Raw genomic sequence first — 288358 nt, forward strand, 5'->3', positions numbered from 1 at the left:
CCTGGTTTGGATCTGGCTTCAGTGATGGACTCACTCAGTCTTCAGAATCATAACCTGTTGGAACCAGAAAGGTTCCAAGGAAGGGTGCTGGGGAACCCAGGGCATGTGGTGGGAAAGTCAGGATGCAGTTTTGAATATTCATCAGCGTTGACCCCAGTGAGAAGCTAAGATACAAGGGAAGATCGCCAGTCATCACAGAGTGAGCTGGAAACCCACTTTTTAAATCCGCAAAGGAGAAATCGAAAGGCAGGGTCACAAAAAATGAGCCTTGCTTCTGGAGGCCAACTGCTGAGGATGAGATGGTAAAGTGAAGGTCATCTCTAGAGAAGGGGAAATGACCTTGAGCTGGAAACATATTTCCAAACGTATCTACCACAGAAGGGACTTAGGGGCCCTTTGTTCACGCCGCTGGAGTGCCTGTGTTAACAGTGAAAAAACCCAGAAATCCCAATCGAATTGAGTTGTTCAGGGAACCTCACCTGTTGGAGGTCTGTGGTTAAACCAGTCCCCCCGATTCTGCCACATTTGTGGCAAGGTATTGTGCTGCTCATTTCCTGCTGAATTACCCAAAAACAAGAAGCCAGAGATGGTGATATCACAAAGAAATTTGCTGAATGCGAACTGACTGAGAAAATAATGTGCCTCGTCCCCAACTGTCAAACTTGTTTCTGCCTCCTGGGGAAGGGCTGCCCGTTTTTAGGACAGCAGACCTGTTTCTCTTCTCTACCCTCAGGATTTTTCTTCTTGAAAGAGCAGAAAGTCACAAAGAATTAAGGGAGTGGGGGGAAGAAGATATGAAACATCCTGGAAGATATAATGGTAGAAGCCATGAGATTCAGGTTATTTCCTTCTGAGGGAGACAAAAATAGAAATGGAAAATTTGATAAACCCCAAGTCATCTGCTGTTTTACAAGAAAAGCCTAAGAGAATTTTAAGCCTGGAGGGCTGCCTCAGAGGACCCTCCTCAGATGTTTACAGCCTTATCTGAATTGTTAGCTTTGGAAAAGGAGACAAGTAATATTTATAAATTCATGAATTTAGAAACCTCATGGTCCCATTATTAGAACCAAGGAAGGTAGGAATTTTTCTAGAGTTTAAAAGCAGAATGTAGTTCATCTCTGGCAGTGAAATCATGGCAGAGCTCTAGGCTGACTTAGAATATAGAGACTTCCCATCATGCTCCCGAACCTCCCAGCATGTGTAGGCAGTGGAGACTGAGTCCCCAGTACATGGAACTCCTTGCCAATGGAGGAAGGCACCACCGGTAAAGCAGAGAGATGGCTGAATCCAAGATCTGTCTTTGTTCTCTAAAAGAAGAACAAGTGTGCATTTGTGGCTCTCAGTCCCTGCGGGTCTTTTATGGGGGCTGAACTGCCCAAGTCGTCCAAGCCTGACAAATAAGCAAGGGGTTACCTGAAACAAAGTCTGGATTCTGACTTGCACCAATCCAAAGAAGCCAGAGGCTACTGGGATCTCCTTGGCAGACAGAAGAGACATTGTCCCTGGGTCGCCTTTGATTATCTGTCTCCTCAGAGTAAGCAACTGAGACAAGCAAAACTGAGTAGCCGTAGGAGTCAAAATCAGGAAAATGTTTTCTGATTTACCTTTGAGGCTCAAGAAAATTCTAAGCACTGACTAGCCTGCAGATATAGGCTTTAATTATAGTTACCTGGGCTTCCAAGGTTTTAAATAGATGCCCAGAGACTCCCTCCACCCCCCACCTCCCCTTTGATTGTTCAAGGGACTGCACAGCAAGGACCTCAAAAGTGTTTGAGAGAATCCCAATGCCATTAGATGTGGGTCTCTAAAGCTTGAGAATGTTGGTTTTATAAGCCCAGTCGAAAAATGTCATCAGGGGTTTTCTAGACCAGAAGGAAAGCCTCACCATTACAGCGGGCTCCTCTTTTTACAGAAATTTTCATCTAAGGAGCTGCCAGAGGTTAGTTTCCCCACTGCATGGTGGCACATTTCTTGTAAATCAGACTTGAAAAAGAAAGGCCCCTCTGCCTGTGGTGGGTCCACTCCTGGGGCCAGCCTCCCACACACTTGTATCCAAGGACTGCTGGATGGCCTTGTGGAGCTCCCTGATCATTCCCACGGAGCACCAGCACCCAGACGTGGTCTCCCCCAGGGTTCAGGGCTTGGCCTTGCCCCTGAAAAATCCATTCCTATACTGAGAAGTGACACGACCATAGCACTTCCTCTTTTCAAACTGCATGATCCCTGCGTTTCCCAGAGCCCTTGCAGACTCCCTGGAAAAACGGCAACACGAAGCTGCCGAGCCAGCCACTGCCTGGCCTGTGGCAGGAGCGAGAGCGCCTGGGGACGAGGGGCACATGCGGGGCCAGGCCCGAGTCCCAGGGCGAGCTGACTGCCCACACTCAGGTACCAGCATCACTCAGGGGATGTCCTGATGTCCTCAACATCAGGATGCCTTTTTTTTTTTTTTTTTCACTTAAGTGACTTCAAGGAGTTGGAAGAGGGCAGCAGGTGGGTAATAGATGCAGCCTGCTATAAAAAGAGTGTGTGGTGATGATGAAAATCTATATTCCTTCATGTGTGGACCTCTCGAGGCTGGTCTTGACCCAGGTCTGGAGGCAGTGCCTGCTTTGGGATGAGCATAAGCCTTAGAGCCATGCAGACTGAGGTTCACTAACTCCAACACTTCTTACTAGGTAGCCTCGGGGGAACCATTTACCCTTTCCAGCCTTGGAGAGCTGATTTTCTTTCTTTTCTTTTCTTTCTTCTTCTTCTTCTTTTTTTTTTTTTTAAAGATTTTATTTATTTATTTATTTATTTGACAGAGATCACAAGTAGGCAGAGAGACAGGCAGAGAGAGATGGGAAGAAGGCTCCCTGCTGAGCAGAGAGCCTGATGCGAGGCTCGATCCCAGGACCCTGAGATCATGACCTGAGCCAAAGGCAGAGGCTTAACCCGCTGAGCCACCAGGTGCCCCCAGAGCTGATTTTCCTATCTCTGAAGCAGGGACAGTGATTTTCCCCTTTTAGGGAGGATTACTGTAACCAGACTGGAGGAAAGGTAGAAAAATCAGCTAGCATAATCCTTGGCACCCAGTGAGTCTGTAAATGATAGTGATAGCTGCTATTGCCATTTTTAAGATAAGTCATGGCAATAAAGGTAATTTTAAAAACTGAATGACTGAATGAGTGGAGAGGTGTATTAAGACTCCTTCCCTGGGGGCTTGGCTGGCTCAGTTGGCAGAGCATGTGATTGTTGATCTCGGGGCCTGAGTTCAAGCTCCACGTTGGGTGTGGAGCTCACCTAATTTAAAAAAAAAAAAAAGGGGGGGCGCCTGGGTGGCTCAGTGGGTTAAGCCTCTGCCTTCAGCTCGGGTCATGATCCCAGGGTCCTGGGATCGAGCCCCGCATCGGGCTCTCTGCTCGGCGGAGAGCCTGCTTCCCCCTCTCTCTCTGCCTTCCTCTCTGCCTACTTGTGATCTCTGTCAAATAAATAAAATAAAGTCTTTAAAAAAAAAAAAAAGACTCCTTCCCTAATGCCGGGGGAGTCAAAGGAATAGGCATATGGATACACAAAATGGGGGCAGTTGGCCTTGGCTGGTCAGTCCTAACCCTATTTCCTCCCTGTTCCTTTACTGTGGAGGCAAAGAAATCTCTCTGGCAGCAAAAGATTTCCATAAGACACAATTCTGGCCAATGAGATGTGAGCAGAGATGCTCCTTCCCCATAAAGACAGGGCTAGCACTACTCTTTCTTTCCTTCCTCCTGCCTTGAATATGAACATGATGCTTGGAGCAGAGGCAGCCATATTGTAGGCATGAAGCAACAATCCACAAGGTAATGATGTCCGAAGAGACTAAGAAAAAGATTTTCGGAACTCATTGACATTATTCAGCTGCAGCATTAGCCCTGGGTTACCTACTTACAGACTTCTTAGTTTTGGAAGAAAAATACCCTTCAATTTGTTTAAGTGACTCAGATCAGTTTTTCTGTTGTTTACTGCTGAAAACATTCTTATCTGATAAAGAGCTTTGTGATAAGCTTCTAAAATACCTTGCCGATGTAGCAAAAAAATCCACAATCACTTTGACTTCCTAATCAAACTTTCAGAAGCATAAGCTTTGTAGGCATTAAAAAATCCTAAGTATTAGGGGGCGCCTGGGTGGCTCAGTGGGTTAAAGCCTCTGCCTTCGGCTCAGGTCATGATCTCAGGGTCCTGGGATCCAGCCCCGCATCGGGCTCTCTGCTCGGCGGGAAGCCTGCTTCCTCCTCTCTCTCTGCCTGCCTCTCTGACTACTTGTGATCTCTCTCTCTCTGTGTCAAATAAATAAATAAAATATTTAAAAAAAAAATCCTAAGTATTTTAATGCAAATGAACATACATCTATGAATGTCTGACACACGCACATACTTACATAGTAGCCTATGAAAGCCGAGAGGTTTGCTTGAGATGTAATTCTCAACTTCTAGAGCGCACATGTACAGCATAATCACGGTGGATCTCTCTTTTTTAAAGATTTTATTTATTTGAGAGGGAGATAGCGTGAGCTAGAGGGAGAGGGAGCAGGAGAGAGAATCTGAAACAGACTCTTCACAGAGCCTGGTGCGGGCCTCCATCTCAGAGCCGCAAGGTCATGACCTGAGCTGAAACCAAGGCTCAGCCGCTTAACTGATTGAGCCACCCCGGCGCCCCTCAGCAGATCTCTTTAAACTGCCCATGCCTGGGCTCCAACCCTAGAGACAGGCCGTCCAGGTGAGGTCAGAGCATCACAAAGTTTTAAAGCAGCACGGATGCCTGTGAGGGAGAAGGCCTAGTGAGAGCTCCGCTAGAACCTTCCATAGTAGAGAGCTAAGTTAGCAAATCCTATCTCCTAGATATTAACACCTCCTAGAGTCAGACTGGGAAGATAAAATGGCCCTTACAGCAGCACGGCAGAGCTCTACTATTTAATACAAGAGAATCACTACATATAATTGTTTTAAAAAGTTGTCAGGCTCCATAAAACCCAGGATTTATATGCAACCCTCTACTGTAAGTTACCCAGGCTTCCTCTTTAATTTTATATAACACTTGGTCTGAATAAGCCAGCATTCAACGCACAGAGGGACCAGAAATACCAGAATCACTGCATTAGGACCTTGTTCTAATAACCTGGATGACCATGTTAGAAACTCAGTAAGATAGTAGGGGTTCACCAGCTAAGTCTCACATATGCACATATGGACAGGCAAGAGTTCCCTGGTGAGAAGACAGCCGCCAGCTAACTCATCTTTGGAAATGTTGCTCTAATGTGATATAAAGTGCCCCCATGGTAAGATCAGAATCACATTTCTGACCCAACATGTTTACTCTGAATTTAGTCGTTTTTCAAATTATATGTAGTTTCTTTGTCAGTATTACATACTCACTTAAATTTCCTGTATAGATTTTTAAATGAGATATTTACATGCATAAATAAATATGCATAAGGTCTTGAGTCTTTTTGTTTTTGTGTTTAGTCAGCAACAAAATGTTTGTTTTATGAGTCAAATCTGTTAGCCTATCAATTAAGCTTCTATTCTAGTCTACTGGATGGCAGTCATTGCTAAATAACCTAAGGTTCATATATAGAGGACCTTGTGAATTCCTTAATCAACCATCTCTGAGAAATAATTGCTGGAGTTCACATGATAATGTCTGTCAACACAATAGTACAGCAGTCCATCCTCACCTTGTAATTTTAGTTTTCACTACTAGTAGTAATGGTACAGCTTTAATGAGCCCTAACTATATGCCACAGTGCTGTATTCTTTATGGGAATTATTTTAGTAAATTCTCAAATTCTCAACTCAGTGAGGGAGGATGATATTATCATGACCATTTCACAGATGAGCAAACTGAGTTTGGGTAGTTAAACTACTTGTCCGAAGTCCCAAAGCCTATGGCTGGTAGAGGCAGGCTTTGAATCTAGGTAATTTTTTATTTTTATTTTTTTAAACCTAAGTACACTTTTAAATTAAAAAAAAAAAACCTGTTATGAACCTGAGTCATTTTTTATACCAATGCCCACCCTCTCCTTAACCATCGCTCCGTTTAGCACTATCTATCATCCACACTTATCAACCATATTTTCCTTTGGGGCATGTTGGAAGGATTTTTTTTTAACAATTCTATTATAAATCACCATCGACAAACCTTGCAGCCATATTCTGCTGCAGCATCAAGTTTAAGAATCTTTTCAAAAGAGCTAAGTCCATGAGTCTGTGTTGTACTGTGTTCTGTGGTTGTTCTCGCTTTTAAGTCACTCCCACCAATGCCAGTGTGACGGAAGGACCCGGAGCTTCAGAGTCAGGCGCTTTGCTTCTGTGACCCAGGCCAGTCCTGTGGTCTCTCTCTTTTTTTTTTTTTAAAGATTTTATTTTATTTTTTGACAGACAGAAATCACAAGTGGGCAGAGAGGCAGACGGGGGGGGGTGGGGGAAGCAGGCTCCCCACTGAGCAGAGAGCCCGATGCGGGCCTCGATCCCAGGACCCCGAGACCACGACCCGAGCCGAAGGCAGAGGCCTTAACCCACTGAGCCACCCAGGCGTCCTCCTGTGGTCTCTTTGAGCTACACTGTGCACCACCTGCCTTCCCGTCAACCAAGGTTATGCTAATGGTGACACGAGTAAACGCAGGTAAGAAGCGCTGTCGGAACGCTGGGGACACATCCATATTTTGTATCTTCCCTTCAACACATCTCTCCTGACTACCTGTGCTCTGATACATGGTCACAAAGTCTCCAGCGCCCTTCAGCACTGCCTGGGCACTGCCAGCTCTCCATGCGTTTGCTGTCCTGTTCTTCTAAGTCACTGTTGAGCACCCTCTTTCTTCACACTGTTTGCACCCATGTTAGCTGCTGACCTTGCCTCACACTTCCTCAAGAAAACTGAAGTGATCAGAAGGTCTCCTCTCACGTCACCACCAAAACCACCACCCTAGGTTCTCAACAGCTCAGGAGTCCCACTCTCCTGAACCCAACTGTCCCCCAGCTCCCATCTTTTCCCTCACCCGTCTCACTCAGGGACTTTGTGCCTCCAATTTTTCCTTCTCTTCAGCATCATCCATTTCACGCTCTCTACCAGAGTGTGATCTTGTACTTCCCATATTAAAAATACGGGCAGAAAAATATTCTCTCTTGGCCCCACATTCCCACACAGCCATGACTCCATTTCTCTGCTCTTCTTAACAGGAAAACTTCCTGACGTGGTTTCTTATGGTCACTGCCTCCACTTCCTCCCGCCGTAAATCCCCCCTCAGCCCACTTCGGCTGGGTTCCAGCTCCCTTCGTGCCACAGATGCCAACGTACGTTCTCTGCCCTCCTCATACTCAGCCTCTCAGCAGAGGTCCACAAAGCTCACCACCGCCTCCCGTTAGAGCACTGTCATCTGACTCCTAACACGCATTCAGGTCTGGCTCCCCACTTGCCAGTTACCTCTTGTCCAGCTCTTTCACTAAACTTGCTTCATTTTTCTGACCTGTGAGTGTCAGAGTGGCCCAAGGTGCATGCAGTGACCCTTCTCTTCCAGGTCTGCTCCTCCACACACCTGCCTCTCTCTGCCCCAAATCTTAGGACTGTTTAACACTGCCACATAGACATTAAGCAAGCCTCTCAATGTAGGGCCAATCCCAATTCTTGATTTTCCCTTCCCAAGTTTCTCCACCAGTCTCCTCTCTCTCAGTAAATGGTACCCTAGTGACATCATCACTTGCTGCCATTAAAAGGCACCACTTGCTCATGACAAAAAATCTGGAAATTACCCTTGATAACTTTCTTTCTTTGCATCATCCCCACACCCAAACCATCAGCAGACCTTCTTAAGCTTACCTCTATAAAATATAGCCTGAATCTACCCATTTCTCCCCGTCCCTCTGGTGACACACTTTGGAAGAAGTCATCCTGACCTCTCCTATGGAATAGGAGCCACGTGATCGAGCCCCCTGCCTGCCTCTCAGATCTCACACCCTATCATTTTTTCTCACGTACCCTGCTCGAACCCAGCAGGGTGTATTTCTGTTCCTGAAACACACCAAACTCATGGTCAGCTTAGAGCCTGGAAGCTGGTTCTCCACACTGAATGCTCTTCCCTTCAACTTTGCACACTTGACTCTTCCTTGACATTCAGACATCGGTTTCAAGGTCACCTCCTCAAGGAAGCCTTCCCTGACTACCCCAGTCTCTTTCTCTCTCATCCTCTCCAGTAGTAATTCTACGCAGACCACTTACACTGCATGTTTTTCATGTCTATCTTAGGCCCCTCTGAACTGCCAGCCCTGTCTTACTCACTGCTGTATCCTTCATGCTTCGAATACTGCCTCCTCAACAAATAGGTGCTGAACCAAGTGGAGTGTTTGTTGTGTATTTTGACAATTCTGTATATTCCTTCCATATCGAAGTAAGCCTCTTGGCCATAGAGAGTAACTTCCTCTCACCAGCCATGAGTACCCTTTCCTATATAACTCCAGAGTTTTGGGATCATTCTGGTTATATTCAGAACAATCAATATTTTGTTTCAGTTCCTTTTTTCTTGCGTGCCAAAGCTCATTAAGCCCCTTCCCCATTAGGACCCTTGGGGACCAAGGCAATTACTGAGAGGACAATGGGCATTACGCGCTCCTACACTTCCCAGAAATGATGCCTGCATCTCATCAATGGGAGAGCCTCCTGACGCAGGGATTATTTTTATCCTGATTGTTTTGACACGACTGATGAAATATCTTCGTATGCCAATCCCTAAGAGCCATACTGCAGCAACAGTTGTCATAAGTTGGGGGCTGGAGGAGACGTTTGATCCTGCTGTCTTCTGCCAACTCTGGGTGGGGTCTCAGATTTGCCATTTGAGTTCTCTGTGGCAGCTGCCTTCCTTTGAATCGAGAGTGGCTCTTTCAACTTCGTGAATGAAGTGCGGGCTGCGGAATCAGAAACCTGGGCCTCCGTCCTGCTGGTAACCAGTCTTCACAATTTCCTGTGTCAGTCACATCCGTGAGCTGCGATGAAACTCTGAGGACAATGTGTTGTAAAAGAGATGCGATCTGATCCACAAAATGCTTACCTGTCGTCGTCTTTCATCCACTCCAGGAGGCCTGGCCATAGGACTGCCCTTCAAAATCGTCCCCGAATGCTCGGGAATATTCTCTCTCCCTGTTAAGCCACATAAAGGGAGCTCACTCCACCAGGCAGGAAGGGAGAGATCATGCCGACAGGAAAACCCAGTCTCTCCTAGTGTGCGCGATCCGGGAGAGGTCGTGCCGCGCGCTGCAGCTTCCTGGGAACAGATGTGCGCGGTGAGGGGGCATTGCTCGGAGGCCCCGCTGGGCCGATGGACTCATTACACCCCCTAATGAAAAGCAGCGATTCGCTGTGGCCTGAGGGAAGGCAGGTTAGAGTCATAAAGATGATGCAGGCGCTTGGACATGTGTGCGTGCAGGGATACGCAGATAGGAAAATGACAGGACAGGATGGTCCTGGTGACAAGACGCACGTGCCTCTCTCAGAACTGCGAGGAGAGCTCCGCCTGCATCAGGTTCCCGTCCGCGCTCATTGCCGTGCGGGAGCCGGCGTGACCAGGGGCCTCCAGGCAGCATGACCCGCAGTAACCACTGCCAATCAAACAAACCCAAACTGAAACAGTAGAAGGAAACAGGCTGCAGTGGATCCAGAAGGGTACTGTGGGGTAGTATCTTGTTTCCTGTTAATGACCGGCTAGTGACCTGGGCATTTTAATGAAATGAAGGTAATAATATAAATGAAGGTAATAATAGCACCCACCTCCTATGGCTGATGTGAGGAGTTAATGCGAACATATACAGAAACCCTTAACTCCATGCCTGGCATAGGGTAAGCCCTCAATAAATGTTCAGTACTACTGCTATTTTCATTTAATCGTGAGGTACCTAAATAACCTCAATTCCATCGCTGCTGATTTAATAAAATTGAAATCGTTTCTCTTTTTAAAAAAATTTTTAGACTTATTTATTTATTTGAGAGAAAGAGAGAATGCATAGGGGCCGAGGGGGCAGAGGGAGAGAGAGTATTAAGCAGGCTCTGTGCTGAGCGTGGAGCCCAACATGGGGCTCGATCTCACGGCCCTGAGACCATGACCTGAACCGAGACCAAGAGTTGGACACTTAACCAACTGAGTCCTCCAGGCCCCCAGATTGAAATCTTTTCTGGAGCTTACATAGCCTTATGTGAACTGGCCCCTGCTTATCTCGGATTTCACCCCGTATCACTGTTTCTTGACTACCTTACACCAGAAGTCCTTTTGTCCCTGGAACACACCAATCTCACTCTCACCTTAACATCTTTCTATAGGTTAGAAAATAAGCCTATATATGCCATGTTATTTGCTCAGAAAGGAGTGTGATGGTCAATATAGCAAAGCCTGAACTCCAAGTATAGGGTCCAAGAGTATAGGGTCATACTGATGAAAGGAAGTAAACTTGATTAATGTAGCACAACTCGGATCTCAGTGCCTGCAAGTGGGAGATCAGTTCTATAACATTGACAGACCAAGCACGATGCTTATGATCTCTTGGACATAAAGAGAACTATATCTGGATAACCTATTGTTTAGCCCTGTTTTGCCAATGAGAAACTTGAGTTTTAGAGAGGGCAACACGACCAGAAACTATTGTAACTAGTGGAGCTGGGTCTTAAACCCACACTTGACTGCAAGAATTCTTCTCTTCATAATCCTCTACTGGCATAGAGATTTTCAGTATGGGTTCTCTCATTATTTTGGAGGGATATCAGCTCCTATTCCACCCAAGGAAAGAGCTTTTTAGCCAGGAGGAACTGTTCAGAAAGCCAACAGTGAATCATGACACTTATCTTGCAACATTGGTGTAATATAACTTGCCTCCCCAGAAAAATGGCTTAGACAGCCAACCTGGCTTATGTCCCCCCAACAGGTCCCTTGGTTCTCCTGGCACTGGACCTGCTTCCTGAAATCCCAACTCCTCTGACCCTCAGCAGCCTTAGGGCCTAGGATCCAACTTTCCATCCAGACTCCCTTCTTCTGCCTTTTCTCTCCTCACCTCTTGGCACACAAAATTTCTTCCCTCACCAAAGATCTCCTAGTAGCCACTATGTTCCTTTCGACTTACAGCAGAATTCTTGGCATTCCCCCATGGGCTTGTTAGAAATGCAGCATCTCGAGATTTCTACCTTGTGAGTCTGAATATGAATTTTAAAAAGATCTTCAGATGATCCATAGCCCATTAAGGTTTGAGAAACACTGATCTTGCCCATTTCTGGCCAAAGCCCCCACCAATTCCAAAGGTAACAAATTAACCCCAGTGAATCTGTCACTCTGATTTCCCAGCCCCTGAGCAAACCGAACATCTGCCTCCAAAAGCCCAAATCAGCATTGTTAGCAGTTTCACCTGGCTCCTCTGCGGCTTCCTCCATCAGCCCAATGTTTCAACCCAGAGGCAATTAATTGGATTTTCTGAACAGGAGCAAAAGAGAGATGAGAGACCATTCCTTATAATTTTTGCAGGTGTTATTCACATGTGCATTGATGTGAGCCTCAGTGGTTATTGTTGAGTGATATGTCATAGGCAGATATGAATTCAGGACACTGTCCTATGAAAGGAAATTGTGAGTCCCATTTAGGAAATAGATAGGGCAAGCAGGGAGGCACATCTTAGGCATTTCCTGCCAAGCTTTGATGTGTTCTCACTAATGATGCATAATTCTGTCCAGCCCTTGAAATTCAATGGCTGGTACAATAATCTATTTTCAAACAAAGTGAAAATGTATTTGTATTTACTGTATTTGTTCCATAAAGACATTTCCAGGAAGGTTAAAGGTACATTGTTCCAGATGGCAATTGGAATCCCTAAGTTTCTTACTCCAGGATGTGTACCTGGTCTAAAGGAGTAGCAGTCGTTGATCAGAACAACAACAGTCACAATGACCAAAGTTGTAACTGATCTACAAAAACTACTGCCAGATATTAAGAGTCAGGTATTATTTGCATTTTTGCCTTCCAGAAAACCGAGGCCTGCAATGATAAGGCGATCGTGATTGAACGTCGGTAACAGTTTAAGCAGTCAAGCCACTCTCCACCCCCCCCCCCCCAATACACACACATGCAGTAATATTAACTTTGGGTTCACTGCTAGGTGGGCTAAAAATAAAATAACTTCAGTCAAACGCAACCACATCAGAGATTTCACACCGAAAAAGTCACTTTCAGAAAAGGAATGTACTGAAAGGTCAGATGGAAATTTCCCCTTTCCCACCCCCAAGAGCTCAAAGAGTGAATAAATATATCCCTCTGCTGCTGGGGCCAGGCACCTCGAGAAGGTGGCTGTGGGCAAGAGTGATCACTCCTCTGATCTACAGAAACTGTTTTAAGAAGAAACATGAAAATAAGTGCAAGGATTCGGGGAGGTGGGAGTTAGGTGATTTTCCACTATCTGAGGTCGAGTGCAGGGGGCATAATTTGTTTCCCATGTAAATATCAGGTCAATTTTTTAAAACAGAATAAAGGGGGGGGGTGCGCATTGCTTGAACTGACTCTCTAGACCTGCCGAATTTTTCTGTTCCCTTTGTTTGCATTACCTGTCCAAGTTAACCTCTCGTCACTCAACAAAAGTGAGGAGAAAAATTAGACAGCATCTCTAACATAGCCACTAATAATCAGGAAGTCCACATTTTTCTAACGTTCATTCACTTTTCCTCAGTAACTTTGACTTCGTTAATAAAGCTTAGGCAATAAAATTGTACTTTGAGGTAAATATTAAACTAGATCAACCCACCAGTGGGCAGCCATTCCTTTCCAGGAAATGAAGTGAGTAATTAGAAAAATGTAGAAACATTTTCCATAGTCCTTGCTTCCAGCCCTTTCTTTCTTTCTTATTTAATTTCCTCACACAAAGTACTTTTTATGATGCTAGTTCTTAATGAGGAGCCTTATCTCTTGCTCTAAAATAATTGACCAGGTGAAGGGTGTTCTCTGTTTTAATTCAGCTTCTTGGAACATTGCTTTTGTCTTTTTCCCTTTTTCTATTCTCTCTTTCAAAAAAGTCGACTGAACATCTCAAATTCATTATGTTCATATAGAGTAATAAGAATATGTGTTCAAATTGTTTCATTCTGCCATCTTGAATGTTTCCAAATGGCCATTTATCTATAATTTATTATTAAAAGCTTTAAATAGAAGATTAATCCAAATGAGTTCTACAGGAAGAAAACATCAGCTTACTCAGAGGAGTCTGTTCCACTTTTTATTCCAACTGAACATTCACTGCCTTCCCCCCTTCTCTGTCTTGCTTTTTCCATGTCCACAGGATGGATATTAACTGTCTGAGGCAACACTTAGGTATTTTATTTCTGTAGCTTTACACTAACCAAGCAATGCAATGTATAGCATTTACAAGGAGACTTCCATGTTCTCATCAATTGTTGCTCTTCTACTCTGAGTAGCAACACCAGACATTATATTTCCCATGAGCCTTTGATGAACACAACACCAGTGCTCCAAACAGAAACTGAAAAAGCAGCAAAGGCATGAAGCTTGCTTTTTCTAGCACTGACATCATGCTGCTCTAACAGTAAGGAACAGATAGAAATTGCACAGAGAAGTTGGCTATCAACACATGGCTGGTTCTTGGAGACTGATCTGAGTTTTCCACTTGAGGGCTTTTAAGCACTCAGAACGGAATGCAGTATCTCAAAGCCTTTCATGCGATGGACTGTATATTTTTAAAGAAGACTGGTCTGGAAGAGCTTTACCTTTGGCAGGCTGTGAGCGTCCATCTCTGTGCTCTGCAAGAACCTTGCCCAAGGTATGTCAAGAAAGAAATGTGAAATAGCCAGCAGACATCAAGACTCACCGTTGTTGTTTCATAATAATAATAATAATAAAATGTTAGAAACTTCAATGTCACACAATTTGGAGGCTAGAAATGTCTTGACCATAGAAACTAACACATTTACAAAATAATCTGGCCATTCAAAACAAGCTTTTGGTAAATTCAGATTTGAGCTTGCTTTTACTATAATTCAACTCAAAATTATTTTTCATTTGACTCCACTTTTCAAAGAAGAGGATGGGATTTAAAAATTTAAATTCAAGATCTGCATTAACACAAAGTCATGTATTTTACTAAACTACATATAAACAAGATTATATACAAAGCTCAAGTGTTGTATCCAGGTTATTATCTGTTTTTGCTTGTCTATAGGACCTTAGTGCCTGTTACCAAAGCACAGACAAAGAATAGGTACTTTCCCTATGTGCCTGGAGGATAGTGTCCTTGGACTTAAGGGCAGGGAGACCAAGGCCAGGGAAAATGAGACATGAGAAAAAGGGGCACCAGGAAAGACAGATGTCCAATCTTGAAGCATAGGGCCATACTCAATGTACAGACTTTATTTTAGGAGAGGGCCTTAAAATAATAATGAAAGCTGTATTATTACAAGTCAATAGTCGCTATCCCTCCATCCATACTAAATCAGATCAGTCATCTTCGTGAACTCCTCACCCTTGATTGCTGGTTTTCTCTATCACATGCTCTCCCATCCCCCTCCAAGTCTTTCCACTTCTTCCATTGCTTTGCCCTTTTTTCCTATTCTAAGGCCAATAGCTACTACTACACTAAACCTGAACTATTGCACCATTGCTCTAGTCTGTCTGCTTGCCTCTACCCTTTTTTCTTGCCCGACGCATCCTATCTTGCCCGACGCATCCTACATTCGATCACTGAGCTATTTCCTAAAACTCCATTTTTTCATCATGTTTGTGCCATGGGTAACAACCAGCAATGTCTTTCTATTGTCCAAGCTTTTCAGCCTGTGTTCAGAGCTGCCCTCCATCTGGCTCCACCCTCATTCCTACATCAAAATTCCCTACCACTGCCTCTGGGGGAACAGTCTCCCCAGATAGTCCATAAAGATGTTTTTCTATTGTAAGCCTGTCATGTTGAGATTCTGGGGGGTCACCTCTGGCGGGCAGGAGGAGAAGACACCAGACTCCCAGGAAACGGGGTGAGCTGGCACCTGGCACTGGAGAAAAGCAGCCATTCCTTGGATTTAAGATCCATCTGATGATGTCTTTGCTCTCCAGAGACCAAGAGTAGGAGATCCTTACCTCCCAGACTGAAAACGGGAATTCATGGGGATGTTCTGTTTGGGTGGAACTTGCTGTTGGCTAGGGCACAAAACAGGCTACAGCACATGGCTCCACTGCCCACAGGCTCCAGGGAAGTCACTTTTGGTATTAGCTCAGCTGCCAACCCAGAATCATCCCCTGAGCATTACCCCCTTAAACCGTACATTGAATAAACATTAGGTAAACTTCTTTGGAGCCAACTCAGGGGCCGTGACCTCTGGGAAGGCTTCTCTGACCTTACGTCCTCCCCATATGACCTCACTAAGCTCCCTCAGCATCCCCCGTTATCTAAATCATAGCTCTACGGCTCACGCGAGACAGTCATCTGATCACGTGCCTGTTTCCTCCATGAGAGCGCTCTGTGAGAGCTCATCACACAATGCCTGGTATGGGGAACAGCTCAATGAATGAAACCAAGCCATTCTGAAAGGAAAATTCAGGGGAAGAGTAGGTGGATTGGAAGCTTTTCTTGTGGGAAGGAGCTTGTCTTACACATCTTCCCTCTGCAGAACCCAGCCCTGGACGGCACACAAAAGCCTCACTTGCCGAGTGAGTCAGTGACTGATAAGCCAGTGCTGTCTTCCATATTCTAGTGTTCTTTTCATTTCTTTCTTGGATTAAATGTGAAAGGCCAACACTGTTACTACTATCACTCTGGGAGCTTTCTTTTCAAAACGAACGGTGAAAATTACACCAATCAAATTTTCACACAGGCAGCTTTAGCGCAACTTGCTCATTGTGCAGTGGGATATTTGTACATTCTGTCATACTGCATAGGACCTTGGAGCGTCTGCAAGGTTGGCTGTGGCTTGATTTCCAGATGGGGCGACAGCAGCATTGCTCAGCTCCCCTAATTGGATGCATTGCCGGTGAGAGTGGGGGGCTTGTATTTGCCTTTTTGTGGCCGCAGCCTCTCTCTGCTGCACACGTACTCTCATTCAGAGCACGGCTCTGACGGCCACATGGGGAAATCTGGCCTGCAGGTCTGACTTCAAACACAGAAGAAAGAAGACCTCCTAATCCTGGTTTCCACTACGGCCTTAACTACCTCCTATTGTGCTCCATACGGCAGGACATATGTTTCCCACCGCACAAATTTGAAACAGCTGAAAATAATATTTTCCTGGTTGTGCAGCCATTAGGGATGAGGCAGCATTTTCTGAGCAAAAGCTTGAGTCAGTGGTGACCCCAAGAGGTGGCAGCCGCAGGAGGACAATGGCCGCCACTCACCGTGGTTCGTTTCAAGTCCAAGAACAACATACAAGTCCAGGCGGCGGGAAGGAGTATCGTCAGCTGCCACCACCAGTCCTCCCCACCGGCCCATGGACACATTTTCCTGCCCCAACTATGAGCTTCAAGATAAAAGAGAATAAGCCACCCACACTATGCAAAACAAACAGACAGTATTGCAATATACATGTTTTACTGCACTGATTTTTGTGACGTTATCTTTGTATTTCACAGAGGATGTTTTCGGCCCTGGAGAGTCTCATGTGTGTTGTGGAGGAAAAGGCAGTTAATCCCATATTATTAAATCCCACTTTGATCTCATAAATTACCCTGGATGGGGCTTTTCGAAACAAGACAACAGGCCCAAAATGGAGTTGCTTGTGCTCGGCTCCATGTCACCAAACTGAGATTGCATTCAGCATCCTCTGGGCCCGAACCAGAATCTCCAACCCGCCAATCAGGAACTGCCTGATCAGCCCCAGTGAGGTAGGTCATCGCCTGACCTGACCCCTGCCGTCTCCTCAGAGAAAGTAACCTCTAATACCCAAACTGGTTTTGGCCAGTATAATGTCCTCGTTCCTTCCCCCTTCTGCCTTTGAAAGTCTTTCATTTTGTACAGCTCCTGAGAGCTCCTTTCTAACCACTAGATTGGATACTGCCCCGGTTCAAATGGATGTTTGCTCGAATAAACGCTTAAAAAATTTTAATATGCCTCAGTTTATGTTTTAACAAGCTGCCCCAGGCCTGGCTAGAGCCAGGGCAACAGACAGCTCCGATGAGAAAGGGTGGCTGTTTTGTGATGACACGGTCATGTAATTCCGTGAGAGGGAGGAGCTGGTTGGTTGCGGAATTGGTTGGCGTGAGACAGAAGGCCTCGGGTGGAAGATATTTGAAGGCTTAGGGTTGTGAAGGGGTAACATGCACAGAGAACCCTGGGAAAGCCCAAGATAGCCCAATTACGAGCGGATGTGGAGCCGGCAGCTGAACAAAGCATCCTATAACAGGCTTGGGATGAAGGGAGCCTTCTCGTGGAATTCCGAATCCGGGGACCTCGCCAGAGTCAGCCTACAGCCACCCTTGAAAGGCGGTGGCAAGTCAGCCAAGAGAGCTGCCCAGGATACAAATGGGAAGACAGAAAGCAAAGGAAAGAGAGAAGGGAGGAAGGAAAGAAGAAAGGGAAGAAGGAAGGAAAGGGAGAAGAGTAAGGGAGGCAGGGAGGTGATACAGAGAAGGCCTGAAAAGAAGGTCACATTCCAAATCACTTCAGGTACAGAGCAGAGCCCTGTGTCCTCCCCCATCTAAAGTACCACCTGACACTTTGAATCCCTTTTTCTACTTCAGTTTTCTTAAAATACCACATATTTATCTTACTTCCCTTGCTTTCTTTTTCCCTAACTAGAACGTTCGCTCCATGAAGGTGGGGAATCTTACTTATTTTGGTCACGGGGCTACATTAGCTAAAGCGTTGGAAAAATTGCTCTCATTCCAGACTGATTCTCCTGCCCTTGAAGTGATGATGAAGGCACAATCAGTGAGGTGCAGGAGAGGTGAGCAGGAGACTTCTGGGAGCCTGGACTTGTGAGGAGACTCCTTTCCCTGAAGGAGGTAGTGACACGTAGTTCCCATAGCAGCCTTGGCCAACCTCAGACGAAACACTGTTCTAAGTGCTGTCATTCAGTCCACCAGCAACCCCATGAGGCAAGCACCATTTTTTTTTTTTAAGTAGGCTCCACGGGGCTTGAACTCCTGACCCTGAGATCAAGACCTGAGCTGAAATCAGGAGTCGATAGTTAACCGATTGAGCCACCCAGGCACCCCAAGGCAAGCACCATTTTTAACTTTGTATTTTATAGCAAATAACCGGGAAGCAGAGAGCTAAAAAACTAGGTTGAGCCATATGAAATTGTTATTTTAGTACATTTTAGTAATTTTAGTAAAAATTATCAAATATCGGCATTATCATATGGTCTCACCCAAATGTATGCCCAAGAGAATACATTTCTTAAGCACCAGAATACAGATGCAAAGGCATGTCTGTCTGACTCCAGAGCCCAGGTTCAAGGGCAGAGCCTTTTCGGTGGAAGGACCCCACAGGGAAGCCAGGTCATTAGATCTCATTAGAATACTCATACAATGAGGCCTAAAAGAGTGAAGAGAGGATTGGAAGTCGCCTGTGAGAGCTAGAGCCATATGGTCTTCCCAAAATACCTCCATTTTAAAATGAAATCTCCTTATTCAGCCTTAAAAAGGAATGAAATTCTGACACATGCTACAATAGCGATGAACCTTGAAGACACGACGCTAAGGAAAACAAGCTAGACATAAAAGGACAAACAGTGGATGATTTCACTTACGGGAGGTACCCAGACTCATCAACTGCATACAGCCAGAAAGTAGAAAAGGGACTGCCAGGGGCTGGGGGGCGACGAGGGAAGTTCGTGTCTAATGTGGACAGAGTTTCAGTTCCGGGAAGATAAAAATTTTCTGAAGAGGGCTGGTGCTGAGGTTGCCCACTAATGTGAATGCAGTCAATGCCACTGAACTGTTCACTTAAAAAACGGTTAAAATGGGGCTGCCCAGCTGGCTCCCACGGCAGAGCGCGCGACTCTTGATCTTGGAGGTGTGGATTTGGGCCCCAATGACTTAAAAATAAAATCTTTTCATTGCTTATTTTTTTTATTTTTTATAAACATATAATGTATTATTAGCCCCAGGGGTACAGGTCTGTGACTCATCAGTCTTACACACCTCACAGCACTCACCATAGCACATACCTTCCCCAATGTCCACAACCCCACCACCCTCTCCCAACCCCCCTCCCCCCAGCAACCCTCAGTTTGTTTCCTGAAATTAAGACTCTCTTACGGTTTGTCTCCCTCTGGATCCCATCTTGTTTCAAAAAATAAAAATCTTTTTAGGAAACGGTCAAAATGTACACTTTCTGTTGTGTATGTTTCATCACAGTGGAAAAGAGGAAGGCAGAGGCTCTGGCTTCCGTCTGGACCAGCTCTGTGATGCGCATGTTGGATGTTTCTGTGCTGAAAGACCTAAGTTGTTTTTGCAAGTCTCTGCTTTAAGGATGGAGAACGTACATGTGTGTACAAATTGATCTGTGTGCACTCTATGCAAACACTACTACTACTAGGAAAGACAGCTAACATTTACCGAGTACCCATCTCGTGCCACACTCTGATTAGACGCCGCACAGGTAGGAAGGCACCCAAAATTCACAGGGGCCCCAGAAGGTAGGGATTTGATGATCTCCGTTTTGTTTCAAATGTTCTCTCTTAAGCCACCTTTTTTCCAGCTCTGTGGGGATTTCCTGGAGAGCTCCAAGAACAAAAGACTGTAGTGAACACCGATTAGAAGCAGAAGCTTGGAACAAGGCCTGATTCGGGTCCCCAGTAAGTGTTTAACCGTCAAGTGAATAATGACATGACTCAAGAAGAGTTCCTCATGTTTTCTGGTTATATTCCTTAAAGTTTGTGTCACCAGAGCTTTAAATATGGGGAAGTGAAAGGAAAAAGCATATCACGATGAAAATTCTGCCAAAAATGCATTCTGATATTTTTACAAAGTAGAAATGGGACTAACTATATTCTACAAAAGCCGGCTATATTTAGAAAGGGCCCTTTTGTTTGTTTGTTTCACCCAAGTGCCGTATCCTAAAAAAGGTCTCAGTCTTTCGGACAAGGAAATTTCATGCGATGGTTCTGTGTCATCTGGCTGTTGCTTCTGTGGGTGACGTTCTCACCCCCTGGCTACCCTCGGCCCAAGCTCCTTAGAAGCGGGACTCACTATAGTTTGACCACAGGGTATTTTTAGTTCCTTCTGACACGACGGGAACTGGGTATAGGATAGTCAGCTAACAGTTCTCTCTAATTGTCACACCTACTGCACAGAAACGGAGGCGGGGGCGGTGGTGGGGGGGGATGATTGAAGCTCCAGTCACAATCCTCCTGGAAAAGGTGGGATGTCTGTCAGCTCTTCAAGAGTGAAGCAGCAAGTATCTTGCACTTTCAAAGCCCGTTGTTTTGCAAGAAGTCTTAGGTGAAAACAATGAGACAAAAGCACGCTTTGTGAAAGACAATGACATCCATTCAAATGCCTCTCATTATACTCTCCTATTTTGCAGAGCCTTGTATCCAGAATTATCCCATTCTATTAACTAGTCTGGTTTCGTCTCAAAAAAAAAAAAAAAAAAAAAAAAAGAAAAGAAAAGAAAAGAAAAAGAAAAAGGCTTCCCTCCCCCCCTTAAATATGGAGTTGGGGGCGGTGAAAAAATTAAAGCGAAGAAGCATCTCTTTCAGTTCATTCAGGCGCAGAGTCACTAGTTGGAGAGACTGTTTCTAGTCAGAGTCCCCTTCAGCTCTTCATGGGAGGAGCTCGAATCTTCCCAGAAACACACATTCCCAAGTGCCTGCTGGGGTTTACAATTACTTCTCTACAAATGAAGTAGCCTTGCAATAGGAGACAAAGGGAAATGTCCTCTTTCTTTTCTTTCCTTCCCCTCCCCTCCCTTTTTTTTTTTTTTTTTTTGGCTTTTGGTTTTTTTATACCTGCTGCATATGATTACATGATTTGTTGCAAAAATCCCAGAAACTGGGGAGGAAAACAGCTCCTTAGGTCTCTGGTCCACTCCCTTTCTGTCTCTTTCAATACATTCCTCGGGATTAATTCCATCAGATCTTGCATATGGTGAAGGAAGTCATGCCCACTACTTCCCAAGCTGCTGAGCCCACAATTTATGAGATTTATGAGATTTTGAGATTATGGTCAGGACATTTAGACTTTTGGTCTGTGGTTCAAGCTTATTGCAATTCAAGTTCACAGGGCTCAGGGTGTGAGAGAAATGGATGGCAGGAAGGTGATCTCAGGGCTAAGATGACATAAGAGGAGAGAATGTGGAGGAGCTGGGCAATCTCTGAGCAGGGGCCCTGGGTCAGGGAGAGGGGAGTGATGTTCCAAGGCTCCCTGGGTCAGGAATGGGGAGATCAGGGCCTTCACTGCACCTTTGGGATGATCTGCCAGTGGGCGTCCCAATCTGACCGACCAGTTCTGCATGCAAGGCCCTTTAAAAGTGCAATGGTAGAGAAACCTGGCTGGTTTAGTTAGTAGACCATGCAACCCTTGATCTCAGGGTTGTGAGTTCGAGCCCACGCTGGATGTAGAGATTACTTGTTAAAAAAAAAAAAAATGCATCGGCAGGACCAAATATAACCAATCAACCATAAGAAAACAGGATAATCTACTGTGCTTCATGAGAAAAGGTCCAGGCTGATGAGTGTACCCTGGTCCTATTATCCATCATGGGTAATAATTTCCTCTTCTTCTTCTTTTTTTATTTTTTTTTAAGAATTTATTTATATATTTAACAGAGAGAGAGAGAGAAGAGAGCACAAGCAGGGGGAGCAGCAGGCAGAGGGAGAAGCTGACCCCCCCACCCGGCTCTGAGCAGGGAGCCTGATGCCGGGCGCCATCCCAGGACCCTGGGATCACAACCAAGTAGAAGGCAGACATTTAAGGACTGAGCCACCCAGGCACCCCAGTAATTTCCTCTTATAATTTCATCTTTTCATTTAATCAGTTAAGGACTTCTATTATCTATGCAATCACTGTGCCCCTGGTCTCACCAACCTGCAAAAAACAAACAAGGTCCGATTTACACTTAGGCCTAAATAATAAGGGTTGGGCTCTCCCTTTGCTCCTAGCAGTAACTCCAGTCTTTTCCCGAGTAGCTATCTCTCTTTCAGCACTTCTCCAGAGCTCCGAACACGTACCTATGAGCTCATCTTCATTATCAGCCTCTTGCGTGGCTGCAGTAATGCTGGCAAAGCCCTCCGTGCAGCTTCCCTAATCACTGTCCCACTCTGGCAGTCAGCCAGCATTCCACGGACATAAAGCCAAAAGCCCACGCTTGCAGGAGCCCCAAGCTGAAGACCCTAACCGTCCAACTGTAAGGCTTGACCAAGCCATCTGTGAGCTGCCCCTCGTGCCTGGCTGTCTCCACCAACACAAACACAGAGCCATCCGCCTTCACCTACCCCAAGGTAGATCCTTGGACAATTTGCCCAGGCTACTTTGGTTGTTGGTGACAAGAGGGCAGATGCTCCTTCCTGTTATTCTTGCCAAAGATGACCCACAGCAACCTTGGCTGGCCCCAGCTATCACAGCGCCTTGACGAATATCACAGCTCTTTAATAGCCACGCTTGCAGCCATTTTCTTCAAAGGTGTCTCACAATGACATGTGGCTGCCTCAGCAGATAGTACCTTTCCCCAGATCAGCACTTCCCAGCGAAGACTCAGACGCTGACACTGAGTCCAGCTCACCTCTTCCCTATAGTGAGTTTCTTCCCAGAGGCCCTATTGTCCTCTTCCTCAAACTCTGACCTGGGACACCTGAGACTATTGGTCACAGTTTTATCTTTTCATTTCTCCTTTGTGGAGCTAAGGAATAGGCCCCTCCGTCTCTGTGTAAATTTATGGGAGGACAAGGCTACATAAAACCTCAAATATAAATGACTATGTTGAGGGAAAGATTATGCTTTTAGCATCTGAACCCAGATGCTGAGTTAGGTCATATCATCCTGGAATGAAAACAGACTGAATCAGATTCTCTTTGTGTCTGCTTGAACTATCAAATGTCTACATCATTCATTCATCCGTTTATTTTTCCAACATTTATCAGACACCTTCTCTGTGTCCTCACACTGCACTAGACTTGGAAACCCAAACATGAATAAAACAAAGTACAGGGAAAAGACAGATGAGAAAAGACAGATAAATAAGTTACTGACAATATAATGTTGTGATATTGGATGTAAAAGGGTTAGTCCATTCATTTTTCTTTTTAAGATTTGTTTATTTGTTTTGAAAGAGGGAGAAAGAGCACAAGTAGGAGGGGCAGAGGGAGAAAGAGCCTTAAGCAAACTCTGCACTGAGTGCAGAGCCCTACGTGGGGCTCAATCTCAGGACCCTGAGATCAAAACCTGATCTGAAACCAAGAGTTGGACGCTCAACCAACTGTGCCATCCAGGCACCCCAGGCTTCTCCATTCTGTGAAGAGCAGAAAAGCATAGTTCCTCCTGTCTGGCAGAGTCAGAGACTCAAAGTCCATTCCTCGGAGCAGAAGACATTTAGGCTGGGTGTTGAAGGATGAAGAGGAGTACATTAGGAAGGGAAGTGTAAGGAATTCTACAGGGAGTTGACAATGCACATTGGCTCAGAGGAATGGGATTTCATCGCCTACTTGAGGAACTACTGGAATTAGGTGTGGTTGGGGCATGTGGGCAAAAAAAAAAAAAGACTGGAATATCAGAAAATGAAGCTGATCACCTAGGAGCAGCTTACAAAGGGCTTAGTATCCCCTTTTAAAAGCCTGTGATTCCTGTCTGTCTAATAAATAAATAAAACATTTAAAAATAAAAAAAATAAAAGCCTGTAATTCTGTTCAATTCAGAAAACGTTCATTAAGCACATACTAGATATCTGGCATTCTTTTGAGCACTGGGAGTGGAAAGATGATCCCTATCCTTCAGGAGGTTAAATCACGTGGGGAGATAATCTTACAGAGACCCTATGATGCTAGGACAGGGACAAACCTAGGTGCTCTGGGCACACAGATTGGAGGGAGAAGGGATGGGGCATGTCTGGGATAGGTTCCTGGAAGCATTACTGCTGAATTAATCTCCTTTTTTTTTTTCTTTTCAAGTAATCTCTATGCCCAACGTGGGGCTCTGTCTCATGACCCAGAGACCAAGAGTTGCACGGTCCACCAATGGAGCCAGCCAGGCACACTCACTGCTGAATTAATCCTGCAGGATGAGTGGGTATAACCTAGCAAAGAAAAGGGAGGAAAAGCTTTCCAGGCAGATGAAATAAACACAGCAAACAAAGGTAAAGGGACACCCCATAGCATCATTTATTGTTTTTATATATTTTTGAGGAAGAGATGATAGGCAGCAGCTCCGTGCAGCTGAAATAGGAGGTGAGAGGCCAGAACAGGCAGGAAGTGAGGATGGGGAGGCGAGGAAGCACTAGGACACCAAGGGTCTGCTATGCCAGGCTAAGACCTTGCCCTTTGTCTCATAGGAAATAGGGAGTTATGGAAAAGTCTAGTGCAGGCGAATGATAGGATCAACTTTGCATTTTAGGTCACTCTGGTGCCAGTGCAGATCAGGACAAACCTGGAAGCAAGGGGACAAGGCTATTGAAATATCCAGGCAAGAGATGCTGGGGCCCCAAAGGAACAAGACAAAGGGGCAGGTGAATTGATTATTTACCTAGAAATCTTCTATTGAGATAACTTCAGACTCTATTATGCGAAATGTGACACTTTAGGTTCCTATCTATTGTTAGAGCCTATGCCCTAGACAGAAAGAAAATTACTGCTTTAAGAATCAGTCTAGAGTCATGGTCTTAGCAGCATTATTCACAATAACCCAAGATGGGAATGACCTATGTGTCCATCAAAAGACGAACGGATAAACCAAAAGTGGTTTATACCCACAATGGAATATTAGACAATCTTAAAAACCTGGGAAATTCTGACACATGCTACAACAGGGATGAACCTAGAAGACATTATGCTAAGCCAGTAAACCAGACATAAAAGGACAGTGTATGATTCCGCTTATTTGAGGTACTTAGAGTAGTCAACTTCATAAACACAGAAAGGAAAATGGTGGTTGCCAGGGACTGGGGGAGAGGGGAGAATGGGTACAGAGTTTCAAGTGCAGAGATGAAAATTTTCTGGAGATGGATGGTGGTGAAGGTTGCATAACAATGTGAAATTTCTTTTTTTTTTTAAGATTTATTTTATTTTATTTATTTGAGAGAGCGAGAGCCTGAGAGGGGAGAGGTTAGAGGGAGAAGCAGACTCCCTGCTGAGCAGGGAGCCCGATGCAGGACTAGATCCTGGGACACAATCCTGGGATCCCAGGATCATGACCTGAGCTGAAGGCAGTTGTTTAACCAACTGAAACATCCAGGATCCCAGCAATATGAAATTTCTTAAAATGGTTAAAATAGTAAATTCTATGTTTTGTATATTTTACCACAATGTTTAAAAAGAACACTGATAGAACATAAGGCTGTGCAATATTTATGATAGGCATTGGTGTTTTCCAAATAAAGAATGAAGAGGCAGATTCGTAGGAACTAGATTCGTAGACATGAAGAAACGTAAGCAGTAGAATGATCTAACTGAGTAGTCCAATCCAGTGCAAAATCTTTTTGAAACCAAGACTGATCTTCGTAGTATACCTTGAATTGTAAGATTTACTGACTGTAAATGTAAACCTTGCACCAATTCCTAAAAAAAAAAAAAAAAAAAAAAAAAAAGTCCAGACCAACCCACCTCCTGTTTCGGTAAATAGAGTGTTATTCGGACCCACTCCTCACCCACTGGTATTATGTTTTGCCTGTGGCTTCTTCTGCTCCACCTCAGTAGAACTGAGTACTTCCCACAGAGACCGTCTGACCTACAAAGCCAAAAATATTTACTATCCGGCCCTCTTTAGAAAAAGTTCGCTGAGACCTGTTCTGAATTTTTGACTAGGGAGTGTCTATTAGATAACAGCATGTATCAATGTTAAATTTGTGGTTATTGGTGAGAATGTTCTCGTTTTTAGCACAGGAGCACTGAAGATGTATGGGGGAATGTGCAAATTGTGTGTGATAGACAGACAGACAGGCTGACAGACCGAATGTGGCAAAACGGTTAACACTTAGTGAGTCTTACTGAAGGGTAGAAAGGTGTTCATTGTATTACTCTTGCAACTCTTCCAAAGTCTGACATTTGTCAAAATAAAAATGGAAAAGGAAAAAAAAAAGAAGAAGAAGAACAAATGTACCCTGAGCGCTCAGTTCCTTCCAGTTCTCTGCTGTTTCTTGGACACTGGTGATTTTCTGACTTTTCGTGACTGCAGATTAGAATAAAGGGTCCAAATCAGGGATAGCGCATGCCTTCCCCGACCTGCAGACGGGGTGTGCCAAGCAGTTACAACCCATTAGTTCCTGATTCCTTTTGGTGTTAATTTTTTCCCCTTTGGATGATTGTATTTTGGACTCTCCACATGCCGTGCAAGCAATGCCAGCAAATCCTCTTGTGGATGGAGCTGTAAAAATAGCAAATATGCAGCCAATTTCTCTACTCGTATGTCTATAGTCACACAGAAATGGAATAATTCTCCCCATGTTCTACTTGCCACTTTGAGTCTCTACTTACCCAACGTTGGACCTGATTTCTCTGTTGTTTTTTGCTTTAAGATCTAAGAGTTGACCCCATAGCTCACAAGTTAATGAGGAAAAATCAACATCTACCCAGAAAGAGATACTTGAAAATAATTATCGAGAGTTAGATAGATAGAGTTGCATACCTAGCATTTCATGCTCTGATTCAACAATTCCATACCTTGAAATATGTCTTAAAGAAAACTTCAACACACCTTACGAACTGAATGCACAGGATATGTTTCTTTGCAGTTGGTGGAGTGGAAGGTAATCTGAAAAGCAATGGGGGAGTGAATATATAAAATGAGATAAATGCCCGCCACAGAGCACTGTGCATCCTTAAGCAGCACACAGGAGATATGTGCATAGCAAAAAACAGTGCTTGGTGAAAAAAAAAAAAAGTGAGAAACAGAATGATAGAGAGTAAGATAATGGCATTTATGGAAATCAGAAGTACATTCATACAAGACACTAGTACACATTTTATAAGAACACTTAAAGCTAAGTAATACACATTAAATACTTAAGAATGGTTGGTAGTGGAAAGGGGACTGGGATGGATGGGAATATGTGATTAAATTAAACACCTCTATATTCTTCAAAAGAAAGAAGGAACTTGCAGCACCAGCGATGATGTTCAAGGGAAAAAAAAATAAAAGAAGGACCAAGTAGCATTAATACATACATATGTACTGAGTGCATGAAGCCAAGAAGTAATGGGAGGGAGTAGTTTATCAGGAAATTCTTGGAAAAGGTGATTTTTAGGTACAGTGCCTAATACCACCAATATAATCCTCACCCCTGTACGATTTCTATTAATCCTGCAAAAGAGTCAGCACCATCACATAAGCTAATAATACTTAATAATAACACTAAGTATATTTTGAACATTCAAAATATAGTGCCAAAATACAATCCTAAGTAATTTAGATGAATTATTTAAGTTGACCTCCACAAAACTCTCATGAGATAAAGATGATTATCATCCTTTTTCCCAGATGAAGAAACCGAGACTTAGATCAATTAATTTTCCCAGGTTATAGAGCGAGAGTGTGGCAAAACGAGATTAATAACTCTTCTTGTTTGACTCTGTAGGCTGAAAATGCCGTGACTCACGACAAACACACACCAAAAAATGCGCGCTTAATGCCAAACCAAGGAAGGCAGTACTTCTTGTAGAGTTTCCTTCCAAATTTGGAGCCATGCAAGTGGGAGCCAAAAAACATTCCTGTTCATTGGCATGCTTGTTACAACAGGTATCCCCAGCCCTGGATGTGTTTCGGTTTACTCATTCATTCAACAAATTTTAATTTGATTGAGAATCTGTGGTGTGCTGGACACTGTCCTAAGTGCTGAGGATATAGCAATGAGGAGCTCAGGCTCCTACTTTCTTCCTACTCTCCTGAAGGAACGACACTGAAAACTGGTAGGAAAACGAACAAGAAAAGTTTCTGAAAACTGCCAGTAAAGTCCTATGAGGAGAATAAGACAGGGATGTGTACCAGAACATGTCTTGGGGGCTGTTTAAATTGCCGGGTCAGGGACAAACTCACTGAGGAGGTGATGTTCAAGCTGAGATTTGAATGACAAAAGTCAACCATGAGACACTGAGGAAAACGGTGTATGAGGAGAGCTATGAGACGATGCCAAGTCTTAGGGCAGGAAGCAGTTTGGCGTATTGGGGGAACAGAGAGAAGGTGGTGTGGTGAAGGGTGGAAAGGAGAAGGCAGACGGGATATCCAGGACTGGAGAGATAGGTCCCGATGGAATTTGTAGGTTAGAGTGAGGAGCTGTGTTTTCATTCCAATTGTGATGAGAAGTTATTGAAGAGTTTTGGCAAGGGGTATTATGATGTGACTTTAATTCTCTCTCTCTCTTTTTTAAAGATTGTATTTATTTAGTTGAGAGAGAGAGAAAGAGGAGAGCACAAACAGGGGAAGCAGCAGAGGAAGAGGGAGAAGCATCTCCCTGCTGAGCAGGGAGCCCCACGCAGGGCTTGGTCCCAGGACCCCAGGACCATGACCCAAATCAAAGGCAGACACTTAACCAACTGAGCCACCCAGGCACCCCTAACTTTAATTTTCATAAGACCACTTGGTTCTGGGTGGAGAAGAGACTATCGGAGCAAGGATGGGAACAGAATAGCAGTTGGAGGCCTTGTTAAGAAGCCCAAGCAGGCTTCCGTTCTGGTGATGAAAGAGGCGTTAGTATTGTGCTTATCTTCCTACCACAAACAGCTCTGAACTCCAAACAAATACATACACCAACTCTGTTTAAGCACGGGACAGCATCCAATGCAGACACACCCACAAAGTTACATCTGATATTCATTCACCGTGTTTTTCTCCCTAAACACAGTATCAAACTGGCCCACAGATATAAAGCTCAGGTAGCAAATGGTGGTGGTCTCTTGGGAAAAGAAAATAAAAATGGACATTTGAGGCTGCTAAAATGGCCAGAATTTTAGAGATAGAATACTGGAAAGGACAAGGCTTTTCACACAGAAAAACAGCCTTCCAAATTTGGGTAACAAGTTCTCATGTTCTCGGTTACCTCTTGTGATGGCAAATTTTACGTGTCAACCTGACTGAGCCACAGTACCCAGATATGTGGTCAAACACCAGCGTAGATAGAGTTTCGAAGATTTGGGGGTGGGGATGAGAAACAGTGGTATTCAGACTTGGAGTAAAGCAGATTACTCTCCATAATGTGGGTGGGCCTCCATCAGTCAGATGAAGGGCTTAAGAGAAAACAGCCCAAGTTCCTTATAGAAAAGAGGATTCTGCCTTCAGACTACCTTCAGACTCAAATTTCAGCATCAACCCCTCCTTGAGTCTCCAGCCTGCTGGCCTGCTCTGTAGAGTTTTGACTTGCCAGTCCCCAGCTGCATGAGCCAATTCTTTAAAATCTCTCTCTCTCTCTCTCTCTCTCTTTGCCTCTGTCTCTCTCTCTCTCTCAGACACATACACAAACACACACACACACACATTCTATTGGTTCAGTTTTCTTGGAGAACCGTATTATTCCTCTCAAGCTGTCCGTGAATAGAGTAGCAGGTAGGTAGTAAGTCTAGAGAGCAACTGGTTCAGTTGGAGTGGAGAGCTAGAGGGAAGTATTAACGATTTTCAAGTGAAAAATGGAAATAAAAGATTTTTTGAATGGTTGAATCATATGGAAGCCACAGGAAGTTTTTGGGAAACTAACCCATAAAGTTCAAAGAAAATGAAGCAAATGGAAAACTGAGGAACTATTAACTCTAAATAAAAGGCTGTAACTTTCTGAACAATGGTTGCATAGTCATAAAATGGAAACACGATGGATTTAACTAACATTTGTAATTCAAACGTAGAGGGAAAGGGGCCTGTATGAAAGCTAAAAGTGTCATCTACATAGTAAATCAAAAGATAATTAAAAGTATCAAGAGATAACAACATATATGTATTGGTTAAGGGAAATACATCAGTAAATATCAAAAGAAACTCGGTAGAGTGAGATGAGTTTGTACAGGGTATGGGGTAGTATTTTGTTATAACCTCTTAGTCTTACTTGATGTTTTAAACTACACGCATGTATTACTTCATTAAAACAAAATAAAACACACAACAAAGCTAGTATTAACCAAACCATGAAGGATGTTGAGAAGTATAGGATACAACAAATGAGTCATAGCCTTGAAGGCATCAGAGAAACTCCCTCTTCCGCCTTCTTTTATGTTCTAAAATTTCAGAGGATTTATTGTTCATTCAATAGGCAATAAAAAGCTTTGGGGCCAATAGTCCTAATTGTTTTTAAAGATTTATTTACTTAGGGGAGAGAGAGAGAGATGGTGGGTTGAAGAGGCAAAAGGAGAGAGAGAAAGAGAATCTCATGTATACTCCCCACTGAGTACAGAGCCTGACAATGTGAAGTTTAATCCCATGACCCTGAGATCATGACCTGAGTGTAAATCAAGAGTCGGACACTTAAGCGACTGAGCCACCCAGGCACCCCCCTCCCCCCGATAGTCCTTTTAAGAGTCCATTTTAAGAGAAGTTTGGAAAATGTATAAAGTCAAAAAGCATGTTTTCTTGCTATTTGGATATTTACCAAAAAAAGAAAGTAGTGTGTTCACAAGAACCCACACTTAAAGAATTCTTAATTAGTTCAAATCACTAACTACCAACAGAATTAAAGGCAATGATGACAGATGAAGATTAGCAAACGTAGGTAGGAAGAAATGATACCCACGTAAAATACAGAAATGACTATCTTAAGAATGACTCGTGAACATCTTGGATAACTTTATAAATGAAAAACAAGTTGACTAAAATAAAAATTCCACTTTTTAAACCCTTTTAAAAGAAGCATGTACAAAGAACACAAGATGATGGAGGAAATTGCCCATGGCTTATGTGACGATTATGGGAAGCCAAATAGGTCTGGAATGCATCAGATTCTGACACACATGCATTGCTCGCCCTGAACTACTGTCTTAGCCAACACCAGGGGAATAGCTATAAATTTTCCCAATTTTATTGCTAGTATGTACTACTATTATCCTAATACTTCTGTCCCCAACCTCCCGGCCATTATTCTCTCCAGTAATATCTAATTACAACACTTGATTTAAGGAGATGCTTGTAAATTTGGGGAAAGATGACAAGATTCTAACAGTTTGGTAAATAATTCCTAAGAGAAAAACTAAGAGAGTTTGATCTATTAAGTCAGAAGTAAAATAACAAAGATTTTTTTTCAGTTTGTATCCGGACCAACAAAAGAACGTAAGATACATGACAGTGGACATAAAACTAGAAGTCACTAATTTTCAGTGAATTAATTTTTGCTGCTTTGTCCATGTACTAATTTCCCAGGCTGGGTTCCCAATGACTTCCTAATATATTAGTCCTAATAAAATCAAACAAATTCTGAAAGGAACCAGCTTTCTCTCTCCTCAGATTATCCCTAGGTCTCTAAAGACAGTTGACAGAGCAAAATAATAAGGTTATTTTAAAGATTTAATCTGTACCAACCAGCTCAAATATTATTAGTTTTCAAGTATTATATTTCCCTGAACAAATAATCTGTATTTTCTTGCCAATGACCTGGTACTAAACTCCATCTTCAAATTTAGCTATGTAGGCATAACTTTGAACTAAAAATGCAATGACCATATTTTCCCCATCTTCCCTTTTATAAAATTCTTTAAATTTCTTCAGTAGTGCTTAAAAAATCCAGACTCTACCTCTAAGTAGTGAAAGAATAGAGTATTGTAGTTTCCTAGAAATTTAAATTTAATGTTTTATTTATTACAGACACCATTCATTAAACTATGAGTGAATTTTAGAACTTACATTAGACACAAGTATTTATCAAAGAAATTGGAGGAGGGTAAGAAATAGGAAGAAGAAACAAATAGGCAAAAGTATATTGAATTAGGATTGTAGCAGTAGCAACAAAAATGGAAAGCACTGAGTATATGCCTTGGAAAGAAATGAGTAATAATGGGTAGGATAGGAGAAGACGGCAATGGAAGAGGCCTAAAAACTCTTAAGTTTTTAGTTCAAGTAACTGGAGACATGAGACGACGTTTATTGGGATGTGTGGACTAGGGTCAGGTATGAGGATGGGACCATTCTTTTTTTTTTAAGATTTTATTTTTTTGACAGAGAGACAGCACACATGCACAAGCGTGAGGTGGGGTTGGGATCCACGGGACAGGCAGAGGGAGAAGCAGACTCCTCACTGAGCAGGGTGCCCTATGTGGGGCTTGATCTGAGGATCCTGAGATCATGACCTGAGCCAAAGGCAGATGTTCAACCAGCTGAGCCACCCAAGCACTCCAGGATAGGACCATTCTAATTTTACAGGCATTTTAATTTTGAGCTGCCTGTTAGAATTCCTAATGAAGATGTCAGGTAGGATGTTAGATTCGTGACTTTGAGGTTTCTGGGCAAGGTTAGGGTACAGGTGCAGATTGGAAATTATGGGCATATAGATAGCATTTAAAGTCAGAGGGCCCAGTGAAAATACCTAGGGACAGAGAGTAAATATATTTAGCCTGAAGACGGAACACTCAGACGTGACACAGCTTAGGGGTTTTACAAAGAAGAGGCAGCAAACGAAACTAAGAAGGTGTGAATAGAGAGGAGGAACACCAAGACTATAAGGATGTCACAGAAACCGAGAAAAGAAACTAACATAAGCTGCTAAAATATGGCATAAATGAGAACAGAAAATGATCTCCTGTTTGGCTATGTGAAGGCCAGGAGGTTGTGGGTGACCTTGACAAGAACCTTGACATGAGTCCATGGATTAGTGGGAAGAGAAGTAGGGACTGAATGGACAGCGAGGAAGTGAAAATTGTGTCTGAAGTCTAACCTTTCAAGCAGTTTTGCTGGGAGAGGAAGCCCAGAAGTCGTATGGCAGTGAGAGGAGAATGCGAGCTCAAGAAGTCTGCTCTGTTGATGCTGTCATTTTTACTTTTCACGGTGGAAACTTTCTTGCAAAACCAGAGGATAATATTATGCTCCTTCACGAACTCACCACTCAGCACTGAAAGTATCATTTTTTTTTTTTTGCTTGTTTTTTATGACTTATTTCTTCTATTGTCCCATTTAAATTTTTTTTAAGTTTAAGATGTAATTTACATTTAGTAAAATTCACTCTCTTAGATATATAGTTCTGAGTTTGTATAAATCATACATCCAAAGAACCACTACCAAAATCAAGATATAGAATGGTTTTACCATCCCCACATTGTCCCCCATCTACCTCTTCCACCCATAGCCCCTGGCAACCCGATTTTTTCCTGTCACTATTGTTTGCCTTTCCAGTGTGTCATATAAATGGAACCACACAGTATGCAGCTCTTGCCTGGTTTCTTTCACCAAACACAACCCATGTAAGGTGTTATCTATGTTATTGCACATATTAGTAGACTGTTCTGCTCTATTGTTGAATAGTATTCCACTGTATGGATGTACCACAGTCTGCTTACCCATTCAACAGCTGAAGGACATGTGCTTTATTGCTAGGTTTTGGCAATGATGAATAAGTCTCTATAAATATTCATGTGTGGGTTTTGGTGTAAAAATAAATTTTCATTTCTTTGGTCCATATATAAGAGTAGGACTTCTCGGTTTATGTTAAGTACATTTTAAAATTTATAAGAATTTGCCAAACTATGTTCCAAAGTGGTTTACAAGTCTGTGATCCCACCAGTCCTGAATGAGAATTCTGGTGCTCAGCAGTCTCTCCAGCTGTTGGTGATGTCACAAAAAAAATAAAAATTTTGCTCATTTTAATACATATGCTTGTAGTGGTATCACATTGTGGTTTAATTTGCATTTCTCTAATATGTAATGATGTTGAGCATCTTTTTGAGAGCTCTTTTTTTTGTCTTGGTGAGGTATCTGGTTAAATCTTTTACCTATCACTTGTTTGGTTGATTGCTTTCTTATTATCAAGCTACAAAACTTTTATTTAAAAGATTTTATTTTAAAAAAATAAAAGATTTTATTTATTTATTTGAGAGAGAGAGAGAGAGTGCGTGCTCAAGTCGGGGGTGGGGAGAGGACGATGCAGACTCCCCGCTGAGCAGGGAGCCCAATGCAGGACTCCATGCCAGGACCTAGAGATCATGACCCAGGCTGAAGGCAAATGCTCAGCTGACAGAGCCAGCCAGGTGCCCCCTGAGATTTTTTTTTAAAACTATATTCTGGATACAAGTCCTTTGAAAGATATGTGTTTTGCAAATAATTTCTCCGGTATGTGGTTTATCTTTTCATTCTCTGTTAACAGCATCTTTCATAGAGAAGAAGTTTTCAATTTTAGCAAAATCCACTTATCAATATTTTCTTTCACAAATCATGCTTTTGGTGTCATATCAAAAAATAGTTGCCAAACCTAAGGTCACAAAGATTTTTTTCTATGTATTCTAGGCCTGCACATTTTAGGTATTAAATTTACATCTATCACCCATTTTTAGTTAATTTTTGCATAAAGGGTGTGTTACGGGGCATGGTGTTTTTGTTTTTTGCTTTTGCATATTTTGTTCAATTGTTCCAGCAGCATTTGTTGAAAAGTCTATCCTTTCTCCCTGAAATTTCCTTTGCATCTTTGTAAAAAAAAAAACAACAACAATTGACCATATACATGTGTCTCTATTTCTGGTCTCCCTGTACTGTTCCATTACCTATCTATCTACCCTTCCAACAGTTTGACACTCTCTTAATGACTGCAGCTTTATACCAAGTTTGGAAATAAGGGAGTATGGATACTCTGTTCTTTTTTTAAATTTTTTTTTAGCAACTCTCTAGTTCCCTGGTCTTTCCATATGGATTTTCGAATCAGCTTGTCAATTAAAGAAAGAAAAAGCCTACAGATTTTTATGGGAATCTTTAGCAGCCCTATGACCTACACTTGAGAACTGTTCCTGAATCGTAAGGATGGTGACCCAATGAGCCAGAGCCTTTCTGGGATGCTTTGGAGATCGTGGCATGTCCTGTAGGCTGCCAGGTCACTAGAAGACATGAGGGACTTGAGGTTTTTGGTAGCTGAGTTCATAGATGGAAGGCAATGCTCCCAGTAGAAAATTATACTATGGTTGCTTTCATCCTACTGTCCAGCATGGCCCTGGATCATGATTTGGAAAAGGGAACTATTTAAATCAGTCCTGGATGGGAAGACAATGCTAACTGAGAGGGAACAAGGTGGACAAATTGCCCAAAAGGAAGAAGAAAAGATGAAGACATGGGAAAAACAAACAATTTAGGAAAGAGGTAAATAGAAATACACAAGGGAACTTACATAGGGGGAATAATTTGAGAAATCAGATGAAACCACTGAAACCAACTGAGTTTGACAAAAAGACAGTGGAGTAAAGAGAGTAGGAAAAGAAAAAGATATAGAGAAAATGTGCTGTGTGGTTTTTTTTTATTGCTCTGCTTTATATGAAGACTCTCTGCCAAAATATTAAACACACACAATCACGAGTTATATGCTGTATATAGAAATAAATAAGAAAAATGCAGCCTTCAAATAAATGGTCACTATATTTTACTTAGAGTCAATAATGTGCCATGATAGAGACAACTGGAATATTGTATTTAAACACTTTTTGAGTGCCAGAAACAACAAATATTCTTTGACATATATGGAAGAGATACTAGTGTCTTATTCATGTAAGTATCTGACTCTAACTTTCTGTTTTGTTTCAATTCTGGGACATTAGTACTGTCCTTAATGTACTCTTGCATGTCGGTAGGGAAATACAAGCTGTTTGAGAATTAATTATAAGAAATTAGAGGGAGTGGGTTATACGGAGTGATGTCTATTTTTAGCATCTCAATCCTAAAACTACACATCTGATATTTAAAAATGAATATCAAATACAATTCTCTTGGATGCTTGCCTCAGCTGCTGTCTCACATGTGATCATTTTGGCCACAGCTCTGCTCCCAGCATGTCTTTACATGACAGTTTTTTCCTTCTTGTTTCTAAGCATCACCTACTTCCCCAGTCTCTCTCGACCCCCTAGGCATATTGTGGTCTGGCCCTTCCCGTACGGCCCTATAATTATGTTGTGTTCGGGAAGCAGGATGGAAAGGATGGCAATTGTAGACATGTCTGCCAGCAGATGAGTGAAAATGTGCCTTCACTTGCCTTATGCACTGGGAATATCACTGATGGAAAATAAATAAATATAGATCTTTACGCACACACACGACTTTTGTCATGCTCTAAGGACAGCCAAACCCATGTGATCTGTGACATAGGTGTCAGCTTCCCTAGTTTCTTGTGCCTGAAGGCAGATCTAAGTGCAGTATTCAAACATAACCAGAAGTCATCGCTCTGAAATCAAAGTGAAATGCACCTATTTTCCTCTTGTCTCCCTTTATCAAGATTATCTGGAAATTTCCAACTGTTTCTATTTATATATCCTTGTCCTGTATTTTATCATTTTGAAGTTTCCCTAATCACCAGGAAACAGCTCCACACACTGCTGTAGCTTGAACAGTCCCTCTAGCAAGATGATGTTGCCACATTAATGATTCTATGACCTTTAGGAGTAAGGAATATATAAACATCAACGGTTTCCCTGAGAAACAGTGTTCCCTTACACCATAAAGAAAAATCTAACACTCACATACTGAATGGGAAGTGATAGAAACTGCATTCTAAGCTTGGAGAATTTGTGGTTATAATGTCTGATGTTATCCATTGAATTTATCCATAAAGCCCTCTAAGACTGCAATGGACTAACCAGCATGTTTCTGAGAAAAAATCGGTGTAATTTCCAGTAAATACAGTAGATTTAGCTGACAAGTTCAGGCCACCTCCATGTGAAGAACCCCTACGAGTGCTGGATGAACTCTAGCAAAAATGATTTATTTAATGCATAGTCAAGTTCAAACTGAAGAAAGACAATTTCCAGGACCTAAGCAGGAAGAACTCACCCAGAACTACAGTGGCAAGAGCTGATGTGTAGAGGACGGTGTAGCCAGCAGACCCAACCAAGCATGGGCTTAAAGCTCAAGGCTAATGTTTTAGTATCTTTACAGGAATATAAGAGTCAATCCTCAGACCACCAAGAGCCAAGGTGGGGGAACAGAGCAGCACTTTTCTACAAGTCACGTGAGCAGTAGGCCCCTGGTCAGCCCCCGCCCCCTACAAATCTGAAAATGATCACCCATGAATAGCCAGAAATCTGAGCCATTGGCTGCAGTATCTGAATTTGCAATAACAGCATGGTATAGGAATTGGCAAAAACTGGTCCAGGACAGACTAGAATCCGGATGTGAAGATGGTCCAGCTCAGGTGAGGCTTCCACAGAAAAGAACCAGAGAGTGGCTTGTCCACAGTAAAATATTACACCCCTGGAAGGAAACAAAATGCCATAAGGAAGAGCCAGGCCATGCAGAACCAGGAACCTAAGGTAACAAAACAATGTGGAAATGCCTATATAATAAATATGATTAAATATTTAAATAAGTCTGTGGGTGATATAGAAAGCAAGCAGCATTTACCTGTGATGAACTACGAGGGGACAGATATGGCTGGAAGGGGAAGCCACCAGCTGGGACAATGTCCAGACATCTGAGGATTATGCAGGATGCAATGTTAAGGACTGTGGCAAAGTACAATTGATCCATTGGGGAGAGAAAAGGCAGGCTCAGATTTATTAATCAACAACCTAGGGCAAAATGTGACAGTTAGGGGTCTCCCTAACAGAGCCTCTTATCCCCTGCAGCCAGAGGGCAAATGCATCTGAAAAAAGGGCATAGGTTTTGAGAACTGCAGAACTTCAGAGAAGGCTGAACTCTCAGCCTAACCAAGTCTCCTCTACCACCATCGGGGCTCTGATGGGGAGGGAAAGGGATCCTGAGAGTCGGGATGAGATATCTGGATAGGTCCTGGAAACCTTGAATCTCTAAGTTCTTCTGAACCCTCTGAAACCATAGAAACATAGATGCTCTGGCCTCAGGAGCATCAGGCTTGCACATGGCCTAGAAGATCATTCGTTGCTCAGAGGTGTCTGTGGAAGAGAAAGACAGCGTGTGAAGCCTTTGGCAAGTGCTAACAGGAGACACTCTGGGGCAAGGCCACATAGTCCACGGCTGAGAGTCTTTCTACAGCAGAGGATCCTAGACCATTTGAAACGTAGCTCCTGCCATACTACTGGACTGTATGGAAACCGGTGTCTGACTATACAGCTGGAAGCTGAGTATTATCAGACGTAATAAGCCCTAAAATTGTAACAGGGAAGTGATATATATGGGATCAGGTTCAAGAGTGTCCAGAGGTCACAAGTACGCTACATAGGCAGGTGGCCCAGGCCCCAATGACACTTTCCTCTGTCATAATTCTACCTCATGATGTCCTTTGGGGAAGGGGTCCCCTATGAGCAGTTTATGGAGAAGGGACACCCTGAACTTGGCCCATGGTGGACTGGTTTGGGTTGTTGGTACAAGCTGAAAATAGAACAGTTCTGCACTACAGCTCAACCCAGGGTGTCTTGGAGGGACAGTGATGAGGGGAAATCCCTCTGATGAACAGATTCAGATAATGCACTTCATCATCCACTTTTTATGGGAGGAGAAGTGACCTAAGATGAAAGGTTTATGGACTAATTGGCAGTGGCAGATGGCTAAGCTGACTAGTCAGGGTCCTGAAAGGAGTATGATGGAAATAACTGCCTAAGGAGGACTGAGGGAGAGACATGTAGAGAGGCACAAAGAATGAAATCATCTATTTCTGTTCAAGAAAGAACACCCCAAAACAAGAGACAACCAGTAAGTTGGAGGAAATATTTGCAAATCATTATCTGAAAATCCTTGGAAGATCCTGCCTTGCATACCAAGGCTGTCAGACATTTGCCATCTTATAATTCTTCCTTCTTCTGGAAGGACATAAAACACTGGTACCAGCATTTCTAGAAGCACTCGCCATTTCATCCAAGGAGATAATTAATATAAAACGTAAGTAGAGGGCGCCTGAGTGGCTCAGTGGGTTAAGCCGCTGCCTTCGGCTCAGGTCATGATCTCAGGGTCCTGGGATCGAGTCCCCACATCGGGCTCTCTGCTCAGCGGGGAGCCTGCTTCCCTCTCTCTCTCTCTCTGCCTGCTTCTCTGCTGCTTGTGATCTCTCTCTGTCAACTAAATAAATAAAAAAATCTTTAAAAAAAAAAAAAAAAACGTAAGTAGAGGAAGACCAGGGACATGTCATTTTCACATCTCACTCTTTATTATTATTTATTCTTAAAGAAATACGGTGTATACTTGCTTCTTTATAATGCTTCTGTGAAGAAAAGCCCATTTTTCAGTGCCCCTGATAATGATAAAACAGTTACAATTGGATTTCATCTCTGCCAAACATTCTAACTTATAAAGAGTGTAACTGGACACCTTCCTTAACTATGAAACAGTTGCAAGTTTACGTCTACAGAACAACAACCTTTCTTTTAGTCCATCTCTCTCTTTCTTCTTTTTTTCTTTTTTGAGAGAAAGAGGGTACGTGGGAGCAGGGGTGGGGAGAGCAGAAGAAGAGGGAAAGGAAGAATCTCAAGCAGACTCTCCACTGACTGGGGAGCCCGATGTAGGGCTCAATCTCAGGATCCTGAGACTGTGACCTCAGCTGAAATCAAGAGTCAGATGCTTAACCAGCTCCTGAGACTGTGACCTCAGCTGAAATCAAGAGTCAGACGCTTAACCAGCTGAGCCACTCAGGCGCCCCTTAGTCCATCTCTTTTAAGACTGGGTGGGGAGGGAGTGGCTCTTAACCATACAGAGTTTTGAAATACAAAAGAAACTATAGCAGCAGAAGCTGAGAAAAGAGGGTTGCTAATAGCTATTACAACCTCATCTTATCTTGGTTGGAAAACAAAACAAAACAAAACAAAAAAAGATTTGTTTGAAAGCCTTTGGGTTAACTTTTGTCCCTTGTGTTAATTTATATCTCACTGTTCTACCAAAGAAACAATTTGTGTCTAACACAGAGAAGGCACCATCCCTGCTCTTGTCAAGTAATCCTAAAATATCCATATGACCAACAAAATATCACTGCCCAGACTACTTGAAGATCTCTTACAAATAAAAAGAATAAAGAAAATTCAAAAGAGAAAAATTTTTAAAAATCACAGAAGAAGAAAACCTGAAGGGCCAAAACACAAAAAGAGACGTTTTCACCTTCAATAATAATCAGAGAAATGCAAATTAAGACAGAGGCAAAATGTTAATTATATATTACTCGGTATTGGCAAGGTTGTAAGGCAATGAGAACTCTCACACAGTTTTCTGATAGGTGTGTAATCATTTTAGAGAGCCATTTGGTAATGGCCAGAAAGTTGAAGCCTTATATACCAAACATAGAATAGAAATACTATCACTCAAGTGCACAAGAAGATATACACACTAATATTTTTAGTCACATTGTTGTCATAGAAGAAAAAAGTGGAAGCAACCTAAATGTCCATCATTTGGGGAATAGAAACATAATTATGATACATTCCTAGATGGAAGACTATAATGTGCTTTTAAAATGAATAAACTTGTTCTAAGAGCATCAAAATAGGTAAATCTTAGGAACACAATGTTGCGTGAAAACAGCAAAATACTATTTATGTAAACATTTTAAATACCCCAAACAGCACTATATGGTGTGTTGTTTGTGAATCCATGCATATGCCATAGATAGGAAAGCATGGACAAGGAACAATTTTAAGAGAATTGTGCCTCTGGGGAGGAAGACATTTAAAAAATATATATGAAGCAAATATAGCAAAATACTGACAGTTGAGTGGTAGATACTTTTATGATTGTTTAAAATGTTTTGTCATTTAAAAGTAAAAATTCGATCAATTAGAAGCATCAAACATCTAATTTAAAAAACATTGCTCTCTCTCTCTCTCTCTCTCTCTAACACACACACACACACACACACACACACACACACACACACTCAGGCGAAGGCACCCACACTTCCGGATTTACCAACCTACATCAGCAGGCTAAAGGCTTTCTCAGAGACTCCCCTCAGCATTAAGGATGCTAATTGCTACTCTAGCAGTTACTGGAAGATCAAAGAACCGCCCACAGAGCAGAGCTGCGTTTCATCTTCCACAGACCAAACACTAATACTGCCCATCCCCCACCATCCATCGCCTCCTCTCAAGCTGCCACATTGGACCAATTCCCTTTCCTTTTCCCCACATGCTCTCCCCCACCCCTAAAATAGCTCTGTGCCAAAAATAAACACTCAGAAAAATGCTTGTGGAATGAATGGAGAAAGGTAACTTCACTATCATTATGTTTCCCTTCTAATTACCACGGTTTGTCTAAGGATGCACTTTTTGTTTCGGTGGTAGCGATTCAGAAACCCATCAAGGGCACCCTCCCCAGTCTGTCTCCCAGGAGCTGGGGAAGGAATATTATGGCCTTGTCATCCTTCTGGCACCCAAGGCCCTTTACACAAACCACATGTCACCATCCCATTACCCTGCCTGCACATTATATCCTTGTGTGCTTGTGAGGTCAATGGGTTTTCACTCGGACTCCACATATTTCTGGAAAGCAGGGCTATGAGAAAGGTCTCCCTTTTGAAATACAAGCAGGATTTGTATCCCTTCCCTGGGGCAAGGCATCCATCCCCCTTCTGAGGCTGGCAAAGTAACAGAAGGGGCCTTCTGTGATGCATTGCCAAGTGAGGTTGGCAGGACCAGAGAGATTCGATCACCCTCACGGTGATAATATGTCTGACCTTAAGTGGATGAACAAGGGCATGCTCACACTCTAGGGGGCTCCAGCAAAGTTGTCCCAAGTTCCATAAAGAGGTTAAATCAGAGACTAAGTAGCAGGCCAAGGAGCCCCTCAGGGTTGAGTGAAGAGGTGGGAGTCTCAGAGGAGAGGCTCTCTGGAGGGCCTTGTCAAGATGACTGTGAATACAGGATCTCTGGCGCATCAGGGGCCCCCTACTAAAGATGGACACCCCACGGACTGCAATGGGCAGCTTGAGTCCAGTAAGACACTGGGTGGCACCAGATGGGTCCCACTCTCATACACGGGTCGCTTCCTTCCTTCCCCCTGGAAAAGGGCCTCCTTCTGCTGCCAACCCAGGAGTCAGGCACAGCTCTTCTAGGCCCGGACACTAATGGAAAGTAGTGGGCTGGCCCCAGGTTCAAACCTGATCCCTGTCCCGGGCTCCTGGAGTTAGCTGAGCCCTGTTCCTCAGAGCAGCCCTGGCTGCACGCGGGAGTCCTGGGACACCTGTCCTCAGTCTTCCTCATTCTGTTCCTGCCCAACACAGATGTCAATGTCTTCCTTCCTTCCCTCCTCCCTTCCTTCTTTCCTCTTCCTCTTCTTCTCTTCTCTTTTTTCTTTCATAGGAAAGACCAAGGCTCAAAGGTGAAAGAGAGGAAAGAGGCTGCGGCTGAGTTCACACGTGAGACCGCTCCTTAAAGGGAAAGGCAGGATTAGAGGGAGGCACTTTTCCAAGAGGGAGGTGAGTCAGTCTGGTTACAGTGACAGCTGTCCCTCATTTGCATATTCGGACTGGTAACCTGAGGGAATGTTGGTGATAGCTGAATGACTTGCAGATTGAACAAAGAAAGTCCCTTTTCCTTAGCTAGCAACCACTTTTGGCCCCTACCCCTCAGACCAAATATGAACTGTCCAACTCTCTGGTAAACACAGCACAAATGGCATCACCACCGTGCTTGTGCTCCGCACTGCGTTTAGTTGGGGCACCCGTTCTTCCTCCACTTTCCTGGCCTTAGGTTTTTTGTTTTTGTTTTTGTTTGTTTTTTGTTTTTTTAAAAATATTTTATTTATTTATTTGACACACAGAAAAATCACAAGTAGGCAGAAAGGCAGAGAGAGAGAGAGAGAGAGAGGGAAGCAGGCTCTCTGCTTAGCAGAGAGCCCGATGCGGGACTTGATCCCAGGACCCTGAGATCATGACTTGAGCCGAAGGCAGGGGCTTAACCCACTGAGCCACCCAGGTGCCCTGTTTTTTGTTTTTTTAACTAAGGATTTGTTCATTTATTTTTAGAGAGAGAGAGACAGAGTGAGAGAGAGAGCACGAGCAGGAGAGGCAGAGAGAGTGGGAAAGAGAATCCCAAGCAGACTACATGCCGAGTGCAAAGGGAGGCCCAATTCCAGAAACCTGAGATCATGACCTAAGCCAAAACCAAGAGTTAGATGCTCAACTTACTGTGCCACTGCGGCCTTGGTTTTTTAATATACTACTCATCCTTCAGGGCTCAACATGCTGCCTCCAACATGAAGCCTTCCTTGATTGCCTGAGTTCTGAGTGATTTTTCTCTCCTGAGTTCACATGGCCATTTCTATTTGTGTTACGATTCCTGACACATTACACGGTGTGTCTTGGGTCACAATATCTTCCACGTGGCTAATCCATGGGCATTTTTAGTTGTCATCTTACTTGATCTTTTAATAGTATTTAATACTCTTGAATATACTCTCCTTCTTGGACTGTTCAGCCCTTTGGCATCCATATACACCTCTGGGGGTTGCCTACCTGGTTTCTTCTCTGCCTTCTTCAGGTAACGGCGCTGTGATTTTTATTTTGAGGAACTTTCCATCCATGAGGTGTGTGTAGGACTGATGGCAACCCCCAGCTCAGAGATAAGCATATAACCTTAAGCCACGCCAAAAATAATGATACCCAATATTCCTGCTGGAACTTATAGAAGAGAGATGTTTTCTTTACCTTACGTAGGATGTAAAGCTGAAGCTTCTGCTAGTGACCTGGCCATGCCACCACATGGAGTAACACACTTGGCAAAAAAAGCTTACTAAGCAGAAGGCAGAAATGAGAGATGGAGAAAGAGGCAGGTTCTCAAGGATCTGTTTGAGCACGTGAATCGGGACATGTCTGACTTGTACTAAGTTTAGATTGTTAAGAGCCAACAAATTCCTCTATATCATCTTCATCTTGTTCTTCTTGTTTTCTTGTTCTTGTTCTCCTTCTTCTCTTTTTCCTCCTCCTTTTTTTGTTTATTTGTTTAAATCAACTGAAGATGAATTCCAGTAACATGCATTTGAAAGAGTTCAAATTCAGCCTCTAGGGTACAATACTCTCCTGGCTCTCCTCCCTCCTGGTTGTCTTTTCTCAATCTCCTTTCCTGACTAAATCCTCCTCTACTCAGACTTTAAATGTCATAATCCATCTAAGACTGGTCCTCGCCCCCCTTTACTCTCTCTGCCTCCTGCAGCAATCTCAGCCACACCCATGGCTTTAATTGCCCTGTCATATTTATAGCTTTAACCCAGGTCTGGCTTAGAACTCCAAATATATATTCAGCTGCCTACTCAGTGTATCTACCCGAACGCCTCCAAGCTATGGCAGGCTGGTCACATCTATCCTGAATTATGACCATTTCTCCCCAAATAGCTCTCCTCTTCTGTTCTTATCACAGCAAACAGCCCAAGACAAAAACCTAGGGTCATCTAAGCCATTCTCCACACTTTACCCAGCTGAACTTTTTAACACAAATCAGATCATGAGTCTTCTACCAAAATGCTTCCAAGAACTTCCCATGGGATACGTTCAAAATCAGAACATGGATCCCAAGGCCCTGCCCAGTGTGATTCCTGCCCACTTCATCTCTCAGCCCTCTCCTCCTTCTTCCTGAGCTCCCTCACCCGTCTCTTATCACTTCCTTGAAAGGAGCACACTCACCCCCTCAGAGCACTGGCCTTACCACCCCCCTTCACCCAGTTTCCTCCAAATCCTCCTCAGACCGCAGACAGAAGGTCCAGGAAACCTTGCCTTACTCCTCCAGACTATACTCTCAGCACCCAGTAACAGCCCTCCCGCATACTCAACAGCATCGGTGTGATTCTTTGATTAACATCTATGTCTCCCATGAAACTAAGCTTCAGGGGGGGAAAGACCATGTTCATTTTTCTGATTCCTATTTCCTTAGCACTTAGGCCTGCTGTATAAGGGGCGGTGGGCATCTGTGATTATTTATAGGATAAAGTGATCGATATTTGATGTCTCCTGCTAAGCGGATAAGCTCTTGTAGACATGAGGGATCAGGTGGACATGAAAGGAAGCAACATCCAGGCAAGGGACTGCTAGTGATGAGAAAAGAGAGTGGAAAGGGGAACTTCCAAGGGAAATAGCATCCCAGTGGGTAGACAGAAGCCTGGAGAGCAGCAGGGTGAGACCATGCCTAACTTAAAACCACACTGATAAGGGGAAGTAGGAGGAGACATAATCATGGGGCAGTGGGTTCATAGATAGCTATTTGCTTGGCTGGGCTGTTCAGTTGAGAATGGAGTGGAAAGTCCCAGGTGATATTTTCTAACACAGATGAATTTCGAGGATAAGCATTTATAATCTAATCAAAGAATGTCTAACATGTGTGATATGTATCACATATTAAGTTAAGATGTGGTGTGCGTTCGTTGTGGATAATTCTGTTATATAACCTTAAGATGTGTAGTGTTCAGACTGTAGTTGCGTGTTAAAACTTTAGAAGGAAATGTGACATGGTGCTGTTAGAAAATTAATGAGGCAGGAGCAGAGAAGCCTCACTCTCTGTGTCAGGAGACTCTGAGGTGTTACCAAAGAGTATATGCCCCCTGGTAGCGATGTCAAGAACAAAATAAAAGGTTCATTTAAAAAAGTCTAATAAATATTTTTTGGACACTTAATTTATGCCACTTCTGCTACTTCCTGTCTATGATCTCATTTAACCTCTTTGTGTCTCAGTAAAATTGAGATAATAGGTTTGTTAGGAAGATTAAATAGATAATTAAATCATTGGCGTTCTTAAAAACAGTGCCTGATGCCATGTAAATAATCAAGAAGTTAGCCGTTATTCATTTGTCATGTTTTATTGTAACTACATCCTGGGCCTTTTCTAGGAAATGAGGCTCCAGTTGTGAAGAAGACCGACAAGATAGGACTCTCGTGAACCTTCTGTTCCTGTTAAGGTGGAGACAAATTAGTAAGCAAACTAGCAAACAAGATCATTTCGAAGAACGATAGATGCAAAGAAGGATGATGGAGCGAAGTGTTCCTGAGAGTTCTGCAGGGTCCCCTTTCAAAAGGGCAGTCAGGAAAGGCCTGAATGGTGGGAGACATACAAAGAATCCTAAAAGGGCATTTCAGGCCAGATGCGTATCAAGTACAAAGGCCCTGAGGTAGAACTCAGCGTTAACTGAAGTGTTAGCAGTAGGAAAGTGCAGTGTGGCTGGAGCCTGGGGAGAGAGGAAGAAGGTGGTATGAGATGAGATGGAAAACACCATCAGCACCAGGCTGGACTGGCCAAAGAGCAAAGGGTCAGAATCTTGATGGGACATTCCTGCTAGTGGGAGACTACAATTCAGCAGACTGTGACCCCAAGGAAAGGGTCCAGGAATCAGCGTCCTGAGCACAGAGGAAAGACGAGCTGGTGCCAAGGCTGAACCTTACCTCTGGACGGGACCTCAGTGTAAGAGTGACCTCAAAAGGCCAGGCTTCTCTGCTGGCCATCAAGCTCTCTCCCTCCTCACTGTGGCAAACACAGCCTGTAGCCTAGCTGCTGCCCATTCTCTTTCTTTCTTGTTGGCAGCAGCTTGATTTTGTTCATGGCAGCCATAGGCCATCTACAAGTGAAACAGGGTTAGTCTATCCAATCGAAAGGAGCCTGCAAATTGAAGCCTGTGATGAAAGAGGCTCCCAGGACCCCAGCCCTGGAGAAGCTTCTCACACCGAGAGGTGTGAGAACCAAAACCATCTACCCCATACCCAGCCTGGACACAGAGAACTGAAACTAGCCCTTACTGTCTACACTCACATGACTTTGCTCTCCTCCTGTCTTCGTTACTATGACTATACTTTTCCAGGGCTGTCTCACCTGAATTTCTAAAGATTCACAAACTCTTCAGTGGAAAGCATCAGCAGTTTTCAGGCTAAGATTCTGTCCTCCCTCCTCTCAGAACCCTTACCTTGCTGTTTCCACCAACCTTACCTTTCACCAACGGTAAAACTCTCCATAAATTCTGATGTCACCTTCCCTGCTCTGAGACACTTCCCAAGCTCTCGTGACATATGTTCTCCCTGACCATGGTGACATTCTGCTTTACCTTATCAAGAAGTTTTGTTGGTAATGTTTAGGGAGCTAGCCTTTGGCAGGTCTGTCTGTCAACACAAACTTCGCCCAATCTTATCTTTAAGTTAACACGCACAAGTTATAGATCAAGTTCAAAAACTAAAGATTTTGGAGAAGATCAAAGACACCTGGTTTAGAGAAGTACGGATAAATATACATCAGCTTTTAGATGTTCCTCTGAAATGTGTTTGAATGCCTTTTACCAGAAAATTCAATTATAAATCTAGTGCAATTTCCAGTCCTCAGAGACCAGATCCCACAAGTATTTTCCTAAATCATCAATATTTTCCTAAATATTTTCCTAAAATATTTTTATTTTCCTAAAATCATCAATCATATAGGCTCTTTTCTTTCCTAAATCAGGAAAAATAACAACCACCAACAAAGAAAAGATACCACAAAATTAATTGATCTTTATTATTTCCTGTTCTATCTTCTATTGCTATTAGGATCATTAGGCATGATAACATCCTAATATGTTTTTAAAGATTTATTTATTTATTTGAGAGAGAGAGAAAGCATGGAGGAGAGGGGAGGGAGAGAAACTCAAGCAGACAGTCCACTGAGCAGAGAGCCCATCATGGGGCTCAATCCCACGACCGTGAGATCATGGCACGAGCTGAAATCAAGAGTTGGACATTTAAGTGACTGGGCCACCCAGGTGCTGCAACATCCTAAGATTTTTTGATCATTTCTATATTTGGACCTCTGGGCAATGAATGATGCTGATTATTATTATTATCATTTCATTCATAACTATTCATTAAATGGGCTGATTTTATATACCAGGGTTTCACAGCCAATGGATTTGGCTGGTTTTACATTTCTTTGCAAAATGAATCAAAATGTTATGTGGAAACAAAAAATTCAAGAGAGAAGTCTTGACAACTGTTTTGCGATGTACAACAAACACATCTTTGAGTGTTACCCCATGAAGCAGACTCGTAAGTGGGAGCTTGGGGTACAGGAGAAAGAACGGGAGCCCAGAGGCTGAGGTACAGTCCTGGGTCTCTCGCCACCCAGCCGCCAGGACCCAGGCAAGGGGAAAAGCACTTCCTGTAATCGTATCAACACCTCAGTAAACCAGGTACTGCTTAATGTGCACTTTATTGACGAAAAAGACATAGGCACAGAGAAGCTAAATAATACAGTGAAGATCACAAGGCCTAGTAAACGCTAGAAGCAGAATTCAAGCTAAGCCCATGTGTCACAGTCTCTACCGAGTAATACCTGTTAGTGACAGTGGCCGGGCAGTGGCAGAGAAGCACGAGAGAACGTCAAATGAGCAAGGTCTAGGTGGCCTCTGGGGAGCTGGAGGGGAGGCCGGGAGGCTCATGTTACACATCGCATCAAACTCCAGGCCAAATATGAGATAAGATCCTCCCTTGTCTCCAGCTGTGAGACTTGGGCCAGACCCATCAGCTGCCCCCCCCCAACCCCCCTGCAGCACACTCATATCGGACATTCAGTGTCAGGAAGGTCTTGTTAATAATGCAGGCTCGTAACACAAGCAGGATGTCAGCTTTGAAGAGACACCTGCCACCACGCAGCTCCCCTGGCTGAATGCAGACTGAGGAGAGATGACAGAAGATATCCAGGGTGTAGGTGAGCTGAAGGCAGCCAGCTGCCAAGACAGGAGGCCGTGGATTCCATCAGGATGTAGTAAAGAATGAAGTCCACGGCGAATACAAAGCTGAGGACATGAGGATGTGGCAGAAGCCAAGGGACTGTGGAGAAATGTCAGTCAGAAATGGGCCACCCACTGCAATGAACCCAGAAAGGCAGAACAGTGAAGAGCAGGAAGCAATTACCAGGGAAGGGTCATGAGGAAAACAGTGTGAAAACAGACGAGCAGGGATCACAAGAGGTGGTTCTCTTGAGGGGAAGAAAAAATTACCTGCAGAGAAAGGGCGTTAGGTCAGGAAAGAATCCCCAAGTGGGGTCTGCTGATGTATGACACTGTTCGGACATGACACAGTCACATGATTACTGAGGAACATTCCTGGGCCCATACTGGAAAGAGGATTGGGTGCCTTTGCTCCCAAGAACAACAGCCTGAAGACCATAATGATTTTACTCACCACTGTGTCTCTAGGACCCAGCACGTGCCTGGGATGTGCTATGTATTCAATTAATATTTATTGAATAAAACATCCCTTGAATAAAAAGAGAAAGGAAGGAAAGAAGGAAGAAAGAGGAAGCCTGACAACCGAGGTTGTAACAACCCAGGGTGTGCATAGCAGAGGACTAAGGAGGTTTTGGGGAGCCTGCACCCCATGCACAATTCTCCCGGGTCATCCGGTGATACACTAGGAGAGAGCTGGAAACAGTGACGACCCAGTCTGGAGCTGAGCCTTGAAGGTATGGCCCAATCAATCCTCAACCCCTTCTCGTGGGCGAAGTGCTAAGGACTGGGTACCCTCCACCGAGGACGTGCCTGATGGTGTAGTCTAGAGGAATGGAGGTCCTTCCCGCTCAAGTCTGATGCTCAGGGGATCTCTGTTCCATACTTTTATGTCCAGGACTTTCACCTGTTCTGCAGTCTCAACTCTCCTGACACAGAGACAGCCCTAATGAGGACAGGGTCGAGGCAGTCCTGTGTCCTCCCAGAACCCTAGCCACAGGGAGGATAGTCTTCGCCACAGTGGACTCCCATTAAAGGTCCAGTGGGGATAGCAAAGTGGCTGGTTTGAGGATTCATTTTCTTTTTTAAAAAGATAATATAAAATTGTTCTCCTGCCTCGCTTTGGGAATGATGCAACCTGATTCGTAAGTTAGAAGTCCACATGTCAAAACTGCCATTTGTATTACTTGCTACCATGGGTTTAAGGGTTGGGGAGCAGGGGACACAGGAGAGAGGAGGCAGAAAGCAAAGGGAGGTGTTGAGTAGAGAAGCACAGCTGGGCAGAGGAAGAAGGTTCTGGGGAGCAGACTGTGGAAAGCATCAGGGGGGAATATAAGAGATAAGTTGCTGTTATCATACCTTTCTCAAGGGCATCCCAGGTCTTTGAAAATCTGCTTTGCTATTTGCCAACTGTTCTGTCTCTTCTAAAGTGCACCAGGGGGTTTGGGACTGCCTAGGTGGCTGACACTTGAATGGAGAGGAGGACAAACATGGCCCCTGAGCTGAGGACACCACCCCTGGGAGAAGCCCATCATGCAAGGAAGCCACAGAGAACTTAAGGCTTCAAAGAAGAGGCCAGGAGAGGCAGACCTTTGGAAATCAGACATCACACAGGGAGCCGGCCATGTGCACTGCCTCTTCTCATCCCAGGTGAAAGAGAGGGACTATGCAGTAAAACATAGAACTAATATTTGATAAAAATATCAAATTAAGCTTCATCTAATTTTTGGTCTAGACCTAAAAAGAGTGAACCGGTGACTTCTGCTGGCTTATTGTTGTTGTTGTTGTTGAAGAGCTATGATTCACTCCCTGCCCAGGTTTTGGAAACTTCTGGAACCTGCATAACCAATATGGGCCCCTGAAATGAGTGGAGAAAGTAGAAATCTCAAAATATCTCAAAATATCTTAAAAAAAAAAAAAAAAGATACCACCTCCTTCGCTTCTCTCCACTGCCCCCACAAAAGCCAGCCGTCCACCTCCCCTGCTCCTGCTGCACTGAAGCGAACCAGGCCACCTTGTGCCTGACTTCCACCTGGCTCTAAGCGCAGCGACAGCCATCGGAAAGAATCAGGCTCCATCAAGTCCATGCTGCCCTGGAGAACTGGCACTATTTCCACTGGGGGCCTCCCTGGTGCTCTGTCTCTCTCTGAGCCGAGGGGTGGGGGGACAATAACACAGGACGTAGGCCAGCTTTTGAAACACGCCAGCACAGGGAAGAGGTTGGACTCTCCAGAGAAGACAGCCCCAAGGGTGGGTGATCCCGGAAGGGAGCCAGCAGCGCAGGGCAGCCTGCAGGGGTGAGGTGGCCGCTGGGTGGCTGGGGAATGCAGCAGGGCAGGCCATGGAGATCTGGATAAAGTGACGCAAGGGCTGTCCAGGAGCCCACCGGCCCATGCACTCACCTAGGGCCAGACCGAGGCATGCTGTCGTCGCCTAAGCCAGCAGGCACTGGGGACACTTAATGACCGGGGATGCCGAATCAGATCACACTTTCTCTGTCAGCTCCTGATCCCACCAGTTGTCACTTTACCCCCTCCTTTTTCATAACTTGATTGAATGGCTCTGAAGATGTTCGGAACTGGGTTTTCATCAGCAGGTCTCCAAGACGGATACCGAGATGAGGAATTTCATTCGTTCATTTACTGAACATATATTTATGGAGTGCCCGCTGTATACCTGGCACTGTCCTTGGTGGTCGGGAGATTCTTATATTTGTTTTTCCAGTTGTAGTGGCTGGGGTTTGGACAGTACTTGGCATACTTTTCCATGCTCGAGGGGGTGGGGGGCAGGAGGAGGAGGGAATGTAATATTTGGACTTCACAGTGGGGCAAACAGGAGGTGATCCCTGCCCAGAGGAGGCTGCCTGGCTCCTGGTGGCTCCTGGGAGCTGAGGGATTGGTGTGCCAGTCTGCAGGAGGGATACTCTGCCTTAGAGCTGGGCTTGTGTGTGTGTGTGTGTGTGTGTGTGTGTGCGCGCGCGTCTGTGTGTTTTAATGAGGTGCAAGGTGCTGCCTCTAATCTGGGTTTGGCAATCTTCTCAAATACCCACAAGGGAAATCACCCCTCCCTGGTCCATTTCTCTTTCTCATGCTCTCTTTCTGTCTCTCTCTCTCTCTCGCTCTCTCTCTCTTTTTTTTTTTTTAGTTTTGAGGGCTTATCAAAAGACAATTTGTATAGAGAAATGCTGGTCATTGGGTTAGCCCCATCATGAAGGTAATTATTTAGGATAATTTTCTCTGTAATTGGGAATCCCAAGTTTGTAGATGTCCTTTAAAGTATAGGTATTCAGACTCAATATGTTTTTCATAATAATTAATACAGGATATTTAGATAATTGGCCAGAATGGATATTCCCAAACTCTTGGTCCTTCTGGCCAGGAAATTCTCCCTCTTCTCTGACTGGTAAGATCAGGAAAACAGCCCTTTCAGAGAGTTTGCACATCATAAATTCCCAGAGCTATAAAGTTTTTCCAATTGGACCCTACAGTTTCCTGAGATATGCCTCAAGGGCTACTAGGAATAGGCACCTCTGACTCCGCTCCTGCTTCCCTCAACCAGAGAAGACCCATGATAATATTCTTTATATATATTAGTTTTCCTTTCTTGAGAGATTTCATTTGAAGAGAAGTTTCCTATAAACACACACACACACACACACACACACACAGAGAGAGACACCAAACCAGTATTTCCCAGAGAAGGAGACCAAGGCCCAAGAAGGCCACAAGCCTTACCAGAATCATACAGCTTCACAGAGCTAAATAGCACTGGAGTGCAGGTGGACTCCTCATTGCACATCCAAAGCTAGTTCTCTGTTTCACTAAAGATGCCAAGACCTTTAATTTTGCTTAGCAAAATTTTTAGGGGGCATGTAATACACTGATCTTTGACTTACCTTTTATTTAGCTTCTTTTGAATTTCTATTGGATCTCTACTGCATTTGCTTTATTTAATAGAGAGATTCTTGAGGGAGAAAGCCCTAGTTAAATATTTTCATCTGGCTGAAGATAAAGACACTCCAGTTATGCCAAAGCTTAGGTGATGAAGCCCATTCATCCCATCCCTGTCATCTCAGTTGTTGGGTGGGGGGATATAGAAGGTGGCAACACAGGAGAGGTGACTGAAGCTTGCTCTGACACAACCCCCACCCCCCTCCACAAGATATTAGAAGAAGATAACCTTTGTGGGTTGGAAGAAGAGGCAGATGCTTGGCCTAAACCAACACACATAATGACAATGTCTCATCGAAACAAATTATTTCCTTTTCGGCATGACTTTAGCAGTCAGCATTTCCATTATTGCCCAGCTTTATCTTCCTGTCAGCATAAAAAAATACCATCATGAGGTAAAATGTTCATGATATCCACAGAAATGCATACCGTCAGGAGGCTTTAGGGCCACAGACTTGTCCTCACATTCCCCCCATTTCCTCCCGCTCAGTGCTTACATTCTGGTGCCTGGCAACGCTATGCATGATGTGGTAGAACACACAGGGGTAGGCAAGAGGTGATAGCCCAGGGGAATCCCCGGCAAAAGGGCAGATCTGCCAAGGACCGTTATCAGATGAGGTGGAGGGGGTGTGAGGTGACTCAGACACTGTGAAAAGCATTGTTCGTTTATAGCCATACTTCCCTTTATCAGAAAGCATACCCTTGAAATGCTGTGTCTAAACAAAGTTCTGCAAATGAAGTACTGTCTTTCTTTCTAAATATTTTTATTTATTTATTTGAGAGAGAGAGTGCACATGAGCCGGGAGAGTGGCAGAGGGAGAGAGAATCTCAGACTGTGCACTGAGGGCGGAGCCCGACTGGGCTCAATCTCACAACCCTGAGATCATGACCTGAGCCAAAATCAATAGTCCGACTCTTTAACCGGCTAGGCCACCCATCACACCCCCTGCAAATCAAATCCTGCCTTAAACAGGTTAGAGAAGCCTGCTATTCAAATGATTCCTATAAGTTATGCTTTACCCATCAAAAACTTCATCCATTCATTTGTCCATTCATTTATTCATTCATTCATTCAACAAATACATATTTCTTCAGGACTTTGAGCAGGGCACTGGGTCATGCTTTGGGAACATGGTGTGGGGGTGGGGCTAGGATATTTACTTGTGTTTATGGGCTTCAGATCATTACAGAAATACAGGGGCGCTAACTGGTCTTCTGCAAAAATGCATCTTCAAAGATCATTGCTTGGAGCAGGCTAGTGACTAAATAGAATTAGGTTCGTGGGACAGCTGCCTCCCCCACCTTATTCACACACCTGCCATCCATGTCGGCTTGTTCTTACAGGGCAGGATCTCCTACCCCTTCCCCCCTTAGTTTTGCTTTGATCCAAATCTTTTTTTGCAGCCTATTTGAAGTACAATATGATTCGTTCAGCTTGGATCTCAAGCACATCTGGGAAAACTGTCTTTTGAAGGGAGAGCAGGAGCTAAGAGCACCAAGACTGTGAACAAAGATCACTAGAGACATCTCCTTAACGCCAGGTCTCTGCGTGTTTACGGTCAGGTACCTAAGAGTGAAGAAGGAGCAGCCAGCAGAAGGCTGGAAGGTCAAGCCCGAGGGCTGATCTAGCTACTGCTGCTGAGGAGTATCTGATCTGAGCCTCAGAAATCAACCCTGAGGGCCTAACATGATACCATCCCTTTGGTGACCAACCAGACACTTGGTGGCAAGTTGATTGTGTCAGAAAACTGCCCTCCGGGGGTGGGGGTGAGGCAGTATTTTGTCATTACTGAGATTGACCTGTGTGCCCAGTATGGGCATGCCTTCCCTGTCCACAATGCCCTGGCCAGGCGCATGGTCTGAGAGCTCCCAGAGTGGCTGACTGGTTGACATGAGATCACATATCACATCATCTCAGACCAAGGGACCCACCTGACAGCAAGGAGGTGCCAGGATGGCCTATGACCTCAGGATCCATTACACTTTCCTACATGGCATATTCTGGAGGCTGCCAGCTTGGTAGTGAAAGAAAGGTCTCCAAAGGGCCCAGCAGAGGGGCCAGGTTTAGGATAAAGTCATCATTTTAAATGCATAGTATACTTTGGATATTCTGAATAAAAGGCTTACGTGGCCACTAGTATCACTTATCTAAGTGACCTGATTAGGACTTCATGCTTCCTCTTCCTTAAAGGCACAATAACCAGAGGCAATCAGAGCTTGACAAAAGTGTAACCAGAGGCTCAGATTCTCAGAGGGGTGTTCAGGGTTACCCCACTGAGCAAGCAGCCTAGACCAGCAAAACTGCCTTAGTTGTGGCCTTAGGGCGGCGTCTGGGACTGCAGCTTATCCCACCTGCCCTCCTGTTGTGAATCTTTTTTTCTTTCCTTTTAAAAACAAATTTAGAGGAAAACCGGGTGAGTGTGAGGTGAGCCACCACCTTGAAGAATCAGTGGCCGGCTAGAGTGAATTCAATATGGAACACGAGTGGGTTGAGAAATGTAGGGGGTGGACTGTAACAGGTGTCCATAACCACACACAGACCCTCGGCACCCACTGCTCCAGTGCATATCCCTGGCCTCTTACTGTGAGGACCCCCTGCTGAGAGCTTGGACTGGACTTAGGAGTGTGCTTGGCCTGTGCAGAGGGCACAGAGGTGCTAGGGCAAGGATGCTCCTGAAACAGGCCTCCATAATGTATAGCAAGTGGTTGACTGGGAAGGGGGCTTGGAGAACACAGAGAAACACAGAAAAGACATCTCTGAGCCCCGAAGAATGCACAGGAGTCAGCTAGACAAAAGGCTGGAAGAAGGGTATTGATAGGCACATAAGCATGATGGAAGCCATGCTACATACAAGGAAATGACAGGGATATGGAATGGGAGAGGCAAGAGAAAGGGACAGGGCTCACAACATGAAGGGTCCTGGGATCCAAGTTTTGGAATCCCAAATATTTCATAAGAACAACAGAAATCCACGCAAGCATTTTTCGCAGATGACATGATCCAACTTACATGTTGGGAGAGCACTCTGGCTATCGTATAGAAAACTGTTTTGAAGGAACAAGACAAGGATGTCCACTTGGCATTTGGATGTATATGTCTGGTGTTCAGGGGTGTGATACGACCCATGATACAGTAATTCAAGCCTGCTGAAGAAGGCTGTTCCAAGGGGAATGTAAGCAATGGGAAGAGGAGACGGCCCAGGCCTGAGCTCTTGAACCTATAAAGAAGACGAAGGAAAGCAGATGGAAAACTTCAATAGGATGGTACCTAGGGAACCCTAGGGAAGACAGTAGCAAATACTGGTCAGAAGATATGCAAAAGAGGCCTGATCCATGACTCCTGGCAGAGTAAAATCACACAACCTTTTAGGAAAATAACTGGTCATATACATCAAGAGCCATAACCCAACTCCTAGGAATTTGCTCAGAGAAAATAATTCAAGTGGAGAAAAAAACAACAACAAACTATCTATACAACTATGATGATATCTTTTATAATGGCAAAAAAAAAATAGTAAGAATACTTTAATGCCTCTGATAGAAAATTGACTCAGTAAATCATAAGACATAAGCTTAATGGAGTATTTGTGACCATTAAATATTATAATTATGACTTCCATGAAGTAATATTAAAACATATAAAATAACATTAAACGAAAAAGCAAAATGCAGAATTCTGTACAACAAGTAAGTAAGCATATGGATAAAGATTGGAAGAACATGGAACGTGTAAATACTTCAAATGTTAGAGAAGGAGTGTGAATTTTTTTTTATTATTATTCCCAGTATTACCATTACACTGTTTCTAGACAATGGATTGCAATCTGGAGAAAAAGCATACCACATAGCAACTATAATAAGTAGAAAAACCGACTACACCACCAAACAACTTGCTGTCTAAGGATGAGAGAACCAATGATAAATTTTGCCACCAATAGGGTTTTGTGGAAGTATTTATTACTTTCTGCACTGAAGAGGGTCAGATACCTTAATATATACTCAGTGCTCATGTAAAGAGAATAAATGTCCAAATAGCCCTTAGCATGAAAACTGTTTATTCTTAGAAGCTCTGAAAATAAATGGAAATTCAGTTAAATGCATCATAACAGTCGCAATAAATTCTACACACTGTCTCACTTACAGGGACGGGAGCAAGGGAATTAACATTTCTTGAGTGCCAACACGTGCCAGGAATGCTGCTAGTTACTCACACCGACCCAGGGAGTGTGGGGACACCTGCACCATCAGTTACATTCTCCAGTCAGCAAGCATCGAGTTCCACAGTCTGTTCCCGCTTTGTTCTCCCCTCTCAGCTTAATTCCCACTGGGGAATTAAGCAAATTTCGTTGACCATCTGCACACCCCACGCAAGGCCGCCTAACCTAGTGGAGACATGTCCTTGTTTCCCCAACTTAACCAAAATTTCCAAGTTGGTGTTTCATTGCCAGCCCTTCCCTTTGTATTTAAACTCCTCCTTTTTCTCATCTTTGAGCTTCCACTAGGGTTCTGAAATTCACTACGGCATGAGCCTACAGCTGAATCTCTGTTGTGTAATGTTCTTCTATTCTCGTATTTACTCTTCTTTTCATCTCACCCACATAGAGCGTTTGAGCTCCGCGCCCACGATGTTGTAGAATGCCGGGCACTCCCTTCTAGGTGGCTCTAAGGAGGATTTCATTTCATCCCCTGACAGTCACATCCCGGGCTTATTCACTTTTCTAATACCTTTATTAGAATGTTTATACGAGGATGTGCTTTTAATTGTTTTCCTCACCCTGAAGATACAGAGAGTAAGTTTCTCTAATGGGCTTTGCAACTTCCATCCTTTATTTTTATTGCTAATGGAGTCTCCAGTAATATAAGATGACAGATGAGCACAGTCAGAGAAAAGCTGAAAAATCAATACCTGTCCAGACTCCATATTAGTTAAAAGCAGGTGAGGAGCTGGGGCTGGCCAACAATAGCCTTTCCCCTGGTTCCCAAGTATCTGGAAAGAGGAATAAGTGCCTGAGATACAAAGGAGACTTTTTACAAACACAAGGTGTTGGAACAAGAGAAACTCAAATAGTTTGGATAGTTCTTATAAATCTTCAAGAACTCTGTCCAGTAGAGGGCGGTGGTATGTGCTCCCACTGCCCCGGGCACGCCACGTTCCTGATGCCTCTCCAGGCTTCTCTCCCCACCTTCCAATAGACCGTGCTGCCCTCATTCTGGCCAAATCAAAAGCACACCCTTGCTGAGACATGGCTGTTGTTAGCAGAGCCCCAGGAGCTGCAGGTTCACCTTTGATCAGCTAGGTTCTACATAGCAGACTACACATTGTACATGTATCATCTCATTTAGTCTTGTCAATAGCCCTATAATATGGGTACTGGTATTATCATCATCATCTCCATTTACAGACCAGGAAAGGGAGGTTAGCCTGTCCAAGGGTACCCCACCGGTGGTTAGAGCTGACGCTGGAACTGGTTCAACTCTACAGTCCAAGAGCTTAGCCACCAGGCTATACCAGGGGCAGGCCTTACTATCTGTACCATTCTCATATATTGCTTGTTGTCTTACTCTAGGAAATTTCTTGACAGCAGGGGCCATCAGTCACCCATCCTTCTGTCATCTGCAGCTAGCAGAGGGCTTTGCGTATGATAGGTGCTCAATAAATAAGTCTGACTGACTTATTGTTCAGAATGTTTTCGTGTGTCTTTTTCTGGCATTGTGATGTGTGGAGTAGGTTGAGCCTCTCCAGTTTATCTTCGTTTACAATCTAAGACAAGTAAGCAGCAGTGACACAGATGACCCTGTTGAGAACAGACAAATGAGCAATGATCCTGAACTGAGACCTACCTGGATGCAGTATTTAGCTTATAAATAAAAAGCAAGGCCAAAAATCCAAGATGATTCCCTATGCCTGCTTCTTGAACCTTCCCACTTTGCTACTCACAGGTTTCTTGAAACCTTCCACTCAAGTTCAAATTAGTGACAACTCTGGGTCCTTGTCTCCAGAATTTTCTGCTAGCTGCCACCTTCAGGGCAGGGTGAGTTTGAGTGGGCTTCTATGCCCAGTCTTCCCTTTCAAGATTTCAGCCAACTGCTCCTCTCCTAGTATCTCTTAGGGTTTAACGCCACTCACCCCACAACGCTCGTCTCATTGCCATTCCTTTCAAAGGCAATGAGACTAAATTGCTGCCTATCTATGGTTTCTTATACTCGGAAGACCATCGAGATGTGTACATTTTAATGTGTCTACATGTCATCCCTTTTATCATTTTTATTACTAGCCTGGGCTCTATGTCAATTAACTAATACAATGCTATTGCCTTAAAAAGTATCTTATGGCTAACTAAGGTAATCATGAATAGAATTAGGACATATTTTTATACTTTAAAGAATTAAAGAACACTATATTATAATGACACCTAGAGACAGTAAAAAGTTTAGGAGTAAAGAATTAAATGATGTTTTTCAAACTGGCTCACAGATCATTTCTCAGAGATTCTAGAGCTCTGTAGGAGGAACGTTAATGTGTTTTATTTCATGAAAAATTAATACAAGTATATTCTGGATTATATTTACCTATAAGAGGTTGTAGAGCATAGTGCTTAAGAGCCTGGTTTTGAAACAGACTGCCTGGGTTTACATCCTGGCTTCGTCCATTACTAGCTGTGTGATTTTGAAAATTCTTAGCTCTTTGGTTTCCTCATCTGTATACTGGGGCAACTTCATAAGATAGTAGTGAGGGGTACATGAATTCAAACATAGAAAGCAGTTGGAACAGTATTTCATACATAGTAAGCACTTTATAAATGTTAGTCATTATTTCAATTATTGCCAAGAAATGCCATATGATTTCAAGGACTGTGTTTGCCCGTGTGTTTATATCACACAGTCACTAAGTAATACTATTTGAACTTCAAAGCTGAGAGAAAGAAGGAGCCTGGAGCATAAATGTGTTCAATCAAGTGAATTTTTTCAAATGCTATATGCTATATAATAATGGATTTTTAGGAGTTTGAATGGAGAAGAGTGGGAGAATTGAGTCACTCCCCAAAGCTCAGTAGAGAAATACTGAATTCAAAAGAATGTGCATCATGATGGACAACACCATATTCCTATGGCAAGAAGCATTTTACTGTCACTAAAACCTCATCTGTCAATATTACATTAACATTATGAATTTGAATTTTCTTTTTTTAGTTTTATTTCTACTTAATGTATAAATTACTTTTTAAATAAAGATTTTATTTACTTATTTGAGAGAGGGAGGGAGCGCAGAGAAGGAGAGGGAGAAGCAGACTCCCCAATGAGCAAAGAGTCCAATGTGGGGCTTGATCCCAGGAACCTGAGAACATGACCTGAGCTGAAAACAGATGCTTAACTGACTGAGCCACCCAGGTGCCCCTGTAAATCACTTTTAAGAACTATATGAGAGCTTTAAGCAAGACTTTATATCTCCTTTTTGCTTTCCATATTCAAGTAACATTATTTTAGATTAACCCTGATACTCCAGAGGATTCTTTTCTTTGAAAGGATCCTAAATTCCTCAAGTTTAGAAGCACTGTACTAATTGCCACAGCCTTTCCTTTTGGTCTGGTTGGGAGATCATCAATGAACCAAGCTCCTTTAGGTCCCAGCTTTGCTCTGCCCCAACACGGCCTCCTACTCATGTGTAATTTGAAGCATACATATCCTTGCTAATATCCTGAGGCTGCTTCCTTACTATTTAGTTATTTAACTTCAAAGTCATTTAAATATTTGAAAACATTCCCATTACTTAGAATATCTTGTCTTACACACTATATAAAACTTATACAAACGAAATAGTAAACAGCCGCACGATAGAGTATGGTCCTGAAGAAATAAAAAAAAATAGTCTACACACCCAGCAGCCTCCGCTTTTCAGGAGGAGAATTCAGCTAGGAAGACCCCAGAACAAACCTGACCTCCAGCTCCAAGCAATGTGAGTGTTCAGCCAGAGTTGAGCCGAGGTAAGAAGTCCAAGGTCATGGCCACTCTGGGTCTTTTCTTCATGCCTCACAACTTTTCTCCACTTACAAGGCCGCCGACAGTATAAAGCAATGGGGCCACCTCTGTCTTTTGGTGTCTTTGTGCTTTTACTAATGCCCCTACCATGCATGCATACCAAGTGTTCTGGTGCTGCCGAGGAAGAATTGTATTTACAGAGGCCTTGAAGTTTTAATTAACCGCTCTAAATTGTTGAATAAAGGCCTGTGTCCCTAGGGATCAAATCCCAGTTGAATAAGAGGAAAGAAGCTAAGTGCATCAACTGAGACAAATTCCTGGGAGTAATGTCTAATTAGTGGCTCTTTCTTTGCCCAAGCAGCAAAGAACTATTGATGTCACCATAAAATTTCAGTTTTCATGAAATCGTCAGGAAGGTAGCTGTGTGATCAGTCATTTTCAACATGAAGACGACAAGCCCGGAGTGACATTTAAATTAGTTCACAACTGAGAGGGAAAGGGGGTCAGACAGTCAGGCCAGTTTCCCTGGAAGCTCCAGCTATACGAGGGGATAACCTTCCAGGTGCTACATTATAGGGCTGGCCCAGGTGGTCCCAGAGGAGGGTAAGGGAGGGATACCCAAGGGGCTCCAAGCACAGCTTTTTATGAGACAGTGGAAAAATATTACACTACTTTACAATAACTGTAACTAGACTAATGAGTGCTGGCAAGACATCAGCCTGAATTTACCACTCCTTGTGCCCCAAACGGTAAGAGAGTGACTTGGTAAAGCCAAGAGGCTCATGGTAGACCTTGGCTTCTAGGTTAGGAGTTAAGACCCTTGCTCATCCTCCATCTGGGCATGGGGATAGGGAACTTGCAACACTAGGCAGTTTTGACTAGCTGATTAAAGGTAAAGAAGATGACCTTGACACAGGAGTGTGTGTCAGAATCGATCCTTCTCTGAGGACAAGATCTTAGATTTCTGCTAAGGTGCCATACTCCTGGATAGATGGTGGATGTTAAACTACATTTTCAATGTAGAGATCAGCTTTCCATGAAGTTTTCCCCTTATATGTGAATCAAATCCCAAAGCATTTGCTGTGTGGATTTTTTTTAAGCACTCTCTCTAGCTAATATCAAGCCAGTCACAAAAATGAATGCTCATTGATCAGTGGAGGAGGAAAACCAGTGTTTTTCTGGGATAGTTTAAATTTGCTGCGGGCCTAGAAGCATAAGGCTCATTCCCCTCTCTTGCCAACAGCAGCCATTTTAGGTCTGGGTGTAAAGGGAGGAGTAAGTGTGCGCGTGCAGAGGAGACGCCAAGGTAAGCTTCCGTGTGAAAGAGAAGTCGGTGCTTTTATGAATGGGAGGTTGGGTGTTCCAGAGATAATTGCTTTTTGATCTGAGTGATTGAAGGAAATGATTTTCCTAAACCAACCTCGCAAATAATTAAGTCAGTCAGGGCACACTTCCTTTCATGTGCCACGGTTCACCCATCAATCCCACCTGCTCCTATTCTTCCCACGTGGACTCGGTGTCCTGCACAAAACAGCCCAGGCCGGCTTCCATACGGATAGCAAATCACAGCAAAGGAGAACAAACAAGCTCTCACCGACAATGAAGTCGCAGACTAAAATGATCATTACTCCAAATCCCTTGTCAACTATATAGTTTTCAGTCTAGGCAAAGTTATTATGCTTTTTAACGAAGTTCTTCAAGTCGTGTTATTTAAAGCAGTCATCCAAGCTTGTCATTTAATGGAAACTGTGTGTAGGAAATTGCCAAGATGGAGATTTCTGATCAAGCAGCCCTTTTACCCAGAGGAAGGGAAGCGAAGCAAATTCTCCCTGTCTCCATCTTGTGAGTTCTCTGGGGAGGGTTTGTTAAGAATACCACCCTGCCCTCCCTATACCCGCTCCCTGGGGGGGAAGGAGGAGAACACAGCTCGGAACTGATGCCTAAACCCAGATCTAAGAATAGCCTGGACCTGATCTTTCTGGTGAGGGCGAGTGTTGATGTTTATGATCCCAGAGACAGGTTAAATTGTCTTCTGGAGAATGGGTGGTCTTGTGTTGTAAAACAGGATGAAATCACAGCTGTCTCAAGCCCTTATCTGGGTGTGGCTTTGCCTAACCTTGTGTGCGTGCTAATTAGCAGGTCCTCAGCCCTGCTTCGTGAAGGTGGGGGGGGGGGGGTCCACTCAGTGGTTCTGGGAGATCGGAAGGAGAAGCAGGGGCCGCCCCTCCCTTCTGTGACAGCTAAGGTGCCCAGCTGCAAGGGCTCCCTTGAGCACTAAGCTCCAGCAGAGATGCTGCCGTGTTTTGACGTCCTTTGCTAATGACCCCACATGGCATGCCACTAGAAAAAAATCCCTGTAGGTTTTTCCCCCATGGCAATTTTTAAAGGAGAGAAAGGGAAATAAATGTTGAGTGAACGTCTCTTCTATACTAGGCAGAGGCATATAACCTTCCCCAAAGCCATTCTATTATCTTCCATATGAGGAAACTGAGACTCAGAGAGAGAGAGAGAGAAAATTCATTAGGAAACAGATAAGGATAGAGCGGAGGAAGGGAACCCGTACCAACGCCCCTCCCAAAGCAAAAACAAAAACTCAACTCTTGAGGTCTAGGCAAATGATACTAGATCCAAGTACTGTTTTCCACATAGCACCTACCAAACCTGAAGGCTGGCAAACAGAAGGTGGTCAGCATCCCAAGCCCTCCGCGCTCCTGTTCTTTCTTCTGCGGATTTGAGTCCTAAAGGGAACTTACCGACTGTCATAGCCCTTGTGGTTTGACTGTCACCAGTCTTGCTCCTTCCTGACAGCTCGCCCGGAGACCTCTGTTTTGTCTCTTTTCCCTCCTTAATCGCAGACCCCTTACCCCCATGAAACTCAACCCCCAGCTGATGACTTGCTGCAAACAACTTTAAGTACTCTCCGCCGGCTGTCTATAAAGCCAGGACGATACCCCCAAACCCTCACACCTAGAGTGTGTGCACGTTAACGCATTAATGGTTTGCCAAACATTAATCCCTCCATAAAGGCTGATAGAAATCCCTGTCTTCCCTCTCTGTTCTTTTTCTTTTTCTTTTTTTCTTTTTAAACTCAAGCAAAAATCTTCTTGCCTACTAGAAAGCTCGTATTTTCTTTACAGTAACTATAAAATTTAGCAACTTGGATGCACTGGGGGAAAAAGTAAACTGCATATGTCCCTGCTTCTCTTTTTATCTAACCAACAGTGTAATGTTATTGGGACACAGACGTCTGCTCTGTATAAGTGACTGTCATATAGAGCTTGGCATCCCTCATCTATCACACTGCCCTCTGTGCATTTACAGGGTTTTGAATAATGAAATTTGGGGGCCTGCATACGTTTGTGTTGTCCAAGTTCATTTCACAGCACATGAATTAAAGCGGATTTTTAATATGTCATCCAGGTTAACGTCAGGGAGCAAGTATGAGGGGCTAATGAAGGTGTTTCAGGAGATGGGGGACTGGCAAAGTGATCCCATGCTCCCCTGGGGCTCTCCTTGAACAATCCACCCCAGTTTTAAAAACACATACTTTTCTATCCAAACCTCATTTGAGTCAAGGCTGTCAGTCATTCCCAACCCAACAGTGGCTTTATAAAATGCATAAAAGGTAATTAGAGAAAGACCTCCCCCACCCAAACACAAATTTTCACTGTAATCTTACCCTAGGACTTGAACCCAGGCTCCTACTTCAAGTGTTTCCTATTCGACTTAAAACTAGCCAACACAATAGAACTTAACGGCTTAGAGGGAGAGAAGAAAGCAGGCCGTGGAGGTGGGAAAGAGGAAGTTCAGACCAACAAAACCCTGATCTTGAAGATTATTATAAATCCGTGAGCACTGTTGAAACAATTAGATCACTTGATTGGCCTTAACATTCCAAATCCCATAAATTAGCCTGGTGGGTACCTCATGCTGTTAAGCAAGGCCTTATATTGTTCCAATACCAACATCTGGTGAAAGGAGAACAGACCAATTTTAATGTTAGCTGTAAGAAATTATACCTGTTCCAGTCCTGGTGACAACCTCTATAATAGATATGTAGAAGGGTGGCTTTTTGTCACTAATGCTATTTTTAAAAAATTACCTTTGCTTTAGGCATAACAGAAATAAAATTTTCAAAAGTTTCAAAAGTTGTTTTCATCCTCAAAATTTGGAAGTGGATATTTTCAAATGGTAAATTTCATTCAAAATAGGTTTTTTTCAAACACAGTCTTTTACACATTGCAAATGCTATTACTTCTGAGATGCAAATATTCACACAGCATGAAGTACCATGCTATCCACCACTGTAACAGATAAAGCATGTGGCCCCTGATTCTTTCTAATTCTCCTGAATTATGGGGCACCTGGGTGGCCCAGTGGGTTAAAAGCCTCTGCTTTCAGCTCAGGTCATGATCCCAGAGTCCTGGGATCCAGCCCCGCCTTTGGGCTCTCTGCTCAGCAGGGAACCTGCTTCCCTTCCTCTCTCTCTGCCTGCCTCTCTGCCTACTTGTGATCTCTTTCTGTCAAATAAATAAATGAAATCTTAAAAAAAAAATCCAAATAGACAAATAAGCACATATAACAATCACCGAATCCATAAAACGAAAAAGATATGTCAGTTTCATTATGAATTCTCACCTGTATCTCAAGAAAGATAGACGAGAGATACATGGAGGGGGTGGGGGTGCAGAGGGAGAAAGAGAAGGAGGAGAGAGAAGCAGAAAGTGAAAAATCAACCACCAGAGCGCCCGAGTGGGGCTGCGGGCGAGCTAAGGACTGGTTCTCACTGAGGAGGGCAGCACCTGTCTCCATTATGACACCAGGCAGGTGGAGCCAGTGGCTTCCACAACATGGGACCAAAGATGGTTGACAATGTAAGAACAGTCGACCTGAAAATAACACTTTGTGCCAGGCACTCTTAATGCACTAACTACTTTAATCCTCCCAACAACCATATGAGATTTAAACTCATTTTCAGATGAGGAAATTAAGACACAAGAAGACCAAGTAATTGGCACAAAGTCATGCCGCCAGAACATGGCAGAGGCAGAATTAGGAGGCAGTACATGGGCTCCAAGAATCCTGGTACTTGGCCATACACTGTACTCCTTTGCAAGCACACTAGAACTTACCGAGTTGGTGTCACCCCAGCACATCAGCCCCCTGAGAGGCTCTGCCTTTATCCTAAAGACATTGCCACTACTCAGCCTTTGAGCCAGCCCCATGACCTGTGAGTCATTCCTTTGACTCTTCGGTGGTGGCTAATCTTCAACTTCTTGAGAGTGGATCTGATTTCTGGGAACTGTCAAAAATCAGAGTCATGTGTGGTGAATGAGATGAGCTCCGGACAATAACATTTTAGATGACAAATGGATGATGGTGAAGCAATGCAACTAGCTTCCTCGGGTCGCCTGGGAATGCTTTGATAGAACTGGAGGAGGAATTCTATGTGTGTTACAGGCAATTGTTCATTACCAAAATGAGTACACAAGGATCGTCTGGACCTTTCTGACAAGTTTGCCTATTTCAATCAGTCAATTCCAGACTCTGCCCCTTCTCACCATGTTGAAGGAGACTTTCCACTTCATTATGTATTTGTCTTCGGTATAGTTTTTTGTAACTTCAGCTTTCCCACAAAGGCATCTACAGCATTTCTGTCTTTCTTGATGAGCAGAAAATGTCATAGGTATAATGACTCTGTGGGACTGAAACAGGGATCCGGATCTTTTAAATTCTGGTATCTAATGAGAGATACATCAGAAAGAGATAACATGATTTCAGCAGCCAGACTTTAGAGGCTGCAGTACTCTGGGAATTCCGAGATCCAGGGGGCTAATATTACTGGCTCCAGGACTTGAATTTTTTAGTTCATGCAGAGTTGATTAGGATAAGGGAAACTGACTTACACTAACTACACACATTAGAGACTGATGTATAAATAAGAACAGACATTTACGTATTTGTCATGAAGGGATTTTCCTTCTCCTAACTATATAACCTATTAGGACCAGACACAATGTATTTCTCCAGTGTGTTGAAACTGATTTTTCTGGAGTGCATGGGTGGCTCAGTCATTAAGCCTCTGCCTTCGGCTCAGGTCATGATCCCAGGATCCTGAGATTGAGCCCTGCATCAGGCTCCCTGTTCAGCAGGGAGCCTGCTTTTCTCTCTCCTACTCCCCCTGCTTGTGTTCCCTCTCTCGCTGTGTCTTTCTGTCCAGAGAATAAATAAAATATTAAAAAGAAAAAAAAAAAGCAGATTTCTTTCTTTCTGGAGTTCAAAAAGGCCCTTGATAATTTCTGACTACACCATCACTTCAGGCACCGGCTATTACAATGGATTAGGTTGCTAATCCTACATTAGGTTATTTGCATTATCCATTTCTTTGCATGATCCTCTGTGTTTGGTCAATTTAAATGGACTGGCCATTTCCTAGCTCACTTCTTAGCTTGGGCAACCACATAGAGTTTCTCAGTTAATGACCTATGTTCCTTACTTGGTGTGTTAGAATTCAACTGCATAGTACTAGGTTTACATTCAGTAAAGGCAAAATGTTTAACTTCCCCCTCCTCACTAGTAACAATAACAATAATAGCTGACATTTGTTGAGTTCCTACTATTAACCAGGCTGTACTCTGAGCACTTTGCCTGTATTAACTCACTGAACCCTCACAACTACCCTAAGAGGTAGCTTCCATTATTATCCACACCTCACAGATGAGGAAACTGACCTAAGAAACAACTTTCTCAGAGTCAAAAGCTTAGTAAATAGCAGAGCTAAGATGCAAACACAGTTTAAGGCCCACACTCTAAACCGCAACACTAAATTACCCTCTTAGTCTCTGTGCTACTTGGGTGTTATGACTGTCGAAAATGAAAAAAAAAAAAAAAAAAAGGAAGCAGCTGTTTTTCTCACTTGCTCTGACTCTAGCTAACTGTTCTTGACTTTTTTGCATTTTATCCATGCAGAACAAAGCTATATTTGTAATTAAACTCCAGATAAATAAGTATCTGTTTTTAGCAGGGCTAAAAATTTGAGAAGGTTTAGCTGAAACTGGTAAGATATTTAAATTCAATGATGTCCTAGATGGAAACTAAAGATTCTTCCCTGTGTTATCAAAACTTAAGGACAGCCATAGATTTTGGCATTCCGCATTTTCCTAGTTGTTTCCTTATAGGCACCCTCCCCCCCAGCCCCAGCCCCACTTTCTGAGGCCAGCGACACCTGGGCAGGAGAACAGGGGGCATGATGGCTGCAGGCAGGACCAGTGGCGAGGTGAGAAAATAGGTCATGGAAATGTCGGGCAGCTGTGATTATCGTCCACTTCTGACCGCAAAACCTTAGGGAGCTCATGTAACTGCTCTGCCTTCGTTTCTCTCAGAAAGGGCATTAGCCATGTCTGCTTCTGCCCACCTTATGAGGGGAGTTTTGAGACTACAGAGGCAATGTTTAAAAAAGTGTTTTGCCCTCTTTAGTGTGTGTAATCCAAATAGAATCCAAGTTCATTGTATGTTCTCTGCTGCTCTGTACCTGCATGAGACTATTTTTAAGCTCGTTTCTTTTCACCTACTTATAGCAGCAGGTAGATTTGGAATGTCTGACCCTTGCACAGCTTTAAAAAATAATTCTGACACAAAGCAAATGGTCTGAGTTGGTAATAGCTGAAGGGGAGTGAAGGGGACTGGCAAGTGAAGTCAGAATGCTTGGGTCTGGGTCCTGAGATCAGGCCCTCCCATCCGAGTCTGGTGCCACTGAGGAAGTCACTCATCCTCTCAGGGGCTCAGTTTCTCCATTTGTAAAATACGAGCTCCAGATTGGAGTTGTGGTGTTTCCATAGGGGAATGAGTAGGAAAGGGGTGTGTGTCACAGTTGCCCAAATCTAACTCCCTCAACCTTTTTCCTGGTTTAGAGTTGCAAATACATCCTACATCATCTGGTTGGAGCCTTCCATTTTACAGACCAGAAACTAAGGCTGAGGGCGGTCGGAAGACTTCTCTAGGGTCTTGACCCTTAACTCCTGTTCTCACCCCTCTCTCTTTTCACCGGGTGTTGAGTGGCTTCTTCTAAAATAGGGTGCAGGCCACCTCTGGGACAAGCAGCTCCCAAAAGGATGAGAGGAGAGGGGACCCATTTCAGGACTCCACTCAGCTTGCGCCTCAAGGGCATTCTCTGGGTAGAAGAGAAAAGGCTACGCTCAGACATCAGCCAGAGCTTGCAAGAAAGATTCAGCCATTCAAGTAATCTGCGCACACCTCAGTGAGTAAATACAGTCATCCACATAGGACCCAAACAACAGGTGCTTTGAAAGGATTACAAAATGTATTTGTATCGGGGCCATGCAAAAGCCATTTCCAAGCCAAGAGGAAGGGCATTTATTATTTTCATTTAACATTTATTAAATAAAGAGTGTTGCAGAGCAGGCCCTTCTAATCTGAGCCCCCTTTGGCTGTGTGCACAAAGGTTTTCAGATACCTGCAATTTCTTCCTCTTACTTACAAAGATGCTTATTGAACTACAAGTGGTAAGTAAACATCAGGAGAGGTCTCACAGGAAACCTGATGAATGGTTCAAGTCTCTCCCTGCTGGAAGGGGTCAGACACCTGACCTTCAGTGCATCTCAAAATACTGCAGCAGAAGGAATTAAGTCCTTTAATGTTCATACAACTGGCAGGCAGAGAGCAACAGAAAAGCTTCAGGGTTGGAAGAAACATTATGATGTGGTCTAGATGTCTGGGAATCTCGTTAAAATGCAGATTCTAGTTCAGTCAGTCTGTGGGTGGATGCTGAGATTTTGCATTTCTAACAAGCTCCCAGTTGATGTTGACCGGAGGGAAAAGAGAATGCTTAACACAATATTCCTCTAATAGCGTCATTTCAGGCCTGCGGGGCAGGTTGGTGGGAGACCCATCTGGGGGTGGAGGGTTGAGCCTTTTCTAGCATCCCACAGTCACTTCTAAATATTCTGTCTTCAGAATATATGTCTTTTACAAAAAAGACACATGAAAAGGTGTTCATCATCATTAGCCGTCAAGGAAATTCAAATCAAAACCACATCGAGATACCACCTTACACCAGTTAGGATGGCAAAGATTAACAAGGCAAGAAACAACAAATGTTGGAGAGGATGTGGAGAAAGGGGAACCCTTTTAAACTGTTGGTGGGAGCACAGATTGGTACAGCCACTTTGGAAAACAGTGTGGAGGTTCCTAAAAAAATTAAAAATAGAGCTACCCTAAAACCCAGCAATTGCATTACTGGCTATTTACCACAAAGATACAGATGTAGTGAAAAGAAGGGCAATATGTACCCCAATGTTCATAGCAGTAATGTCCATAATAGCCAAACTGTGGAAATAGCTGAGATGTCCTTCAACAAATGAATGGATAAAGAAGATGTGGTCCATATACAAAATGGAATATTACTCAGCCGTCAGAAAGGATGAATACCTAACTTTTGCATCAACACGGATGGGACTGGAGGAGATTATGCTGAGTGAAATAAGTCAAGCAGAGAAAGTCAATTATCATATGGTTTCACTTACTTGTGGAATATAAGGAATAGCATGGAGGTCATTAGGAGAAGGAAGGGAAAAGTGAAGGGGGAAAAGTTGGAGGGTGAGACAAACTGTGAGAGACTATGGACTCTGAGAAACAAATTGAAGGGTTTAGAGGGGTAGGGAGGCGGGTGGATGGGTGAGCCTGGTGGTGGGTATTAAAGAGGGCAGGTACTGCATGGAGTACTGGGTGTTATACACAAACAATGAATCATGGAACATTACATCAAAAACTAATGATGTGACATAACATAATACATTTTTTTTAAAAAGAGGAAAAAAAATAATATATATCTTTTGAGTCCTTTTCCTGAAATAATCAAAAACAAATATTTACATGTAATTTTATAGACATTTCAGCCAATTTCCCTGTGTAGAATTTTAACTAAATATGACTGTAATCATCACAGTTTAAGCAACTTGGCATTTCCTGTGGTTCTTAAGACAATGCCTTGCTTAAAGTAAACCCCTAGATAAACATGTTTTGGCTGAAGGAGAGGATAAATAGATATGTATTCATATCTCTGAAGGGTATGATTGGAAAAAACTACTATTTTTTATTGGTTCTCATAGGAAATTTACAAAATAAACTGGATAACTCATTATTTGCCTCAAACCACCAACTGATTTCTTATAATGAAACTCAGCCTTAAACTTTATCAGGTAGTTCATAGAGTTAGCTTCTGTTCCACATGGAGAATTTCTGGTTGTAAGGGGTTCGTACCGCAACCAGTATGTCACCTACAACCATCAAAATTCTCAAACTCTAAATAAGGTCTTAATAAGGCCTTCAAAAGGCAGTTGATCCAGTGTGACAGGATATTAACAGTATCAACAAATATGAAAATGTATTGACCCTTAGAGGGCTCTATGACCACTGAATAAATGATATGAGTCATTTTGAGTATGAACACATTCATTTCAATTTTCCTTTTTTCACTGAATATTTGTTTTACATTAAATTCAAGCACCCTCTTTTCCAATTGAAGAAATAGCTTTGATTTAAGATACAAAACATTTTAAACCACAAGCCCTTTTATTATACATTGAGTGAAATGAGTTAGGTTGAACCCAACAGAAGGTGACCCTAGAGTTTTAAAAATGGAATTGTCTCACATACAGCTCAGTCGCTAAGATCGCTATGCATTTTTTCTAATCAGCTTTATTGAGGTGTGATTTAAAGCGTGCAGCTTGATGAGTCTGATAAGCATTTATGAATTGTGACAAACATGTTTGCCACTATAACCAATATACAGAACCTTTGTTTCATTCCCCAAAATTTCTTCATTCCCTTTCCTAGTCAATACCTACCCCACTCCCAAACCCACCCTCCTGACTACTGCTCGGCTTTACATCACTATGGTTTTGCCACTTCCAGATTTTTATAGAAATGGAACCACATAATACGTAGTCTCTTTTTGTCCAGCTTCATTTGCTTTTGGGATTCGGCCATGTTGTTGTATCTATCAGTAGTTTGTTCCCTTTTTATTGCTAAGGAATATTCCGTTGTTTGGGTGTATCACAATTTATTAATCCATTTAGCAATGGACGGACATTTGGGTCATTTCTAATTTGGGACTACGGAGACCCACGTGTGGGTCTTTGTGTTGGACATAGCCTTCACATTCCGTGGGTTAATACCTAGAAGTAGGATTGGTGAATCATACATAAGTGTATATTTAACTTCATAAGAAATTGCCAGACTGCTTTTCTGAAAGTGGCTGCCTCATTTTGCATTTCTACCAGCTATTAATGGGAGTTCCAGCTGCTCTACATTTTCACCAACACTTGGTGGTGTCAGTTCTTTCCATTTTTGCCATTTTCGTGCATATGTAGTGATAGCTCCTTATTTTATTTTTTAAAGAATTATTTATTTATTTTAGAGAGAGAGAAAGAGAGCGGGGGAGGAGCAGAGGGAGAGGGAGAGAGAAACTCAAGCAGACTCCCCGCTGAGCACAAAGCCTGACTCGGGGTTCCATCTCAAGACCCTGAGATCACAACCCAAGCTAAAACCAAGAGTCAACGGCGCAACTGATTGCACCACACAGGCACCCTTCTCCTTATTTTAATTTGCATATTCCTAATGAGTAATGATGTTGAATATCTTTTTTGTGCCAATTCCCTGTTTGTATGTCTTCTTTAATTCACAATTGTTTATATTGTTTTTAGTGTAAAGGTGGCCCCACTATAAAGACTGATGAACCAGGACCAAGAAAAGAAAATGTAAACTCCCACACTTATGCAGGGCATATTGAGGGGAGACAACATTCTCGAAGAAGAAATGAGAGGTTTTTTTCTAAACAGAATTAGGAAAACTGGCACATATGAATTTTCATAAGTTTCTCTATTTGAGAGTCTAGCGAGATAGAGGATAGATTTTTTTATCATAATAGAGTAATTTTCACATGAGAAAGGAAAATTAAATCCTAAATTAAATAAGGACAAAGACAATCTTTTAAAATGCTGAGTTGTAATTTTAAAAAAATCCCAGCTTTGGGTCAGACTTTCTATATGAAGTGAATGTAGAGTAGTGTTTTAGAGTGTTGGCTCAAAAGTCAGATAGTCTGGGTCCAAATCTTGGCTCCATCATGCATGTGCTGGTAAGCCAGGTTATTGAGCTCTCTGACTCTAATGTCTTTATGTAGAAAATGAAAATAATAATAGCTACCACAAAGGCCTGTTGAGATAACACATGTGAAATGTTTAGAAAGGTGTCCAGCTTGTATTAAATGCTCAATAAATATTAGTAATTGTTAATATTACATGGACTTAAAAGCATGATATTACAATAGATACACATAAAAGCCTCTGAGCTAAAAATATACATATATACAATTTCCTCTATAAATAGATCTTTACAACATGGATACTTGGGATCAATCCAGGTCACCACTGGTTGGAATGAAGTCTATTTTCCACCTCAAAACACTTTTAACAAGGACCCATTTCTGCAAAATCATCCCAGGTTGTATGCTAGGTGAATTGTCTTCCTTTGAAAAGGAAGACATCACTTCTTCCAGCACCAAGAAGGAAAGGCTGAGGGTATGGTTGCCTAAATACAAACTCATAATTTGATTCTTTTCCACCAAATAATAGGCCAGGGTCTCCTAAGGAGTTTATTTGTAATATATTCTGGATATAAGGCCTATCACTTCTAGAACAGCAGCTTCTAACCTACAGCTATATTAAGGTAAAAACAAGTAAATAGATTAAAATAATCATGATATTTGAAAAGCACCAGTAGCTTGATATTATATTTAATATTTTAAACTTATTTATTATTTTTTCAGCGTAACAGTATTCATTGTTTTTGCACAACACCCAGTGCTCCATGCAATATGTGCCCTCCCTATTACCCACCACCTGGTTCCCCCAACCTCCCACCCCCGCCCCTTCAAAACCCTCAGGTTGTTTTTCAGAGTCCATAGTCTCTTATGGTTCGCCTCCCCTTCCAATTTCCCTCAACTTCCTTCTCCTCTCCATCTTATATTTAATATTTTAGTAATCACTTTAGTATCTACTTACTTCTGAAAAATAGCACATATATATATAGGATAGTTATTTGTTACATTAACTAAAAATGCTTGGTGAGGACCCTTACAAATTATTCCAAGTGCCCCCAGTGTTTGAAGCTCCAAGGTGGGCAACCTCCATGGCAGAATGTACATGTAGATTTTCTCCATCTTGGCTCTCCTGAGAGGTTTCTTCCATGATGTGTTCAATGATACTATGCTGTACTAAGATCAGAACAGTTTCTCTGAGTGTTCCGTAGCTTTCATGTAGAATGTGAGTACAATTGAGACATCATTGTAAACGCCTCCAGCCTAGGAGAGACTGTCCAATTTCTTCAACAACATAAATGTCAATTGTGTTTTTGACCATGGTTTCTGGAATCTTCCTTATGCTTCTATCAGGACCTCTTCTGTTACTAGGCCTGCTTTCCATGTGGATGCAGATTGAAGAGACAGTTCCTATTTACTCAATGAAGGCACTCCAAGTGCTAGGCACCACCCCCACCCCCAGCATGACAAAGATGAGACTTCTTTTCCCTAGAGATCACAGGTGCGTCTATACAGGTTTGCAGCCCTTCTGAACACATCAGAGCACCTATGGCTGGGTGAGGTTCCACCTATTCCTCTCCTCTTCACGAAACAATGGAAAGTCAGTTACATTAAACACTTAAGCAGCAAAGACCAACTGGTGGCTCACCTTTTTAGCAAATTCCAAAAATCTGGAGTCATTTGAGTCCAAAGGGGAAACTTTGTGAGAGAGGGGGATGAGGGAGTGGTGAGAAAATAGAAGCAACAAAAATATGCCTTCAGTGTTCTCACTGCTCATTAGACTAGCACTGAACCAGTGCTCGTATGGCCTGAATAACTGATACTTTTTATAAGTAACTGAAGAGCTATAAAAAGCTTAACATTTAAGAAAACAACAAACAGCTGTGGCGAATGAGCAAGAAAAAATCTAAAGAAAGAGCCTGTCTGGGTGGCAGGAGGTCACAGTGCTTCATGAGGAAGTGCTAAAACATTGCTAACATTTTGTTACATCAGTGTGTTTTCCTGGCTGGTCATACTCTCCTTTCTTTCACCTCAGTTCCACTCCCCTATCAAACAGAAGGACAAATGCATGTCACCAGAATATTTCCTGAAAACAGCACTTCGTTTCTATGTATCTATGTTTTTGGCAGTGGTAAACACGAGGGGTTCCTGATCAACAGAGTGAACAAACACCCTATGCATTCAGGCTGAGCTTCACTGCCCTGGGACCCCTGGGCTTGGTTCACGTGTGCCTTGAGGTATCGCACAGCTGCCCTTCACTTTAACGGAAAATGCCATCTGCAGGTACCATAGCTAGCAAAAGGTAGCACTAGCCCTCCCTGCTTCCTCTGGTAATTGTCCATAAACTCAATAATGAGGCAATTACCAGTGGGAGGCAGTATGGGAAAGTGATCAAATTTATAGTCTTAGAGCTCTGAATTCCAACTCCAATACTTACTCCTGGATGATCTTGAGCAAAGTAACTAACCTCTCTGCACCTTAGTTTCCTTAATAGCAAATAGTAAGTCAAACAAAATTATCTTCTCCTGGACATAGGCAGGCCTTGTAGACAATGATTTAGAATGACTTTGAGAGGGCATGCAGCCAACTTTCCTAATTTTCAAGCTTTAGGCAACTTTTCTGAGGGGTGACAGATAAGTATTTGTTGGGACAAAGAAAGTGAATGGGAAAAAATAGACCCAGATCCAACCATATAAAAAATTACATCAAATGTAAGTGGATTAAACACCTGTAATTAAAAGACAGAGATGGTCAGAATGAATCCAAAGCAAAACCCAACTGTATATTAAGCAATATAAGAGATATACTTTAAAGATAAAGATCCAGATAGTTTGCAATGAAGTGGGTGGGAAAAGATATGTCATGCAAACATTCAACATAAGGAGGCTGGAGTTGCTATAATAATATTAGATAAAGTAGACTTCATGACAGAGTTTTCCAGAGGAAAAGAGGGACTTTTCATAATTCAACAGAAAGACATGACAATAAAAAATGTATATGCACCTAATAACAGAGCTTAAAATACATGAAATAAAAGAGTATGTGAGAAATAGACAATTCTATATAATCATAATTGGAGATTTTAACAATCCCACCAGCAATTGATAGAATAACTAGACAAAAAAAAAACTCCATTAAAATGGAGAGGATTTAATCAATATTATTAATAAATATCAGCCACAATTTCCTCTTCCTTTGATCGACAATTTCAGGTACTTGCAAAGTCACCAGTTCTGTCTCCTCATCCACAGCAAGGAGGCCACTCAGGCCATTGTCCCTCCTAGCAGGAGAAGCTTCTGAATGCTACAAGGTAGCTGCATCTTTTTTCTTTTTTTTCTTCCTTAGCCTGTTTTATATTAACCAACTCTAGAATCTCCAGTTTGCTCCTTACAGCCATCCTGCCATCTGCTAGGCTTGATAGCCATTGCTGGAGTTCTCAGGATCTTCCCTAAAATAGCTACAGTGTTGCTGCAGGAGAGGTCTAACCATCATATTTCATACATGTGGGCTAGGGCAAGACCTCTGCGTGAGGAAAGTACTGGAGGTCATGTGGAATATTAAAATTCTTTGACAGTGTCCATAGCAAAAGAATTTATGCTTTGACTCTGCCCCTTACATGAACTCTAAACAAATATAGTCCTCATTTATCTTTATATCTATTAGCAACTGCTCAGATACAATGGAAGATTGTATCTGAAGGAAAAAAATAAATGACAAAAAAAGTGTCCTTCTGAAGAATGTGAAGGATCAGTTTGCTCCATAGAATATTTTCTCCTGCCTCTTTACTGCCCAAGGCTGTATAGCCACATTGCAGCATTCCATTCCATGGAATGTCTATGGAATGAGATGTATGTGATCCAAAGGCTTTATTATCCCAGGTGAATTGGGCCAAGGCTTCCCCAAATAAGCAATTTTTCTTTCATTCACTTGAAAACATGGACCTTGGATACATAAAGTTCCAAATAAAAAGTTTGCATGCAGAGAGACAGACATTTTCAAGGTCTGTGGATTCCATATGTTGGCATCTCCAATCACCATAAATCTCCTTCCCAGGATTCCATTCATCCCAACAGCCCTTGCCACACCAAGGCCATGATGGAAGGCAGAAAGTCTAGGGAGTATGGATGTGGGACAGGATGGGACCTTTGCAATGGTTTTCTTTAAGACCCATGATTTAAAGGGTCCATGCGGCACAGGCTCTGACAACAAAGATCATGGCACTGATGGAGGCCTTTTCTGAATAGCAAGGATTTCTCATCTCAGGATGCCCTCCCAACATAGCAGCAGCTACCCAGGGAAAAGAGCCTGTTGCTTTTCAAAGCCATTCACCTCTAATGCCATTGACAACTTGGTGTTCTCCCTTAAAGAACATTCCCAGCCCCTCTCCTCCCAAATAACAACACCTGAAGTCCAGTCAGCTACAGAAGACTATGCCATTGTTGACAAAATCTTTTCCCCCTTCAGGATCCTGTTCACCTGGACTCTTCCCCCATGATATGTCCTGTTTAAAAGGAGCAAAATTACAACACTTTCCCTTCCTTCAACACAGTATTTTATTCGTTGCTGACCAGAAGGAGAATCTGGCTCATTCAGGATTAATTTCTACAATGGCCTGGGAGGGCAAATAGGTGAAAGGTACGAGGGGAAAGCATTTCCATGAACACATTTCTTTTCTTTCTTTTTTTTTTTTTTACTGGAACTTGTCCTATTGCAAAGCTCTTCTGCCAGATTCCATTAGGAAATTGCAAGCAGATTCATATACCCAAGTGCTCCTCTCCTACTCATAAATATATAGACATCACATGGCAGGGAGGGGGAGGAGGCTGACTCTCTCGTATGGCATACTCTTGCACAGCAGACGTGTAGGCAAATGCAAATACTGAACACGGTAGTTCGTGCATATGTGCATATGAATCTATATCATGTTATTACTCCTCAGCAATGAGATTCCAAGCTACTGGCGAGGAGAGGGAAAAGTCATAATCAATACAGCTGCACTTCAGAATGTCAACTGAAGGCAGACAATGATAAGAAGATGGGAAGGCTGTCCCTAGCAACATGAAAATAAGAGCCAGGACCACCTAAGGATTGATTAGGGACTGGGCCAAATTCCAGCCCTAAACTCATCACAAATTATGCTAAGAGCTCCCTAGAGAAGGCTCCAATTGGCATTTTTGAGCCACACATCTCTTTCTTTTGATACAGGCATCAGGACTGCCTAGGAGATGATTGGAGAATAAAAAACTCAAGCGAAAAAATGAATTCGAGAAGGGCTGCTCTCCCATCGAAATGCTTTCAACATTCCAGAGAAATCCTTCAGCTTCTTTAAAACAAGCCGGTATTATTACTCTGCTTTGCCATTCAGGTCCCTAATGAAGGGTCAAGCCAGTGTGCAGAAAGGTAAAGAGAATAGTAGATGAAATGTTAGCAGACAGGTAGGAAGGTGGCAGCAAGGCACAGCCCTCCAGCTGGAATTGTGAGAAGAACAACCCCCCCAAAAAATCTATTTTTCGGGGAACATGCTAAAATTTTTTTTTCCTTATTCTTCCAGGAACCCTTAGGTCTTCAGGTTTTGTTTTTTTTTTTTTTTTTAGTCAGACATATATTTAATCACAAGCATATTGTATGAAAGAAAAATGTATAGACCTTCTAGACCCCAAAATATATAGCAACGGTTCCAATTTTCATTACCAGAAATAACTAGAGGAAATGAGAAGCAGGTGTGGGAAGGCTTCCCTGAGCGATGCCAGGCTTCGTTTTAATTCAGTCATGTATGGCCTGCCACTACCTCCTGGCCTTGCTGCGTGCACACTCAGAGGTCAGACTATTAAAATCAATGAAATATGCTCCAATTCATTTCTTCTAGACCCCGGCCCTATGCTGCTTGCTCATGGAACACTTCACTGACTTGTGGCAGAAGCAGCGTTCCGTCTCCGTACTAAGAAATATACTTTCTTCTTAGATGACATGAAATGTTTAAGGCGTAAGCTTTGTGGGTCTCTGAATTAATCAAAGAGAACTGCTCATATACAAAACATGAAACTACTTTTGGGTGGGTGGTAGAAATCTAAAATAAGTTCCATATTTCTTCTACTGGTAAACTACATCTTAATGGAGAATGGGGTACGCGGCTTGTTGATACCAGGAACTGTTCATATCACATAAATATCTGATAATGTTCTTTGAGGACCACAACCTGGAGAGAAGGAAGGCTGAGATAGATCCAAGGATCCACCTTTCTTTTTCCTTATCCTAAATAATCCACATTTCCTTCTTTTATGTCCACTAGGCAGATTTTTCACTTCTTTGAAAACTTAGAATTGACCACAAATTAATCATTAGCATCTGCTTTGAATAACTATACCAGAGACCATTACCCTCAGGGAAAGAATAGCAGATAGCTACTTCATTGGACAGGATTCTATTTGCAATGCTTGTTGTAGGACAATTCTTTGTTAGTTTATAACCTAGTTCTGGATTTATCATATATGGCACTTTCAGTAGAGAAAGGAGGGTCAGGAAATGGGTTTCAGCCCTGGTTCTGCCACTTCCTGGTTGCTGACCTTTGACAAGTGGCTTAATCTCTACAAAACTTAATTTCCTTATCAGTAGAATGAGGGGTTGAACTAGATGATTTCCAAGGTCACCTTATGCTATAAAATTTTATGATTCTAAATCTCTAGCCTTCTTGTAAAAAGCATGTCTGGCTGTGCTTGTGTGAATTGGCCACACTTAGCACTAAAATGAGCTAAAAAGGCCTTCAAGTGACAAACTATTACAACTGACAATAAAAGGGTAGCCATGATCCTAATGAGCGAATTTGCTCACAGTTCATGTTCATGTAAGGGATGGGGACACAATAGCGGTCTTCAGCCACAGCAAGATAAGTTTCCACGAAGAAAGGTCAGAGCCTCAACCTTAGTGCTTAAACTCGCCTCCTCTAGTGGTGACCTCCCCAGTGACCTCGCCCACCAGATGTCCCAAGGATCTCCCTTACTAAGCCTCTAATCCAACCAGGAGACAGGCTGTTACTTCCCATATAGATATATAGAGAGCACAGGGATGGGCAGAAATGAATCCCTAATGAAAAGGATGGATCATTACATTGGCTGGTCAGGTACTGTCACAGCCAGTATGCTCTTCTCTCTCTCTCTCTTTCTTTTTAAAGATGTATTTATTTATTTGAGAGAGAGAAAGAGTGCTGGGGACGGTCAGAAGGAGAGAGAGAGAAAAGTTTTAAACAGATCTCATGCTGAGTGCAGAGCCTAATAAGGGCCTTGATCTCAAAACCTTGAAATCACAACCTGAGTCAAAATCACGAGTCAGACACTCAACTGACTGCACCCCTGGGGCAGCCCAATATGTTTTTCTTTTATGCAGAGATAAACTGCCTCCCTCTGAAAGTCTGACACCTTCCTGGCACCTAGAACTTATTCTTGGATCTATGCTTCTGTTCATCTTGTTCTTTATAGTGACACAGTGTCCTTTTCTCCCTTGACTGTCTATGTTCACCCTCATTTACACGATGGACTTCCAAGCGTGGGAAACAGCACTAGCATAAAGATGCACACCACACTCACAGGGATGTAGGTATACATGGATGTGCTCACACAGGTGCATGTCCTTTCTCAAGGATTGCTGAAAAAAAAAAAAAGTAAGCTTCTTGGCAACCTCAAAACTAAAGTCTTGAAGTTTTAGGTACCAACTTTGTCTTCCAATTTTGTTAAATTAAAAATTTCACATTTTGCACTATTGTTAATGCAGGGACATTTGTGTGGTACTTGCATTCATAAATGTAAATGTATTTACCTGGCATTGTACCCAGATGATTCAAAAAATATTTGTTTAGCTGAAATATTCTGTTTTGGCTTAAAGAATCTCTCTCGTTTTAAATAATTATTCCTTATTTATTAAGTTCTTTAAGATGCTCAACTTTTCTTCCAGATTTAATAGAGACGAAGATCGACTACCAAAGAATTTTAAATGAGTCCATTTTTTTAAAAATAAATTATCTTTGGCTGATAGATAGATAACTCTTATGGGCTGAAATTTGTCGCCTTCTTCCAAATTCCTGTGTTGGAGTCCTAACCCCTAGTACCTCAGAATGTTATCTTATTTGGAATAGGGCCATTGCAGATGTAATTAGCTGAGATGAAGTCATACCAGAGCACAGTGGGGCCTAATCCAATATGACTGGTGTCCTTATTAAAAGAGGAAATTTGGAGACAGATACACAGAGAGAAGGCCATGTGAAGGTGAAGGCAAGGATCAGGGTGATGCTTTTACAAGCCGAGGAACACCACAGTTTAGAGCAGACACCAGACACAGGGGACAGGAATGGAACAGACTTTCCCTCTCAGCCCTCAGAAAGAACCAACCCTGCCAACACCTTGATCTTGGACTTCTAGCCTCCAGAACTGTGGGACAATAAATTGTCTGTTGTTTAAGCCACTCCATTTGTAGCACTTCGTTGTGTCAGCCCTAGAAATCTACAACAACCAAATTTGGAAATTTTCTCCTCTCGGCTTTTCTTTAAACTGCCAAGATCAAATACCTCTAACAATTTGTGTAAGTCTGATTTGTTCATTGGTCTAACCACACACACACACACACACACACACACACACACATATACTCGTTCAATTACACGACCACACCCAAACAGAGAGACATGTGTCTGGACTCGGCCCTATTGAGAGTGGTTTTTGGGAATGCCCCGGAGACCAGGCTGTAACAGTAGACGTCAACGGGGATGGTGTTTTCTTACTCTTAGTCTTGAATAAGTAAAAGGCGAAGAAAAAAAACACACTTGCGTATTCACTGGTTTGGGCCCAGTCATGATTTCTTTAAAGACGCTGCCAATAGATTTTAGTCATTCTCTGGCGAAGGTTTCTCTTCAACCGCAAACACTACATGGTTGCTGAATGAGTCACCACCTTGAGTAATCTAATTCCTTGACCAGTACATGCCTGCTGCTTACAGCACACGGTGTCTCTGGCTGTGCGTTTTGTTTTGCTCCCTTCTCCGGAACTTCTTTAATGCTTTCTTAAGAGTAGGGTGGAGGATTCACTATGAATCCCTAGAAAGGATGAATCTTGCTTACTCAGCAGTGTGTGAACTGGCTGGTCATCAAGAACCAAAATGTTAACTTTTATTAAGCTTTATTATACATTAAGCTAAACTGGATGTGGCATTATTACTGCCAAAAAAAAAAAAAAAAAGCAGTAAATAGGAAATTTAAAAACCATTTTCTCCCCAGACCAGAAGATTTTTTTTTTTTTTTTTTTTTTTTTTTTAAGAATCGAGGAAAAAACAAAAGGAAAGAAGCAGAATGATGTTCCAGGAAGGACAGTGGAGCCGAGACCCCAGCCCCCACATATCCCACAGCAGCCAGACTCACACAGAGGCTAAACCTGCATCACTGGACATGGCAAATTTACTGAATTTATCAAAAATTCTGGGCATTTATTCTTCAAGAAGAATGTACTAAAACCACCACCAAAGAGTTATTTCTATCAGTAAAGTGGACCTTTATGAAGGTTTATGAAAGCACATAAGCCTATGAGGTTTTTTGCATGATTTTTTAAAAAGTGTGCCCTAAAGATAATCCTATTGTATGTTTTAACCACAAGATGCTTTGTTTTTTAACAGGGAAATATTTTTTTTCTCCATTGCTGGTAGATTGAAACATTTTGACTATTTGTAACATTTTCTTCTAAGGAGAACTTTTTTATTAGTATCTGTCCAGCTCATCTTGATTTCCTTACTCTTTCTTCTGTTTTCAATCACTTATCTCATTTTTATTCTTCTGTAAGTGGATATCAACACCACGGAAAGAGAAATTGGACAAACGAAACTATCAACAAAATGATAAGTCAACCTACTGAATGCAGAAAACATTTGCAAATCATATATCTGATAAGGAGTTAATATCCAAAATACATAAAGAAATCACATAACACAATAACAAAAAAAGAAAGGAAGAAAACCCAAATAATCCAATTTAAAAAATGGGCAGAGGATCTGAGTAGAAATTTTTCCAAAGAAGACATGCAAATAGCCATTTGAGCAAAAGATGCTCAAAATCATTACTCATCAGGGAAATGCATCTGCACACCTGGTACAATGATTATTATCAAACAGACAAGATTATTATCAATTATTATCAAAAAGACAAGAAATAACAAATGCTGATGAGGATATGGAGAAAACGCAATACTTGTCTCTGTTGATGGGAATGTAAATTGGTGCAGCCATGATGGAAAACAGTATGAAGATTCCTCAACCAATTAAAAATAGAAATACTATAAGATCCAGCAATTATACTTCTGAGTATCCGAAGAAAATGAAAACACTAACTTGAAAAGATACATACAGCCCCATGTTTATTGCAGCATTATCTACGACAGCTAGAACATGGAAACGATCTTAGTGCCAATTGATGTATGAATGGATAAAGAAAATGTGGAACATATATACAATGGAATATTATTCAGCCATAAAAAGAATGAAATCTTGCCATTTGCAACAAGGAGGGGTCCTGAGAATGCATGCTAACTGAAATAAGTCCGACAGTGGAAGACAAATACCATGTGATCTCACTTATATAGGGAATCTTTAAAAAAAAAAAAAAAAAGCTCATAGATACAGAGAACAGATTGGTGGTTGCCAGAAGCAAAGGTGGGGGGTGGGTGAAATTGGTGAAGGGGGTCAAACGATACAAACTTTCAGTTACAAGATAAATAAGTCATGGAGATATAACGTACAGCCTGGCAACTAGAATTATTAATAGTGCATTACATACTTGAAAATTGCTAAAAGAGTAGATCTTAAAAGTTCTCAACCACAAAAATGTCTGTAACTATGTGTGGTGATGGATGTGAACTAGACTTATTGTGGTGATCATTTCACAATATACACAAATACCAAATCATTGTGCTGTATACCTGAAACTATTTATAAGGTTGTAGGTCAATTATACGTCAATTAAAAAAGAAATGGAAGAAAAGTTTTTTAAAATTCATTTCAATCAAGCTGCCCTAGTCCATAACCTTCCCAAATGCACAAGAGAGAAAGACACATCTTAAGTTTATGCGCCGGCTGGGGATGCTTTCAGAACAAGAAGAGCAGTTGTTTAAACATATTTAAACATAATATTATATAAACATAATATTTTAATAATTTGCATGCAATACACAATTCTCAAAAAACCCATTTCATCCTCAAAACAACCTTGAGAACCTAACATATTACCATTGAGGAAACAGAAGCTCCCAGGTATTATGGAAGGTGCTGGAGCCATAGACCCTTAGCTCAGTTCTCTTGGTTTTCCATCCTGTCAAGGCTGGAGACAGGACAGGCAGCTCTGCCATCTGCCACAGAGAATTCTCTACTTAACTTACCATTAGACTTCCCTTTGCTGAAGACAGCAACGTGAGCCACAAAACTTCTCTGAGTTTTTATTTTCTCATGTGCAAAATAAGGACAAAGCCACCCATCCCCATAGGCTAGGTATGAATAAAATTAAATGGTGCCAGTGAAAGAAAGTTAATAAATCATAAAGTGTTACAGAAATCCTTCCTTTAGGAGCTGTGTCACACTTACGTGCTGCTTGACCTTAGGCAAGTTTCTTAGTATTTCGAAGTCTCACCTTCCTTATCAGTGAAACAAGGCTACTGCCAGAACCTTGCCCCTAAGATGACATTTGAAGCCTAAAAGAGCTAACCCGTGCCAAGCACTTACATCCTGCTCAGTGCATGGACACAGCATGTACTCGGTAAATGTCATTAGTAAACCCACTCATGTTTGATCCCAGTCCTTCTCCAGCACGAGTATAAGTAGACAAGCAAAATCCAAAGGAGTCCAGGAATTCCATATTATAATCCTGTCTGTCCAGGCTCTTGGCTCCCACAGCAGTTTCAACTCTATACTCTCCAAAGACAGTTTTGGGACAGCCCCACTTACCCTTAGTTTTGCGAAGTTAACATTTTTGGGCCACAGCAAATATTTAGCCATTGAACACGGTTTGCCTCCTTTTATTCCTACTGCATGAGAGTCTGGGGTTTGGTTGGAGAATATGCACTTCACACCTATCCTGCTATCTAGGGAACAAAACAGACCTACTCCACACCTCAGTGTACCTCCCAAAAGAGGGGCAGTGCCACAATGTCACTTCCAAAGATATTTGGCCCTTATGGAACCAAGTTTTACAAATACACACAGGAGCAAATCACTTTACATACTAACTGGGAGAAGTCAGCTCTAGATGTCAACAAGTAAAGGAATGTAAAAACCAGCAAAATGCCTGACGTGTGTAATTGGCACTAAGATAAGCCGGGATAGAAGAGAAAAGTAACGAGGTATCTTCCAGATTGGATTGGTGTCTGATCATAGCTTTGAAGAATGTTTTAACAGGAAATGAAGAATAAACATCAGCACAAGCTAATCTTAAAATCTCATCAGTCTCTGGTTATGAACACTACTTCTTAATTTAATCAGCTAACTACATTTTTCTGTAACTTAGATCATCTGAATTTATATATCTTTGCATATTGCCTGAGGGTCATATAAATTATACATATCAACACTCACTTGAATGGTAACTGTTTACCCATGTGCTAGTATGGTTGTGGCATCTGGGCTAGTTCCTCAGACTTGCTTTTAGGGAATGTCAAAACCCAGAGAAGTCTTAGTGACTTTCAGAGAGGAGAGACTCCTCATCTCAGGGAATGTGGATGCAGGCGCAGGGGTCCTAAAATGCTTGACCATGTCTTGTTCCTTAACATTTCAGAGGTAAATTTGTTCATCATTCTCATATATTTTATTTTCCTCTTATTTTTTTCCTCTGGGAGCTCATGCAGGGCAGATGATTCTGATCTTGGACTTTCTACCTTACCATCTTCTTTCTCTTTTTTTTCCCCCAGAACTTAAATGTTCAAACATGTTACTCACTATCGTATGGGAAATGCATTCCATCAATGAATATTTATTAAGAACCTTCTGCTCCAAAGGCATTATATAGGGCAGTGCAGTTGATACTATAAACCCCTAGTCATCTGCAAACTCTAGTGAGAGCTATAGAATGTTCCTGTGGCTCTGGAAAACAAACAAAAACAAAAAAAATCCAAGTCTTTCACCGGAGCCTCTTACCTTTCCCTCAGTTCTCTCTCTAGTCCAGTTTTTCTCCCTCCACCCCCCACCACCACCGGCCTCGTGTCTGTTGGCATCTTTGACTTACGCCTTCCTCTTCCCCTGCTCCAGTGCTGTCATCCCCTCATCGTGCTGGGCCTCCCTCTCCCCGACACCTTCTAAGCAGCCACCTCCCTGAAATGCACACAGGTATTGCCTTGGCAACGTAGGTAATTCTGCCATACAGCGTTTCAAGAGTTTGACACCATCGTATTTACATTGTACATTTTTAACTTAATTCTCTAGGTTGAAATATAGCTCCTTTTAAGAGTATCAAACAGTCATTTCAAGAAAGCCCATATAGACCCTTGACCTTTGAGTATGCATGCCTCTGACCCAAATGAAGACATGAGGAAAAGGAAATTACATAATTATCAGAAAGTCTTCTCTGTTTTAGGATATATACATTTCTGGAAACATCAAGAAACAGAGGGTTAAGTGGGAGTTGAGCGAAGCCCAGGGTGTGCGTACTTTCTGCGGCATCCCCCTCAGGTGCTGTGGCTTGGGGTGGTTTGTCTCGAACTGAGAGAGACAAGGATTCTATTGTTGCTGCCTTCACCACAGTTCTGGGAATGGAGAACAGCCCCATTCTTTATTTTTACATCCCAGTAGAATCTCTTTATTCAAGGCCTACACTTCAGAATGCCTCAATTTGACGTGTGGTTCTTGGAAAAACCCTGTAGTAATCAGGAAGCAAGCCAGGGGCGCATGAGAGTTTGAACCACGCTTGTGTCTCCGTGCGGTGCTCTGATCCGTGGTACCTGGCCAGTCAGGGTCCTCCTCTGCTTGAGGCCAGCTTAGAGGCAGCTGGGATGGGCAGACTCTAGCACCTGACTGACAGCAGGGCAACCCAGCTCTGTCCCTTACTAAAGTGACTTTGGGCCAGCTACTTCACTTCCCTGTGCCTCAGTTTCCTCCCTGGGATAGGGAAAAACCACAGAACCTGATTCATGAGGCCCCCGCGGGGGTTACGTGAGTTAGTATGTAGAGGGTTCTCAAAGCTTCCACGCTAGGCATGTAGTAAGCCCATGTTTGCTATTATGAGAACCAAGACTCCAGGGGAAATCCAGTTAAGCACAGAATGGTCTCCTTTATCTGGATAAAAACCATGAAATACCAGCATTCGATATATTTAAATCTCGAGTCACCTAATTCCAGATCCTGAAGACCCGCTTTCAAAAAGCCACAATTCCTAGTAACACTGGGACTGACAGACAACACAGAAGTAACACCACCGCATGCAGGATTCCACAGAGCCATTTCAAGGCAAAGAAGGAACTGACCCAACGGGAATAGGGTTGTGCCCCTGCCTTCGCATACCTGCCTTCTGGGACTTGGTTGTGAATTTGCTTCCGAAAATGGCCCCAATAAGACGGACAGACTTTCTCCTCAGATTCCTGGGTTCAGAGAAACCCACGGTTCACCAAGGCAGTTTGCTCAACTCTAATTAGGAATCTGATTGCTGGTTGGCCTTGCACAAAGGACTTTTAATTAGGGCTGAGAACGCTTAGAAAAATCCACTTGGCAAGTCGACTCCCTCCTTCTATCTCTTTTTTAACATCTTGCCAAGATCATAAGGAAAGGGAGAGCTTAATTACAGTTGGTGTATATATCTTTAAGAAAAAAAATACATTAAGTGCTTTAAAATAGGCTCTCTTGGCTCTGTGATCACAAGGATTTTACTCACTTCTTATCCCTGATTGGTCTCATTCTCAGTTACAGATGAATCAGACACATTTTGAGCAGCTTTAAGATTTGCTTTTCATCCAACGCCAAGTAGGCAAATGGCAGTGAATTCACAAGCTTTTCCAAATGATCTCATAGGTTCCTCTGGCCCCACTGTGGGGGCCGTTTGCACTCTGCAATGCTGTTATCTTAAACACCCCCGGCCCGCCTGTGTCCAAGGAGAGGCTGCAGCTTCGGACCGGCGAGGTACTCCTCTTTCTCGAAGGCGAGCTTCCGTCCCTTAGTATGTCCACGTGGCAGCCGTGAATTGAGAAAGGAGAATAAAATGAGTACACGAGAGACCCTGAGCTAGAGAGGTGGGCCTGGGGGAGGGTGGGGTAGACACGGAGGGCTGGAGGTGGATCCTGTCCTTAAATCCTTCCCTAAACTGTGGTCCCATCTCAGGGCAATACTACAGCCACCCCCTCATTAAGACTTCCGCCTGAACACAGGTGACCCAGCTCCCCTTCTGTCCACGTGAACCCGCCCTGGCAGCCGGCGACTTTTTATTTATATGAAATATCTGATCATACATGGAGTGGCTGAACCCAGCGTAACATGTGCTCTGGGCGACTCTGTGAAGCTCAGATCAGCCACTCAGATGCACACGGTTTTCCGACTGAAGTGTGCCTTTTACTGCTCCTTTAGTCTCTGCCTTTTTTTCTCAAGTCTTTGTGCCTTCGTGCTAAGGATCCCTTTCATCTAATCTCAGGAACCCGAAGCTCTGCTATTGAGTTACATTTCTTCACTTACTATTTACATTTAATGCAAAAATAAGGAACCAGGTAGAAGCAGAAGACGCTGTCACTTCTGTCTGCAAGGGATACGTCGATCATCCCGGAGCCTCCTCCAGCTCTTTCACACGTTTTCAACGTGATACTGCTGTGCAGACTTTTGAGTGTGGCTTGGTGGCATTGTGTTAAAATTCAGGCACATCCCTTTCTGTTGAATTGTGCCGCTTGCAGGTCAAGAGGGATTTTAAAGTCATCTGCCTTTGGACCGAGACGACTGGTGAGGGTTGGCAGAGCCAAGCTGCTTTGAAATCCTTCTCACCGCCCGGAAATCCATGGCGGCTGCCCGACTGCTTTTCCCACACACGCCTCGTGCTCAGGTCGCTCTGTTCCTGCGGTAGCAGCCGCAACAAACACTTTTAATGATCTTACGGTGAAATGTCATTGGGCTGAAAACTCGTTAATATCCAAGACAATGCTGGAGGGAGAAGAGCTTTCTAACTCAAGCCAGGTGAATTTCCAAGACATTTGGCCGATTTTTCCCACCATATGCATGCCTCCCCTTGACAGTTTTTACCCCATCTTGAGAGAGACCAGACATCTATCGATCACCGTGAGGTCCCTCGTGCTATTCAGAATAATCAGGTTTATGCGTTACCTTCTTTCCCAACCGCTAAGACGCTCCCCTGAACTTAGTGTGAGCTCTTCTGATGAGCTGGAGAGGGAAATATCATTATCCTTGTTTTACAGATGAAGAAATCCGAGGCACAGGGAGACTGTTTTGCCTAAGGTGAAAGTGTTGTTTTAATCCTAGACTTTTATTTTTATCTCTTCAAATTTCTTCCCGAGGGTGGTAATGAGCTCCGAGGATTCATCAGGACGAAACCTTGTCTGAAGACTTGTTTATAAAATTATTTCAATAAAATTCGCAATCAGATTGGCCAGGGTGGGCCTGCAAACCGAGTGGCTTCCCTAATGAGCACACTCATCAGGGCGGCACAATCTTGTTACCAGCCAGCTTCTCCCACACTTGTCAAGGCGGGGGGTGGGGGGGTGGGGGGGGCGGCTGGTGGAAGTTTATTAGTAATAAAGACCAAAGCCCTAGGAGGTTTTATACAAGAATCTGGTTTCTTTTTCATTTGTTTAATTATTTTAAAAGTTAGGTTGGAAAATGTTTGTGGAGCAGCCCATAATGTGACTTCAGAGAGGGAAGGCTTGGCACGTCCCACTCATTAGCTCTGAGGCTGCCTCACGTCAGACTTCCCTCAGCTAGGTGCCGTCTCCTTGTTTCTCTTCTTGTGTTGGTGCCATTTGCCCCTCTGATTCCAATCTGCCTCCCCTACCCACATCACACCCAAGTTACTTAGACAAAAGCCTGAATCTTCAAAGTAAAAAGGAATCCAGAAGGAAGATTTTTATTACAAACCCCAGGGCTTCTGCATACTCATGGACCTGAAAGTCGCCATGCATGGGTATTGGTTGGTGGAGTGTGTCTTCCATTATATGCGGTGTTTTGAAACATAGGTCCTTTAGCACCGCGGAAGACAGGGAGCCAAACTTTGGACCATTGTGGGGGCAAGTTGTCAAAAGTGGCCTCACTCCAAGGTGGGAAAGTGCTTCTCAGTCCTAAAAGTTCACCATTCCCCAAAATACATCCCCCATACCTACACATCAAGTTGATTCAGTTGCTCCTAGGTCTCCACTGGAATGGGAAGAAGGCAAAGTAAGGGAGGGCTCACGATTAACTGCTTTGCCTAATGGAAGCTCAGATTGTTATACAGACCTTCTACTTCCTATGTGACAGCTGCATTTGGTGCAGATGGAGAAAAAATTAATTTCCATTCATCTTTGATTTTTATAACATTTACAGTTTTCAAAAAAAAATTCTGACTTGCAAATGATAAAGCAATAAATGTTTATTATCAAGAATTTAGATAAAACAAAATGAAAAGGGGGCACCTGAGTGGCTCAGTTAGTTAAATGTCTGCCTTTGGCTCAGGTCATGATCCCAGGGTCCTGGGATTGAGCCCCAGGTCCGGTTCCCTGCTTAGCAGGAAGTCTGCTTCTCCTTATGCTTCTCCCCACCACTTGTGCTCTCTCTTTCAAATAAATAAATAAAATCTTAAAAAAAAAAAAGTATTGGGAAGAAAATTACATCAAATTACATCATCCATAATTACATCACCCAAATAGTAAGTGTGAACATTTGGCCTAGGCCTTACCAATCATTAACAGACCCTTCTTTTTTCATTTAGGATTAGCATATACAAAGAGCCTATGCCCTACTTTTCCTTTCCATTTGACATTATTTCTTGAAAATTCTTCTATGTCCTTAAGTAGTCTTTTTGAAAACATGGTTTTTACAAACCACATATATTGCCCTGTTTGGTGTACTATGATGTGTGTACCCGTTTCCCTAATGTTGGATATCAAGGTTCTTTTAATGTGTAGTTACCATAAAAAATTGTGTAATGCCCATCCCTATATAGCACACTTCTTCACTTTGGAAAGACAAATTCCTCAAATGAAACTAATAATTCAAAGCCTATTAACATTTTGAAAATTCGTAGTATCTTTTTTCATTTGCTTTTTTTAAAAAAAAGTTTTAATTTTAATTCCAATTAGCTAACATACAGTATAATATTAGTTTCAGGTGTACAACATGGCGATTCAACATTTCCATAAATCACCCAGTGCTCATACAGTGCCCTCCTTAATCCCCATCACCCCCCACCTCTCCTCTGGTAAGCACCCGTTTGTTCTCTATAGTTAAGGGTCTGTTTCTGGATTTGTCCCTCTTTCATTTGTTTCCCTTTGCTTGTTGCTTTTGTTTCTTAAGTTCCACATATGAGTGAAAGCATATGATATTTGTCTTTCTCTGACTTACTTCACTTAATATTACACTCTCTAGCTCCATCCATGTCGCTGCAAATGGAAAGACTTCATTCTTTTGAATGGCTGAGTAATATTCCATTGGCTATATCTACCACATCTTCTTTATCTATTTATTAGTCAAAGGATACTTGGTCTGTTTTCATAATTTGACTATTACAGAGACTGCTGCCATAAACATCAGGGTACATGTATCCCTTCAAATTAGTATTTTTGTGTTCTCTGGGTAAATATCCAGTAGTATGATTGCTGGATCATAGGGTAGTTCTATTTTTTACTTTTTGAGGAACCTCTACACTGTCTTCCAGAGTGACTGCACCAGTTTGCATTCCCACCAGTGGTGCATGAGGGTTCCTTTTCCTCCACATCCTCAACAGCACTTGTTTCTTGTGTTGTTGATTTTAGCTGTTCTGACAGGTGTGAGGTGATATCTCACTGTAGTTTTGATTTGCGTTTCCCTCATGATCAGCGATGTTGAGCATCTTTTCATGTGTCTGTTGGCCATCTGTATGTCTTCTCTGGAGAAATGTCTGTTCTCTTCTGTCCATTTTTAATTCGATTATTTGTTTTTTGGGTGTTGCATTTTATAAGTTCTTTATATAATTTGGATACTAACCATTTATCAGATATGTCATTTGCAAATAACTTCTCCCATTCCATAGGTTGCCTTCAATTTGTTTTCTAAAAGCATTGTATCAATTATATCCTGATTATTATGCATAACAGTACCCCCTGAACTGAATCTTTGCTATTCTTTTTTCAAATCTTACTAGTTGTATAGATGTTTACATCTGTTAATAGCATCTTATTGATATTAATTTGTACTTGTTTGATAACTAGCTATTTTTAAGAGCTTTATTGAGGTATAATTTACATACCATAAAATCTCATTGTAAGTGTGCAATTCAGAGATTCTTAGTAAATTTATAGATTTGTGTAATTACGACCAATTTTAAAACAATTTTAGGACATTTTCTAATTTTAGAACAGTCCCCACAATCCCCCCAAATTCCCTGAAGCCTATTTGTAGTCAAGCCCAGCTCCCCTCCAGTCCTCAGGCAACCACTGACATGCTTTCTGTCTCTAGAGATTTGTCCTTTCCAGCCATTTCATAGAAATGGAATTATATGTAGTGTTTTGTGTCCAACTGTTTACTTACCATGCTGTTTTTGAGTTTTATCCACATTTTAGCATGCTATCATAGCATATATTTAATTCATTTTTATTTACTATTTACTTCATTTTTATTTATGTATTCTTTACTGTGTATGTATCACATTTGTTTATCTTTTCAACAGTTAGTGGACACTTGGGGCTATTTTGAATAATGTTACTATGAACATTTGTATACAAGTCTTTGTGTGGATATGTTTCATGTCTCTTAGCAGATTCTAGGAGTGAAATTGCTGGGTCCTCTAGTTTTTTAAATGTCCATCAAGAGATGAATAAATAAACAAAATCTGATAGACCTCAAATTTTAGTAATGTTCCTGAATGGTTTACAAAACACATGTTTTCAAAAACTTCTAAAGAATTTTTTTGTAAGCCTTCTGGACCTGGAGGGTTCTCAAAAGGAGCTTCTCGATAACTTTGTGAATTCCTTCTCAAGGTTATTGATTTTTTCATAGGTATAATTTATTTAGTCAATTTTAGCAATATCCCCCAGAAAATCATCCATTTCTCACTATTCTCACATGTATCAACATAAATATTATCTTACTCCATTTAAATCTTCTTTGTAATATGTTCATATCCCTTTTCCATTTCTAATATTATTTGTTTGTATGTCCTCTATTCCTGGATTTGAATAATGAGAAGTATTTCTATTGTGTTAGCTTTAAAAAATTTTTAAAGCAGTTGTATTAATCCATTATGCCTTATCTTCTAATTTGCAAATTGTTGTAATTATCTTTCTCCTTTAGTTGTCTTGTTTGGCTTTTATTCATCAAGTTGGACTGCCCTCATTTTTTAGTCATAAGCTTATTTTATTTTCATTATTTCTGGTTTACTAATGACAATGGTTAAGGCCTTCAACATATTCCTTTGTACTGATCTGGCCAATTCCATGAACACTTGTTTACAATATTCTGATTTTCATTACTTTATAAATAGTTTATAATTACGATTTTGATTTTCTTTTTTTATGGAATTCTAATAAAGAGTTTTTAGAACTTCCAAGTAATTGAAAGTTTAAACTTGTTTATTCTTATTTAAACTTGAGTAATTTTTTTCTAGTTCTGTTGTATTTTAGATAAAAATTTTCTTTGTGGCCTTATATATTATTTGTTATGCTCAGGGTTTCAAATAATAGCTTTTAAAATGGTTTCTTCTGGGGTGCCTGGGTGGCTCAGTGGGTTAAAGCCTCTGTCTTCGGCTCAGGTCATGATCCCAGGGTCCTAGGATCGAGCCCCATATAGGGCTGTCTGCTCAGCAGGGAACCTGCTTCCTCCTCTCTCTCTGCCTGCTTCTCTGCCCACTTGTGAATTCTGTCAAATAAATAAATAAAATCTTTAAAAAATTGGTTTCTTCTTTGTTGTTAGGGGAAAAAAATTATTTTTTATTTTTTACTTTTTAATAACTTTTTACTTTTACTTTTTAATAACTTTTTACTTTTTAATAATAATAGTATTTCAAACTTCAGCATCCTTTTTTCTCTTTTTTGATTGTCAAAATTTAGGTCTCCTAAAAACAAATGTTTTTCTGTCCATTTCTCCTTCTGTCAATTTTTATTCTTTCTGTTTAATGTTATGCTTTTATCACTTATGTCAACATAAATATATCATATTTAAGATATCATATACCTTATATCAACATAAAAATGCCAAAATGGATCTTTTATCCTGAAGGCCGCTTTATGATAAATGCTACTTTGTTACTTTATTACTGCCATTCATGTTTTCATTTCATTTGCATCTGCCTGATAAAGATTTGGCCATGGTTTTATTCTTTTAACTGCTTAGAGTTAATTTTAACATTTATTGATATTTTTCCTAATTTCCAAGTGAATTCATGTTCATAAGAGAAATTCTGGCAACTACAGAAAAGCTCATGCACACACAAAATCACCCACCACGTAGTAGCCAGAATTTTCTCTTTTTTCTTCCCCTTCTTTTTAAATTTTCTTTGATATGTTCAAAGAAAGCCAGAAAAGCCTACACTGGGGCTTACAGGTCACAGGCCAATTAAACCAGAAAGGGGACCATTTCACAATCCAGGGCACGGAAGGACAAACTTATCAAGAAACTAGCTCTCATTTCTGTTTCATTTCTTGAAATTCAAAAACAGCAGATCACACTCCTCTCTTGTCTACCGTGGGACTGAAGAAAAAAAATGATCAGGCTGTCAGGGGTTCAAAGCAAGAATGGCATGAATCTGCTGTGGTCAGAAGCCCAGGCATCTCCCTTGAGTCAGGACTTCACAGAAGGTGATTCCAGTGGCTGCCACTGAGAAGCAAAAACTTGACTTCCCCATAGGCCTGGGGCGTGTGTCAGGCTGTGTGTGTGTGTGTGTGTGTGTGCGTGTGTGTGTGTGTGTGTGTGTGTGTGTGTGCTGTGGGCGGGTATTGTTTCTGTATGCATGTTGTTGGGGGTATGTGTTGTTGTCTGTATGTGTGTGCTGTTGTTTGTATATGCTATTGGGGTGTGTGTGTGTGTGTGTGTGTGTGTGTGTGTGTGCGCGCGCGTACGGGATCATAGCAGTAGAGAGTATTTGGCTGCAGCCCAGAGGTTCCACTGAGGGAAAGCAGACAGTCTACCCAGCTGAGTCCATTTTCTTTAGAAGGTCAGGCAAACTGCGGTCTGACAGTTGCCTCAAGTCATGTTCTAGCTGAAAAGTCAGGGCTAGAGCCTAAGCCAAAATGTGTGCTAATGTCAAAGGGTTGGAAAATAGGCTCTCCAAGCAAAGGTTGAAAGGATTGAACCTTTTAACATAAAACAAGAAAAGATTAAGAGGCTGCTTAATTACTACCAGCAAACAATGAAGACTTTTTTTTTAAGAGACTGATCAGTGGTTTTCCACTATCGAAGACAGAAAGGATGAAATGCAGTCTACTTAAAACATTGGAAAGATCAAGGAGTTTCCTAACCCTCAGATTTATATGACATGGACCAGTCTTCAGGGGTAGATTACAGAATTTCCATCCCCAGTGATCTTTGAAGAAAGATGAATAGCCATCCAAAATGCAGGGCCATGTACAGGGCCTTGTAAAAGGACAGAGGCCTTTGGGTGGGGCAGACCTGGGCTGGAATTTCAGCCCTGCACAGCCCCCCAAAATTACTTAACCTTTTTACTCCTAGTTTATTTGCCCGTACAATGGGCATAATGACACTTGTATCACAGATTTTTGTTGGATTAAATCAAATGACAACCTATATAAATCTCCTAACCCAGTACCTGGTACATAGTAGGTGCTTAACAAACGTCACCTTCCTCCCCCTTTTCACCTATCATTTGATGAGCAGTTAATCTTGCACATTCTTTGACCACTAAAGAGAACACTAATTCCATCCATTAAAGATTTATCAAGAACCTCCTATATGTAAGGTGCTAGGGTGGATATTTGGTGTTTCTTAGCTTCCCAGCATCCATTCACCCTACTTTTGGTGTGTCTCCAATTTTTATGTGTGGGTCCATCCCACCTACCTGCCCTCCCAGGATGGTTTTGCTGGGGTTTACTAGGTGATGTGTGACCTAGGCATTGCCAGTGAAAGCATCTTGAGAAGCTTTGTCAAAAATGATGGTTTAGGAAAGGGACTGTGACCCAGTCTGAGTCCATGAAACTCAAGGAGTTTGGCTTGAGCTCTCTGGAGAGCCAGCCCTCTCTTCTCCCAAGAGACTGGGAGGCTGGAGCTAGTGCAGCCATCTAACCTCCTCAGGAGCCTGAGAATTAAAATATGTAGAGGAGAACTGAGTTTAGAAACAGGGAGAAGCCAGTTCAGTCCCTGGACTTTTTATTTATGTGACCCCAATAAATCCCACATTCTGTATAAGCCAGTTGAGGTTGGTTTTATGTTGCCGAAAGAATCCTAAGTGATACAGGCTGAGGAGGACATGCAAAAAAATGAGACCAAAAAAGCTTATAAATTATAAATAAGATGTTTACACAAGTAATAATGGGATATGGCATTTATTTATTTTATACTATTTATCTAGGGCATACTACATGTTGGACACTGTGCCAAACTCTTTGCTTTGCACATGCTGTTTTGTTTAATCCTCAAACAGTTATTTTTATGGAACTAGCAGGATTTGACTTTGAACTTGAGAAATGGGTAGATATTGGGCAGACATGAAAAGAGGGTAAAGAGGTAAGTGGAAAGACGAACAAATGGAAACAAGAAAATGCAGGGACAGTTAGCAAGTCGCTGGCAATCCCATTCACCAGGGCCTGGAGGGCACACAGGAGAGTAGTGGGAAATACCACTGGAAAGACCCTTTGAGATCAATGCATTGAATTATGAGCATACGTTCTAAGCCAAGGATTTGTGTTCTTAACAATGAGATTTTTTAACCAAAGAAGAACCTCCCTCAAATGTACTTTCACATAGCTCGGAATTGTATAGAGGGAAAATATTCATGCTTTTAAAAGATTTTATTGATTTATTTGTCAGAAAGAGAGAGAGAGAGGGGGCCCAAGCTGGGAGAACAGCAGGCAGAGGGAGAAGCAACTCCCCACTGAGCAGGAGCCCAATATGGGACTTGATCCCAGGACCCTGAACCCACTGAGCCACCCAGGTGCCCCTAGGGAAAATATTCTTATCATGCAAAAAAGTGAAAACCATTTCCGAAGTGAATATAGAAAGGGCATTCACCTTCTGTCCCCAGACACAAGTCTTGATCAGAGAGAAGGTTATCAAAATCTTGTTCGAAGAAGAGTAATCAATAGCCAGGAGGTAGAGAAGTTTGGCCCAATGCCAAACATCCGCCTAGGGTGTGAACTCTCAAGCCGGTGAGGAGGTTGTAACTCCATGAGCCAGACAACAGGAAGATCAGGGATTTTGTGATTATGGGATGGGGAAAGAGGCCTTGGGGAGAGCCAGGCAGTTTTCAAGATTTCAGCTCTTTTTGCCTTTCAAAGTATTTGCTACAGTGGTTGATTTCTATTTTTTAATAAGCCAACTATTTCCTTCCTAATATTGCCTAAGTTTACTTTTCTCAATTGCTGCCATAAATAGAGTTCATCAACCACGAAGTCTTTAGAATATTGTCAACCTCAGCCAATAAATAGTACTCAGCCATATGGAAAAAAGTGGGCAATCATGACTCAGGCAAAGTGACTCTCTTTTTCTGAATGGAAGAAACATTCCTCGTTTTTATTTTAACCAAGAATGTTACTGAATGAAACTCAGATCTGTAGATCATTTTTCATTATTGTAATGTTTCCTATGGCATAACTACATGCTCTGATAAAGAGACACGACCAACTCTCAGCTGATTGGTATCAAAGCCACTTTCCAACCTGTTTTCCAGGATCTCCTTTCACTTTTTATGTTTATATATATAATCCTGCTATTCCAATATTTTTATTTCCATTTATTTTTCACTCTTTACACAAAATCTAAAACAAAGTAGACACTTAAGTAAAAACCTGAATTCCATGGTTTACTGCTCCCTGAGATACAGCTTAGGTGTGTTTTATTAATGAAGGGGCCCTGATACCTGGTAACCACAAATGAAGATAAAGTAATCATCCTGTTTACCCACCTCGCCCAGCCATCCGCACATATTAGCAGAGCAGAGCCTTCAGATACTGGGACAGGAGGGAGGTACGTTTGAAAATGAGGAGAAGATCTGACACAACCAGGTGGGTACTGAAGACATCGGCTTGGTGGGTGCTGCAGCGGGAGGCTCTGAGCAGCCCCCGGAAGCTTAAAGACAGGGAAGAGAGGATGGGGGTGTTCGAACTGGTATGAAGCATGAGATTTGCCAAAAACCACCTTGGCCTTCATCAGCCCGGGTGCTACAGGTATAAGGGAAATCCTCACGGTGCTGAATCAAATGAGATCAATCTGAAAGCTGGAGACAGGTGATCGTCCTCTCCAAAGCATCAATTTACATCCACGGATCTACATGGAACTTTTAAGAAAAATACCTGAACCTTGTCCATTTCAGACATACAGATAATATTCATTCCACAAATATTTATCAAGTGCTCCCTACTGTGCAAAGTCCTAGGGCTAGGGCTGTGAAGAGAAAAGCCCTACACCCCAGGTGCTTACAATCTTAATGAAGGACAGACCACACTAGGTAGAATAACACATAAACAAGGTAATTAATGATTGTGAGAGTTACAACAAAGGGAAAGAATGAGAGTGAGGAAGTAAACAGAAACTGAGGAAGGCTGCTTCAGAGAGGGTGTTCAAGGATATCCTAGGAAGGGGGTAACATCTGAGCTTAATCATCAAGGAGGAGACAAAGCCAGCCAGCCTCCCCTTGGGGGTTTGGAGGGAGCATCCTAGAACTCAAGTGTAAGGCCTGGGAGCACATGTTCATGGTAGAGAACTAAAGGTGGAGACGGTGGGAGTGTTGATCATGACTAAGACAGGTTTTATAAGACAGGTTTGCAGAGCTGGCAGGAGCTAAGTCCTGCGGGGTCGGTAGACCATGAGGAGTGGTCAGAAACCACTTGAAGAGTCTTAAACAGGAGAAAAACATGATTTTACTTATATTCATAAAAGTTCACTCTGGCTGCTGTGAGGAGAACAGAGGCGAAAGCGAGAGTAGATTAGTTAGGAAGTCATGAGGAGAGTCCAGATAAGTGATTACAGCAGCTTAGACCAGGGAAGTGGGTCTCAGAGTGGGGTCCCTGGACCAGCAGCAGCAGAAGAAGCATCACCGAGCAACGTGTTAGAAATGCAAGTTCTCAAGCCCTTCCCCAGCCCCACTGAGTCAGAAACTCTGGGGCTGGGACCCCATCATATAGGTATTAACAACACCTCCAAATGATTCTAAAGAACTGGAACGGGAGAACCTCTAGATTGGGGGTATGGAATTAGAGAAGGTGTTATGGAGAAAGTGTTCGTGTCTCCCCGAAATTCCTGTGTTGAAGTCCTAACCTCCAGTGTGGCTGTATCTGGAGATGGGGCCTCTAAGGACAGAATGAAGGTTAAGTAAGGTTTTAAGGGTGGAGTCCTGATTCAATAGGTTGAGTGGCATAAGGTTAGACCTCTCTTTCTCTCTCTGTCCTCACATATAAAAAGAAGAGGTCATGAGTCCTGAGAGAGATGGCAGCCTCCTACAAGCCCCAGGAAGAGGTCTTACAATGAAGGCTATCTAACTAATACTATTACTGATCTTGGACTCTCTAGCATCCACAACTGTGAGAAGATTAATTTCTATTGCTTAAACCACCTACTCTGTAACATTTTGTGATGGCAGCCAGAGAAGACGAAGACAGATGGGATAAAATGCTAATGCAGAACGAAAGAAGGGACACTTGGTGGGAATAAATTCAGAGCTCAGTCATGCATTGAAGATAAAGGGTGAGCTCACAGAGTCACCGTATAAGCCAGAGTTGCACACTCCTTCTCAACCAGCTATGAGAGGAAAGAGAAATGATTCCAATAAACACCATTTCTGCCTAAGTTAACTAGAGTTTCCAGGCTACCTCCCTGACCCGTCAAGAGAAGAGGTCTGTAAAGACTGGACTTCCTACGTATACCTGCAGGCTCAAGATCTTAACATCAGAGCATTAATTTCAATGTGGTAGCATTTGCATTTACTAGCTGAAGCCAGAGATCTGTAGGGTGCAGGGAGCTAAAGGAATAGCCTCAGTCACTTACTTCCCTGAACTTGGGACTCTTTCTGTAAATGCATAATCGACAGGCAACTGAGACCTCAAATGACAGAGGTCCCATTTTCTTTCCAAGATTTTTGAGTCCATCTCCTCGTCCTCAAGCCTCCTGTCCCATATTACTGGCAACACTACAAGATCCTCTCTATCATGTCTGCCCACTGGCCTCCTCCACTGCAGTGGGTCACCTCAGAGCCCCTGACCCTGCCATGCCCTGCTCAAACATCACTAATAAAAAATTCAAAGTAAATCCAAACTATTTAGTACGGTATTCAAAGTCCTATACAATTTTATTCCTCCCCCTATTTCCTAATGTACCTTCTAGTACTTTCTTTTTTTTTTTTAATTTTATTTATTTGATAGAGAGAGATCACAAGTAGACAGAGAGGCAGGCAGAGAGAGAGAGAGGGAAGCAGGCTCACTGCTGAGCAGAGAGACCGATGTGGGACTCGATCCCAGGACCCTGAGATCATGACCTGAGCCGAAGGCAGTGGCTTCATCCACTGAGCCACCCAGGCGCCCCCTTCTAATACTTTCAAATACACACTTTACGCTCAGAATAGTTTGGCCTATTTATTGTGCTCTGGAAATGCATTATGGATCCCACTCTTCCCTCCTCTGCTCCAATCTAGAATCCTCTCCTCTTCCCTTTCTCTCCAAATCCTTCCCATCCCTCAAGACTCTCTTCTGTCCCCACCTCTCTTGAAAAATTCTCTTTGAACTTCCCAACACACAATGATTTCTCCCTCCTCTGAATCTTTAGAACACCTAATGTCTATGCCAGTTATCTGATGCTCATCAAGCACTGCCCGGTATGACTTGTTTCCTTTTCTTGGTCTTGTGCCTCATCACATCAACCAGATTATAAACCCATTTAGAGCAGACACCACACTCTACACAGTGATTCACCGCTGTGATTACCCAACCTCTTGTGTATTCTCGACCAGATCCTGGAGCATGATGAAGAACATGATGGAAACACGGATAAGTGAGGATATAATAAATAGGTCCCATTGTCTTCCCCATCCATTCTGCATATCTCTATACACCCGGCCCTCCTCCATCCAGCATGGTTGCTCCACTGTGAGAAAAGCAAGATATGACCTGATGAGTCTCTCCCATATGAGAACTTGCCCCAAGAGACCCAGAGACTGTTGTCAGTTAGTGGTAGTTACAGGAGCTTGAAGATCATGATGTAGAGTTAGAATGGCAGTTGAGCTGGATGAAACCAACAAGACGTATGCAAAGGACGCTGGTTTAGATGAGAGGTCAATAGAGGAGACGGTGCAGCTCTAGGAAACGGAGAGAGAGGGTTAGCTCCTGATAGCCTTCTCCTTCTCAGGTCCAGCCTTTTACTAAGCAGGGTCTGGTTGCATGTCTGGTCCATGAGATCCTCTAACATATCTGTAAATTGGGGCTAGCCTGAGTGGCTTTCTTTCTTTCCAAGGAACCTGACCTAGAGAAGAGGCGGCACAGGCTGATAATAATTCTCACCCTCCATTCTTTATATTAATCCCAGGCTCCGACAGGGTCCTGGCCTTTCCCTTCTCCTAGGGCTGTCACAGCAAAGTGTGACTACTAAATTCTGAGCATGGAAAAACCAAGAATCAATTACTCAAATGCTGTCAAAAAGTGACATTCAAGTCTGAGTGACAATGATGTCTTTGGTCCTGTCCTTATCCACTTTTCTATTTTTGGTTCTGCTCCTGCTCTCTGCAATTACAATGCTCAGTGCTTAAGCAGTTGCCAGGAGTTATTTAACAAGTACTTCGCCCTTCTTTGAAGATGACGCTTTGATCCCGGGCTTACATCCTTCTCTCAGTGACAGAGACTTCAGAATGTGCCATTTCACAAAACACCACATCTTTTCTGCTGTTTTCTTTGAATGATGGAATTGGGCCCATTGATTGATCCTTGAAATTGGAGCCTGTCAGAAAGAAATTTCTCCAAACCCCAGTGTCTTCAGCAAGTTACTCTCCATCTATAAAGTGGGGCTCACATGGCCAAACTTTCTTGAGGATGCCAAGAAATAAATCAATATAACGGACAGAAAGTGCTTTGTAAATTAATCCCCAATAGTATTATTATTCTAACTGCCAATGCCCGTTCATCTTCAGATATGTGAATCAAGGAGTTAAGTGTCATGTACAAAGGATTTGCCAACACTCAGAGCTGGGTGGGGATGCAGAGGGTTACTCTGGGTCTTCTAAATGATGGCAATCTTGTGGGCGTACTATAGCGACTACTTATGTATGTACACCTATTTCTTCAGTATTTGAATTTTTTTACATTGAGCACAAATTATATCTCCCATTGGAAACCCCTATGTGTGAATTAGGAATCAATCAAGGTTGGAAAAAAATGGGAAGGTAGACATCAGGGAAAGAGTTTATGCGGATAAGAAAAATATCACCCTCATCCAAAGAACTTATGAAAGTTTGCATGAATCTTTCTCCAAAGTCTACCTTCATCCTTCACCCATCAATATGTTGCCGGAGATTACAGATCGAGTCTCCCAGAAATAGGCTGGGGTGCAGGGAGTTTACTGGGGAGCATTTTAGGACCCCATCTGTGGGAAAGTGAAGCAAGCCGGACTGAGCAAGAAGAAAAGCTGGGTGGCATTTAGTCACAACAAAAGCCTCAGCAGACCCCACATGGGCACTTTTATGCTGGGATGACCTGGCAGAGTTGTCCCAAGCAAAGCCAAGAGGCAGGACCTTTGTATCCCCAGCTGTCAGTCATCAGGCTCAGGCTGACCTTCATCCAAAGGCAATTTCTGGGAGGGGTTCTCCCAGCAGCTGGCGGAATGCGTGCCTCAGTCCTGAAGGAGGGGCTACAGGGAAAGCGTCCATCTGACCAGGTCAGTGCTACCGTTATGGTTTGGGGTTTTCTTATGTGTCAATGAAATAAATGACTAATAAGGAATTCCATGAAGAAAAGGTGCTTTTCACACCAGTGTTCCTGTCGTTCCAATAGCTCACTGTTGGGCAGGAACACGGCCAAAATAAACCAGTATCTTACTAACAGGACCAACAGGAGAAACAGTGGTCGATGTAGGAAAGTGCCGGACACTACCCAGTACCGCGAGCGGAGCCCAACACACTACACCACTGACTCTTGAAACCACAGACCTGAATCCCCTGTCACATCCATTTAATTGCCAATGTGAGGTCTCAGCCTGATCCCAGAGAAAGGGATTTTTTTTTTCAAGCTTGCCATCACCTTTAATGCATATACCTGAGGCTGTAGGCATTATCATTTCAAAAAGGCTTATGTCTATTCAATTGAAATTAAAAGATGTTTTTAACCAGAAACAACCTGGAGAATTAAAAGATCAAAAATACCATCTAGAATATATATATCCCTCCCCCCATTTAAATTTTAGGAGATGCTAAAACTTACCTACACACAGTTTTGCAGGATGAAATCCTCCCAGGTTTTCCTCAAACTTTTATCGATATTTATTCCTTAGAACATTTTTATAAAACCTAACTGAAATGTATTGCAAAATATCTTGTATTTTATCAAAACTGTGTTTTTCTTATAAGTTCGAAGGAAGGGCACTCTCTCTCACGTAATAAAATGTGTAAGTGACACCCCTAATGGTCTCTTTGTCCCATCTTGCTGATTACCTTAGCTCAGGAATTTATCAGTTCAAGGAGATACAGTAACTTCCTGGTTAATTTAAAGATCGTATTCTATGATTTTAGTCCACTCATAATGGACAATGTGTCCAGGTTATTATCTCCCAAGAGAATCTCCATTTAAGTTCCTCCCGGTTGCTCAATTCTTCTTTGTCCCTTTGCTAGGATTTTTATCTTCAACTAGGACAAAAATGTACATTGTCCTACATTAATAATTTGGCAGATTATAAACAGCCATTGTTCCTTTCTCTTTTTGATGTTCTTCAGATTTTTTAAACGACTTTAACAAGTACTTTGGGTGTCCCTGATCCTTTCCAACTTTATCACCATCATATTGTACCTAATTGATAGACAAATAAACATTTATTTTATAACTGGGTACAAAACCAGTCTCTATCTGTACTCAGTATGGATAGATTCTCACCAGCCTAAGAGGCTATATAAATTTCTGGCTAATAGCCATGGATTCTTCAGCTAGATTGCCTGGCTTCAGATCACATCCCTGTCACTTAGCTCTGGAAAAATCACAACTCCTCTGTGCCTTAGCTTTCCCATTTATAAAATGAGAATATCTCCTTATAGGGTTCCTTTTAGAATTATTTCAATTAAAAGCAGTGCCTAACACCCACATATGCTAGTACTATAATTGTTATACTATTTTTACAAACAACAACCACAACAATACACATTTAAAATTGTTACAACTTATAAAGCTAAATTATGTCATTTTTAAAAAATAACAGCACAAAATTCATTTTGGCTTAATCATTCTCTTCTGCTATAAATGAGATCACAATCTATATGTCACACCAACAGGCGCCAAAATCATGATACCCAGGCTAATTAAAATATCCGTTCATTTCTTCCACGCACATCTCTGAGCAAAGCATTGAATTGGGTGCTGGGACCCCAGGTACGATTAGGACACGGGTCTTGTCCTCAGAGCACTATTCCTCCCAAAGGTCCACAAACACTGGCTCTTCATGGAGGCAAACAGCGGCCCTTCCAATACATTTTCTTATTTCATATTTATTCTCAAGCACTCATTGTTAGTGGATGCTCTTATACCCTGAGCATGAAGCTTCCTTTCTGGTAACTGAAAGTTTAAAAAGTATACATTACACATTAGAAAGCAAGAGGAGCTTCCAAAGAAAGGAGTTAGCAGATGTGATAGTATTTTTCTACAAAATCATTGTGATCTCCCTACCAATATCTATTTCTAGGCAAGTGTATATTAATATACCACTTCCACACATCGACCACTAAAGAGAACTGAGGAGCTAGTCATTTTCCCTTTCCCTGTCGTGCCTTGGATAACACGGTTTGCTTCACAGAATTACTTGTTTAGTCCTATGGCTCACCAGTGTCATCAATAACGTTTACTGGGTGTATCATTAATTAAGTCACATGCTTCAATTGTATGCTTATTGTGGGATAAACATCATCTCACACAACACGTAGGAAGATTTAAAATACCAAGAAAGGTATTAAACCAATACGAAAGTCATGACAGCCATGTTTGAATTAACCAGGGAAAACGTTATAGAGGTGAATGTGAAGCCAGAAAAATGATCTACAAGGACTGGTGATAGCAGAGAAAGGGCTGTGGTATCCAACAAGGCACAAAGGAAGGAATTAGAGAATCTGTGCAGTGGTCTCCCTATCATAAACCCCACACGCACCCCACACGCACCCGACACACCTCTACTATTCCAAGACTCGTATATTTGTCTCAGGGCAGAGATAAACCTGTTAACGAACTTGACCAATGTCTGTAGACTCTCAGACACGTGGCTGAACAGGATCCGCCCACTTCTGTGATCCCAGGTGAGGATGACCTTCTCAAGTCTCTCTAGGTGACTGAAGTTGGACAGCAGGGATCCCTGTGAACCCCGGGGGAGCTCTACCCATCAGAGGAGAGTTTGGGTCCTGGAAATCATCTGTCATTGGCTACTGAGTAGTCAATGGTGATTCCCTACACTCTTATTGCCTGGGGAATGTTTCCTAACACAATGCAGAAAGTATTTCAAGGCTGTCCAATCCAGAAATCTGATCCAAGCAGCTCCTGAGGGGCATTAAAACTGCCCTCCGGCGGTCACGGTATAAGAACCCAGACACCAGAGAAACCACACACTGAGAAGGCCTAGATTAGGAATGCAGAGATTCGAGGCATCCTGCCCCAGTGCTCACAGTTAGCCAGCAAAGACCAAGGACCCTCTGGAGGCAATGAGGGAAGTCAAGAAGCAAATGTCCACAAAGACAGGCAGACAAGCCAAGGACAGGAACGACATGGACACATCTGAGTATTGGATAGGACCAGTGAGGCTTCCAGCAATTTCTATGTGACGAGAGCCTGAAGCCTGACATCAAAATCCACACCTTTGTTCAATCTTAGGACAGAGAGCAAGGTCAAGCTTTTTAAACAATTTCTTTGGTCTTCATAAAACTTTAACTTTAAACATCCTTTTATTGTATTATTATTTATACATACTTGGACCCAGTGGTCACTACCTTTAGAGTTAATTTGCCAGGATCAGGAGCAAAGTAAACAAAATGGGAACATCCTCTTCCTTTCTCCACACTTAGGAACTGTCCTAAGAGAATTACCTGTGTTACAGTGTGCCACATCACACAGGGGCACCTACCTGGAGATGAATCACGTGCCTCATCAAGGTAGTCTGGGGCAGCCTTTCAAGGACATTCTGTGCAGCTGAACCTTCCCCAGTCCTGAACTGTGAATCCAGGGCTGTGGCAGCCAATCTGGTGTGGGAAGAGAGAGAAATCCACTTGCTATATTCCTCCAGTTTTACTAACTTGGACTTGATTTGTTTTTTCATTCATTCATTCATTCATTCATTCATTCATTCAACAGGCTTATATATATATATATATCTATATATCATGGTCTCTCGTGCTTTCTTGCGTGGGCGCACGTGCACTCTCTCACACGCTCTCTCTCTCTCTCTCTCTATAGCTCATATATAGCTTGAAGAAACACCCAGGACTTCTCTAAGCGCTTCATGGATTAACCCATTTAATCCACCCTGCACTCTGTCAATTGGGTGGGTTCTGTACCCCCTCCCCCTCCACACACAAACCATCCCTTGCCCTTCATGTGTGTCTACTTCTTTATTTGCCTATACCTTTTATGTGATCATGTGTTATGCTCTTATTTATGTGTCTGTGTCATTCCAAGCTAGATTACTGGCTTTAATAGGCAAGAACGCTATGCTGACACTTAGCCAAATGATACGACTTGTAGAGACTTTGATGTTTCTCGCCTCCCTGGCAAACTGTGGAAGGGGGTGCCACTTGGTGATGTTGTAGCTTCCTCTTAGAAGCTTACCCTTCAGGCTTCCTGAGGGAAAAACAGTTTGCCCCCCTTCCTCTTTTCCGGGGGTGTCTGTCTATACATTCCTGTATACCGCATGAACTGTGGCTTCCATGCCCCACCCCCACTCACGTATCTCCACGTTGCCGGGGATCCCTGGAAAGACACCATTTTTCCAGTCAAATTGCAAGACTCTGTGTCTGAGGGCTAGAGTCATAGCAATATCCTTCCACTCCCAGGCCTGCCTCTGTCCCTCTTGGCCGGCCATGGCAGTGAACCTCTTTATGGAGTGCTTAGTGCTGCACTCTGGCAATTAAGGGCCTGACAAATGCTTTTTCATGACGCTGAAGCTGAGGATCAGAGGAACAAAATATTCCCTGGAACAAAGGGCCACACTGTGCGTGAATTCACCTTTTATGATGGGCTGTCTGGCCACAGGACCCCAGTGTGCCCAGCATGAGGGGAAGCAACACTATGAACATGAACACGGGACTGGGCACGTGGAGACTAGGGCCACAGTGCCAAGCCCATTAGCACCAGAGTGCCTCTACTATGCATAGAAGCAAGAAGATCCTAAATTAATAACCAAGTTAGAGAACTATGAACTGACCCAAAGAATTTGAAACTCACAAACTGGCATAAAAAAACCCCATAGGTTCCAAGCTCAATAGCAAGTATATTCAAAAATACTAATTAGCAGGCAAAATGCAGGTTCATGAAACAAAGCTCCAAAGAAAGTGAAGAAGGATGGAGATTGGTGGGGACCCGGGGGGGGAGGGGGAGAAAATTTCCCTAGTGAGAATGATGAGAGAATGCTTGCTCAAGGGCAAATTTTATGGAAAATCATGATCCAGTGCTAACAGAGGGAGAAACCTTTCCAGAGAGTTAATGGAGCAGTTAGAGAAATTCAGGTTCAGTAAATCATGAGGACTGACAGTATTGATCTGAACATTCTGGTGGGTGAAAATATGGAGCTGAGCTGCTGACCAAACTATATAATAGAACATCTCTTCAAAAGTGGCTGGGGATTTTAGTTGCTGAGTTGATGCTGGAGTCTTGCCCACGGAGCTCTCCCTCCCAAGCTGGTTCTCTTAAGAAATTCTGCCCACTCTATCCCAGAGGTTAGTCGCCTCTCCCACTCACAAAACTGCCCCTCTCATCTCTGATGATCCCAAATCTACAATCTCCAGCCCAACCACTCATCTGATCTCTGGGGGGGTATTTCCAGATCTCTCCATGACAGCACTACTCAGGTGACCCGCAATCAAAGCTACTTACTCATCATCTCAATGCCCTCACCACCATAACCCATGAGAAAACAAAACAAAGCAAGCAAACTAACCACAAACCCATCCAAATTGGGCTCCCTGCCCTCCAGCCTCAAACACCTGGAGACACCTGTGACTCCTCCCATGTCTTCAGCTCCTCTACCCAATTTGCCGATAATAACAGCTTTTAACTTTGGCCAGTTATTCAACTTTTCTCTAATTCTGTTTCCTCATCTGGAGAATGTGAATAGTGAAGATTGACGGGAGGACTGAACAAGGCCGTGTGTGTCAAGTGTCAGGATGACACTTAGTTCCACATGAGGTATCGTTTTTACCAGCACTGACATTACGTGAAAATATTTCTTCACTTCCTTCTGCCGTAGGCTCTGGCAGCATCACCCCGAAGCCTTTACTGCTTCAGCCCTACATTAGAAGCCCAAACATGGAGAGCTAGGAGACTCCTAAAGGAAATGAGGTACTCAAGCTAGGGTATTTTCCTTTCTCCACACTGGCTCCTCTCAGCCTTGTGAATGCCACAGCTCTCTCCCTGCTCTTTTCTGGTGCCAGTGTCTCCCTTGCTAAACACTCAGTCTGCATCAGCCCCTGTCCGAGAACCTACAATGGTTCCCCTGGATATGGCTATCCCCAGGGAGTGTGAGTCCCAGGAGACCATATTTTGCAGGTGCTTGTGTGTATCAGCAATTTTATTGGAAAATGAACCCACATGAGGTATAGTGATTAACTAATGAAGATTTGGAATAACGGGTATAAATTTATTGCCCAATGTGAATGTTCTTGTCTTCCTCATCCCCTGTGAATGAGCATTACCCCAAATCAGCATGTCAGCACCACTCTACAGGTCAGGATCATGCAATATTACAAAAGAAATAACATGCAAGCCAGTGTCAGTGGGAACATATGCTGACCAAGCTCCTCTCCTGAATTAGGCCCCATTTTGGCTCTAAAACAGTATGTAAGTATGAGTTCCGGAACTCCTCTAGATATCTGGTCAGCCTTACAGGCTGAATAGACAGTAGCAGCTGAGGAACGGCATCCAAATTGCGAGGACTTATGAGGTGTGGGGATCAGAGGCAGGGGTCCTGCCCGTGGCTAAGAGCAGTACTGTCTCATCAGGCAGCTAATAGATTGGGATGCTCTGGAAGAGTAACTCAGAGCCACTTTTCTTAGGTTTATGAAGATGTCTGGCCAATTGCCTTATATGTTAAATAACTAGGAACTTGGATGCATTAAAAATTAATAGAAAATTGTATGAATAATAAATCTGTGGCAGTGTATAAAATGATCATACATTACCTCCAGTTAGACAATGAATCCTTGAAATGGTATGGAGCTATGTGACCCTACAGTCTGTCCACTGGTGGCCTGAGGAGAACAGGAACAAAGGAGAGAGTAAATAAAATCAGGATGAAGGACATTCAACTGTTCAAGTTACTTAATGCTTATAAAGCAATGTGTCCAAGTGTCTACCCAACCCCTCGCTTCTCAGAGACTTACACACAGCCCTGAGCCCCCGAGCCTAAATCACAGGTGATGAGGCTGATCCCAGCCTCCTAGGATTAACAGACCCCTTAGGATGCAAACAAAGTAGGTTAGGTCAGTCATCTGGGAGCCATGCTGGCCAGGGCTGTGGTTGTGGGAAATGCATTGATCGGGTCTGGCCCACAGAGGGTCAGGTAGAGGAGAAACTGAAAATAAGGCAGGGTCTACCAACCTCCCACCTCTACCCCTAGCACTAGCCCCCCACCCAAGCCTGCTGTGAGACTCGCAAAGAGAAATATTATAATCCATGTCCATCTCCAGCCTCATGAAGTCATTTTCCGAAGGTTAAAGTCTTCAGTTTCCCAGGTCTCCTTCTCATTCTGCCAGTATCTAATCAATTACTAGGTTCTCTTACTCTCTCTCTCTCTCTCTCGCTCTCGCTCTCTCTTACACACACACACACACACACACACACATACACACACACACACACACACACACACACACACACACAGAGTGTTGGCACATTTTGCCTTGCAGAGTTTGAGATAATGTGTTGGCTCAACAAGAGAAAAAAAAAAATGAGCATTTCCTGGCAAATTAAAGACAGGCAGAGCCTGGTAACATAGGTGATGGGGCGAACATTTACAAAGTCGGCCTCCCCACACTGTTTCTTTGAAGCAATTCTTTTTGTGCCCTAAAGGAATTTCATGGTAATGAAATCTATACTCAAAAATCAAGCCTTCCTAACTAGAGATACCTTGGGACTGTTTGTTCTCTGCAGTGCAGCCGTGTGTGGCATGACCCTGTTTCTGAGTGTGCATGGGAGACAGTATGTGTGTTGGGGAGAGGGGATGTTGCTATCAATATATGATCTGAGCCTGCTTTGAAAGCCGATCCCAAGGGGTAAAATAAGATATGGAACTAATTTGATGAGACACTAAAATCTTCTGACCTGTCTTACCTAACAGAATTCTGGTGCTTGTTTTTCATTATAAAGATCTGGGGTAATAACTTTATTTAGTGCTTGATTTTTTCCCCCTGGATTTCTAGTGGAAAGTCAAAGACACTGATTTACAAACAGAGGTTTCTTAAGTACTATTTTTAGAACAATGCTGTACCGGATTTATAAAGGGGTATGTGGGGGGAAACTACAGTCACTTTTGAGCAAAGTAGCATTTCACTGCATAATAATGAAGTACTAATTGCTCTTTGTCATCACTTTTTATGCAAATTGCCCCTGGAGCATTTGCCCAACATGCATTTTACATTTTAACAAAGAAAGTGGAGTCTTGATAAACAAGAATCGTATACCCAAGCAAAAATAAAAATATCAGCTATAAAATAAAACTGCTAAAGGTGCATTCTCTAAGGATATAAATTTTTCTATTATATCATCCCCATTATTAAATCTACTTGACCAATAAGATTCCTTCGAATCTAAAATAACAGTTATGTGTCAGGCAAAAAAATAAGTTTGTATGCCAAACCTGCACATTTTACTCATCCTACAGTTTACAGTGGAAGTTTGATGTGAACTTATGTTCCCAGCAGAATTTAAATAGACCAGGTCAAAATCCAGATTGGCAAAGGAATCGAATTGTGTCAAAGCATTTTTCATAGGTACAAATCTCACTATTTCAGAGGTTTCAGTTATTCTAATGGATTCCCATTTTCATAGAGACAGTCATCAGCATTATCAAAAAAAGAAACATGATTTGCATATCATAAATAGGTACAGAGTTTGAAACACACCTTTAGGACGTGTGTGTTCAAAATCTGGTCTGGAGAGTGTTACCGGTCGCCATCATACTAATACCAAACAATAGGGGGAAAAAAAGAGAAATGTGATTTATAAGTTTTTTGGGACCTTCAGAGAAATCTAAAATTCAAACCTGGCCTTGCAGGTCATTATGAAGATATATTTGTCGAGGAAAGAGGATAGAACATATTTTATTTAACAGTCTGTTAGCTTGATCTATACCATTTAAATATTTAAACACATGGTCTGTGGGCCTTCATTTGTCCTCTTGCCCCAGGCCCCACAAATGTTAAAGGAAGGTCTGCCTCTTAGAACCACTCCCCCGCAACTCACAAGCTTCAATCAAATCTGTGCATGTTCCTTCTAAAAATGGAGTTCAATTGGCTTTAAAGGTAGCTGAACTTGAGGGCCATCACCTATGCTATTCAGTAAATCCACATTTTGCAGATAGAAAAACACAGTGTGTGACAAGGTGCTATTTTTGGAGCAATAGATGATTTCTTCCCAAATGCAGAGAAATGAACCATTGCCTTATTAAATGACCATTGTAGAGTGTTATTTCCAGAGTAGGATAATTCCTGGAATAATAATAATTTTACTGTGAAGCCCATTTAATTCCGGACTTGAAAGCCGTTTACAGTCCTAAAGTCATTAAGTCACAGTCCCTTCTTCTGAGCTGGATCCATACGGTGTTATCCACTCATCTTTATAAGCACCCAAGCCCAGACCCAGAAGAGTATTGCCTACAGTCCTTGAATTAGTCAGGGGGCAAGCGGAGTGCGGAATCCTCACTTGTAGTCCCAGACTCCCTCCATTAGACCACCTGATTATGAGATGAAATACTGGTAAACATGAGCTTCTGTACCCAGGAAATGCACTGTGAAGGGCATAATGAATTACTTATGCTGTGTAGTGTATGTATAAATCATATTAAAGCATGCCGAATAGTACATTATCATGCTTCTATTTTGCATTACAAAAGTAACTAATGTAAGCTGCAAAGTGTACTTTTAATCCATTATTCATTTCTAAAAGTAGTCAGACCACATTCAAGTACCATAAAAGGCTACCAGTATAAGCAAACCTGCTTTTCAATTTATGAAGATGAAACAGCAAGATTTTAAAATCAATTTTAAATTAGGCAAGCTGTATTTATCAAAACACATCAAATCTATGCATTCCTAGTTCAGAGAGAGAAATTATCATGAACCCTAATTTTTCCCCCACAAAAGATTATATTTCTTAAGTCTGGACTCAGTATAATTACTTTAACTACATGTGATTCTCGGATACCATTTGTTTTACTTTAATGTTTACAGCGGACCAAAAGCTATTTTTAGTTTCCTTTCTCATTTAGGTTGAGTTATTTACATTCTGGTTTTCCACAGCTCTACCTCTGCCACACATTTTCCCCACCAAACAAGCAAACAATTGGGGTGGACTTAGCAGCCCTAAGCACCCCATCTGAGGTATCCCTCAAATGTCCTCCTAGTCAAGGTTCAATATCCAGAAGCTGTAAAAGAAAAGACTGATACAAATTGATACAAAAGCAACTGTAGCATCAAATACAAGTGACAAACTAAGAAAATGTTTGCAACCTAAATCACAGTGGGTCAAGCCTTTTAATGCTTAATGAGTCTTAACAAATTGAGAAAAGTCCAAAAGCCCAAATAAAAACCGAACAAAGGACATGAACATAAAATTCACAGAGAAAGCAATACAAATGGTTCTTAAACATACAAAAAGATGGACAGGTTGCCTGCTTGGCTCAGCCGGTGGGGTGTGTGACTCTTGATCTCAGAGTTGTGAGTTCAAGCCCCACACTGGGTGTAGAAATTACTTAAAAAATAAAATCTTAAGAGGCACCTGTGTGGCTCAGTCAGTTAAGCAACCAATTCTTGATTTTGGTTCAAGTCATGATCTCAGGGTCATGGGATTGAGCCCCATGTAGGGCTCCACACTGGGCATAGAATGGCTTAACATTCTCTCTCTCCTCTTTCTCTCTCTCTAATAATAAATAAATAAATAAACAAATAAATAAATAGTTTGAGAAAAATAAAATAAACCCTTGGGGGGGAAAAAAAAGATGTGCAACCTCACTCATATGGAGCAATTCAAATTAAAGCTACATGATGGTACCACTTCAAACTAGCAAACATTTCTCAAAGTTTGATAATATAATTGTTACCAGGGCTGTGGGAAAACAATCATTTTCATATGCTAGTGGGACTGCAAATTAGAATAAATCACATGGATGGCAACATGGCCATCCCTGTCAAAGTGACATGCTTGGACCCAATCATCCCACTTCTGGGACTTTCCCCTACAGACAGCTACACCTGCACTCTGATGAAACAATATATATACACGGTCATTCACTGCAGTATTATTGCAGTAATAGCCAAAAACTGAAAACAACCTTTTACGTTTCAAAAACTTGAAAACAAGTGCATAGGATGGTTAATTTTATGTGTCAGCTTGACTGAGCCACAAGAGTGCCCAGATATTTGATCAAACAGTATTCTGGGTGTTTCTGTGAGGGTGTTTTGGGATGAGATTAACACTTAAATTGGCAGATTGAGGAAAGCAGATTGCCCTCCCTGTTGTGGGTGGGCCTCACCCAGTTAGCTGAAGACCTGAACAGAACCAAAAGGTTGACCCTTCCCATCTCTCTCCTCCATGCAATAAGAGACAGCTTTTTCTTGCCTTTGCACTGAAATATGTGCTCTTTCTGGGTTTTAAGCCTGCCAGCCCTAACACTGGAGCTACACCATCAGCTCTCCTAGTTCTGCAGCTTGCCAACTCACTTTGCAGATCTTGGGATTTTTGTCAGCCTCCATAATCATATTAGCCAATTCCTACACACACACACACACACGCACAAACACATCACTTGATTTGGGGGTTTATTTCTCCAGAGAACCCTTACACAATAGAGAATTGATGAAATAAACTATCATATGCAGACTGGGAATAGTACTCAGATATAGAAAAACAAATGGAGATGATCTATATGAGCTCTCCAGGACACACGAAGTGAGTAACAGTAAGGTGCAAAACAAGATATATTATAAACTAACCTTTGTGTGAAGGGAGGGGTAAGGATATATATTTGTAATTGCTTATATAGAAAAGAAACACAAAAGTAAATAAATAAAATTATCCTACTGGAGATCAAAGTGAACCAGGATCTATACTTGCAAATGAGTACTTTTTCAATCTTTTTGGTTTTTAAATCATGTGAATATATTAGTTGTTTAATATATGACTTATCAAAAAATAATTTATAGATCGGTAATAGTGTTTTATCATATCGCCCTAATTTATTTCTTTTATGGCACTATTATTGTCTGAGGTTTTCTTGTTTACTTATTGGTTTCCTTATTTCCTCCTCTCTGGGACAGGGTCAGCAAATTATAGCCCATGGGCCAAATCCAACCCACCTCTTACTTCATAAATGAAGTTTTAGGAGTAAACAGCACAGCCCATTCATTTATATATTCCTAATGCTCCTTTTATAGTACAGAGGCAGTGCTGAGTAGCTGTGACTGAGACCACAGGACCCAAAAAGGCTAAAATATTTACTATCTGGCCCTTTACAGAAAACGTTTACTGACCCTTGTTCTAGAATGTGAACTCCTTCCCTCAAATGTAAATAAAGGCAGAAAGCTTATTCCATCTTCACTGTATCCCTCAGAAGACTGTCTAGAGCCTAGTAGATGCTCATCAGTTCTGTCACAGGTTGGGTTTCCAGGGAAATGAACACTGAGAGGGAGATTAGCAAGTGGGAGGGGGGTTTCTCAGAGAGTGTTCCTGGGATTTTCCTGAGGAATGGGAAGGAGAAGAGCTGGGCAGAGGGAGAAGTCAAGCCTTGGTGCCGTCAATGGAATGCCTCACCTGAACTGGCAGGGAATTCTGAAAACAGGGTGTTCCTTCAGAGCTCTCCAAATGAGTTGAGAGAGCTGGACCTTTATACTCCCACTGGGACCTGTCACTAGATGGGGGCCAAGTCAGGAAGAAGGTGTGACCTTGAGGGAAGGAGCTCTCCTCAGCCAATACTAATCCTGAAAGCAGTACCACCAGTGAGGGCTGCCCACCAGTGGCATTCCCCAAAACTGGGGTAATAAGTCTTTAATGGGGGGTAGGAAGAGCGGGGACCCACAACATAGCATCCATCACAAGGACTAAGTAAATAAATATGTTTGTATGCATCTGCTCTGGTGATAATTCCACCTCACAATACCATTCAGTAGATTTCTTTGTCGTAATCTTTCTTTGGGCTTTTCAGTATGTCTTAGTGTGGACACTCTTAGAAGCAGACTCTGAGACAACCACTGGAGTGTAAATAGTTTTTTGTGAGATGCAGGAAATACTAGTAGAGGAATGGAGACATCAGACAGGGAAAGTAAGGCAGTTAATCCACTGCCTATGGCAATGTACACAAGTGCTGCTCAAAGTGGGGTTCCGGAAGGAGTGCCCATCGGGGAACTGTTTGCCACTGAGTTTACAAACAACAGTTGTTCTCTATTCCATCTCATCGTCATCCTTGGTTTTTCAGCAGAATTAGGTAGAATTGTTTTTCTGCTCACTAAAAATCATTTTCTTTAACTTAAAGTGAAGAGCTAATGCCCAGAGGCAACAGTTATAAGGTGCCTAAATGTGATAGAGCAGCTTGGTATAAAAACCCCTCCCCTGGGGTGTCTGGGTGGCTCAGTGGGTTAAAGCCTCTGCTTTCGGCTTGGGTCATGATCCCAGGGTCCTGGAATCGAGCCCCACATCTGCTCAGCAGGGAGCCTGCTTCCCTTCCTCTCTCTCTACCTGCTTCTCTGCCTATTTGTGATCTCTGTCTGTCAAATAAATAAATAAAATCTTAAAAAAAAAAAAAACCTCCCCTTTGTTTCCTTCTCTCATAAGGGAACCTAAACACCAGCTTAGATATTATCAAACACAAGGTGCAGGTTTGCTTTTTCTAACAACTTCTCCACTCTAGGAGCAGCTGACCAGTTTTAATTACTTTTTTTTAAAAAGATTTTATTTATTTATTTGACAGAGAGAGAAAGAGATTACAAGTAGGCAGAGAGACAGGCAGAGAGAGTGGGGGAAGGAGGCTCCATGCTGAGCAGAGAGCCCAACGTGGGGCTCGATCCCAGGACCCTGGGATCATGACCTGAGTTGAAGGCAGAGGCTTTAACCCACTGAGCCACCCAGGCACCCCTAGTAGTTAGCTTCATTTCCCTTGCTTTCCCATCAAGACCACCAACAACACAAGGAAAACTGAGAGAAACACTCTCCTAGAACATTTCACCCACTCAGGAGATTGCAACCACATGGCCATGCTTTTCAAATAAAAGATAATAATTTTTCCAGGAAGGATAAAATTATTTCCCATCACAAACTTAAGTTTTCTGTCTTTTTTTTTTAAATATTTTATTTATTTATTTGCCAGAGAGAGATCACAAGTAGATAGAGAGGCAGGCAGAGAGAGAGAGAGGGAAGCAGGCTCCCTGCTGAGCAGAGAGCCCGATGCGGGAATCGATCCCAGGACCCTGAGATCATGACCTGAGCCGAAGGCAGCGGCTTAACCCACTGAGTCACCCAGGCGCCCCGAGTTTTCTGTCTTTTGAATCTAGAGACTCTAGATTACAACAACAGTTCCTATAGGAAGAAAGTATCAGTTTCTCTTAGCAAGTGCTGCAGCTTTTATAACACTGATAAACTTGGTTTCAACTTGACACTACTTTCACTAAGAGCTTAATGTTACCATAAAACCAAGCCTACCATAGTGTGATTAAAAAAAAAAAAAACACATTTTAAGCAGGATACAGAATTACATACAAATAGTGGTAAGTATGTACAAAATAACATGTACCAAACAAAATGTGCCAAATACAAAAAGATGTCAAAGAAATCAACTAAAAACTAAAATATTACATTTTTTCCCTCATGTCTATGCTTTCTAAATTTTTGCTTTGTGCACAAAATAACTTGTGCAAAAAAAAAAAAAAAAGGTAACTCTAAATACCACATAATTGGATTTTAAATTAGAGAGATACAGAATGGAAGTACTATATGGAACTCTAAGCTGGCTGGCGTCAGACAGTTGTCTTTGCAATCTGGGCTCTGGCTTCCTGACTACATCACTGGATGGCAAAGCCCAGATCACTTAACCACTGGCCTGCGTGCTCTTCCCATGAAAAATGATGTCAAAGCTTCCTTTGAACCCTAAAATTCAATGATTTTATAATTTTACTTTCCCACAATAATCTCATGTCGGGGGATGACCCAATATTGGAGCAGTTCATGGACTTTGGAGAGCGTGAAAACCAGCAGGGAACAAAAATTAAGCAGCATAGGTGGAGATGTGGAGCAAAGGGAACACTTCTGCACTGGAGATGGGAATGTAAATTGGTGCAACCACAATGAAAAACAGTATGAAGTTTCCTCAGAAAAATTAAAAATAAAAGTATCATATAATCCAGTAATTCCACTTGTCGGTATGTGTCTGAAGGAAATAAAATCTGGAAGAGCTATCTGCCTCTCCATGTCCATTGCAGCATTATTTACTGCAGCCAAGATTTGGAAACAACTGAGTGCCCATTGGCAGATGAATGGATAAAGACATTGTGATATATACACAGAATTGACCCTGAGTAACGCAGGCTTGGCTTGTGTGTCACTTAAATGTGAATTTTTTATTTTTTACAATACTGTAAATGCACTTTCTCCTCCCTGTGATTTTTTAAATAACATTTTCTTTTCTCTAGCTTACCTTAGTGTGAAAATACAGTATAGAATACACATAACATATAAAATATGTGTTAGTCAATAGTTTATGTCATCTATAAGATTTCTGGTCAATAGAAGGCTATTCATAGTTAAGTTTCTAGAAAGTCAACAGTTACATGCGGATTTTTGACAACAGAGGGTGTTGGTGCCTGTAACTCCAGCATTATTCAAGGGTCAGATAGATAGATATAGATATAGATATAGATATAGATATAGATATAGATAGATATAGATATAATCAGCTGATATATATATATCAGCTTTTACTGGGAACTTTCTTCTCCTATGAATACGAAACTAGGACCCACTGATAAGCAAAAAAACAAAAACAAAAACATAACAACAACAAAAAGCCTCATAGAGGAGTTGCTTGTTGAAGATAAGGAAATTGTGAAAATTCAAAACAGAATTGTTTTTACTATCTGCTTATCGTAAAAAGACAATAACCAGAAGAAAACATTTAATAACCAGAAGAAAACAGTTCAAGGATTGTATGGTGCTGAATTTTCCTGCAGGGTTGGAATGGGGGAGGTGTTCCTATTTTGGTGTTTATATTGTTCGATGTGGGTTCTCTTTAAATGCATCATGGGTTTAAGGAAACACAAGGTATGAAAATCAGAACACGTAAAATATAAAGTGGGGCATAATGAAACACATTTCAAATGCATTCTTGCATTTACAGAAAGATTATGTACATAAACTTTGAAATAGGAATGTTCCCTTCAACATTTGAGATATCATTAGTTTGGTAATAACATATTTTTTTGATATGGGTGCTGGTTCTATGGGTGTGTTCACTTTGTGAAAATTCGTTGAGGTGTGAACTCAAGATTTGTGCCATTTACAAGTATGTTATAATTTAGTGAAAAATTTACCTAAAAATTCATTCGTTATAAATAATCCAATGTGCATACAGGGATATAGGTCTGCTATACCTTTTGTAGATGGCATGCTAGAAAGCTGAGTGGGGGGGAAAGGGGATAGGACAGAACCAGTTTTTATGAGTTCAAATGAGGCCATGGGAGGAAGAAGGAAGACCAAGTCAAGGGAAAGTACAACTGAATGTCGGCAAAATGGCGTGGCCACGTAAAATGGTCATTTTTAGGGTCAAGTCAGAGAGGACCATTTCTTCATAGTCTCCCTTTTTAAAGAAGACTAATGAATAAATATACAGATTTGGGCCATGAAGGTAAAAATAAAAGCAATGTAACTTCACCTGCCACGAGATTGGAATTCCATTTCCAAGAGAAGTAATGTGAAACATTGGAAGCCAGGATTTGGATATTGACCCAGCCACTTGCTAGCTGCTTGACACGGGGCATATTTAACCTTTCTGAGTTTCGTCACCTGTAGAAGAGAGATCATGAAGCCTGCTCTCTGGGGTTGTTGTGAAGATTAAGCAAATAATATATACGAAGCTCTGGTCTAATGTTTACCTCAAATGACAGTAGTTATTATTATTCCTACCCCAAGATGAGAAATTCTGAGGAAAAAATATTTCTATTTGGAATTATTTAGATCTTTCAAAGGCAAAACTGAATGTGTTGGTCAAAAACCACTTTATTTTCCCATGGTAGCACTAAAAACATTTTCAGGACCCAATATATGATTTCTATGTGCTGAAAGAGTGTGATGTGGCATTTTTCCCCTCTAGTTTTTGAGAACGATGTGGAACATGGAGGCTTCTAAAAAGGTACTAAATGTTGGCGCTTAAGCTCTTGACGGTTAATATAAACCCTGGATTTACATGGCCTTCAATTTCCTTTACAACAGTTGCCTAAGTGGGATTTATCACCCTTGTCCTGGTGCACACAGGAGGGCAGACAAGGTGAAAAGAACAATCACGCCGGTTAACCCATCTTAATGTTAAAATGTTTTTGAGCAAGGACAAGCTTTAATTTTTACACCCAGACCAAAATATAAGGATGCTCTGTGTAGACAGTCTCCATCCCAGATCTTAATTTTACTTATGTATACTTGTATAAATATCTAAGAATTTGGGGTGGGGTTTTTATTCTGTAAATTACCTCCATGACAACCACAGGCTTTCTGGTTAGCATCAAATAGGTCGATACCTATAAAAACTTTAACATAAGCAGAAATCTCTGAACATAAAAACCCTTTAAAATCACACTGGAGTCCAGGTTACCCGCAGATGCAAGGAGGTTCAAGTGTCGACGACACTCTCTCCTTCATTTGCCCTGCTGCTATGATAGCTGAGACCTGGTGAACCGGATCGAAATTGACAGGGGGCAAGCTTGCCATTTCAAGTCTCCCAGATTAAATTGAAGTCTTGTTTTTAATTTCATTTCCTTTTTTATTTAAAAAAAGAACTTGTTATTCACATTTTGAAATTACACAAAAATGTAAGTGAACTGTCCCAGCACTGCCTCTCTGCCTGATTGCTCACTGGATCAAACACAAGTGTACATTCAAAAACAGCCTCGATGCAGGCAATTCAACCCAACCAGTAACACTGGCTGAGAAGGGCTCTAAGGAATGAAATGACCAGTGTCTGGGAATGCCCTACCCAGTGCCATACAAAAATTCACCAAGATTTTTGTTTATTTATTTAATTTTTTTTTAAGGTTTTCTTTATTTATTTGACAGACAGAGATCACAAGGAGGCAGAGAGACAGGCACAGAGAGAGGAAGGGAAGCAGGCTCCCTGCCGTGTAGAGAGCCCGATGCGGGGCTCAATCCCAGGACTCTGGGATCATGTCCAGAGCTGAAGGCAGAGGCTTTAACCTACTGAGCCACCCAGGCGCCCCATCCAAGATTTTTTTTTAAGATTATTTATTTATTTGATATATATACATAGAGAGAGAGAGAGAGAGAGACTGCAAGAGAGGGAACACAAGCACAGGGAGTGGGAGAGGGAGAAGAAGGCTTCCCGCAGAGCAGGGAGCCTGATGCGGAGCTCCTGAGCCAAAGGCAGACGCTTAATGACTGAGCCACCCAGGCACTCCAAAATCACCAAGATTTTTATGTTCAAGTCCACTGCAGGTATTGGAAAACAACATCAGGATTTTAATCTATATTTTAAGAGGAAAGTATTGGAGAGATGGAGTTAGACTTTGATTTGAGCAAAGAGTCAATGAGAATAGAGTCTGGTTGCCAACCTTGATTCTATCATGGAGTCTCTGTCATTCTCAGCAAGTCTTTGTGACTCAACTTTGCCATCTAATAATACAAGCGTGCTCTATCTTCTGTAATTGCAGTACCCTTAAAAACTCGTGTGAACTGAATCATGGAAAATAAAATTATAAGCTTTGAATATATTAGAAAAAAATCAGTATTTTAAGAAACCTTGAGATGGATCCTTTAGTCAAGTACAGAATCCTTTTATACCCTATTTAATAAATTCATTTTTTAGCTTCATATTCTTTAAAACTAGAGCACATTTTAAAAGGGAAAGTCTATGCTTTTTACAGCATTATGTAAAGTGTTAGACCTAAGGGTACCCTACCCCTTAACCTCTAAGGAGGTTTCCCACTCAGCTCCTCAGCCGCCGTGCCGGGTGGGAGAGCAGGGTGGCTGTGGAGGGCTGTGTTGTTGAAATAGGACTCTTTAGGCAATTAAAAAATTCCCTCTGTGTTCTTCCAAGGATTAAGGGAGAGGGAAGAGATGGAGAGAGAGCTGGAAGTTAAAGAGAAGAGATAGGACTAGGGCTGGTGTAAGAGTTTAGAGCAGAACTAGCAGAGACCTTGATAAGTTTGAGAAACAAAAAGATGAGCATGATGGAAAGGTGGTGAATGAAGGGGAGAATGATAACAAGCTGGGGAGAGTGACAAGGGCCAGGTTATGCAAGGTGCTGTAGATCATGACAGGACGCTTGAACTACACTCTGACCTCAGTGGGAAGCCATTGAGGGGTTTTGAACAGCAGGGTAATATGATACTTAGTCACAGAGAAGAACATCATCTTACTGCCCTGGGAAGATAGATGGGAGGGAGGCATCAGTGGAAGCAAAGAGAAAGTTTAGGAGCCATTGTACTTGCACATCCCAGGCAGGAGGGTCCACAGCCTGGCCCAAGGTGGCAAGAATGCAAGGGCAGACAAGCGCGGATCCAAAATAAATTCTGAAGGTCTACTGTCAAATGTGACGAGCAGAGTATATACAGGGCAGTGAGGGGGAGGGAGGGATCAAGGACGACTCCCGGGTCTCTGGAACTAATGACCTAGCGTCATTTGCTCTCCCCTTTTTTCTCCAGTCTTTTAGATATAATCTCCTTATTCCTCTTACTTCAGCAGTAACTGCCTTCGTGATTCTCTTTCTCTGCAGTTCTAACCCGTCCTGAAACCCAGATCCACCTTTCCAATTGCCTGCTGTAAATCAAAAGTGAATCTCCTTACTCTTTTTTCTCAATGCCAAAACTTGAGAATTAACATGGTTTTTAAATTTTACCTACCTCTCTGTTGCTACCCAGTGTCAAATCCGTTTCCAGGAATTGAGAGTTTGCCACAAAAACTACCATGAGTTCTATCCCCTTCTCTTTTCCCGTCTTCACTGAGGCCCCTCCCCTCCTGCCTAGACTACTGTTAGAGTCTCCGATCTCATCTCCTGGCCACCTGTCTCTCCTGCTAATCCATCCAGCACCGCTTCCTGAATGAGCTCCTCAAAGTGAAAAATCCCGTCACTTCAGCCCAGGCTCAGAAATTAACATTCCCTGCTGATGAAGAAATTAAGCGCAAACATTTATGTCTGGCACTGAAAGTCCTCTGCCACATACACACCAGCACATTTTAGGAGGACCGTCTACAGAGAGGGGGTGACATTGTGAACATAGGCCAAGAAGAGGCACAAGGGAATGGGTATTTGATTGGACATAAGCAGACTGAATGTGAAGCCATGCCTGGATTGTCCACACAAAGTCACAGCTTCTCCTCTTCAAAGCCTTTCACAAAAACTGAGCTCATATCAGAATTAGATATATCCCAGTTCAAGAAAAACACCTCAAGGAAACTGTAGTAGACACTGGCTGATTTTGTCTGCCCAATACCTCCTCTTTCTTCCAAGATGGGATTGTGCCAATCATTGTTTTTATCTCCCTTTCCTAAATGATGGGTCTATGACATGGGCGCGTGTCCCACGGGGGCTGTTTAAAGGCTTGCTGTATGGCCCCTCGAAGAGAAAGTGTTGTTGTTCCTGCCAAGAAATGTTGAGCAGTAAGGACCTTGTGAGCCTGAAGCTGTTGGTGACCACCTTTCCCTTCCCTGAAAAGAGCACTTGCTTGCGTATGAGAACAACAAAGAGGAAAATGGAGCTGTGAGAGACCCCGAGACCATTGTATCAGAGTCTGGGGCTAGCAGTGCCCTTTCAACTTACACAAGCCCAATGGATATTATAAGAATGGTGGCAAAGAAGGGAAATGTAAATCATTCAAACCCACTGTCCTTATCGTAGTTAGTCAATACTTCATTTGCCTTTGTGGCATTCCACCCCAGTGCCATCCATCCCAGTCCTGTGCCTCTATCCAAGCCAAGAGAGGGCTGTGTTTTTCCTCTACCTCCCAGCCCGCGGGGGGACATCTGCCGCAGCAGTGGGTCTTCTCTGCCCAGCCCAAGTATCCCGACTACATGGAGTTTGAGGAAGTTCATGCACTTATTTTGCTGGCTCTACCCTCTCAGTCATCAAGCAGACACCCACTTGGTGTTCCCCAGTGGACTATTTCAACCCTAAATAGAACGAATTAACTTTAAACATTTTGAGCCTTGATCGAGACAAAATATAGTACTACTACACCACAGTGTTGGTTACAAAATGGAGCCTCATTTATCTGAGATCAAAAGCAAGAGCATTATCACACACACACACACACACACACACACACACACACACCTCGCACCACAAAACTCTGAGTTAGTAAGGTTTTGATTGTCTGATATTTTTTTACAACGGAACACAGACTGTGTCTATTCAGCTAAAGAATAGCAACTGCTTTAATACCTTCATGATTTTGAATCAACCAATAATAGAGCAACTTTATTGCATTTGATGATACATTTGGGACCAGATTCTCTCTGTACCTTTGTCTTTGGGTGAACATAGGATACCTGTGGATCAGTACTGACTCCAACCATGACAGTTACTGTTTTAGAATACTAAAATGTGACTGTGGCCTCGTGGCATTAATGCACCTACCAAAATTGCCCATTTTTCTCTTTGGAAGTAATTTCAGCAGTGATGGGCTACAACTGAGTAATTTCTGATAAGCAATTAGCACATATCAAATTAGGGCTTGCTATTCAAGGTTTTATACTATTAGTAGAGCTATAGCAGAGGTTACCTATTAAAAAGCATCTGTGGAAAAACTTCTGCTATTATTGTGGAAGTGCTGGGCAATATTCAAATGGCGGCAATTCAACCATTTAAATAAATGTGTTTTTAATCATCAAATGTCACTGTTCTGCAGACCTGTTTTTCCTATTAATGTGTTGGAGATAATGTTAATGAGATTTAGTTAGTGTTTAAGAGCAGTTGAAGTCTTATTATGAAAGGCAGCATAAAAGGACACAGCAGTATTCTTCTGAAGCTGTGAAACATTATTTATCTGTGTGAAATTTTATGCCACTTAAATCTACATGGGGATCATCTAAGTGACAAAAACACACTTAGATAACCACACAGGATGTCCCCCCAAACTGTTCTCCTCTGCATTACTTTTCATATCCTGAGAAGGGGGGAAAAAAAAAAAAAGATAAAACATACCAGAGTTGAAAGTTTTAATGTATATAAGGGTGGGGGGAGCTGGGTCCCAAGTTGATATTTCAAAGAATGGCTCATTTTAAAAATATCAATGTATTTGAGATATTGATTACTGTGTTTAGCCACCAATAACACCTACAAAGAGAGAGTGATCTGCGCACATAGGCTACTGGAGAGGAAAGGCCTGGGTGACCAAGATTTGTTCCTCTTGACACATTTCTCCTCTCTCCATCTACCCTCCCCACCAACTTGGTGGACCCCTGGCCCATCCAAGGCAGCCAATCTGTTTCCTGGTCATCAACCTGTGCTCAAAAGATAAATCAAACCAATCAGATTCCTTCTCTCACAAATTTGAGCTAAGAAAGACCTTGCAAATAACAGGCAATGGGAGCTTAAGCTGAAAAGACGCACATTATAAAGGGGTCCCGAGGAAGAGCCAGAACCTTGAAAAGGGCAACAGTTACTTCTGCAATTATTAGGCAACAGAAATTATGAGCCTAAGGGGGTATCTTGGCTGGGCCCCAAGCTGAGACTCAGACAGGCTTGTGTGTGAAGTAAGAGGAGCCTTGGAGATCCGCTGCCTGTTCACAGACTGTGCGAGGACCTTCAGAACGCATCTGACAGCATCCCCCAGGTTTGCTGGGGTTGCACGTGTGCAAGCATGTCTGACCAGCCAAGAAAGGACAGATGGAGAGTAACGGAGGCTATATATCAGACACTGATCTCGAATCCCTGATTTGGGGGGGCGGGGAGCAGCAGCAGCAGCAGCAGAGAAATCCAGTAGGGTGGGCTGGAAAAAGATATTAGAGCTTGGGTACTGGGAGAAAAAGTGGTTTTAGGTCCAGGGTGAGATTGTCCTTCACAATCTCCCTTCCCTCCCTGCTCTGGAGGGGTACACATAATTCAACTGAAATAGCCGTGTTGTTTGCCATGGTACACACCCATCTCTGAATCGCTTAGACCAAAGGAGATTAGAAGAAGGCATTTCACTAGAGAGAGCAGCACACAAACACACAAGTAAATGTCTTGGGGGACACAGGGCTCGAGGCTGGTCAGCTCCACTGTGGAGCTGCTTGGGCGTGCCACTGCCATGTTTCAGTGAGGGCTAAAGTGGCAGCCAGAGGGCAGAGCCGAGAAGTTAGGATGGTTAATTTTATATGTCAACTTAATTGGGCTGAGGGATGCCCAGGTAGCTGATTAAAATATCATCTCTGTGTCTGTGTCTGGCGTGTCTGTGAGGATGTTTCTGGAAGAGGTTAGCATTTGAATCCGTACACCTGGTAAAGAAGATTGGCCTTCCCAATGTGCATGGGCACTATCCAGTCCCCTGAGGGTCTGGAGAGAACAAAAAGGTAGAGGAAGGAAGAATTTGTTCTCTCTCTCTCTCTCTCTCTCTCCCTGGAGCTGGCACAGCCATCTTCTCGAGCCCCTGGTTTTTGGACCATCATATGCCAACTGAATAATACTACTGGCTTGCCCAGTTTCCCAACTCACAGACAATAGACCGTAAGACTTCTCAGCTTCCATAAACAGGTGAGCCAATTTCTAGAATAAATCTCCCCATATATATATATATGGAGAACCCTGACTAATACAGGAACTAAATAAGCCACACATACCCTGAGAAGAGACAAAGCTGAGATTTTTGCCACTTGACAAGTGGTAACAATTAACGCAATGAATCCAGGGACAAATTACCCAAGGAAAGTCGTGCTAGTAGGGCTGAGGGGACATCAGGCATTCCCAAGTTAGCAGAGAAAGCTGGTCAGTAGGGAGGAGACTGCAGCAGAGCACTCTGAGGAAAGCAGAGACCACGGAGCCCTTGAGAGACTGACCCTAAGACTATTGACAAATTTGAAATTCTTTTCAAATGGAGTCCATATGTTTCTTAAAATCACCTCCCCCACCCCTTTCTTGCATTGCCTTGAATAGGTCTCTATTTCTTACAAGTGAAAAAAATATAATTAAGCAATAAAATTAAAAGATTCAAGGAAGAAATAACTCCATCACTACTTTGACCTCCAGGAAATCACCAAGCAAGTGTTTGCATGTGTGACCAGTACCCAGTGCTCTTTTTTTTGGTCCTGTGTCCCTTCCTTCCCTATCCTTGGGTCTGTCCTGACAACCGGTTCACACTCTTCTTCAGCTGGCCTGTGCCATCCTGCTCACTTTTGGTCTGAATCAGATTTCATATGGGGCCGCGAGTTGAGAAAATATATTTAATCAAGCACTCCTAATGCTCAAGATGCTTTGCTGGCTGCTCTCATCCTTGTCATTTCATTGGATATTTTGTGACTATCCAAGTAGATGGTACAATCAAGTGCAATCATAGTTTTGTCAATGAGGTGTTTAGGAAGTTACAGAGCAGAAGTTAGAACACAGGACTTCAGAAGCCCAGAGCTGGTGCTGGTTGTACCAGAGAGAGAGAGCCTCGATGTAATTTCAGGAGTGAAAGGATCTAGGCTGACCAAGGAGTGCTTACATCCGCATGCTGTGGACAGCATGTTTGTTGCATTACTAGGGTGGTGTTCCTGGGAGTGGGAGGAGGGAGGAGCAAAAGGAGGTAAAAATGCTGCAGAGAAGAACTGCACAGGAAGTGGAAGAATAAGAGAAACGAAGAAGCAAAAGAAGACTCGCAGATAAGATAGCCGCTAAGTGGGCAAGGTTCCATGGAGATGACCGAGGACGTGGAGGATATGGAAGCCCTTGAAAGAGAATGACAATCTTCCTTTTCCACCTCCCCACCTTAAAGCTCCCTGCCAACAATGCTGATCTGGCCCGTTCCCTACTCTCACCAAACTAAAAGGCACAACCAAAATGAGAACAAAGTAAGGCATCAAATGTAAGAGCTGGGTGAGTCTCGAAAGCGTTCTTTGGCATTTTGTCAGCAATAGAGTATGAGTTTCCATTTTTAATTTTGGGAAATTTCATATTGCACAATTTACTATTTCCTCCACAGCTGCCAATACTATTTGCCATCCATTTGGTATCTGGACCAAACCCAAGCATTTACTGGCAGAGACTGCTTTTACTGGTTCAGGCAGCATTGTATATTGGTTAGGAGAACAAGCCCTGGAGTCAGTCTTCATGAGTTCAATCCTCGATGGGGATGTATCGTTCGTTAGGAAAAGACACCACTCCTCTGGGTCAAGTTTCCCAACTCACAGGGTGGTTGTGAAGATAAAATACGGTAACCACTGCCCTTGGTTTGCCCAGGACTGAAGGGCTTTTCCAGGATGCTCCATTTTCAGTGCTGAAACTGGGAAGGTCCTGGGCATACTGGAATGTGTTGGTCACCTAAGGATAAAATAAAACATTGTAGGCAAAGCACAAAGAACAGTGAGTGCTCAAAAAAAGTTAGCCAATGATTTGTAAGCCCACTGAGAATGTGACTATTGTAATGGTCGTTCTTTCTCCTGGGTGTCTGAGATTAGGGTCCCAGTCTTTTCTGAAGGGCAGGACCACTTCTATTTCTCCAGAACCACTGGAACCACTGGGAACAGGGCAAAGATGAGGAAGGTATGCCTGTGATGACAGTGAAGTCTGAGTACAGAGGGAGGATGAACCAGACTCCAGGATCCTCTTTGGTCATGGAATAGTGCCAGAAGTCCCCCTCCCCTTCCCTAAAGACCTCCCCACTCTAGGATGGGTCCTCCTGAGCCAGGCTGGCCAGCTAGCTGGTCTGCACTGTAGACAGAGCTTGATTAACTGAGAGAAGACTTCTGATCTTTGGAGTCAGATTGCCCTCTAGGACACCCGGAGTCTCTTCGGGAGTTCCAACTGAATTTCTGAAAGATGAAAGGGCCATCCCTGCACACTCTGATCTGACATCCCAGGAGGTTCCATTTCTTGCAAATTCCTCAAACATTTTATCCCTCAGGGGCTTATGACTTTCCTCACTGCCTGGTCTCAGATATAGGGAAGAATGGTGTACACAGGAGGCACTTCAGTACAGGGCTTAAGTAATTAGGGATTCTAGACTGCCTAGGTGTGATCATGGGTAGTGTATCCTCTTTAAATCTCAGCTCCTACATTTGCAAAGTTGAGATAATGATTACTAGAATGTAGTAATCGCTTACTATGTGCTAAACACCTGACATATCTTTTTTTAAAAAGATTTATTAATTTATTTTAGAGAGCAAGAGAGAGCACGTGGGGTAGGGACAGAGAGAGAAGAGAGCAAGTCTCAAGCAGACTCTTCAATGAGTGTGGCGCCCTACATGGGGCTCAATTTCAGGACCCTGAGATCACAACCTGAGACGAAACAGAGTCTGACGCTTAACTGGCTGCACCACCCAGGTGGCCCTATGATATTTTAATGAATGTGTAGGACACACAAAACAAGAACACATTTTAGGAATCCCAGATTATAAGAATCAGGCACAGACAGATGAGGTAACTTGTTCAAAGTCACACAGATTGCAAGCGGCAGAATAAGATCAAAGAAGTTTACTCCAGAACTTAGATTTTCAACATAGTATATTCTGCCCACCTCACAGAATTGCTATGAGAAATAAAGTAACATATACAAGGACATAGCATATAATCAGTAAGTAAATATCAGGTTGTTTTTATTTAAAGGGAGGAGGACTTAAAAGACAGTCAAGGTAAATGGTTCAGCATCAGTATACTCTTTATTCACATATGAAAACAGACAGTAAGTCTACTGAACCAGCCTGGCATTATTAGAAAAAATAAACAAGTATTTATTTAACACATACTTAGTGACTTGCTACAAAAGGCCTTGGGGTACAGTGTGGGCAAAAATAGACACTGTTTCTACACTCCTCAAGCTTCTAGCCCAGAGATAAAAATTGAACAAATCATTCCACTCCAAATAGAAAAAATGAACAATCCAAAAAAGAAATTAAGAAAATAATTCTTTTATAAGACCATCAAAAGAATAAAATACTTAGGAATAAACTTAACCAAGAAGGCAAAGACTTGTACACATGAAAACTATGCAATTCCCATCAAAACCCCAAAAGTAGTTTTTGCAGAAATAGAAAAATCCATCCTAAAATTCATATGGAATCTCAAGAAACCTCAAAGAGACAAAAAATCTTAAAAAATAAGAACAAAGTTGGAGGTCTCACACTTCCTGATTTAAAAACTTACTACAAAGCTACAGTAACCAAAACAATGTTGTACTTTCACGAAGACAGACATATACCAATGGAATAAAATAGCCCAGAAATGAACCCTTGTACATATGGTTAAATGATTTTTGACAAGGATCCCAACACCATTCAATGGGGAAAGGATAGTCTTTTTAATAAATAGTGTTAGGAAAACTGGATATCCACATGCAAAAGAATGAACTTAAATCCTTACTTTAACCATTATAAAAATTAATTCAAAATGGATCAAAGACCTAAACATAAGAGCTAAAGCTATAAAACTCTTAGGAGAAAACATAGGGGAAAGCTCATTGATATTGAACTTGGATTTCCTGGATATAGACACCAGCGGCATAGGTAACAAATGTTAAAAACAAAACAAAACAAAACAAACAAAAAAAAACAGACAAATTAGACTACCTCAAAATTTAAAACTTTGGTGCATCAAGAGACATTATCAACAGTGTGAAAAAGCAACCTATAAAATAGGAGAAAATATTTGCAAATCACACATGTGATAAGGGGTTAATATCCAGAATATATAAAGAATTCCTACAACTCAATGACAAAACCCAAATAACCTGATTAAAAAAAAAAATGGGCAAAGGACTTGAATAGACGTTTCTCCGCAGAAGATATACAAATGCCAACAAGTACATGAAAAAAGTGCTCAACATCACTAATCATTAGGGAAATGCAAATCAAAACCACAATGAGTTACCACGTCACACCCATTAGTATGGCTACTATCAAAATACAGAAACAAAAATAAATGTTGGTGAGGATGTGGAAAAACTGGTACCTAGAATAGTCAAATTCATAGAGACAGAAAGTAGAAGAGTGGTTGTCAGGGGCTGAAAGTAGGGGAGATTGGTGAGCTACTGTTTAATGGGTCTAGAGTTTCCATTTTACAAGATGAAAAGAGTTCTGGCCACACAGCAATGTGAATGTACTTAACACTACTGTACACTTAAAAATGGCTAAGGTGGTAAATTTTATATGTGTTATACTGTAATCTTTAAAATAAATTTTAAAAGGAAAGGAGAATATAATTGTAATTGTAATGAATGCTGCAAAAATTTAAGGTCCAAGATTCATATAGAGTGGATCTGACCTGGGGAGGGGCGAGGGAAATTTCACTTAGGGGAGAGCAGGATAAGTAGGAGTTTTCTGGGAAAGAAAAGAGGCAAAGAAAACAGTGTATGCAATGTCCCTGTGAGGTGAGACACTTTCATTTACTTGGGATGCTTCTATTAACTATCAACTAAGTATAAACACTTGTCTTTACCTGCTTATTTCTCTTTCTTTTCTTTTCTTTTTAAATATAACTTACAAAGACCGCACAAATCCTTAATGAATCCTCCGTATGTTGAGCACCAACACTTTGAATCAAGCAACAGTCAAGAGAGGTATTGTCATGCTTCCTTTACTCCTTGCCCCTGAAGCCACTGGTGGGACTGGGGGTGGAGGAGACGTGAGCAGGGAACTGCCCCACAAGGAAGGAGACTGAAGAGATACGACAACTATGTGTAACCTGGAATCCTGAACAAGATCTGGGCCAGAAAGCAAAAAGAGATATTGTTGGGACAGTTGGTAAAATTCGAATGAGGTCTCTGGATCAGATGATTGTGTCGTATCAATGTTAACTTCCTGATTTGGCTGTTATATTGTGGTTACATAGAACAGTGTCATTGCCCTTTGAAAATATGTTCTGAAGCATTTAGGGTTGGTAGACATCCCGCTGAAAACTTCCTTTCAATATTCAGAATAACATGACTGTGTATGTAGAGAAAGAGAGAAGAAAGGGAGGACGCAAATGTGTTACAATATTAACAATTGGGGTGGGGTACCTGGGTGGCTCAGTGGGTTAAGCCTCTGCCTTTGGCTCAGGTCATGATCTCAGGGTCCTGGGATCGAGCCCCACATCGGGCTCTCTCAGTGGGGAGCCTGCTTCCCCCTCTCTCTCTGCCTGCTTCTCTTCCTACTTTGTGATCTCTCTCTGTCAAATAAATAAAATCTTTAAAAAAAAAAAGAACAGTTGGGGTATCTGGATAAAGGTGATATCGAAGTTCTCTGTATTACTCTGGCAACTTTTCCAAAAGTTTGAGATTATTTCAAAATAAGTTATTTTTCAAATCCATTGTGTATGACTGAAATGAGCCCACAGGTGAGGCAGTAACAGGCAAGATCAGAAATAAAGACACATTTAATCTATCACTGAATTTGAAAAAAAAAAAAAAAGTTTGAACGATAAGAATTTTTGGTGTTCATTTATCTCTTTCCAGGATGAAGTATGCTATCCTGCCAATAATCCACTAGTGGTTATAATAAATTAATAATTAAGCATTCTGATTCAGCATCTGCTTTGGGTAGCATGAATTGGTCAGCAAGTCTGGGAATACAGGTCCTTCCTCTGAATCATGGCTTAGCACCCATCCCGAGACACATTTCATACCAACCCACCCCCCTGACACCGCTCTTTTCAGCCTCAGAAAGTTGAGGATGGAGGAAACCTTCCAACAGAACCTTGCCTGCAATGATGGCAGAGCATGGGCAAAGCTGTAAATCTAAGGGGTGCTGAAGTGAAACTGGAACAAACAGGACGCCTTGATATTTTCATCCAACAGAAAGATCACCAAAGGCTCCATTCAAGTCTGGGCATGATCCTACCGGGTTTCCGCATGCACCAACCACCTGAAACACACTGAGCTGAGCTTCTCAGTGTGTGGTGCTGTGGGAGAGCTATGTGGGAAGCACGCTGGAGAAATGAAGACAGATAAGGCCCAAATCTCCACCATTCACACAGGCGCTACGCCTACTGTATGCACGTGGGGACAGGACAGCTGTGCTGACCAACACATAGTTGTTACCAGTGTTCAGCTTGGATGCCCTTGTGCAATTCTATCATGTAAACAGGTTTGTTTTTTTTTTTTTTTTAATAGATTTGAAGCCTTACGTCTAGTCCTATATTTTAGGAGGAAATTGCTATAGGAGTTGGTGAACTCAATTCTGTGCCCCTCAAAGAATCATTAGCTGGATTGAGAAAAACAATTTCATTTCAATGACATTTTTGTTAGAATAAAATCAAGACTCTTTTTTCACATAATTTGAAAATTGTCAGATTATTTCTGTCTCCAGCTGAACTTTGTCAAATTTCTTTGAGCAAAGATGTGTTGAATGTCCAGCCACCTTTTCTCCTCTCTGAATCCTTCCCAGCTTTGACATTTGACTCAAATTTGCCTTCTCCGTGAAACCTTTCCTGGCTGCTCCAGCCCTCATAAAAAATATCCCCCTCTTAACACCTACAACACTTAAGTTCTTATTAGAATTTAATTACACATGTCTTCAATTTTATAACTTTTATTGGCTTTCTTTATTAGAGAAGTAATACATTTACATTAGAGAAAAAATTTTAAAAACCAGTTAGGCACAAAGAAAAACCACTCCTAAGTTCTTCTCGAGAGAACCACTTTAACACTGAATATCCTTCCAGAGTTTTCTCTATTCAAATGCTTAGATGGTTTTTCCACTTCTGGGATCATACTGTGTCACAAATTGTTTTTAAAATGTACTACTAAAAACATTAAAATGCCAATATACATACTTCTTTTTTTGATTAATCTGTGGTATTCCATTTTATGGATAAACCACAATTTAGTCAGTTTTCTGCTGTAAGGCATTTAAATTTTTCCATTTTGTTTTTGTCATTACACATTAAAAAAATCTTCCTGTAGATTCTTAATTTTTACCTTTGTGTAAATTCCAATAAGTAGAATTTCTATGTAACTCATTTTGAATATTAATTATGAGTAACCACTTTAAATAACAAAATTAACTATAAAATCATTGCATGTGTCAATGGTTTCATTTATATTAGTTTTGACTACCTGCCTAGATTTTTTTAAGTTCATATGAGGATAGGATCCAATGTTTTCCAATTTTTCATCTCTCACCAGCACAATAGATATTCAGTCGTGCATGTTAAACAATTATTTTATTTCACTTAAATTTTTATTTATTTATTTTTAAGATTTTATTTATTTGACAGACAGAGATCACAAGGAGGCAGAGAGGCAGGCAGAGAGAGAGAGGGGGGGAAGCAGGCTCCCTGCTGAGCAGAGAGCCTGATGCAGGGCTCGATCCCAGGACCCCAGGATCATGACCTGAGCCAAAGGCAGAGGCTTTAATCCACTGAGCCACCCAGGTGCCCCTCACTTAAATATTTAGATAAGAGTGGCATCAATTCTTTATTGTAGAAGCAGATCTTGGGCTAGTCACTATATATAGTAATGTGAGAACATCCTCTCCTCTTAAGGACTATTTGCAAACTCCTTCTTAGGAACTGAGGTGACTGGGGTGTGGGGGGTGGATAAAGATGGGGCAAATAAGAGGAATGGGTCGTTACAAAGAAAAAAAGCTACCAGCCAAACTCAGCAATAGCTCAAGTAAAATTTTTGCATGATCCTAGTTACTCTGGAAAATTACAATGCTCTCCAGTTTGGGACACACTGATTATTTTTCAAAACTTGTGTGAGATTTTATACAATAAGAAATAACTCTTCTTGACAGTGGCATGTCCATCCAGCCTCAAGTAGTGATGCAGATTTCCTCTGTGCTACATTGCCTTGCAGTAGACCACACCTTTCCTCTCTCCTCCCCCTTCCACTTTTCCCTCCTGTACCATCAGTTGATCATCCCGCTTCCTGGTGCTCGAACTGCCTCCTCTCCTGTTGATAGGGAAGAACAAGCCCTACCCAACTCAAGAACATCCCACCAGAAATTATCCCTCTCTTCTGTGCATCAACAGTTTCCACTCTTGCCTAGATCATTCCCTCCAATGAGCTCTCATGTCTCCCATTGCCAGCTGCACACTTCTTCATCTTTACTTTCCCAGCACAACAAGGGAGTGGTCCGTACCCACTGCCTCTACTTCTGGTCCTCCCATGCTTTCTCCAGTCCACTCCAGCCGGGTGTGGTCCCTACCAACTCTCCTCCATCAAAGACAACAATACCCTCAGGTGAACAAGTTGAAAAGTCAGCAGCATTGGCATAACTGATTACTCCCTGATTCTCAAGACATTCTCTTCACTTTTCCTCATTGGCTGCTGTTTCCCAGTCACGTTGGCCAGATCTCCTTTATCTTCTTCATCTGCTGAACTCTCAATGTTGGAGTGCTCCTAGTTTCAATGTTCAGACCTCTTCTTTGCTCTTCTCTTCTCTATCAGTATTCGCAGATTCTCTATGCTGATGACACACAGATTTCTATCTCTAGTCCACACCTCTCTCCTGAAGGCTATGTTCTTGTGTCTCATAGCCTACTCAACTTTTCCACTGAGATGTCTGAAGGACATCTAAAATTTACTATATCCAAACCCAAATACTTGAGCTTTCCTTCCATACCTACTCCTGTAGTCTTCCTTATCTTACTAAATGGAGTCTCTATTAATCAGCTGTTCATGACCAAATCCAGAATTCTCTTTGACTCCTCTCTCACATCCCACAACTGAATCAAAATTCTGTCTGTTTTACTTTGAATATATATCTAGATTCCATATAAAGTCACCATTGTAGTCCAAATTACCATCACCTCTCTTTCTGCCTAGCTCAACAGACTCCTAATAGTCTGTGCTTCCATACTTGTCCTCCCCTTCCACTTCACAAACAGAATGATCTCTCAGGAATCAGGGCTAGTCATGACCTATCTCTGCAAAAACCTCTAAAAATGTCTTCTCATTTCACCAAACTATAGTCCTTCTGGCTCTCCCTCTGGCATCATCTCTGGCTACTTTCCTTCCTATTCCTCTGTATCAGGCATAGTAGCCACTTTGCTATCCCTGGAGCATGCTAAGTCCTCTCTACCTCAGGGCCTTTGCACTTGCTCTTCTCCATATCTGAAAATCTTGTCCTCAAGATAGCTTCAGAACTTGACCCCTAACTTCATTCATATCTCTGCTCTAATATTCTCATCAGGAACACCTTCCTTGCCCCCACCACCCTATCTAGGAATGGTCCTATCTTGTCACTCCTGAGCTCCCCTTTACATACTATTTGATTTTACAGTTCTCTTCACCCCCAGATATTATAACATAAAACCTGATATTATATGATATTAACTATATATATATTATTGTGTATGGTTCTATATATTTTTATATATTATATACCCCCCCAACACACACAGGCTCATTGTCTGTCTCCCTCCCCCACCCCCATCTCATCACTAGTATAAGAATTCAACATCTCAGCTCGTAGAAACTGCCACGTAATGGGTGGCTCAAAAATTGTTGAATAAATTACCAAAGTTATTCAAGTTTGATCAGTTCGTCCAAGTGTCACCTGTGTGGTGCAGAGCTGAAGTTTTATGGTTTAGATACACTCTGAAAGACCAGATTTTGAAATAATAAACCCTACTCATAATTCTGAGGAATTTGCCCCATGGGTAGAACTCAGTTTCTTCTTAACAGAATTTCCTTCAATATATTTGTTCCTCCCGGCTTTGGCAATCTCCCCCCTCTAAACATCTCACTCTGTTCTCTCTCATTGGACATTAACTTTGTCCCGCTATATCTTGTTCAAGGTACCACATTTAAAATTCTGCCTACTGTTCTGCCTAAGGGAAACCATTATATCTTCTCAACATCAACAGATCCTCTAATTGGGTGCTCGAGAGCAAGAAAATCAAGGACTTGTGAACTGCTCATTTCTTCTGTCTTCCTTTGCTCATTTTTTGTTTCCTGAGTAATTCTTCCTATCTTATTTTACAAAATCAAGGAGATTTATAGAAATGATGTTTACTGACTTTAGTACTATGGTACAAGGTTATTACCCCTGTAAATCATACCCTGCTTAGAAATGTATCACGGATGAACCCCTATTCTGGATCAGGGCACACACATAACTATAAAGAAAAAAAGAAGTAGATCAGAAAAGGCTGAATGTTGCAGACATGGGAAATAAACTGACCTCTACTTAAGCTACTGCCATGAATATACAGAAGGAAGAACATGCATCTGTTTCACATTGTAAATGCCTGAAGTGTCCAGAGCGGCACCATAAACCCAGGGAGTGGCCAGGAAATACTCACTATAAGGGTGCCAAGTCCATCCATAGCCTGACCTCTGAGGTAGTACTGTTAAGTATAATTTCATATAATTCTGAATTTGTTTAGTAGGCTTTAAATCAAGTAACCTACTTCTAACTATTGAAAAGGAACTAACTCACTCCTTACTAGGCTTCAAGCTCCTTAAAGGTAAGGTTGTGTCTTATTCACTGCCATAGGCCCACATGATGGCAGGACTGGACGTGACTTTAGAGGTCAATTAGTTCTAATCCAACCACCCTGAATGACTGGATAATACAACCTATTACAGTTGCATTTGGTTTTTTCATCTCTAATTGCTGTCCCCTCTCATACATGAGAATTTGAAATGAAGCAAACTCCAGTCTGAATCATTGGCAAGTCAACTAATTGAAATGACCTAATAGCCTTTGTTGGACCCATCTGGGACCAGAAGCAAGGTGGCCAGATTAGCAGGCAGCAGCCTCCCTCTCCTTTCCCCTCCGCATCCCACACCCAGGTGCCCAACTCCTCACAGCTGGGCAGCCATGGTGGGTTTGTAAAGAAATGAATTTGCATGGCCCTCACAGGGATCTTCTCAAGCCTGGCCCTAAAAAAACATCAACTGGTGCTATCAAAATGCACAAAGTTATCGCCCTGGTGCTCACATACTTACAGGAATGAGGAATGCAGAAACATCGCCATCCACAAGACTAAGAACTGGCCCTGCCAGGGCAGACCGTAGATCAGTCTTCTCTGTCCTGGCCAGGGCGCCACACAGGGACCTCGGAAGCGTGGTGTTTTGTCAACAGGGGCACTGGACCCAAAGTCAGGAGACTGAAACCTGCTCCAAGCTCTGAGGCTTCTCTTCATCTGAAAACCATAAAAGCTAGCTGAGAGAAACTCTCCGTGTGGTTCTAGACCTACCTGAGAGGCCCTGCAATGCTATTAGAAAAATCTGCCTGGCCCCTTCAGCTTCCTCTCATCCATCTCTTAGCTTTCCACACAGATGGTCAAAATGGGGCCTTTTAAAACTCTGCCCTCAAAAGAAGGTGGTTCAGAGTCACATTTTGGCTGGTATCGCAAGACTCCCAGGGCAATGCTTCACTGCTTCCTCAGCATATGCCAGTGCCCATTTTACAGGGGGGATTTATGATCCTTCTCTCAGTAGACCCAGCCAAAGTTTTATAATATTCATTAAAAATCAGCACCACATGTAATAATATGGAATACTGCCCGTACACAAGGGGGCTAAGTTATAGGTGTTCAGGGAAACGTGGCAGAATTTCTTGGCCTTGGCAGGGGTAAAGTTGCAGGCACCAGCTCTGCACTAACACAACCTTCCTTTATTGCTAATGTTCGTTCAGTCTAAGTCCTAATTACTTTCTGTAAAATCCTCACCACCATCAAGCCTTCTTCTGACAGGGCAGCCACACGATGGCCTTAAAGTGCAGCAGCAACACCCCAGCAGCCTTCAGAGGCAGGAGAGAGGCTGGGACACAGGAGGAGCTGGGGCTGAAGCTGAGAGGGAGGCTCTTGGTTTACACTTCGCAATTGGTCTCGCCGCTTAAACAAGTCGTAGGGGCTCACGGACTTGTTCAGCGGGACGGGTCGAGGCTCCCGGGTGAAGGATTCAAACGTCAACACAGCTGGCGGGTCGGAAGCTACTCTTCCTCGCCCCACCCCCACTCATGAGGGGGCCCGCTTAGCTTGTGGGGGCCCGTGGAGCATCTTTTCCCGCCCCTCCTGGGAAACGCTAGACAACCCAGGAATCCCAGGTCTCGACGTCTGGCTCCTCTTCCCAGGGACAGGGCCCTGGGCTCTGCACCCCTCCCCACGTGCCAGACCAGCCCTCACCACTCCCGCCTCCCCTTAAGCCCTCAACCCTTGCCTTTCAAGGCCCTCACGAGTCCGGAGCAAGGCCGGACCGAGCCAGGCGGTCAGCGGGGCCGGGAGCAGGGGGCTCTGCTCGCCGTGCGGCTGCACAAAGCGGGGAGTGCAACGGCGGCTGAGGCGCGCCCCCTCCCGCGAGCCAGCCGAGCGCGCGCGCCCGCCCCCGCCCCTCGCCCCCCACCCCAGCCCCCGGAGCGCCATTCGCGGAGCGGCTTACGCTAGTCGCCAGGCGTACGGCGCCCCAGCGGCCGGGGAGGTGCGCTGCCCGGCTCCCGTAAAGTTATTGTGAATGGGGAGCGGGTGACGTCAGCGCCGAATGTCAACAATGTAGCGATTGAGAGTGTGGGCGTTCCGGGGAGAGCGCGAGCCGTGCGGCGCGGAGCAAACAGCGCCGAGCCGCCGCCGCCTCATCAGCAGCAGCAGCGACCGTGCACACCCGGGCTGCGGTCGCAGCAGCGCTAACGTGAGCGCCCGCCGCCGCCCTCGCCACCCCGCTTGCCTACTCCCGCTGCCGCCCGGCTCTCGCTTTCCCTCCGGCCTCCCTTCGACCCTTCCCCTCCCCCTACCCGGCACACTCGGGGGGCTGGGAACGAGCTGCCATGTGATGCGCGTCCTCTCGGTGAGCTTTTGGTGACCCCCGAACCGCCCACCGCGCCGGCTCCCTGGAGGGGACTGCAGGCTGGGAAGACGTTGGGAAGAGGAGGCGGAAAAGGACGCAAAGTTCTCTGGCGAGGTGAGTCTCCGGCCCCGGGTCCCGAGCCCCCGCGCGGGGCGGGGCGGCGGGGCAAGTTTGCTGGGGGCGCGGGGCTGGCGGGGAGGCGTGGGGAAAGCGGCGCGGGGAGGGAGCCGCGGCGGCCCGGCGCGCAGCCTCCCGTCGAGCGCCCGGCCCGCTTTTATGGCATTTTCTAGGAACGGGAAGGGGGTGGGAGCCAAGCCGGCGGACGCGCCGCGGCGAATGTGCGCTCTCTCGCCAGGCTGTTTACGGCAGGCGAGGCGGCATTGTATTTTGCTCGCGTCGACGGGTGTTTTGGAACAGCAGGGGGAGGAGGAGCAGAGGGTAATAAGTCAGGCGTGGGGAGGGCGGGCTGGAGGGAGGCGCGCGTCCGCGCGAGCCGGAGCAGCTGTCAGACCCACGGCCCTGTTCCCCGGCCCCCAGCCCGCGATCCCAGCGCCAGGCCCGGCGGCCTCCTCCTTGCCGGCGGCGTCCGCGCCTGGGGCTGCTCCGCTGGGACTGCGGCCGCCGCGCCTTCGCGCTCAGCTGTCAGTCGCCACTAGGTAGCTAGGACCTCCGCGACTGGCGCGGCATCAAAGCGCAAGTTTAGGGTCCCGAGAAGAGGCAAGCTGGGGGCCTCGCAGCGTTAACCGCGGGATGGCATTCCTGCTGGCGAATGACCGCGTTATCGGAATGCGTCCCCGGGAGCTCGAAGCGTGGCGCTCGTGCTTTCAGACTGGGAAACCTTGCACCTCCACCCCCCAAGATTCTCCATGAAATCAAAGTGCAACACACACCCTCTCTTCTTCCTCCCCACACTTCAGTCTCCAAGCTCCAGCTAGGAGAGGAGTTTATCCCGGAGACACATCTCCACCTCCCCACGCCAAGGCTCCCTGTGATCGCTCTGTACTCCTCTCACGGGTGGGTGCTCAGTTGCCCAGTGCCTTTGGAGAGGGCGGCGGGCGGCGCTCATGGACTACCCCAGCTGCCCGCGAGAGGGGACTCGAGTGAGCATCTCGTACACCTCGGTCTGGCGGAGGATTTGCAGGAACTCGAACCGTGGGAGGAAGCGGGCAGGGCCGAATGTATGCATGTGAAAGGGGCGTCGTACCCTTGGCTTCGGGGGTTGTGGACGTGCTGGGTATCCCCAACACCTTCTCGCGTGTGGGCGAGTTTGACAACTTGGGGGAAGTTCCGGTGTAGGCGCTGTCCGGATGGTTTTGTCTGTGGCCGGAGAAGGCGCGCCTCGCAGCTCTCGCGCTGGGTCATCGCGGTCGCTGCGACCGGTGGCCCCCAGGAAAGGGGAGGGACGAGGGCGCCCCACCCCTACGGAGCCGCAGACCCCCGGCCGGCCCGCGGGTGGCGAGACACGGCGTTCCAAGGTATTCACCTTCACTGTCTAGTGCTGCAGTCGCACTCCGTGTGTAAATTTCATCTGTTGAGCGTATTTAACTAAAAAGGGTAATTACTTTAAGTAAAAATCCTTTTCTGCCTAGTGGGAGCCTTGGCGGAGATGATGCCTAATGAGATATTTTGCTTTTGTCTGTTTAGAGTAAAATTAGAGATGTTAACTCTGATAACGGTTTTCTCAGATCATTAAAATGTAACATGTAGGAAAGGCATGTCGAGCCGCGAAACTCTGGCTGACATGAAAGAAGCTGAGCGTGAAAGGCTGCCACTCTTTCGGCGGAGAGGGCTATTTTGGTAAGGCAGCGGGCGTCTTGCTTAAAATGTGAGATCGCCCCACCCTGGTTCTCTGGCAGCTCCCGAGTAAATGGCATTTTTCATTCTTGCAGGTAGTAATAAACGTGAGTCAAAATGACATCTTGTTAGAATTAGTCTTTAGTCTGTAAGAGAGATTGCTAAATTACAGTGTTGTGCTCAAACTGCTCCAGTGAAAGGTCTGTCAGCATTTCCATTATAAATTCAGTTTTTCAGGAGTTTATAATTTCACCACAAAACTTGTGGTGGCTGAAGTGTTTCTCCCTTCCAGTGTTCTGGTTTGGAGAGCACATTGATTGCCCAATTCTACCCTATTTTGCTGTTCCTGAAACTTGGAATGTCATTCAGAGGGGAGGGGGTTCCCCAAAATGGAACACAGGACCATGGGATGAAGTACTTTTGTTAGAACACACTTTATATATGCAGAGCAATATTTTCATTTTGGATTTTGGAAGGCTTTAGCTTTGACATTTGGTAATCTTAAGTGCGTTGAGTTAATTCCTCTGGTATCTGTCAATTCTGCAGGTGGATCGAAATGTCAGTTCCTATTGTATATGCCAGGATAACATGGAAAAACATTCTCTTCATACATGTGTATGTATGAACTCTCAGCTAAATTATGAGTACCTTTGTTAGTTACTTTTCTGTTCTTTGTAGGTGGCATGTGAGGATCTGCCATAGAGAAGCAGGGGTAAAGCAGAAAGGCAGGGAGGGAATCAGAACAACCCTCTCCTCTCCCCACCCCAATTCCCTTTTCAGTATCACTAATGCCTGGGAGGAAACCATTTATTCTCTTTCTATTGAATCATGCCTTTGACTCAGTGTCTTCAGGCAAGTCCCTTCCAGTGGCTCAACCTCTGGCTGCTGTTCGAGGGGCTTAATTATTTGCAAACTGCCTTGGAATCCCTGGATGAAAGGCACTGCATAAGTGCAAAGTATTGTTATTCAGATATGGGATTTAATGATCCATTACAGTTCATCAGGAAATGCACTTTGCAGTGATGGTAGGAAACGTTTCCACCTGATAGAGGGTAATAATAACTGCTTAAAAGTAGGTTCAGATTACAGATGAGACAATTAACTCTAGCCATGTGCTCTTCAATTTGTTGCAATTCATTTTGTGATCAAAGTGAGTCGCAGAGAGCCAGATGGTCAGGTTCATGTTCAAATCTCTCCTAGGCCAGCCCTTCACTTCTGGGCCCACTGTCTGCATGCCGTCCGGACTTATTCATTAGCGCTTGTGAGCTGTTCTGCAGAATGTATGATCGGGGGCTCCTGTGATGCCAACAAAAGGGCTCAGGCCAATCTATATTGTTGGGAGCAGTTTAATTTTACTTGGATTAACTCGCGCTTAGTGTCTCTGGTATGGATCCAGCCTTAACAAGGGAGGAGAGGGATCCTGGAAGCTCTGTAGCTCAGCTGTGTGGCGCTTTCACTCCCCTACCTTTTGTACCTCAGATTTCAGGGGGTTGGGGTATCTGGCTGGTTGTAAATACTGGCTTCCTTGCTGAATGAATGACAGAACACTCAGAGAAATAAAGACCCTTCCTGTTTTGCCGAGGGGGTGTGGTGTCTATACCAGGCTGTGTGGACCTGTGCTTGTTCTTTGCACCCTCCCCCTGCTCAGACGGGTCTCACACTTGGTTGAATCTTCTGTTGTTAATCTTCTTGAAATCCTTAGTAATTCTTGAATTCAGAGCCCTTCATTTTCATCTTTCACTCTCCTGGTGAGGATGGGGGCACAGCACCGAGGGGCAGGCAACCACTATTTTGTCTCTGCTTCTTGTCATCGACTGTTGCCAGGTGGGAATGGGTGGGAGTACTGGCTTTGTGTTACCAGGCTGTCTGATATACCCAAGAGGAGCTGTTTATCTGATAGACTTCTATGTGGAATCCCTAATTTTTAAAGATTAGCTCAAAATTTTTGAAATGTTGGATGAGAATATACGCAGTTGTGCTAGAGCTGGCCGGCAGGCAGCCTGCCTTCTACCACTGAACCGGCTCAAACATCTTATTGTTTGATAGTTCTGTATCTGGCAGTTTCCTAAGAGCCTGGCACACAGGAGATGATTTATGAGTCTCCACCAAATAAATGGTTATAGCTATCCAAAAAGTTGCAAGATGGAAGAAAAACAAAACTTGAAATCCACACTGAGTCCTACTCAGAGATTGGTAACTTTCCTTTTGAGAGAGATGCAAACTTAAAGGCCAAAGACTAAATACTGGGCACCAGGTACTCCTCTGCAGGTAAATAATCCATCGCTTTTGAATAACCTGTTCGCTACGTACATGAGAATTTGACATTTGAAAACGCCCACTAAAATAATAGCTGTGATTTATTGAATGCTCATGATGTGCCAGAAACCACATTGACTACTTGACCTGTTCATATCTCATTGACTCCTCAAAACAACCCGGTGAAGTAGGCATCGTGCCCATTCTACAGAAGAGGAATTTTCTCACTTTATGTGGCAAAGAATTTCATCTGAATCCAGTGTGTGTTTTCTTGACTGTGTTCTTTCTTGACTGAATCCAGTGTGTGGTTATTCCCCATCCTGTATACACAGTCCAGCCCTGAGTCAGTGACTAGATGTGAGGTGGGAACCGTAGTAAACAGAGGACATGGCTCCTACTCTCCCGTACCAGCAACAGAGAACAATATTAAATATTAGATGCAACATCTTTGTTAAAACCTGTGTTTATAGAGCCAGCACTGCATCTGCCTCCCCGCTCCTCCTTTTTCTTTCCTGGATGATACAGAAGCTCCAGTGACCTAGGACCCTGCCAGAGGCACTTGAGGATCTGAAGCCAGGGCTGGTTGTAACAATTTGCATTTTGCGGGAAAATCATTCTTGTTTTATCAGTGATAGTGTATGACCTAGTCCTGGCCCATCTTTAAATTTTGTGGAAATATTTACAAATTGTTTGAGTCCAAACTGAAACCTGTTGTGAACTAAACATTTTATAAATTCAGATAGACTGCCCACAATATCCTTTCTTTTTTGGGGGGGGGGGGGTGGTCCTAGGATATTTCATAGGAAAGTAGTTTTCTTTGCCAATTCAACATCTTTTCTTTTACTTTTCTCCCTTTTCTTTTTCCTTTCTTGTTCATTTCAGATGTCAGTCTACCAAAAACTGAAACCTAATCTTACCATCAGCATGCTGCTCAGCTTCCCTAATGCTGGAAGTATCCTCAGAATCTCTTCTCTGTCCTTTTCAAGGACCATTTCTTTTCTAAAGAATATGGAAATTGAACCTTGTCTTACTAGTGGCACTACTTCACAAATCAGGCAGGAATTTTGCCTTTGTTTTTCCTTGAGCTATTTTTTTCCAAAATAATAAATCTGCCCTATCTGAAAGCACTTCACGTACTCCTTTATTCTAGTCATTGGAATTACAGCCAAAATGTCTCTCAGTCTTCCCCAGTGACTTCGTAATCATCATTTCTCCAGCATATTCCCCTGGTTAACTTCTCTTTTGTTCCTTAGCCTGATAATAAATTGTCCTTTGGTTCTGAGATGTGTTATTTTCCTCCCTGACCTTTTTGTGTGTCTCCTGCAGGCTGTAGGACACACTGCAGATACCCCTGAGAGCTGGTGCTTCGTCGCTGAGCTCCCTCCTGTCTTTGTGTCAGCTTTCATCTTCTCCTTTCCCAACCATTTAAATCTCCACTGTCCAGTGCTCCCAGGCTTCTCATAATTGTTTTCATTTGTTCCTGAGCCTACAGCTAGCATGTGACAAACTCCAGGCTCGTTTCAGAAGAAATCTTTTTGAGTTTTCAAGGCCTCCATCAATTCCCATCTTGCATATCCTTCTCTTCTCTCTCCCCCATCAATTTCTGCAGATGCTTCCGGAGTTTCCTCGGGACTCTCCACGAGTCTCACTCAGAAGGCTTAGACTTTCACTTTGGAGTTTAAAGTTGAGAGAGCCCAGAGTGGTTATTCCCATTCTGTAAGTATGAAAACAAGGGGAAGGTGTGTGCTCAGCAAGTTTGCTCAGTGTCCCAGGATCCACACATTACTGACAGTTTTTATTTTCTTCCCATTCTGTATTTTCCTAAGCAACAAAACCACATGAGTGTCATGAAATGGGACACGTGTTCAGTGCCATTCTTTAGAGATAGATGCCTCATTCATTCCATAAATAAACATATACTGAGCATCTCTTATGTGGCAGGCATTGTGTTAGGTGAGCATAGTGCTCATGGGGAGCAAAGACAGCCCTGGCCCCTGCCCTAGTGAAGAACAACATCAAACAGGAGAGATGACTGGGCACCTGGGTGGCTCAGACAGTTAAGCATCCAACTCTTGATTTCAGCTCAGGTCTCAGGGGGAAGACAGATCTTGCTTGAGATTTTCTCCCTCTCCTTTTACCCCTCCCCTGCTTCTGTATGCACGTGCCTGCGTGCTCGCTCTCTCTCTCTTTCTCTCAAATAAATCTTAAGAAAAAAAAAAGGTAAGAAAGATGACATTAATTAGGTGGTGACAGATCACCACTACATGTGCTATGAAGGAAAAGTATTCCATGCAGCAGAGGGAACAATGGTGGGATTTCACCATGTTGGGAAGTTGGGGTAGCCCTCCCTGAGAAATTATGGAGTGAGGTATCATCAGGGCCCCTCTGAAATTTGGGGCTTGCCATTGCCTCATAGCTTCCTAATCCTATTAATTCACTATTATCTTTGGTCCTTTGGAGTATTGTATAAACCATGATATAGCCCTTGGGGCCATTTTGGCAAATAATGGTTCCTGTATGCAGAAGCCAGAATTGATTTATTTACCTACATCTTTAGAACCTGATAAAAACAGAATTGTTAATTGCCAAGACTACTGTTCATTCTCATCCTTGGAAAGAAATTCACAGTAGCATTTTTATTTTGAACCTATTTAGGGTCATTTTGACATTTAAATGGTTGGAAGTTACACAGACATCCCTCCGAGTTGGCAGGTGTGTGTATGACATAGGCAAGGATCTTTAGTGAAAATGTGAGCCCAGCTTCTGTATGAAAACCCCACTCAGCTCAGAGCAGGAAGGTTTCCGGCCTCTGAAGACCAAGAAGGATTATTTAGACTCTTCTTACTATAATTCAGGAGTTTTGACAGTATCTATCAATTTATTTTAAGGCATTTTTTAAAAAGATTTATTTATTTATTTTAGAGAGAGAATGAGCAGGGGGAGGGGCAGAGGCAGAGGGAGAGAGAGAATACACAGGCAGATTCCCGGACAAGCCCAGAGCCCGACTTGGGGCCTGAGATCACGACCTGAGCCAAAACAAAAGAGTCGGTGAGTACTGAGCCACCTAGATGCCCCGACAGTATCTATTTAAAACAAACTACTGTATTGTATGCTAACACTCTTTTTCTTTGATGAGAGCTAACCTACGTTGGGAGCTTCCTATGTGTGTTATTCATATTAACTCATTTAATCCTTGTAACAAACCCAGAGCTAGGTGTGATCATTAGAAGCTGAGACACAGAAGGCACCCAGCTAATGAGGGGTAGAGCTGGGGTTGGAAACGAGGTGTCTGATGCTAGGGCCTGTTCTCTTAACCACCATGTTATTCTGTTCCCCTGCCCGCTCTCCCCCTGCTTTTCCTTTTTGCTCCTTTGCAGTTTTCAGAAGTGGAAATATAGGCCAACTCACTCTGCAATATTGGATTATTTTGTTGACATCTATCTGAAAGATAAAATTGAAAAATAATGTGTCAGTGATCTTGAATGAATATGCCTTTTGTCTTTCATATGATTCACTTTCTAATAATTTCATTCCTCAGGTCTAATTGTCCATTTGGGGATCAGAGAACAGAAGTGGTGACATAAAGACCAAAGAAGAACTAGACAAAGAACATGAATCCCATGACTCTTTTCGCAGGATTTTCTTGTAGTTCAAGCTTCTGCCTTTTGTTAAGTAAAGACTTTGTTTTTAGCTTTTCTTTTCTTTTGATGAGGTAGGAAAGGTAAAAGACTTATACTAGGTAGATTATTCTACTGAGGTGGAAGAATTTCACCCAGAACCAATTCCATTAGAGCTCCTAATTAGAAATATTAGCTACTAGTAACAGATAAAAGCAGGTAACCTTTGCTCTCATTCTAGTCAATTTCAGGAAGAGATTATCTTGCCAGATTAGCGTGTTGCAACTCTCAACTGGGGATTTGAATGGTTTTAAAGGATTCAGCCAGGCAGTTGGTTTGGCAGTGACCCTGATTACCTCAGGTTTGTAGGGTCACTGTTGAGAATGCTGACTCAGCTCGCCCTGGGACGGACATCCACGTTGTCTGTTGTCTCCCTTAGTCAAGAGGCATTATTCTTGGGAGCTGCTAGAACAGCAAGCATATATTTGAAGCTCAGTTTAGAAAATGATCTAGTGTATGAATGTATTGTGCTTATTTTTCAGTATTTGGTTCAAATTTTGGAGATGGCTAAATGAGGAGATGCTTAGTGTGTCACTGTTGGAGGTTTTAAGTGATTAAAAAAATCAAGCAGATGAGTGCATAAAGATTTCTATGCAAACAATGATGAGCTTAAATTAAAGCTGCTGATTTCGTATGAGAATTACTTGCATTGATTTGTAGAATATATGGGTTCAAGATTCCATATTATGCAAATGAATGAGCCCCGAAGAGTCAAACTGTGAAAAAAAAATGAAATTAACTATAAAGATATTATTACCCATTCAGCAAGAGGAAAATGCAGGCATACTTATAGTTAACCCCTACTTTTCATCTGCCTCCTTGAGAAGATCAGTGTCAGGGATGATGATCCTTTCTGTAGTTGTAAAGCTAGGCAAGGTTTGCTATGAGTTCTTCACTGTCTTCTTTTCCATCCTTCTACACTGTGGTGTCTTTCAGTCATGAGTGCCCTTAACTAGTCCCCTCATTCCCTTTCAAAACCAGTCTCAGAAATGGATTTTATGCAACCAGTTTTTCTAGGGTGTAAATAACAGTACCATTCTAGTACTCACTTCTTTCTGAAGCATCAGCATACTAACAGGAGAAAAAGCCAAAGAAGTTAAATTCTGTAGATGGAAATATTAAGATTTCACACATTTGTAAACTGGTTATGGGAGGACATTTCTGAGCAAAGAGAGGGCTGTTCATAAATCCAACCCTGGACAGAGGATATAGATAAGCAGAAGATAAAAACCACTGTAATATTAAAAATAAAACCAATGATTTTTAATGTTATAATACATTTGTCAGTGAACACCACCTTCCTCCTGCCAGACACTGGATCTGATCACACAAACCTGTGTAACAAGATGGTGTGTTATTTGACATTTAAACAGAGCTTCAGGGAAAAGCCACTTGGTTTATAATTAGGAGTTTTTGTCATTTCAGCAGCAGTGAACCCAAAATACTCTATTATCCTTAAGTATTCCATTTTAGGAGGAAAAAAAGCAATGGACCCCATTCAAAGGCTTCCCTATCCTATTTTATTACTAAAATTGAGTTGATAGGTTTAAAAATTGGCATGCTCTATGCTATTAGCATGGTGATAACATCTGGATGTTTGGAGAAGTTGACTGACTAATGAAACCATGCTTATTTTAGATAGACATGTTACCTGCTAAATACCCAGTTGTGGAGTCTCAACTGCATCTCGTAGCACCCCTCCCCCAAGGCAAATGCCTCCAGCAACCATGCTATGTTGAGTTGATGGCGCCATCTAGTGCCAATCTGTGGAACTGTCCTGCTGGACTCCTTCCTTTGCGGTGTAGGTCCGGTCACTGGTCACTTAGCCTCTGGGTGGAAAGACTCCTCTCTGGGAGTTCACGATCTAGTAGGGGACCTTTCTCTAATTCTTACCTTTCCTCTCTCTTCCTCGTTTAGTTATATCCCCATGCCTTCTTTTCTCCCAGACTCCATTTCCTTTTGTTCCTCAATCACTAGTATCCCCCTTTTGTAACCATTCTTCTATTTTTCTCTTCCAACTCTTGGTCATCTTTTTTTTTTTTTTTTTTTTTTTTTTTTGGAAAAAAAAAATCAGTGCTCACAACTGATAAATATAAAGATTTTTTTAATGATACATTATCCCAAGGTAGGAGAATGCCTTGCATTTTAAAATGAAATTAATCATTTAAACCATGTTAAAAGAACCAGAGTGAAACTAAAGACCAAGTCCAAAAGTCTTATTTAGAAGGCTGTCCCTTTATCTTCCTCTGATTAGATGCTTCCTCAAACACAGTCACTCAGGAGGCTTTTTTTCATTTTTAATTCGTTTTGGAACTATTGTTATAGTATTATTTTCTCTTTTTAAATTGCAAATTTAACCTCTCACTCATATTTTACCTTCGAGAACAGTTTCATGGACTGTCCTGAGACGCTATCTCACTAGCATGGCATTGTTTCTGTGGGAAAATGCATTCTGAGTTTTCCTGTAGATATTTGGGTCCTGTATTAAATCAGAGACCAGAGATGAAAGACATGTAGGACGAACGTGAGAGGTAATCACTCAATAACGTTTGTGGGATCTGAATTAGTGTACAGGTTTAAGTCTCCCACATCAAACAGTGAATTTTAAATTTCCACTTATGTTAAGCATCTTGATATTGTGGGTTTGAAAGTAAGTCCCCTCTGAAAAACAGGAACTGTGCTGGTCTGTTACCAGTTTTTGTGGTTGATAGGGCAACTATTTTGATTTTTCAGAAGGGAGGAAAAGCAGTTAAATCCAGTTAAAATTAAAACCAGTTAAAATTAACTGGCTTGTAAGATTTGAATGCAGCTGTTCCACACATCACAACATGGAGAGTGAGCTGTTTGTTTATTACCATGATGAATTATTGGGAGCCGTTGCTGCTTTTTGAGCAGTGGCATATAGATTATTTGTATTTTTGGTCTAACCTTGGAAAATAGAACTGCAAGGGTCGAGAGGTTCCTTTTTGCTAATTTGCATGTACCTTGTTTTGATTTTTTGCTGGGTAGGTGTGTGCACCTTATGCATGCAAGAGTAATTTAGCATGTCAGCAGTTTCCTACCAGAAGTGCTTGCTGACTCATGCAGCTGTTGCGGCACTCAGCCCGCTGCACTATAAACTGCCCACAGGGCCATGCTGCCCTCGGAGAGCACCCGGGGGCCGTTGAGCGGCTGGCAGGCTATTTTCAGATCTGCAGTCACTGCTGAGCTGGGTTCCCTTCTTCCAGCAGCCAATCAGAGCCTTCTGGTTGCAGGGTAGAATGTTGGGCATATTTCTACCTTTGCAGAGACTGCGTAGGAATCATGGCATTTCTGGGAATCCCTCAGGAAAATGGATTGTTTACTTCATTTACCTTTTCTGGGGGCTCTTTAAGGGCAGAAGGGTAAGGGGATGATATTAAGGGAACAGGTATATGCTGTTATTTCTTCCTTAGCACTGGAAGAAACGCTCGTAAACCTTTAACATAGGTCTTCTTGGTGTAACTGAAACTTGACCTACTTCTCCCTCTGGGAGGGGCATGGGCCTTGAGGTGGGGAAGTGTAGGGGAGTGGGTGCTCAGTGGCTAGCCTGACATTGTTTTGTGTGGTTCAAGCCCTTAAGTGATGACAGAGTTTGTTTATATCTGTTGCACGTTATTAAGGTTATAAAAAAAAAACAAAACAAAAAAACAGCAACCTGACCTCAGGTCATTTTAAATCTGGCATGTGTTTTCAAAGATGGTTTCACTGTTTGTTTTTGGAGTTCAGTTCTGCTTATTTTCATCAGAAAGTGTGAAATGTTACTTTTCTGAGGTTTCTAAATAAACTTCCTTTTATAGGTATGAGTTGATCAAATCATCCCAACCAGCTTGAGAAGGATGAATGACTTGAGATCAGCTGGGGAAGGGAAGATTTGCACATCCTTGAGGAGTTCTCCTCCTCCTTTTCTTTCTTTTTTCTTTTTTTTTTTAGCTTCAGTAAGCATTTTGAAGCAGCTTTGACCAGTAATAAAGAAAAAGCCAAGCCACAGTGACTGTGTGTAACATGATGTTGATGGAAGTTCTTGGTTTCCGCCGATACAAATGACTCATCAGTATCAATAGAATTGTGACTTCTAATAATAACACAGTGCAAGACCTTCACAACATGTGGTTTTAGTCCTAGCTGTTAGTGAAAGGTTGGAAAATATTAGTTTGAGCTTTTTTTTCTGATCTCATGATTTCACCCAAGTATAAAGTTGTTTTTTGTAGGTGTGATGATCACAGTATTGTTTTTTCATCTTATGTTTTTAGTTTCATTATGACCAAGTAGCCAAAGTCAGATCATTTCATCGTTTAGAAATCTGTGTAGTAAGCATCTTCTGTCAGGGCTGTGTTTTGAGGGAAATGTGGCTGAAAAGCAGATCCTCCCTGAACAGAGAGAGGAAAAAACCGGTACCCACTGCAGTCCACGGAGCTGCTTGCCTCCTACACAGCATGTACTATGGAGGGCTGTGGTATTGCTGACTAGCCCTATTGCGATGTGAGTCATTGTCAAGGATTCCAAGAGGAAGGTTAACAGAAAATGCGAGTCAGAGGAAATAGCAGAGTGGAGAAGGGGCACTTATCACAGGAGGAAGGGCCTTGCCTCCTTTCCATGGTCAGGAGGCTGCCTGGGAGACCCTGAATATCACAGGGAGGTCCCGGGTGTGTTCAAACAGGGCAGCCTGTTGCTTGCGTCTGTATATGTGAGCATTCTTGTTTTCCTGTTTAGTTTTGGTTTGTTTCGCCTGTCGTTTGGCCAAACCATGCAGGATCGTTAGCTCTATACCACAGCGTTCTGACCCAAGAGCCTTTCCTTTTTGCATTTTGTAATGCAGGCAGCTGAATTTCTAGAATTTCTAGTTTTTTCTTTCATTTATTTTATTTTTTTTTTTATTTTTTAAAAGATTTTATTTATTTACTTATTTGGAGGGAGGGACAAAGGGAGAGGGGGAGAGAGTTTTAAGCAGTCTCTGTGCAAGCATAGAGCCGGCACAGGACTCAATCTCATGATTCTGAGATCACAACCTGAGCCGAAACCAAGAGTAGGACTCTTTTTTTTTTTTTTTTCCCTTTTTATTTATTTTTTCAGCGTAACAGTATTCATTCTTTTTGCACAACACCCAGTGCTCCATGCAAAACGTGCCCTCCCCATCACCCACCACCTGTTCCCCCAACCTCCCACCCCTGACCCTTCAAAACCCTCAGGTTGTTTTTCAGAGTCCATAGTCTCTTATGGTTCGCCTCCCCTCCCCAATGTCCATAGCCCGCTCCCCCTATCCCAATCCCACCTCCCCCCAGCAACCCCCAGTTTGTTTTGTGAGATTAAGAGTCATTTATGGTTTGTCTCCCTCCCAATCCCATCTTGTTTCATTTATTCTTCTCCTATCCCCCTACCCCCCCATGTTGCTTCTCCATGTCCTCATATCAGGGAGATCATATGATAGTTGTCTTTCTAAACATCATCTTTAGAAACATTCCGTCATTTGTTTCCTAGTTATTTGTGTTATGTTAGCCTTGGTCCAGGAAATGAATGCTTAAGAAGAAGCACACAGAAGAATTTTATTAGCTCAAATTTTGTGTCAGTCTTGCCTCTTTCATACTTCATTTTAGCAGATTTATTTATTTATTTATTGTCTCCTGCCATCTTCTCAGCATTTGGGGATTTCAATACCAATACCTCCCTGTCACACTTTTACCCCTGTGTCTTGATATCCTGTGGTGTTTCCTTTTGGGTGTCTTTTATTTTCCCTCTCTTGGCAAATATTTGTATTTCTTTCTCTCTGTGAGCACTCACGTCTTCTCACTTGTTCTCTTAGATTCCATTTGCTCCTGCCTGATGGCCACACCTCTTTCTCACACTGTTCTTGTACAGACCTAGGCATGCACACATTCATGCTTGCATAATTACATATTTACGGGTCCACCCACGTGTGCACACAAGCACCTACACGATGCTCCTCTCTGACCCTGGTCTCTTACTCACAGATACCCCTACGGTGGTCTCAGGTGCTACTGTTTTCTTCCTTGCCAACAGCCTGTTTCTAGAAGGAGGGAAGGAAATCACCAAGGGAGCCTGACCTGGCTTCCTACCTGCTACTGAGAATGCATCCTGGGAAGGAGGCTGGATTTTGAGGAACCAGGAGGAGGCCCAAGGGAGGCCCCAGCTTCAGAAGCCAAACCAGAGATAGACTGGGCTCAGGGAGCTGGGCAAAGGAAGATGAGAGGTTGAGATGGCTCTGCCAGCCAGCCGTAAGTTCGAGAATCCTGATGGTGTCTGGATCGGGTGGGGTAGCTCAGAGAATTAAGGGGAGGACCCTGGACCTCTGGGGAGGCCCAGAACCCAGAGCGTGAGAGAGGACTGGAATCTTTGAATAGCCTTCTGGCTGTTAATACGCTTGTACAGCCTGGTATGTCTGCGTGAACTGAAGAGAGAATCCGTGGGACCCACAGTAAGGACTGGCTCTTCCACTGCTGCCTCAGCTTCTCTCCCATCCCTTAAGGGAGGCCTTCCTGACACCTGTGGAGCCCAGGGACTGCCTTCCTTCTCACCCCTTTCCTTTCCTTCCTTTTCTCCAAAGATTTCATCACCTTCTGGTATCCTATATGTGTTGCTGGCTTGTTTATTGTCCTTTCCCTCACTATGACATAAGCTCAGAGGTTACTGTTTCCTGTGGCATTCCCAGTACCTGGGAAAGTGTCTGGCACGGGAAATAAAAGTGCTAGCAGGCACCATTTTTCTAGCCCTTCCTCAGCCTAGATAACCAGATACTCTTGTAGGAGCCAACCAGTTCTAACACTGTCCATCTCCCTTGTGAGCTCCACCCTGACATTCTCCAGCAGACCTGCCCTACCCAGCCTATCTGCTTCAGCAGGCATCCCTCCAAAGTGGCTACTGCTTCATCACACCTGGTAGGCAGCCCCAGCTGGAAAGACTGGTGTCTTTCCAAAGTGACTGCTGCCTTGGGAAGGAGGGAGATAAGCCCACACACCAGCAGGCCCATTGTTCTTGCAGCCAGGCCTTTTAGCTGGCTGCACAGGGAGAAAGCCCTGCCCTTCAGTGTGCCTGCAGCTGTGACAGAGAGGCTAACTGCAGGCAGGCTGAGTGCCAGCTCTGTCCACCAGTGAGCCCACAGCAGCCAGAGCCAATCCTCTTAAAAGTCTAGGAGAAAACCCTGTCCAGTGTACCCACAGTGGGCAGAGCAAGTCATTGCAGCCAGTTGGGCTAAAAGAGGCTCATTCTCAACAGGAGGGAATAGTCAGTCCACAGAGCGACCACTTTTAGAGCACCTGGTTCTGATGACCAGGAGGGATTGTGCTACAGGGCACCACAGGACGTCTTTTAGACAAGGAGAGTAGCTGACCTACCTAATACATAGAAACAAATGTAGAGAGTTAGATAAGATGAGGAGACAAAGGAATATGTTCCAAATGTAAGAATAAGATGAAGTCACGGTACAAGAGCAAATGGAATGGAGATAAATGATATGCCTCATAAGGAGTTCAAAGTAATTTTGTAAAGATAGTCTCTGGATTGAGAAAAGAATAGGTGAACTCAGAACTTCAACACAGAGATAGAAAACATAAAAAAGAATCAATCAGAGCTGAAGAATTCAGTAACTGAAGTGAGAAATTACTCTAGAGGCAATTAACAACAGATTAGAGAATACAGAAGAACAAATCAGCAATTTGGAAGAACGGTAATGGAAAGCAACCACGCTGAACAGCAAAAAGAGAAAGGAATAATAAAAAGTGAAAAAAGGGGTGCCTGGGTGGCTCAGTGGGTTAAGCCGCTGCCTTCGGCTCAGGTCATGATCTCAGGGTCCTGGGATCGAGTCCCGCATCAGGCTCTCTGCTCAGCAGGGAGCCTGCTTCCCTCTCTCTCTCTCTTTCTCTGCCTGCCTCTCTGCCAACTTGTGATCTCTCTCTGCCAAATAAATAAATAAAAATCTTTAAAAAAAAAAGTGAAAAAAGGTTAAGGGAACTCTGTGACATCATCAAGTATAATAACATTCACATTATAGGGAGTCCAGAAGGAGAAGACAGAGAGAAGGGAACAGAAAACTTATTTGAAAGAAATAAGAGCAGAAAGCTTTCCTAATCTGAGGAAGGAATTAGACATCCAGGTCCAGGAAACACAGATATTCCCTAATGAGATGAATTCAAGGAGGTCCACACCAAGATGCATAGTAATTAAAATGGCTAAATATAATGATAAAGAGGGAATCTTGGGTAGCTCAGTGGGTTAAGGCCTCTGCCTTCGGCTCTTGGGTCCTGGGATCAAGCCCCGCATCGGGTTCTCTCCTCAGCAGGGAGCCTGCTTCCCCCCTCTCTCTGCCTGCCTCTCTACCTACTTGTGATCTCTGTCAAATAAATAAATAAAATCTTAAAAAAAAAATTTTTTTTTTAAAAAGGGAATCTTAAAAGCAGCAAGAGAAAAGAAAATTTACATACAAGAGAAACCCTCTAGTGCTTTTGGCTGATTTTTCAACAGAAACTTTGAAGGCCAGAAGAGAGTGGCATGATATATTCAAAGACCTGAAAGAAAAAACCTGAAACCAAGAATACTTTACCTGGTAAAGCTATCATTCAGAATTGAAGGAGAGAGAAATAGTTTCCCATATAAACAAAAGAGTTTATCACCACTGAACCAGTCTGGTAAGAAATGTTGAAAGGAATTCTTTAAGTGGAAAGAAAAGGCTATACCTAAAAGTAAGAATATTATGAAAGGAAAAAATTTTAGAAGTGAAAGGAAATATATAGTAAAGGTGTTATGGTGAATTACTTATAAAGTCAGTATGGAGATTTAAGCATAAACATAAATAAAATCAATTATATCTACAAAAATTAGGGAATATACAAATTAAATTGATATAAAATATGACATATATATAAAATATGGAGGAGGAGTAAAAAGTACTTTTAGAACGTGTGAGAACTTAAATGATCATCAATTTAATATAGACTGCTATATGCATAGGATGTTATATGTGAACCCAGTGGTAACCATAAACCAAAACCTATAATAAATACACAAAAAATAAAGAGAAAGGACTCCAAGCATAACACTAATGATGGCCATCAAACCACAAGGGAAGAGAGCAAGAGAAGAAGAAAGAAACAGAAGAGAACTACAAAAGCAGCCAGAAAACAAGGAACAAAATGGTAATAAGTACATACCTATCAGTAATTACTTTAAATGTAAATAGACTAAGTACTCCAATCAAAAGAATGGATGACTGAATGGATTTAAAAAAAAACACAAAAACACTATATCTTACCTACAAGAGACTCACTTCAGACCTAATGACAGACTGAAAGTAAAGGGATGGGAAGAAATAATTCATGCAAATAGAAGGAAAAAAATGCCAAAGTAGCAGTAAGACAAAATAGACTTTAAAACAAAAACTGTAGTAAGAGACAAGAAGGGCATTACATAGTGATAAAGGGATCCATCTCACAAGAGGATGTAACAACTATAAATAGCTTTGCACCCAACAAAGGAACGCCTAGATAGATAAAGCAAATATTAACAGATATAAAGGGAAAAACTGACAGTAATAGAATAATAGTAGGGGATTTTAACACCCCAATGGAGAGATCATCATCAGTGGACAGTTCATTCAGGCAGAAAAGCAATAAAGAAACAATGGTTTTGAATGACACATTAGATGGACTTAACAGATATATTCAGAACATTCTAGTGCATTTTTTCAAGTGAACTGGCACATTCTCCAGGATAGATCACATGTTAGGTCAGAAAACAAGTCTTAATAAATTTAAGAAGACTGAAGTCATATCAAGCATCTTTTCTGACTCTAATGGTATGACTATAATGGTGTGAAACCAGACATCAATGACAAGGGGAAAAAATCTGGAAAAAACAAACATGGAAGGCTAAATAACATGCTCCTAAACAACAAATGGATCAAAGAAGAAATCAAAGGGTGTATAAAATACCAAAAACTAATGATGGGGCACCTGGGTGGCTCAGTGGGTTAAAGCCTCTGCCTTCCGCTCAGGTCATGATCCCAGAGTCCTGGGATCGAGCCCCGCATCGGGCTCTCTGCTCTGCGGAGAGCCTGCTTCCTCCTCTCTCTCTGCCTGCCTCTCTGCCTACTTGTGATCTCTGTCTGTCAAATGGATAAGTAAAATCTTAAAAAAAAAAAAAAAAAAAAAAGATGTACTATATGTTTGCTAATTGAATTTAAATTTAAAGAAAAAAGAAAAAAGTACCTGGAGACAAATGAAAATGAAAATACAATAGTCCAAAATCTTCGGGATGCAACAAAAGCAGTTCTAAGAGGAAGTTTATAATGAAACAAGTTTACCTCAGGAAACAAGAAAAATCTGAAATGAGCAATCTACCTTATAACTAGAAGAACAAGAAAAAGGAGAACAAACAAAGCTCAAGATTAGTAGAAGAAAGGAAATAATAAAGATCAGAGCAGAAATAAATGAAATAGAAACTTTAAAAAAAATGGAAAAGATAAATGAAACCAAGAGCTGGTTCGGTGAAAGATAAGCAAAATTGATAAACTTTTTTAGCCAAACTCATCAAGAAAAAATGAAAGGACTCAAGTAAAATCAGATGAAGGAGTAAAAATAACAACTGGCACCACAGAAATACAAAGAATTATGAGAGAATCTATAAGAAATTTTATGACAACAAATTGGATAACCTAAAAGAAATGGACAAATTCTAGAAACCTACTATCTTCCAAAACTGAATCAGGAAGAAATATAAAATATGAACAGACCAATTACTATTAACAGAACTGAATTGTTATTAAGAAACTCCTAACAAATAAAAGTCCAGGACCAGAAGGATTCATAGGTGAAATCTGCCAAACATTTAAAGAAGAGTTCATGTCTGTTCTTCTCAAACTATTCTGAAAAACAGAAGAGTCAGGAAAACTTCCAGATTCATTCTACAAAGCATTACCCTGATAACCAAAATCAAAGACATGACAAAAAAGGAAAATTATACATCAGTATCCTTGATGAACATAGATGCAGAAATCCTCAACAAAACATTGGCAAACTGAATTAAAAAATACAGTAAAAGGATCATTCACTATGATCAAGTGGGATTTATTCCTGGGGTGCAGAGGTGGTTAAATATTCAAGTCAGTCAATGTGATATATCACATTAACAAGAGAAAGGCTAAGAATGATGTGATTATCTCAGAAGATGCAGAAAAAACATTTAATTAAATTTAACATTCCTTCATGATAAAACTTCTTAAGAAAATGGGCTTAGAAGGAACATACTTCAACACAATAAAGACCATAAATGAAAAATCTATAGCTGACAGCATTTAATGATAAAAAACTGACAGTTTTCTTCTAAGGCCAAGAACAAGACAATGATATCCACTCTCACAACTTTTATCTAGCACAGTGCTGTAAGTCCTAGCTGCAACAGTCAGACAAGAGGAAATAAAAGGTATCCAGGATGAGGATGAAATAAAACTGTCATCATTTGCAGATGGTGTGATACCGTATGTAAAAAAGACTAAAGACTCCACCAAAACAAACAAACAAAAAACCTTATTAGAACTAATAGGTGAATTCAGTAAAGTTGCAGAAATATACAGAAATATGTTGTATTTCTATACACTGATAATAAAGTAGTAGAAAGGGAAATTAAGAAAACAATCCCATTATGGTTGCACGCCTCCCCCCCCAAATACTTAGGGATAAATTTAACCAAGGAGGTGCAAGACCTATGCTCTAAAAGCTATAAGACATCAATGAAAGAACTCGAAGACAGCACAAATGGAAAGGTATGCTATTCTCATCAACTGGAAGAATTAATATTGTTAAAATGTCCCTACTACCCAAAACAATCTACAGATTTAATGCAATCCCTACCAAAATACCAATAGTATTTTCCACAGAACTAGAACAATTAATCCCAAAATTCATACGGAACTGCAAAAGATCTTGAGTAGCCAATGCAATCTTGAGAAAAAAGAACAAAGCTAGAGGTATCACAGTCTCAGATTTCAAGATACACTGCAAAGCTATAGTAATCGAAACAATATGGTACGGGCACAAAGATGGACACACAGATCAGTGGAACAGGACAGCCCAGAAACAATCCACACTTACATGATCAATTAAGCTATGACAAAGGAAGCAAGAATATATAATGTGGGAAAGGACATTCTCTTCAATAAATGGTGCTGGGGAAACTGGACAGCTACATGTAAAAGAATGATACTGAACACTTTCTCACACTATACACAAAAATAAACTAAAAATGGACTAAAGAACTAAATGTGAGACCCAAAACCATAAAACTACTAGAAGAAAACATAGGTGGTAATCTCTTGGACATCAGCCTTTGCAACATATTAATGGATAGGTCTCCTGAGACAAGGGAAACAAGAGCAAAAATAAAATATTGGGACTACATCAGAACAAACAGATAAAAAGCTTTTGCATAACAAAAAACACCACCAACAAACAAAAAGGGAAACTACTGACTGGGAGAAGATATTTGTGAATGATATATTCAATAAGGGGTTGTTATCTAAAACACTTAAGAAATTTATACCACTCAACACCAAAAAACAATTCAATTAAAAAGTGGGCGGAGAGGGGTGCCTGTTGGCTCAGTTAGAAGAACATGCGACTCTTGATCTCAGGGTTATGAGTTTGAGTCCCATATGGGATGTAGAGTTTACTTAAAGGGGTATCTGGATGACTCAGTTGGTTGTGTCTACCTTCAGCTCGGGTCAAGATCTCGGGGTCCTGAGATCAAGTCCTTTGTCAGACTCCCTGCTCAGTGGGGAGCCTGCTTCTCCCTGTCCCTCTGCCTCTTCTACCTGCTGTGCTTGCTCATTCTCTTTTTCAAATAAATAAATAAAATTAAAAAAAAAAAAGCAAAGCTTACATATGCTTTGGATTGGCAGAAATTAAAAGCCTGACAATACCATGTGCTGGCAAGGATGTGGATGAATGGGAGATCTTGTATATAGCTGGTAGAAGTATAATTTGATGCAATTACATTGGAAAATAGCTTATAACCTAACCAGCTGGACCTAATAACTTACAAACCAGCAGTTCTAGTCCTCAGTGTACATTTAGGAAGAACACTCATGTGCTTCAAGAAACACAAGACAAGAATGTTGAAGGGAGCATTGTTTATAGAAGCAAAAACTGGGAACAACTCAAGTGCCCATCAACACTGGATTGAATCCACTCCTTTTGCTATACATATGCACTGGGATACTATCTGGTAGTGAGAAATGATCTAATAACACCACGTAGAGGAGAGGGTGCAGAGAGGACTTCCTTGGTGGTTCAAGTCATGGATTCTGCCAAAAAGCAGATTTGGCCACTTAAGATTTTGTGATCTTGGGCAAGTTTTCCTAACCTGTTTCTTCATCTGTACATTGAGGAAAATGATAGTATCTATCTGACAGAGTTGTTAGGAGGTTCAAATGAGTTAATATTTGTGGCATGGTTAGGAAAATGATGGGCATGTCATAAGTTCTGTGTGTTTGTTAAATAAGAAATGCATGCATCGATATGGATGGGTCTTACAAACATAATGTTGAATAAAATAAGCGAGACGCAGAAGAATATGTACAGTGTGACTCCATTTTTGTAAAGTTCAAAAGCATGTAAGTCTAAATACATCATTTAGGGATGCATATATACATGGTAAAATGATGAAGAAAATTAAGGGAATAATTGTCACAAAAACAAACAACGTAGCCATTACCTGCAGAGGTGATGGAGTGGGCCATGATGGGGAAGGGCTCATTGGGGGCTTCCCAGGCCCTGGCAATGCTCTATTTTCCAAACTCGATAGTGTTCCCAAGGATGTTCTTTTTTAAATAAATTTTTTAAACTTTGTATTTTTTACATATGTGTTGTATATGACATTTTAGTAAATTTTAAAAAGAATTTTTTGAGTATTATGAAAATATTTTTTATTTGATCTGATATTTTAAAATTACCTCAGAGAATACAAAGCCCAAAGCAGCATAATGAAATTTAATAGGAATAAATGCAAATTCCTATACCTGGTTTAAAAAGAATAAGTTGTTCAGCTACAGAATTCATACACATGCTTAGTATCGGTTTCTCCACAAGATTGTGAGCCACCAGAGCAGTGTGATTCTTTGCTTCTTATGGAAGAAGACAGCTCTTTAGAAGCACATTAAAAGAGCTGTCCCATTTAACTGGCCAGTGTGGTGATTTCGCTCAACTGTTCTCAGTCCTGGTTGACCCATAGAATAGTATGTCTGATCCAAGGGACTAATTTGAGGAATATTTGACTACGGAGGGAGTGTTCTCTGTAATCAAGGTGTTTAAGGCTTCAGAAAGTGGCCAGTTCTAAGAGTAACTAAGAAAGTGGGGGTGAGGGCGCCTGGGTGGCTCAGTCAGTTAAGCGTCTGCCTTTGGCTCAGGTCATGATCCCAGGGTCCTGGGATCAAGTTCTGCATCGGACTCCCTGTTCATTGGGGAGTCTGCTTCTCCCTCTCCCTCTACCTGCTGCTCCGCCTGCTTGTGCTCTCTCTCTCTCTGGCAAATAAATAAATAAAATCTTTAAAAAATATTTTTAAAGACAAAAAATATATTTTTTTAAAAAGTGGGGATGTTTAACATGGAAAAGAGATGGAGGAGGAGAAAAGGTGTCTTTCATCATTAGGAGAGGAAGCAGACTTTCTCTCTTGCTCTCTCCACAAGTCAGATTCCTGAAGTGGCTACCATGGAAGCAAACTTCAGCTTCTGGTCACTGGAGATGCCCAGGCAGAGTCTGTGGGAACTTCCTTGGGTTTCGTTAGAGCCTGGTTACCTGACATGTGGTCCCAGGGGTAGCAGCCGCAGTACCAACGAGCACTTGCTAGAATACAGAGTCCCATACCCACCCCACACCTACTGAATCACGGTCTGTGTCACATACACATTAAAGTTGGAAGGGCAGTAGGCTAAATATTTCTAAGACCCCCCTCTTCATAATTCTTTTTTTTTTTCCCCTCTTCATAATTCTTAAAAGATTCAGTGATTTTATTTAGCCTACTCAACTAAAAATGATCAGTTTATAGATAACATTATTAATCAAAAATGCCTGACTATAGTTAATAATACTATATTGTATATCTGAACATTGCTAAGAAAATAGATCTTAAAAGTTCTCATCATGAGGGGCGCCTGAGTGGCTCAGTTGGTTAAGCATCCAACTTCTGATTCTGGCTCAGGTCATGATCTCAGGGTTGTGAGATTGAGCCCTGTGTGGAACCTGCTTGAGATTCTCTCTCTCTCTCTTCCTCTGCTCCTTCCACCTCTGCTCGCTCATATACACACTCTCTCTCTCAAAAAAAAAAATTCTCATCACAAGAAAAAAACAAATCTGTAACTGAGTGATGATGGATATTAACTAGACTTATTGTTGTGATCGTTTCACAATATATATAAAAATCAAGCCAGTATGTTATACACCTGAAACTAATGTTATATGTTGATTACATCTTAATTTTTAAATGCTTTAAAAAACAAAATACCTAAATATTATAAGTATTTGTTGCTGAATTAGTTTGAAGTGGATTTGTCCTTTTTCTCCTAAAGCAAAATTTAGGTTGCTTACGTTTGGGGGGCAACTTACAAAAACTAAAACATAAGTGTTTTTTCTTTTCTTTTAATTTTTAAATTTTATTTATTTTTTTGTTATGTTTATGTTAGTCACCATGCAGTATGTCATTAGTTTTTGATGTAGTGTTCCAAGATTCATTGTTTATATATAACAACCTGTACTCCATGCAAAAAACTTAAACAAAATTTTTATAGCAAGAATCTAGTCCTATATATTAAAAAGAAACTAGGACTAGATTCTTGCTTTAAAAATTCTGTTTCTTCAAGTTTTTTCTCCTTATACTCATTAACATGTCCAGATTAGGTTAAGGTTCTGAATACCTGTTAAAAATACTCAAAAGAGGGGCGCCTGGGTGGCTCAGTGGATTGGGCTCTGCTTTTGGCTCAGGTCATGGTCTCAGGGTCTGGGGATCGAGCCCTGCATCGGACTCTTTGCTCGAAGGGGAGCCTGCTTCCCCCTCTCTGCCTGCCTCTCTGCCTACTTGTGATCTCTGTCAAATAAATAAAATCTTAAAAGAAAAAAAAGAATACTCAAAAGAGACATTTTAAAAAATAAAACATCTCATAATACATTGATTTTATACCTATTTTTTACTTGTACATAATATTCCATATTTTGACCTTATGGAATCTTTGAAGTCTGAGTATTTTATGGTGATTCTCCACAGTACCTCTTATCTTTGAGAATCTAAATCTGAGTTCAGGCAAGTAAAATACTTTTACCTTTTTTACCTCAAAAGACCATGACTAACTGAAACTATCTCTTTTTTTCCTTAAATATTTTGCTACCTACCCTTTTAACTGCAGAGGTTCAAGTGGAATCCGTGATTCATTTCATCTTTTCCCCTTTATGTAATTAGTCATTTATCCTTTTGATGTCCATAGTAAAACTAATACTTAACATGATTGCCATAAAATTCCAAAATAAAGAAGTTCTTAAATGACTTGCAATCAGATATAAAGTATGCTATACCGTGTGGCACAAATGAATGGGAAAACATTCTCATGAGTACAAGATGTTCTTGAAGCCATGGAACCATGAGTTATTTGGTTTAAGCACATATTTCCACATCTATTTTCTTTTGGCATAGAGGAAAAAGAAACTATACTTTGATAGTTGGGTTAGATGATATTTGGTGTATGTATGTTATCTACATAATATATGACAAATGGTTTTACAAAGTGATAAAGCACTATAGACATTTTAATAACTTTTGCATGTTACAGTTGTATTTTAATTCTTGTTTACCAGGGTTTCCCCTCCTTTATAGGACTGGCTGTTGGAAAAAAAAAAAAAATCTAAATTCCACCTTGGTGAGATTCTTCAAGGTTTGATTTCTTATTTCATAAATGAACGAGAACAGATGTCACCATGTTTCCACCATATTTGTAACTGGATATGAGGTGGAAGGCTAGACTTTTTTCTACTAGCTTGCTTGCTTGCATATTTTGTTTATTTAGTCATTCACTGTGAATATATACTGAACACTTCCTCTGTGGAAACTCTGGGCTGAGTACTCTGAATAACAAAGTTCCAAGCTCCAAAGTTTTTTTAATTTATAAATTTATTTTTTATTTTTTTAAAAAGATTTTATTTATTTGATAGAGAGACAGCAAGAGAGGGAACACAAGTAGGGGGAGTGGGAGAGGGAGAAGCAGGCTTCCCACCAAGCAGGGAGCCTGATGCGGGTCTCCATCCGAGGACCCTGGGATCAGGACCTGAGCCAAAGGCAGATGCTTAAGAACTGAGCCACCCAGGCTCCCCTAAATTTATTTTTTAATAATCATAGCACCATACTGAATTTTTGATGATTAGATCACCATTTTAAATATGGAGTAGATATGGATTAATGTTGAACTTAAATAAAATTGCTTAAAGTATATTCTTCAATTTTTAAGAGCAAAGGTTAGGAAGACTATAACATATCTCTATGGGGTTTGCCTGATCTTAGGTTTACTCAGAATGGTTCAGAACTATATATTCTAGCCTGTGCCATCTAATATGGTAGTCACTGGGACATGTAGCTTTTGAATAATTGAAATGGGGCTAGTCCAAATTAAGATGTGCTGTGAGTATAAAATATGTATCAGAATTCAAAGATGAACTGTACAAAAAAGGACAAACTGTCTCTCTAATAATTTCTTATGTTGGTTATATGTTAAAAATCATAATATTTTGTATATATAAGGCTAAGTAGAAATATTATTAATTTTACCTGTTTCTTTTTACTTTTCTTTTTTTAATGTAGCTTTTAGACAATTTTTAATTACATATGTGGCTCACATTACGTTTCTATTCAAAAGAACTGGTCTAGACTCTAAAGGGTAGAGTGATTGAAAGCTCTCAGAGAAAAGAAGATCAGAGCTTAGCAGAGAGTTTTAGAGATGAGATACCGCTGACAGAATCCACTTACTCTAAGAAGAAATCCCAGGCTGCACCTTTGCCCTACTTTCAGAGAAGCCTGCTTTCCTGAGCCCACAAGAAGAGCACTGGTGTAGCAAGCATTTATTTAATATCTACAGTGTGCAGAGCATTGAGGGGGATTAAAATAAATATCACACAGGTCTCTGCTTTTAGGAAAAAATATAGCCTACTGGAGAAGCAAGATATGAACATGGGACTTGTTAAATCATGGTATGAGAGATAAATAGCTATTCAGTGCTTATCTAAGAACTGTCATAAACGGATGGTAGAGACAATAAATGGGAAAAAAAAAAAAAAAAGGTCACCATGGTCTGGAGGGGTGTCCTACAGGAGTTGTGATTTAACCAGGGGTGATTTAACTGAAGAATGGGTAGGATCCCAATAAGTAGAGGAAATGGGGCATGGCTGGTTAGGAAAGTGGGGTAGAATGGGAACAAAACGGTAAAGCTAGGAAAACTCAAGACAACTGAGAGGTCATTGAGAAGAAGAGGTAAGTCCAAGAGAAGATTTAGGAGTGTATGTTGTAGGAGTAAGTGTTGTGTATCTTTAATTGTTAGGAAGTTCTTTAAATAGCAAAATTGATGATACTATATTACCAGTTACATTTATTTTTTTTATTTTTTTTTTTTAAGATTTTATTTGTTTGACAGAGAGAGATCACAAGTAGATAGAGAGGCAGGCAGAGAGAGAGAGAGAGAGAGAGGGAAGCAGGCTCCCCGCTGAGCAGAGAGCCCGATGCGGGACTCGATCCCAGGACCCCGAGATCATGACCTGAGCCGAAAGCAGTGGCTTAACCCACTGAGCCACCCAGGCGCCCACCAGTTACATTTATACTGACATTTGTATACAACCTTATAACTTAAAAAGAATTCCTGGAGAAGTATAATATAATATTCAGGCAACAGTAATAAATATTTGTATATTTTTCTTGCTAAAAATGCACTGCTATATCATTTGACATTTGCTGTTCATTTTATAGAAGTGGAAGCCAGAGAAGATGAGATTGCAGAATTAATAATAAAATTTTGAATTTGAATTCAGCTTTTTAGCTCGTTTTACTATGCCGAGTTAATATTCACACCTGTAGATCTATTTCTTGAGAGAAGAATCTAGTTTTATTTTATATAACTTTAAATTCAATTATACATTGGGAAAATTGCACATATCACATACATTCATTATATTGATGAATTTTCAGACTGAACATTGATAGAATCAACTCCCAGATTAAGACACAGAATGTTAAAAAATACTGCCCCAGAAATCTCTGATGCTCCCTCTTAGTGACTATCCCACCTACAGTGACCACTGTTCTGACCTTTATTTTTAATGTTTTTTAAATATTTATTTAATTTAGAGAGAGAGAGCACATGCACACAGGAGGAGGTGCAGAGGGGGAGAGAGAGAAAGAAAGAGTGTCACGTAGGGTCCATGCTCAGCAGGACTCAGTGCTCGAGCTTACCACCCTGAGATCACGACCTGAGCTAAAATCAAGAATCGGACACTTAACCAACTGAGCCACCCAGGCACCCCACTACTCTGACTTTTATTTATTTATTTATTTATTTATTTAATATTTTATTTATTTGACAGAGAGAAATCACAACTAGGTAGAGAGGCAGGCAGAGAGAGAGGAGGAAGCAGGCTCCCCGCGGAGCAGAGAGCCGGATGTGGGGCACGATCCCAGGACCCTGGGATCATGACCAGAGCCGAAGGCAGAGGCTTTAACCCACTGAGCCACCCAGGCGCCCCCTCTGACTTTTATTTTTTAAAGATTTTATTTATTTATTTGACAGAGAGAGAGAGATCACAAGTAGGCAGAGAGGCAGGCAGAGAGAGAGGAGGAAGCAGGCTCCCTGCTGAGCAGAGAGCCCCATGCGGGGCTCGATCCCAGGACCCTGAGATCATGACCTGAGCTGAAGGCAGAGGCTTAACCCACTGAACCACCCAGGCGCCCCACTACTCTGACTTTTAAAAGCATAGTTTCACTTCGCCTGCTTTTGAATTTGGGATAAATGAAGTCATATGGCGTGTACTATTTTGTGTCTGGTTTCTTTCATTCAATAATAGGTTTGTGAAATCCATTCATAGTATATAATCGTCAATTTTTTTATTCTCAGTGCTATGTAATATTCCACTGTGTGAATGTACCACTCTTTATTCATTTGTGCGGTTCTCAGTTGTTGTTTTTTTTTTGTTTGTTTGGTTTTTTTTTTTTTTTTGGCCATAATGAATAGCACTGCCATTGGACATTCCAGAACATGTCTGTGGATGAACACGCATTTGCACTTCCGTTGGGCGTATATGTAAGAGTACAATCACAAAATCAGTTTAATTATTAAATTGTCTTATAGATGAGGCTGAAATTTGGCTTTGGGCTACTCTTTTGAAGAAAAATAAAACCTCAGGCTTTTGATACTTCAAATACTAGATAAAAATAAATATGAAGGCAGCTATTACAAAAGGATCCAAGGTGGAGGGGTGTTACTGCCTTAACATTTTTGCGAGTAGGAATGAAGAGGAGATAGTAATCTCTCATCTAGATAGAGTGTGAAAGGATTAAGTAACTGAAATCCTGAATTTATATCACTCAGGGTTTCTCATGGGGTTTAATTTTTTTTCTCCAGGAGATATTCTAGCAGATGATATTAGAAAATAAAGATGAGATTTTTAGTAGGACACCGTTATCCTAGGATACAATAAGGGATGAATGACTGGTGTTGTATTTATTGGGGGAATGAGAAAATGAAGATGGGGATAAATGATAGCAAATTATATCCCAAAATCCATAATGAAAGCTGCAGTTCTCAGCATTTTACTGAGCTTTTCTTCATCCGTCTTTCTTTTGTTGAGGGTCATCTGCTGGCAGTCAAATTCTCATTCTTGCAAAGAAGGCAACTGCAGCTTCACTAACTGTTTTTTTTAAAGAAACTGTTAAGACAGACCTTTATCCAGAAGCATCCTGTGTGAAGGAAGTGTAATTCTAGGATTTGTCAACACAGAAGACTTCAGTGTCTACCTCCGCAGCTTATTAACATTGATGATTCTTTAAAGATGTGTATTTTATATTTAGACTGGCAAGACTGGCCAGACTTCAACTGACTGGACAGAAGAAGAAATGCTCTGTTTTTTCTGTGCTCTGACTCAGGATGGCCCTAGGCAAGTTACAAGGGAGATGGAAGCATGTGGGTAAATACTCTTGATAGTTTCTTTGGCCCCAGTGGACAAAGAACATTGTTGCCAGTTAAATTTTTTTTTTTTTTTTTTTTTTAAGATTTTACTTCTTTGTCAGAGAGAGAGAGCACAAGCAGGGGGAATGGGAGAGGTAGAAGCCGACTCCCTGCTGAGCAAGAAGCCTGACGCAAAACTTGAGCCAAAGGCAGATATTCAACCAACTAAGCCACCCACGTGTCTCTAAACTTACTTTAGAGTGGAGAAATATGACATTAACTTAGGACTACCTCTTAGAGACTCAAAGTTCTCTGCATGTATTGCTATGGAGGACCTCTTTGCTAATAGGTAAAGGCCCTCCTTATTGTGATGTCCATGAAGTGTGATTACTCCCACCTTCAAATACTGGGTGTATTTTGGATGAAGAGTATATTTTTTAAAGTGACACTTTTCTTTAATGTCCATGATGATTTCTTTAGGATTTATAAGTTATGGGTCGGAATTTGAGCCTATTCAGATTTTCTTCTCACTTTTCAAATGACATATAAAATGAGAGCATGGGGGAATCAAATTATTTTCAAGTCATATTTGAAGAGCAGGTGTGTTCTCTCATGACTTACAGTGCAGGTGCATTTTAATTTAACTGCTCAAAATGGCGATTAAAAATTATTCAAGTGGAACAAAGCAAAGTTTTAAAAATGACTTATAAACAGTTGCTCTTATTTTTTTTTTCCTGTTTTCTCGCCACCTGACTTAAATAACATGATTTCTGAAGCAGGCGCCTCAAAGAACACTGCTCCAAACATACAAATTACAATCTTTCAATAAAATCCAGCCCTTCAGTTGTAGGACCATATGGGGTCACAGGACTGTAGATCTCCTCATCTTGCCCAATTCTAAGGCAGGAAACTGTCCTCCTTTTTGGACCCAGTGACATATTTCCATTTGTCATTGAACTCTAGGGGGAGGAGAATTACAGCCCCCAAAGTGTCCCCAGTGAGCATCGACCCTCTACCAGAGGATTTGCTGCTTCAGTCTTTTAAATGTCCCAAATATTTGCTATTAAGATTGCACACTTATGCAGCTAGTTATCAGGGTTGCGTGGGTGTGGTGAGAGGGGTCTCCCCTTAGCTTAGCTTCAGGTCTTAGCGACAGAATCTAAATAACGCAGGTTACTCATCACGAGTTGAAGATTTTTTCCCCCGTCACATTGATGCTTCTGATACAATTTTATACGTTGGCTGATTATGTGTGCGTACTTTGTGGCTGCCAAGATGCAGCTGGAAAGTGTGTGGGGGTTGTCTGCTTCCTCTGAGGCTCCTACAGGTGGTCAGGTGGGGGCGGCCGAGATAAAGGTACAGCACCCACTTCCGGCAGCTCGTCTTAGGACTGCTCTAACCCACTGCCTGAACCCCAGCCACACTTCAACCCCATTCTCTCCTTGGGACTTCATCTCTCACCACTTCTCATTTGCCTGCTGAAGGTTTATGACTAAGGCTGTGGTTAAAAATTCCCTTTTTAGGTATGAAAAATCTTTCAAATTACTTAGTGTTGCCATTTCTTTTCTTTTTTTTTTTTTTTTCCTTTTCTTTTGCTGTGGACTTTCTGGATTTTGTAAATGAGTCCTAAAAAATCTCAATATCAAATAAGGGAGAGAGGGTCAGTGGATAATGTATTCCCTTATTAGAGCAAAAATAAAATCTGTTTATGGTCTTGGCAGTTTGAGTAGGTTAAAAATGCGTTTCGTGATGGAAGCACTGGCAGGTATTTATGGTCGATATGGAAAAGTCCATTTCGGGATACTGTCATAGAATCATTAGATTTGGAAGGGGTTCATTTACCTACATGCCTCTTTAATTTCTGCATGACACTCTCCTTGGAGCTGGGAGAGATACGAGCTGCCCTTGGGGGGTGTACAGTCTCACTGGAAGGGAACAGACATTTATTAATATGCCCAATGAGGTGATAGGAGCTTTACATGACCTTATTCAATCTTGGAGAAAACCTTATAAATGAAGTTATACTATAGCTTTTTCAGAGATAGGAACTGACCATCAGAGACATTCATCACTGACTAAGGGGGACTCAAAACAAAGGGTTAGGCCTCTGGCACCAAACACCAGTGCTCTCTCCAGTGTGGGGTCTGTCTCTCACACTTGGTAATTTAGAGAGCAACTTGATTTAGAGACATCCAGTAAGTATTGTAGAATCCAGAGGCAGGAGGGGTATAGCTGGAGGGATCAGAGAAGACCTGAGCCTTGACAGTAGGCAGAATTTGTATAGGACAGCCAGGAGGAGAAGGGGTCACTCACACAGTATAAGCTGGGATGAGGGTAGGCGTGATCCCGAAAGGAGAATGGGCACATGCTGTGGAGGACAGTCTAGCTGGGAGCTGTCAATATTTTATAGTAAATGAGCACTTTCTGTGCTGGGCACTGTTCCATGTTCTTCACATCTTTTAGCTAATTCTATCCTTACAACAAACCTCTGAGGGGGCTATTATTATCAGCTCTGTTTTTGGGATGAGAGACTGAGGCACATAGCCATTAAGTGGTGGCACTGGGGTTCAAAACCCAGCCATCTGTCCCCAGATCCTGAGCTCTTGGCAACTCTGCTGTGTTTGCCCCTCATCACACGAGAGGCAGGTGGTTTTATGGGGTGATTTGCTGGGGACAGTGATGGGAAGATCAAAATGGTAGCAACAGGTTGGCCCATTTGGAAAGAGGAGACACTGGGAAAGAAGAAAGAAGCAGTTACTCTGAGATGAACAGGGTCTTGTTAGAACAAATGGGTAGCAAGAAACAGAGGTGAGATTTAAAAACATCAACAGGCTTTGGATGATTGGAATTGAAGAAGAGGGAGACTGTAAAATTTGGAGCCTGGGTGGCTGGGAAGACAATTCTGCTGCTGAAGAAATGAAGGAGGTCAAGACAGAACCTCTTTTGTCCAGGGAATAGCAAAAGAGGAAGAAATGAAGTTTTGTGAATGGGCTGAATACATCCTAGAGGCCCCACATGCTAGAAAAATGATTCGATGGAGAGTTGAAAATAAGGGAGAGAAGTGCAAAGGAAAGGCTAGGGAGTTATCTACAGGGAGAGAGAATTAATGCGTGGGGGATAGGTGATTTCTCAAAGAGAGAGAACCCCAGGGCCTTGAAAAATGCTCTCAGTTAAACGGAGAGAAGGAGGAGCAGGAAAAGAGGAAGGAAACAGAAGCCGCTACCCAGGGGAAGCGGATAATTAAAAGAGAAAATCAAAAGCTGCTGGAGAGTCAGATGCTGCAGAGAGGAACAAAGAATGAAAACGGGGCCTCAAATCTGACAAAGGGGAAGAACTTTAGTACCCTGTACAGTAGACTTGGTGGAATGGGCAGGTGAAGTCCAGTTGGACTAACGACTTTGGTGTTGCTGAGTTCTTCCTCGGAGAAAACTTTCTTTCTCTCTTTCCTTCTTTCTTACTTTCTTTTTTTTTTTTTAAGATTTTATTTATTTATTTGACAGAGATCACAAGTAGGCAGAGAGGCAGGCAGAGAGACAGGGGGAAGCAGGCTCCGTGCTGAGGAGAGAGACCGATGTGGGGCTCAATCCCAGGACCCTGAGATCATGACCTGAGCTGAAGGCAGAGGCTTAACCCACTGAGCCATCCAGATGCTCCGGAAGACCCTTTCTAAGCACTGAATTTACAGGTAGTTCAGGGCCAAGCAGAGTGGGAGCTTTGTAAAAATACCACTTGGTTGCCTGATGCTGCATTTTATTACACTAATCTGTGCGATCCAATACACTTTGTCTTTAGTGCATTCGTTCACGAGGCTCTGTTTCTGGCTGTGGAGGCATTCCAATTCAGCCACCACCTACTGAAGACACATCTTTGGGGCCAAGTTGTTGAACCCTTGAAGCAGAGCAGGGGGAACAGACGACCATCAGCTTGGAATCATGCTTTAGAAGTTCACACGGCCCCCACACCACATGCCGCACCTGTCGGGGTGGTGGGCTTCATCATCCCTACGGCTCTTGTGAACACATGGAGGGTTACAAGGAATCCAAACACTATTCCAGCATTGTCATGTACATACAGGCTTCTCTTCGCTTTAGGGCTCCTTTGTCATGTAAAGTCCAACTGACCCAAAAATAACCTAATTTTTTTTCCCTGAATTCTCAGAAATCCTCAAAGTACCCAAATGTGTCATAGATCTTCCAATGTCTGCTCACCGTTCAGCGAGAATCCAGGATTTCCATATGTCAGCCCCATGGCTGTGAATTGTCAAGCATTTTATCCGTGGCCCTCGAGGTTATTTACATTTAAGCTGCCAGGTTTGGAAATGCACCTCACTTGAACACTGGTTTGAAAACTTTAGAGAGGAGAGAAGAAATTTGCATTGACCAATCATCGTATTTTCTATTTTAGCTTTTGGCCAGAAGCCTATTTGGTTCTTTAGTCTTCTAGCCAGTTTTTCTCGGTAAGTCTAACTCAGTGTAGTCTGATTTTAAAAAATATGTCTCTGTCAGGAAAACTCAGAAGACATGGTTCCTAGCTGGTGGTGAGCTCTTTCCTCTCCCCCTAGCATAGAGTACTGGTAAGGGAAACTTAAAATAGTGTCAGCGCAGGAAAGTCAGACCCCCACTTCCCACCCCCGCGGGCCCCTGGCTTCTCTTTCTTACTACCTGTCTTTTCTCATCTGTAGATGCATCTTGACTCAGAAGTATGAGAGGGGAGAAAAATGAAAGTCAGTAACTTTGTTTTTTTATCTATAGCTTTGGCAAACGGTAAAGTATCTTTGGCTGAGCTCTTGTCAGTTTCTAAAGTTGTCTGGGGTTTCATCTACTCACCACTTCTCTTTGTCTTCGCTTGTAAATACATTCTAGACTTCATTGTTCCTCACAAGAGAACCGGCTTGATCATTTATGTAACATAGTTAGAAATCTCTTCTGATTACCAGAGGGTTTTCTTGTAACCTATTTGGGATCATAGTATAAGAGTTTGAATGTATTAATATCATCCAAACACATTTAACACAATTTAATCTTTTATTATTAAAGTTCCTAAAGTTTTATCCTTTTGAATATTGACTTTCAATGTTTAAAATTGTGCTTCTCTGTTTTGTTAGAATCATGGACCGATGATTTTATAAAACACGATAAAAATGCATTATTAGAAAAATGAAATTAAAAGACATAAAAACATTTACCTAATTAGTTTTGAAAATTATTACAGTCAGCAGATATAAAATCACTCTGGCAAAATGCAAGAAAAGTCTGTACATAGCTACTCCTAGATTCTGGACTGGGGCTGGTATACAGATCCCACACTGTGAGTTGCTCTGCCTGGAGAGAAGATAAATCGTTCAGGAGGCTGAAGATGAGTCTCTGCTAACTTCAGCTAACTTCTACTAACTGTCACCTTGTATTCTTGCATATATGTTTATTACTCATCAAAGCCAAATACAGAAAAAAATCTTGTTTATTTAAATTTTTTTGCTTTTATAAATATCACAGGGCAATACATGATTGTTATAATATTTCAAACAATATAAAGGGGAATATGGAAAGTTCATTGTCTTTTTCCCTATTTCTCAGATAGTTTCTTTAATATACAGAGGAGTGTGTGTGTATGTGTATGTGTGTGTGTGTGTGTGTGTGTGTGTGTGTGGTGTTTTCCCTTCTATAAAAATGGAATCATAAGCAGTTCTCTGCAACTTATTTTTTTGCTTTATATTTTGTCATTTTTCCTTATCAACAAATAAAAATCTAATACCTCCTTTTTAAAAGATTTATTTATTTTAGGAGGGCAGAGACAGAGGCAGAGAGAATCTCAAGCAGATTCCCCACTGAGGGCAGAGCCTGACATGGGGCTGGATCTCATGACCCTGAGATTATGACCTGAGCTGAAACCAAGAGTCAGACGCTTAACTCACTTCGCCACCCAGTTTCCCCTAATACCTCTTTCTGATATAAATCTAGTGCCTCCTACAGTTACAGTTGGACCATAGTTTATTCAGTTATTCCCCAGCATTCTAGGCATTCAAGAGCATTCTGGGTTTTTATCCTTCCTAACATCACTGCAGTTAAAACTCATGTACATGTATTCTAATATATCTACTTTGATATTTGAAGGATAGATTCCTAAAAGCTGAGTCAAAGATAATGCCAGGTGACAGTCTTAAAAAGTCGCCTCACTGTGGATTCCCACCAACAAAATATAAAGTGCCTGGTTCCCTCACTGCAGCTAGCTGGGTATTGGGAATCTTTGAAAATTTTCCCACTCTGATGGATGAAAAGTGATCCCCAGTTGTTTTAGTTTTAATAGTCCTGATGACCAGAGAGATTGCACATCTTTTCATATGTTTAATGATTTACTGGATCTTTCTATTTGATTTTGAGGGAACAAACCTCAGTAGATTTAATTTGTTTAGGTCTTCTAAGTACCAGTTTTTACACATGTGGTGTACTCAGTGATCGGGGCTTCTGTTTGTCTTAGTGGGATGGAGAAGAAAAGAAGGCGACAAGGTTGTAGTGTTGCGTTTTGTTTTTTTAAGATGGCTTAGTTCTCATTTTCTTTCTCTTACATTTTTTTTTTCTTCGAGATCAACTTACAGGAAATCCGTCTCTATTTGTGTGTAATGTAAAAAGAGCCCAGGGTGGGGCATCTTTATGGCTTGACATGCTGTATATCATTATTCAAGACTGCCCAAGAATTGTGTGTTCACATACGTACACTTTTCTTTTTGTTGAAGTAAATTCACATTACATGAAACTAATCCTCTTAAAGTATATAGTTTAGTTTGCAGTCATCACCTCTATCTAGTTGCAAAACATTTCCATCATTCCAAAGGAAACCCGATACCCATTAAGCAGTCACTTTCCATTCCCCTCATTCCTTGCCCTGGAAACCACTAATCTGCTTTTTGCTCCTATGGATGTACCTTTTCTGAATAGTTCATGTAAGTCGAATCATATATGACTTTTTGTGTCTGACTTCTCACTTAGCACCGGGTTTTTAGGCTCATCCACACTGGAGCATGGACTAGAATTTTAGTCCTTCATATGACTGGATAATATTCCGTTGTATGCCACAAATAAACCACAATTTGTTTACCCATTCATCAGTTGATAGACATTTGGGTAGTTTCCACCTTTTGGCTATTGTGAATAATCACACATGTAAATTTAGACTTCAAGTTAGTCATATAGAGGGAGGTATGCAGGACAAGGAACTTCTAGAGCGTTCCTCTCTTTTGGTGACTCGTCATTTACAGGATCTTTAGTAGACTGAGTCAGTTTTGGGGTGAGATTGGGAATTTGTATTCATTTAGCTTTAAGAACCAGATAAATCGAAACACAAGACCCCCCTCCCCTGCTCACATGCTCTGGATTTTAAAAGGAACTTACTTTCTATTCAGGGGCAGAGTTGCCTATTTTTCCCCCTTGAGGCTCTGCATCCCTCTGTCCTTAGTGGGTGCAGTGACTAGGAGGCAATATCCATAGCTCTTCCTTCTATGGCGGTTACCTCCGTCTCCAGCATCTGGCTTAGAGCCGTGGAATGTGACCAGAGGGAGGAATTGTGCCCATGTTTTACTTGGCATAAGTGGGTTCAAGTTCCCAGATCAGCAATCGTGATTGAGTTATGAACCTCCCAGCTTGCTCCCTTGTAAAATCAGGTTTCACTGATACTTACATCCCAGGGTTGTAGAGAGTGAAGGGGGATAATACCTGAAGAGCATGTTACATTGCTACATGGTAGTGTTGGATAAGTGTTCATTTCCCCTCACAGGGATTCTTTGTCCTTTTCTGTCCAGTGCCTACAACATGACCACAGTGGTGTGGAAAGAACAAAATGAGGGAATAGGCATAGCAAGATCCCTAGTACCATGCCTGCCATGTGAGTAAGTACTCAGTATAGATAGACAGAAAGGGATCTTACCTTGCAATTAGTATTTCTCATTTAGAAAATGCCAGCTAGTTGATTACGAGTTGATTACTATGCTCCAAGTGGTAAAGATTTCACCTGAGCATATTGAGTTGTTCTGAAGCTTGGCGTTTATTACTATAAACATAGCAGGCTAATTAAAAGACAATCATGTCCAGGATAGATAGACTGTAGCTAAGATTCTGATGTATGAGTTAGGAATTTGGCGTCATATTAACACAAATATATTAAAGAAAGTTATGTTTATATCACAGTGTTGCATCCCAAAGAAAATATGTGGACTGTGTAAAAAATCTCCCTTTTGGAATCTAACCCAAGATTTTAAGGCAAATGAGAAGTGACTTTAGAAAATAAAATAGTTGAAGAAGAAATTCCTTCACCATCCCACTCGCAACTGTGTTAACAAGCATACTTAGTGAGGAGAAAGTAGATCACCCCAACATGCCTGATGCAAGGAAATGGTTCAAAAGCTTTCTTGTCATAGGTGCCAGTGTAACTGCAGGAGGAAAAGAGTTCATGTTTTATCAGAAATGAAGCATACCTTTAGTTAGCCTTTTGTTTCTCTGACCAAATCTATCCTGACTGTAATAGCAAATCTCTTGTATAAGATTTGCACATAAATATTTGAAAACACATTTTAGACTCAGCTATAATTTTGGAAACCATTAAGAACAATTAAGACACTTATATTTTTAAATTAACAGGTCTAACATGCAGAATCTGCTTGCAAAGCCACATTGGTCTCCCAGGCATTTCCAGGAGTCCTTGGTGGGTACTTGGGAAAAGGCAAGCAAAGCAGGATCTCCCTGTGAAGTAGATCAGGAGACCCTGTGGGGTTAGCTTTTGGAGACTTCTAGAGGGAAAGGCTTAGATTGTGGACGTATTCATTATGCCTCTTTACCTCCATCCCAGATTCAAATCACAGCCACTTCCAGGATATGCCAACTGAATCAATATCATGCCTGTAGAAAACAATCAAATGTGTCTTTTGTCAGTCCTTATTATAGTCTTTATTACAAGGTCCCTCAAGTTTTAGAGCTGGGATGCTAAAAAAAATTGCATTTACAATTCAAAAAGCTGGAACTCATTAAGTAAGGTTATTCTTTTACAACTTCTTCTCTTTTTTCTTTTGAAAAGTTCAAACCCAGAGGGAAGATGACAAAATAATATGAGGAACATTTCCGTACCCTGTTTGCACTTGCCAGTGATTAACATTTGCTGTTTTACTCCTTATGTATAGTTTTATGTATGTGTGTTGGGGAAAGGGGTTCACTTTTTCAGAACCATTTGAAAGTCAGTTGCAGACCTCATGACATTATACCCCTAAATACTTCAACATCATCTCTGAAATTAAGAACATTTTCCAAGAGGTGTCTGGTTGGCTCAGTCATTTAAGCATCGACTCTTGGTTTTGGCTCCAGTCGTGATCCTTGGGTCATGGGATCGAGCCCTGTGTCAAGGCTCTGTGCTCAGAACACAGGCTGCTTGTCCCTCTCACCCCTCTTTGCTCCTCTCCCTGTTCATGCTCAGTCTCTCTCTCAAATAAAGAAATAAAATCTTTAAAAACAAAGGACATTTTCCAATATAACCCCAATCTTATTACAAAGTAATTCTTAATTGAAAACTTCAGAGGGGCACCTGGGTGGCTCAGTGGTTTAAGCCTCTGCCTTCGGCTCAGGTCATAATCTCAGGGTCCTGGGATCGAGTCCCGCATAGGGCTTTCTGCTCAGCGGGGAGCCTGCTCCCCCCTCTCTCTCTGCCTGCCTCTCTGCCTACTTGTGATCTCTCTGTCAAATAAATAAATAAATTCTTTTTTTTTTTTTAAAGATTCTATTTATTTATTTGACAGAGAGAGATCACAAGTAGACAGAGAGGCAGGCAGAGAGAGAAAGGAGAAAGCAGTCTCCCCGCGGAGCAGAGAGCCCGACGCGGGGCTCGATCCCAGGACCCCGAGATCATGACCCGAGCCGAAGGCAGCGGCTTAATCCTCAGAAAACTTCAGAAAGAGGGCAAAGGCAAAAAGGACAGAGATTGAACAGTGCTGGGATTAAACTTGAAGTGTAAGGAGAAGAAATATAGGGTGAGAATGAGAAATCCTATTTGTTTGGTAAAGGATAAATTTTGTATATACTAGTGAACCACCCAAATGCTGTGGATTTTCCCCAAATATTTATTTAATTCAAGTAGTTTCTCCTGGTGCTCAGAAGTCATTGAGTGCTTTGGCCGGGGTTATAAGCCTCTCAGCCTATAAATGCATTTTTTTTTATTATTGCCATCAGTCTAAAACCTGAGAGGTCACATCTACCTAGAGTTGTGATTATGAGCAAATTTTTTAGAGAATTTACTGGTGTCATTGCATTGAGAACATGGGACCTTCAGTGACTAAGGTCAGAAATGTTTACTAATGGGTAGTGTCAGGAGTGCTTTCCTGACATTTCATTTAGGTTTGAGCAAAAGTGAAATATTAGTACCCATTTTGAGGAATAATTTTACTGGCCCAGTCAAATGTTAAGCTTGATGTCATCACTGACTTTTTGTAGTTTTAGGCCTCAGCAGTCAGCTCCAGGAAAAAATGCTGCTCTTACAAAGCTGAACAGCAGGGACTGTGTCAAGGGGATAGTATACATAAGCATCAGTGATTTGTGTATTTTGAAACAAAGATATATATTTTCTTGATACCATTAACTCATAGAACATTAAATAAATTAAAAGCTTTCTTTGGACTGTTTCCCTGAAAACAATCCATCTTTGGCAGGATTTAATATTTTACGAGAATTATGTCTGGGAATTTATTTTTCAAATTAAAAAAAAGCTATTTTCACTAAGTTTTGGGATGGAAACCATATTAAGCCGTCTCTCTGAGTAAGCACATCATGCATCATCATGTCAAGAATGAGAAAAAGTGTGTTTCCTTTAACAGCAGTATATGTCACAGAGATTGTTTGACCCATGATCTTTTTTTATGAAAAGGTCCATTTTCAGTAAACTCTTGTGTTTACCATGCGCATTGAATGTGATAACGGGCCTCTGACTGATCAGGCTGGAGGGAGAGGCATTCCGGAGAGTGTGAAACTTTGTGTTTTGTCTTTCATTTCCTTTTTCCTTTTACTCCTTTAGTATTCAGTGGCCATGGAGATTTCTAATTTTAAATTCTTATTTACATATCAAATTTACAAGCTATGACTTTTAGAATAATTTTTGTGCTGTGTTCTGTGAGCAAATTACAACAGCATTTAATGTAAAATGCATGTGTAGTGTCTTGTGTATCAAAGCCAGGCCTTCCCTTTGCCTAGCTAAACCATCTCCTGTTTCCAATTTGTTAGAAAGTTCTGTGTGAAACCTGAACTCTGGTTTATACGGTTACTGAGAATGAATGCATGTCCCTTGGGATAATAGCCCTTGAGCTATCTTTGCTTCAGTCTTATGTTGAGTATTTGAATCTTTCTCCTCTAATGCCAAGGACTCACTTTTCACGTGTAAATTGAAGATGTCACTACTTGAACTTGGGGCCACCAGTGCGTGCCTGTAATGTTGATGGGCATCATAATGGTTTTTGGCCACTCTGTGAAAATTTTGTTTTCAAGAGACACATTTTATCAGGCCAAACTCAAGATAGAAGATTAGATTTGTTCATCATTCATTCGTTTAGTCAGTGAACGTTCATTAAGTGCCTGTTTTGTGTCAGTGCCGTTCCAAGAGGAACAGGATAAAATTGCTACCCTGGAATCATGTGTCGGGTGCAGTGAACAGGTACTACGAACTTTGTGAGAGCCCTTGAATGGGTCTGACATGGGGTTGAAGAGATGCTAAGGGGCCCCACTCAAAGGTGAGTTAGTCAGTAAAGACATCACGGAACCGATGACTCTAACATCGATTATTGAAAACTGTATAGAAAACTGTATAGACAAAGGTGTTGGTGGGACAGAGGTATTTAGCCTGGAAAGAGCATTCCAGGCTAAAGGTATGTGCAAAGCTATGGAAGCACAGAACATGGAACACACTGTGTGAACGCAGACAGTTCGGTATGATGAGAGTTTGGAGACAGCACGGAGAAAGATCGGGCTACAACATAGGTAGGAGCCCGATTGTGAAGGATCTTACACGGCATTCTAGGGAGATTCGCCTTTAGCCTGTAGGCAGTGGGGAACCAGTTCTCGTCATCAAATCTGTGCTTTAAAAATGTTATCTTACGGGGCGCCTGGGTGGCTCAGTCATTAAGCATCTGCCTTCAGCTCAGGTCATGATCTGAGGGTCCTGGGATGGAGCCCCACATCGGGCTCCCTGCTCAGTGGGGAGTCTGCTTCTCCCTCTCCCCCCTCCCCTGCTTGTGTTTCCTCTCTCACTGTCTCTGTCAAATAAATAAACAAAATCTTAAAAAAAAAATGTCTTACTGCTATGCAGAGATGTGACTGAAGCAGAATGGACTTGGTCATAGGTCAGAGGATCGGTCACTATGTTCCTACAGAAGTTTGTGAGAAGTTCGTGATAGGTTAGTGGTTGTAGGGGTCAAGACCAAGAGATGATGGTGCTGAGAGCTAGTTAAGGAGTAGATTCCTCAGAATGTGGTGACTGATTAAATATAGATATTGAAATTGAGGAAATAATTCTGGGCAACACCCAGGTTTCAGGTTTGGGTGCTGCATGAGTGATGTCATCAGGGAATGGGTGCTTAGTTAAGTCACAAGGTTCATCAGATTAATGTGCAAGACAGAGAACAGAGAGGACCAATGGTAGAAGCCATAGGAAGTGGACATTTAAGGAGGAGGAAAATAAAAAGAGTGAATGACCTTCAGGAAGGAAGAAAACCTAAGCATAGAGTATCCCAGGACCCCAATGCAGGTGTTTCCAGGGGAAGGAGTGATGAGGAGTGTTAAACACTTCAGAGAGGTCAAGAAAAGATTCAGGGTACGTCAATTGGTAGCTTCATGTAATCCTAAGTAAAGAACAATGGATGAGCAACGAAAAATAAAAAATGAGGCAGTCCGCTTATACCTGTCTTGCAAGAAACTTAGATGTGAAGGGAAGAACAAGAGGGTCAAGGAACCTTTTTTTATCTTTGTTTTTAAGGTTGAAAATCTTGACTATGTTTACACAGTAGAGGATAGATAGAATCCAGAAGAGGCAAAGAAAAGAAGGATACATATTAGCTGGAACACATGGAGAGATTAACTTTGGACCAGAGAAAGAACAACTCTTCTTAACACACAGGAGCAAAGGAAAACTGGTAAGGTACGGATATGGATTAAAAAGGAGGAGGGAAAGGAATGTAAGACTTGAAAGTTTGAGGACTTGTGGTGTCTGTGAAGATGAAGTGCTCACATCTGCAGTTGGCAAAGCAGCGTTCAGCTGTTGTCCCTCTGGAGCCACGACTCTGTGTTGGCACCGAGGCCACACATCACCCCCTGGCTCCTCGCCGTCCGTGACTGAGTGCAGTGGGGTCTCCTACTGCAACTCCATTCCTGTGGGAGGCAGGCTTTTTCTAGTGGGCCCCACTGGCTTGAGAAATCCCACTGTCTTGACCAGACTCTTCTCTGAACTGTGTGGCAGTCTGAGACATCCTCTCCGTTCCTCCTTCCTTCTCTGTCTCTCCACCCATAGCTGTGGTCTGAAGGACCTCGCAGATTCTCTTTCTCTCCCCTTAATGACCCTTTTGTATTTCTAATCCTGTCTGGGACCTGCTTCTCAATAGACCCAAACTAATGGCAAAAAACATGGTCAGAATTTGTGTGTTATTAAGGTAATCCTCAACTGCTGTAAAGATAATCCCTCAACTCTCACTGGTTTAAAAGGAGAGACGTTTCTTCCTCATTTGCATAATGTTCAGAATGGGTGTTAGGGAGCGATAGGAGACATTCCTCCTAGCAGTCCTTCTGGAAGCCACATTGCTTCCATTTTGTAGTTTCTCCCTTTTCAGTGCTCAGCTTCTACAGTTACCGTGCTTGTCTGTGTCATATCAAAAGAGGAGGAAAGAACTTGGAGGATTACACACAGAAGGTTTTTATGCATCGGGCCTGGAAATTAGCATAATCGCTTTTGCTCACACGTCAGTGGTAGAACTCAGTCATATTTCACCACGGCTGGGAAACGTGCCATGACCTACTTGTGTGCCAGCAAGAGGATAGAAGCTGGGTGAAATAGCCTCTGTAGGAAATGGGAGGACCAACTTAGTAGGGGGACCTGGATGTACTAAACCCTGCAATTATGTGACTCCTACCTCCCCCCCAAGCAACTTCAACATAGCTTCACAAGAATGACCCGTGAAAGAGCGGAGAAAATTGGGGGTTGGGTTAATGGCTTAATTCAGAGTTTGGAGGTTCTACTCTTATTTCAAAACAGAATAGTTTTAAAATGTTTAAAGGAAGAGTAGGGTAAGTTTCCATTGGTAAATGTCTTTTCAGAATTTCCGTACAGGTTGGATTGATACGAGAGAGTCCTAGTCACAACATATGTTACCCTGTGGGTTGCTGGCTTTCGGTCCTGTACCTGGACAACCAGCCAGGATTTCCTTCTTCCTTCCTTCATGTTGGACCCTTCTGAAGCGAAGCAGTCAGTCAGAGAGTATGACTTACAAAGAAAGAAAGATCATGTTTCAGACCCTGTAATCTACTGATCCTTCTGATAAACCATTTACCTCCTCCCTTTCTCCAACCTGGATGAAGGAACTGTGCTTTCAGTGAGTAAGCTTACCTTACTTACTCTCTCTTCTGCTCTTCTGAGAGGATGCAGTGGTTATTGGAATTTTTGCCTTTGTAGATTATGCTCATTGTGTCTCTCTCTTTCAAGGTGACTTTCTTCTCCATCCCTCCTTTCTTCCCTTTCATGTTTGGCAGTCAAAATCTTGGCCCTCCTATTCTCTCTGGCCCAGTTCAAATGACACCTCCTTTGCTGTTTCTTCATATTTACCACAGCTGAACATCTCTTTTTAAAAAAAAATATTTTATTTATTTATTTGTCAGAGAGAGAAAGAGCACACACAAGTAAGGGGTGCAGCAGGCAAAGGGAGAAGCAGGTTCCCTGCTGAGCAGGGAGCCTAATGTAGGACTCGATCTCAGAACCCTGTAATCATGACCCGAACTGAAGGCAGATGCTCAACTGACTGAGCCACCCAGGTGCCCCTGAACACCTCTTTACCTAACCTCCTTGGATGTTGCTTTCACAGCTCAGGGTTACTTGGATGCCTCTGAAACTTGTCCGTGAATCTTTTACCTATTGGATTTAAAACTCTTTGATGATAGGACTGTACATTTCAGAATGATTTGATAATGATCTAGCTGTATTTGAGGGAACGAGATGAACTTCATGTCCCCCTATACCTCCACCATCTTACCTCCTCAGGACTGTGGATTTTTAGTACCACATATCCCTAGCACAGTGTCTTGCATAGAGTAAAATTTTAGTAAGTAATTATTGAATGAAAATGAATACATTTTGCTGATTGTAGAGAGGCGATAGTAGAAGGATAGTGAGGTCCCGTTTGGAAAATCAGTCTTGTGTGGCCACAAATCACGTGAGGATTATAAAAGTTTTAAAAAAAATACCGAAAACCTCAGATAATGTATTAGAAGGCAGGGAATGATCAATAGCGATTTCTTGTAACTCTAATGGGATCATAGGGATGTAGTTTATATTATATTATATATATATAAATATTATATATATTATGTATATATTTATATTATGGCAGTTAAAAAGGTGGGTATATTAGGACTCTGAAATCTGTAAAGGCTATATCCAATTATCTGGTGTTGAAAAAGTCAATTGATTGGGAACCCATGATTTTTACAATCAAGTTATTTTGGAGTGTTGATGGAGGCAAATTGAAATTTTGGTTGTTTATAGGGTGTGTATGGTATATTAACACTCAGGAGACTCATTTTGAGTTTGCAACATTGCAACACCACCTCAAGCCTTTCGGAATATGTGTAAAATTACTTGTAAGGGGAAGAGAATGACTTGTCAGGAGACCTCTTTATACAGCTAGAATGTTTAATTGTTACTTTTCTATAAATCCCCTAACAGATTGGTTTTGTTGTTACTGGCTTTCTTTTTTAATTATTTTTGCTGTTTGTAGTTGTTTATTATAGGAAAAAAGTCCCAGAGGAAATATTTCTTAAATACAAGGTACATATTCTAAATATAGGATGTAGATCATTCAGTGTAATACTCCTTTTCTGCCCTAGGCCCTTTAATTTTCTTAAAACCAAACATGTTGTCAGTACAAAGAGGTGGAGAACAATTAATAAATCTCCCCTCCTCAATTCAGTTTGCAGGTGTTACACCATTAGGTGGCCAAGGGGCTTATACACATCAGATTATGTTATCACTGTTCCCTAGAGCAACAGGTCAGTCCACTTCATTTTATTAGTATGATTTACTGTAACAGTTTTCTTTATATTTAGTGAATATTTTCAAGTAATTTTAAGAAAATCTAAGACTCACGCTCCGTTATTTTTTCATGAATAAATTATGCTCTGTACTTAATTGAGTCTGTCTGTAGGGAACATTTATTTCTATTTACCAACTATTTGCCACACTCTGTGCTACAAATTCAGATTATCATTTATTGATTTTCTTCTCTGTCTGTATTTTTCTAAGATGTCTTATCTTTTTAGTTTTATTTCTGGCCCCAGAGTGCTTTTACTTAAGCTCTTTTAGCTAGTTGTGATTTGTTGCTGAATCACCTGCATTTGAATTTTTATAAACGATGTACGTATTTTGGAAACTTTTTTTTTTAGGGTGATAGATAATAAGACAAAAAGAAAGATACACTGCATTACTGTATACAGAAGGTCTTTGGAATGAGAAACCTTTTTATATTAAGAGCAACTTATGCCATGATAGCTTTTTAAAAAGTTTGGCAGGGATGTTTTTATTTATTTCTATATACCCGTTGTGTTTGACCTGAGAAGTCCTGTATGATGACCAGGGCTTCTGGGTGGGTGATTTTAGGTCAAATATGAAATATATTTGTATTGTGTATTGTATTGTGTAACTCCTGCAGTTTTTTCTCTTTCCAATAGATGTGGCCTCATCCATGAGATGTACTAAAAATGCTTTGACAGCCTTACTTCAGCTTGGGTAGAAAAGAGCTCCACAACACATGATAAAATGTGTCGGTGGAGTCCCGAGCCCCTTCTCCGGGCTTGATTTCATGAAGAGGGTGGCATTTCCCCCCCATGTGATGAGACTGTTGGACTGGGCAAGACCTCACACGCCTTCAAGTTCAACACCATCAGTGCAGATGTTTTGTCCAAGGGATCCTAACTTCTGTGTGGTCAATGAGTCTATCAATTCACAGGACAAATCTTCAGTTATTTAGATAAAGACAGAATAGTGACTTCTGTAAGTCTTCTTTTCCCAACTGGTTAAGCTCAGTTCCCTTCAGCATTCTCATAGGATAGTTCCTTCATTTTCCTGGTCTCCTTTCTCTTCACACTCTCCAGTTTATGAGAAGGTGCCTTAAGATGTAGTAGGCAAAATTCAAGGCTATTCTACATGAATAGTTTGGAGCCAAGTATGGTGGGACTTGGACTTGTCTGGCCTTGAGAACAGTACCTTTATCAATGAAGACCAAGAGGGCATTTTGCCAGCCCTGTTCCATGGTCTTTCTTTAATCAGGAAGCTGCCAGGCCCTATGGATTGACTGTGTGGAAGCTTACAGTGAATCTTAGTAAACTTGGCCACATTCATTCGGTCCACTTTTAACCTTGCAAGAATCTTGGAATCCTGTTCCTGTTTTCTGTGTTATGGTGTTTTATATCAATATGCCTTCTGGATCTTTGTTTCAGTCACTGATGAAAATGAGCTCAATACAGATGTCTCTCCAGGTAGAGTCTGATTGTTGTATTATCTGTGCCTGGAAATGTTGAAGAGGAAAACCAGAAGAAGGCATGCTGTCTGTTGCCATTGTCTAATATATTTTAGGAGACCTAAAACTGTCAAAGGAAACAAAATGGTTTCCACTGGAGCCTGGTTATAACCTTTTAACCTTTCCTCGTGAGGCCCATACCTGTGGATTACAGATGGGCCGTTGTAAGTCTTGGTTTGCTCAGGAGTGTCCCAATTTACTCCTCTGTCCTGGAATAATTGATAATATCCTCTTATGCTCTTGAAATGTCCCACTTAGACAATACAGTATGTAGTCACCCTTAGCTCTTTTTATTAATGCATAGTATCTTTTAACTGATTCTCTTTGGTTCAGGTCAGAGACCTTCTCATGTTCTGAGAAATTTTGATTGTATCAGGTAATGTCACAAAGTCTTCATCAAATGTGGCTGGAGGGAAAAAACCTGCCTGACACCAAATTATGTTGATCTTTGTTTTATTAAATAAGGATGCCTGACAGTCTGGAAACCCATGCCTCACCTTAATTTGGTCTTTAAAATACTGTGATGTTTATGTTTGTTTTGTTCAGTTCCGTTACAATGTGGTACTGCTCAGACTATAGCAGAGAGTTTGATGGCCAAACACAAAGTACCTGAACGTAATAGATTCTGAAGAAATTATTTCCTTTCTTCTCTCATTCTCCTTTCTTCCTTCTTTCTGTCCTTCCAGAATCTATGGATCATACTTTCTCATGTCTGGAAAAATAAGCCAGAGAGTATCTCCTACATCACCACCATCATCTTCCTCTATCAGGACAGACTTACACCATGTGTCCTCACATCACTCTGAAAACTTTCTGTAAATCACAAAACAAAACTAACTGTCCATTAAAATCCCAACAATTGTTCTAAAGGCCCCTGCCTGGGAAAGTTTTTCTCACATGCTGTGAGGTGTGTTGCCCTGAGGGGAAAGTTGCGTCTTCATTAGTTACCCATGACTTCATCCAGGTGTCACCTCTGAAGTTAGGAAGACAGAGGGCCACCTAGCACAAAATGCTCTGGTGACACATTTGGTTTTTAAGGGAGAAAAATTCTGAAACCGAAAGAGTTTTCTTTTTTTATATGACTAGCAAAATAGTGTTGATTAAGACAAGTTAAGCAGGTGCTGGGTATGTGCTAAACTATTTAATGGTTTTCGGAGTACTGAAGGGCTATTTTTAAATGTTTCTATATTATTCTCAGCCAAGCTGCTGGATGAAAAGTACAAAGGGCTAAAAATATTTACAGTTTCAGTAATTTCTGTTTTAAAAGAAACCATTCTGTGTGATTTTTTTTTCCATTTGTAGGAAAAGAATATTATGGCTTTGAGAGAAGTGGTCAAAAGCAGTTTGTTCTGTGCTTGGGTTTTTAGGAAAAAAACAACTATCCAAAGAGTAGTAAGTTGGGTTACAGATCATCAAGATTTTAAAAGCCAAATCAAGAATGAGAACACGTGATTGTGATCACTTCTACTATTATTGTACTGTTATTACTATTTTCATACTATGAATGGGAGTTCCAACTGAAACGGTATTGCTTTTCAACATTTTTGTATGGAATTAGGAGACAAGTTGCTGGTGTCAGATTGCTCGGGTTTGTGTCTCAGCTCCATCCCATGGATATTTGATCTTGGAAATGTTGCTTAACCTCTCTGGGCCTCAGTGAACTCTTCTATAAAATAGAGGTAATAATATTGCCTTCCTCCTAAGGTTTTCATGAAGGTTTAATGCAGTTCTATTCACAGTAGAACCTAGTACCTGGTAAGTGCTCAGTAAATATTGGCTGTATTCATTTTCGTCCTTTTAAAATTTTAGTTTAGTTTTGTTGTACAACCACATAAAATTTACCCTCTTAACCATTTTTAAGTGTATAGGCATATGGTGGTCACTATGTTTATGTTGTTGTGTAACAGTTCTCTAGAACATTTTCATCTTGCAAAACTGAAATGTTTATTATTTTTTATTTTTTTAAAAAAGATTCATTTATTGGGGCATCTGGGTGGCTCAGTCATTGGGCGTCTGCCTTTGCCTTGGGTCGTGATCCCAGGGTCCTGGGATTGAGCCCGCATCAGGCTTCCTACTCAGTGGAAGCCTGCTTCTCCCTCTCCCACTCACCCTGCTTGTGTTCCCTCTCTCGCTGTGTCTCTCTCTGTCAGATAAATAAAAAAATATTGAAAAAAAAGTTATTTATCTGAGAGAGAGAGAATGAGAGTGGGGGGCAGGAGGGACAGGGGAGAGAAACAGACTCCCCACTGAGCGTGGAACCCTACACAGGACTCAGTTTCATGAACCTTGAGATTGTGACGTGAACCAAAACCAAGAATCAGCCAACTGAGCCATCCAGGTGCACCTGAAATGGTTATTATTTTTTAAAAGGCTGATTTTCCTTCATCATCAATTCTATTCCAAACTCCTATCATGATGGTGTAAGCATAACATGAGAATGCACATCTTCAAGGTAGGAGTTGGTGTGTTTGTTTGTTTGTTTGTTTGTTTGTTTATTTTTAAAGTCAGTCTGTCTGTCTGTCTGTCTGTCTGTCTGTCTTTCTTTCTTTGCCTGTCAAAGAGAGAGTGAGAGCACAAGTAGGAGGAGTGGCAGGTAGAGGGAGAAGCAGGCTCCTTGCTCAGCAAGGAGCCCAATGCGGGACTCAATCCCAGGACTCAGGGATCCTGACCTGAGTCAAAGGCAGATGCTTAACTGACTGAGACACCCAGGTGTCCCCTTCACTGTTGTATCATGAGTTCCGTGAGCCATGCCTGGCCTGTAGCAGGTTTGTTGGATGGGTGGATGGAGAACAGTGAGGCTTCATTTAACATAGTAGAGGTGTTTTTGAAAAATTATTTTTCAAACAGTAAATCCATTTTTTAGTGATCTTAAATATGCATGGAAAACCAACTCTCTTCATAAGGTGAAGCAATTTTTAAAAACAATTAACTGTTGTCTTATTATTTGTAAAAATTCTGATTTGGGCAGGTTCAACTTCTCTTAAACTAGGAAAAATAGTATACTTAGTGTAGACATAGTGAAATGAAAAAAGATACGTTAAGTGATTTGTCTAAAATTTGGACAGGATTTACTCTACATTTTGTAGCATTTTTATTCTCTTTCAGATCTGGCCACCAGACCTACTTTTTCCTTAGGCATATGTGAGTCATCTTGTTCTTTCATTTAGAAGTCAAAGGTCTGGGTCTAGATCACTATTTACCAAAATTGGTAGAATACTACCTTTCCACTGAGAGTAAGCATCACCTTTTTTTTTGGGTCTTTTAAAAGAAGGTCAGCTGAACATCATCTAGAAGTGGCCCGTACTCTGTGGGTGGGGAGAAAGGAAGGAAGAACATGTCTCTCACTTAGAAACCTTCCAACTATGAAATAAATTATAGTCTTGCTCTATGGAGTTTTCATTTAAATGATCTGTTCTTTTGGAAAATATAAATTTTTGATAAGGTTTATTTGCTTCTGGATGAAATACTTAATGTTACCTGCTATTGCTCAACCTTAGATTTTTTTGACATATTAAAATGTTCCACTGAACATTCTATTTTATATTTAAGTATTACCATGAGGTAGTAGGCACAAAATGCGGCTTACACAGAGGCTCACTTCCTTCTCCCAAGCAATGGGGACCCTGCATTGCCATGGACTTCACAGTCCTGGGGCAGGACATGTAGGAAATCATGTCACCTGTCCAGATTTTTATTGGCTTCACTCCAACACATAGTCTGGCTGGAACCAAAAGCAAGATTGTCTCTTTCCTTTCAGCTGATGTTTGGCAGACCTTCACTCTGTTCCCATGACAGAGACAGTCACCCCATCTTCCAAAAGGTGGCATCTTGAGTCATTTCCATTACGATTCTGGCCTGTCACTTGAAAAGTGTAAAGAAAAAATGATCTTAACGAGTCACTGTTCCCCAAACCACAAGCAGAGTTTACCTCTGAATCAGAAACCATAAATCTTCTGAAAGTTCTCTGGTTTCTGAGTTATTAATATTTTTTATTCCTCTGATAGCAGGAAAGTGTGTAAAATCTTCCCAATTTTTTAAACGCCCTTTTGATTCCATCCCTAAAGAGGAACAAAAAAAAAAAAACAAATAAAAGGCAGTCCCATTGCCCAGACCATGAGCACGATAGTGAAGGAGTCAGTTCATCTATCCTCCTGTGGTTCCTGTCACATGGAGAATCCAGCCTTCTCCTTGGAGCATGCAGGGTTCTGCTGACCTGGCCCCAGCCAGGCTTATCAGCTGGTCTGACCAGAGGGCAGGCTCTTCCTGGTGCCCCTGCTTCTGCCTGAAATGCTCTTCCTAAACCTTTTTCATTTTGCTAACTCTAGCTTATCCTTCAGTCTTATCTTAATATCGCTTCCTCATGAGTCTTCCCTGGTCCCCACCCCTAATGAGCACCCCCTACTTATTCATACTTTCCCGTCTCCTTTCTTTCCTAGTCCTTATTAGAATCTTAATTACATATTTATCTCTGGGTTTGTTTATTCAGTGGTTTTCTCTCCCATTGGACGATAAGCCCCTTCAGCATAGTGGCTGTTTTGTCTGCCCTTTGTAACTGCCAGTTTGCCCCCTTTGACTGAAGTAGAAGGTCTCTGGGGTGAATAGGAAGATGTCAGACCCAAACAGTAGGTAGAGGCTATACTTCAGAGAAGCGAAACTTCTGGAAGTTCAGAAAAGACTGATTTTAATTACCCTCATGTAATGAAAATAATATTGCTGTCCAGTAGCCCTTAATAATTTAGTACTTGCCTAAATACGTTGCATGTCTAATGCACCATAACTGTCCTCTCCTAACAAGAATTAACAGTTGCATACTTTGAAACAATGTCCGTGTTCTTGTCATAATAGGAGGCAAGTCAATAATTTATTCATGGTCTTTAGTCTTTATCAAAAAGTAAAAAGAGTAGAAACATTTTTATAGTAACCTGGTATTTGAAGCCTTTTCACGTTTGTAATATCAGAAACCTGACTTTTAATAAGTATCCTAAATTGACAAAGAGGCTTTTAACATGTATTTAAAAGAAACTTTCATAGAACATTAATGTTAGCAGGGCACCTGGGTGGCTCAGTCAGTAAGCATCTGCCTTCAGCTCAGGTCATGATCCCGGGGTCCTGGGATCAAGCCCTGCATCAGGCTCCCTGCTCAGCAGGAAGCCTGCCTCTCCCTTTCCCACTCCCCCTGCTGGAGTTCCCTCTCTTGCTGTGTCTCTTTGTCAAATAAATAAATTCTAAAAAAAAAAAAAAAAAAGAAGGGAAGAACATTAATGTTAGCTTTCTTTTGACTACTTCCACATGCTATATCTAACAATTTCAGTGTAAATTTTCATTTTCCTGACCACATTCTATTTAACTGCCCCATTGGTGTTCAAGCAGAAGTAGCTGGCTTTATGGAGTATCTGTGTTCCTAGAAAGTGTGTTATGAAATATGATTTTATAAAGCAGATTATACTATGATATACTTGATCATCTTTTACTTAAGATAATCCTTCAATAATTCCATTTATATCATCTATTTCAACTTTAATAAATATGAATTCTAATAAGTACTCCTTTTTCTTGAATTGCTGGGTAACCATGAAAACAATAAACTAAGTAAATGATTTTTATTCAATCTGTATTTTTTTAAGAGCACATGTCACTTTGTTTCAGGTGAACATGTTAGTTAATATACCTCTCGCATCAATCAATGGGGGTGGGGATCGGTGAAGGCAGAGGGAACTTAACACTAACAGAACTGGTTTTTTATTTTGTATGAAAACTTGCTGAAATCTGTCCTCAAGAATTCTGAGCAGAAATTGAAGGATGAACCAGAGGTTTTCAGATGACTTGGAAGAAACTGTTTTCAGTGGATGACAGTAATAGTAAAAGTGGGACAGTTACATTTACAGTAGGTATTTCATTATAACTTTTAGAAATTGATCACCTCCATGATTACCCATATAAAAGTACAGCACTTTACTCTGCTTTATACCTATTCTGTGACACTTGTTTAAAAGGTGAGAGGTGTATGGTGGAGACAGAGAAAAACAATAAAACAGAAACCCAGAGTTTATGTACATTGAAGATTAATTGTAACTTAGTGGTTCCTGGCAGGCACCATTCTACATTGAGTAAAGGATCTTCTGTTCATTCTGTTCCAACAATAATCACTCAGACTCAACCTACCAATTTATCATTCCAATTTAACTTCTGTCATTCCCTTCCCACTTCTCTTCTCTTGATGGCTTCTTTAGCTGTCATCCCTTCCACCTCTTTGTGCCTCGTTATTCTGTCACTGCCAGCCTCCTCTCATGGAATGAGAATCTGGGCCTGGAGGCCCTTGAAACAGATTCCTGGAGAGCAAGACTAGAGCTTTTTCTCAATTCTATTTCTACCTCCTTAAAAAAAATTTTTTTTTTAAGCTCTGTGCCCAATATGGGGCTTGAACTCACGACCCCAGGATCAGGAGATGCACGCTCTACTGACTAAGCCAGCCAGGCACCCCTAAAAGAAACTTTCCTAATCCAAATACTAAAGATTTTTTAAAGTTGGACTGTTTTTATTTCAGATTTACTTTATTTCTGGTCACCTCCTAGCTCAGTCTGAAATTCATCTGTGTAGGAATGGAGGTAACTAACCTAGCAAATGATGTAAATGGAGATCTGAAGGAGATACTTCCCTAGCTTAAGAGGACAAATTCCTTTCATCCAGTTCAGAAATGCTCATTTATCTTTAAAAATATATTCTATTTTAAGGAGAAGTTTGCCATGCTTTTAGCAGTTTATTTAAAAAAAAAAATCACTGGGGGCGCCAGGGTGGCTCAGTGGGGTAAGCCTCTGCCTTCAGTGCAGGTCATGATCTCAAGGTCGTGGGATCGAGCCCCGCATCGGGCTCTCTGCTCGGCGGGGAGCCTTCTTTCCCTCCCTCTCTCTCTCTGCCTGTCTCTCTGCCTACTTGTGATCTCTGTCTGTCAAATAAATAAATAAAATCTTAAAAAAAAAAAAATCACTGAAATCTTTTGTTAAAGCAAAACTTAGACAGTAGTCCCCCCAATCCATGGTTTTGCTTTCCACCCAGAAACAGGTGACCCTCCTGACATATCCTATCATCAGAAGGTCAGGAGTGGCCTGACACTACATCACAATGGTTGTGATTCGGCTTACTTCGTCTCCTCACGGAGGCACTTTATCATCTCCCATCCTCACAAGAGGAACGGTCAGCACAATAGGATCTTTTGAGAGAAGGAGAGAGAGAAACCACATTCCCGTAATTTTCATTACAGTATTTTGTTGTCATCATTCTATTTTATTTTTAGTTATTACCATTAATCTCTTCCTATGTCTAATTTATACGTTGGACTTTATCACAGGTATCCTATGTGTAGGAAAAGACGCAGTATTCAGTACTATCTGTGGTTTCAGGCATTCACTGGGGGCTTGGAATGTATCCCCAGAGGATACTGCATTAGACTTTGTTTATCTTTTGTGGTTGTTGCTTAATTTCAGCAGATTAAGGAAGATTACTTGGAGCTAGAGAGACCTGTGAGAGTAGATGAGGGCTCAGAGGAGATGGGAATAGCTTCTGTGGAAGAGTCAAATACAGCAGGAGAACATGGGATGTGCCAGACAGTGGTCCCCATAACATTTGTGCCCAAAGCACATACAGGTGCATGTTTTTGTGTTTGCTCATGCACCTGTATGTGTGTGGGGGGGACAACTGTATACAGACATGAAGACCCCAGAAGCCATTGGTACTAGTCTGTCCAAGTAGGCAGCAGAGTCTGTCCACAAGAATTTTGAACCCAGCCATTATCCAGGAGTACTGGGTCAGGGCTGCAGTTCCTGAGAGGAAGATGGGAGGGATCACAGCAGAGCCCCAGTTTGACATTTTTGATTTTCCATTTCTCGTTCTGTGAAATGGAAGCAATAATATTAATTACCTTACAGGGTTATTTTGAAAGCTAACTGAAAAGAAACATAGGAAGACCTTAGAATAGCACCTGGTGCGTAGTCAATAAGTACTTAGAAAATGTTAATTTTTACACAAAAGTCATGAAAGTGTATCTTATTCTATTTACACAAAAGTAATAAAATAGTATTTCTTTTTAAATGTCCCATAACTGATTTTCAGTTATTCAGTCATTTCAGTTATTTCAATTCAATGTCATTTTGCTACAGTTTGGGTAGATGACTTCTAGAGGTGGGTTTTTTATTTTGTTTTGTTTTGTTTGTGGGGGTTTGGGTACTGTAATAAATGTTTTATGACAAGGAACTATTTACATGCTGAGAAAAGGAGTGCCTGGGTGGCTCAGTCAGTTAAGCTTCTGCCTTTGGCCCAGATTATGATCTCGGGGTCCAGGATCAAGCCCCACATCAGTCTTGCTGCTCAGTGGGGAGTCTTCTCCCTCTTATTCTCTCTCTCTGTGTTCTCTCTCTCTCTCTCTCAAATAAATAAAAAAATCTTTAAAAGGTAAGTGCTGAGAAAATAAATTTGCTTTGGGGGAACTAATCCTTATTTTTGCTAAATTCATGGAGTTCCCCAGTGGTGCCAAACTTTGAAGTTCATGGGAAGGGGATGCAGTAATTACTTGGTAATAATAGGGTAGGTGTAGAAATAAGAGATGAAGATTATGTAAGGACCATAATATTACTCAGAAAATGTCTCCAGTGAAAAGATAATGTTTTCTTCATCAACAGGAAAAAATTTGTATGATCTAAAACCAAAAGAAAAACAAAAACGGCAGCTCAACCATCCAAGTGGTTTTTGCCATCTTGATCATTACACGTTTTCTTCAAAGTCTCCACTACAGTTCATTAAGGTTTCGTCGAAAATGACACCAACACCAATTAGTTTAAAAGTCAAGCAGAATTATTGACATCACAAAAATCACAATTGCCCTCTTAAGAACTGCATAAGATTTAATAACTCTAAGGGATTTTAAAGACAGTCTTCATGTCTAGGTACATTTTCTGAGGCTGTAGAAGTCAAGTAGTTTGCCCAAAATCACTAGCTGGGACTGCTGAATTTTTCAGTCAGATTATCTTAAATGTTTGTTCACACTCTGACAGTTAGCTGTCCTTCACTTAGGTCACAGGTAATGTGCTGGGACTGTTTCTTAGTCACATTGTATAGATAGAATAAGATGCACTTTGGTAAGAAGGATTTATAAGTGTTACTAGCAACAGATTGGTCCAGCCACTTTGGAAGACAGTTTGGGAGTTTCTTACATAGGCTGACCATACAGTACAACACTTACCATTTCTAGTGATTTACCCAAATCAGTAGAAAACTTACATCCACACAAAAACCTACACATGAATGTTTAGAGCAACTTTATTGCTAACTGCCAACAACTAGAAGGACACCAGGAGGTGTCCTTCCATAGATGAATGGATAAGTTGTGGCACACCCATACAGTGGAATATTATTCAGCCCTGAACTATCAAGACATGGAAGACACTTAAAAGCATATTGTTAATGAAAGAAGCGAGCCCGAAAAACACACTGTATGATTCCAACTACCGGAAAAGCAAAACTATAAAGACAATAAAAAGAGCAGTGGTTGCCATAGGCATGGTGATAGGCAGAAGAGCAGAGCAGATTTTTAGGACAGGGACACTGTAGTGTATAATATTGTAATGGTGGATAGATGACATTATGCGTTTATCAGTCTGTAGAGCTACGTCATACAAAGAGTGAACGCTGAGTTAAACTTTGCATTTTAGTTAGTGCTAATGTGTCAATACTGATTCATTAATTATAACCAATGTACCATACTAATGCAAGATGTTAATGACAGGGGAACTGACAAGAGGGAACATTTCTGCTCAATTTTTCTAAAGTCTTCTAATAAAAATACCAAGTAAATTTTTAAAAGTTTGTAATCAGATACAACAGAATAACATCCACAAACAAACAAAAAAACCCTAAGTATAACTTCTTCTGTTACATAATCTGCCCCTACCTTCTATCTCTAGCTGTTTTGATTTTTTTTTTTTTCATTTATCTTACATGTTTTCTCATCAGCCTGTAGCTGGTAGTTTAAAAGAATAAAAAGTGAGTTTGGTGATTCTCTGTGGCACACAAAACTTTCAGGCTGTGAGAGGCAGGTAGAGAACAAGAGAGCTGCCCAGCCTGTGAGTGACAAGTTCTCGTCTTCCCGCCCACATCCTACCCCCTTTTCCTTTCACCCTAGATTTAGCTGGGTCTCACCTGGCTTTTGACAGCAGACAAGAACTGAGGGTGAATGTGGGGCTGATCACTCTTGTGCTTTTAGCATTGTGCTAAATGCTTTATTTTCAAATACCTTTTAAACCTCCCAGCAATTCCCATTTTGTAGATGAGACCATGCCCCACACAGTGTGGCTGCAGCTGACCCCTTGAAGGTGTAAGACTCCCTGTCCCAACCTGCCCCTAGCACCCACCTGTGGGACAGGTGAGAAGGGGAGCCATTTGGAGAGGTTGGTCCCAGCCTAGGTGCCCTTTAAGTGACCAAACATCGGGACTTGGTTGGTTTTAGCTGTGATAGGTAAAACCACCCCATGGACCAGCAGCTGCCATTAAGTGTCTTACAGAGAAGAGTGGTATGAGTTTGAATATAATGCCTATTTGGCTTTAGAAATAGCATTATATTATTGTAGTGGGAGTTAGCAGATTTAGCTTCTTAATTATGTTTGGCTGGAAGCACTATGAACATTTGGTTGTCTTCTGTAGCCCGCAAAAGTTTGTGATGCGGAAGATAAGACGTCCGTTCCCGGCAGGGTAAAGCCGATGTAGTAGTCAGTGCTCAGTCCAGCAAATCCACATGCTGAGGATTAATAGTTGATTTTTGTGTAGACCATGGTTTGGTTTTTGTTTTTTTTTAAAGATTTTATTTATTTATTTGACAGACAGAGATCACAAGTAGGCAGAGAGAGAGGGAGGAGGAAGCAGGGTCCCCGCTGAGCAGAGAGCCTGATTCCGGGCTCGATCCCAAGACCCTGAGATCATGACCTGAGCCGAAGGCAGAGGCTTTAACCCACTGAGCCACCCAGGTGCCCCTAGACCATGGTTTTGAAAGTCGATTTGCTTTCTTATTTTGTGGTGAATATGTAAGACTTTCGTACTATATAACCTCTTAATTTGTGATTTTCATAAGGTTCTATTATAATGGGCCTTGAGGAACAAGAATTACTCTTTGTGTTCTTTTTCTTTTGTGTGTGTGTGTTTTTTTCTTAATATAAGAATTTGTAAGGCAGACAGTAGCAGAATATTTTAAAAATTCTAACTAAATATTGTGGATTTAATCCCAGACCAAAGGAAAATATTTTCCAAATGTTTGAAAAATTCATTGTTACATAAATTAATTTAAAATTCATATCATTTAAATTAAAATTTTTGGATGTAGTTAGTTTACCTCTTTGAAGCATAAAACATTCTTCATTGATCTTAGAATTACTTTACAATCTACTTCAGATTTTTTATGAAGGTAAAATAAACTTTTAAAAGGATTAGTGTGCTTTTTTCTTAAAAGATTTTATGTATTTATTTATTTATTTAAGAGAGAGAATGAGAGTAAGCAAGCATGAGAGGGGGAAGGTCAGAGGGAGAAGCAGACCCCCCCCACTGAGCAGGTAGCCAGACATGAGACTCAGTCCTACAACTCCAGGATCATGACCCGAACCAAAGGCAGTCGCTCAACTGACTGAGCCAGCCAGGCACCCAGGATTAGTGTGTTTAAACTTTTAAATATTTAATAAAAATTAGAGTATTAAAGGGACACCTGAGTGGCTCAGTCGGTTAAGCACCTGACTACATTTTTTTTATGTTGTGGTCTGGGGTCCTGAGATTAAGGTTCATGTTGAGCCCTGCATTGGGCTCTCTGCTCAGTGGGGAGTCTGCTTTTTCCTTGCCCTATGCCCCTCCCCCCATTCATGTTCTCTCTCTCTCTCCCCCTTATAAATAAATAAGATCTTTTTAAAAATTGTAGTATTAAAAAGCATAATATTTTTCATTTCCAGAATATTCTGAATTAAACTTTTTTCTGGCCTAGCACATAACTAGTACAAATAGAAGTTTTTAAGGTTAGGACATACTATGGGCTATAAGATTAATTTTTCTGTCTTTATTTTACTTAGCAAATTTGGAGTAGTCATAGAGGTTTGCTCTGGGGTTGATTCATATATTTCTTTTTCTAGTCATCCTATTATTTTATTTTTGAGTAGGCACTACACCCAGTGTGGAGTCCAGCATGGGGCTCGAACTCATGACCCTGAGATCAAGACCTGAGCTGAAATCAAGAGTCGGATGCTTAACTGACTGAGCCAGCCAGGCACCCCAGTCCTCCCACTATCTGACTAATCTTTATATGATGGGTTTTTAAAAAATTTTTTCAATTGTCAGAATATATCTATATCTATCTCTATCTCTGTTTTTTACATATATTTTAATAGAGAAACAAATATGTCATTTGATCCTACCAAGATAACCATCATCTCTCAGTCATATAGAGATAAGGTCCATCTCTTAGTCATATAGGTAAGATCTATGTCTTAGTCATATACAGTAATAGAAACGTGCTTTTTTTCCAGAGATTATTGAAATATGTATATCTATACATATATGCAGTTTTTAAAGCAAGAAGAGAATTATAAATCATTTTCTAGAGTGGCTATGTCCCTTTAATGTCTCATCGGGACCTTCCTATAATTCTAGAGCCAGCACCTGGCTCAGGTTCACTCATGACATTTTCAGTTGATCTTTCTCTTGTTTCCTTTCCTAGTTGACATTCAAAACAGAAAGTTCATAGCCTCTTCTCAGATGTTGATGTGATTTACTTCTTAGGTCTAAAAGTCAGGATTGTTGTTGAATTCATTGTTTTAAAGGATTGAGGTCCCTGGTTTAATGCCAGGGCAGACCATCCCTGTTAACAGAAAACTAAGTCCCCAGTCCTAATTTTAAAGTTTACTGGGTTTGTGACTCATGGACATCTAAGATCCCAAGTCAAGCTGCTGTTAGGCTTGTTCCCAGCACGCCGCATACATATTGGGTTGTCTATCGATTATAACCCAAGTATCAATATAGCATTGATCAGCAAACACCTCAGTAGCTTTTAGTCTGAAAAACTTAGTGCAGCAACTACCTTGCTGTTCCTTATGCTTTAAAGACAGTATTTGAAGGAAAAAAAGAATAAAATGAAATGAAAATTGAGAAGCGGGCAAACCATAAGAGATGCTAAACTCTAGGAAAGAAACTGAGGGTTGGGCATTAAGGAGGACACTTGATGTAATGAGCACCAGGTGTTATACGCAACTGATGAATCACTAAATTCTACCTCTGACACTAATGAAAAAATAAATAAAAATTTTTAAATAGGCAGTATTTGAGTAAGTGGTTGTTACACTTTGCAGTTCCGATCTTTACATTATAATGTGTATGTTTTCTTAATTTTTAAAGTAGAAAGTGTGGTGTGTGCCTTATAGGGTTCTAAGGCTCCCAGTAAGCACATAATTAAATATAAATAAAAAGGAGACACCTGGTGAGTTCCACATATGGCAATATTACAACTCTTACTTCCTCAAGCGGGAACATACTGTTGTTTCTCACATTATGGGAAAGAGCTATCTTACTGTAGAAAAATGAGATACAAGTATTAGTTTAATTAAAAGCAATGTACCAGAGTCGTCTAGTTAGTTGGTCTGCAGCACATTAGCACCAACGGTTTGAAAGCCGTCCTGAGCCTCTCTCAAGGAAGACTCACCTGGTTTTCTTAGATTCCTGTCTTTATGCCTTTTCCACTCTCACACTCTCACTTCAGCTTCTTCCCGGTATGAAACAGTGGAGAGGCAGAGAAAGGCTTTACAAAAAAAAATCAGCTTATTAAGAATGATTTTTTTTCTTTATAGATATTAGTAAGCTAAAAGCAGAACTAGCTTAGTTTTTTTAATATAATTTTAGGTGGACAACAGCGGTTGTACTGTTGTATGTATATGCAAATACTCTACAAAATTTAATATTTTATCAAAAGGCACAACTCCAAAAAAGAAACCTACCAACTTGTTTCTATGGTAACCACTACTGAAATGTGTCTAGCCAGTGTGTAAGTCTTCCCATAATTTTTCTCTGAGAGTTTCAGGGAGTTCATTAAATATACTCTCCTAACAGATAGATAGATAGATAGATGCATAGATGGATAGATACAGAGATAGATACAGAGTTAGGTACAGAGATAGATACAAAGATACAGATACAAATATTTTCTCAATGGGGATTTCAGACTATTGTAAAATTCCCTTAGCTTCATATAGAATATGGCTTCATTCTTAAGCATGAATATCTTTGGCTAAGTGACAAATCCATTGTTTTATAAATTTAGTTTAAGCTAATAATGGATCCAGGTAAACACTGATTTCTAAAAATGGTATTGATCTTACTTCCTAAATGTTTTCTGGTATTTATATCTGGAACAGTGGGATTCAGCACATGTTGATTTCTAGAATGACCCGTGTCCCTTTAAAATTAAAATTCACTTGGCTCTCCCTACAAGACCCTGCCTGGAATGTTTGATGTTCTCCTTTGTGCCTTTTGCACCATTGTCTTTGATATCCCCCAGGCCATGAGTCTCTGCCCTGGTGGAGATCTGACCTGGATTTAATAAACCCCCTCTGTGACTCTACTTTCTTGTCAAAGGTTGTGTGTGGTTAAGGACAATGGAAATCATGACTTATTTATGTAGAGATCTCAGTATTGCACAACAGGTTCATTCAGAAAACTGACTACAGTGTAACCAGTGGTACAGAAGGGATTCCATTGCCTTTTATATTTAATATAAAATAAATGGTCTGTTTTGAAAATTTCCCCACCTCTCTTAAGGCCTGTGCCATCACAAAACAAACAGATACAGCCAGATACTCTTCTCGTGATATGAGTGCTCACTGAGAGTATTAATGTTATGGTAGAGCTCACGGCATTTTATCTAGTTAAATTCAAAGGGAAGACATTTTGGAGGGTAAAATGGCAGGAAATAGGTACTAAGGAAATAAAACTCTACTGAGCTTGACAATGGGGGAATTTTAGTTAGACCACAAGGATGGCAGAGAAGCCAGGATATCTCGGAGCCTATTAAGTCATGATTGGTCATAATAACTTCTAATCATTTGAGGAGGAGGAACGAATATTTAAGGGCCCTTTTCTATGTTTTCAGGTTCTCTTAGGCTTCTAAAATGAGGGTGTTTGCACCCCTGGGCCACGGAGGATGGCTTTGCACAGTTTCACAGATGCTGCTGATAGTGCAGACAGGCACAGTTCATGGATTTAACCTGCAATCTCTGTTTCTTCAAGAAGAGGCTGACCAGTGACAGGCCCCCATTCTGTCCAATGAAACTGAAATAGAAGCACTTCATGAATTACAGTTTCTCCCACTTTGTGGAATCCCAGAATCCCCCTTTTTTGTTCCCTCCTTTGTTCCTTCTGTATTTAGGCTTTACCATTTCTCTTTCAGCTAAACACAATAACCTCTTCTTTACTGGCCTCCCAGTTTCCCCATATATCCCCTGGTTCATCTGGCCAACCAGAATGATCTTTCTAAAGGCAAAATGGAATCTTGTGACTTTGCTTAAAGTCTTTCAAAGACTCCTGTTCCTTAGCAGAACACATTCCTTTCTGAAGTACCTAATACCCCTGAGGTCTAGGACCTGCCTCTGTTTCCCCCCTCTACTCCCTCTGTGCTCCAGACAAACCTTTGGTTTCTCAAATGCTTTGTGCTGAATGCATAAATTCTTTTTGGGTTTCCCCCTGCAGGCCTGAGCTCTCCTCATGCCTCACATACGCCTCTGTCCTTGCACAACGTTTTCTTTTCTTTTTTTTTTAATTTATTTATTTTTTTATAAACATATAATGTATTTTTATCCCCAGGGGTACAGGTCTGTGAATCACCAGGTTTACACACTTCACAGCACTCACCATAGCACATACCCTCCCCAATGTCCATAACCCCATTCCCCCTCTCCTAACCCCTCCTCCCCCCAGCAACCCTCAGTTTGTTTTGTGAGATTAAGAGTCACTTATGGTTTGTCTCCCTCCCAATCCCATCTCGTTTCATTTATTCTTCTCCTATCCCCCTACCCCCCCATGTTGCTTCTCCATGTCCTCATATCAGGACAGCATCGGAATTCCTGCACAAGGTTTTCTGATGGTTACTTGACTCCCCTGCCTCCCAAGACTCTAAACAGCTTGAGGACTTTTTCTTGTTTGCCTTTGTTTATCCAGCTTCTAGCCTAGCACCTGAGGTAGAGTTGGTGCTCCCTGATAGTTTATCATGTGAATGAATGAGTGAGTGAGTGATTACATCACATACGAAGCAGGGGTGAAGGAGAAGCTGCATTTAATTAGTACGTTAAGTAGGCTCCAGTTGAAGTTAATACAGGTTTCAACAAGAGTGAGGCTGGCTGGTCGTTTAGGGTAGGTTTGGTAAGGACATAGCCATGGGAGATTGCATGGGACCAAAATCAGTTCTATTCGTTTTCCTAGAGAGACGTGACTCACAAGAATCAAGTCATCATTAAATTTATGGCAGGTTCATTCAGAACCGAGATATTCTTGCCATCTGTGATACCAAGGAAGAGAGAAATCAGGCAGCACGACGGACGTGGCTCATTTGTTCAGGCCATGTCCTCTTGGTCAGTAAGTCCACTTAGGGGGCCAAATATTAGAGCTTGCTAAGTTCGAACATGAGTAATTGAATTCTTTCTAATTGTCCTTAAGGGATTTTCTATCAAGCTGGATTATTGAGAAGAATGATTCTTTTCTTAATGAAGGCTATTTCTCGCTAGATCAGTGACTTTCACACAGTCCTCAGCAGCAATCAGAACAGCTCTAGCTTTAATAATAATAAGAGTTCCCAGGTACTGAATGTTTATGTGTGTCAGGACCTGTTCTAAATGATTTCTCTACATGGGCTCAATCCTCAGACCCGGTGATGTAGTTACTATTATTAGCTTGTTTTACAGACAACGGAACCGAGAACAAAGGCGGTAAGCTGTTCATCTGGAGTCAATAAATGTTTGATATGGTTTTCAGTGAAAGGGTCAAAAAAAAAAACCAAAACTGAATTCTCACTGTGCGCGCTTTCTCCCTAAAATAAATAAATCTTCAAAAAAAATGTAATTCTCATTGCAATTCTTGCCCATGGGGTAAATTAACCAAGACTTTTCGGATTCAAGCAACAGACTAACTGAAGCAAAAAAACCACTTAACCCTGAACTGAGCTGTCTTGGGGTCGTGTGACTGGTTACAGTGCTGGGTGCTCCAGTGGTAGGGGAAAAGCAGCTCCTCACATAGGAAAGGAATCCAGTGCTGGACAAACAGAAGTCACACGAGAAATCAGAAGTTTAGAGAGGTTAAGCGACTTAGGCAAGGGCACCCAGCCAGTGAATGGCAGAGGCGGAATTTGGAACTCGGCTGCCTGCCTCCGGAACCATTCTGTGTCCGCCTTGACTGGTGTGAACCCGATGCTGACTGCACACCCTTCTGCCACTTCTTCAGCAGCCTATTGGTGTCAGTGACCAAGAATTGTCTTCCTTTGCTTTATTTTGGTTCTAACAACACGTTGTGGTCACCTTCTGTGAATCTGGCTCTTTTCCAAATATAGTATGCATTGCTTTATTTAATCTTAAGTGGTTATTTGGGGATAGTTATGTAAACAGTTAAATTCACTAATAATTTCACTACTTTCCACTTCAGAGAGTGAACTTTTTCTGACCAGGCCCCAAATTCTAGAGAAATCTTTACTGAAGCCCTGTGACCAGACCAGAGCTTTTTCAGGCTAAGGTTTATGCAAAACATGGGCCTTCATGGAAAATCTGGTTCTTGCTCACTTGGGTCTCAGTTCATGGAAATGTTCGTCAACTCTAGGAGCAGGTCATAGATGTCGTACAGGCGTAGAAGGTTAGCTGTGTTCTCCCTGTCCCTTCACAATCCCACTGTACAGATCCTTAGCAGGGAGAATGCTCTTTGGAAGACAGCCTGTACTTTGCTCTTCTGAATCTGTTTAGGAGGAAATAACAGTATTTTTAGCATTTGCAACACCACTGACTGAAGCTCTGATCCTTGATGTGCTTATTTTCTACGTGTGTTCATCTCTACATCAAAAACAGAGGAAGCCACAGGAAATTGCTGCCTGTATTTCCAGGAAATGTGCCTACCTCACCAGCTCCCCAGTCCACCCAACCCAGAAGACCCGGGTGCAGACATTGGCATCATTGATGAAAGTAGTGATAAGGAGTACAGGGAACGTTCTCGTTCTTCTGCTCTGTTAGCAAAAGCCCAAAGAAGACAGACCCTTCAGACTAACGGGAGGACTCTAAATTGGGCCCTTTAAACACTCAGTTTCTGAATACGTAAATGCTGTGCATGAAGTAAGGTAGAATCCCAAACCAGACCACTGGTCAGTCCTCGCTCCTTCCGCTCAGCTGTGGCACCTCTTGGCTGGCCCACAAGGCTGTGGCTGGCACCCTCTCTGATCATGCAGAAATGAAATTGTCCTGGGGAATTTCTCATATTAACCTAATGATGATGATAATAATAATAGCTAATATGTATTGAGTGTTGACTGTGGGGTGCCAAACATTTTACTTAGGACCCTATATGTGTTATTAAATTCAATCCCCACATTGAATTTAAAGCTCAAGAGGTACTTTCTTTATTACCCCAATTTTCAGATGAGGCACCAGAGACTCAGCTTAATATCTTGTCTAGGATCACGCTGCCAGTTAAAGATACAAAATTCAAACTAAGACCTGTGTAATTCCAGCTAGCACTATAAACAGTCACGTGGGTTTCATTGGGGTTGGAGCAGGTAGATAGGCAGATAGAAGCAGACAGGGTGCATCGAACTAGGCTGGATGGAGATTTTCACCCAGAACAGGCTTTGGTGTATATCTTTTATGGTGACCCTCTCTCATGGAAAAAAGGATTGGATGGTGATGCAATAAATACTCCAGCATAGGGAATTCATGTGTCTTCTGGGCACTGGCCAGTACCATGAGTCTCCCTCCCTTTCACTTCTCCCCCTCTCCCAAAAAAAGTTGGCTTCTCACCTCTCATGGTCCAGCTTCCTAGACTAGCTCTCTTCTCTATTTTAGCTTATTGTGCTGTGATTAAAACAAGTATGAGAAATTGATGTTGTTTCAACTTCTCCGTGAGCTGAAACAAATTCTCTTTTAAGCGTGAAATCTCCCATCTCAGAGATCAAAGAGATGCTCTGGAAGAAAAGCACCCACAAATATTTGAAGCTTAATGAATGCTATCTATTTAATAATAGCCCACATTATGGCAAAAAAAAAAAATACAATTTGACTCCAAAGATACATGCTATTAAAGCTGATCACAAAAAAAGTAGGAAAATGAGGCTAGAAATTAAAAGATACCAAGAAAACCATTTCTAGACTTGCTAGAAATAGGCCATAAATGTGGTTTTGAACTTTCTGGCAGCTATTGTGATGATGGAAAAAGGAATGTAATGGAAATTCATTTTTAAAACCCAAAAGGAGAAAAGTTCTGGAATTTTAGCAGAAAAATTATTTGCAACTCTGCACAGGTGGAGGTTGATGTTGCTTTATAGCTCTTGACATGCAGCCTTCTGTATACTTCTCTACATTCTGCTTATTTTTAGGATTAAAAAACCCCACATGGTGTGATTTATCCTGTGTCTACTTCTGGATTATTTCAGGACTGAAAATCTGGTGGATGGATTATCTGTGTCTTCCTTTCTCTTTCCTTCTCACCCTACTGTTCATCTCCTGGATATTTCTTGTTAGCATTCTGATAAATGGTAAGCAGGGAAAAATAAAGATAAACACATCACTAGTGATCAGTTTTGCCTTTTCCAGAGGTGACGTAAATGGTTTTTTAGCTAACGGGAATTTCAGGAGAGATCTCCGTGAGTCAGCCTACTAACAGAGCTCCTGACGTCTTAGAGTTCAGCCTGCCCGGTGTGTGCTTAGGGAGACCTGCCTGGGCCACAAGGTGAGGGCCGACAGGCAAAGACACCTGCAGAGGAAAGTTGGACTTCCATTGTACCCAAGATGGAGGGCACTTCTGGGAAATTGATACGGAATGTGAAACGGATGGAACTTGAATTTGTTTGTCTGGGCTGCCATGACAAAGTAGCACAGACAGTGTGGTTTAAACAACAAAAATTTATTTTTTCAACAGTTCTTGGTAGCTGGAAACCCTTGCTTGATCAAGATGTCAGTAAGGTTTTTTTCCAAGAACCTTACTCTTTGGTTTGTTGATGGCTGAAAATCACCTCATCTTCCCCCTGTATGTGTCTGTATGCTAATCTCCTCTTCTTTAAAAAAAATTTTTGTAAGGACTTATTTATTTGAAAAAGAGAGAGAGTGTGTGGGGGAAGGAAGGAGCAGAGGGAAAGGGAGAGGGAGAATCTCCAGCAGACTTCCTACTGAGCACAGAGCCCAACCTGGGACTCAATCCCATGATCCTGAGATTATGACCTGAGCTGAAGCCAAGAGCGGGACACTCAATTGACTAAGCCACCCAGGTGCCCCTAATCTCCTTTTATGAGAATACTCATCATATTGGGGTCCCTGGGTGGTTCAGTCATTAAGCATCTGCCTTTGGCTTAGGTCATGATCCCAGGGTTCTGGGATCAAGCCCCGCATCAAGCTCCCTGCTCAGCAGGAGCCTGCTTCTCCCTCTTCCACTCCCCCTGCTTATGTTCCCTCTCTCGCTATTTCTCTCTCTGTCAAATAAATAAATAAATAGATCTTTAAAAAAAAAAGAGTACTCATCCTATTGGATAAGGGCCCACCCTAGTGACCTCATTTAACTTGAAATACCTCTTTAAAGTCTCTGTTTCCAAATACAGAAATATTCTGAAGTACTGAGGGTTAGGATTTCAACATACGAATTTGGGGAGAACACAATCCAGCCCATAACAAAATTGTTGATTAAAACAAGATGTTTGAATTACCTAGATTTCTTTTTTCTCCAGTTATAAGGAATTGAAAGTCTTGCAAGTCATCCTTGTTGTATATTGATGTCCTTGAAAGGCTCAGATCACAGGATGTGTGTATGTGTGTCTTTGGGGTCAAATATACAGTATCTATTGAAAGTTTGAAAATCAGTGTGTTTCCTCCTGTTCAGAAAATAATAATGCATACCTTTCACTAGAGTTCTTTTCATTCCCAAGGCTCTCTTAAATATTGACTAATTAAGTAAAAGTAGAAGAAGCCTGGCTAAATAACCTGTCTTTGAGGACCAGTCCAATGGACTTAGAATACCCAGGGATTTGCTGTACCTTTGAAAACAGAAGCAACTAGAAATCTTTTATTATTGGCTATAATAGCAAATGACATCCCTTATTATGCTTGGCAGCTGACATACCAAATTGCATTTTAGTTGGTTGTTATACATGAAAAAGTAGGATATGAATCGACTAAAAATGAGAATTTACAGCCCTGGGACATGGGATATCTGACATCTAGGGGTTGCCATGACAACTCATCAGGATGTTGCTTTGTAATCTTTTGGATTAGGTTCTAGCCCAGGGTCACTGGATTGGAATTGGAGGGGGGATTGGTGACAGGATGTGAATGTTGTACCTTTACTAAACGGTATTGAATTTGCAGTTTGGTCATGTTGCTAAGGTCAAGTAAAAATGACATTGAGGGAATGCTTAAATTCTTCCAGGACCTAGACAAGGTCATATTTGTCAGTGAGAATATTCAGACGGAGTGGTCTGAGACTCAGCAGCTGAAAGACAGGATTTCCTGTCCTAGGTTGGTGGATAAAAAAACAGGCAACTATCCCTTAATAAATGCACACCCCTGAACAGTTACATGCAAATTAAAATTTGGGAAATTAAACCCTTTTTACAATTGTCTTCTGCTTTAAAACTGGAGCTGAACATCCCCAAGAAAACAGTTTGGCCACAAAGCGAACCACGGCTGCTTTCTAGTGTTCCATATCCTCCATCTCAGCCGGAAATGGCCTGCAGGGTGTGGAATTTGGACCAGGGAAGGGAATTGGGCAGAGTAAGGAAGGAAGCAGTTGGAAAACAGGGCAACACATTCCTCATCTCATGTTGGCTCTGATTGTACGGACCGTGTCTCCTCTATGATAATGTACGTCCCAGACAAGTTCCTCACCAGCGATGATCAATGGAGGGAACCTGGAAATTAAAGTCTGATCCCAGTTCTGCCACTAACAGTGTGATCTGGGATGGAACACATGTCAGCTCTGGGTTCCCCTAGGAAGGGAAGGTGTTGATTGTCCCCAGGCTGTCGAGTTCTGCTGTTTATCACCATGCGGGGCAAGGCCATCTCTCTTCTCTGCCATTAGCCCCCACATTTCCACCATTACTTTGCAGTAGAACAACCCCTCATGACTAGTGGGACTTCCTAATGATTAAGACAGAGCAAAAAGATTCCTCCCCATCCCCATAATTTTTTAGGTCTTTTAATTGTGGCTTTCTGCCATGCAATGGGGAGAGGATGAAATCTTCCTCTCTGCCAGTTCCAGGGTTGTCCCATGACCACCGCCATCAGCATCAGCTTAGCTAGTACCTACTAAGTGTTTCTGCATGGAGACAGTGCTGTGCAATTTATATACATCATACATTTAATGCTTACGACAAACATATACATGTACATGTATGTATGTGATGTATATAAAATTGAGCATTTGCTATGTACCAGCTGTTATGCCAGACACTCCCAACGATCCAGAGAGGTGGATTAATGGATCATCGGTAAGCCCCACGACAGATGTCTTACCCATCAGCTCCGTTTTTGCAAATAAGGAAACTGAGCCTTAGCTAGTAACTGGTAGAGCAGGGATTTGAGTCCAGTTGTATGGCCTCAGACTCCTTTCTCATAAACTCTCTGCTGGTGGTTCTCCACATTCCAATGACATAACAGTCACCTGGGAGGGGGGCGGATTAAAATATACGGATCCTGTGGTCCCTCTGCAATCCAGTCAGAATGTCGGGGGTTGCAGCTGCATTCGGCTAATAAGCAGCCAAGTAGATAACTTAACCTCAGATACAACACTAGGGTTATTTGGTTGGGCAGTGGCCTATAGCCCCACAGCCAGCAGGTGGCTGGTCTAGGCCTCGAATCGAGGCTGCTTACTGTACAGCCAAATACCTTGACAGCACAATGGTCTACATTCTAGTTATTAGTGTTGTCGACGGCTCTTACCCACCATCAGGCCCAGTGTCCCTTTCCTAGTCTAAAACCCAAGGCCACAAGTTCATCGCGGGTCTCCTAAAGACTGTGTCTTCTTATTTGAACCAGAGTCATGATTTTCCACTTACCAGTCTCAAGGTTTACTTTGACTCATTGCCATTACCACCTTTCACGTAAGTTAGTGTGCTCTTTTCCTTGTTGAGCAAAGCCTTCACCAGCAGAGACTCGGACAGTGTTCCAAAACCTTGACGCGTGTTGGAATCACGTGGGAATTCCATATGGATTCCTGGCTCCCACCCCAGACATTCTGATTTTATTGGTATGGGATGTGACCTGCGCAGTGGGAATTTCAAAAGCTCTGCAGGTGACTCTGATATGAACCACTGGTTTCAGAGTTGGTCTGACTTACATTCACAGGCATGTCAACTGTGGCATCTCCTCTGTGGGCTGAACGCAACTTTTTCATCTCTCCGACAGTGCCTCACCACCATCTTCTTCTGCATTTTAGCTAGCATGATCAGTGTACAGTAAATTCCACTCAGCCCGCTACCTGACCCGGAATTCTACTGCCATGTCAAATAATGGTTTCTCCCCACAGAGTGGTGTTCTGCTTAGGAGCTCGGAGTGACACCGGTGACCTGTGTGTGAGATTATCTTTGTCAGGTTCTCAGCCTCACTGGACTCTTCTCTTCACTGTGTGGCATGTCTCTTTGTCTCTTTATAAGTTGTTTTAAAAGGTAAAATTTAAAAATTTAAATTGTTTTACCTTTTAGAACAATTTATGATTTCAATACACGTTGCCTTTTTCTTCCAGGAGCAAAATAAACACATCTTCCACGTAATGCTTTATAATAATAAGTCCCTTATAGGTCTTTTCCCCAAACAGTTAAGGGTCAGAATATCTACAGACAGACTACAGCAGACACACGCTATGGTGCTTCACAGTTGATAGAACCGTACATATAGCAAAAAGTTGGGAGATCACACAGGGCAGGGACTGACTCAGACTGTGTCCTTAGAGAGCTTAGAAAAGTTTGATTAGTTTAACCAATTGAAAAATATAGTGGGGTTATAAAAGCATGTTAAAGTAGAAGGGTAAATTTGTTGACAACTTTGCAAATGTACTTACTCTCAAAATTCATCGTGCAGTATGTACGAAGTCTTAAACTGAGATTTTTTAAGGTGAGAGATGTTGTTCGGTGGGTCAGAGAGACGGACAGTTTGCAAGCCGGATATCTTGCAGCAACGGCTGGGAGCTAGAAGATGGGGCATGGTCACCCTTGGGCTGGCTAGCAAGGCAGGTGTGAAGGTGTAAACTAGGTAGGGCAGGTAATAAGAAAGGCTTGCTGCAGGGGAACTAGTTGTTGTGTGAGATTTAATAGCAAGAAGACTTAGGAAGACCTAAAATCTGTGTATATTAGAAGGCGTTCTGTGTTTCTTTGTGCAGTTGTGGAAGTCCATTTGGTCTGTAATTATGCTGGTGTTATGGATCGCTGAACAAGACTGGTCGTTTGGGTTGGTTTTTACACTTTTCTTGAGGGTAAAGCTTTTAAAATTAACTTTGCTCCTTTGGGTTTAAAATTTTCTCATTCCGATGTCTGTGTCTTGCCCTGTAATCCCCAGGAGAAGAAAAGGAGGGTAGGATGCCTCTCTTTTGAAATGGAGGGGTCAGAGCAGGCAGGGGGCTGTCACGGTTGTTTCCCTTTGTTCAGGAATTAGAACATGTGAGCAAGTGGTTCCACCCCTCATTTTGTGAGCTGTTTTCCTCCGAGATTTCCTAATTTTTCCCATGACGTTTCAGCCTGTTTCTTCACAAGATGGTAAGGCCTGAAAGACCTCATTGTTTTATGGGAGTGCGTGCTCATGCACATTTGCTGATCTGGCCGGCTGGGGTCTGAGTGTGGGTGGGACACGGCTGAGGGCTGATGCGGACTGGAGGGCGCGAGGAGCGTATATTCTGAATAGTAGCAAACATACTTGTTTATCAAGAGTAGATCGTAGAGTGAATTTTTCTTCATAGACGGTGCCATACTTTTAAAATACGCAGTCTGCCCCGATCGACAGAAATAAGGCCATTCTTCTAAGGGAAGTTTCTTCATGGCAAATCAGCTTGAAATTTCATTTCATCTTCAGATAAATGCAAACTTTTGTTCTTGTAATGTGTACTCCTTGATGCCCTGTCCCGGATTTATGTGAGCTCTTGGAATCACAGCCCTGCATATTCTCCATGGCAAATCCCAGTCAGTGCATGCTTTTGGTGGGGGGGGGGGGGGTCCAAAATATTAATTATAGTAGGAGGAAAAAAGCAATAGTAGAGGAGCCCTAGCTAAAAAGTAAATAGATTCATTGAGTAAAGGAAGTTGGGGCTTAATGCTAATGAGGTTCTTTTTTATTTTTATTTTTTTTTAAGATTTTATTTATTTATTTGACAGATATCACAAGTAAGCAGAGAGGCAGGCAGAGAGAAAGGAGGAAGCAGGCTCCCCACTGAGCAGAGAACCCGATGCGGGGCTCGATCCGAGAACCCTGGGATCATGACCTGAGCCAAAGGCAGAGGCTTTAACCCACTGAGCCACCCAGGTGCCCCGAGGTTCTTTTTTTTTTTTTTTTTTTTTTTTTAAAGTTGGGTGTTCATCCTTTCTAGAAATTTTTTTTTTTTAAGATTTTATTTATTTATTTGACAGAGAGAGATCACAAGTAGGCAGAGAGGCAGGCAGAGAGAGTGAGAGGGAAGCAGGCTCCCTGCCAAGCAGAGAGCCCGATGCGGGACTCGATCCCAGGACCCTGAGATCATGACCTGAGGCGAAGGCAGCGGCTTAAACCACTGAGCCACCCAGGCGCCCCCCGAGGTTCTTTTTTAAATGAAGTTTATATATTGTCTTAATGCTGACTTCTGAGGAATTGGGATCTGCATTTGGTTAACAGTAATTTGCTGGCAGAACACACTGCATTTACATCTGAAGTAACATTAACATTTTCCGTCAGATTTACACAATTCCCCATCATTTTTAAATGTTCTCCATGGTAGCAGAGCCAGTGGGACCTACAGTCAGTGCTGGGCGTAGATTGCACACATCCCTTCACAGCTCCTGTTTCCGTGAGTCATGTTGGCAGCTTGAAATCAGCTGTGGTGGGAGTATTTACACCATGGACATCAGCAAACACTACAAATGGGAGCACTCCACTGTCAGGAACCATATTTCAACATATAGCTGCGCACCACATCCCAAAGAGAAATGTAGAAGTTAGGGAGTCTTAGGGTGCCTTGCTGGCTCAGTTGGTTAAGTGCCTGAGTCTTTTTTTTCTCCATAAAGTTTATATTTATTTAACTGACAGCCGAGAGAGAGAGAGAGAGAGAGAGAGAGAGAGAACACAAGCAGAGAGAGCGGAAGAAGGAAAAGCAGGAAGCCCAATGCGTGGCTCCATCCCAGGACGCTGGGATCATGACCTGAGCCGAAGGCAGACGCCTAATGACTGAGCCACCCAGGCACCCCCAAGTATCTGACTCTTAATCTCCACTGGGATCTTGATCAGGGTCATGATACTTAAAAAAAAAAAAAAAAAAAAGAAGAAGAAGAAGAAGGTAAGGAGTTTTCTCCCAAGACAAATAATGTAGTGTTTGTACTCAACACAACAACCAATGCCAACCCTTTAAAATATAAACCATGCCATGTGGCTCCTCAGCCCAAAACCCTCCCAAGGCTCCCCATTTCATTTGGAGTGAAAGTCTCACTGTGGCCTGAAAGTTGTCCATGGTTTGGCTGCCTTCCTCACCCCTGCCCATGTCCTCCTGACCCTCGTGACCAAACCCTGATCTCACCCCTCTTTCTGTAGAATATCCCAGACCTGCTTCTGTTCTAGGGCCATGGTCCTCAGACTTAGTGTGCATCAGGATCCCCCGCAGAGCTGGTTAAGATGGACTGTCGCCTGCCCCTCCCTACGGTTCTGAGCCAGTGACAAGTTTTCAGGAGATGCTGATAGTTCTGGAACCCTACTTTGAGACCCCGTGCTCCAGCCCATCTCTTGGGTTTACCTGTCACCTCCTTCAAGTCACTGATCTGCTTTCATCTCCTCATCTCTCCTGATCCATCCTATTTAAAATTGCAGCCTTTCTCCTCCATTCCATTTCCTTTTTTTTTCATTGTACCTGTCACTTTATAAAAAATGACTTATTTATTATGTTTTTTATTTGTCTTTAAGGTCTATCTCCTGGGGTGCCTGTTGGCTTAGTCTGTTAAGTGGTTAAGCGTGTGCCTTAGGCTCGGGTCACGATCCCAGGGTCCTGGGATCAATCCCCACATTGGGCTCCCTGCTCAGTGGAGAGCCTGCTTTTCCCTCTCCCACTCCCCTTACTTGTGTTCCCTCTCTTGCTGTCTCTGTCAAGTAAATAAAATCTAAAAAAACTAAATAAATAAAGTCTGTCTCCCCACCCTGCTCCCCCCCCCAACTAAACTCTAAATTCCATAAAGGTAGGTGTTTTGTCTATTTTCTCCATTGCTGTATCTCAAAGTTTAAAATAACACCTGCCACATAGTAGGTGCTCAGTGAATATTGTTTAGAGAATCAGTGAATGAACAACATTGAGAAGTGAATGATGTTTCTTAGATTTGGGTTCCAGTTGCTTTAATTCAAACTCACTAGAGAAACTTAAAACAGGTTCTTTAGGATTGCTTCTCAGCTTTACTACTTTTAGGATCATGAGGAATAGTATCTGCTCTAGGCTAAAGTTTAGGAATGTCCCAATGATCCTTAAATAGTAGGTGCTCCAAGTTGTTGCTCTTAGATTTACCTCCTAACCTCAAGGGCTGTAATTTAGTAGTCTTCAAAAATTCTGGTCTGCAGAAGTTTCCTTACTTTTTACTTGAGGAGCTCTACAGACATTTAATTTGCATTTCCCTTTTAATATATTTTAAACAATTTTGTGTATTCATAATAAAAACACATGTATACTTAAACATGTTGCATATGAAATTTTAACACATTGGGACCACCAAGGCATTGAACTAGACTATCAGGTTAACCTTAAATTAAGTGTTTTCTGCTGTTTGGGCTTATATATTGGAACTTCTTATAAGTTAATCATTGACAAGGAAGTTCAATACCAGTGTTTTTCAGGTTCCAACCTGATTGTGAATTGAACAAGCAAATTCCTCTTGTTAAACATATTTAGCATACTCAGTTCCTCACTAGGTAGAGCTTGGGGTCTCTGTTGGGTGTAGGTTTCTGCATGGATTAATAGCCAGTTGTATAAGAAGTAAACCAAGCACCTATCACTTAATGATATATATTCTCTTTTAGGGTTCTGCATACCCACTCTACATTTTCCATGCTCCTTGACTGATTGTTAAATCAAGTAGTTGTCAGATTATCTTTAGTGTTAAAATATGAAAGAAAAAAATCTTAATTACTACATTTTTTCAAGCTTTTGGGTTAGTTTAAGGCATATTGTGAGATAACAAAATGAATTGCTAAAAACTTTTATCATTTCCAGTATAACTGTCTCTTGCTGTTTCAATTCATTCGTTTCCAGAATATGGATATAGAAATTCCCCACTGCAAGTTCCCACAGAAGAGGATATAGTGTTAATTTTGTTTCTAAGTTTCATGTACAAGTAATGAAAGTAGCAGATCGCAAAACATTTATCTGAAAATTTGTCTGCATCTATTTGGTCCCTGAGTTTATAGAGCAGAGATTCAGACAGTGGGTGATGCCTGCAGTTCCCTGTGAACATCAGGATCTATTTTAATTCTTCTTTGAATGTTTGGTAGAATTCACCAGTGAAACTTTCTGGTCCCAGACTCTTGTTTTGGGGAGATTTTTGATTACTGATTTTCTGTATCATCACGATTCAGTCTTAGTAGGTGGTATGTTTCTAGGAATTTATCCATTTCTTCTAGGTTGTCCAACTTGGGTTATAATTGTTCAATGTAGTCTCTTGTGATTCTTTGTATTTCTGTGTTATCCTTTGTAACATTTCTTCTTTCATTTCTGATTTTATCCGTGTGTGTGTGTGTGTGTGTGTGTGTGTGTGTGTGTGTGTGTATGCATGTGCTCTCTCTCTCTCTCTCTCTCTCTTTGGTGAGTCTGGCTAAAGGTTTGCCAATTTTGTCTATCTTTTGAGAAAACCATCTCTTAGTGACATTTATCTTTTCTATTGTCTTTTTCGTGTCTATTTCATCTATTTATTTCTGCTCTAATCTTTGTTATTTCCTTTCTTCTATCTAACTTTGGGCTCTGTTCTTCTTTTTTTATTTTCTTGAGGTGTAATGTTGGATTGTTTATTTGAAATGTTTATTATTTCTTGAGGTAGGCATTTAGCACTGTGAATGTCCCTCTTGGAACTGCTTTTGCTGCATTCCATAAATTTTGGTATGGCACATTTCCATTTTCATTTGTCTCAAGGTATTTTTGCATTTTCTTTTGATTTTGAAGAGACCCATTGGTTTTCACTAGCATGTTGTTTCATCTCCACATATCTGTGAACTTTCCAATTTTATTCATGTAATTAATTTCTAGTTTCATATCTTTGTGGTTGGAAAAGATGCTTGATATGATTTCAGTTCTCTTAAGTTTATTTGCGGCCTAACATATGATCTGTTTCAGAAAATGTTCCATATGAACTTGAGAAGAATGCTTATTCTTTTGCTTTGGTATGGAATATTCTGTAAATAACTGTTAAGTCCATCTGATATAACATGTCATTTAAGGTCAATGTTTCTTTATTGATTTTCTGTCTGGATGATTTATCTATTGATAGATCATAGATAAGTAAGGCATTGAAGCCTCCCTACTACCATCGTATGTCTCCCTTTAGGCCTGTTAATATTTGCTTCATGTATTTAGTTGTTTCCATGTTGGATGCATCAGTATTTACAAATGTTATATTTTCTTGTTGGATTGAGCCCATAAGTAACACCTTTTTGGGGTCTCATTACAGTCTTTGATTTAAAGGCTATTTTATCTGATAAAACTACAGCCACTTTTGTAGCTGTTTTCTTTTGGTTTCCATTTCTATGAAATGTCTTTTCCCAGCCCTTCATCTTCAGTCTATGTGTATCCTTACATCTAAAGAGTGTCTCTTGTAGGCAACATATAGCCACATCTTGTTTTGTTATTCATTTAGCCACTCTTTGTCTTCTGACTGGATAAATCAGTTCATTTACATTTAAGAACATAGTATTGGAAGTCCTAGCCAGAGCAGTCAGGCAAGAAAAAGAAAAGAAAAGAGGCATCCAAATTGGAAAGGAAGAAGTAAAACTGTCATTATTTGCAGATGACGTGATATTATATATTTAAAAACCCTTAAACAATCCATCAAAAAAACAATATACAGATTCAGTGTAACCCCTATCAAAATTCCAGTGGTATTTTTCACAAAAATAGAACAGATAATCCTAAAATTTGTTTGGAACCACAAAAGACCCTGAATAACCAAAGCAGTCTTGAGAAAAAACAAAGATTGGAAGCATCCTGCTTCCTGATTTCAAACTCTGTTACAAAGCTATTGTAATTAAAACAATATGGTCTTGGAATAAATACAGACAGATCAGTGAAACAAAATAGAAGGCCCAGAAATTGACCATGTATATTTGGTCCATTGATTTACAATAAAGGAGCCAAGGATATACAGTGGAGAGAGGATGATCTATTCAATAAATGATGTTGGGAAAATTGGAAAGCTGCATGCAAAAGAATAAAACTGGACCCCTACCTTATACCACACACAAAAATTAACTTGAAAAGGATTTAAGGTGTAAATGAAAGACCCGAAGCCATAAAACTCCTAGAAGAAACATAGACGGTAAGCTCCTTGACATTGGTCTTGATGATGATTTTTTTGAATCTCACAGCAAAAGCAAAGGCAACAAAAGCAAAAATAAATAAGTGCGGCTATATCAAACTAAAAAGTTTTGGTACAGCAAAAGAAGTCACTAACAAAATGTAAAGGCTACCTACTGAAAGAGAGAAAATAATTTGCAAATCTTATATCTGATAAGGAGCTAATATTCAAGATATATAAAGAAATCATGCAATTTAATAACAAAACACACACATGCACACATGAACACAAACAAAAGACAATCCAATTTAAAAATGGGCAGAAAAAGGGGTTCCTGGCTGGCTCAGTGGGTTAAAGCCTCTGCCTTCAGCTCAGGTCATGATCACAGGGTCCTGGGATCAAGCCCCGCATCGGGCTCTCTGCTTGGCGGGAAGCCTGCTTCCTCCTCTCTCTCTCTGCCTGCCTCTCTGCCTACTTGTGATCTCTGACTGTCAAATAAATAAATAAATAATCTTAAAAAGAATGGGCAGAAAATATGAAGAGACATTTTTCCAAAGAAGACATACAGATAGCCAGTAGGTACATGAAAAGATGTTCAGCATCATTAATTACCAGGGAAATGGAAATCAAATCTACAATGAGATGTGACCTCATACCAATAGAATGGTTGTTATCAAAAAGATAAGAAATAACAAGTGTTGAAAAGATGTGGAGAAAAGGGAACATTTGGATACTGTGGATAGGGATATAAATCGGTGCAACCACTGTGGAAAATCATATGGAGATTCCTCAGAAAATTAAAAACAGAACTACTTGATCAACTGGCAATTCCACTTCTGGGCATTTATCTGAAGAAAACAAAAACGTGAATTTGGAAAGATATATGTACCACCATGTTCATTGCGGCATTATTTACAATAGCCAAGATATGAAAACAACCTAAGTGGCTACTGATGGATGAATGGATAAAGAAATCATTACTTATACATATGCATATGAAATATATTTTCAGTGGAATATTATTCAGCCATATTTTGCAACAACATGGGTGGACCTTAAGGCCATTATGTTAGGTGAACTAAGTTAGGCAAAGAAAAATACCAAGTGGTCTCTCTCTTATGAGGAATCTTTAAAAACATACAAATAAGCTCCTGAGATGTACAGAGAACAGATTGGTGGTTGTAAGAGCTGGGATTGGTAAAATGGTGAACTGTTTTTTTGAATAGAAAAAATTTTTTAGGTTAGTTAATAAGCCTACTACAATCTGAAAGCCCCACACTGAATGTACCATAAGAAACAGTTACAAGATATACTTTATGGAACGTTTTGTAGACCTCCTTTCACATCCTTCCAATAATACACTTAGCACTTCCTTGTAAGTTGTTGTCTATCTCCCATACTCTATCTGAGCCCCTTGAAAGGAAGAATTATGTCTCATTCATGTCAGTTGCTGGAATTACCTAAGACATGGTGGGTGCTCGGCACACGTTTATTAAACAACACTGCATTCCACAGCAGAAGGAAGCACGCTTGAAAGGAACAACACAATCTCATCTTAAATACACAATTGGTAACTTGACACTATGCCCAAATTTAACAGTAAAAAATCTATTTGACAGATCCATGATTTCCCCCCTTTATCTCTCATGTACAGTCATTGTAGTTTTATGATTTCTTTTCTTTTTTTTTTTTTTTAAGATTTTATGTATTTACTTGTCCGAGAGAGAGGCAGGCAGAGGGAGAACCAGCCTCCCCACTGAGCAAAGAGCCTGATACGGGACTCGATCCTAGGACCCCAGGATCATGACCCTAGTTGACGCCAGACCAACTGAGCCACCCAAGTGTCCCTTATGAATTCTAGAAATGTTTTTTGACTCTGACCCTTCCATGCTATCCTACTGCCATGCCATGACTGATCTCAAGTGTCATCCTTCTCTCCCCTTGCTTAGACTATGGAAACCTAGTCCTCTCCCAGACCTAGTCTTTTATCTACTTCTCCACACTATTGCTGTCCTCAGCAAGTCCTTTGGCCTACACTGCCTATAGCAAGAGGGGTAAATCTGTGCTCCCCAATAGAGTACCCACTAGCCACACATGGCTTTGGGCTCTTAAAATGTGGCTAGTCCTAATTGGGGTGTTATAGATTAAAAAAAACACACTCTATTTTATTTTTTTTTAAAGATTTATTTATTTTATTTGACAGGCAGAGATCACAAGTAGGCAGAGAGGCAGGCAGAGAGATAGAGGGAGAAGCAGGCTCCCCACCGAGCAGAGTCCAATGCGGGGCTCGATCCCAGGACCCTGAGATCATGACCTGAGCCGAAGGGAGAGGCTTTAACCCATTGAGCCACCCAGGTGCCCTCCACACCCTATTTTAAAGTGAGAAAACAATGTAAAATATCTCACAAATCATTTTTATATTGATTACATGTTGAAATGATTATTTTTTAGATCAGTTGGTCTAAACATGTATCATCAAAATTAACTTCTCCTATTTCTTTTTATTTTTTTAATGTGGATATTGGAAAAATTGAAATTATCTGTATGGTTCACCTTATATGTCTGTTGGTCAGTGCTAGTCTTAACCGTATCCTGGCATTTCAAGTTTCTTATAACCTGGCCTCAGATACTTCTTTAGCCTTGTGCCCCAGCCCTTCCTGACCTCCTCAGAATTTCTCATAACTTTCAGATCTCACTAAGCCTATTTATACTTGTGGGTTTCGTTTTGTTTTCTTTTCTTTTCATATTCTGTTCCTTCTTCCTGAATGAAATGTCCTTCCCTTTCTTTGTTAGTTCTAAAAATCTTACTCATATTTTTAGGACCTGATTTAATTGTCCCATGCTAGTGAAGTTATGCCCTGTTTCTTCTGAAAGAATTAGGCAATTCTCCCCATCTCAGGCTCTTGGTGCCTCTAGGATTATGCTTACTTTGCTGTGCTGCCATGATGTGTCTTCTTAACTAGGCTTCTCAAGGGAAAAGGCTGCAGCTCATTCCTGTGATGACCTGCGAGGGCAGTGTCTGGTGTGTACTAGACATTTAATCAACATTTATTAAATTAATGTGTGAATTAATTTAATCCTACTGCTGCACTTTTTACAGATATCCTACTGCTCTTTTTACACATATCCAGCCTTGATCATCTGAACCACAGGCCGTGGAAAAAAATCGGATGTTGTGGTGGCAGCCCCGGACCTCTCTGCCATGACCCCAATTTCAGACTTTTTTTTTTAAAGATTTATTTATTTGACAGATAGAGATTACAAGTAGGCAGAGAGGCAGGCAGAGAGAGAGAGAGGAGGAAGCAGGCTCCCAGCAGAGAGCCCGATGCGGGGCTTGATGCCAGGACCCTGGGATCATGACCTGAGCTGAAGGCAGAGGCTTTAACCCGCTGAGCCATCCAGGCACCCCCCAATTTCAGATTTTCAATAAAATGGACTCTTCATCCTCACTGGTTGACTTACAGTAATCAAAAAATTGCATATTTGAATTTATGAAATCTAGGGTTGAGAGTACAGACTGAGAGTACAAAATGACATATAAATGACACTTTTACTGTTTTGTGTACAGGGAGTTCATAGATTTTTTTCAGTTGAAGAGTTCACTTCTAAACAAGATTGCAAGTCAGTGTTCTAATCCTAAATTTCATTCCCATTTCTACCCCAAATATTTCCTAGTTTCTAGTATCTTGTGAGTTCATATAGTGTAAGACTTCTCCACTCTGGCTGTGTGATAGATACAACTGGGAAGCTTTCAAAAGTACTGATGGCCAGGCCCACCCCCAGGGATCCTGCTGTAACGGGGCTGGGGGAGGAACACCTAGGCGCTGGTATTTATGAAAAGCATAAATATCTTGTAATAAGTTGATTCCACAAGTGCTTAAAGAGCCAGGTACACTATAGAAATGTTGAAGCTTTTAGGTGTTCATTTTTCTTTCCTTTTATTAACGATATTGTGAGTAAAGGTAATGCGATGTCATTCTTACTGTATGATTCCAGGGTCCAAAACAAATGAATTGAACCTAACATCTGTGGACAATTTCCTAAGTTGTCTGAAATTAGAATTTCTGCTTTCTGTCTTCTCTAAAACCTACAGCATTTTAATGTCCCTTATTGGTACAAATAGCTAGGTCACAAAAGCTCTATTTTAGATCATGGAAAGAAAACTGACAAGGGCAGTGGGTATAAACGTTTGCATGGGCAGTGGCCTCCCTGGCATCCTTTTTAGCCTCAATAAACACTTCTCCCATGACAGAACCTCCATAGCCCTGCCATGTTGATAAAATCTGACATTCTGCTTAATCACTTTTTAATGATATTGTTCTTTTTGTGCTTGTGTGAGAAACCAGTGCTTTTAAGGTGTGGGAAAGAATTCACTTGAATTTCCTAATTCCATAAAAATGGGCTGGTAATGCACATATAATTCTTGTGGGGACAGGAGAAAAAATTACCTAATTTCTGTTTATCAAAGGTCTTTTCATACATTTTTAAAAAGTTACAAAGTTCCTGAAATCTTGCAAAGAAGAAAATCTGGGATCAGTACTCTGGCAACATGGTAAGAAAATCTCGTGAACTCTTGATAGCATGTTCTATGTCCTTGGTGTATACTATTAAAACACAGATGTAAACAAGCATAAGTTTTCACAAATTATCGATTGGTTGCAATGGCTGGCGCTTTAGGAAAGAGAAAAAGAAAGAAAAACACACACACACAGTTGGGATGGAATCCTTCAGGGCGTAAAAAGGAATAGAAAATCCTTTAGTTAGCTTGGTTATTTGCAGTATGTCATCTGTGAGAGACTGATGTCATGCAGATTGAATGCAGAGGCAAAATGTGTGTGTGTGTGTATGTGTGTGTTGGTGTGTGTGTGCGGTGCTTTAAAGCCCCACTCCCAGAACATGAAGTGAGTGTGAAGGGCACCACAACAACCCCTGGATCTGTCAAGAATGTACCTATTTTTAACAATCGGGATCGAGTGTCAGCACTCAACAGGAGATGCAGAAGAGGGTAGCGTGCGGTCTCCAGCCCCAGCGGATGGGAACCGGCCCTCTGGCGTGTTTACAGTACAGCTGTGCATTCTTAATGGCCCTGCCCCCGCCCTGTCAGGTAAAGTTTTCTTTGCACGTGATGAACGGAAGAGAAGTCTTCAACAGAGGGAACCAGAGGGGCTGGGAGGAGGAAAAGGGAAGGGAAGAACGGAAAAGAGAGAGAAAAAGAAACACACCGCCCCAGAGGGAGATAGTCTGTGCTTTGCAGTTGCTTGTGTGGATAGAAACCAGATGGTAAGCTGGAACACCCGCTTGGCTATCCGAGGAGCCAAACATATGGTTAATGGTCGGGAGAAATAGCTTTCAGAGCCAGGGCTTCGCTGACTGCTTCATATTACAGATTGTTACAGTGTGTCATTACATTGCCAACCTAAGTGCTTAATACCCACGGCGGGCGCTGGGCATACACTTACAAGAAGGACTTTTAGCTCTTTGCTGGCTCGGAATGCACAAGTGACATCATAGGGCGGCTTAAAATGTCTGGTGTTGGGAGGTAGAGAGAAGAGTCGTTTTGTAGTGGAAACATTTTTTTTTGGCAAGACAAACCTTCGCTCTGCTGAACTCTACTGTTTTTCTGAGGACCTTTTCATACAGGAATCTCTCTCTCTATCTCTCTCTCTGTCTCTCAGACATACACATACACACACACAAGTTCTGAAACAGAAATCTAAAACACGGGCTATGCCCCCTACCCCTCCAGTGGATCTGACAGCCCCCTTTCACCTGGAAGCCACATCACTGCACTCCCAGGGCCTGCATTTGAAGTTTCTGTTTGGGGAGCTTTGGGCAACAGCAGGCCTGTGTTATCTAAGGAACTGCTGAGCCCATTCATCTGCTTTTCACGGCCCGCTTCCTTTTATTTTTAGCCAAATCCGTCAGGCCTGACAGGCGGGTAATTCGAGCCAGAGAAAGGGCAGAGCTCCAGGTCCTTTCCACAAAGCAATTCTTCTCCTCCCTCCTGGGAGGGCTCCAGACTTGGCCTGCTTCAGGCAGATGGATTTGTTGAGTCATGTGAGATCATTTACACAAAAACACAGTGAGGCAGTGGAAATTTAAAAAAAAAAAAAAAAGAGAGAGAGAGAGAGAGCCCGAGGGTGGGGTAAGAGGAAAGAGGAGGGAAGCCAGGGGGAGTGTGTGCTGCCGTGGCTGCTGGGGAGCACAGGAATTTTGCAGCGAGGCAGCTAGACTGAGGAATGTTGTAGATTCATTTGTGTATAAGGTAATGTCTAGTTTACACAGCAGGGCGGGGTGGGGTGGAGGGGGTGGGGAGCCAGGCTGGGGAGGTTCCTCCAACTTCTCGCCTGTATTTTAAAAGCAGAAGGGGGTGTGGGGGAACATTTTTTTTTTTTTTTAATTTTTAAAGCAACACCCACCAAACAAAGACCACACTGTTGACAGCACTGGGTTCCAGTAGCAGTAAACTACCAGCAGAATGGTTTAGAGAAAATGAGTTTGCTCTGTGATGTAATACAAGTTTGCTTTGTCCTGACTCCAGCATGACTGAGGCAGCAGGGGAGGGAGGAGAGGAAAATTGGAACAGGACTCTCGGTTAATGGTTTCCAGAGATTATTTAGCAGGACTTGAGTGGAAGGAGGAAAGTGGGATAATGTGGAGAATTACTTCGAGGTGTACCATAATTGCGGTAGGTAGAATAAAGTCATTACTATGGCTTTCTTGCTCAAGAGGAATTGAGCAATGATTTTGGAAGGCCGTGGAAGGTATCATTTTTCCCTACCACAGTATCCCTTTTCCTCTGGCTTCTGGAACATTAAAAAAAGCCCAACTCTTGCATCATGGTAAACAGTATTAACAGTTAGTGAATCAGTTTTGTTTACTTTTTATACCACAAGCCTCTAAAACATTCCATTAAAAAGCTGTCTTCTGCTCATTCATGAAATTCTTTTTCTTCTGCAAATGTGCTTACATGCATTAGCTGTGCTTGGAAGCAGATTTTTCCTTCTTTTGCTGGACTGAAAGGGTCCGGGAGAGAATAACGACTGTGTTATCCAACCGTATGTTCTTTACTTGATGTAGTGAGAGTATGCTATGTAGAGGAAAGGAAATATTTTGAAATAGGTTACGAAAATTTAAAATGGGAGAGGTTCAAAATATACACTATGATTACTTTCATTGTGATCCATTTCTGCAATTCTACATGGATTTAGAGCCCTACTACGTACCTGTTGTCCTTAGCCTCCCTGGAATATAGGTCATCATCACTGTGGTGCCTCATACTGGTTGATACTGTAGAAGTTGAAACACTTTGCCATTTTTTCCAGACTTAGATATATTGAGATTATATGTTTGGTTTTAGTAATCATAGAACTTAGCTCATAAATTTCTTCTGTGAATACTCACCACTGAGTTTTGATAGGAAGCATTCAGATCACACCTTTACCTAGAAATAACACGGCACTCACAATCGTGCTGAAAATAGCCTAGTCTAATATCAAAGCCACTCCTGTTTTCCAGGCAGCTCTAATGCTCTAACTCTCCATACCTAAAAGGTAGATTTCATTTATTTTACTCGAAGAGAGAGTCGGTAAATTTCTGTGGTTGTTAATTGTGCACGTTTTGACTATATGATATCAACATTACTGTTATGTGATGGAGAGTAGTCATTATTTTGGATGACCCTGCCTGCCTACCTGTGCTAGAAATAACAGCATCTACGGCGAAGACTTAAATGGGTAGTGATGCCTAGATTTTCCTTGGGACTCTGCATGAGCTCTGTGATAGTCTTGATATTTAAAAAAAGCGGTATTTGTCACAGAAATTTAGTTAACATCTTCTAACTAAACATGTATGTATGTTGCTTAGATAAATGTGGTCACTGTAAACAGCTATATGATCTGGGATTTTGTTTTAATTTTGAAATGGAAGCCTTTTTGTTTTCAAGTTCATTAAAAAGTGAAAACTGTTTCTGTAACAAAAATAAAAAGATTTGTCATTATTTTAAACCTACCCACATCCTTGAGTGTTCCCTCTACATCGGGGTTTCTCAATCATTTTGGACTAGGTAATTCTTTAGTATGGGGGGTTGTTTTGTACACGATAGGATATTCGGCAGCATCCTGACCTCTACCCACTAGATGCCAGTAGCAGTCTCCCCAGTCATGACAAAAAGAAAAAAAAAAAGGCTCCATGCATCACAAATGTCCCCTGGGGGAAAGTCAACCGGGCTCAGAACCACTGCTGTATTCTTTTTTTTTTATTTTTTTAAGATTTTATTTATTTATTTGACAGACAGAGATCACAAGTAGGCAGAGAGGCAGGCAGAGAGAGGAAGGGAGGCAGGCTCTCTGCTGAGCATGGAGCCCGATGCGGGGGCCCAATCCCAGGACCTGGGATCATGACCCAAGCCGAAGGCAGAGGCTTTAACCCACTGATCCACCCAGGCGCCCACCACTGCTGTATTCTTATTTTGGTTTGGAAGTTCACTCTTTATCTCCTGAGCTGGGCACTCAGTTACTTCTGAGATTGACTTTAAGGGTATAAAATAACATTTTCCCTCCTGCCCTTCATCCTAAAAGCAAGAACCCCAAGTTAGGTGCAGTTTTGCAAGGCTCAAGCAGGGGTGTTGTGGGGGGAGAATTTTCCTCCCCAAAGACCTGCAGTTTTGTCACACAGGGCAGTCTCTCTGTCAGGATGCCGGCCATAGCAGGTGGAACCCTTCAAGGCCACGCAGCGACTTTCCCAGAGCCGTTCAAGAGGAAGTGGCCCCACGGACTGAGCTTGGGGATGTTGACACAAGAAGAAAGGGGACTTCTCTGCAGGGACCAGAGCAGAGAGCCTAGGCCACAAGTTCAGTGACTCTCTGCAGGCTCTCTGCCTTCATATCCAGCCCCAGAAAGAGGGAAAGGAGGCAACAACAGTTCTTTCTTTGGAGCAAAGCAGACATCCTCCCCATCCCGACGGTTGTGGTCTCAGAAGCTGGAACTCTCGTTAAACAAGGAATGTGGAGCTCTCCCCAGGCTAAGGCAGGCATAAATTTCCTCTGTTTGTTTTGTGAGGACTAGTGTCGACTGCTGTAATGAGATCAGAGGATACCCCAGGGACGAGGCCTCCAGGTCGGCTGCTGGAGCCGTTTTCTGTGGCTGTTCTCTTCGTTGCTGTTGAAGAACGCCTTGACTCCACAGACCTCGGTTGTGATGTGGGGAGGTGGTTGTGCCTTTCTTTCATTCTTGCCTCTCCGAGGCTACCAGAAGGTCCGCGTGCCGTCATCCAGTTCTAAATCATGCACTAGCTCATGGAAAGCAAATTGCTTTCCTCAAACCGAGGACAGCCCAGGTCGTGTGTGGAAAGTGCGATCTTGTGCAGGGAGGTGACTGCTTCCTTGGGAAAATGCCGGGACTGCTGATGCTGGCTGGGCCACCCCTAAGCTCTTCCTCCCCCAACATGGCTCTGCTTTAGGAAGAGTTAAGGTGTGCGCCACAACAACGTAGCATATGCTGCAAAGAACAGATTTCTGGCTTTAGCCTGAATTGTAGCCAAATGGCCCTCTCTGGGACCCGAAATATGGCAGAATTGAGTTTAGGGAACCTCCAACTGGACATTTCTGGCAGAATAGTATAGACTGCGCTGGTACAGCCTGACCCACTTCTAGTCCCATATGCCCACCACACCCACCCAGAATAATCCTTTAGTATGTTTGATGAAATAGAAAATAGTGAGAACTTACAAGGGGAGTTCCCATGTGCCAGAAGACATTCAGTCTATGATGGTTTTACTCCAGTGGGAACTGTTTGCCAAAGGGGCAAGTAGAATTTCCCCTGGAGTCTGCTTTGGGCTTTGAGTGTGTGTTTGGGGTGCAGTGGTGGGAGATGGCAATCCAAGGTTACATTGTTTAAAGAGCTGTAGGGTCTGCAGTTCCGTTACCTCCATAGTACAGGAACTTCCGTTGTGTGGTTTTTTTTTTTTATATAGACACTAAGCTGATTTGAGAGCACTGAAAGCTGTAGGGCTCTGGTAGAAGCAAACACTAGATCCCTCTGGAACGGTTAACCACCCAGGACGTAGTCCACTCTCAGTGAGAACAAGCCACACGAAGGAGAAGCTGGTATTGGGAAGTACAGAATTAGAGCCTTAGGAAAGCAGAGATTAACAAACAGTGAATCCCCAAGACTGCTTTTGACAAGGTCCCACCCTGCCAAATTAAGCTTTCTTCTGAGGATTCATGAAAGTCTCCTCCCAGAGGAACAAGGCATTACACCCCATCTGGTTTACCAAGCAGAGGAGTTTCAGTTGTAAGCACTAGCCCCCAGTAAGGCAATGACCCCTCATTACACTTGTCCTCAAGGTGTTCTTGAGAATATTTAAATTCCTTCCTTGGAAACATTTTATTGGAGAGATAGCTGGTTCCCTTGAGCTTCTGTAAAGAGATACCTTTCTAGCGATTTCCTTTGCCATTGGTTTCTTTTCAGTAGGTCATTCTGAAGTAACCTGCTAACTAGACTTTCTGTTAAATTATTTTAGCTTCTCAGCAAATCACAGGAAATGTGTTTGCCTGAATTGTTAAGCAAACCCCTCAAGGGAGAAGGAAGCTGGAATTGTTTGAAAGTCTCCAGGATTTCTCTTTGAAATCAAAGAAACCCAGGGGTAGCCAGGCATGGTTAGTAAACCGTCTTAGATGCCCAGGGGTAGTCAAGCACAGTTAGTAAACTGTCTTAGATGAATACAGGTTGGCCTTCCCAATCCATAGCGGACAAATGGATAGGGGATTGCCTGGGTCTCTGGGCAGCCACTAAGTGCAACCCGACCAGCGACGTGCTCTGTTGGCAGACACAAACTCAGGATGTTGAAGGGAAAGCAGGCTCCTTTACTTATTAATAGGGTGATGAAATCTCTTACATTTAATTTTTTCTACTGATGTACACACAGGGTACCCAAATGTACCCTCTTGACCTAAAAGCAATGCCATACATTTCAAGAGATATTCCTTCAGTATTCTTAATTTGTATTTTCTTCTTTTAGTCTCAAAATATTCTGGCCAAATGAGGAGTAGATATACATATTGACATTAAAGCATCAGAAGAGGGTAAATAGAAATAGGCCCAATTGGTGCCAGATTCAAGGAAGGTCTTCCTGAATGTCTTAGTGAGGGCTGCTGTAATAGAACACCACAGACCAAGTGGCTTAAACAACGGTTTATTTCTCACAGTGCTGGAAGCTGCGAAGTCCAAGATCAGGGTGCTAGCCCATGTGGTCCTAGTGAGATCTCTTGTAGAGGGTTGACTTCCTCGGATGATCAGGGTGCTAGCCCATGTGGTCCTAGTGAGATCTCTTGTATAGGGTTGACTTCCTCGGATGTCGCATCCAGCAGGGAGAGGGGGAAAGAGAAAGAATGACCATGCATGCAAGTTCTCTAGTATCTCTTCTCACAACAGCACTAATCCCATCATGAGAGCTTCACTCTCGTGACCTCATCTAAACCTAATTACCTCCCCAAAGCCCTGCCTCTTAATACCAACACATTGGAAATTAGGCCACATATGAACTTTAAGGGGGTATAAACTTTCAGTCCATAACCACAATATATAACAACATTATAATTAAATTTTGCATGTATTGACAGCACACTGTAGGTAGGACAGTGGGACAGGAGCTGGTAGTTTGGGCAGAAAACAGATATCTTCCCTTGGAATACTAGACTCCTGTAGGGTGTTTACACAACCGTGTGATTGCAAGCAGCATGAGATGGTGCTGAATAGTGATGGGAAACAGGGGAGGGAAAGGGCCTCATCTCTCTTTAACGCCATGCATTAAACACTTTATTCATATTATTCCATTTAATCTTCAGAACAATCTTAGGACATACAAAGAATTTACCCCAGTTTTATGGAGGGAGCAGTAAAGACTCACAGGGGTTTAGTAAGTTGCTGAAATCACATGCAAAGAGGCAGGGTTGATACTCAGATGGAGTGAGTTGGCTCCTGGGTCTTGCTTTGCCAGCTCTCCTGGAGGGCATGCTGAGCCCCATGTAGCCGCAGCGGTATAGCCCTGGAGAGGTCGGGAGACAGATTGGGACCCCCAGCCCTGGAGAGTTAAAGAAACAATCCCCTGACTTAACGAAACGCGTCTGATAGAAGATACAAACCAGCCAACCAAATCCAACCCCTTTGGGATTTCTGAAATGCTCACCTAAATTGCCAACATTAAACAAGCCCAAGATTTTATAATCTCTCCATTTTCTGGCTTTCTGGAATATCCGAAGCTCTGGGAACCTGTGCCTTGTTCCTAGTTTTCTAGAGTTGAGTAGCAGACTCTCCAGGCCTCCTTGCTCCTCATTGTCTTCTCTGACCAGACCATCCCTTCAGCTTATTCTTCCTCGACTCCTATAGGTCTCTGAAGCTGTGTCCCCTGGTTTACATGGTCACCCAGACAGGACAAGTAGGCTGAGCCAGGTAGCCCCTTGGGAGATCTATATCCTGCCTTCAATTACGATATTCCTAAATCAGAGAGGAACTGAAAATGACCTTTTATAGAGTGATAGCCCTGAATCTGAACCTGGCTATCTTTACATATGATTTCTGAAGTGGAGGAAACCTTCAACATGTGTGCGAAGTAGTCTTCTGGAATGTGACAGACACACCATCACTTGGCACTCTTACTCCATCTCATCTGGCTCTCGGGGCAATGTTTTCCTGCTACCAGCAATGTCTCTCTTCTTTATAATTTATAATCCTCTCATTTCCTCTTCCTTGTCACCATTTTTGTGGATCCATTGGTCTCGTGCTAGTCAAAGTTTCAGAAAGTTAATTATCAAATTATGTGACCTATCCTTGGGGATGTAGGGCCCTCATGATGCCTGATGGGAAGATGTTGTCACTCTTCTGACTTGGGTTGTTTGTTTTCCATGGCATACTATGGAGGGAGGGTGTGGGGGCAAGGTAGAACGGCAAACGTTCTGTCTCTTGGTACAGAATCATGTTATGGCACGTTTGCTGCCTAAATGTGAGGGTGGCAAAGACACCAGGGTCCTGAAGAACCAGAGACGTATGTCTGGGGATGGAGGAGGGGCCTGCGGGAAGCTCCTCAGGGAGCTCTGCTCTGATTTCCTCTGCTTCTTCTGCAGAAAGAAAGGAAGGAGCCAGCCATGTGGGAGGTATGTGTGCATTTGGAGAAGGGGATAGGGGACCATTTGTTGCTTTACCTTTGGATCCTTTAATCCCAGCACCATGCTCCTTATTGTGGAAGAGAGGGATTGGACTGTCTGTAATAGAGTGGTCTTAAATTTATCCAGTCTTGTACAAGGATTCCATTCAATTGAAGGTTGTTAAGATTTTACTCCAGAGACATGTAAATTATTCCAACTCATAAAAACAGGGGTGGGTGAGTATGAGGGATATACCTCTCATCTCTTTGTCTGATTTCCCAAGCCCTGAAGTCCTAGATTTAGAGAATTTCCTGTAGACTTTTATCATCTTGCCTTTTCCCTTTTCCCTCTAAGCCCTGTTTGTATCTTAATGACTTTGTTTAATCCTTCCTCACAAGTTCTTGGGTTCTTATGCTTGACCCCCCTGCCTACCTAGGCTGCTGGATTTGGTGGTAGGAGGGAAGGAGCAGGAGGCCATTCTCCAGACTGACGTCAGGGTACATTATATCTAAAAGCCAGCCAGACCATTAACCTTACGAGTGTCCTGTTGGCTCCTATGGGCCTGTTTCCCGTAGGAATGCCTGAGCAGCCCAGCTTTGCATTATATGACAGAAGCCTTCTAAAATGGACATCTTGGAAGGGGTGTAGGGAGAGTTGGATCCGGGAGAAAAGCCCGACTCATCATACTCCATTCTGTATTGGCGGTATTATTTGCACTTTCAAGGGCCAAGAAACAGCACTGTGCATGCACGCACGACAGCTCCTTGACACATACAAGAGTGTCAAGAGTAAGAATAACTATTCTAAAGAGTACTCTCATGAGAGTAAGGAGACTAGAGTAAAGTTGGCTTATGCTGTTCTCACTGTACCTCTATAGCACATTATCAGTGATCCAGAGAAAACAGATTTTTCTCTGTGGTAGGTGGAAGCTGATGGTAAATAAATAGTGGAGAAACAGGTAAGTCCAGTCTTAACTTTGCTTCAGCTCTGGACTTGCTGACACCCAGAGAAGCCGTAGGATGCGGTGGTGTCACCAGGAGCCCAAGTCTCTCCTTGTCGCTTCTATTAGTGCGGACCTGGCTGGTGAGGGACACCTGTCTGCATCGCTGAGCCTGTTTCCAGGTGTCTTTGTTTGCTTACCTGCCCTTTCATCGTCTTCTCTCTTTGTAGCCTTCACCTTTTCTGCTCATTCTTTCTTTGATCCCTTCTTCTTGCTCTGTCTCTACTTTTCTTCTTACTCACCCTTCTACCCACCTGGAAAGATGAATTACATTTCATTAACCTTTCCAAAGCCTAAAGGTGACCATAGGCTTTGTTGCCCATTGAGCTAACTCTGTTAGGATCCACTGAGTGGAAGTCACAGATGGCTTCTGGGATTGGCTTTCTCCGAGCACCCTTTGAAGGTATCTGTACTTGCCTTTTGTTTAGTATCAGAGGAGTCCAACTTCGCGAACGATTAAAAAGAAACATTCAGGGCGCCTGGGTGGCTCAGTGGGTTAAAGCCTCTGCCTTCCGCTCAGGTCATGATTCCCAGGGTCCTGGGATCGAGCCCCATATCGGGCTCTCTGCTCCACAGGGAGCCTGCTTCCCCCTCTCTCTCTGCCTGCCTTTCTGCCTACTTGTGATCTCTGTCTGTCAAATAAATAAATAAAATCTTTAAAAAAAAAAAAGAAAAGAAAGAAACATTCAAAAATAGAATAAAGAAGAAAACTCCCTTAATTCCAACATGGTAATGCCTGTATCTTTTCCCCTAATGCTTTATTTAAGATGCAATCTCCTTTTTTAAGCTGTAGATTTCTCTAAGCTTCTAAATGGAATTGGCTGCAAAACCACCAGGTTCTCTCTGTTTCAAAGGAGATTTAAAATACTTGGTAGAACAAGGCCAGTCTTTTTGGTTGCTGGCCAGAAGTGAACTGACCCAATTTCTAAAACTGTCATCTGTTTGCTGAGGTGTTTTCAGTTAATGATGGGTGTGTGTGTGTGTGTGTGTGTGTGTGTGTGTGTGAGAGAGAGAGAGAGAGATTAGGAGAGGTATTTTATTTGTAGGCTTTGTACATATTTTAATTCTGTAGTATCTTGAAATGGAGCCACTTGAAGCCCAGGGTCTACTACCTATGACAGCATGACTAAGAAGAATTCTTTTACTTCTCTGAATCTGGTTTCCTGATTTAAAAAACTACCACTCAGATCAGTATCAGTACTGAGAGTATTCATAGAAAAGTGCATTGTGCAATTTTGAGTACTATACAGCTGTAAGATACTCTTTTTTTTTTTTTTTTTTTTAAAGAACTGCTTGGAAACAACATTGCAGCCCTCTTCTTTTTTTTTTTTTTTTTTTTAAGATTTATTTATTTGACAGATAGAGATCACAAGTAGGCAGAGAGGCAGGCAGAGAGAGAGAGAGAGGAGGAAGCAGGCTCCCCGCCAAGCAGAGAGCCCGATGCGGGGCTTGATCCCAGGACCCTGGGATCATGACCCGAGCCGAAGGCAGAGGCTTTAACCCGCTGAGCCACCCAGGCGCCCCTGTAAGATACTCTTAACAATATTTTTCTAAAAGATTTACAATCCTGGACATTAAAAGGTTTTATTTTTTTTTTAAAAGACAGTCTGCAATGATTATGAACACCATGTTTAAGACTGTATGTTAAGAGTCTATATCATCCTAGGCTCTGTGAGAACAAAGAAAAAAATCGATTCATAGTATTAAGAACTTTCTATGTGACTAATATTTCCCTCAAAGAGTTTGTGCGTTGACTCTGTTGTAGAACTAACATACATGAAAATAATGTAAGAACCCTTGGGGTGGTGGGGAACACAGGGGAGGATCCGTAATGACTTCTGTGCCGACTGTATCCCCAAGTTCTGAGGGAATGGGGACCGTGGCGTGATTGGAGCTGGGTGGAATTTCCTTGGGGAAATTATGTTCAAGAATCCTTGTCTGTTTATTATTATCTTCTTGTGCCCACCTTTCCTGTGTTGATACCAGTGTGTACAATTTAATGGAATTGTGACATCAGGCATCTATGCAAGGCATTTGGATAAGTTTCCCAGTAAAGTGCTGGGCTGTAGGCTTTAAATGGATTGAATTACATACATTAAAAAGGAAACAGCATGTATAAAGTTCTACTTGGAAACAGAAATGTATTAGCATCTGCTTCTGAAATTCAAAGAGTAAAAGTTCCATGCATAATTTTCTTTCAGTCATTATAAGATTGGTTCGAATTGGATACTGAATGTTCTTGACTTTGAAGCAGCAATCGATTACTCAGGCATACAAGACATTGAGAGGTATTTGGCTGTATTTGGGCTACAAAGTCAGAATTCCAAAGAGAGAATTCCAGGGTCTCTCCATGCTGTACATCATTCTTAAAATATGTTATTGCTATGACTCAATGTGGTATTTTCTTTGGAATCTATGTGTGTCAAATAGCCAGGGAGTGATCTGCAATTTCCTCTCCCTATCTTCTGATTTGTGCAAGGAATTTAATAATCTTATGTTCACAGAATAGTAATGTGTATGGGTAGGAGTTTATCTTTTGAAAATATATATTACAAAATCATTTTCTCAGTGGTGAAAGATGTTAACATAGGGAATATAGCCTTGGACTTCTCTGTGTCCTCGATTCAGCAGACACTCCAGGACCTCTGGTCACTCCCCACTAGACAAAGGCTGAGTGCTAAGAACTAAAAGTGATTATGTTGAGCACAATTATGGCAACTTTTTTCTTTTCTTAGCAAACAGTTTCTGTATCATTATTATATATTACTATTAAAAAGAATATATATTTTAAAGCACTGCACTTCCATTTAAACCTGTAATTCCAGTCTTTAGGGAAAGGTTCGGATATATAAATCCTTCCTAGTTGCAATCAGAAAAAGTAGCACAGAAATAAGATGATTACAAGGAACCTTACAATGTTTGGCTCTGCTTTCCAATTCACCCACAAACATTGTTCAGAGAAAAGACTACAAATCTAATTAAGTGGTTGCGGATATTTTCTTTCTTTGTTTTTCCTTAATGGTTGACACATTAAGAGCTCTGGAGCTGGGGTACCTGGGTGGCTCAGTGGGTTAAGCCTCTGCCTTCGGCTCAGGTCATGTTCCCAGGGTCCTGGGATCGAGTCCCACATTGACCTCTCTGCTCAGCAGGGAGCTTCTCCATCTACTTGTGATCTCTGTCTGTCAAATAAATAAATAAAATCTTAAAAAAAAAAAAATCTCTGGAGCTGTACAAATAACCATTTTACTCTAAAATGTCCTCAAGTGAATCAAAAAGCCTCCCTAAATAACCCATCAGAGGGGACGTTGAGTCTGGTTCATTTGGCTCATGGAAAACTGACCTCCTGAATTCCCTTCTGGTAGGAGCTTTACTACCCAGAGAAGGTCCTATCTGTTGAGCCTGGCATTGTGTAGTCCGTCTTCAGCAAATGCCTGTCTCTTCCTCATAGGCCGCAGGGGAGGCATTGAGATCTGGCACAAAGTAAGTAAAACTCACATGCTAGATCCTTTCCCCTCCCAAGGAGGCCGAAGCCTGACTGGGAAACTTTAACATAAGCGACCCCTCTGGGTTATTGATCCCTATGTCCTCAGTACCCTGTACTTAGTAAGGGCTGAGAAAATAGTTATTGAAGGAAGGTTCTTGTTCTGTTATTTTGATACCTGCTCTGAGCATATGATATCCAGCTTCTCCTTAGCCACTGGCATGTCTACTGTCTGTGACCTCAAGACTTCTGATTTGAATCTCTAGACCTGTACTGTCCAGTAGCATCGCCACTAACCACATGTGGATCTTTACATTTAAATTTAATTAAAATCACATACAATTTAAAATACACCTCTTAGTTGCACTAGCCACACCTCACTCAAGGGATCAGTAGTCACATGTGGCTAGTAGTTACCAGACTGGGCCATAGAGGCAGGGAGCATGGCCATCATGGCAGAACGTTCCACTGGATGCAGAACTGCTCTGGTCTTCCTGAAGTACCCACTGATGGATTTCCTCTTTGTGTTTGCAGTGCAGCTGTCTGCTTCAGGAAGTGAAGTCTACAGTAACGAGGAGAATCTTTAAGAGCTGCCTCGCACTGTGACATGTCTGAGCCCTTGCTCCAGTCCCTGCAGCATGAACAAGGTAAGAGATACTTTTGGGAATCAGCTTTTGTGTCTTCTTTACAGTACCATGATTCTTCTGGGTACATAACGCCTTCCCACGATGGGAGGAGGTTGCTTCTCCTGCCACAAGCATTCCAGAGGTTGGAGAGTGGGGGGACCCCAGCGAGCAGTGTTCATAGGCGGGGTCGCAGGAGGTCGCAGGAGGTGGTGGCCGCACTGTGGTTGTAATAGCCTTCCAGATGTGTCATTGTATTTGTCAGAAGCTTCTGAGTGGCTGAAATATCGGTTGTTAGTGTAATTGCCTTGGTATAAATATTGGAAGATTGAGTTCTGAAGCCAGACTACTTGGGTTTAAATAACAGCTCTTCCAGATGACTTTGCGCAAGTGGCTTAACCTCTCTGGGCCTCAGTTTCCTCTCCTGAAAAATGCTGATAAGAGTACCTACCTCACAGGGTTGTTAAAAGGATGAACATGAGTTCATATGTACACCAGTGCTTAATATAGCGCCTATCTACATTACAGGCATTTGATAAATATTTGCTGTTGTTGTTTCTGATGTTGAGAACAATGTTGTCCCTTCGATGACCTTGTAGGAGAGTCTTAAGTGCATCTGCAACTTTTCCATTTATTCCTTGAGTGACTGAGCAAGTCACAATTGATTACAGATGGGCACTCAGGGATGAACAATGAATGAGTCTTAGGTTTTGCCTGCAGCAGGTGACAGGCTTGTGGGTAGTGTGGCTAGTGTTTTAATGAGATGTGTACCAGGAACTCTGCAAGTACAGAAGGAATAGCCAGCTTTGGGAGATATGGAAAGGACTGTAGAGGAGGTGACATTTTGAGTCAGATCTTGAATGATAAATGGCCATTTCTTAGACATAGAGTAGGGCAGGGCATTCCAGGTAAAGGAAACAGGCTATGTTTAGGCACAAAGCATATGAGAAAGTCTGGTGTGTTTGGAGAACAAAGAACTTGGTACAGCAGGATGTCTCAACACTGTTAACATTTGAGCTGAGTAATTCTTTGTAGTGAGAGGCCGTCTTCCACTTTGAAGGATGTTCAGTAGCATCCCCTTTCCCCCACTTCAGTCCGGCCAACCAAAAACTTTCCCCAACATTGGCCAGTGTCCCTTAGGGGAGCAAAAATACCCGTGGCTGAGAACCACTGGACTGGGGGAAGATGGTAGATATGAGCCCAGAAAACGAGGTAAGGGTCCAATTCTAAGAGCCACTGAAGGATCTAATACAAGGGAAAGACATTGCCAGAGGTCTATTAAGAAGAGGTAAATTATCCCATTAGCAATGGATTGTGGTGGAAATAGACAGTGCTTTGAGACAGTGTGTCTAAAAAGGTATTATGGAATCCCTAGGCTTTAAGAAAACCCATTTAGTTTGTTGAAAGTCCTTCACTAAAAACCCCTTTCCAGTGGTGATTTTTTCTCTTGGCCTGTTGTCTGGCCTTCTCGTGCTCTCTGCTTTACCCCACTGGAAGAGAACAGAAAATAATAAGAAATTGTTTTTGAGAGATTTTCATTTGGCCAAGAGAAGAAAACCTGTTCTGTCCCCCACCATCACCACCACCACTGGCCTAAATACTGACCTTTAAGCAGTCTTTGAGAAGCAAGCTTTTGGAATACTGAGAAGTAGGCAGGTATTCCATCCCAGAGTCATGAATGGAGGGCGGGGTAGAGGAGGAGACTCATCACTGTGGTCATTGCAAACCTTGGCGTCTATTAGTCAGGGTTTGGTGTACTGAAATGTGAAGACAACTCTTGGGAAGTCTGATTGGCGGACACAGTTTGCTCTGATGGCCCTGCCCTAAGTTTCTCCAGGGCAACTCAAGACCTGATGTCATGGTTTGGCTCTTGATATGCAGCTGGGAACCAGACTCCTCAGACATTTCAAGTGTCTCAGTAGGTGTGTCTGTTGCTTGGAAAGGTATGTTCTGCCTGAGTGTCCCAATGAATGCTTTATTTTATGTTATTTTAATTTAGAGTAGTGATTAAGCATGATGTGTAACTTTCATAGGTCAGCATTTTTCTTATGGTCTTCTTGGCACAAGACAAAGAATACACCACCCTTTGGGGAGGAAATAGATCTCAGCTTAAATAAAACCAGACAATCATCTCATCAATTAGGATATGCGAGTTAGAATGTTGGAAATATTTCTGTGGGTACGGTTGATTTTCTAAGTAGATCTGTTTCTGGAAAGTTGGAGAGTTTTGAATTGTGCACTTTCCACTTGCTTGGACATACAGTCTCCTAAATCTCCTTCCTTCCCAAACCCCAGTTAGCGTGTGGGACACTTGAACTGGGGAGGTGTCAAGTTGGAGGGCAGCACAGTGTTCTAAGGTCCACTGTGATTCCTGTGAAGTGATGGGCGATTGTGATTACAGTGAGCCATTGACATCTCTCTTTGGGATTATTTAGCGATGATATTGCTAGAAAACAACTGAAATGAGCCCCATGGTACAAGGGACTGACCGTTTGACTAGTTTAACCAGGCTAACCTGATGGTGAACTGCTGTCCACCAAGTAGTGGCTTCTCTCCCCACATTCATGAACTTCTGTCTGTGGCAGAGTTTGGGGTCACACCAGAAAGGGGTGCAGTTCCGGGCCTCAGACAGCCTGCACACCGGTACATTCATTTATACATAAGATTTCTACACAGCAGATACCCTCACATTTATTCACCTTTTTAATATTATAAACAGACTTGATTGGTTGTTCATGTGGGGCTTATGTTCTAGCCTCACATGTTGAGGACACTGTGGGTGCAAAGGTTTCCCCAGGGTTCTCCTCCTTGGCTCTCATGCACACGTGGAGACCCATCTTTCCAGTTTCCATACTCTTCTTAGCTCTTTTTGCAGGCGCTGACTTTCTAATCTTTATATTGATCCCAAACTTTATCATCAGGATTTCATTTTAAATTTTGTCAAAAGTTTTTATCCTCTCTACTTTCTCTTGTTAATAGAGATAGATGATATAATACAAATTGTTGCTAATAAGAAGGGTTAATGTTTTACCTTTGTGTTATTTATCTGTCATCATGCTGTAAAGAAAGGATTTTAGTGTGTTACTTAAAAATCAGAGCCAAATGGGAGGCAGGTTGGACAGGATGGGATTTTGTAGAGACCACCGGGCAGGCTGATGAATGTTGAGGTACCCGCCAGCTTGTAAGTTCACAGAGCCACGCTCACAGGACCCATGTTCTGCTCTTGAAAGCTCTCTCTTCCTAGCAGCAACCTCAGAATTACAATTTTAAACTCCTTCCTTCGCGGTCATTATTTTCATGAAGGCATATCACTTGCTGTGGTCTGCCTTGAATTTATGAGGACGCCCCATCTGATTGAAAAATAATTGATTTTTTTCATGGTTATACAGAATGGTCCCCTCCCCCCACAGTGAAAAGGAACCTTCTTGAGAATTGTTTCTTCCTTCTTATGTTCAAATACAGTCAGATCTGATTGTTGTTGCTTTGGACAAATGCCATCGCATCCAATGAAGTACAGCCCTGTGTCTTATCTCTCTTGGTGGGTGGATGCTACTGTTTTGCTTAATATCCACCCAGCAGAATTTTTTCTCTGAATATTTTACTGTGCCAGGTTTGAGGCAGTTTCACCTTGACACTCAGATCAATATCTCTATAGTCAACTAAAGAGTAAAACTGAAATTCAGTTTTTGCCTTCATTTAGAGTTTTTCTTACTTGGCTCCTCCTTACTGTGAAGCAGTGAATTTTGGAACTCGTTACCCTGGCTCTCCCCCAGCATAGACATGACTCTACTTGATTAAACGTCAGCTCCTCTAACACACACTTACCAAGGGTGTACTGGGTCCCGCACACTGTGCCTGTAGGACACCAGTGAACAAAATAAAGGTCTTTGCCATCCAGAGCTTCTATTCTGGCCAGGGTAAGGAGAGTCAGCTTTTTTCAGAGGTTTAATACTTAAACATTCACCTAGGGGCACCTGGGTGGCTCAGTGGGTTAAAGCCTCTGCTTTGGCTCAGGTCATGATCCCAGGATCCTGGGATCAAGCCGCACATCGGGCTCTCTGCTCAGCAGGGAACATGCTTCCTCCTCTCTCTCTCTGCCTGCCTCTCTGCCTACTTGTGATCTCTGTCTGTCAAATAAATAAAATTAAATTTAAAAAAAGAAAAAGAAAAAACAAATCTTTAAACATACACCTAACATGAAAATGTACTCAGTCGAGGTAGGAAAGAGATTATCAGGCTCTCTCAGACGCAGTGAAAGAACACATTTCTCAAGGGAATTTAAACAATGTGTATCAAAGCCTCAAAAATACACATACCTTTTGACTTAGAAATTCCATTTCTACAACAGTTACTCAAAGGGAGTTGCCATGGATGTGTACAAAAATTGAGCCAATGCGTTCATCGTATATTACAGTAATGGTAATTTTGGAAGGTAATAATTGTGGTATACAACCATACAATAAAAATACCAGGGAGGGATGAAGGGATATTTAGTGACATAAAAAGATGTTTTAAATGAGTTGTGGAGAAGGCAAGTTACAGAACAGTATGTACAGCTGGATCATTATTTCCCTTTTCAAAAGACACACATGACTACACATACACATCAAAACGTTAAAAGCATTATCTTCTTTTTGCTTGTATGTGCTAAATTTCTTTAGCAATGTACATTCTTTCATACTAAAAATAATATATAAAAAAGACATTAGGTTATTTTTAAGATACTACCTTCACTACAGTTTTGGATATACATGATAGGATGTTGTCCAGAATGTTAGCAGTGGTTTTCTCAGAGGGTGGGTACATGGTATGTATTTTCTTTCTTTCTTTCTTTCTTTCTTTCTTTCTTTTTTTTTTTTTTAAGATTTTATTTATTTATTTGACAGAGATCACAAGTAGGCAGAGAGGCGGGCAGAGAGACGGAGGAAGCAGGCTCCTCGCTGAGCAGAGAGCCCGATGCAGGGCTCAATCCCAGGACCCTGAGATCATGACCTGAGCCAAAGGCAGAGGCTTTAACCCACTGAGCCACCCAGGCACCCCTGTATTTGTTTCTTATTTGAAAAAATACTTTTCTATATTTTTAACTTTCCTACAATGAGTGTTTGTATATGTGATTAAAAATCAGAAAAAAAGCAAGTGGGGTGCCTGGGTGGCTCAGTAGGTTAAGCCTCTGCTTTCGGCTCAGGTCATGATCTCAGGGTCCTGGGATTGAATCCCGCGTCGGGTCCTCTGCTCAGCAGGGAGCCTGCTTCCTCTTCTCTCTGCCTACTTGTGATCTCTGTCTGTCAAATAAATAAAATCTTTAAAAAAAAAAGTCAAGTGTTTTAAAATAAGTACCTCCTTAGCTGTGATACAACTGGATAAGCTATTTAAGCAGACAGAAAACCAGAGCCCTTGGTCAAAACAGAGATTGAAAGTTGGGAGTGATTCTATGTGCCATATGACCAGGAAGGAGCTTTTTGATGTGCTCATGGTTTGGAGACAGTAGTAAGTAGAGCAACACTCTAGAAAAAGATACTGTCCTTTGACTCAGTGACTCAAAACTTTTAAATGGAATTACATCCTCTTACTCAGCTTCATCCAGCTGTTCAAAAGACTTGGCTGATGTATACAAGTTTAGACCAGTGCTTCTCAGACTAGGGTTTGGGAATGCCTGGGGAGCCCATTCACAGGCCACCTGCAAGGTCAAAACTACTTTCATAATAATGTTTTTTTGTTTGTTTGTTTTCCTCTCTCTTGAGTGTACAATACAGTTTTTCAAGAGGTTGTGTGGCATCCAGTGACATTCATCCAAAATGTCTGTTTTAATTTTTACGATGGCAACAACCATGGGTAGAAAGAATTGATGTAGGCAAAAACCCTTTAAGGTCTGCAGTAATTTTTGAGCATGTCCTGAGATAGGAGTTTGAGAAACCGTGGGCTAGCCCGTGCCTAGCCCTGTGTTTGGCAGTCCTTACTCCAGGAAGAAGCTGGACCCGGGGCTCAGAGCAGTGAGTGCCCTGGACATTGTGTCACATCTGGTCTCACCTTCTACATCTTTAAGGATGTAGAATGAGCTTAGTCCTTATTTAAAAACAAAACAAAACAAAGCCATTTTATGGAGTTCATGAGACTAAAGGGAACATTGTTGGCACAAGGCCAGTGTGGCACCCATGTTACTTACGTGTAAGTCAGATTCTGCTAAACGGGGGATGTACAGAAATGGCAAACCTGGACCTCCATTCTCTTCCATGTTCATCACACTGGGAAATCCAGTGCATTTTTAGGAAGAAAACGGGAATATAATTCCTTTCTGAGAGGTATGGGAGTACAGACTTAAATGTAATGTAGTAGACGGTCAATTTGCTACGAAGTAGGGAAAAGATAAATTTAAAAGAATTAACTAAATATGTTAATACTTAATTGTCTTTACAATGTATGCACGAGGGGTCTGGGTGGCTCAGTGGATTAAAGCCTCTGCCTTGGGCTCAGGTCATGATCCCAGGGTCCTGGGATCAAGCCGCACATCGGGCTCCCTGCTCAGCAGGGAACATGCTTCCTCCTCTCTCTCTCTGCCTGCCTCCCTGCCTACTTGTGATCTCTGTGTGTCAAATAAATAAATTAAATCTTTAAAAAAAAAAATGTATGCACAAGGGGGGCACCTGGGTGGCTCAGTCGGTGAAGTGGCTGCCTTCGGCTCAGGTCATGATCCCAGAGTCCTGGATCAAGCCCCGTGTCAGGCTCCCTGCTCGGCATGAAGCCTGCTTCTCTCTCTGCCCCTCACCCTGCTTGTGCTCTCTCTCTCACTCTCTCTCAAATAAATAAATTTTTAAAAATAAAATGTATGAGTGTATACAACTCGTTTGTGCTAGTAAATATAGATAAGACATACAGGCTATTTGAGAAATGCTTCCTACTTTATGTGGAATTATCTCTTGATAATTTCTAGTCATTTCTACCATGGAAGCAATATCAGTGCTTTTATTTCAGTACTGAGACCTCTCCTCCTTTCTGCTTCATGGAAACCCAGTTCAGTGGGTCTCAGCTCACCTCTGAATCTCGGAGCGGCTCATGGCAGAGCAGTGGTCAGTGCCTACTTCTCTGAGAAGCAGTCTTCATGGTCTGGGTGTGAGTGGAAAGTCTGAAGCTTTCTGTCCAGAGAAGAGGAGCATCAGATGAATCACACACAGATGCACTCAAGTCCGCACCAGCCCTCAGACCACGCGCACTCAGGGCAGGGTTCACGTGGTTGCGCTGGAGCCTTGACTTGAGTGTGGAGCTTGTCAGGGGCCTGACTTAACAGCTCCCAGTCATGTCAGAAAAGATGAAGGAGACGCTGAACAGGTGGGAGGCAAATTAAAGCTTTGGAGTAGAAAGGCTGGACTTAGGGTTTAAGACCGTAATGACCCCAGCAGGAGAAGAGATATGTTTTGACACGACAGTAATATAATTTCAAGTCTGAGAGGCCTCATTTTGAATCACGATAAGCCCTTTGAAATGTGGCCACCGCTACTGACCATAAAATAGGTTTCACTTGAATGAAAGAGGACATTCAGTTTCACCTTGGTTTTTTTCAGGGGCCCCTCACACACATGCGATTGTTGGTTTGGGAATCTCATTCGTCATTATTTCTGGCAGATTTAAAGAATAGGGCCTAGAATTTTCTTGACTGAAGCAAGTTTTGCTTTTTTTTTTTTTTTTTTAAATTGATGAACTACCCCATGCCAGCCTCCATGTGGAGCTTTAATTAAATGTTGACCGAACTGGTGGGTCCTCATTCTGCATCACCATATCTGCATCACTAAGCCCACACAAGCCCACAGCATAATTAGACAGGTCCTTTGGGCCTGGGATGTGTGCTGCGACTCTTTCTTTGATGCTGGTGGTGGCCGGGTCCCTGTAACAAAGAGGCCAGTTGATTCTGGTCTTTGTGAATCATGCAGAGGAATGCTTCTGTCTTTCAAGTCCTCAACCCTGCCCTTCTCCTCTCAATTAGTAGTCCTTAATAGGTACAAATAAGTTACATCTTATTTAGTTAATTGGTGATTGGGTGATTGGGAACATGACTCTCTAGGTACTTAATCTGTGGTTTGTCCATCTTTAGAATATTAACCACTGAATTTGTCTGGTTTTGCAAACATATCGGCTCAGACGATGGTATTGCTATGTATCCGGGGAAATGCATAAATGAGAGATCACTTCCACCCCAGCTTATTAATTTGAGTACCTAGTACTTTAAATTGCCCCTTTCCCCCTCCTTTTCTTGTGGTCCAGCTGTCTTACTATAGCATATAGCCCTTTGTTAGTATTCTTTCCAGCTTCCTTTTTTGGTCTTTTGTCTCTGTAAAATAATCCTAACATTGTTTTCTGTGTTTTCAGAGAACATTGCATTTTTGAATATATGTGCATTTTTTGCTTCATTCTTTTTTTTTTCAAAGATTTTTATTTATTTATTTGACAGAGAGAGATCATAAGTAGGCAGAGAGACAGACAGAGAGAGTGAGAGGGAAGCAGGCTCCCTGCTGAGCAGAGAGCCCGATGTGGGACTCGATTCCAGGACCCTGAGATCATGACCTGAGCCGAAGGCAGCAGCTTAAACCACTGAGCCACCCAGGCGCCCCCATTCTTTTTTTTAAAAAAGATTTTATTTATTTATTTGAGAGAGAGTGTGTATGCATGGGGTGGGGCAGAGGGGAAGGAGAGCGAAAGAATCCCAAGCAGACTCAGTACTGAGCACAGAGCTCCTAAGCAGGGCTCGATCCTCCAACCCCGAGATCACAACCTGAACCAAAACCAAGAGTCGGACACTCAGCCAAATGAGCCACCCAAGTGCCCCATTTGCTTCATTCTTAAAAACCTCATATTTTGTGAAAAAATTAATAAATGTCCTAGAAGAGAAGAGATACCTATTTCGAGTATATAAAACTACATATTTTTGCAGACAGTCCTCAGTTAATGTTCAGAAGACTTATTTCTAGTCTTTCTTAAATGACTGTGTTTAGGTTTAAATGAAAGCATTTAGATTTTATTAATCACAGCTTATCTTCTTCTAGTTTATTTGATTTTCTTTTCTTTGTGGAACAGTTTTATAACTTCTTACCACCCTCAGGTTTTAATAAAGTGGCATTATCCTGAGAGGCCGGTCTCAGTTAGATATAAGTATAAGCAATTAATTAAGGTAACCAACCTTAGCCAGAGGGTTAGAGTGTCGTCACATGTCACAGTGATCAAGAAGCACCTGTTAATTAGAACATTGAAGTAGCAATGAGTTTTAGAAGAAACCAAAGATTGGTTGAAATTAGCAATATCTGCGTGTCTTGTTTTTTCATAAATCCAACCCATAAACAATTTGTTGTGACAGCTCAAGGCTGGCGTTATGGCATTTTGGATGGGGTCTGATTATGGCTAAAAATAGACATGTGTATTAAGATCAGAAGAGGAATATTAAACAATTGAAATTTTGTGAAAGACTGATGCTGTTTCATTGTAATAATTTCCCCAAAGGCACATTAGTAATGCTGCTAAATACAGACTTTAATAGACTTTAATAGTGTGTACTTTAGAGGCCTGATACACAAAGGAATAATGTATAAAACATTCATTATGGAAAATTGCTACCTTTTTTATTTAATAAGAAATCTGTTGAAACAAAACTATTGCACTGCCTATGGCATTATGTTCCTGGTATTAGCAGGCTGGAGAATAATTGCTACCATCTTTTACATGTTTCTCCTTACCTATTCTAATCAAGTTGCAGTCATATTTACTTATTTGTTCCATGAATGAAAACGGGGGCTAAAGAAAAGCATTTGCATTGGTTGGACGCTTGTCCCATTACCTGTGTAATCTCAGGCAAGCACCTTAACATCAAACTCCATTTCTTCATTTGCACATTGGAGATCGTTCTGCTTACCTGGGAAGGTCAAGGTGGGCGAAGGTAAATTCGACGCGGTGGAGGCTTCACATAATAGGCATTCAGTGAATGCTTCCTATTATGATTACTTTCTACATCTGTTTCTCTTTATTCTGGTGTTTCTACAGATGACAGTTGTTGGGGGAGCGGGAAGGGGGCGAGAGTTAGAAAGAGCAATTAAAAAGAAGCCTGGGGGGGGCGCCTGGGTGGCTCAGCGGGTTAAAGCCTCTGCCTTCAGCTCAGGTCATGATCCCAGGGTCCTGGGATCGAGCCCCGCATCAGGCTCTCTGCTTAGCGCAGAACCTGCTTCCTCCTCTCTCTCTCTCTGCCTGCCTCTCTGCCTACTTGTAATCTCTATCTGTCAAATAAATAAATCTTTAAAAAAAAAAAAAGAAGCCTCGGTAAGCAGCTCTATCGCCAAGCCTTGCACTGGATTTCAATTTGATTTTAATGTGCTGCTGCTGAGAGCCATGCTGTTGAAAAAGAGAGAAGAGTAAGAAGCAGATGCTCTGGGAAGAACAGTGGGGCATTTATCTCTTTTAATGAGATAACATCATTAGAGTGACAAAGTGCAGTGAATCGATACTCGAAATGGACTGGTGCTATCTTCCCAAAGTGCGGATTGTTATACTTCACAGCCTTAGAATCTGCTGAATCACGAATTCTGTCTTATCTGTTATTGGAGCCACCGACTTTGATCTCGCAGAACAGACCCACACCTTAGTGATCTCCACAGGAGCAGGAAAACGGACTAATTGGATAAATGAGGAAAATCCAGGGTGATTTATAAGTTGCCCTGTAATCAAGAAACCTCAGAGAAAGGAGGTTGGGTCTCCTCCCCCCCCCCCCCCCCCCCGCCCCGCCTTTGGCTTTAAATGGCTGCACATCCTAACCCTCGTCCCCCTCCACCCGCTTTCCTTGCTCCCTGTCTGCTTCTTGGTGTAATGTCAGAAACGCTAATCATGTCAGACCGTGACACTGACAGCCCTGACATTCACAACAAAGAGACAAGAAGGAGAGAGAGGAAGAGAGATCTCAGAGGGGGAAGGTGAGGAGAAGCAGCCGGGGAAGTATTTTTTCTCGCACGTAAAATCTGTAGCTGCAAAACCACTAATGTTCTGGATGTATCACATCCAAGGAAAATTAAGGAAGGAGTGAGGTGAATTCTGATGGAGATAAAATTGGGCTGGGAAGATTTTGTGCTACTATTTTTTCCCCCTCTTAGATTTCAGTGTGTAGCCTACATTATAGTTACTGTGGCTATGATTTCTTCTCACCAAGAGGAAAAAAAACAACAACAACATGCTGTTAAAATATTTTTTCCCTTTCCCTACCCCAGTTTTTCTCTTTGAAACAAAGCAAAGTTAAGCGCTGATCTTAGCAGGAAGCGTGTGCTCTCTAAGGTTTTCCCTTGACCAGATTCCCATAGTTTAATCTGAACAATAGCTGCTTCAGGAAAGAAGTCATCTGTGAGAGATGTTTTCTGACCGTGACAAAGCTGACTTGAAGACTGTTCAGTGTCATTCCCCTGGCTGCCTTGCCTTGGCCTCCCCAGCACCTGCCAGCTGCGGGAAAAGCTTTTGTTACTGCAGTTTGGAGGGCTGACTATGGCCAGGTCTTCAAACACCTTTGAGGTTTCTCTCTCCCTCAGGCACTTTCTCCATTTGGAATAGTTCTGGTCAGTGGTCGCCGGTCTCGGTCTTGGATCTTGGATCTATCATGACCTGGAAACCTGCCGCCACATCTTCCATGTGTTTGGAATCCAGATGCTGGGATCTAAATTGAGCTCTAAGCACAGGCTGAATCATCCTAGCTTTTCTGTAAACACGAGAACCCAGCTGCCAGCTCAGCTTTTGAGGTATTTTGAATTAAAACTCTATGTCTTAGCTAGGATAGCATTTTACTTTTTCATCACATGAGGTAAGAATAAAAAATTAATTAAATGATCAAAAACTGAAAAATGATGTATTGATTCCATGTTATTCACCTTACCGTAAAGGAAGTACATTTTTTTATTTGTATTTGAGAGCAGAAGATGATGGTTACATAGTGACTTCTCTTCAGATTGATTACAAATAATACTGAGAACTCTGGAAAAACCTGAGACCTCATTTTAAAATATTCTTGTCCTTAACACCCAAGTCATACACCGGGGCCACTTGGGAGAAGTGTCCCTCTGGATTTACAAAATTGAAACAAATTTAAGTGAATTATAGCATAATTTAAACTATGTATAGCAACCTTGACATTGTGGCTTATTTAAAATTCTTGAGGAAATTCTACTTCTACTGACAGAGGAGAGTAAATTGGTACCTTGGGGAGGATTTAAGGGAATTACCCCAAAATATCTTCTTGTAAACTCACAATGTTTTTTGAACTTTTTTTTTTTTTAAGATTTTATTTAGTTATTTGACAGACAGAGATCACAAGTAGGCAGAGAGGCAGGCAGAGAGAGAGGAGGAAGCAGGCTCCCTGCTGAGCAGAGAGCCCGGTGGTGCGGAGCTCGATCCCAGGATCCTGAGATCATGACCTGAGCCGAAGGCAGAGGCTTTAACCCACTGAGCCACCCAGGCACCCCTGAACTTCTTTTTTATTCTAAAAATTTGCGTGGATTTTATACTGTTCTCTATATGTGTTCATGTTTTTTAATTCACATAAAGTAACTTTAAAAATTACTTGCCAGTTTTATTACTTAGTTATGTATTTTTTCAGGTAATTTCATTGTTATAATGAATAGGTCCTCAAAATTCAGCAGTTTGACCCAATGAAAGTTTCCTTTCTTGCTAAAGTACCAATCCAGTGTCGGTCTTTCTGGTCAGTGAACTGCTTTTATTCAGCAGTTATTCAGAAATCCTAACTCAGGCTCCTTCCATCTTCCAGCTTTCCCATCTGTATTAGGTTTCCAAGATGCTATAACAGAATACTACAAACTGGGCACTTCAGATAACAGAAATTTATTGTCTCTCAGCTTTGGAGGCTAGGAGTCCCAAGCTCAAAGCTGAGCAGGACTGGTTCTTTCTGAACATCAGTTGTCCAGGTCTCTTTCCTTGGTTTGCAGATGGCTGTCTTCTCCCTGTGTCCCTCCATACTGTCTTCCCTCTGTTCAAATTTCCCCTTTTTATAAGGAGACCAGTAATATTGAATTAGGGCTCACCCTATTCCAGTAAGCCTCATCTTAACTAATGACATCTATAATGATCCTATTTCTGAATTAAGATCACTTTCTGAGGTATTGATAGTTAGGACTTCCACCATCTGAATGTGGGGTAGGGGACACAGTTCAACCCATAATGTCATCTTTTGAGGCTTTTGATTGTCTGCATCTGGCTGGTGGAAGAGATAGAGCGTAAAAAACATTTACTTCTTAATCACCATAGCCCTGAAGGGACTGGGCATCTTCTCTTCAGAGTCCATTGATGAGAGCTAGCTATGTGGCTCCACCTGAAGGCAAGGAGCTTGGGAAAAGTCCCTGGATGAGTAGTGACTGTGCTCAGTGTCTTCGGGCACATATGTGTGCACACGAGCTAGCCCACCTTTCTGCAAAAGATGACATGTGTCCTATTTCTTCCCATTCTTCTGAGCATGCCCCTCCATAGGGCACTGAAAGAGGTTTTAAGAGTATCCAAGTTTGAAAATTCCATCCTGCCCTGGCTAGGAATGCTTTTCAATTAATGGCCCAAGTATTTATATGTAAATGAGTGCCTAAGGCTTACTGTTTTGTTTCCTTAAGAATCTAATAGATTCTCCAGGGAATTTTACTTACATTATTAATGGGCACCTTCCCCCCCCCTTATGAAACTGTGAAATCCTAATTAATGAGGATTTACTCTTGGCCAAAAATTTAGCTTGTGGTTAGAATGATTTCCTACAGTACAGTGACTTTTTTATATTGTTACATGTTCTATTATTACTGAAAAATGATATGCATCCAAGAAGAGAAAAAAGGATATTGTGAGTACAGGGGACAATTATATAACCTGCTGTGCTTATCTCAAATGGCTAGACTTTAGTATTTAATTATAAAAGTCTTGTCTCTCCTATCAGGTTAGTCATTATTTCGAAAGTTGAACGTGGGTTTTATAAGTGACTAAGTAATTGCTTTATATGTTCCTTTTCAATTACAGTAAGAAGTCATGAATTCTCTACATTTAGAACTGCTAAAATTTATTTAGATTTGCCTGTTGAATAGGTTTTTTTTCTAAAAAAGGACTAGGGAAAAAATTTCCACTGTAAATTTTTGGCTTCTCAAAGTAATTTGTAAGAAATTTCCCATGAAAAAAGATACTGATAGTAATTTAAAAAGGATAAGTAGAGTGCAGTCTGAAAACTTGGTAGGTAGTGTGAAAACACATTACTACTACTGAACCATAATATTTAATTGAGGCTTTTAGTCATGAAGTTCCATGTCAAGAAACCATTCTTTTGCTGTTTTATTATTCTGGTACCTTAAAACACTGATGTTATCTCAAGACTTAAAACCTATCTACCGGTGGTAACAATAGATTTCCTTTTGGTCAAAAAAACCTGACAGTGATACTTTAGTAAAGATAATTATTTAAATGATGGCCTTTTAATCTTTAGTGGATATACTTTTTAATATGTCAAAATAGACTGAAACAAGTATTGGAGTCATTTTAAGAATGAATTAAATCCTCATTCATTTAGATGTTATAAATTCAGATTTTTGGAGAAGGTGTATCCTTTGTCTATTTTTGATAACTATTCATTATTTTATTTTGTTACCATTTTATTGAGTGCCTATTGTTTGCACTAGCTTCTTTTAAAATAGACTATATATATATATTTTTTTAATATTTTATTTATTTGACAGACAGATCACAAGTAGGCAGAGGCAGGGAGAAAGGGGGAAGCAGGCTTCCCGCTGAGCAGAGAGCCTGATGTGGGGCTTGATAGCAGGACCCTGAGATCATAACCTGAGCCAAAGGCAGAGGCTTAACGCACTGAGCCACCCAGGTGCCCCTAAAATGGACTGTATTATTGCTGATTTTCACAGCCATTTTGCAAGGGTTGTTATTATTCCCACTTTACAGATGGGGGAACTCAGGGATGTTTAAGTAATGAGACTAGTATCCCATGTCTAGATATAGAAGATCCAGTATCTGAATTCAAATCTTACTCTAAAACACATGCACATTTCCATTCTGTCACATCGCCTTGTAGGAGAATATTTGTTGAAGTGAATATGAAATAGATTAGATGCATTTGCTAAAAGCTAAAAGTAAAATGCGGCATCCCAGAATGAATGCTTTCGTTTTTTTTGCGGGGGGGAGCCATTTGCAGTGAACAGACTAATGTAGTAGTTGGAAATTATTTCCATCTATTCATTAAAGCAGGTCTCTAGAACTTGCTAACACTTCAGTAGACTACCACTTCCTAAATAAATGAGCAGTCTATGTATGATTCAGAATACTTCTTAAACATCCATTATCTGACTAACGGAGTTCTTTAGAACTCAAGTTAGGTTCCTGAAAACTAGTTTCTAATTCACGCTCTCACACTTGCCCCCTTTCTGAATGTACCAGGTTATGCAGGTTTTATTGATTTGCCAAGGCAAACACAGAAAAAGGCAGCCTTGAACCATGGGTGGGCCTGGCCTGAGGGCAAGATAAAGAAAACCTGCCTATTTTCCAGTGAGAAGCTCAGCTAGAACCCTAAGATAAAAGAAAGGTATATTCCTCTGAAAACATTTCACCTTTTCACCTTTCCTAGCAACATGATAAGCCTGACTTCTGATGAAAAGGATGATTTAGAGTTTTGAGGGGTATCTATATCATTTTCAGTTTCATGCCGTTTATTCTGTTCATGGTTTCTGCCGTGTGACTGTGGCCAAGTCACATCACCTATTTGAAGCTTGGTGTCTCCATACGTATGAGGAAGCAGTGGGAGTAGACCAGGAGTCATTAGCCTCGTGTCTCAGCCTAGGGTGGCTTCAGAGGGTATTGTAAAATGCTAGGAACTGAGCCCCATGTTTTGTATGCATCTGCATTTTTCTGGAGAGAGTGGTTCGTGACCTATTGCATCAGATTCTCCAGGGCCTCAACACACAAAGAAATCTATAGGACAGATTCTGTCTGAAGTCTATAGGGACTGTAGCATTCTAGTTTTCTATAAATTTTATTGTGTACAGGCTGTTGTAGACTGCAGAGATGAGAAAATGAATGCATTCTATCTTCCTCCTACAGCACGACACGTTAAGGGAAACTTGGAGTGTTTTTATTGTAGACGACGGCTTCTCTGTCCTCTAAGATGAACCTGCTGTGTATAGGAGATGTGCAATAAATATTTGTGGATGGTGACAAAATTCTGTTATTAGCGGATGGATAGTCAATTCATTAGAAGTGAGCTACGTTTGGGTGTTGAATGAACATGTTTTTCAGGTCTGAACACTTTTTTGTAGTTCCCTGCAATGGTAGTTTAAAGAATCACTTAAAATAGCACTTTCTCATTTGGAATCTCAGAGAGGTGGAATGTTAGTGCCTGAAGGACGTGCCGCATGAATAGATCGATTCCCACGGAGAGGAAGCAGAGGCCCAGAGGGGCAATGCTTTGGTTCTTTTGCTGTCGTACCTTCAGTGTGTAAGCGTGCTGTCCCTCCCGACAGCCTTCTCTTACGTGTCATGGCTCAGCAGATTAACCTGCCTGAAGCAGGAGCCCTCTTGCTCAGCAAATAAACAGAAGAAGAAAAGCACTCTAGCACCTCCCCCTCTGGTAGGAAAGAGAAAGACTTAAATAGCATCCCTGCCCAGTGGTTCAGGTAGAATCCAATGGAAGTCCACTGTTGAATGGGACTCATGCATTCACTGTATTGAAACAACAGACCCCTCCCTCCAGAACATCCGAGTTCCCTTGAAGCAACCGAAACAGCTGCTTCTTGGATGCTTAGATACGCCTTCCAAAACATCAGGGATGTTTACCTACATTACTTCTCTCCAAAAATTGCATTTCTTTTTTTCTGATGGTGGATTTTAAAAATATAAATTTGACTCCTTAATATGAATATTTGTGTGTGTGCATTGCTACCATTTACTCTTTCAACCTCTGTTTGAGATTAGGCTCTGTATTCTTTGGCAACTTTGTTAAACGAGAATAATCATGGTAGACCACAATTCTATTAATTTGTCTTCAAAGTTGCTGTGAACAATCACATTAAGACTTATTTTCCAGGCCAAGTTTGCAATTCAAAGTCAAAAGCAGGCAAAATGTTCACAGCTAGGCTGATTTTATTTTGGAAGCTGGTTTTATTTTATTTATTGGTTAAATAAAAAGGTACTCAGAGAGCCTCCTTTTGTTGTTATTTTTTTTTTCATTTTTGCACCATGACTTCCTATTATAGCTATTTCACGTGAAATTTTCATGATGATAAATCACTTTTTAGAATTGTCTGAACTGGATTGGTAGTAAGAAGTAACTCTTCATATTTTTCAATAGGAACAGAAAAGGAGCGGTACAAAATATTATTAACTGTATTCTTTGACTTAGTTTCCTAAGATAGATTTTCAAATTATCAGTGCCTCTTTTGGTCATAATGAGTACACAGTATGGCACATGGTTTTGTACCATGTATATTTATGTATGTATTTTTAATAGATATAAATAAATGAGTGCCCAGGTACAAATAATGAACACCCTCAAAATTTGAATTTCAAGGAACAGTGGCAGAAAATATCATCGCTAGAAACCGAAACTCTCAAACATCAACATAAAAATGGCTGAGATTAGCTATGTGTAAAATTCCCAGAAGGTAATCCACACTTAGACAAACCAACAAAAATCCAAATAAGTGTTGATAATGTTAGCTAAATTTAATGCTTTTGAGATTATAACATGTTAATATCAAAGCAAACAGTTGGCAGCTGGTCTGTTTGGGAGCCACAGAAAGAAGTTGCGGCACCTGAAAATTGTAGAGATGTCCCCGATCATTGCAGACCAGTTGCAAGCTATTGGCAAAATGTATTGCCAATCCATTTTAAGTCCATGAGGTTTAATGACACCAACCTACAATCATTTGGTTCTTTGCCTGTGCTTCTGAACTTAACGTTTTCCCAGCAGTAAGGGCTCTGGCCTCAGCATTGAGGACTGAGCTCAGCTGGAAGCTGCTCCTCTGGCTGTGTGACCTTGGCCAAGGCGCTCAGCCTATCTGGGCTACAGCCTCCTCAGCTTAAACAAGTACACAAAAGATACTTCAAAGTTTTGTCATGAGAGTTAATGAAATCACTAATGTGAAAGTGCCTAGGACAGTTCATGCCCCATGGTAAGCTCTCAGTAGATGTTTTCATTAAATAATAATAATAAGCTTGCCCCAGTATCATGTTCTTCTGGGAAGTTCTGTTTTTCAGTGTAGATTGATAAGTAAGCATTCCAGGTAATCATAAGTCTGGCTTTTATGACTATGGGTAGAATGAACAGTCTTGATGTGAACAAACACAAACCATTTCTCTTTCGTGCAAACCTGAGACCTCCGTGGGCCTGGCCTCCCTGTGACTTGTGAATTGCAGGAGGAAACCCCCCAGAAGAGACCGTGTGAAGCAGTTGACTGGCCTCCTCCACTTAACTCCCACAAAATGGATGCTAGTCCCTGTCAGAGTTTGGTAGATTGGGTTGAAAAGTTAAGAGTGTGTGTGTATGTGTGTGTGTGTGTGTGTGTGTGTTTTAAATAGGACCAAAAAACTAAATATATGCGTGTACTGTAGCAAATGAAAGAAATATGAGTCCCACTCACAATATATTTTTCAGATGCTGTTAACCGGGTTTATTTTTACTTTGACAGATACTTCCGTTTAGGGGGTGCTTTCCACAGACAGATTGTATTGTGCAATAGAAAATTCGGTAAATTTTGCCTCTAGATTTCCTCCAGATCTCACAGGTGACCACACCCAAGCCTCAGTATTGCCATGTTCTCAATAAGAGACATGAGTTATTCGGTAAATAATCTTGGTTTCTCTCGGGAGATTTTGTTGTCAGAATTTTCTTGTCATCTTTTTAAATAGGACATCATGCTTAATATAGGGGAAGACCAACTATGTTTATGCAACAGACTCAAATTAAAAGTGGTGCAATTATATTTTTATCTTACTTTTGATTTCCAACTTAATTAGGTCCCTACAATGACCGTGTCCTTAATGATTAAGAGTGTGCACTCTGAGCTTCCTGAGACCAAGGTTCAAATCCCAGCTCAGGAACAGAGGTGCTGAGATCTGGACGAGCTCCCTAGTGTATTCCTAAACCTATTATCTCTAAAAATACCCACCTCCTAGGGCTTCTTTGAGGATTATGTTGGTTCATGCCCATATAAATGTAACATTCAGCCTCTGGTGAAAAGTTGATAAATGTTAGCCATTGTGAGAGGGATGAGGGAGGAGCCCTGGCAGAGTTATCAAAAGTGACTTTTCTGTTTCAATTTAATAAGCACCTGGGATTTCACATTTGCCTGCTTGTCTATTTCATGATAACCTTGAAAGGATCTGACTCATTTGGGCCAAATTTGATACACTGTATTTTAGGCTTCTAGTAAGAATATCAACTCCAAATCCTGACAGTCACTTATATCTTCTTGCAGCTACTATACTGAAAAAATAAAAAGCTACTGTTTATAGAGAGCAAGGTATATCTCCAGAGTGACTTCACATGTTACAGTAACCTTGGTTATGTTTTGCAGGAATCATTAGGAAGGGTTTTGAGGGCAGAGGTCTAGAAAACACTGGAAATGGAAGCTGCTTCTTTGTTTACTGCTCCAGTGTTTTCCTACAAGTGGTTTGACTTAGTTCTGTTGGGACTTGGTTTTGTTTCTTAAGTGGAAAAACTCTTTTGTGTCTTTATTTTATATTAATTCCAGGAGTCAGTGCTGAGTCCAGTAGTTGAATTAATATTGAAATCAGACTCTAACCTAATCCTTAGGATTACATCCATTATGTAACTCTGAAGTGGGCTTGAACAGAGAAAATTCCAGTACTGTTTCTCTCTCCACGTTAAATATAGTACAGGCCAGTCTTCTCTATGAATGTACATGCTGCATTAGAAGTAGTTTTTTTAAGAGGTTTTAAATTTGGGGAAAGGATGTATGTTCTTGTTCGGCATCCCTGTCCGGGCATTAGTAACACTAAGGAATTTTCCAAGCTGGCTACCAGAGTGAATAAAAACCAGGTGCATTTATATAATCGGCATAAAATTATGTTCTATCTGCATTTTTAATTGAGCCAAACACTGCACAGAATTAGACACAGCCTTTGCTCTCTAGGAGTCTAAATGTAAGACAGAAGACGCTAATGTGTGTGTACATGAAGACAAATTCATTTAACATTTTATAAGCACTGTGGATGGTTCCATTTCGTACCTTTGCAGCCTTCCTCAACCTAGGTGACTCATTCACAAATTATCCATGCCTGTTCATTCATGAGACAAATTTTTAAAATTAAATAACTTGTGTTTTTCTATTAGTTTTTGTAACTAATACAGTTCATTTTAGAAAAAGTAAAAAGGGAAGTATAAAGAAAAAAACAAAAATCACATATAATCCCATCACCTAGAGAAGACTATCTAGTGTTATATTTTAGCATTTTTAATGTTATCTTTTAAAATGTATCTGTATTTTACATAACTGAGATCTATGTATGCACGTTTGCTTTGTGCTCTTTTCACTTACCATATATTTTCATGTTTCCTATTAAATATTTTTTTAAAATATAATCTTAGGAGTGTTATGATTAAGTATAATTTGGAAGTTGAGAATCCAGCTTCTGGTCCCCTAGAATGGTCATTTAATATATAACAAGTTAAAGGATCAATCTAACTGTTCACCAGTGCATCCAGACCTATTTCCGAAATAGAGCTATTGTTCACCTAAAGTGGAAACTCACCCGGCTCTGCATATTTCCTCAGGCTGGGTTGCTGTTCCGTGTCTATCTTTCCTCATTGACTTATCAGGCTCCATGCACACATGCACGCTTGTTTATAGCAGTCTTCCTGATATGCAGCCACTCCGTGGGTTTTGGAAAACTGCCCAGCTACATACCATTCATACCGGCTGACATTCAGCTTCTGGTAGCTAATTGGGTACTCTTAACTCCTTCGATCTCTGAAGAGCTCACCCTGTAGGGCCACCAACCACAGGACTAACACACCCACTTATTCTCTGGGTGTTCCTATTCATGCACACAGCTCCATTATGTATGAAAAGCATATTGTATGAAAGCATATGTATGAAAGGCATATTGGCCCAAACACCGTGAAGGAATTGGGGTCAACTTGTAAAAATCACTGACTCTGTTTGCCACTCCCTTAGCCATACCATAAACAACTGCTTGAGCTCATACATCTTTAAGCTTAAGATGGTGCTTCTCGAAGCACCTGGGAAGCTGATGGAGTCTGAAGGGGTTTCTAAGGAATGACAGAGACCAGTTGCCATCTCCCTGAGGATGGGTGTGCCCCCTGGGCTGGGGTTCACCCCTTGTGTTAGGAAGTGTTGCTTCAGGATCCCTAAAGTCATCCCTTTCCAAAAACTTCATCTGGTCCTTCCACTTTCCCCCAGAAACCTGCTGTTCTTCAGAGCTCTTCTGTTTCTGGTGGAGAATGAGCATCACAAGAGAAAGCCCAGTCTGGCTAAGTAGTAGGGAGGGAATAAGAAGAGGCAGATGGAGGAGGGAGATTATGCAAAGTAGTAAGATTACATATGAATACTGGATGAATTTCAAAATCTTCCCATTATCTCTGTGAACACTCACCTTTTTTTTTTTTTCCTTCAGCAAAGACTTTTACTCCCTTACATCAAACAGCCGTCCTCATCTGCAGGAATCGAAAGAGGAAATATTCACAATAACAGCACACCAGGAAGGGGGAGCCCAGATAAAGAGGAGATGTTAAAGTGACATTCATTCTATTTACAAATATCTCCACTGAACATGTTTCAGTGGTTAATCAGAGCTTTCTTGCCTGGCACTTTCTAAAACGATATCATTATCTGGCTTGCTGTTTCAGCAGTTCTAGGAATACCTTGCCTGTGGGTCAGGGTATTTGGTTTCATATAAACAACTTGTAAGAGCCCTTTACAATTTCAGAAAGACAGGTAAAAAGAGAAGAAACGGCTATACAAGTTAAATGGGGGTGAGGGGAGGAATTGGCAACATTCTCTTCCTACACAGACACTGTGAGAAGGCATCTTCAGCCATCTCTCGTGATTAAAATAGTTTGTTTTCCCTCAAACTACACTGGAATTTAGTTTCTCAGGAGATGAAGGCACCTTTGCTACTCCTGTGGGAGACCATGATATACAGGCTTAATTGCTTCGTGGGTGATACGAAGTCGTGGAATGAAAACTAGCCATCACTCTTTAACCAGTTCGGCTTAGTAAACCTTGACAGCTAGCAAAACTCAGCCAGACATCCTTGATTACAGGCAGCGCACAGAGTCCCAGGAGCTGGTCAGGATGAGTTGTCGAGTAGAAGGAGTTAATGTCACTACTGTTTCCTCTGTTTGAACTTATCCTCCTCAAATCTAAGAATGACTGAAAATGGATTAACCAAATGTTTTTCCTGCTTCCAGCCATAGCATTTTCTTCACAGTGATGGCCATTTTCTTCATTGGGATACTATTCACTTTTATTGGCAAGAATTATTTGTTTTTATTAAAACTCTCTGGCTTGCTTAAGTCTATTTATGCTATGTAATAAAAGAGAGAGGCATCAGTAGGTATGTTCGAATTTCACAGACGTTGCTTCTCGCAGCAGGGACCTACAGTCAGCATTGTCAGGCAGGGACATGTGATCAAGTCACAAACTCAATGGGACGGTCTGCTGCGAAATCAGTGTCAACATAAACATACATCTGGTTAACTGATTTGCCGTTTGCTCCATACCACAGGTCAGGTGATGTCTCTGAAAGCAAATACGTTCAGTGTTATATAGATGTCAGCCATTATCATTTCTGTACATAATCTCACACTTAGGGGGCACCAACCTGGCTTAGTTGGGAGAGCATGCTGCTCTTGATCCTGGGGTTGTGAGTTCGAGGCCCACACTGGGTATAGAGATGATTTTAAAAAAATAAAATAATCATCTCCTACTTGGGAGGTAAAGGTAGTTCAGAGAGTAATCATCCTGCTAGCTGTCGGGGTTAGAATGGTTCGAAGGCCAGGCTCATGGTCAAAGAGATTTAGGTACAAATTCTGGCTCTCCTCCTGTTTACTTAGTGTGGGACTCGGGACAAGTTACTTTCCTTTCTAAAAAAAAAATGTAAATATATATGTGTTATATGTGTGTGTATGTGTGTCTGTCTATATGTGTGTATATAAATATATATAATAGAAGTGATTTTCTTTAAGTGCTTAAGTGTGATGATAGCATATACACTTTTGGTCCTCCCCCCCTTTTTTTAGACTTTTCCCCCTTTGCCTGATCACTTCCCTTTTTTTCTCCTGTTTTCCCACTTTAACTGCCCAGGTAGCCTTCCATATTTTTTCCCATTTTTACATAATCAGTTATATAAGTGGATAATCATATAAACACACATGCACACACCCCAGCACACAAGTGAGAGGAGGACAGAGATTGTTATTTTGTTTTATAAATATGAAAACATATTCTATGGGATATTCTCAAAGCATCAGTGCAGTTTTAAGTTAATAACTTCAGAGTCATAATTGCTATACACTTACAAAACATAACTGTAATATTTCATTATTTACATTTATTTTACAGCATATTTACACTTATTTAATGTTTTTTATAAATTTTGAATAGCACACTTTATTCTTTTTTTTTTAAGATTTTTTAATTTATTTCACACACAGAGAGGGGTCACAAGTAGGCAGAGAGGCAGGCAGAGAGAAAGGAGGAAGCAGACTCCCTGCTGAGCAGAGAGCCAGATGCGGAGCTCAATCCCAGGACCCTGAGATCATGACCTGAGCCAAAGGCAGAGGCTTTAACCAGGCGCCCCAGCACACTTTATTCTTAAATTTTTGTGTACAACTTCTGTTGTATTGAATTTTAATAAGAAACATCAACATTTTTAAATGTTCAATGATTAACCTCTCAAGTGTTGTTTTTGTAAATATGTAACATTCATACTTCTGAAATTACTGAAGTTTAAAAATGTACTAAGATGTTTGGGACTCTCTATTACATTTCTTTTTCTATCTTGTATTCCTTAAAAAACCTGTTGAAATCTTTTCATTCAACTGACAGAGCTCTAGTTCATTCTTTTTAGTGGTTTCATAATTTTCTATAGAATAATCCTTATAACTTATTTCATAGCTTATTGATGAATGTTTACCTTGGTCATTTTTTTTTTTTTTTGCCATTGTCAACATTGTAGCCATAATCTTTGTACATGTCCTTGCAAACAAGTAGTGGTAATTCTTAGCATTGGTTCCAAGGAATGGAACTGCAGGATTAAAAAGTAGATGTAATTTTTATTTTTATTTTTTTGTTTTAGAGGAGTGGGGAGAAAGAGAAAGAAAGAATCTTAAGCAGTCTCCGTGCCCAGTGCAGAGCCTAATATGAGGCTTGATCGCACAACCCTGAGATCCATGACCTGAGCCAAAATCAAGAATTGGATGTTTAACCAACTGAGCCACCCAGGCACCCCGATGTAATTTTAATTTTAATGTGGCCGTAAATGGCTTTAGCTGATTAATTTTAAAAATGCCTTAGGTTATACAGTAAGAGTACAGTTAACCTTTGAACAGCATAGGGATTAGCACCAACCTCTCCCCCCAAGCAGTCAAAAATCCATGTGTAACTTTTGACTTGACAAAAACTTCACTTACAGTCTACCGTTAATTGGAGACCTTACCAATAACATAAACAGTTGATGAAACACATGTTTTGTATGTTATATATATTATGTACTATATTCTTATAATAAAGTAAGTCAGAGAAGAGAAAATCTTACTAAGAAAATCATAAGAGAAAGTATACTTACAGTAATGTATTTACAAAAGAAAAAAAATCTTGAACACAGTTCAAACCTGTGTTGTTCAAGGGCCAACTGTATTTGAAAATTCACATGCATTATGTTATTTGATGCTCATGATGACCTTTGAGGTGGGCAGAGTAGATATTATTGTTCCCACTTTACTGATAAGAAAATGGAGGCACAGAGAAGCAGTTTCTCACAGTTACCCAGGTGGAAAGTTCTTGACTACAGTCTAGAACCGAGTCCCATCCTGAAGAAGCATCTTAAAGTCTTTCTTTACCTATATTTTTGGTCTTGATAAATCCGTCAGATGAAAATCTTCTAAGCTGATTGAATTAAGAAAAGGATATATACCTTTAGTTAGTTATGCTACCAGGAGAGGGCAGTAGTTGAAATACATTGATTTTCCTAAATATTTGCACCCCCAGGCTCTTTTGAGAGACATACTTTTGTTATTTTTTGGACATTTGTAATGTCTTGATTTTAGTTTAGGGTTACGTGTTTGGTCATTGAAATCTTTATTAAGATTTGATGGCTCCATTTCATCAATGATCAATTTCTCCAGATACTTAAAATTAGCAGCACACAATAGAGGGTATTGCAAGGGTTGTGAAGGAATGAACATTGTTTCCTTGGTGCCCTTAAAGAACTTCTGTGTTACAGATTCTGAGTCTGGCTGTTCAATTTCCAGTTCTGCAAAATGAACTGACTGATTTGGGGCACTTCACATAGCACTCAGTTTCCTTATCTGTAAAATAGGGGAGAATACACCTACCTCCTAAGGCTATTAGGTCAATGTACACCGCCTACCGCAGCATGCAGCTCCTAACAGGGCTTGGTACAGGCACCGGCGTGTGTGGTCCAGCCCCTCCACAAAGCAGGCTGACCCTGCCCTTAGAAATATGTTAGAGTTTAACAATGTCTCCCAGGAACACAAAGGGTGGATTTTTTTTTTTTTTTTTAATATCTATACCATTGCCCACATGCCAGTCAACAGCTCTGCATTTTGTGCTCAAATCAAGTATTGATACAGTAAAACTCCTTAAGTAGAAGTGAAATTATAGGAAGGCTCATGGCCTTTCTAGGTACCATTTTTTGAGTGACAACTGTATAAACCACAGTGAATACTTCTGTTCCTGCAAGAGTTTGATTGAGAGGAACAGCAAAAAGAATTTTAGTTTCTCTTCCTCCAAGCGAACATTGTTTTCTTAGCTGTCTTTTTTGGGAGATGGGAAGGAGTGGTTACTTAAAACCAACAGTGTGTGCAAATAGGAGTGACTTACACCAGTTAGCTTTTACTATCTAGCTAATAGACAAGCCCCCCAAAATATGGCTTGGGAGACACCTGGGAACAAATAGATTTTTTTTTTCCCTTCAAAAATGTTACGAAGAATCTTTTTGTTTCTAGCAGAAACAGCTGTTAGAATTGAGCTGTTTATTTGTAACGTGATGTCCGATTGAGGGATGATATTTAATATCCAACCTGTCATTTTAGATAATAGTAAGGCGGTGAGGTAAGTGGAATGAAGCCAGGAAATTCAGAGTTGCAGCTGACATTTCATCCTCTTCGAGGTTTGTGAAAAGGCCACAGCTAACTTTGCATTTCCCCAGGAAGAAGGGTGGAGGTTCTGTTGCTATCACACCCTGTACATTATTCAAACACAAGGTTGTTCATTTGCTCTTCTGTGCAGAGTCGCTACGGAAAGTGAGTCTTTGGCCGGCTCGTGCTGGCGAGCTGTTATTCTGGTCCATGGCACTTAGGGAAAGGATAGTACAGGTGCCTGCTGCGGGCTGAGAACAAAAATGGACATTTTCCTGACCCTATCCCAAACAGCTTCTGGTGTTCTGTCTACAGAAACAGTTTTCCAGTAAAGGAGGAGGTGTTTCAAGGCCAGGAACTAAAGAGAATACTTAGATTTATGATCCAGAAGGCTTTCTTATCAGCTTTAGTGCTGCGAGAATGTGATGCAAAATCTGTTAAGCGTGGAATCCTCCCCGGTGAGGAAAGTGAAGTCCGCAGAAAGCCCACGACAGCTCTGAGTTACAGTTAATCAATGGTAGAAGCAGAGAATCGTGGGGTTTTGATGGCTCCCCCAGTCCCTCCTCTGCATAAACTTTTCAGCTTCTAACCCAGAGCCCAAGTTGGGTGAGAGTTCACAAGACCTGTTTCACATTTTATGCATTACATTCCACCAGAGGTACAAGATGTTGATGTAGGCAACGGAGTCCAAGAGATCCAAGCTCTCACTGGAATTCCACCACTTACTAACTGAAAGATCCTGGGGATGTTAACCTCTGAATCTCAGTTGTCTTGTTTGCTAACAAGGATAATGACAGCTCATTGAACTGTTGTGGGAATTCAGGTGGTAACGTGAAAAGTTCGGTACAAAGCCTAGCATACAGTGGTGCTCAATTGATGATAGCTCTTCATGGGCCAGGTACTGTGCTATGCACGCTGGAGACATGAAGGAAAATAAGATACCAACCCTGCACTCAAGTAGCTTGCTATATGGTTAACAAGACAGACATACAGATAAATACAGAAGAATAAAACCGTGTGCTTTCAGGGAAATGATAGCAGTAAGGTATGTAAGGAAGGCAGACAAGAGGGATTTGGGAAGCCTTCAGAATGGAGGTGTTTCACAGATTTTTGAAGATGAGTAATAATTTTGAGACAGGCAGGAATTTTTTAAGAAGAGAAAAGAGCATGGAGTATGTCCATGTATAGACCTGTGAAATAATCATTTAACATTAACATGTTAATATCAACATAGAGGGCAATTGGTTTGCATTGTTGTGGTATAAAGTGCATACACAGAAAAGCTAGAAAGGGGGCCATATTCTAAATGGCTTGGAGGCTATTCTCTGTGAGTATGGGTCAATACTGAAAGATTGTTAAGCTGGAAAATAATGTGGTAATCTTTATGTTCTGTAAATATTCCTATGTGGACAAGTTATATATTGGAGGAGAGGAAGCATGAGAGCTGGTGTAAGATAATGAGAGCACTGGGTCTGGCTTGGGTGACTGGACCCTGCCACCCATGACTGATTTGGAAGGGTCGGTACTAAGTACCACTTGAGATATTTTGTGTAGGGTACCCAGATTGTCAGATCATCAATATCATTTTAATATATTGGCAACTTTAAAACATTTTATGAGATGGGATCAGGAGGAAGACAAACCATAAGAGACTCTTAATCTCATAAAACAAATTAAGGATTGCTGGGGGATGGGAGATTAGGGAGAGGGTGGTTGGGTTATGAACACTGGGGAGGGTATGTGCTATGGTGAGTGTTGTGAAATGTGTAAGCCTGATGATTCACAGACCTGTACCCCTGGAGCAAATAAGACATTATATGTCAATAAAAATAATTTTAAAAATAAATAAAAAAATAGTTCTGAAGTTCATGAGTTATAACATGTAAAGTACATGGCACATTTAAATACGTGCCAATAAATGTTAGATCTTAAAAAAAATTTATGAGAAAATAAAATATTTGCAAATTTTTCTGATATTGATCAGCCCCTCATTTTTGCCTGAGCAAAATTGCTCTTTCCAAGAATTACCTTTGAAACAAAAGGATTATGGGGCATCTGGGTGGCTCAGTTGGTTAAGTGTCTGCCTTCAGCTTGGGACATGATCTCAGGGTCCTAGGATGGAGCCCCGCATCCTCAGCGAGGATTCTGCTTCTCCCTTTCCCTCTGCCCCCAACTTGTGCTCACTCTCTTTAGCTCTCTCAAATAAATAAATAAATGAAATCTTTTAAAAAATAAAGTAAAAAAATAAAGGGATCAGGTCTTTTCCACTGAGAAGTTGTTTTTAATGTAAGAATTCAAGCTTTCAGGCATTTCTTAGTGACTGTTCTTTCCTTATCATTTGTTCTTCCATTGTTTTTCTCTTGTCTAGTGCAGGCAGCTATGAAAACACAGTGATTTTGGTATGTACGTTTAAAACCTATCAAGAGAATGGTGATCTTTTCACAATATATACAAATATCAAAACATTACTTTGTATACCCAAAACTAATGCCAGTTATACCTCAATTAAAAATTTTAAAAAATTGGGGCGCCTGGGTGGCTCAGCGGGTTAAAGCCTCTGCCTTCGGCTCAGGTCATGATCCCAGGGTCCTGGGATCGAGCCCCATATCCGGCTCTCTGCTCCGCAGGGAGCCTGCTTCCTCCTCTCTCTCTGCCTGCCTCTCTGCCTACTTGTGATTTCTCTCTGTCAAATAAATAAAATATTAAAAAAAAAAAAATTTTAAAAATAGCCAATCCAGAAAATAAAAACCCTACCAAGAGAGTTTCTTAGGATTTCGATGTATTGGGAAAATCAGTGTATGAATGAAGACTGTAAGCTTTTCTATAATAAGTTAAAAAATCAATCAATAAATATTAATCTTAAAATTTAGATATAGAAAAATTATCTCCTAAATGCTTGTGTTTTCCAACTTGAAACAGTATTACAATATTTTTTTTTTTACTATTTTATTTATTTGAGAGAAAGAGATAGTGGAAGAGAGAGAACAAGTGAGAAGGTGAGAGAGAAGCACTCTCCCCAGTGAGCAGGAACCCCAACGTGGGGCTTGATCCCACGACCCCAGAGCCATGACCTGAGCTGAAGGCAGACACAAAACCAGCGGAGCCACCCAGGCGCCCTATTATTATAATACTTTAAAGTACACATTTTGACAAAGTTTGACAAAGCTCATTTACTTCTTTAAGAAGTATATCATTCAGGGGCCCCTGGGTGGCTCAATGGGTTAAAGCCTCTGCCTTCGGCTCAGGTCATGATCCCAGGGTTCTAGGATGGAGCCCCGCATCAGGCTCTCTGCTCAGCGGGGAGCCTGCTTCCCCCTCTCTCTCTTTCTGCCTCTCTGCCTACTTGTGATCTCTATCTGTCAAATAAATAAAATCTTAAAAAAAAAAAGTATACCATTCATACAAAAGGGAACATACAGCTTATTGGTACATTTTAAACAATAAAGTAAGGAGACATCCACATTTCTTCTACTCATCTCAAGAACTTGAGACTCAGATATATCTCTCTCCTAGATCACATTCTCCTCTCCTCAACTCTTTCCTGGATTCTGAGATAATCACTCTCTTGCCTTTTGCTTTGTTTTACTACATATGTGTATATCCCTAAACAATATACAATATTATTTTAACCTTTATATAAATAGAATTATACTCACTATTTTGTGACCTGCTCCTGCCAAAACATTGTGTTCTGAGATCCATCTGTATTGATGTGTATAACTTAGTTCATTCATTTTTCATTCATTATATTTTGTTGTATTTATTATACTACAATTTACATAGCCATTTCACTGTTGAAGAGCCCTGAATTTTATCACATATATGTTAAACATATTGGCTTCCTTATTAATAAAAATAATTTGCAGGAGTACCTGGGTGGTGCAGTCAGTTGAACATCCGACTCTTGATTTCAGCTCAGGTTTGATCTCAGGGTTGTGAGATGGAGCCCCACCTTAGGCTCCACGCTCAGCTCAGAGTCTGCTGGAGTTTCTCCCTCTTCCTCTGCTCCCACCGCCTACCTCAAATAAATAAGTCTCCTTTTAAAAAAAGAAATTATCTATTCATTTGAGTGAGAGAGAGAGAGCGCGTGTGCACAAGCAGTGGGGAGAGGGAGAAGGAGAAGCAGGCTCCCTGCTGAACTGGGCATCCAACCTGGAGCTCAAACCCATGATCTGGAGATCATGATCTGAGCTGAAGGCAGATGCTTAACCATCTGAGCCGCCCAGGCTCCCATAAATAAATCTTTTAAAAAATAAAATAAAAATAAAAATAGTTTGTAGATTCTTTAGTGTTTTTTGTTTAGATTTATATCATCAATAAGAAATGGTGGGTGCCTGGGTGGCTCAGTTGGTTAGGCAACTGCCTTCAGCTCAGGTCATGATCCTGGAGTCCCTGGATCCAGTCCCATATAGGGCTCCCTGCTTGACAGGGAGTCTGTTTCTCCCACTGACCTTTCTCCATTATGCTCTCTCTCTCTCTTTCATTCTCTCTCTCTCTCAAATAAATAAAAAAATCTTCAAAAAATTTTAAAAAATAAGAAATGATAGTTTGGGTTTCTTTTTTTCCTTTTGAATTTGTATGGTGTTAATTCCTTTTTCTCATTTTATTGAGCTTGCTGGAATCTTCATTGTTAAGTAGAAGTGGTAATGGCAAATTTTACCTTTTCATTGACTTACAGACAATAATTTAAAAGTTTTACCCTTGACTACCATATTTTCTATAGCATTATTTTGTGGTACCCCTTACCCCGTTGAAGAAGATTCTTTCTATTCCTTGTTTACTAGGAGTTTAAATCATGAATAGTTGCTATATTTTCTTGAATGCTTTTTCTGCATCCTTTGAGATAGTGATTTGTTTTCTACTTCTTTAATCTGCCAGTGTGATGAATAATTGATATTGAAACAACCTTGCATTATGGGAATAATTCAAACTTAGGAGACATGTTATTTTTCCTTATAAATTACTAGATTTCAATTACTAATATTTTGTTCAAGATTTTTGCATTTATATTTACAGATAAAATTGTCCTCTGTTTAATTTTTCCTTGGGGCTCTGTGAATTTTAGTTTTTTTATATTTTGAAGATATTGTGAGGCATATAATATTATTGTATCTTCCTGGTGAATTAAATGTATTTATTAATATGTCATGGCCCATTCAAAGTTGACAAAACTGACTAAAGTTAATTTTGTATGGGTTTAACTTAGTTAAACTAGATTTCTGGGTTAGTATTTGCCTACTAATATTTTTCTCCACTTTGCTTTTTACAAGGACACAAAAGGTTTAAGATCTGTCTTTTGTAAATCACGTAACTGGATTTTGTCCTATTAGCTTTATTAAGGTATAATTTATATACAGTAACAACTCACATATTTTAAGTGTACATACAGCTTGATGAATTTCGACAAGTGTATACAGTCATGGAACCACCACCACAAAAAAGATACAGATCATTTCCATCACACCAGAAAGCTCTTCATGCCCTTTTGCAGTCAGGTTCTTTCCCTCACCTCTGGCCCCAAGAAACCACGAGCTGCTTTTATCACTAGAGTATTATCTTCTCTAGAATGTCATGTAAATGGGATCACACAGCAGATAGTCTTTGGTATTTGACTTCTTTCATTTATCATCAAGTGTTTGAGATTCATCCATGTTGTGACAATGTATCAATCTTTGATTCCTTTTTATTTTTAAGTATCATTCCATTACATGGATATACCACTATTTGTTTCACCATTTGCCATTTGGACATTTGGGTTTTTCCAGTCTGGGGCTACTGCAAATAAAGCTGCTATGAGCATTCACATTCAAGTGCTTATGTGAATATGTTTTCTATTTTTTAATTTAATCAGACTGTCTTTGTCTTTTACCCAGAAAATATATTACATTTCTATTGTTTAGAAGATTGTATCAGTTCCATTTGCATTTTCAAACAAAAATAATCATTCGTTTGTATTCATTTTGACCATCTTCTCTTTTGCTTCCTATTTGTCCTATTTTTCTTGTGCTTTTTTTTTTTTCCTTCATTTGGGTTAGACAAGATTTGCTTTGTTTTGGTTTTTATAATTTCATGTTATTTCTTCTATTATTTCGGCAATTGTACACACTATATTCTCTTTCAGTGCTTACCCTCAAGTTGTTAGCATCCTATTTAACTTAATGAAGCCTTAAACTACAGACTATCTTTCCTCTTCTCCCAAACAATTCAAGAATCTTAGAATTCTGTAATTCTGATCATTCTTTTTTAGCCTAATGTGCCAGTGTCATCCAGTTTTCAATTTTATCCTCCTTTTTTAAAGACTATTTATTTGAGAGAGAAAGAAAGGAAGAGAGACAGAGAGCATGAGCAAGGGGAACAGCAGAGGGAGAGCGAGAAGCAGACTCCCTGCTGAGTAGGAAGCCTGAGTGAGTCCCAATCCCAGGACCCCAGGATCATGACCTGAGCCGAAGGCAGACACTGAACTGACTGAGCCACCCGGGTGCCCCTTTACCCTCATTTTATATTAGACATTATTACAGTTTGCATACAGTCAGCATTTGTTTTATACAGTCCATATTTATTTCAATGTAGTCATATGTTTACTATTTTATTTGCTCACCATTCCCTCTTTCCCTAGGATCTGTTGCTTTTCTCTGAAGTATGTCATTTAGAAGTTCTTACAATGAATCTTCTTTGAAAATAAACCTTATTTTTGTTAGACTGAAAATGCCTTTATTTGCCTTTTTTTGTGAAAGGTAGTTTTGCTGAGTATGTAGTTCCATGTTTAGTATTATTTTCTCTCTCTGTTATAAATACATCTTCCCTAGATTTCTCTTCTTCTATTGAGAGATCAACTTTCAGTCTAATTGTCACTCACTTGTAGGTAATCTGCTATTTTCTCTTGCTATTCTGAAGATCTTTTTTGATGATGGTGTTCTGGAGCTTTTACCAGGATTTACTTGGGGGAGGACTTTTTTTTATCATCCTTGGATTCCTTTGGCTTCCCAAATTTGATGCCTCATAGTTCTAGAAAGTTGTTTAATTATAATCATTTTCTTCTTTTTCAGGCAAAGTTTCTTTTATTATTATTAATCATTGAGGTATAGTTGACATACAGTGTTAGTCTCAGGTAAACAACAAGTATAATCACTTATAATGCTACCTTTCCCTCATTCTCTGTATTTTCTTCATACTCTACGTTCCATGACTTTTAATCTTTCTTTCATATTTTCATCTTTTTTCTCTGTACAAGATTATGTATTTCTTTTTATCTATCTACCAAATCATGAATTCCTTTTCAGCTGTATCTAATTCAGCATTGGACTCACCTCCTGAATGTCTAATTACAAGATTTTGTGGTTGTTGTTGTTTTGTTTTTTCATTTCCGAAAGTTATTTTTGGTTCTTTCTCAAATCTGCCTACTCATGTTTGGTATCTCATTCATTTTTCATATCTTAAGATCCTTTCTCTTTTTCTTTATAGACATTAAATTTGTCTGTTTTATATTCTGTATCTGATACAACCAATGTCTTGTAGTGTTTGACTCTGCGATTTGTTTTTCCTTACTTTTGCTCATGACAGCTTTCGTATTTGTGTGTTTTGTGATTTTTGATTGTGAACTCAATTAATTGGAACTCTGAAAATCCTTTGACACTTGGATTTAAAGTTCGTTTTCTAGAGAGCTTTGCATTTGCTCCTGTCATGTGTTTGAGGGAATTGCCACCCTAGGACAATTTTTACCCTAAATATTCCTGTTTAGAAAGGGACATACAAGTTCTGATCCCAAGCAGTGCAAGAGTGGGCTTAGAATATTCTGAGGAAACTTTTTCTTTGTTCCTTCTCTTCCAGTGACTAAGGCTTATCCCTTCTTTCTTCTGTTCCTGGGAGTTTTTTGTTTTTTTTTTAAACTTACCCACTGAGGATTTTTTATCTTTCAGGTGTGTGAGCTTTAGGTTTGTCTCCTGTCCCATAGACTTTTTTGTCTCTTAAAACCCCCACCAGGGATTGGCTCATGTCTCCAGGATACATATCTAACTCACTTCTAGTCTTCTCATCATTTTTGACCTTTAACAATTACCATTACTTTCCCGAAGTTTAACCATAATTTTTTTTTAAAGATTTATTTATTTATTTTGAGGGTGGGGGCACAGGGAGAGAGTCTTAGATAGACTCAGTGCTGAGTGCAGAGCCTGGTGCAGGGCTGGATCTCACGACCCTGAGATCACAACCTGAGCTGAAACCAAGATTCAGACACTTAACCAACTGTGCCACCCAGGTGCCCCTAGCCATGATTTTTTTTTTTTTTAAGATTTTATTTATTTGTCTGAGAGAGAGAGACAGAGAGAGAAAGATCACAAGTAGGCAGAGAGGTAGGCAGAGGCAGAGGGAGAAGCAGGCTCCCTGCCGAGCAAGGAGCCCGATATGGGACTCGATCCCAGGATGCTAGGATCATGACCTGAGCCGAAGGCAGCTACTTAACCAACTGAGCCACCCAGGCATCCCAGCCATGATTTTTTAAAAATTGTTTTTAATGCTCTTCTCAGCATTTGTAAGTGTTTTAACATAGATTTGCCATACTTTGACAATCTGAAGTTTTCTCTACTTGAAAGTTAAAATGTTTCCCACAGGGAAGCAACAAAAAAATTGATTAGATCTTGGGGCACCTGGGTGCTCGGTCAGTTGAGCATCTAACTTTTGGTTTCAGCTCGGGTCATGGTCTCAGGGTCATGAGATTGAGCCCCGTGTCAGGCTCTGCACTCAGCGCAGATTCTGTCTCTCTTCCACTGCTCCTTCCCCTCACCACTTTCTCTCTCTTAAATAAATAAATAAATAAATCCTTTTACAAGAAATTTGGTTAGGTCCTTGTAATTTGTGGATTTTACTGTAATCAAAGGTTGACTTTTGACTTTGATTTTCACCTACCAAAAAAAGGTGTTTCGTTTGTATAAACATTAATGTTCATTTTAAAATAATTTTTCTCATCTGTGGCTCCCTAAAATGGAATTATGAAAGGTCTTTAAGAATTAATCACTCATGGGGTGCCTGGGTGGTGCAGGCAGTTGAGTGCCCGACCCTTGGTTTGGGGTCAGCTCCCGATCTCAGGGTTGTGAGATTCCACCCTGCACTGAGCTCGGTAGTCCGCACCAAGTCTGCTTGAGGTTCTCTCTCCCTCTCCCTCTGCCCCTCCTGCTTGTGTGCACTTTCTCTCTTTCTCTAAAATAAATAAATAAATCTTAAAAAGATAAAAAGTATTAGTCACTCATTCACTCACTTTTTAGCTAGTACTTGTTGAGCCCCTCTGTTTGGCATGCTGTTTTAGGTGGTGGGGATATGTCAGTGATTAAAGTAGACAAAAATTCCTACCCTTGTTGAGCTTACATTCTAGTTGGAGGGGAGAGAGACAGTTAACAAGATAAATAGGCAAAATATGTGGTATGTGAAAAGGTGGTAAATGCTGTAGGGAGTCATTAGGCAGGTGAGGGAAGGTTGGAAGATACTATTCTTCATTTTTGAAAGACTATATTTAACACTATTAGGACCATTCCAATTAAAGTTCATGCAAAAAGTTACTTTAAACATTCTACTCCTACAGCATTGTTAATTATAACTTAAATTTGTAAAGGTTAAGTTGAAATTGACATATACATTTATAGACGCTCCTAGATTATAAAAATAAGTTGTTTTTTAAAATAATTCCTCAGACGCTTTAGTAAGAAAATAAATGATTAGAAAATATCGACTACAATAAAACTGCAACACCCAAACTTTAAAAATCCTTCCGTTTTAAAAATAGCTTTAAACTGGAAAACTTTCCTTTGTCCCCACCAACCCCCATAAGGGATCAAACAAATAAAACACTCACCAACAACTAATTACAAGGGAAGCTAAATATCTGTTATACTACTCAGTTGGTTCTGAAAGTACCAATTGGTGAAGTTATAAAAGGCCATTCATTTCTTTACTGCAAAAACTGACAAACAGGGCAGAAGTAACCAGAGGGGAACAAAGAGCGTAGTAGAGCCCTTTAAAGACAGTGGCAGTGGATACCGGGGTGAATAGCAGCAGGCGCTATTTTAAAAGGAGCACCATTAATCTGGAGACTGAAGCTCTGTAGACCCAAGAGCAAAGGGCAGACAGAGCCATTGCAGCTCCGTTCCCACAAGGGCATGACCATGCTCTATTGCAGGCACATCAGCTGAGGGACAGAGAGTCTATTGTTAAACAATTGTAGTGACTACCTGCAGGAAGGAGAGTGAATGTCTAGGTCAGTGTCCTCACACCAGTGACTTCATCGATCCTATCCATGTAAGTATCAGCGAAGGATTCAGAATAGTAAGAGTTATGGCAGAAGGTTCTTCAGGAGTGAGTTTCTATCATTAAGGTGTCATCCAAGATTTTCCTTCTTTTTAAGGTCTTGTCTTCCTATACATATTGCATAGTTGTTTTTTTTAATTGAGGTAAAATTGGTATATAGCATATTAGTTTCAAATGTACAACATAATAATTCAATTTTTGTAACACTACAAATTGGTCACCGCAATAAGTCTATTCACCATTTGTCACCATGTAATGGACCCCTTCACCTGTTTAACCTACCCCCCCCAGTCCCTTCCCTCTGATAAACACCAGTCTATTCTCTGTATTAGTTTGTTTTATTTATTCATTTGTTTTGTTTCTTAGATTCTACATGTAAGGGAAATCATATGATTTGTCTTTCTCTGTCTGACTTATTTCACTTAGCATAAAGCCAGTCTATCCATGTTATCTCAAATGGCAAGATTTCCTTCATTTTATGGCTGAGTAATATTCCATTATATATATATATATATAATATATAATTTATGTATTTATAAATTTATTTATATATATTATATTATATATAATATATATTATATATTATATTTATATATAAGTATATAATATTTTATATATATATATCTCTCTCTCTCATATCTTCTTCATCCATTAATGGACACCTAGGTTATTTCCAGTCAAGAATTTGAATATCCTTGGGGCGCCTGGGTGGCTCAGTGGGTTAAGCCTCTGCCTTCAGCTTGGGTCATAATCTCAGGGTCTTGGGATCGAGCCCCTCATCAGGCTCTCTGTTCAGCAGGGGGCCTGCTTCCCTCCCCCCCCGCCTTTCTCTCTGCCTACTTGTGATCTCTGTGTGTCAAATAAATAAATAAATAAGAATGTCACTGGTGATTTGACCTTCAAAAAAAAAAACTTTGAATGTCCATGGGGAGATGGAGAGGAAAAGGGAGTTGAGGGAAATTGGAGGGGGAGATGACCCATGAGAGACTATGGATCTGAAAAACAACCTGAGAGTTTTGAAGGGGCGGAGGGTGGGAGGTTGGGGGACCCGGTGTTGGGTAATAGGGAGGGCACGTATTGCGTGGAGCACTGGGTGTGGTGCAAAAACAATGAATTCTGTTACGCTGAAAAGAAAAAAAAAAAAGAATTTGAATGTCCAATGTTGGTTATGCCTAGACTTTTCTTAAAAGTAAAAAATTGAGAACAGAATATCCATCTTTCTTTAAGACAAAAACTTTTCACAGCAAGGAGAAACAGCCATGTATGAACGAGGAAGGTCTCCTCACCAGATACCTAATCAGCTGGGCCATTGATCTTGGAATTCTCAGCCTCCAGAGTAGTAAAAGATAAAAGTTCGGTGTTTAAACCAAAGGGGGAAAACAAACTTCTAAAAATATGTAAATAATTTTAATGGTTTTTCTCACTGTAAAAAGCAACAGATGTTTATTGGGAAAAGGTTCAGAAAAATCTTTTTTTTTTTTTTAATCACCCGTAACCTGAAAGAAAGCAGCTGTTAATATTGTTATATATCTGCAGTTCCCAAGCTGTGTGCCAAGGTGCTCTGAGGCACCACAGCAAACTCATGAGATTGCCGCAGGTTATTTTCCATCAAGGGAAATACATCTGTCCAACACCATTGGAAGTAATTCACAGTTTCAACAGTAAGATCATACGGCATTCCTTTTGATGACATCACATCTTTGCAAAAGTGGGTTTTCAATGGTTGCTAAGTTTTTAATGATCAAAAGTGAGTATGATGTGAAAACCAACAGGAAATGGGAAACAAGGGAAATGGTTTTCAGTCTAATTTCAAGATCTGAAGTTGTGCATCGCCCAGCAGGTGCACACATTCTAATAATAAGTTATTAGGAGGTTATTTAAGAAGGAAAAAATAGTACTTAAATTTGTGTGTGTGTGTGTGTGTGTGTGTGTGTGTGTGTGTGTGTTTCAAATCTCTACTAAGCCATTTAGACATAAATACTTAAGTTGTTTGGACCGAACTACTTAACAGACAGCACTGTTAGATATTTGTTTTGGCCTACAGGCACTGTCAAAAAAATTTACTGAGACTGTAATAGCTTCCAGAATTGTTTGGGAACCTCTAATATATATCCTTCTAGAATTTTTCCTATGTATACCATATGTATTTTTAAAAACCTTTTCTTTTTCACTTAACAATATATAGTGGAAATCTTTGTGTTCTATTTATTTTTTTATTCATTCATTCATTCATTTAAATTTTATTTATTAATTTGACAAAGAGAGAACACAAGCAGGGAGAGCAGCAGAGGGAGAGGGAGAAACAGGCTTCCTGTGAGTGGGGAGCCCAACCTGGGGCTCGATCCCACAACCCTGGGATCATGACTTGAGCTGAAGGCAGATGTTTAATGATTGAGCCACACAGGCGCCCCAATCTTTGTGTTGTAATTAATGTAGGTCTACATCATTATTTTACACTTTTAATGACAGAATAGATTCCTGTTGTTTGACTCTGTTATTCTATTAACCAATCCCCTAGATTGCTGGAAGTTTAGAAAAACTTTATTTTCATAAACAATGGTACTGTCACCCTCTTTCACACCTCCTTTGTTTACATAGCCAGTGATTTCCTTAGGCTAGATTCCTAGGAAGCAATTTGCTGGGTCAAAGAATATACTTTCTTCTGCTTTGATATCCAGAGAGAGAGAGAGAGTGCACCAAATTGTCCTTTCAAAGAGACTGAGCTAATTTCATCCTATGAACAGTTTGTAAGAATGCCTCAGCAAAAAGAAGTGAACCGTTGGAGAACTCTCACCCCTGTGAACCGCTGGAAGGTGTTCCTCTCCCCCAACCATTGAATAAAATTAGGGCCAGGGAGAAAGCTAAGGAAGTCCATACTAGCCCAGAGCTCTGGGGAGCCTCTATAGGCTGAAGTTCCTGCTGAAGCCATGGATAGCTGATGGCAACATTGAAGCAGATACCCACTTAGAGAACAGAAAAAGCATTTTTCAGGAAACTTCTTTAGCCTTTGGTTCACTAATTTTTCAAAACCACACTTTACTCCCCCAGAAAGTCATTCTACCTGGTGTAGCTTTAACTCTACCTCTGTGAAAAGGCAAATGATCAAAATAGACATTGACATTGGACTATTTTTGAGAGGGGGCGCCTGGGTGGCTCAGTTGGTTAAACGCCTGCCTTTGGCTCAGGTCATGATCCCAGGGTCCTGGGATTGAATTCCTCATTGGGCTCCTTGCTCAGTGAGGAACCCACTTTTCCCTCCGCTCACCACTCCCTCTGCTTGTGCTCTTTCTTGCTTTCAAGAAAATAGATAAAATCTTTAAAAAAAATTTTTTTTTGAGAAGACAGATTTGGGGGGGTCAAATGGGATCCTTCCTATTACATGGTCCTCAGCTCATGTATTTTCATCTGTGACCACATATGTATTACACTTTGAACTACATTCAACGTATACATATGAGCTGGTATGTTTCAAGTATGAGCTATCAAGAAAAAAAGGTATATTATGTGCTTAGGTTCCAATCATGGAGACTCAAAGATACATGGTACATTTTGGAAATACTTTTATTTTAAGAAAACTCTGGAGCCCATCAGCTTTCTGGGAAACAAAGCTATCCGGAAAAGCTCATTCCTAAGTTATCATGAATGGCTAAGATTTTTTGTAATTTCACATGTAATTATGTAATGTGTATTATGTTAGGTGATATGTAGTACTTTCTTTGCATGAAGGTATTACTTTTTTTAAAATGTAGATACCTTTGATCTTGATTTATTAAATTTTTAAATAACTCAGTTTTGTAATTTTTTAAAGATTATCTATTTATTTATTTGAGAGAAAGTGAGACAGAGAGAGTGAGAGAGTGCACAGAAGGAGAGAGAGAAGCAGAGTCCTTGCCGAGCAGAGAGCCCGCTCGATCCCAGGACCCCGAGATCATGACCTGAGCTGAAGCGAGACACTTAACCAACTGAGCCACGCAGGCGCCCCCTCAATTTTATAATTTTATAAGCAGTCTTACTAAAATAGCACTCCAGATTAAAGCTATTTGAAAAATTGGTGCTTAGCTGATTCTGAAAATGTGAATGGATTCTTCTAGGCATTCACACTTAACTCTTTTCAAAATTGAAGTAAAAATTAGTGAGACAAGATGTTAAGCAGGATGATCCTGCTTGAGGCAGAAAATCTCGGAAATTTTGGTATAGAAATATTAAGTCTGTATTGTGAATACTCATTGTTCCGTTGCCTTTACCTGTTGCTTTCAGTAGATAGCACTAAAATGCCATTTTGACTTATATCACAAGTAAAAAGGCCACTGTGGTATGTTTACCAAACAATTGCAGCATGGAGGTCCTTGCCTTCCTTTGTAGATGGAGAATATCTGTTGGAAGTCTCCATGTGACCCTCTGCTGCCACCAGATGCTTCCTTTTAAATCCCCACTAGAGACGGGGTGCCTGGGTGGCTCAGTGGGTTGAGCCTCTGCCTTCGGCTCCAGTCATGAGCTCAGGGTCTGGGATTGAGCCCGCATTGGGCTCTCTGCTCAGCAGGGAGACTGCTTCCCCCTCCTGCCGCCTGCCTCTCTGCCTACTTATGATCTCTCCCTCTCTGTCAAATAAGTAAATAAAATCTTAAAAATAAATAAATAAATCCCCACTAGAGGATTCTTCCAAAGCCTGATGTGTTTGTATATCATCTTTAGAGAAGTTGATTGCATTAAGAGAGAGGCAACTTTCTGCCTTTCTTTGTGACTGGCATACTTAAGAAAAATAAGCTTTCCAGGAACTTAGGAGGATTTGGAAGCCATATCAGTAATTTTTATGTAACTAACATGGTGATCTTTCATTATTTTTGTTATTTTTAAAAGATTTTGTTTCTTTATTTGAGAGAGAGAGGGAGCGGGAGCAGGAGCAGGCAGAGGGGCAGAGGGAGAAAGAGAAGCAGATTCCCTGCTGAGCAGGGAGCCCAACACTAGGCTCCATCCCAGGACTCTCCAATTGTGACCTGAACCAAAGTCAGACACTTAACCAACAGAGCCACCTGGGCATCGCTTTTATTATTTAAAAAAAAAAAAACAAAAAAAACCTACAGATCTTCTTTCAGAGCACTGGACATGCGGTTATGTAACCCTCATCTGTCATGCCCAGAGCATTTTTTATTCAAAATAAAATAATGGGCAGCTTCAGTGATGTGTGGATAGCTCCTTAACCCTCCAGGTTCTAAGCACAGCATACCATGATCATCCTTTGCTTTCTTGCCCTAAGGAAATGAAAATCCATATTAACAGACAGATCTCTGGTCTCTGAATTTTTTGAGATAATGAGGAATATTACTTCTTTTAACCCACACCATTTTTATCAGATCTTCACCAGATTAATATATCTTCTGATCGATAAGAACATCAGTAACTTAAATAAATCCACGCTACACTCATTCATTCACTCAGCAAACATTTATTGAGTTTCACCAGTTCTGGGGTCCCGAGGTGAGCAAGACCAATATGGTCACTACCCTTAAGCAGTTTATGATTGAATCAGGAAGATTTTGAGAAAGCCAGTGTCTGAAAATAAATGAGGCAGTGCTGTAGTAGGGATTCAGGAAATCTTGTGGAGCAGCGTCCCTGAACTGACCCCCAGGCACAGAGAAGTTTCCCTAAGGAGCTCCTGGTTGGTCTGAATCTTAAAGGCTGAGTAGAAGTCCAAGTACTCATACTATGAAATCCAAGTAGAGCAAATTTAATCTGGCCAGATGCTTCATTTCTTCCAGTACACATTTTCAGACTTGTAACAACCACCCAGATACTAATTGTTACCATCACCTCATTGCACGATGCCTTCAAATGGTTCCAGAGAGATCCACAATGCCTGTGGTTGTCACTCTGGTCCACTAACCATCACTGGATTTTCATCTCTTACTTCTAGCAATTGAAGGATGAGATTTTAATCTTTCTGATCTTTTCTTTTTTATCACAATGTCAATGTTACCTAGATTTAACTTGATTAATTTTTGAGTCAGCCCTCAGATGACTTTTTAATCAATTAAATAACTGTACTAATCATGATGCTTTGTAAATAAGTATGTGTGTACTTTATTGTTTGTATTTATTGAAAATAAATTCCGAAGTTGGTCATCTGTGATTTGGGCAAATCATGAGTGATGGTATCAGTCTTTCCGTTTATAAGATTTAATGAACATAGCTACAATTTACCTACCAATGATTACATATTTAACGTTTATGAAATCCTTGTGTTTCTTTAGAAAAATACCATTATTGGGGGTATTGATATGATTTCAAATCATTAGTACTGATCACAGATAAACACAACTTCAGAAAAGATCACATTTTCATGCACATAGTGTCCTGAACTTTCACTGCAGGTTTTTGGGGGGGGGGCACGGACCCTCAAAGACATTTATTTTGTTTCCGCCCAGTTTGGACCATCCCATTGTCAAAGGGCTGTGGTGGTAATTTGGCCTCTTCTGGTGAAAGCCTGAGAGTGGAAACCCTTCTCTAAGGACCAATAAGTGGTTTGATTCAAGACTCCAACCTAGATGTTACTTCCATGAGGTTCCTTTGTCTCAAGAGAAACCAAGTCCAAAGAACTGTAATCTGGCTGGAAGTCGGGTGGCCTCTTTGGAATGCCGCACAGAAGCTCAAATAAAGACATGGTGTTCGTCTAGGTACACTGACACTACGTTTTTGAAAAGTCTTCAGTATGAAATTCCCATCTCATTTATTTTTAGCTTGAGTCTACTCTGCTAGTAAAAATAAGGCTATTTTTGTAAGTGCCGCTTCTAGTTCTTACATCCACATTTTTAAAAGAATTCACAGAAAACAGTCCATAATGATAATTGGGTGCAATGCCCAGATTGCTGCAGAATTGTTTTAAATAAATCTTTTTATGACGGCTGCATTTCAGCTCTGCCGCAGGGTTCAGCTTACATGTTACCCACCCCCCCCACACCACACACACAAATGGGCTCATCATCCCTCACTTAAAACACTTGACTTACTTAATTTGCGTATTTGTCCAGTGTGTGTATTCTGACTGTCCTTTATGCATTGTCTGCGGCGCTGGATAAATATCTGGGACGATGGCCTCCCTTAAGAGGCGACGGACTGCTCTTTTAGGGAGTTGGGTGTTTCTATGGCAACTCCCTTTCTAAAACTTAGAATTTTATCCACATATATTTTACAGATACCAAAAACAAGCTTGTGTTTAATTTAGAGAAGCTCTGAGTTTTGAAGAAGAGGAAACCGTAGCTCATCTGCCGATGTCAAGAGCACGTACACTTTGTTTGAAGGCTGGTTGAAAAAAAAAATTGATTTCTTCTTTGTGTCAGACACTTAACCAAAGACTAACCTTCCATTCGGATAACCTTTTATTGTCAATTTTTCATGCTTCTTGGGGTACACTACATACAGTCACACTGTATGATGCAATTTGATAAAACTAAAAAGGAACGAAGTAGCCAGTGTGTGTGTGTTTTGGGTTGGTCTCTACCTCTGTCCCCTTCCCAGCAATGCACTTGACAATGTTACTAGCTCACTGAATTCAGTTTGCTTTCGCCATCCATTTCCTTTCCTCTGTGTCACTACAGTATGTATCGTCTCAGTTACAACTACATCGGATCTAGAGAAAATAGGTTATGTCCCTATTTTGAAAGGAAGACCGTCTCCAGGGTTCACTGCTTTGTGTTTGTTAGCAGTGGGATTTTGAAAGAGACATGGGCTGTATTCCTGAATGATAAAACACATGTATAGGGGCCATTTCCTAAGTTTGTAGATAATTCAAAGTCATTTGTGGAGACTGTGAGGTCTGTGTGTTTGAGTTTTACTTGGTTTTTAGTTGTCTGTGCTTTTAGGGTGTTTTGTTTTTTCTTATGCTTTTGGTATTTTCACTTTTTTTTTCTTTTTTTCAAGTTTTCTTAAAATCAAATCGACTGTGTGGCTGGTGCTGGTTTGCTTTTTCCACATGTGTTAATTGTTCTGTGGCTTGTTTTGTTTACTGTTTTTGCAGACCTGATTTGCCACGGTCAGTACCTCTCATTTTGTTAGACCACGTAGCTGATTTCCCAGTGGGAAAAGACGGCCTTTTCACTGGGTGATTAGTTATCTCATTTCAAAAGGGCCAACTTTCTCTGAGTTGACTTTGTCACACTTTGAACGTCTGCTTTGGAGGATGAGAACCCTTTAGTTAGATGTTCATCCATGTGGTAGAAGAAATGCCTGGTTAGTCACCATGGAAATTCTTAAGTACGTGAAGGGCAAAGGATGGTTAATTAGACCATTTATACGCAGCTATTGAAAGACTCTGAGTTTGTTTATAATGATAAGAAACCAGAGAAAGAGGTAATATTTTTCGGCCCCCTAAGGAAGTGGTAGTGTTGTTTATTCCTCAAGCATATTTTCATTTGCTGAGAGAGGACTCTGTGGCACTTTACCTTGAGTAATTTCTGTGTAATCTCTGGGTAAGTAAGCAAGCCACACCCCAAAAAGCACAGAAATAGACTGAATTTTGCAGTCTCACTTCTTGTTACCTCCCTAAAGGTGTGAGGTCGGGGCCAGGGTAAGGTTGCCCCTCAGTGGGGTCCCTCCATTCACTGTGCTTCTGGATCTTCCTGCACCCCCTAAATCAAGCATCCTATCTTGTCAGGAACCCCTGTCAAGGTCCCTGATCCCATTCAATCCTATCTCAGAGTCACAGCCTCCCTCTACATCCTTTTCCTAGCCCCTCCTCTTCATGAATTCCTTCTTTTCCCAATCAGTTACAACCGGATGGTTTCATCTTTCAACCCAGGTTCCAGGTCCCCGTGTCGTGCCTCCCCAGCCTCATGCCCAGCCTTTCTTCCGGTGGTGTACTCTTACCTGAAGTGGCCAGAGTATTCATTTTGAAAAGACAGGGAATGTCCATTTGACATTCTCAGGGCGTCTGTGCACTGGGACATTTTAGAGCCCAGTTTTGTGTCAAACTTGATCCGAGCATAAAGGTCTAAGATTTTAAAAGTTTAAAACCATGAATCTGTTTTTCTGATTTTCTCTGATTTTCTTCCATCATCTATAACTCATAGAGTTTGGCTCCTACGAACTGCTTCACCTTCCTTTTGCTCCCCACTTACCCTCCCTCTGTGTTCTCCCTCTGGGGATGGTTTTTGGAGGTGCCCATAGTCCCTCCTTCCACTTGTCCACTCCCTTTGCTCCCAGGTCTGAGATATTTCTCCACCCACCACCCCCACAGCTCCAGGGTCCCTGCTGTAGGGCCTCCTCCTCTCCCCCCTCATTAACTCAGGTCCCCTGTTCTGCTCTCAAGGCACACACTATGTATGTTTTCAGCATAGCATTTAACGGCAGTTGCTGTTTTTTCGTTATTTTTGTGACTATTTCATTAATGCCTATCTCGCCCGTTAGCCTCTAAACTCCTATGGGCAGGTAGTTCCTTTTTTTCCATGTTTCCAGTGAGTGACCATCTACAGTTATCTCTGGGGCCCACCGGTAGCCATTAACCCCTTTCTTGCCAGCACAGCCCTGATTTGGTTGAAGTGTCTACTTGCTTTCAGCTTCTTTAGGGCAGCCGGCCTAAGCCTCCACCCCCGTTCTTGATCCAGGGAGTGAATTTTTGGGTAGTCTAAGCAAATCAAAAATAGACAGAAAGATGGCAAGAACCTGGGTCCCTAATGATGCTGCAGAGATGTTTTAATAAACCAGTCCTGGGACAGTCCTACCTCTAGGCACACTCTTATTTGTTTAGGTCAATTCAGTTTTCTGTTCCTGAAAATATCCTGAAACAGAATGCCATGAAGGAATGAACACATGAATCAATGAATGACTTAATCTCTCATGGCCCTTTGTAATTCGGTTTTCTCTGCCTTCATCTCTATAAAGCATTGGGCCGCTTGTAAAGATGTTGACCAGCACTGAACCCAATGCTGAAATCCCAAATAACTCCTCTGTGTTTTGAAAGTTATTTCCTTCTACTAAACGCCCCATCCTCTGAACTTGAATTCACTTTCTTCTTCACCTCTCACCTTTTGGCTCTGCACTTTGTTCATAACTTTTTGGGGCAAGCTCTTCTCTGAGGAGGTTGAGAGTCAGATTAAGTCATACCCAGCAATTTCCTGTTTGTGAGCCGTGAAGCTCTTGAAGACTGCGGGCAGGTTTGACAGAACCTGTAGGTGTTTTCAGACGCTGAGCTGATTCATCCCCTTTGCTTGCTAAGGCCCCCACAGCTACCATACATGTCTTCTCTCTGGATATTGCACAGTTTCTCTTTGTGTGCAGATAAAATTCTCAAGACCTGCCCACTCCATGCATTCTATGTCTTTTCTGTGTTTTGGGGAGTCGTGTTTGATCCCTCCTCCATGGCTATGGAATAGTTTCTCTCTCTTTTTTTTTTTAAGATTTTATTTATTTATTTGACAGACAGAAATCACAAGTAGGCTGAGAGGCAGGCAGAGAGATGAAGGGAAGCAGGCTCCCTGCTGAGCAGAGAGCCCAATGCGGGGCTCGATCCCAAGCCCCTGAGATCATGACCTGAGCCAAAGGCAGAGGCTTAACCCACTGAGCCACGCAGGCATCCCAGAATAGTTTCTCTTACTGTAAGAGGGGAAGGGGAGTTTTATTTGTTTCTTAGGTGTTTTTTGTTTTTTGTTTTTTGTTTTGCTCAGGCAGAACTTTAAATGATTCCTACAACATCTAGGCTCTGTGTCTGCTGCCTTCATTTTTCAGACCTCCACCAAAACTAAGACACACAGGATCTTAAAAAAATACCATCGGACATGCCTTCTTGTTTGGTGCAGAGATGCCAGAGTTCTCTAATTATTTACTTGAGCTCCCAGCACTTTGGCCCTGAAGACCAGACAATCACGTCTTTCTCTAAAACTCTCTCCTGGTAATAAACCACAGGAGGTAGGCAGCTAGTTAAGCAATCTTTGAGAGTAATACGTTTAGCCATACCACGTGAAAAAAGTACTGAATTTGAACTTGCTTTCTTAAACCAAGCTAGGTTTAAACCAAGCTTTGACCCACCACCCTGGACAAGGAACACACTCTCCAAGGTTCAGAAAATAATCTTACGTGCCTCAAAGTACAGTGAGATACCATGAAAGCATTTCTTATGCTCAGGGAGGTGCCGCACGAAAGTATTAATATTATAAAGCTACCAAAGACAAACCCTCTGTGCTGTCTTTCTGCACTGCTCTGTATTTAGCTCCATTTCCCTCCTTCTACCCAAAGATACACAAGAGCAGGCCATCAGTTTGGACCCACATATGCTGGGATCCCTCCCCCAGAACCTTTAGAATGAATCACCTCCTTCTTCTGATAGCAGAACTGCCCCCACTGAATTTGAATTTTTTTTTAACTTTGGTGATTTCTATTGAAAAATATATACTCTTTGTACTTACCAATGAGGCACTTCATTGTTATCTGAGAAAGGGGCTTTATTCAGTATTGACAGCTCATCCATGTCTTGTTCTGATTCGTCAGCCAACATTCTTGCACACTCAGTGTGTGCCACACATTGTTCTAGTGCAGGGGATACATCTGTGAACAAAACATACAGAAATTCCTGCTCTTGTCAACCTGATAGCCTAGTGGGGGAGGACAGAAAATAAGCTCTAAACAAATAAGTGAATTACAGTGTGTTAGATGATGAAAATGGCTTTAAAGAGAAGAAAAAAGTAGAACAAGGTAAGAGGAATGTCAGTTTGGGGATGGGGAGAGGTTGCCGTTTTCGATTAGGTGGTCAGAGCTGGCCTCCTGTGTTTCTAGTCTGTTGCAGTTGTAATGATTTCATATTGCATGTGAATCATCTGCATAAATTAAAGATTGCTGGAGTGAGTGCAGTTCAGCTGAAGGCTGAGCCCAAGTACCAAATGCGTGAGAAAGCAGGGCAAGGTGCACTAGTCCCTGTCTGGCATTCTCAGGTTATCTATTCTTAGTTTAGTTTCCTTTCCCAAAAATAGTATTTATTTTATATAGTCTTCAAATGGAGCATGTCTCTGACACCTACTGCCATGTGTTTATAGTTAAATATAACTAACTGTCTTTCTTCTAAGACCAAGAGGTTCATCCAAAATGTTTCCCTTTAAAAGTCCTGAGAGGGCTCCCCTCGTTGGCTTTCCAGCCCATAACAATGATGGATTTTGCAACCCTCCTGGTCTAGCCATGTGGAAAAACCTAATGTTGTGGGTAATTTTCCCCTTTAAACACGTGTTTTGTGTTTTGGTAGTGGTTGTTTGGGGCTTTTGTGTCTTAGGCATGGAGTTTATTATATCCATATAAATTACAGATCACAGACAACCCTTCCCAGAACAGCCCTGTATGTATGATCTCCTCGTGAAGTGCCTCTTTTCCATATGTCTGCTGTGTGCCTGAGGCATAAATGGGCTTCCTGCAAGTCCTGGGGTTTTGTATGTATGTACCCTTTTCCTCATCTGTCCTCCCCTTTTCTGCAAGTTGCCTTTGTTTTCTCCCTGAAGTAGCTGAGCCTGTGGGAGGAGCTGGCATGGCTTTCCCATTGTCTGAGCCTATACAGTAAAGGCTCTCAGTGGGTGTCTCTCCATGGGCAGAACCATGTCGGAATAACACTTGTTTTGCCTCCTGTCCAGAACGGACCAGGACGATGCTATTCGAAAGGTAGTCTGAAACTAGGGCCAGGAGAATGAACACATTCCAAGCATTGGCAGATGTCTTTTCTTTCTTCACGTATCATTCCCCGTCACTCACTAGATTCAAAGTTTGGTGATGCACAGGAACAAGGCTAGAGCACTTGGAGAGAAGGTCCTCCAGAGGGGACGGGCAGCTACTCTGGCTCCAGCAAGGTCTTCAGGCTCCAAAACTTCACTCATTATTCTCAACTGTGTCGCACACTTATCACTTCCTAGGGTAGGGTGACCTCGAGAAAGTCCCATACTCTCATTAGGCCCATTAGGGAGATTAGTCTCCAAATGACCTTCAACATTACTTCCACTTCTAATGGTCTAATGTTCTTAAAGACAAGATTTACTGCCTTTCTCCTAAAAGATGATTTTTTTTTTTTTGACATGGTTGGTCTCTTCCACTTCTATGCCCATTATCTTCATCTAATTGTCCCCCATGAGTTCATTTTATTCCTTTCATTGTCACCCCTCCTCTGTATGCTTTCTAAGTCACATTCTCCCAACTTGTAGCACATTTCTTCCACTGGAACCTATGATCATACTCTGCGAATAGCTCTGGTTATTTCCTCCTGCACTCCCACCTGAACTACGGCTTTTGCACTGGAATCTCTGAGTGAGGAGGTGGGCTATTGGGAAAAACATGCTGTAGCCCAGAGTCTCTATTTTAAAAAGACAGAGAATGGAATTGTATATTCTTTCTAGGCTATATAGTATCCAATGACCACAATCAAAATAGATCAATATCCAAGCAGTAAAAAAGGCAGGCTATGTGAATTTTCTCATACTATGAATCCTAACACAAAAGCAGTTACAACACTTTAAACATAAATTGCATGGTTTGTACCCATGATTTTTTTCAGAAGTTGTCAAACTTGAGGTGGAAAATATACGCCAGTGGTTAAAAAAACATTATTTTCTCTAAATTCTGTAACATGAAGGGAATGTTAGTTTTCATTTACTCAGTGCCTTGTGCCTGGGAATTTTGAAATGATAGATTCAGGGGCACTAGGGGGGCTCAGTTGGTTGAGTGTCCAACTCTTGGTTTCATCTCAGGTCATGATCTCAGGGTCATGAGATTGAGCCCCTCATGGGGCTCTGCGCTCTGTGGGGAGTCTGCTTCTCTTCCTCTCCCCTCTGCCCCTCCCCCAGCTCATGCAGGCTCTCTCTCTCTCTCAAATAAATAAATACATCTTTTTAAAAAAATTTTTATAAGAAATGATAGATTTTTCTGTGGTATAATTATAAAGTTCCACAATAAGAATATCAACATGGAAAGAGATTGGTATTAGTTTTGATGAATGATAACTGGCCATCTAGTTTAGAACAACTCTTGCATTTTAAAGATAAATCTTGTGTCAGGTTGCTATTCACTTAATTGCCACAATCTAAAATTCCTCTGTTAGTATTTCTTTTCTAATTGTTACCAGTAGGATAAACATTGTTCTTTGGATACATTGTATAGTTTACTTCAGAACAATAAAATGAAGATCTAGTATCAAAATAATCTCAAATTAGAGGAATTGTATCCCTACTGCTTATTTATTTGGATATAACTTACCCAACAAGATCTTACATAATTTCTTTCAAAGAGTAGATACCTAGAATTAGGATTATTCGTATTTAATTAGAAAAGAATCTTTATCTTAGAGGTAAAATGGCTTGCCCCAAAGTCACATGAGGAATGAGAGACGAGAACCAGAAGTCACTTCTGTGGCACATGATTCACATCTTTGATTATGAATTGATACCAGTATTTTATGTGAAAGTGCATGCTCCAGAAAATTATATTATTTTATATATACCTGTAATAAATATGCCTGTCATTCAGAGAATATTGAAACCAATTCCTCCATCTTTATATGGGAGCATACTTAATGATGTATGTGTTGGTGAGGTTCCATCTTATTTTTAAAGACTTCCAAGAAGGAAGAGTTCATGATTTCCCTCATTAATCCACTCTAGTTTAATTAGATTTGATGCCAGAACACTCTTATCTAACTTAAATCTCTCATGCTGTAGCTTATGTCTATTTTTTCTCATACTGCCTAGGATATTAAAAGCAACTAATCACCATTATTCATAATAATATTCATAAAGTCCTCCATTTATTTGAAATGTGAGTACTGCAACTGACAGTAAGCATAACTCTCAGATATCAGTATAATTTAAAATAGAGAAGAGGGACCAGATTATAATAACTGTAGATGACATAGTAATATTTAGTTTTGATGAATGAATAATACTGTTAACTAATATGACTTCAGTAGACTAAATGAAAAGCATTCATCTATTAACTCATTCACTGAAATATTTATTAGGTGCCAAATTTGATATTGTGCTGTGTTCAGAAGTACAAAAATGGATACATCATGAAGCTGAGAAAATTTCAGTGTAAGGGATTTTTAAAAAGTAGGACTTAGTAGGTATATTTCTCAGAAATGTGAAGATAGGAGAGCTTAATCTTAAAGAGATAACTCTGTGTCCCATCTAATGTCTGTGTGGTATTTATAACCACCTCTGGAGGTGGGGCTGAAAAAAATAGTCTAATTTTTAGAACATTGCTGTTGATTTTTACAGTTGCCCTGTTACTCAAACCTGTAATAGGCATCAAAATTCTACTATGTGTGGTCTCTAAGCCATTCACCTGAAAGCCCCTTCATTTGGGTGTTAATGTAGAAGAATGTGTGTATTTGGACATGTGCAAGCATCATCCAGCATAGGACTAAAAGGGGTTTAAAAAAAAAAAAAGAGGTTTATCACTAGAAATAAATTAGAGAGTCTTACAGCATGAAAACGATATGCCTGGGAATGCAGAACACAGGGTTACCTTTGCCTCCTTTCTTTATCATAGACAGCAGAGGTGGGAAGGAGAAAGATTTATTCTGAAGCCATTGGATGCTGACCAAGCAATTTGTAATAGATGAAAGGCTGATGTATTGCTGCAAAGAAAATAATGGGTGTTCTTGCTAAAATGCCATTAGTAACTTTATGGTTTAAAGTGCAAATTACATTCAGCAATTTTTTGTCCCCCTTTGAGGTGAAGTTGAAGTAATTCAATGTAGGCTTTGAGCAGAAAAAGGACAAAGTAATTAGCAAGTCATAAAGGAACTCATTCACCAAGGTTGGCTGATACTTGAATTCTCTGAACTATAAAGACTGAAAAAATGGCACTCACAAAGTACAAGATGACACAAGTATTTATTTAAAACAGAAGAGTTCTAAGAAAGCTGATATTGGAGCACTCTGCAGAGTTAAGGATACACCTTCTGTTGG

This window comes from Meles meles, chromosome 5 (genome assembly GCF_922984935.1).
Source record: "Meles meles chromosome 5, mMelMel3.1 paternal haplotype, whole genome shotgun sequence".
Lineage (NCBI taxonomy): Eukaryota > Metazoa > Chordata > Mammalia > Carnivora > Mustelidae > Meles > Meles meles.